The sequence below is a fragment of the Anomaloglossus baeobatrachus genome, chromosome 8 (genome assembly GCF_048569485.1).
Source record: "Anomaloglossus baeobatrachus isolate aAnoBae1 chromosome 8, aAnoBae1.hap1, whole genome shotgun sequence".
NCBI classification, from domain to species: Eukaryota; Metazoa; Chordata; class Amphibia; order Anura; family Aromobatidae; genus Anomaloglossus; species Anomaloglossus baeobatrachus.
Window position 1 is genome coordinate 175,853,120 of NC_134360.1, and position 288,358 is coordinate 176,141,477.

Sequence of the window (288,358 nt, forward strand, 5' to 3'; positions counted from 1 at the left end):
TCCGTATGACACGCGCCCGGAGAAAACACACATGTCTGAGAAAAAAATAAATCTTTACTCACCTTCTCCAACCCTGCAGTCTCTGCCGCTGCTGTCACTTGCTTCCGACCGCCGCTCATTATGCTCATTGCATATTCCCTTCACTGAGGCCGGAAGCAGCAGCAGCGGGGAGTCGGCAGGACCAGAGACCGAAGATCAGCACCCCGGACAGCAAAGCCAGGGACAGGTGAGCAGAAAGTTCCCGTTCTCCGTGTGTTATCACAGATAACACATGGAGAACACACGTGTGCCATAAACACGGCTCATGGAGGGCAATACGCATCTTTGACACGTCCGTGAAAAGCATGCGTGATTTTCACGGATGTGTGAAAGAGGTCTAAAACAATATTTCAAAGACTGCCACAGATCCATGTCCTACTAAATTTATTTCTACACAACCTGCTATACACTATATAACTGACAAATGCCAACCTCATGTATTCTACACAATTCCTAACAACCTGACATACTTTACACAACTCACATATGCCAACCAGATGTATTTTACGTAATTCCTATATGCCACCACATTATAACAGTCACAAAGCAGGAAACCCTAGATCAGATCCATTATAGGCTCACTTTGTGGGACTACTATTTTGGAACTTCAAGGGCTCTCCGAATGCAATGTGACAGACTATTCCATCAAAGTCTGCACTTCAAAACAATACTCCTTCCTTTTGGAGCTCAGCAGAGTGTCCAAAAACTAGTTTTCCACCACATATGGGGTATCAGCGTACAGCGTAACAAATACTGGCATCCATTTTCTCTTGCTACCCTTGTGAAAATGAAATATTTTGAGGCTCAAGCAACATTTTGTGGGAAAAAAACACAATTTGTTTCTTTTTCATGGCTCAATGTTCTACATTTATGTGGAGCACCTGGGGGATTCAATGTGCTCACCATATATCTACTTAAGTTTCTAGAGGGGTCTAGTTTCCAAAATTGGGTCACTTGTGGTGGGTTTCCATTGTTTAGGCACATCAGGGGCTCTCCAAGTACAACATGTCACCCCTGCAGACTATTCCATCAAAGTCTGAGCTCCAAAATGTCACTCTTTCCTTTTGCATCTTGGCAGTGTGTCCAAACAGTAGTTTCCCACCATTTATGGAGTATCAGCGTACTCAGGAGAAATTGCACAACAAGTTGAGGGGTCCATTTTCTTTTGCTACCTTTGTGAAAAATAAATATTTTGGGGCTCAAGCAACATTTTTGTTAGAAACAATTAGTTTCATTTTTACGGCTCAATATTGTAAAATTCTGTGATGCAGGTGGAGGTTATAGGTGCTACAGGTGTTATAGGTGTTCACTATGTGGCGCCCCTGACCTGGTCAGGCACCACTGAGTACTGCACCCATGCTGGGGACAGTACAATACAGGTAATCCAGAAGGCTGACCGGGGTGTGGAACACAGGCGCATAGTGATCAGGTCTCACACATGTACCCATGAGAGGACCCCTGGGGATCCCAGGAGGGGGCAAGCCTTCACCTTCACTGGAATAGTGGAGGGGGTAGAGCCTCCATCTCCTCTCAAGGGGTGTGGTGGAGAGTCTGGTTGCTAGGTGGCGTAGGCAAGAACAGGAGAGGAGGAGCAGTGAGTCAGTTAGAGCGGAGAACTCCATAGGGCTCGGTGAGGAGCAGACCTGTGGGGCTGATGCTGTCTAACAGCGCCCGCGCAGTGACTACAGACGGGGGAGAACGGTCAACTAGGAGTGCTGCCTGAAAGCCAGCTTCAGCTAGAGAGTGCACGGAGTGGGAAGTAAGGAGACTTCTAGAGAGCACCAGGCCCAACCGGGCGGCAGATCCCGAAGCGAGGATAGATTCACCTTTCCCTGCTAAACCTGCCGGTGTGGGGCTCTTACAGCCCACACCACAACAACCAAAAGCCGGAGCCACGTAACCGCAAGTAGGGCCCATAGGTCACAGGAGGCAAGAGGCTGGAGTGGCCTGGCCCGGGGAACAAGCACACGGCAAAACAAGAAGGGGAGAGAGGCTTGGAGCATCTTCCCTGGGTGACCCCCATAGGGACTCAAAGTCGGGGTCACCCCAAACCACCAAGGGCTAAGGAAGGCGAGTTTGTAGTCACCCTCATACAGTCAGCCGGAAGGATACCTGGTTCCCACCTGGTTCATCCCAGCTACGCCCGGGTTACTCACCCTGCCACCTGAAGTGAGTAAAAACCCTGAAAGACACTCTGCCTGTGTGTGGTCATTCTGCGACTTGTGGTACTACAGCTTTACAAAGGGCCCTGGGGCTTGCCTCACTCTCAGGAGGCTACTACACCCGACTGCACCCACCATCAGCCCCAGGTGCCTCCTAATCTGCAGTGGCGGTCCCCTCTGACCGCAAATCTGAGAGTGGCGTCACGATCAAAACTGAAGATTCCCTACCTGTGACCAGCACCAGCTACGTGGAGTCCCTGAAGGTATGCACTGATACAACACCTGCGGGGCTTCACATCTGGCGTCACGAACAGGATAAGGACTAGACCTGTTCAGACAGGTGACCATGTGCCTGGGCGGTCCGCTTGAAAAATTGGAAGCGCCGCCATATTGCCACCATGAAAAGCGCGCTGAAAAACAACAGCAGCCCGCGCTGGAAGAAGTTACCGCCCACGAAGAGGTGTGGCTACCCAGAGATCCCCTGCAGAGTTCTGACCTTGCCAGCTATGAGAGTGGAAGCGTCGAGAAACGGCGGAACAGAAAGGGAGCCACAAGCCTGCTGCTGGGAGAGGAGCTGCTGAAAGAGGCAGAGCAGAAACTGGACAGCTTGTTACAGGAGGCAGCGAAGAGTCCACTGCTGGGAGATCGTGCAGAAGACGGCGCAGAAGAAATGGCGTCTGACCGCAGGAACCCAGAACCAGGCTCCGCTGCCTGGTGGTATCGGGAGCTGGCCCAGTTCTGTGACCGACTGGAGACCCGGGTCATAGAGCAGATCAGAGAAGAACGCACGGAGCTCCTGGAGATGGCTGCGGCGGTACGGACCTACGAGGAGGGAGCCGCGCGACGCCTGCCAGACCGAGCGGCGACGACGCAGACCCCGATGCTGCTACCGGTGGGTGAGTCCAGAGATGCCCCGGCCAGCGCAAGTGCCCCGACCCCTGCTGCCACGCCCGCGGTCCCAGAAGAGACGCCCGGCGCGGCGACGCTGGACCAGGCCGCAGCCACGCTAGAAGCGGCCCGCCAAATCCAGGCTGCTGCAGCCATGCCCCGCCTGTCCCGCAGGGCTCCGACCACCACGGCAGTGCTCATCCGTGCTGCAGGTGTGACGCTGACCCAGGCTGCCACCCTGCTGAACCCGGTCCGCCAAGACCCCAACGCAGCAGCGACGCTCGTCCGCGCCGCAAGTGATATGCTGAACCAGGCCGCAGCCCCGCCGGGTGCGGCCCGCCAAGCTACGGTCACTGCAGCGACGCCCGGCTCAGCCTGCACGGACCCCATCGAGGCTGCGACGCTAAGTGAGACCGCGGCTGCAATGCCCAGTCCGGCCCGCCAAGAACCGGCCGCAGTGGTGATGCCCACTGAAACGCAAGCTGCAACCGCGATGCTAGACCAGGCCGCTGCCATACAGGGCGCGGCCCGCCAAGACCAGGCCGCCGCCATGCCAGGCGCGGCCCGCCAAGACCAGGCCGCCGCCATGCCAGGCGCGGCCCGCCAAGACCAGGCCGCCGCCATGCCAGGCGCGGCCCGCCAAGACCAGGCCGCCGCCATACAGGGCGCGGCCCGCCAAGAAAAGACTACCTCAGCATTTACCCCGGCCTGTAAGGCCAGAGCAGACACCGCTCCCCGGTCCACAGAGGTTCCTGATAGGCAGCCCACGGTGGGTGAAGACCCTGCATATTGGCAGATGAGGGCTGACCTGGAGGCCAAATTTCCACAATGGTTGGTGAGCCAGTACATACCCCCTCCGCATACCCCAAAGAGTCTCCTGCTAACTCCTGCAGCAGCTACACCAAGGAGTCCCTCACCTGGGCCGGCCGAAGAGCAGCCATCCCCGGCACTGCCACAGCTGGAGTGCCAGGAAGAACTAAGGGGGAGAGGAGGCCAGGAAGCAGAAGGGTTGACTCCGACTCCAGTGCCACCAGCAGCAGATGTGTATTCAGAGCCGGAAATGCTGCCATACTCCCGCTGGGACGAGGAGGACCTGACCCCCTCTGCAGAAGAAGAGCTGCCTTAGAGCTTCACCTGGGAGCCCACAGGCATGGATCCAGCCCGCAAGACACGGCGCAGAAGAACACAGTTTGCTCCAGCACCACAGTCTCCTGAACAGAGAGCAGTCACCGCCAGAGACCTAAAGGAGAAGCGTTTGTTGAGAGAGTCCAAAGCCCAGGCTAGAGGACCCCTGTGTTATGGCGTAGTGGAAGACTTTAATCTGAAAAGCGGCTATGGATTCATTGTAGCACCAGGAATAAAAGAAGGGATATTTGTAAACCGCAGAGATGTGAACGCTCATCTGCCAAGAGGACACCCTTGCAGAAATCTAAAGATGGGAGATTCCGTTCAGTTCACCCTGCATCAAGGCGAAAGAGGATTGTATGCTCTGGACGTAGCGCTATGTCCCAACAAACCTTACAGCCATCCCCTGCAACAAGAAAGACAAGAAAGACAAGAAAGACAAGAAAGACAAGAAAGACAAGAAAGACAAGAAAGACAAGAAAGACAAGAAAGAAAAGACAGAGATAAAGAAACAGATACAGAAAAGGAGTCAGATGTCGACCAAGAAAGGAAAGGCACAGAACCTACAGATGAGGCAACCACAGATGAAGAAAGAGACAAAGAGCAAGAAAGTCACAGGTGCCAGTGCCCAACGTGCCCTCGCCCTAGTGAAAAAGAGGAGTAAAGCAAAGGAAAGTAAGAAGTTACTGTTTTGACCAGTTTTGACAAGTTTTGTTTGCAACGTTAAAGAAATGCGCCCACAAAAACTATTGTGAGAAATAAACTTAAGGCTATGAACTTGCTATAGCCACAAACTCTCGCAGTGTAAATAGTTACACCAGTGGCACCACCACCAGGGCCAGCCTGTTTAGGGGCTTGGCTCGTCTGCAACCAGGGGGGCCCGTCCGTAGAAAAGGGCCTTGGCTCACCTGCGACCAGAGAGCACGCCTGTTTATGGGGCCTTGGCTCACCACCACCAAGAGGGTACCTGGTCAGCACCAACTGTGGAGGCCGCCTCTGCATCCTGCCAGAAGAGGCTGAAGGCGCGGATCCACCAGGCCAGGTATACCCTGAAACCACCAGCCCAGGAAAGCCGCCTCTACATCCTGCCAGAAGTGGCTGAAGTCGCGGCCAACGGGAGAGGAAGATTGGAGGAAAGGTCTGGAGAAACGGATGGCCCAGACCTGGTTATCAACAGGACCGGTGACCTGCCTCCTGAGAGGGTTTTGGGTGGGTTAACGGACTTGTGGGTGGAGGGTGGTGATGTCTGATACCTGGTGCTTTTAAAAATGTTTTACATGTTTTAATGTTTTATGCATTTTAAAATGTTGTCTTGCAGCCCGAGGACGTGCTGGTGATAACTAAGGGGGAATGTGGCGCCCCTGACCTGGTCAGGCACCACTGAGTACTGCACCCATGCTGGGGACAGTACAATACAGGTAATCCAGAAGGCTGACCGGGGTGTGGAACACAGGCGCATAGTGATCAGGTCTCACACATGTACCCATGAGAGGACCCCTGGGGATCCCAGGAGGGGGCAAGCCTTCACCTTCACTGGAATAGTGGAGGGGGTAGAGCCTCCATCTCCTCTCAAGGGGTGTGGTGGAGAGTCTGGTTGCTAGGTGGCGTAGGCAAGAACAGGAGAGGAGGAGCAGTGAGTCAGTTAGAGCGGAGAACTCCATAGGGCTCGGTGAGGAGCAGACCTGTGGGGCTGATGCTGTCTAACAGCGCCCGCGCAGTGACTACAGACGGGGGAGAACGGTCAACTAGGAGTGCTGCCTGAAAGCCAGCTTCAGCTAGAGAGTGCACGGAGTGGGAAGTAAGGAGACTTCTAGAGAGCACCAGGCCCAACCGGGCGGCAGATCCCGAAGCGAGGATAGATTCACCTTTCCCTGCTAAACCTGCCGGTGTGGGGCTCTTACAGCCCACACCACAACAACCAAAAGCCGGAGCCACGTAACCGCAAGTAGGGCCCATAGGTCACAGGAGGCAAGAGGCTGGAGTGGCCTGGCCCGGGGAACAAGCACACGGCAAAACAAGAAGGGGAGAGAGGCTTGGAGCATCTTCCCTGGGTGACCCCCATAGGGACTCAAAGTCGGGGTCACCCCAAACCACCAAGGGCTAAGGAAGGCGAGTTTGTAGTCACCCTCATACAGTCAGCCGGAAGGATACCTGGTTCCCACCTGGTTCATCCCAGCTACGCCCGGGTTACTCACCCTGCCACCTGAAGTGAGTAAAAACCCTGAAAGACACTCTGCCTGTGTGTGGTCATTCTGCGACTTGTGGTACTACAGCTTTACAAAGGGCCCTGGGGCTTGCCTCACTCTCAGGAGGCTACTACACCCGACTGCACCCACCATCAGCCCCAGGTGCCTCCTAATCTGCAGTGGCGGTCCCCTCTGACCGCAAATCTGAGAGTGGCGTCACGATCAAAACTGAAGATTCCCTACCTGTGACCAGCACCAGCTACGTGGAGTCCCTGAAGGTATGCACTGATACAACACCTGCGGGGCTTCACAACTACACATGTAAAAAAGTTCCTTGAGGGTTGTAGTGTCCAAAATGCTGTGACTTGTGGGGGTTTCCACTGTTTAGGAACATTAGGGGTTCTCCAAATACAACATGCCATCTGCTAACAATTCCAGCCAATTTTACGTTTCAAAAATCAAAGCCGTTCCAAGCCCTGCTATGCGCCGAAAAAGCATATTTCCACCTCATATAGGGTCCTTTTACCCTGGTTCCCTGTTACCCTTCTGAAAATGCAACATTTGGGGATAAAGTAACATTTTTAAGAAAAAAAGTAAAATTTTAATTTTTTTTTCCTTCCACATTGCTGTGAAGCTCCTAAAGTGTTAATACACTTCTTGGATGTGGTTTTGAGCAGTCTGAGGGGAGCAGTGTTTAGAACTGTGTCACTTTGGAGTATTTTCTGTCATCTAGGCCTCTCAAAATCACTTCAAATGTGATGTGGTCCCTAATAAAAATGGTTTTGTAAATTTTGTTGGAATAATGAAAAATTGCTGATAAACTTTGAACTCTTCTAGTTTCCTAACCCCCAAAAAATGATGTTTCATAAATGTTATTCATTAACTATTTTGTGTGACATAACTTTCCGGTTTATGGGCATAAAATGTAAAAGTTTGAAAATTGATGAATTTTGTAAATTTTGGACAAAATTTCTGAATCTTTCACAAATAAACACAAAAAATATTGCTTTATATTTACCACTAACATGAAGTATGATATGTCATGAAAACAAACATTCACAGAATCACTAGGAACTGAAGCATTCCAGAGTTAATACCTCATAAAATTACACTGGTCATAATTGAAAAAAAATGCCCCAGTCAATAATGTGAAAACCATGCTCGGGAGTGAATGGATTAATACGGGACCACAACTTCAACTTCGTAAATAACAGGATTGTAGTGTTATTTGTCTCCACGTAAAAAAAAAAAACCCTTAAAATAATCCAAAATTAGTGAGCTATTGACATAGCATCTACCCAGTGTTCTTCCTGTCTTGTGCACCAAGATTTCCTAACCCTCTGCCCTGCTGCATTTTGAAACATTCATCCACCTGTACTGTCATCTACCCCTCCTTCCTGCTGACCCATCTCCTGCCCATGGTGCTTTTTTAAAATAGAACTCTGATATTTGTAAATGAAAGTAAAATTTCAAATGAAAATTCCAACCCCTCCTTCCTGCCAGACAAGACACCTGCCCACGGATGCCTTAGTATAATCTGGCTCTGACGGTGGACATCGAACAAATGCCGCCTTATCTGTAACCTGGACGCATGCCTAGAGAAACCTGAGTATACTTGTCTACATTGAGAAATAGTCTACTATAGTATTTAGCAATTTGATTGTAGGTAGGTTTAAGTAACTACATGTCTTTAAAATAACCAAATGATTACACCCTCCACTATCCTCTAAAACTGACTGAGTGGGCTCAGTGTAGTAGACAGCAATAATATTCACTAATAAGTAAAACTGACCTGGCAGTATACCGTATTTTTCAGATTATAAAATACATTTTTCCTCACAAACATTTGGGAGGAAAATGAGGGGTGCGTCTTAAGATCCGAATATAGCTTACAGGGAGGTGAATTGGCAGGGAGCTGTCTGTGCGGCTCTGTGTGCGGGCGGCCAGGTGCCTGTCGGTGTGTGAGGGCGGCCAGCGGGTTCCCTGTCCGTGCATGTGGGCGGTCGGCTGCCTCTCTGTCCTGGTGGCCAGCTGCCTCTCTGTGCGGGTGGGTGGGCAGCGTGCTGGCTGCCACTCTGTGCGGCCGGGTGGCTATGCGGACTGTGATGGCTGTGCGGCAGGTGTCCTAGTCTGTCTTTGGTCCTGGCTTCAAATGATGGCGTCGGGAGTCAGCGCGTGTGCAGATGGAGCTCATGGATGAGAACTCCATCTGCGCACGCTCTGCTCCGGGCGCCATTTCTTTGAAACGCGGACCGTGGACAGACTGGGACACTCGCCGCACCAGCCTGCTACACCACTGACCTGCTGCCGCCGCTGCCACCACTAACCCGCTGCTGCCACCACTGACCCGCTGCCAGCACAGCCTCTGCCTCCTGTGACCCTGCTCCACCACCGCTGCCGCCCCCTCTGGTAAGACAACACCGGAGTATGAGACAGACCTCATTTTATTTTTATTTACCTTTTTTACGGTAATTCTCCAAGACACTACGAATACATAGATACCAAACATTTATATTATTTCTACATTTAATTGGTGAACATTTTTTTTGAAGTTTGTAAAAAAATAAAAAGAAAAAAATTAGCTTTTGGCGCCATTTTTCGACACCAGTAACACTTCCATTTTTCTAGATCTGTGACTGTCTGATGGCTTATTTTTTGCACCCTAAGCTGGCAATTTTACTGATACCATTTTTGTGTACAGGGGAAAGTTTTGATTGCCTCTTATTGCATTTTATTGTATTGCTGCGGTGGTCAGAAAAAAAAACATAATTCTGGAGTGGGATTTGGTTTTTTTTTTACCAATTGGATTAATTGATATTAAATTTTGCTATATCGGTCATTTTTGAACACAGCAGTTTTTTTAATTTTTATTTCATTTTCAATGGTGCAAAACTGGGGAGGATTTGAACTTTTATTTATTCATTTATTTATTTACTAGCTGTACTACCCGGCTTTGCCCGGGTTAATAACTGCTGTCAACAAAATAGAATGTATTAACAAAAATGTATTCTGCACACAAAAAACACAAAACAAATAGAAATATAATTATTAAAAGGCAAAAACTAAGCTAATAGAAGCATTTCACAACATATATTTCAACACCACTGATATTCCACACAGATTTAACTAAATTGGCCAAGTAATGTGCTCCGTCTGTCTCTTTCCCCGTCTGTCTCTTTCCCCGTCTGTCTCTTTCCCCATCTGTCTCTATCTCTATTTCTTTCCCCATCTGTCTCTATCTCTGTTTCTTTCCCCATCTGTCTCTTTCTAGGTCTGTCTCTTTCTAGGTCTGTCTCTTTCCCAGGTCTGTCTCTTTCCCAGGTCTGTCTCTTTCCCCGTCTTTCTCCCTGTCTCTTTGTCTGTGTCTTTTCCTGTCTGTCTCTTTCCCTGTCTGCCTGTTTCTGTCTGTCTCTTTCCCTGTCTGTCTCTATCAAGGTCTGTGCCTTTCCCCATCTATCTTTGTCTGTCTCTCTGGCTGTCTCCTACTTCCCTGTCTGCCTGTCTCTGTCTGCATGACTGTCTGTCTCTTTCTAGGTCTGTCTCTTTCCAGGTCTGTCTCTTTCCAGGTCTGTCCCTGTCTGTCTCTCTCTATCCGTCTCCCCACCGACATCTTATTACCTCACATTCATTTTGGCATGTGTAAATGAGTGATTGATATGTATTTTTAGAGCGCTGTGTTCATAGGATGCACACATAATCTCTGATTCCTGGCCTTGCATTGTCTGGTGGATGTTATCCGACTCTGCCTGCAATATGCTGTAATCAGTTTTAATTATCCTACCTTGCACTGTGATGTCTGTGGCGGTGTGACGCATGCGCGGTGTTGCCCCGTTCATGTTCGCCTCTGTCGGCTTCCGTACGGGGTGATGCGTGTGTCTGTGTGACGACACAGTAAACACCCGTGTCATTTCCGGGAATGCCCGATGACGCATCTCTCTGTCAGATCACGCCCCTTCTGCGTCTAATCAGCTGCCGCCACGTACATCCCAAGCATGTATTTAAACCTGTTTCTTACCTGACACACACATTACACCATGGCCCCCTGAGGAAGCTAATGAAACGTGCGCGTCGGGGCACGTTCTCTACCCTGGCATCCACCCTCACATGGGTAAGTGAATTTAACCGGTGAACCGCTGCATACTAGGCCTGGGAACACTTCCCTGGCTTTTGACAATGCCGATTTTTTTTGGGCTTTTTTTGACTATGCACTGTGTTAATGTCTCCGGTCTTTTTCTTATGCAATAAATTAAGTTCATCCTTTTATGAATATATAGGATTATTTGCCCTTTGACGGCTGCTATTAACATGGATAGATATTGTGTGGGGCAAATTGTTTAGATGGAATTTCTGGACTTCTTACTCCTTTCCCATGTCTGATTTTGGACCCTAGTGTTATTTGTCAGGATCCCTCCTTGTTTGAACCAGTCGTTTATGTATTTAATATTTGTATGACATAATTTAAATCTTGCTATAATGACATTTTTGGAATAAAAAGTTTTTATACTCACGCAAGATTTTAGTTCAGACTTTTTACTATATACTTGGACTATGATTCCCATTTCTCCTCTTGTTTGTTATAATGAATATGTGTCTATATATAATGTACAAATGTCTGTATATATAATGTACTAGCTGTACTACCCGGCTTCGCCCGGGTTAATAACTGTTGTTAACAAAATAGAATGTATTAACAAAAATTTATTCTGCACACAAAAACCACAAAACAAATAGATATTTTTTGCCTTTTATTAATTACATTTCTAAGCTAATAGAAGCATTTCACAACATATATTTCAATACCACAGATATTCCACACAGATTTAACTAAATTGGCCAAGTAATGTGCTCCGTCTGTCTCTTTCCAGGTCTGTCTCTTTCCCCGTCTGTCTCTTTCCCCATCTGTCTCTTTCCCTGTCTGTCTCTTTCCCAGTCTGCCTGTCTCTGTCTGTCTCTTTTTTTGTCTGTCTCTATCTCTCTGTTTCTTTCCCCATCTGTCTCTTTGTAGGTCTGTCTCTTTCCCAGGTCTGTCTCTTTCCCCGTCTGTCTCCCCGTCTCTTTGTCTGTGTCTTTTCCTGTCTGTCTCTTTCCCCATCTGTCTCTTTCCAGGTCAGTCTCTTTCCAGGTTAGTCTCTTTCCAGGTCAGTCTCTTTCCAGGTCAGTCTCTGTCTCTTTCATCGTCTGTCTCTTTCATCATCTGTCTCTTTCCCTGTCTGTCTCTATCTCTCTCTCTCTCTTTCCCTGTCTGTCTCTCTGTCTGTCTCTTCCTGTCTCTCTCTATCCATCTCCCCACTGACATCTTATTACCTCACATATAAGCTTCTTATACTATGAATGTCTTTTGTTCCTATAGCATTTACTTTAATGGAGGCATGTTTTTTGGAGAGTAACTGTAAAGCGTGGAGCTAAATTTTCCTGTCAAAATATAGTCTACGACGTTCCCTGGGTTACATGAGGTGTCTGTGCAAAATTTCGTGATTGTAAATGCGACGGTGCGGATACACTTTTCGTTTCACTTTTTCCCCATTATGTAGATAGGGGCAAAATTGATTGGTAAATTGGAACGCGCGGGGTTAAAATTTCACCTCACAACATAGCCTATGACGCTCTCGGGGTCTAGGCATGTGAGTGTGCAAAAATTTTGTGGCTGTAGCTGCGACGGTACAGATGCCAATCCCGGACATACACACACATACATTCATACATACATACACACATTCAGCTTTATATATTAGACTAGCTGTAGTACCCGGGCATTGCCCGGTATAGTAACTGTCTGTCTCTCTCCCAGTATCTGTCTGTGTGTCGCTGTCTGTCTGTCTCTCTGTCTGTCTCTTTCCTTGTCTGTCTGTTTCTATCTCTCTGTATTTGCATCAGTCTATCTGTCTCAATCTCTGCATCTGTCTGTCTCTCTCTCGCTCTGTCTTTTTGCCCGGATGTCTTTTTGCCCAGCTGTCTCTTTGCCCAGCTGTCTCTTTCCGGTCTGTCTGTTTGCCCGTCTGTCTCTTTGCCCATCTGTTTCTTTGCCCATCTGTCTCTTTCCAGGTCTGTCTCTTTGCCCGTCTGTCTCTTTGCCCGTCTGTCTCTTTTCAGGTCTATCTCTTTCCAGGGCTGTCTCTTTGCCCGGCTGTCTCTTTGCCCGGCTGTCTCTTTGCCTGGCTGTCTCTTTGCCCGGCTGTCTCTTTCCCAGTCTGTCTCTCTATGTCTGTCTGTTTTTGTCTCTCTCTATTAGTTTATCCTATCTTAAACTAACAGTTTATTCTGTTCCTATAGCAACCACTGACAGTTGCTATTTATAGTCTACTAGAAGGTGGCCCGATTCTACGCATCGGGTATTCTAGAATTTACGTATTGTGTAGTTCATGTATGATTTTTGTTATATATATATATATATATATATATATATAGATGTTGTTGTGTGTAGTTACCAAGTGTTTGTGTAGGCGCTGTACATGTTCTGGGTGTTGTCTGGGTGTGACGGGGGTGAGAGCGGTGTTGTATGTGTATTGCGTGTGTTGCGTTGTTTGTGGAGCGCTGTGTGTCTGTAGCGTTGTGTGTGTGTTGCGCGGTTTGTGTGTGTGTGGTGTGTTTTGGGGGGAGGTATGTTTTGTGCAATGTGTGTGTTGTGCGGTATGTGCGTATATTTGTGTGTGCCGCGGTGTTTGTGTGTTGGGTGTTGTGTGTGTGCAGCGTTGTCTGTGTGTGGGGGTGTCTGTGTAGGGCAGTTGTTTGTGGTTCCCAGTGTGTGTGTGTGTGTGTGTGGTGTGTTGTGCAGTGCGCGCGCGTGTGTGTGTGTGTGTGTGTGTGTGCATCAGCCTCTCTTCTCTCAGCCTACCTCTCCCAGCCTCCCTCTTCCCAGCCTCCCTCAGCATCAGCCTCCCTCTCCCAGCCTCCCCAGCATCAGCCTCCGCCAGCATCAGCCTCCCTCTCCCAGCCTTCCCCAGGATCAGCCTCTCTCCTCCCAGCCTCCGTCCTCCCAGCCTTCCCCAGCATCAGCTTTCCCCTCCCAGCCTCCCTCAGCATCAGCCTTCCCCAGCATCAGCCTCTCTCCTCCCAGCCTCAGCCTCTCTCCTTCCAGCCTCCCCCAGCATCAGCCTCTCTCCTTCCAGCTTCCCTCAGCATCAGCCTCCCCTTCCCAGCCTTCCCCAGGATCAGCCTCTCTCCTCCCAGCCTCCTTCCTCCCAGCCTCCTTCCTCCCAGCCTCCCTCAGCATCAGCCTTCTGCTCCCAGTCTCCCCCAGCATCAGCCTCCCCATGCATCAGCCTCCACCAGCATCAGCCTCTCTCCTTCCAGCCTCTCTCCTTCCAGCCTCCCCCAGCATCAGCCTCCCCTTCCCAGCCTTCCCCAGGATCAGCCTCTCTCCTCCCAGCCTCCTTCCTCCCAGCCTCCCTCTCCCAGCCTCCCTCAGCATCAGCCTTCCGCTCCCAGTCTCCCCCAGCATCAGCCTCCCCAAGCATCAGCCTCCACCAGCATCAGCCTCTCTCCTTCCAGCCTCCCCCAGCATCAGCCTCTCTCCTTCCAGCCTCCCTCAGCATCAGCCTCCCGTTCCCAGCCTTCCCCAGGATCAGCCTCTCTCCTCACAGCCTCCTTCCTCCCAGCCTCCCTCAGCATCAGCCTTCCCCTCCCAGTCTCCCCCAGCATCAGCCTCCCCAAGCATCAGCCTCCACCAGCATTAGCCTCTCTCCTTCCAGCCTCCCCCAGCATCAGCCTCCCCAAGCATCAGCCTCCACCAGCATCAGCCTCCCTCGTCCCAGCCTCCCCCTCCCAGCCTCCCCCAGCATCAGCCTCTCTCCTCCCAGCCTTCCCCATGATCAGCCTCTCTGCTCCCAGCCTCCTCCAGCACGCCGTGCTCCTCTGCCGACACTCACACACCCGATCGCATCCACTCACACACACCCGATCGCATCCACTCACACACACCCGATCGCATCCACTCACACACACCCGATCGCATCCACTCACAGACACCCGATCGCATCCACTCACACACACCCGATCGCATCCACTCACACACACCCGATCGCATACACTCACACACACCCGATCGCATACACTCACACACACCCGATCGCATACACTCACACACACAGACACTGACGATATCGCACATACGCGCTTATACTCACAACATCCGGGGATATCACATGCTTCTGGCCATGTGATCCTCCGGCAGGTCCTGGAAGATCACAACAGCACAGTATCGCCGCCGAGAAGCAAGCGATATCCCAGGATGTTGTGAGTATGTGGATGCGATGTGATGTGTGTGTGTGAGTGAGTGTGATCTGATTTGTGTGTGTGTATGTGTGTGCTGTTATGTGTGTGCTGTTATGTGTGTGCTGTTATGTGTGTGCTGTTATGTGTGTGCTGTTATGTGTCTGTATTTTCCGCCGCTGCAGGACCTTGATGTGTGGATGCGATGTGATGTGTGTGTGAGGTGTGTATGAGAGTGAGTGGGAGCCGGTGTACACTGGTAACTATGATACACATCGGGTAACTAAGGGACCTTAGTTACCCGATGTGTATAATGGTTACCAGCTTTCACGGCCTCCGTGAAGATCCCAGCATCGCAAGGTTATGTGTGGCGCTGCTGGGATCCTGACGGAGCCGGTGTAGAAGCAAGCGATATCCCAGCATGTTGTGATGTGTGAGGTGTGTGTGAGAGTGAGTGTGAGAGTGAGTGTGATCTGATGTGTGTGTGTGTACTCACCTGGGAATCGGGGCTCCGTGTCAGTTGGGCCAGAGCGAGCGTGCATTGCGTGAGGGGGGCGGGGCCTGCAGAGAGCCGGGGCGAGAGGCCAATCCGTGTGGGGGGGCGGGGCCATGGCAAGCCCAGCGGCCAATCAGCTTTGTGTCACCGTAAGGACACAATTTCGGAGCATGACAGACAGACAGATAGACAGACAGATAGACAGACAGATAGACAGACAGACAGACAGACAGAATAAGGCAATTATATATATAGATAGCTCCCAGCTCCATTCATTTTAATGGCTGCATTATTTTTGTAGAGTAACTGGAAAGCATGGGGTTAAATTTTCCCTCCCAAACATAGTCGTTCCCTGAGTCACATGAAGCGTCTGTGCAAAATTTTGTGATTGTAAATGCGACGGTGCGGATTCCTTTAGCGGACATACACACATACACTGAGCTTTATATCTTAAATTATGTATTTTTTAAAACTTCTTTTTCACATTTTTTAATGGATTTACTAAGCTGCGGTTGTCTGATTGCCTGTACTGTACATTGCAGTGCATCTGTATTAGCACTGCTCTGTATAGTTTTAAATCACGATCTCCTGTGAATGTTGGCTCGCAGCCAGCTTTCACAGGAACAATGACAGTGGGATTTAACTGGTTAACTTCCCCCAGTAGATCTCTGCTGTTAAAGGCACATGTCAGCTAATCAGATCAGCTGACATGAGAAGGAAAAGATGTGGGCTTGGCCTGCGAGCCAGTATCAAATACATGACCTTGGCATACTAGTATCTCCAAGGTCATGAAGGGGTTAAAAGGAACCCACTACTGAATATTAGAGATAAGTGAATATATTTGAGAGGAATTTAGTTGTACTTGAATATTACAAACCTACACATTCGCCAAAACACATACTTTTTGTGATTTGTTTCTGCGCTGAATTTAGTAAAATTGTGTCCAAAACTTTGTTTCTGCGCTGAATTTAGTAAAATTGTGTCCACAACTTTGTTTCTGCGCTGAATTTAGTAAAATTGTGTCCACTAGCCACCATTTTGCTGAACTGTAAAGGGCAATCCCAAGCTTATGAGAATCGGACCGTTCTGTACATGAGCGAACAACGTCACTGTAGACATCATGACGTCATGTCCTTACACCCTTGTGCAAAACCGTTGAAGGAATCATCAAAGTCGGAAGCCCCGACCTAGTACACAGATGACAGGGAGAGCAGTAAGGTAAGTACTCGTATAAATATACATATTTTTTTTTTACCTTTATTATGCTCTGTTCCTTGTAGAGACCCTGAAGCATAATAAGGGACATTCAAAACATGAGGAACAACTTCTCTGCAAATTTGAATTTTGCCCAATTCGCTTAACTCTCTTAGCTATGGATAGAAACTACGGTAACAACTTACATGAGGTTGCTTTATGCTTCCAAATACACGTTTCACCTGCTTCATCAGGGGGTATGATGGGGCAGGGAGAATGATTTTCCAAAGTATAAATGAATGGCTAATCATACCTTTAAACTTTGATATTGTGGTGCCGTAAAAAAGTAGATAACATTAGCATTAATATTGCTACATAGCTTTGATAAACTAGATAATATTTGAACTTTGATATTAACTAGATAACATAACTTTGAGCCCAACCCAAAGAGAATCAAGAAGTCTACTGTCTTTATAGCTTAAGTGGTAACTAAAAAACCCTCACCGAAAAGTGAAGCTTCTGGATTGAGGAATGTTGGCTGCAATCTTAGCACCACGCGTGCACTATGACTAGCGGAGCACATGCTCACGAGGTGCAGGAGGCTGTATGAACATAACAATCAGGTTTCTGAGTTTATTATTGGTATGCGCATTGGAAAATGTAATATTTGCATATTTTATTATTATTTCGAGATTTCTACTTATTAAAAAAAAATATTTATTTAAAAAAATCTATTTTTATTAATTTACAGTACATGAGCTAATTGTATATGTACTTAAAACATTCTCATACCGGTGCTTACCATTGGCATAACTCGTCTGGTGTGCCAAGCTATTCTTTCCTTGATGTACCTAGCATTTAAAGCATTTATCCTACTGTGCCAGCATCCACCCCCTCCTTCCTGTTGAGCTAATATCCTGCTCCTGGCAGCCTTATATTTTTTTACAACAGTTATGTGTTGATCTTCATGTGAAAATAAAATAAAAACTAATTTCAGTGTAAAATGCCAAATTGCCACCCCCTCTCCCTGACCCTCAGGCCTGACTGTGGACATAAAAGAACGCATATTTCCCAACCCTAACGCTATTATACTGTAGATCAGTAACTGGCATCTGGACTCATGACTGAAATAACTTCACAATGCATCCATTATAAACTTTTAATTTTTTGCCTCCTGGTAAGTTGCTGTGTATAACAAAGGCATAAATAGGAGCTACTGTGCCCCAATAAAAAAAATTGACGCTACTTACTGACCATTCCATCTACCATATGCCATTTCTACTATTGGACCGGATGCAGAACACCAAACACTGTGTCTGAATAATCACTTTATATTTACGTTATCAGATTGGTGGGTTTCCGACAACCAGTATCCTCACTACCCAGCCTTTATTAGATTGGTGGCATGGTGGCTCAGTGGTTAGCACTGCAGTCTTGCAGCGCTGGGGTCCTGGTTTCAAATCCCACCAAAGACAACATCTGCAAGGAGTTTGTATGTTCTCCCTGTGTTTGCGTGGGTTTCCTGTGGGTACTCTGGTTTCCTCCCACACTCCAAAGACATACAAAAGGGGAATTTAGATTGTGACCCCAATGGGGACAGCGTTCCTGATTTATGTAAAGCTCTGTGGATTATGTTAGCGCTATATAAAAATAAAGATGTTTTTATTTTATTAGATCTGGAGGCTGGAGGTTGTAACCAATAAACATGGTGGTTGTATTTCAGTTCCTATTGAATTCAATAGTAGCTGAGCTGCAGTACCTAAGGAACCATCATTACACAGTGGTGAATGGAGCTATTTGGCTTTGTTTAATGTTTACATCAAGCTGCCACTAAAACTGATAACAGCTGGTTTGTTAGGATGCAGACTACCAACAATGTAAAGTGTTATCGTTATCGGAATCCTGGAATCCCCCTTTAACAATCAACATTTCAGCATTATATATCTATATGAAAATACTTTATCTACGTTAGAGGGAAATAAAGAATATAGAAAATAAAAAGAACACTTTTTTTAACATGTGCTCATTATACAGAATTACTTAACATTACCTACATTTACATAGAATCACTTGCTAAAAAGTTAGTTAAAAATTAGGGATGATCGAATACCTCAAATATTCGGCTTAGGTCGCCGCTATTCGACTATTCGATGCGCGATGTTAGTTTATAGGAAGCCCGAATAGTTCCAAATAGTTGTTATTCGGGTTTCCCATAGACTTACATTGCGCATGGAATATTTGCGAATACTCGAATAGCGGCGACCTATTTGGCAAATATTCGCAAAGCCGAATATTTGAGGTATTCCATCATCCCTATTAAATATCACTGAGCTCTCCTGTTTCTACCACTCTTTTCCATTTTCCACTGTGCCCCTCCATTCCAGAGATATTCACCTTTGTTGGTTTTGGATCACACTATGCGAAATCTCTGCTTGCAGCCCAAATGAGTGTTTCTTCTGAGTTTTCTCTTTGAGTGTGCGGTTGCACCTCTTTCTTCCAAAGCCTGGCAATCACAACGCAGCAGCTAATTTAGCAGTCTAACAGTATCAGACTCTGCGGGACTATGATTAACAGCTTCATGATGACAAGTGACTTAAAAATTGCTTTCTGGGTCTGCAAGTAGAGGTTTCAAACAATGCACTCCAAAAGCAATAATTGTGGATATTTTGCAATGGAGTGATGTTGTGCAAAATTGAAAAAAGCATTATCAGGGGTGCTTTGGAATATTCAATTTTCTGAGCAGGTCCTCTTTAATCCCTAAATGCTCTATGACATACCATTATGTCATAAGGTATCAAGAAGCCAGCTTAGTACCATTGACAATTCCCCACTGGGCAGATGCCAGCTACGAGGGACCGCTGATAAGTCTTTGGTTTTACCTAGAAAGAAACGAGATAGGATGATGAAACTCTACATTTATTCCACATACTCTCCACTGATGTCAACACTAGAGATGAGCGAACCGGCCGTGGTTCGGCTCGAGTTCGGTTCATCGAACGGAGGTCCCGTTCGAGTTCGGTTCGGCGAACGTTCGACGAACCACTGGAACCGCATAGGAAACAATGGCAGGCAATCACAAACACATAAAAACACCTAGAAAACACCCTCAAAGGTGTCCAAAAGGTGACAAACAACTCACAACACAAACACATGGGAAAGTGACAAGGACATATACTCATGTGAAAACAAAAGGGCAGGACAAGGAAAAAGAGGAGGAGACACAGATATGAGTATATGCAAGGGAACGTCGATGCCATTACTGTGCAACTTGAGCCCTGCTCATTTTAATCTGCCAATCTGGATAAATTGCCTGAGCTCACCACGTACGCCTTGGGGATCTTGTTGTGTCCCGCAGCCAGCGTTTTCTCGGAACGTGTCCTCAGTGCTGCTGGGGGTGTGCTGACAGCTAAGCACACGCATCTGTCCACTGACAATGTGGACAGACTAACGTTCACCAAGATGAACAAGTCATGGCTCTCAGAGGACTTTTCTTACCCTGGCTCAGCCAGGGGAGGCGAAAGGCACGCGTATTTTTGAGAGTGCTTCATGCAAAGCATCTTTTTCATCTTGAAAATGGGGGTCAACTGATGCCAGTCAAGTGGGGTGTGTGTGGCCCAATTAGTGGAAATGAGGGAGACTGTGGTTGGAGTCCCCTCGCTTTTGAAAAAAGAACCAATATGAACAAGTCATGGCTCTCAGAGGACTTTTCTTCCCCTGGCTCAGCCAGGGGAGGCGAAAGGCACGCGTATTTTTGAGAGTGCTTCATGCAAAGGATCTTTTTCATCTTGAACATGGGGTCAACTGATGCCAGTCAAGTGGGGTGTGTGTGGCCCAATTAGTGGAAATGAGGGAGACTGTGGTTGGAGTCCCCTTGCTATGTTTTACATGCTTTTAGAAGGGAATGACATGGCTTAGAGCTTGACTTTCAGCATCTGCAAACTGTTGGCTACCAAAATGCTTCCTTTCCAACCTTTTTAACCGAGGATTTTTGAGACCTTATGCCCATCGCAGTGCCCCAAGAGCCGATGCCCAGGCGCCACTCCTTCTCCAACAAAGGCGTGCACGCGCTACACCAGCATGTCACACCAAACATCACCGCTTCTTTGAGAAACTGTGTGACAGGGTGCATTTCACCGCAGATACTTGGCCCAGTAAGCATGGACAGGGGCGTTACATGTCGCTGACTGGGCAATGGGTTACTATGGGGAGAGATGGAGAAGGGTCTGCTGTACAAGTCTTGCTGTCCCCACGAGTTGTATCAATCCTTCCTCTGTATGTAGAAGTTAATACACTGCTTCTGCCTCCTCAACCTCGTGTGGGTCCTTCACCTCGGCCCAAACCCTGTGTGGTCAGGGCACCCTTCCTTGTAACTGCGCACAAGGAAAACCACACACCTCCTTACTATTCTGGCAGCAGAGCTCAATGCCATCATGCGGTCAAATGTTTACTTTGAAATGTATGGTAAATGTGAGTCACACCGCTGAGAAGTTGTGGACGGTTAGCTCTGGAGACCAAGTTTCATCAATGGTTGTCTCCACTCAACCAGCAGCCAGGGAAGGCCGGGTGTGACAATGATGCAAACATGGCTGCGGGCCATTGTCAGGACAATGTGACACACGTGCCTTGTGTGGCTCACGTGTTGAATCTAATTCTCCAGCAATTTTTAAAACACCATCCCGGCCTACATGGCCTTGTGCAGCGGGCACGCTCGCTATGTGCTCACTTCCATTGTTCGTACACAGCAGCTCAACAGCTTTCGTCGCTACAGAAGTCTTTAGGTCTGGTGGTTAAACGCCTGAAATGCGATGTGCCGACACGCAGGAATTTAAATCTGCACATGTTGCAGCGTTTGTGGCAGCACCGCCGAACCCTGCTGCAATACGTTATGACATATAGCCTGGCCTAACTTGATCCAGAGGTGGTGCAGATCACGCTGCTGGAGTGGTGTCAGATCAAGGACCTATGCACCCTTCTACACAGTTTACAAATGTCGACGAAGATGTTTAGCACTGGCAATGCCATTCTCAGCGTGACAATTCTGGTCATCTACATGATGGAGCACACTGTAAGCATTATTCGGAGTCAGGTGTTAGGACAAGAGGAAGGGGAGGAAGTACAGGAGGAGTCATATGCGGAAGGGATAACAAGATCTATGAGGTCCAGATGGTCAGCGGCACCTAGGCGGCAGTCATGGTGGGGGAGAGGGATTAACAAGGGCGCATAGTATCAGCAAAAAGTGTTGAGGAAGGTGCAGGAGCCCATGAAGAAATGGAGGACAAACTGGCGATGGGCATGGAAGACTCAGCAGATGAGTGAGAGCTTGCTCACATTTAGGTTGTGCGAAGTTGGGAGGAGAGGGCAGAGGAAGGAGGCACGATTCTCACCTCTCTGCCACCAACACACCAAGGACTTGGTCCTCCTGGATGCACAAGACACATAAGCGCCTTCTTGCTGCACTACCTACAACATGACCCTCGGATTGTACGAATTCGAAGTAATGCTAACTACTGGGTTGCCACACTGTTAGATCCCCGGTACAAGACAAAATTTGGCGAAATAATTCCTGCCATAGAAATGGACGCACGTATACAGGAGTATCTGCAGAATGTGGTACGCAATCTTAGATCTGCTTTTCCACTAAACACCAGTGCTGCACAGAGTGAATCTCAACGCTTTGTCATGGATAGGAGGAAATGGTCTTTTACTTGTCCACATCTGAGGGACCGAGGGCTGGCTGCTGTGCTGAGATGCCATTGAGTACGGTGTCCCTGCAGAGTTGCACTTTTGGTCATATACAAAATGAGTTGAAAAAGGACAGATGCTGGTGGAAAGGGGAACAGGTGTGTTGGAGAGGGGAAAAAAGTTTTTGTCCGTGGGTTTGGTGGTTAAGTAAAAGTAACATTTGCTGAAGAAACACCATCTGTTACGGTGGGACTGGCAGATTTGGATAAGGTGGTATATACTATCTTACCGCTATATAACGAAAATTAATAAGAAAAGAAAGAGAAAGGTATATATCCCCATCAGCAGTCAGTGTCCACCGTGCTCCCAGATGGAAAAGGAGAGGTTGGCAACTGGAAGGTTAGGTGGAGGATACAGAGCTGTGTGGCTATGAAACTAATAGTAGCCTGAACCGAGTTAGACGCCACTCAGATCTGGAGACTGGGAGCCCTGTTAGCGTCACAGGGTCCACACGCCCACCCAGCCCAGGAACTCCCTGTTAACATCACAGGGGCCATTGAGTACGCTGTCCGTGTGCATTGGGGCCACACCTGTAGACAGCAGGCGCATCAGCAGCAGCAGGCCTGTTAATGCCACTGGGCTGCACAAGCAGGACTGGTAGGACAGGAGCTGGTCGTAACCGTTCTGCGTTACCATCTGTGGTGGCGGCCTGCATCGACGCCCTATCCCTACCTACCTCTGGCCTAAAGCCGCAATGGGTTCAACACATGGAGGTGTGCTCTTTCGGAGCATAATAGAAGACTGCGCACCTCCTTGTTGGCTCCAGCCCATTTTATAACCTGGGTCCGCCCCAAACCAGGGTGGACCACAATGCACCTCCTGGAGACAAAATCAGAGTGACACGTCATGAGTGGCATAACTAGCGTCCTATTTGGAACCGCAACTTCAATAATGACCTCATGGCTGTCATGACCCAAACACCTCACCAGTCATCGTCTGACCATCAATAATAAGGTGACAAGTCATAGGGGCGAGCCTCTGCAAGCCATTTGGGAGTGGCCTGGCCACATAGTCAGGACACCTGATGCCCTGTGGTCTATTTGGTCCCCCCACATCAGGGGCAGGCCCAAAGAGTTCATTACCGGACCTAGTCTCTGATGCAGTAAGTGCCTGAGCATGCTCAGTAGCATGAAATACAGTCTCTGAAAAAAGACTATCAGCTTTAGCATGGTGTCTAGGCACAACACAGGACTTATACCCGGCACGGAGTGCAAGTACCTGTGCAAAGAGGCTTTTCGCACTAAGTGTGGGAGCATGCGCTGTATCCTGAAATGAAGACTTAGCCTCAGGAATGGCACAGTCAGGCTGAGCATACTCACTAGGCGAAACACTGTGGTTAGGCTGCGGCTGGGGTAAATCGGCACACGCATGCGCACTAGCTGCCTCTCCACACTTAGACGTGGAGGAGAAATTGCTCTTCAGGTGTGGACTTGGAGATGCTGTCTATGAACAGAAGGAAAAGCTAAAGGTGTGTGTTACAGCAAGGAGTCACCGCGGAAACACTTCGTTCAATTGTGAGGGGAGTCATTTTGGAGTTTGGTGAGGAGTACCGTAACGCCAGTGAGCAGCATCCTGTGCCACAGACCAACATTCTTACGGTGCTGTCTATACTGCTTACCGTGAGAGGAGCGTAAAGTCTGTATTTCTGGCAACTGGACATCACAGTACCCGGGTACGGTAGGCTGTGCCCAGACAATAATGCGGGCACGCAACACTTTCTTTTATTAGCAAAACACATATCTGTTCTGGGTAGGCCGACTATATAGACAATAAGACTTGCTGCCTCTGCACTGTCAAATTGTCACATACAGTTTAAATCATAGAGGGACAGCGACACATGTTTGCATTGACTGTTGCTTTTCAAGATTTCCATGATTGTGTTGCAGAGCTGTGTGGTTTGCATTCACACTGTTATCATCTGCCTTATCTGTGAGGCTTCAGCTAACAAGGGTATTCAGGGGGGGTAATGTGTAGAGTTGAGCGCGGTTCGCGGTTCGAGGTTCTCCAGTTCGCGGCTCGAGTGATTTTGGGGGCTGTTCTAGATCGAACTAGCACTCGAGCTTTTTGCTAAAGCTCGATAGTTCTAGATACGTTCGAGAACGGTTCTAGCAGCAAAAAGCAGGGCTTTTTACAGCTACAGTGTGCAGGAGCCATCGCTGGCAGCCTGCCAGAAGCTGGTAACCAAGATAAACATCGGGTATCCAAGCAAAGCGCTTTGGTTAGTAACCCGATGTTTATCCTAGTTACGTGCAGAAAGGCCACACTTCCCCGCTCAGCTCACTCCACCCCCTCCTGCACGCGGCATGTACACACACACACACAAACACACACACTCACACTCACCTGTCCCCAGCCAAGCAGTCCACGACACTGACGTCCTCAGCGCCACCCACTTCGCACTCCGCCGCCAGCACACATGGCTCCGCCCACCGGCACTCTGCACACATGGTCCCGCTCGGCTTACCTGCGGTGATGAAGTCCCGACCTCAGCGCTGTCACTGTCCTCCATGGCCGCCGCTTGTCACATCACCTTCTCTCGCTTCCGACCCGAGACTGACTAGTGGTGACGTCACGGGCCGCTCTCGATACTTGGCTGTGAAGGCGGCGGTCATTGAACTCAGTGACAGGTGCTGTCAGCAGTGCAGGAGATCAGCGCAGGTAATGTACCTCGCTGACAGCAGCACCTGTCATCCCCTGCAGTGACCTGGGCTGACCCATTGATGTTAGCTCAGGTCACTGTACTGCTCTCCCAGCCAATGGGGAACATTCTGCTCTTCATTGACTGGGACAGTGTGGATCGTCATTGCAACCCCTTGGATTACACCAGACCTGGATTTGTTTTTCTTTCTAATAAATTGGTTAAAGAGGGAATGTATTGGGGAGTGTTTTTTCAAATAAAAATGTGTTTGTCGTCTATTTTTTTTTATTACTGACTGGGTTGGTGATGTCGGGTATCTGATAGACGCTTGACCTCACCAACCCCAGGGCTTGATGCCAGGTGACATTACACATCTGGTATTAACCCCATATATTACCCTGTTTGCCACCGCACCAGGGCACGGGATGAGCTGGGGTGAAGCACCAGGATTGGCACATCTAATGGATGCGCCACTTCTGGGGCGGCTGCGGCCTGCTATTTTTAGGCTGGGGAGAGTCCAATAACCATGGACCTCCCTAGTTTGAGAATATCAGACCCCAGCTGTCTGCTTTACCTTGGCTGGTGATCCAATTTGGGGGGGACCCTACTTTTTTTGTGTAATTATTAATATTTATAAAATAATTATAAAAAAAGAGCCTGGGGGGACCTCCACATTGGATCCCCAACCACGGTAAAGCTGCCAGCTGTGGTTTTCAGGCTACAGCCGTCTGCTTTACCCTAGCTGGCTATCAAAAATGGGGGGACCCAACGTCATTTTTTTTTAACTATTTTTTAAATAGAAAAAATTAATGGGCTTCCCTATATTTTGATTGCCAACCAAGGTAACGGCAGGCAGATGGGGGTGGCAACCCATAGCTGTCTGCTTTATCTGTGCTGAGAAGCTGAGAATCAAAAATACCGCGGAGCGCTACGTCATTTTTTAAAAAAGATTTATTTTTACAGCACTGTGATGTCCAGCAATCAAAATACAGGGAAGCTCATTTTGTTTTTAGTTATTTAAATAAATAATTAAAAAAAATATATATGGGCTCCCGCTGCATTTTTTGTATTGCTAGCTAAGGGTAATCCAAGCAGCTACTGGCTGCTAACCCCCACTGCTTGGTGTTACCTTCACTGGCAATGGAAAATCCAGGGAAGCATTTTTATTTTTTTTGCCAAAAAACTACAAAAAAAGGACGTGAGCTTTGCCATATTTTTGTATGCTAGCCAGGTATAGCAGGCAGGTGCTGGAAGAGTTGGATACAGCGCCAGAAGATGGCGCTTCTATGAAAGTGCCATTTTCTGAGGCAGCTGCAGACTGCAATTCGCAGCAGTGGGGCCCAGAAAGCTCAGGCCAACCTGTGCTGCGGATTCCAATCCCCAGCTGCCTAGTTGTACCTGGCTGAACACAAAAATGGCGCGAAGCCTACGTCATTTGTTTTCTAATTATTTCATGAAATTCATGAAATAATAAAAAAAGGGCTTCCCTTTATTTTTGGTATCTAGCCGGGTACAAATAGGCAACTGGGGGTTGGGGGCAGCCGTACCTGCCTGCTGTACCTGGCTAGCATACAAAAATATGGCGAAGCCCACATATTTTTTTCAGGGGGCAAAAAACTTCTGCATACAGTCCTGGATGGAGTATGCTGAGCCTTGTAGTTCTGCAGCTGCTGTCTGTCTGTATGGAGAAGAGCAGACAGCAGCTGCAGAACTACAAGGCTCAGCATACTCCATCCAGGACTGTATGCAGAAGTTTTTTGCCCACCAAAAAAATGACGTGGGCTTCGCCATATTTTTGTATGCTAGCCAGGTACAGCAGGCAGCCACGGGCTGCCTCCAACCCCCAGTTGCCTATTTGTACCCGGCTGGGAACCAAAAATATAGGGAAGCCAGTTTTTTTTAATTATTTCACTTATTTCATGAAATAATTAAAAAACAAATGACGTGGGCTTCGCCCCATTTTTGTGTCCAGCCAGGTACAACTAGGCAACTGGGAATTGGAATCCGCAGCACAGGTTAGCCCGAGGTTTCTGGGCGCCTCTGCTGCGAATTGCAGTCCGCAGCCGCCCCAGAAAATGGCGCTTTCATAGAAGCGCTATCATCTGGCGCTGTATCCAACTCTTCCAACAGCCCTGAAGCCGGGTGACTTGTTGGGTAATAATGAGTTCATACTAGCTTTGTTTTACTAGCTAGTATTAAGTCAGAGATTCTTAATGTCAGGCACGTTTGACCCGGCCATTAAGAATCTCCAATAAAGGGTTAAAAAAAAGACACCACACAGAGAAAAAATACTTTAATAGAAATAAATACACAGACACATTAGAGACTCCATCTTTATTACCCCCTGTCAGCCCTCCACGATCCATGGTCTTCTGTCTTTCTCGTTCAACAAATGCAGCTCTGCTCCATTACTGCTGCATGGGGGAAGACGCTGCTTCCCGTGCAGCCGGGGATCTCCTTGCTGCGATCCCCGGAAATGACGGTGGGGGAGTGGCTGGATAGCTGCATTTGTGGCGCGAAATAGGATATTTAAAAGCCGGCTGGGGCTGCTAATGTTCAAGCAGACACCCGTACTGGATACACATCGCTACCCAGGTGATACCAACTGACCAGGCATTGCGGAGGTGTTGTGCTTCTTCCAGGATCAGGATTTTCTTGAGGGATATTGCTCCTGTGGACATATGTATTATCACACATGCAAATGAGCCTGCACTGCGGGATGTGTCCCCAGATGTGATGACATCTACCCTGATTTAGACCAGACTTCAGCTGCATATATGACTGTGCTTGGACTTCGGGATTGCCCCCAGATATGGTGAGGGATATATACATACCCTCGGTCCTGTCTAAAACAGATACATTGTCCTGGTCTTATTCCTGGAAGAGGTTTTTTACTGACAGTAAAATTCTTTGGTATTGATCCACTATTACTGGTTGTAGCTGTGCTATAAATGTCAAGGATCTATGCTGCCATACCCCTGATGAGCCCTATTGACTTAGAGGGCGAAACGCGTAGGGTGCATCCTGGACAAATGCAACAATAGTTTTTATGATCCTTTTTTCCTCTTGACTAATAGTCGACTGAGTCAGAACCTCCCCCATATAGAAATTTATGACGGAAATTTATTATCTTGACTAAACTAAATGTCACATACTGTCCGTATGGGTCTGTTTTTGGGTGTTTCACCTTACCCACTTCTAAATTAGGGCACACGGTGTTCTCTTAGTGTGAGTGGAGGGCTTGTATAGGACTCAAGCCGACGAGGAACGGGGGCGTCAGTAAACTTTAGGACGCCGACCCCTGTATGACAGGAAGGGTGAGGAGTAGAGTGCATTGTTTCCCACCTTTCTTCTCATCACTTATTTTAATATGTGTACCTTGTTTGTGGCATATATGTAATAAAAAATGGTTTTTAGGTAATTTGAGTCTTTTTGGTTAATGAAGCATAAGTCGCAATGTGAATTTCACTGTGCTACAATGCGGCCTAGCATGCCTGTGCAACCACCGCCTGCCCCATCAAGTGCATCTGCGTGCTCTTCATCCTCTGTGACTGTGGGGACAGCAGTCTCACATGGTTTTTCACACTGAACTTCCACCCCTTTACACGCAACAGTGTGATTGGCAGGTCATCACTTGTTTTGGAAGTGGAAACAGATGGTATTGTTGAGCTGTCAGACATCGAGAAAACCAACATTGGATGCAGGCTACATTATATCCACACCTGCACCTTCGTCACAGATTGGCTGGACTACCTGCAGTTAATAATTGCATTCCAGAAATGGAAAGGAGTGTAGAATGCACATGTGTTGTACCTTGCTTGGCAGCAAAGGAACACTAACTTAGTATTACAGACAATTTTAGGAAGGCAGAAAAAGAGTCAGCTCTTTGGGCAAATTAAATAGCATGGCAAAAGTGGACAGGTGGGTACAGTGGCCGTGTTCTGTGGGTACCAGGACAGTAAAGGAAGCCTCACTTTCTATCCCCCCGAATGATCAAATGCAGCAAGGAATTCCCTGAGTTTGCTATAAAATTAGCGTCGTAAAATGTGCATGAGGGTGCCATGCAGAGGTGCTGCAAATAGCTTTTCACCAGTGGGACACTAATGGAAGTCCAACAGCCACTTTTAGGATGCCACTCAGTTTACTCAGTGTTTGCTAGTATAATGGCTTAGTAACAATGAGTCTGAGTGTGCAATGCAGTGGTGCTGCAAATAGATTTGCAATAGTGGGACACTAATGGAAGTCCAACAGCCACTTTTTCTATGCCACTAAATGGCAGCATTTTTTGCTATTATTATAGCTTATTAAAAACAGAGCAGGAGGGTGTCATGCAGAGGTGCTAGAAATAGCTTGGCACCAGTGGGGCACAAATGCAGTACAACAGCCACTTTTAGGATGCCACTAAGTTTCCTCAGTGTTTGCTTAGTAACAATGAGTTTGTGTGTGCAATGCAGTGGTGCTGCAAATAGCTTTGAACCAGTGGGACAATAATGAAGTCCAACAGCCACTTTTAGGATGCCACTAAGTTTCCTCAGTGTTTGCTAGTATAATGGCTTAGTAACAATGAGTTTGAGTGTGCAATGCAGACGTGCTGCACATAGCTTTGGACCAGTGGGACAATAATGAAGTCCAACAGCCACTTTTAGGATGCCACTAAGTTTCCTCAGTGTTTGCTAGTATAATGGCTTTGTAACAATGAGTTTGAGTGTGCAATGCAGGCAGACATGCTGCAAATATCTTTGCACTAGTGGGACACTAATGAAGTCCAACAGCCACTTTTAGGATGCCACTAAGTTTCCTCAGTGTTTGCTAGTATAATGGCTTAGTAACAATTAGTTTGAGTGTGCAATGCAGGCAGACGTGCTGCAAATATCTTTGCACTAGTGTGACTACACAAAAGTCCAATAGCCACGTTTAGGATGACACTAGGTTCACTCAGTGTTTGCTAGTATAATGGCTTAGTAACAATGAGTTGGAGTGTGCAATGCAGGCAGACGTGCTGCAAATATCTTGGCACTAGTGGGACAATAATGAAGTCCAACAGCCACTTTTAGGATGCCACTAAGTTTCCTTAGTGTTTGCTAGTATAATGGCTTAGTAACAATGAGCTTGAGTGTGCAAAGGGCAGGAGGGTACAGTGGCAGGGTTGTGGGTCTGGGTAGAGGAAAGGAAGCCTCACTTTCTATCCCTCCTAATGGGGAAATGCAGCGAGGAAATCCCTGACCTTAGCTACACAGACGCTGTTGTCTTGTGTAGCTGTTAAAATCTGTTTTCACGGACCTGACTGTCACCTATGGCTCTGACCCTGCCGGTATTAGCCCTTAAAAGGACTGAAAGAAACTTCTATCCCTATTCTGTATAGCGCTGTGTATAGAGCGTACACAGCAGTATCGGAGACAGGAGCTACGCCAGCGGTGACTGACACCAAGACACAGAAGGCAGATAATGGCGTGCTGGAGGAAAATGACCGTTTTTATAATGCAGGGACATGTGACATGGACATCCTATCACACATGCCGTTGCTTCTCTGGCTAAAAGTCCACTTAGCTGTGTGTGTGTCTGGGATTGGCTGACATGCTGGCCCACCACACTACACGCGCGCGCTTAGGAAGGGAAGACAAGGAAAAAAAAAAAAAATGGCGATCGCCATTATCCAAACAGCAGTGATCTGAATGCGCTGTTCCCGCACACTATACACTGAAATTTCATAATAGTGTGAGTCACAGAGTGACTTACAGTATTTCAGCGGAAAGCCAGCTAGTAATTAGCTTGTCTTTTTGCTGCTAGAACTGTTCTCGAACGTATCTAGAACAATCGAGCTTTAGCAAAAAGCTCGAGTTCTAGTTCGATCTAGAACAGCCCCCAAAATCACTCGAACCGCGAACTGGAGAACCTCGAACCGCGCTCAACTCTAGTCAACACACTGTTTACATCAGTATTCCAAGTTCCTTAAGCCTAGCAAAAAGCAAGATTTCAGTTGTGCCTCAAACTAGGCATCCATAGCAGCCATGGCATTAGAAATGGTGTGAAATTTGGTACCCTTGAAGTGTTTCTTCAGGTTTGGAAACAGATGATAGTCGGACGAAGTTAGATCTGGTGATTAAGGTGGGTGGTCAACCAGCTGGAAGCCCAGTTTGACAGTGGTGGCTTGTGCAGTGTGAGCGGAGGTGTTGTCTTACAGGAACAAGATTCCTTTGGACAGCTTGCCGCGCCTTTTGGCCCCAGAGCTGTCTTCAATTGGTCCGAAAGTTCAATGTAATACCTTGCATTGATGATGGAACCCTTTTGAAGGTAGTCTACTAGCAGCCTGACCTCCTTAACCCAGAACAAAGACGCCATCACCTTAGTGGCAGATTTTTGCACCCTGAACTTCTTTGGATGAGGAGAGTCACTGTGCCTTCACTCTTTTGACTGCTCCTTGTTTTCAGGGTCATACAAATAAATCCAGGTCTCATCCATAGTGACCAGTCGATCCAGGAAGTTTTTATCAGTCCGGAAATGCTGACAAATGGACTAGAAGGTTTTCACTCGTATGCTCCTCTGATCTGTTGTCAAACAATTGGGGACCCACTTTGCAATTAGCTTCCTCATGTCCAAATGTTCATGGATAATGACACAAACACGTTCACGGGAAATCCCCATGATGTCTACTATTGCTTTAGCTGAAATTAGTCGATTCTCCAGTATGAGGTTGTGCACAGCATCAATGATCTCCGGAACAACAACCACTCTCGGTCATCCAGGACGTTCCTCATCATTGGTGCTGAAGTTGCCTGTTTTAAATTTGGCAACCCAGTTCTTAACTGTGGAATATGAAGGGCATTGATCCCCCAATGTCTGTGACATTTCACCATGAATATCCTTCACGGACTTTCATTGCAGAAACAAGTATTTTATCACTCCTCGGCTCTCAGTTGCTCTGAATATCGCATTAGACTCCGCCATTTTGTTTTCCTGCATGCGTAGAACACTGTTGCTATAAACAACAAACACAACATTTTGAAAACATATATTAGACACATAAGGCTTTCATGTGATGTGAAAGTAGTTACCATAGCAACAATCAGATCACAAAGACTTATCAGAAGCCCTTCATATGTCATATCACTGAGATTTTCCTCTAGGCCACGTGCACGCATCGAGTATTTGGTGATTTTTTTACCTCAGTATTTGGTGATTTTTTTTTACCTCAGTATTTGCTGATTATTTTTTACCTCAGTGTTTGTATGAAAAAACAAAAGTGGGTGCTAAATACAGAAGTGGTGCTCGTGTTTCTATTATACTTTACTTCTGATTGTTCCTTTCCTGGTTTTGGCTACAAATCCTGAGGTAAAAAACTCACCAAATACTGAATGTGTGCACGTGGCCTTACAGTTATTGTCACACCCGCTGATTACTACTGACTTAATCTCTAAAGTACCTCAGTCAATCACTGACATCGGCATTTAAGTACCACGATCAAGCCTGGATATTAGTTAGGTGACACTCGCCCCCTCTGTGACACGATGGCAGGAAGCTCATGAGTTGCTAAACGTCCCTGTGCACGTCATGTAATTTTTTCTTTGACTTCCAGCCTGTGGTTAGGCATCATAGGAAGCTGTAATTTTTTATACACAGCAATATGGCACTACTCTTGTGTATATTACAAGCAATCGCAGGTTCAAGCCTCCCAAGGGGACTAACAATTAGGGAAAAAAGTAGAAAAAATGTATAAAAATGGAATCACACACCACCTTTTCCCCAGTTAACAAGATAAAAGATTAATATACAGTACAGACCAAAAGTTTGGACCCACCTCATCTCTAGAACAACTATTAAGAGGAGACTTTGTGCAGCAGGCCTTCATGGTAAAATCGCTGCTAGGAAACCACTGCTAAGGACAGGCAACAAGCAGAAGAGATTTGTTTGGGCTAAAAAACACAAGGAATGGACATTAGACCAGTGGAAATCTGTGCTTTGGTCTGATGAGTCCAAATTCGAGATCTTTGGATCCAACCACCGTGTCTTTGTAGAAAAGGTGAACGGATGGACTCTACATGGCTGGTTCCCACCGTGAAGCATGGAGGAGGAGGTGTGATGGTGTGGGGGTGCTTTGCTGGTGACACTGTTGGGGATTTATTCAAAATTGAAGACATACAGAACCAGCAAGGCTACCATCTTGCAGCGGTGTGCTATTCCATTCGGTTTGCGTTTAGTTGGACCATCATTTATTTTTCAACAGGACAAAGACCACAAACACACCTCCAGGCTGTGTAAGGGCTATTTGACTAAGAAGGAGAGTGATGGGGTGCTACGCCAGATGACCTTGTCTCCACGGTCGCCAGACTTGAACCCAATCAAGATGGTTTGGGGTGATCTTGACCGCAGAGTGAAGGCAAAAGGGCTAACAAGTGCTAAGCATCTCTGGGAACTCCTTCAAGACAGTTGGAAAACCATTTCCGGTGACTACCTCTTGAAGCTCATCAAGAGAATGCTAAGAGTGTGCAAAGCAGTAATGAAAGCAAAAGGTGGCTACTTTGAAGAACCTAGAATATAAGACATATTTTCAGTTGTTTCACACTTTTTAAAGTATTTCATTCCACATGTGTTAATTCATAGTTTTGATGCCTTCAATGTGAATCTACAATTTTCAGAGTCCTGAAAATAAAGAAAACTATTTGAATGAGAATGTGTGTCCAAACATTTGGTCTGTACTGTATGTATATATATATCTATATATACAGTCATATGAAAAAGTTTGGGCACCCCTATTAATGTTAACCTTTTTTCGTTATAACAATTTGGGTTTTTGCAACAGCTATTTCAGTTTCATATATCTAATAACTGATGGACTGAGTAATATTTCTGGATTGAAATGAGGTTTATTGTACTAACAGAAAATGTGCAATCCACATTTAAACAAAATTTGACCGATGCAAAAGTATGGGCACCCCTATCAATTTCTTGATTTGAACACTCCTAACTACTTTTTACTGACTTACTAAAGCACTAAATTGGTTTCGTAACCTCATTGAGCTTTGAACTTCATAGGCAGGTGTATCCAATCATGAGAAAAGGTATTTAAGATGGCCACTTGCAAGTTGTTCTCCTATTTGAATCTCCTATGAAGAGTGGCATCATGGGCTCCTCAAAACAACTCTCAAATGATCTGAAAACAAAGATTATTCAACATAGTTGTTCAGGGGAAGGATACAAAAAATTGTCTCAGAGATTTAAACTGTCAGTTTCCACTGTGAGGAACATAGTAAGGAAATGGAAGAACACAGGTACAATTCTTGTTAAGCCCAGAAGTGTCAGGCCAAGAAAAATATCAGAAAGGCAGAGAAGAAGAAGGGTGAGAACAGTCAAGGACAATCCACAGACCACCTCCAAAGACCTGCAGCTTCATCTTGCTGCAGATGGTGTCAATGTGCATCGGTCAACAATACAGCGCATGTTGCACAAGGAGAAGCTGTATGGGAGAGTGATGCGAAAGAAGCCGTTTCTGCAAGCACGCCACAAACAGAGTCGCCTGAGGTATGCAAAAAGCACATTTGGACAAGCCAGTTACATTTTGGAAGAAAGTCCTGTGGACTGATGAAACAAATATTGAGTTGTTTGGTCATACAAAAAGGCGTTATGCATGGAAGCAAAAAAAACGGCATTCCAAGAAAAGCACTTGCTACCCACAGTAAAATTTGGTGGAGGTTCCATCATGCTTTGGGGCTGTGTGGCCAATGCCGGCACCGGGAATCTTGTTAAAGTTGAGGGTCGCATGGATTCAACTCAGTATCAGCAGATTCTTGACAATAATGTGCAAGAATCAGTGACGAAGTTGAGGTTACGCAGGGGATGGATATTTCAGCAAGACAATGATCAAAAACAACGCTCCAAATCTACTCAGGCATTCATGCAGAGGAACAATTACAATGTTCTGGAATGGCCATCCCAGTCACCAGACCTGAATATCATTGAACATCTGTGGGATGATTTGAAGCGTGCTGTCCATGCTCGGCGACCATCAAACTTAACTGAACTGGAATTGTTTTGTAAACAGGAATGGTCAAATGTACCTTCATCTAGGATCCAGGAACTCATTAAAAGCTACAGGAAGCGACTAGAGGCTGTTATTTTTGCAAAAGGAGAATCTACAAAATATTAATGTCACTTTTATGTTGAGGTGCCCATACTTTTGCACCGGTCAAATTTTGTTTAAATGCGGATTGCACATTTTCTGTTAGTACAATAAACCTCATTTCAATCCAGAAATATTACTGAGTCCATCAGTTATTAGATATATGAAACTGAAATAGCTGTTGCAAAAACCCAAATTGTTATAAAGAAAAAAGGTTAACATTAATATTTGATATTGCTTCCTCTACAAAAATCCAATTTCTCAATAAATGGAAATAATCAAGCCAGTTGTTAAATGACGTGATGTGAAAAAAAATCAAAACAAAATTAGCACATCAGCTCTGCACATAAACAACAAGCCCCCACAGAGCTCCACTAATTGTGATATAAAAAAAAGTTTTAGGTCTAGGAAAATGATGACAAAAAGCTATTTTATTTTTTTTTAAATCTGAATTTTTTTAAGCCCACAAAAAAGTAAAAAATAACATACATGCTTGTTATATCCGTAATCATACTGACTTGGAGAATCTTGTTTCCAACTCATTTTTACTATACAATGAACGCCATTTTTCATATCAGTTGTCATCATAGTTTTTCACGGATGAATGAATAAATGAATTACAAGGCATCTTCTATACTTTGCAATGTTATGCATGCACAGCCCACTAATGCCATCCGTGTGCTGTACGTGTTTTTCATGGACCCATAGACTTGTATTGGGCCTTGTCTTGTGTGCTGGTGGCAAAAAAAAGGACAGGTCCGCATGTGCTTTCACAAACACGTGGTCCATCTAAAAACACGTACATGTGAGTAGCTCCATGGATTATAAGGGTGGGTGCACACGATCAGGATTAGCAGCGTTTTGGTCCCAGCGTGTTTTTGCTACATCCTAGATGCTGCATTGTACAGTACAAGTACAGTGCACGGAATTTATAGAGATTTGCCCACTGTTCTTTTCTGCACAGCGTAAACTGTCATGCGGTGCAGCTTCCCGAGCTGCAGCATGTCAATTTATGCTTGCGGAGACACGAGTGTTATATGTTATCTGATCCTCAGCTGCTGTCACTCAACAAGCAGCTAATTTTATAAACTTTAATTTCTTGGATTTCAAAACCTAAACATCCGAGCTGACGACTAAAGGTATGTATAGAATCAGCCTGATAGTGCCAGTATAGCACTGGCTTTAGCTTATATACGAAAATCCTGGTGATTGGTTCCCTTTAAGGGAATAACTTGGTGACAGGTTCCCTTTAATTGTTTGTGGTTATGTTGGACCACAGGTTAATATAAAAAATCCTGCATCCCAGTTACAATGGATACAGCGCTACCATGATTGTTGTGGTATTTTTGTACTTTAGGAATTTTGGCTTCCCTCTCCATGAGTGGGTACAAAGTGAGTGTAAACATTATTGCTCAAAGTAAATTAGCAGTTAAGATTCATATCACCAGCAGAATTTTCCAGGATCCCAAATATTTAATCAGAGCTGAGCAATACCATAGTAGAAAATAACAAAAAAACATACACCCACTATTAAAATACCCTGGCGGAGAGCCAATATATTCAATACAATCTGACTTCCCTAAGCGGAGGATCAATAACTGGTTCCAAGACCACAATCAGAGAATTGTGGTGAATGACTGCTACTCTGAATAGTTTCCAGTTTGTAAGTTATATAGATAGTGGGATTAATATTGTTGTTTATATTATTGCAGATAAATATTTAATCCAGTGGATCAATAATTAGGATCAGGATGGAAAGATTAGCTCTTCCGAGGTGGGCTGGATATTTTTTTTTTTGCCATTTTTCTTTACTTTATGATGCATGATGAATGAATGAACTGAATGTTGTCATTCAAAACTATGACATATCTTGTGTTTCAAAAAAGCCCATATCATTGTCAGTGTCAATCTCACCCGATCTCAGTAAAATCACAAGATTTTTTTTTCAAAGACAAATTTTGTTAGCGAAAAAAATGGTCATCTGTGTCATGACCCTGGCTGTCTGTGTTTCCTTGAGTGTGCCCGGGTTGAGAGGCCACCCTCCGTGCCTCGTTCCTGGGATCACGGCTCCTTTATCTTCAGGGCACTTCCGTTCATGCGCTGCCAGTTATAATTCTGCTCTGCAGTGTGTTGCTGGTCCCTTGTAAGTTCTGATTGTTTCTCCCATCCTGATTACATTCGCCCTCCCTGCCTCCCATCCTGACTGTGTCTGCTACCCCGCCTTTCAGTCATTTACCTTCAGTGAGCTTCATGGCTATTCTCCAAAGCACTCACCTAATAGCAGTAGCAGTTGGAATATAAAATTACAGCTAATCCCAGACGTTTAGCCTCTTTTAGGCATCAATAGCTTTACAGATTGCAATGTCTTGAGGAAGGGGGCGCCCTCTGTCTTTTCATCAACAAGCCATAACATGAACATATGTTGGTGCAGCAGGGAGCCAAGCAATGGGACCCAGGTCTATATGGTAAATTTCAGAGGATGTTAGTCAACGCATAAATGACAAGCTATAATGCTGAATAAAATAATTAAACCCCTCCCCCCAAAAAAACAAATAAACATTATTTTCATAAAAATTACATTTTTCTTGGTGAACAACAAAAATATAATTATTTGGTATTGCCACAATCTTCACAACTCATAGAATAAAGATCATGGTACTGCATTGCACATTGTTTAAACACACACAAAAAAAAACCCCATAAGAGTATCAAATGTTGCATTTTTCTGTGATGCCCTAGCCTATCAGGTCGTCACAGGATATTGTGCAATCTGCCCTTCTGCACGGTATCCACCCTCCTAGGTTACGGATCCTGGTCCTTTGGTGTTGCTTACAGCTTAGCCAATTAAAATCCTAGGAACACTTCCACCTTTAACCTACCAGACACACCATTGGGGGGGCCTGAAGGGAATAGGGCCGCCCATTTGGAGGGTTGGTGAGGGAAAAGTGAGTAATAATAATAATATTTATTCATTTATATAGCACTATTAATTCCACAGCGCTTTACATAGAATGGCAACACTGTCCCCATTGGGGCTCACAATCTAAGTGCCCTCTCAGTATGTTTTGGAGTGTGGGAGGAAACCGGAGTACCCGGAGGAAACCCACGCAGTAAAGTGACAGTGGAGTTGAGCAGTGGAGAGTGAGAGGAGAGGAGGTGAAGTGACTCTCTGAGAGGGAGAAGTAGATAACAGAGAGTAGTAGATAGGGATGTCAAACCGCGCCACTGACTCAGCCGATCCAGGAGATTATGGATTGATGTTGCTTTTATTCATTACACAGATCAAGTCAACGCGTTTCGGGAGTCACAGCTACCTTCATCAGGACAGACTGGCAAGCAAAACAAATCTGCTGTACAAGGATTCCTTCCAGCAATATATACCTTACTGATGACGTCATGATCCACCCCCTTCTGAAAAAATCGGCGGGAATCCATACATAGAAAAAAATGTCATCATCTATTACATTCAACCTTTCTTATAGTAAATCAATTCAACATTATGATATCTGTCCTGACGACTAAGTGTATGAATTAAAAATGGATTAAAAAGAAAATAAAAACATGTGTTTGTGCAAAATCTATATGCGTACCTCTCTTTTATATATAGTGTCAAAATTATTGTAGGGAAACCATGCAAGTGTGCAACTAGACAATCACAACATTGCCTAGAACGTCTTTAGGAAAGTGTCAATCGATCAAAGCGGCTGGGTTGTGATCGTAAAATCAGCCAGCGCCATCCTGGAAGTGATCGTCGGGATGTGTTCAACCCATGGATTTATTACAAAGTATACTAAATGGAAACCTATTGAAGGAAAGCGTGTCTAAAAGGATTAATTATCCAGTGAGTAAAAAAGTACATGGTATAAAAAAGGATGAAAAAAAGAAAAAAGGAAAAGGATCAAATTTTATCCCTTAAAGAACAGTGTCATGGTCTTAGAACCAAAAACTAAATAGACCATGAGCTTAGTGGAGGGGATTTGTGCCAACACAAGGCGCTATAGTTCCCTGTGTGTCAGTGTAGGGAAGAAAATAGATGAATGTCCACATAATTGTTAATTTCCCCGACCGACAAACTAATGCGGATCATTCTATGGGAAAACAATTAATGTTGTTTTAGTCGAAAATCACCAACATCATACCATCATTTATTTAGGAATGATAATTTGGGGACCAGTAAAAAAGTAGATTAAACCCGGTTAAAGGCGTGGGAAAAAATACAGACATCTGCTTCGTAAGGATATGGAGCTAGTATAAGACTGAACTATGCCGTGAGGGTGAATAGAGTTCAAACCCGTGGGAACAAATCAAGTGCGCATGTCAAGGAGATCTCTCTCGAGGAATGTGTACAGACATCTGCTTAGTAAGGATATGGAGCTAGTATAAGAATGAGCTATGTCGTGAGGGTGAATAGAGTTCAAACCCGTGGGAACAAATCAAGTGCGCATGTCAAGGAGATCTCTCTCGATGAATGTGTTTGTATGGAGCTATGTGTGGTGTATAATGTGTCCCTAGAACACTGCAATTGTATTGTCTCTAACAGTTATTAAGAATATATATATATATGAATATATATATGTGTATAAATAATTCTAAAAACATAAGGCTATGACCTGATCATATTATTATTACAGCAGTTTAATAAAATAATTTGGAGTGACCACCTCAAACCTATAGGGATATAGAAGTCCTCTCTAACGATAAAAAACACTAAAATCATCACAACACATCATAAAATCATAATATTACATAAAAGGTTACGTTAAAAACATAAAGAAGAGTAGTCCATGATGTTCTCTAGTCAGGGATAATCCGTTGCTCGTTAGACGGCGTCCATATAAACAATCTTATTATTGGGGATATTGTGGTCATTTCTTTACAACACAGGCACAAACACAACAAAGGGACTACTTTAGGGAACAATAGCGAACTAATAAAACAGATCCGTTACTTCATTGAGCCCAAAGGGTTTAAGTGTGTTAAGTTTATAGATCCAATAGGTCTCTTTCCTTTTTAGAGCATCAATGCGATTATGTGAGAAAGGGGGTATCTGTTCGATCGGGGTGATTCTGATCTTTGAATTCCCATTATGATCCATAGTGATGTGTCTCGACAGACCATGTAACGTGAATCCTATTTTAATGTTGTGTCTATGCGAGTTTAACCTATTATGTAGGGCCTGTGTTGTTCTCCCAATATATTGTCTATCGCATTCACATTCAATCAAATATATGACATAATCTGATTGACAATTTAAACGTGATTTAATGGAAAAAACTTCCCCCCCCCGTTTTTGAGCAAAAATTAACCCTTTTATGTTGAATTGACCTGCAACATAGACAGTTCTTAGAGAAACATTTAAAGGATCCCTTAATATTATCCATGGCTTCCATGGGTTTTTTCTCTCTGAGCCGACTAGGAGCTAACTGATTTTTTAATGTCGAGGCCCTCCGATAGGTGATCCCAGGAACCTCAGGGATAGCTTTCTTCAGAAAGGGGTCATTCCGAAGAATACCCCAGTGTTTACGGATAATACTCTTGATTATATCCCCATCATTGCTATAAGTCATCACAAAATTGGACGAAAAATTCACACTTGTGTCCTTAATATTGTGATTGTTTGATCTTACTAGATCTGTCTGTGTTAGTTTTTTGTTGACATGATATGCTTTCTTGATTAATGGGACGGGATAGTCTTTCTCCAAAAACCTTTCTCTCAGGATATTGGCTTGTAGCTCAAAGTCCTTATCTAATGAACAATTCTTTCGGATTCTTTGGAACTGATTCTTTGGGATATTTTGTAACCATTTATTGTAATGGTTACTAGTAAAATGAATATAGCCATTGCTATCTACTTTTTTAAAAAAGGTTTTCGTATGGATTATTCCTTCATTGTGTGAGATGGTCAGGTCTAGGAAGTCAATATTATCCTTATTCATAATAGGGGAGAAAATAAGACCCCAATTGTTATTGCATATTTGTCCCAAGAATTCATTCAAATTATCTAGTGAATTGTCCCAGATCAGGAACAGGTCGTCGATATACCTTTTATAGACAATCACATGCTTGAATAATACCGACCCAAAAATGTATAATGACTCAAACATACCCATGAACAGATTTGCGTACGTAGGTGCGACTTTGGACCCCATCGCAGTCCCACAGCATTGGTGGTATAGTGTATTTTGGAAAGTGAAGTAGTTATTAAATAGTATAAACCTCATTCCTTCAAGGAGGAAGTTTTTTTTGCCCTTCCGGCAGACGTTCATCCACTAATAAAAATTGCTTAAAACACTCTAATCCTAGTTGGTGGGAGATGTTGGTATACAGTGCTGAGATATCTAGAGTTACAAAAACAAACGTGTCTTTCCACTCAATACTCTTAATTATATTGATGAGCTCTGTGGAGTCACGGAGATAGCTTCTCAGATTGGTGACATGTCTTCTCATAATGCGGTCAATGTAAGCTGCTAGATTTGCAGTCAAGGAATCAATACTTGAAATGATAGGTCTCCCAGGGGGATTCTCAAGATCCTTATGGATCTTCGGTAGGTGATAATAAAAGGCTAGTTTAGGGTTTTTAATACTGAGAAACTTAGTCTCATCCTTATTTAATATTCCTTCTATGACCGCTTTATTCACCAATACATGGTAATCAAGAATAGCCTGGTTATAATTGGCCATATCCACAGTCTCATAATGGAGAGGGTTAGACAGGTTCCTAAGCGCCTCCTGTATGTAAGTCTTTTTATTTTGTAATACGATCTCACCTCCTTTGTCAGCGCATCTGATTACTAGGTCAGGGTTATTTCTTAATGAGAGTAAGGCTCTTCTCTCATCCATATTTAAATTGGTTTTTACTGAATTCCTATAGCTTGAGAGTTTCTTAAATTCTTCCAAAACTAAATCACTAAAAGTTTCTAGATGGTGACCCTTACTCCGTACAGGATAAAAGTTGGATTTTGATTTTAAATCCGTATGATGAAAAATATCAGGGCTCTCTATGTATGTATTGGGATGGGTCTTGTGTATCTCAAAATGTCTAGTTAAGGTGAGCTTTCTCACAAATTTCTGAAAGTCCAAGTACAACTCGAAGTCATTAGCACTGGTAGCAGGACAGAAAGACAAGCCTTTCCTAAGAATTTTAAGCTCCCCTTTGGATAGGGGGTAATCTGATAGATTAAAAATACCTAAATTAATGTCTCGTGTAATAGATCTCTTCTCTCTTTTTTGTTTGACCCTAAATCCAGCCCTGGATCCTCTGTAGTGATTTTTCTCTTTCCTGTTCTTGGTGTCAGAAAGTTGGTTATATGGCTCTGTGACTTTCTGGCCAGGGCTAAAAAAGGAACACACGTGTTGCCTTTTTGGGAGTTATCAATGATAATCGTACTGGTTTTGGGGCTGATAATGGGGGAGGCCCTAGGAGATAGGATAGTCATCGGTTCATTATCACTAGGTATCTCAGGTAGGGGAATAAACTCCTCATGTGTAGATAATTCAAGGAGATCTATGAAATCCTTGTCGGGTTCATCTAAAGGGATCAATTTATTGAACTCTTTTTCCAAGGCTATGTCTCTGTCCTTGCGGATTCTTTCGATCTGAATCCTTAGAGCTTCGAGTTGTCTCTTAGTGCTTTCAAAATCTCTCACATTCCCATCACTCTTAGGAATATCTATCTGTATCTTATTGGACGGTTCACTCGGAACCCCTTTCTTAGGTGCCATATTTAGATTTCCCCCAGGGGGTTCAATAGAAGATATTTTAGTTTGTAATCCCCCTACATCAGAATTAATGGGAGTTTGTCGGATAGGGGTCGTCTCAGAGTTCAGAGAACTAGGGCCCACCATCCCATTCCTAGATGAGGATAGAGACCTTTTTCTACTCTTATGGAACTTGCTATTAACAAAGTTTTTACTATTGAAACTGTTAATTCTGAACCTGCGGTTAACAGGTTCTCTAGATGGATCCCGAGGGACAGGATCCTGAGATTTTGAGGGAATCATATCTTGCCTGTCCCTCTGTAATTTTTTCGACTTTCTGAAAATAGTATCTTGTTCCATTTGTGTGAGTTTAGTGTTGATATCGGAATTGGCTATTTTATATTCAGGGTGCAATTCAAATTGACTGAGTTCTTTATACAGATCCTTGATTTTGGCAGTCGCCTCATTGGCAATCACAGTCCTTTTCTTATATAAACATTGTAGCATATTCCTCATACAGTCATTAAGGATCCCCTCCCATTCCAGTGAAAAAACCGGATCAGAGGGGAAAGGAGAGTCATGTTTAATCCTTAAGCCCCTAGGGCACAACTTTTCTTCCATATAGATGGTAAGAAACCGGGCATCCAACCCAAAGCGGAGTTCCTCTTTCAAAAGATCCTCCAATTGTACAAACAGTCTTTTCATGCTCAACGTATCCTAGGCAAATTCAAATCCCAGTCAGTATTAATTAGTTCACGGGTACCTACTGTTTGTAGGATTAGTTTTTCCCTGGAGGACAAACGGTTGTTGAAGTAATCCATTATGTAGTATGACGACCCTCTGCAGCTATATCCACACCAAGGGAAGCTGGTCAAGCCAGATCCAGAATCAGTCAGAGGAAAACACTGTGGAAAAGAAGCGCAATAGGGTCTTACCCCAGAAAAATGGGGGGGAGTCAAGGAGGGTGGTCTTACTCACCTATAGGGGTTGTGAAAGTCACAACGCCTATAACAGCATATTAAGAAATCCAAGCCACGGCAGCGGACCCAAAAAATGGCAGATAACAGAGAGTAGTAGATAGGGATGTCAAACCTCGCCACTGACTCAGCCGATCCAGGAGATTATGGATTGATGTTGCTTTTATTCATTACACAGATCAAGTCAACGCGTTTTGGGAGTCACAGCTCCCTTCATCAGGACAGACTGGCAAGCAAAACAAATCTGCTGTACAAGGATTCCTTCCAGCAATATATACCTTACTGATGACGTCATGATCCACCCCCTTCTGAAAAAATCGGCGGGAATCCATATATCCATATATGACATAATCTGATTGACAATTTAAACGTGATTTAATGGAAAAAACTCCCCCCCCCCCCGTTTTTGAGCAAAAATTAACCCTTTTATGTTGAATTGACCTGCAACATAGACAGTTCTTAGAGAAACATTTTAAGGAACTATAGCGCCTTGTGTTGGCACAAATCCCCTCCACTAAGCTCATGGTCTATTTAGTTTTTGGTTCTAAGACCATGACACTGTTCTTTAAGGGATAAAATTTGATCCTTTTCCTTTTTTCTTTTTTTCATCCTTTTTTATACCATGTACTTTTTTACTCACTGGATAATTAATCCTTTTAGACACGCTTTCCTTCAATAGGTTTCCATTTAGTATACTTTGTAATAAATCCATGGGTTGAACACATCCCGACGATCACTTCCAGGATGGCGCTGGCTGATTTTACGATCACAACCCAGCCGCTTTGATCGATTGACACTTTCCTAAAGACGTTCTAGGCAATGTTGTGATTGTCTAGTTGCACACTTGCATGGTTTCCCTACAATAATTTTGACACTATATATAAAAGAGAGGTACGCATATAGATTTTGCACAAACACATGTTTTTATTTTCTTTTTAATCCATTTTTAATTCATACACTTAGTCGTCAGGACAGATATTATAATGTTGAATTGATTTACTATAAGAAAGGTTGAATGTAATAGATGATGACATTTTTTTCTATGTATGGATTCCCGCCGATTTTTTCAGAAGGGGGTGGATCATGACGTCATCAGTAAGGTATATATTGCTGGAAGGAATCCTTGTACAGCAGATTTGTTTTGCTTGCCAGTCTGTCCTGATGAAGGGAGCTGTGACTCCCGAAACGCGTTGACTTGATCTGTGTAATGAATAAAAGCAACATCAATCCATAATCTCCTGGATCGGCTGAGTCAGTGGCGCGGTTTGACATCCCTATCTACTACTCTCTGTTATCTGCCATTTTTTGGGTCCGCTGCCGTGGCTTGGATTTCTTAATATGCTGTTATAGGCGTTGTGACTTTCACAACCCCTATAGGTGAGTAAGACCACCCTCCTTGACTCCCCCCCATTTTTCTGGGGTAAGACCCTATTGCGCTTCTTTTCCACAGTGTTTTCCTCCGAGAGGGAGAAGTCACAGATGAGAGTTCCTGTGTACTAGGTGGCAGACGTTGGTCTGGGCATGGTAGGAGCTGGAACCCCGGTCGCAGGGGACAGTGTCAAGGGGCACGGACTGCCGAGGAGGGCGGCCGGCGGCCTTGAGCTATCACCGGGCAGGGGCCAGGGCACGACTGGGTACGTGGACCCCAGGCTGGAAAGTAGCTTCACATGTTCCGGTAATTTACCCGATGGTGGTGAAGACTTCAAGTGTCATCCCCAACCCACTCCAAAATTGGAGTACTAGCGCACCGATGGGATAGGACTTTCCCACTACAGTTCAAAGGAATCCTACACGTGAACCCTGAGAGCAAGCTCACTCCGTTAGAAATACGGGTGAGTGGGACCCGGAGAGTTTCATACCAACGAGTCCAACAGAGAGAAAGGTGCCAAGGACAGGGCCACATGCTAACAGCAACACCAAGGGCACGGACCCAGGCGTGCTCCTTACAAGCTGCAGTGGTGCTCAGAATTCTGGTTTACAAGTTGTCGGTGTTGTTATTCCGGGACTGAGTGAGTACATTGAAAACCCCTGTTCCTATCTCCAACGGCACCCATATACCATCCTATCATCAACGGGCACCGGGACACAAACCCCCTACCCACGGAGGGGTTAAACACCAGGCTGCCACACTATCATCACCGGGCTCCCCAACGGCAGCGGTGGTCCCTCCCATTACCACGTACCGTGGATGGCGTCACAAACTTCTAATCCCCCTGTACATAGTCCCCCTTTTATTGAGTGGCCGCACGACCCCCGGATCCGGAGACCCCTCGAGCCACCGCGGATCCGGATCCGAGCAGCCCAGCTGCTGGCACAGGAGCGGCACATTTCCACTGTTTTTTTTTTGCCATGAAAAACATAGGATTTTATTGTCCTGGCAAAGCAAATTAAATTTCTGAAATCTCATGAATGTGTTGGTTATTTCTTCTTTAAGAAGTTTCAGATCAACAGCAAGTTAATTTTTCACTGTATTTGCAGCATTTTTCACCCATTCTGATGACTGAGAAAAAAAGACATAACAAAAAAATGCATGCAAAAATGCAGCAAAGCAAAACGTGTGTTTCGTAGCCAGTTCTTCTTGCCATGCAACATATTTTTGATGCTGAAATATCTTCAACAAATAGTTAACATTTGCAGATACCCTAAGGGTTCCAATGATCAGTGTTTGCTGCATTTTGGATATAGCATGCTTCAGCTGCATCCAAAACGCTGCGTTGTACAATACAAGCACAGTGGATGGATTTCTAGATATCCCGTGCCCACTGTGCTTGTTTTTTCTGTAGCAAACACTGACCTGCGGTGCGTCTTTCCAGACTGCAGCATGTCAATTGTTTGCTGTGGATTCGCATGGGTCCTCCGTATGGAGAATACAAGCGAGAGAGCGCAGTGCACAAAACCCTGATCGTGGGTACGAGCAGCTGCAGTCTCCTGCATTCTCCTGAGGAGGAGACTGGCAGACCCGCAGGTCAGGACCCTCTGCGTCCAGGACGATGTCAGCGGCGGTGCTGACATCTCATCACCGCAACCCACGGGTGGCGTCACAGACAATCCCCTGTAAATATTCCCCTTTTTCACTCGTAAGCGACGGATGGCTGCGTGAGCCCCGGATCTGGCTGCCACTTGTGCCACAGCCACTGCCCGGATCCAAATGCCTCGAGCGGCGCCCCGGCTGTGATCTGTCCCCCGCCCGCGACAGATATTTGAGCAGAGTCCTGCAAATCTTTTAACAATAAACAAAAAGTGCTGCAAATAGCACGGTAAAGGGGCTGGTATTAGTTTGACGCCACGCTTGGATGCAGGTGTGACGTTCGTAAAAGTCCATGTGTTACAGTAGCTTTGAAGGTGAATGGATGACTCACAGGTTCCTCTAGGGCAATTCTTTAGGCTGCTTAGATAATTAAAATGTGAGCCACAACCCCTTGGTAAAGACTCTAAAAATTAGCACTAAATAAAAAGGCCCATATCTTTGGAATTACATGGCTGATGAAATAAATGGAAGTCTGGGAAGCAGGGGAGTGAAATAATAGTAGAAACTGGCAACTATCAACCTAGTGATAGGCACCCTTTAAAAGATACAAGATGGAACTAGCCATCAACTCCACAACTAAACTGTTTATTGCATTTTTTGGAGAATGTAGTCCAATTTTATCTAATATACAAAAAATACAAAAAATTCTAAAGCCAGCTTACCGGTACAGAGTCCGCAAGGAAATAGGGGAGGAGCCAGCCTCGAAAATCAAATGTAGAAATGGTTGTCCAAAGACTCCAGCAGACAAATTCCAGGACTCAGTAGATATTCTTAAATTTTTTTTTCTTTTTGCAAAGCAATTTTATTTGAATAGTTCCATTACAAATACATCCACACGTGGGGCAAGACAAATATCGGATAGGGGTAGTGGTCTCTCGGAATACGCGTTTCAGCATATGTGCGCCTTCTACATGGTCCCACTACCCCAATCCACCAAAACGCGTAGTCCGAGAGACCACTACCCCCTATCCGATATTTGTCTTGCTACACGTGTGGATGTATTTGTAATGGAACTATTCAAATAAAATTGCTTTGCAAAAAGAATTTTTTTTTAAGAATATCTACTGAGTCCTGGGATTTGTCAGCTGGAGTCTTTGGACAACCATTTCTAAATTTTATCTAATGTAGTTTTTGTCAGGACAATTTTATTCATTGATTTTACATAATTTTCAATTAATTTGACTACAAGGCGCATATCACTTTAAGCTTACTGTATCTAGTAATATATTACGTATTACTTTGAGACAGCAAACAGCACAACTTTTTTCTGCAAACAAGAACTGGCAAATAATTATCTTAGAGGGATAAATTATCAAACAGAGGAAAGCATAAAAGGTGATAATAACATGTCTGTGGGTGTTTGGGTGTTGGTTTCAGTTCGGGGTTAAAGGTTTATTATGTAAGACAAGTACAGTCTATATTTTGAACAGACTGTTCTGCTTTAAAATGCTCATAGATTAGGCTAAAATTACCCATTCACATGCTACTAATGATAGTAACTTAATGTAGTATATATATATATATATATGTTTTTTTATATATATATATAAAACATATATATATATATACATATACGTGCATATATATGTCGCGGGTGGAGGAGGGGACGCTGCGCTCACCCACTGCTCGGGTCTGGCTACTGCTGCTGCTGCGGCTGCTCGGTGGTGGCTCGAGCGGTGGGCCGATCCCGGGGACTCGAGCGGCGTTCCTCGCCCGTGAGTGAAAGGGGGGTTGGTGTGTGGTTTGGGGGATATTGTACGTGACGCCACCCACGGTTGTGGTGAAGTTGTGACATCACCGCTGCTCTGGATGGGGATCCCGGGAGCGATGACAGGGAGCAGCTTGGATGTTGGTTCTCCCCTCTGTGGGTAGGGGGTTGGTTGTCTCGGGGCCCGGTGAGGGGTTAGGGATGGCAGGCGGGTTACGGGGCCTGGTGAGGTGCAGGGTCGCGGGGGCAGTGCTGTGCCGCACGGCACGGTGGTACTCACTCAGCCAGTAATTCACACAGAGTCTCTGGTCAAACAAACGGCTGGATGGACGGGTCCCACAGGCAGCTGCAGTTGTTCTCCTCCCGGCAGGTTGATGGTGACTGCCTTTCCCTGCACCTGTGTTGTGTTTACGGTTCCAATGGCTTCCCACCGGTAACCCGCTCCCCAGCTTGGATGGATGCTGAGGGAGCCCCTTTTGCCCGCAGGCTCTGGCTCTGGGAACTGTAGCCTTGGCGGTGACTGTGTTTCCCTCTATGGTGTGAGCTGTTGCCTTCAATCGGGTCTTGGCTGCTGGGAAACCCCGGAGGTTCCCTTCGCTAACGGATTTGACCGGTTTTACGGTGACTCCTAGCCTGGTCAGGGTCCGTAGGCCCTGCCGAATGGTTCTGGCTTCTCTTCACTCCCCGATCCGGTACCGGCGGGCCACCGCCCGTCCCCGGTCCTTACGGTTCACTCCAATCAGCCTCTCCTGCAGACGGTCACTACCGTCTGCCAACCTTGCTGAGTGCCCGGGCCACACACCCGGACACGGTCAGTCTCCTCTACTACCACTTCCCTCTCCAAAACTGTTCTGAAACTCTTCCCGCCTCCAGGACTGTGAACTCCTCGGTGGGCGGGACCGACCGCCTGGCCCACCCCCTGGTGTGGACATCAGCCCCTGGAGGAAGGCAACAAGGATTTGTGTTTGACTTAGGTGTGCTTAGCCCTAGCCCACACCTAGGGGAGTGGGGTGTGTTGGTGTAGTACCTGTGACGACCTGGCTTGTCCAGGGCGCCACATTCCCCCTTAGTAAAATGTAGACGCACGCGGGCTGCCCGTCCATCACCGGTTTTATTTTCACAACTGAAAAAGAATAAAACGGTAAAACATGTAAAAGCATCATAAACATTTTACAACGGTACGGCTTCCGCTCTTCTCCCACCCAAACAACCTGGCCCTGATGCTGCCCCTAAGAAACAGGCAGCATCAGCCCCTAGAGGAAGGCAACAAGGATTTGTGTTTGACTTAGGTGTGCCTAGCCGGGGTGTGGGGTGTGTTGATGTAGGACCTGTGACGACCTGGCTTGTCCAGGGCGCCACATATATACAGTATATGTCTATATATGATTATATGATATATACTCACTTTTTAGTGAGTAGTGAATATATATATATATATATATATATATATATATATATATATTCACTACTCACAAAAAGTTAGGGATATTTGGCTTTCTGGTGAAGTTTAGGTAAAAAGTTCACTCTACCTTTATATTTTATCATAAAGTAGGACATTTAAGTAGAAGCATGCAATGGTGATTTTCTCCTCTCAAACAATTTCTAGAAAGAAAAGCCAACAAGTAGGTATACCACCCAAAAATGTCAATGTCTCAATAACTTGTCATGTGATCTTGAGCATCACTTACAGCTGACAACGACGTCTCATGTTATTCACAAGTGGAGTTATTGTCTGCTGAGGCAAGGCATACCACTCGTCTTGAAGGACGGCACTCAAGTCATTGAGGTTTTGGAGTTACACACCTCTACATGGCGGCTCAGCTGATCCCATAGGTTTTTTATGGAATTCACTTCTGAAGAAAGTGCAGCCCACTCCATTTGAGGTACTCCAGTCTCCAGCAGCCGTTCCCTCATGATGCCACTTTGCTGAGCTGGAGCATTGTCATCCATGAATATTAAATTAGGCCTGTATGGTTCATGCAGAGGCACAATGACTGGATTATTGATATTATTCAAGTAATAGGAGCTTGTCTGTACCATTCACAAAATATGTAAATAATGTATAATTCAGTTTACCTTCAGTGGCCCTGTGTGTTGAATTCCAAAGCCGCACGGACTTGCAGGAGCTGTAGCTGCATGCACAGAAGTAAACCAAATGAGATGTCCGGTGCTGAGGAAATTAAAAGTTCAGCCAGGTAAATTTCCAAATTTTATTCCACGTTTAGTGTTACAAGTAAAAGAATACAAAGGTCCAAATGAAAAGAAGAAAAATTGACAGCTATGTCAATTCACAAAGTATAGGACAGTTCTGTATTGACTAGACCAGGGGTCTCAAACTCGGCTGGGTGTATGGGCCGCACAGAGAAAAAAAATAATTTGGGGGGCCGCATTCTTTGCGGGACAAAGTGACATTTATATTGGTACCATATATTTTTTTTTACACACCTTTGGATCACTGATTTTCAACATTTTTCACTTGTTTATTATAACAAATGTGCACATTCTTTGGTTAAATATAAAAAAAAAACATAACAAAAAAAAAAATTTGATGGTAAAAAAAGTGTCATGCCTTATTTTGTTTTTTTTTTACATTTTATCCCTTTCTTGTAACTAATAGTGTTACAATTATCACTATATAGAAATTTTGGCCAACATCTTTTAGTAATGTTCCCCATCCTATAGTAATGTGCCCACCTTGTCCCCATCCTATAATAATGACCCCAGCCTTGTCCCTATTCTAATGTCCCCATCGAATAGTATTATGCCCATCCTTGTAATGTACCCATCTTTTAGTAAGGTGCCCACCTTGTCCCCATCCTATAGACATATGCCCACCTTGTCCCTATTCTATAGTAAGATGCCCACCTTGTCCCAATCCTATAGACATGTGCCCACCTTGTCCCTATCCTATAGTAATGTGCCCACCTTGTCCCCATCCTATAGTCATGTGCCCACCTTGTCCCCATCTTTTAGTAATGTGCCCACCTTGTCCCAATCCTATAGACATGTGCCCACCTTGTCCCTATCCTGTAGCAATGTGCCCACCTTGTCCCCATCCTATAGACATGTGCCCACCTTGTCCCTATCCTATAGTAATGTGCCCACCTTGTCCCCATCCTATAGACATGTGCCCACCTTGTCCCTATCCTATAGTAATGTGCCCACCTTGTCCCTATCCTGTAGTAATGTGCCCACCTTGTCCCCATCCTATAAAAATGTGCCCACCTTGTCCCCATCCTATAGACATGTGCCCACCTTGTCCCTATCCTATAGTAATGTGCCCACCTTGTCCCCATCCTATAAAAATGCGCCCACCTTGTCCCTATCCTATAGTCATGTGCCCACCTTGTTCCCATCCTATAGACATGTGCCCACCTTGTCCCTATCCTATAGTAATGTGCCCACCTTCTCCCCATCCTATAGTCATGTGCCCACCTTGTCCCCATCTTTTAGTAATGTGCCCACCTTGTCCCAATCCTATAGACATGTGCCCACCTTGTCCCTATCCTGTAGCAATGTGCCCACCTTGTCCCCATCCTATAGACATGTGCCCACCTTGTCCCTATCCTATAGTAATGTGCCCACCTTGTCCCCATCCTATAGCCATGTGCCCACCTTGTCCCTATCCTATAGTAATATGCCCACCTTGTCCCTATCCTATAGTAATGTGCCCACCTTGTCCCCATCCTATAGTAATGTGCTCACCTTGTCCCCATCCTATAGACATGTGCCCACCTTGTCCCCATCCTATAGACATGTGCCCACCTTGTCCCTATCCTATAGTAATGTGCCCACCTTGTCCCCATCCTATAGTCATGTGCCCACCTTGTCCCCATCTTTTAATAATGTGCCCACCTTGTCCCAATCCTATAGACATGTGCCCACCTTGTCCCTATCCTATAGTAATGTGCCCACCTTGTCCCTATCCTATAGTAATGTGCCCACCTTGTCCCCATCCTATAGACATGTGCCCACCTTGTCCCCATCCTATAGATATGTGCCCACCTTGTCCCCATCCTATAGACATGTGCCCACCTTGTCCCTATCCTATAGTAATGTGCCCACCTTGTCCCCATCCTATAGTCATGTGCCCACCTTGTCCCCATCCTATAGACATGTGCCCACCTTGTCCCTATTCTATAGACATGTGCCCACCTTGTCCCCATCCTATAGACATGTGCCCACCTTGTCCCTATCCTGTAGCAATGTGCCCACCTTGTCCCCATCCTATAGACATGTGCCCACCTTGTCCCTATCCTATAGTAATGTGCCCACCTTGTCCCCATCCTATAGACATGTGCCCACCTTGTCCCTATCCTATAGTAATGTGCCCACCTTGTCCCTATCCTATAGTAATGTGCCCACCGTGTCCCCATCCTATAGTAATGTGCTCACCTTGTCCCCATCCTATAGACATGTGCCCACCTTGTCCCTATCCTATAGTAATGTGCCCACCTTGTCCCTATCCTATAGTAATGTGCCCACCTTGTCCCCATCCTATAGACATGTGCCCACCTTGTCCCCATTCTATAGACATGTGCCCACCTTGTCCCCATCCTATAGACATGTGCCCACCTTGTCCCTATCCTATAGTAATGTGCCCACCTTGTCCCCATCCTATAGTCATGTGCCCACCTTGTCCCCATCCTATAGACATGTGCCCACCTTGTCCCTATTCTATAGACATGTGCCCACCTTGTCCCCATCCTATAGACTTGTGACCACCTTGTCCCTATTCTATAGACATGTGCCCACATTGTCCCTATTCTATAGTCATGTGCCCACCTTGTCCCCATCCTATAGACATGTGCCCACCTTGTCCCTATTCTATAGTCATGTGCCCACCTGGTCCCCATCCTATAGACATGTGCCACCTTGTCCCTATTCTATAGACATGTCCCCATCCTGTAGTAATGGGTGGTGGGGGCAGTGGCGGCGGGTGAAAGGGGGCGCTATAATTTACGATCGCTCTCGGCTTCCTTCCACCCACAGACGCTGGAGTGCAGCTGAGGGGGCGGTCTCTGGCCCCAGATCCACAGTGATTGGACAGATCGGTCACAAGGCCGGTCTCTCCAATCAGAGCTGGGGGTGAGTGAAACTGAGGTCACCCAGCTCCAGCCAATGATCGGTGCTACAGCTGCACTGATCAGGGCTGGATTTCAATGTTACAGCCATTTTCAATGGCTGTAACATTACAGTGGCTGTGATTGGCTGACGAACGCCGCACAGCCAATCACAGCCTCCGTACGTCCGGGGAGGAGACACCACCCCTCCTGAGGTCCCCTCCTCCCCGAATCTAAGGTATTTGCTATTGGCAATGCAAACGGCGATCGCAGCCACCGGGGCCGCGATTTCACCATGACGTACTGGGTATGTCATGGGTCCTTAAGTACCAGGGAGCCATAACATACCCAGTACGTCATAGATCGCTAAGGGGTTAATGTGCCGTCCTTCACATACACAAAAAATAAAAAAACACCATTCCTCTCACCTGTCCCGCGTTCCCTCGGCTCCTCATCTCTGCTTCTTGCTGTCTGCAGGCCGTGCCCCGGTGACTATCGCGGCCGGTGCAGGGACCGCAGCCACTGGCAGCGATTTATGTCAGATGAATGTATTGCCGGCGCTGCGCGCACACAGTCCTTGCTTCTGAGAACGCAGCGCTGGCAAAACACTCATCTAACAAAGTGCACACAGTGGCTGTGGCCCCTGCACCGGCCGCGATAGTGACCAGGGGCACGGGCCTGGGGGCCGCACGAAGCAGCCTGACGGGCCGCATGCGGCCCGCGGGCCGCGTGTTTGAGACCCCTGGACTAGACACACCTGCCCTCACTGTAACACCACCACCAAAAGCTCATCTGGAGACAACAGTGGCTGATGCATAGCGCTCTCCTTGACATCTCCAGCATCTTTAGTAGCCATCATTTCTGCTCAGCATGAATCAACTTTCATCAGTGAACAGCACTGAGGACCACTGGTCTCTCGTCCAGCAAGACAATTACACTTGTGCCTGGTGGTGTGGTCAGGTAAATTTGCAGGTCGTTTAGCACTCAGACTACGCTGATGTAAACAGTTTCAAATGGTCTGACGTGACACTTGGTTGCCTCTTACCTCCCTTAAATATGCCAGGAATTGTGTGACATTCATCATCCAGATCCAAAGGCCATTGTCTACAATTTATCGGTCATCAGTGTGGGATGTGGTCAAAGGACATCCACTTTGTGGAGACACGGGGCTCAGTGGGTGCTCTCGTCCACTAAAACCCGTCGCCTTTAGAAAGACAGCGTGGCTCAGGGCTCATCCCAACTGAACGCCGGCCTCCTTAACCGTGGGCGGAACACTACTCAGACAACACAGGGTGAGGGAACCACAATAATTAGACTTTATTGGATCCCCAAACAATTAACGGCACATAACACATAACCAGCAAAACACACAAATGTAACAGGCAACAGAGCCTCACCCTTCCGCTGGCTCACCAGGGATTTGGAATGTCCATGCCTCAGAGCTTCCAGGGCCGCTTACTCCAGTCCAGCAGCACCCCGCTTTTGGCGGGCACCCACTGAGAAAGGAATAATGCCAGATTCAGGAAGCTGTGTGAGGTCTGCAAAGTCTGTAACAGGTGACTGAACTGTCCCAACCTGAGTGTCCTCCTTAGGTAGTCCTGGTATGACGTTACAATCCTGGCAGCCGGAGTCGAAATCCCTAGGCTCCAACCGGAACCGGAGTCCCTAGATTGAAGCCATAAGATATCCTGATCCTCTAGTAAGCTCCAAAGAGCTTAGACTGAATCCATCAGCATCCATCAACCTTCAACAACCCTGGTGGCTTAAAGAAGTCCCTTTTATAGCCATAACTTTCCCTTAGGATACACTGCGTCCTCATTGATTGGTTGGACAAGATTGCTTCTCCCATTGGATGAATTTCAAGCTGCATGGATAATGTTCATTTAAATGATGTGCATAGAAAGACTCAGTATATCTACATGGAGTCGGCAAGTCACCGACTAGACAATGGCTACTAAGGTAATTACATTATCAATACACAACTACAATACAATGATTACTGGAAAAGTCTGGAGAGCAATAGCTAAGCAAACATGACTTAGCACACATAAGAACAATAGTCTGGCTGAATGTTAAGAAACTTTAACCCATGAGAGTCCATGTCGTCACATTCCTCTCCCTTCTTAATATTAGCCAGACATGATAGGCTTCCGATCATCCTTCTCCTCTTAACGGCATTGTTCTTTTTAATGGTGAGGTCAGCAACAGAGGCTTGCAGCTATACACCTCCCCCTGATTACCTCCCCCAAGTTGAGCAGCCATATTGTGGACAAGCACTAAGGTGGGGTCCATGAGTTGGGCCTGCACAAATCTCCCACTATCAATCCTCCCCCAGTCAATAGCCACAGTGTGGTTAGGCTTACTCACAGTTCTTGGCTCAGAAGTGGATGATGGAGACCGGGAATGCAAGCCATCCCTGGAAAAGATGTTAGAAAGAGCCACATCAGGGTCCTGCTTGGCTTGGAGGTGGGTGATGGCTGCTTCAAACTGACTGGATAGTCCTTGTCCTAGGCCATTCTCCAAAATGACTGGTGTGAGCAGGTAATTCACAAGCCTCACTTTTCCTTCCCTTTGAGTGGTATCTAAAACAACAGGCTTGGTGGGGCCATCTATGAACCCCACTTCAACTTCCTCCTGGCTAGTCCCCGAAACAACAGGTGTGGGGAGGCTGTCCATAAACTCCATATGGACCTCTTCCTGGTCAGACCCCAAAGTAACTGGTGTGGGGACGGTGTCCATAAGCTCCACATCAGCCTTGCTCTGGTTAGTCTCCACAATGACAGGTGTGGGGAGGCTGTTTACAAGTCTCACATCAACCTCTCCCTGGTCCTTTCCCAAAATAACTGGTGTGGGGACGGTGTCCATAAGCTCCACATCAGCCTTGCTCTGGTCAGTCTCCACAATGACAGGTTTGGGGAGGCTGTTCACAATCCCCACATCGATCACTTCCTGGTTGGTCCCCAAAATACCAGGTGTGGGGAGGCTGTCCACAAGTTCCACCTCGACCTCTCCCTGGTCAGTCCTTAGGTCCAACTGCACACATGCCAGAGGAATGTCTGAGCGCTGGCCCTCAGCCAGGGAGATGGATAATTGGGAATCCGGTACAGGGTCTTCCGGGGAAACAATAACTGGGCTTACCAGAGTGATGGAAGATCCAATGTCTCGAAGTCCCTGAGCCTGTATGTCACCGACCTTGACCGTCTGGATGTGGGGATGGAGGTTGGCTGGTGTACGTTGTCCGACCTGCCGTAGGGTGTGGACTGGATAAACCACTTCCTCAGCTATTGGTGTTTCTTGGGAGTAGCATTCCTCAGGTCTCGTTGGTTCATCTCGGCATATGTTGACTGGTTGGACTGGCAGATGGGCTCCAAGCATGCGGCCTCTTTGTTTTGGTGCAGCTTCTGCTGGGTAGCGGGACCATCCTTCTCGACCGGCTGGTGCTAGCAGTACGGCAGCTGGAATCCCATAAACATATTCCATAACCCAAGCCCTCTCTTCTCTTGAGGATCTAGGCCCCAATGCATCCAACAATGCTGTGGCTTGGGCCATTTTGGACAAAGTTGATTTCCGATTGTCACTAGATCCATGATGTGGCACATAGTTTAAATCCTCTGGGTCAATATCGACGGGATCCTCATCATCCTCTGCATCATTCTGGGCATCCCAACGGACTAATTTCTGGATCAAGACTGACCGAGTCTCAGCGTTCCAGTAGATAATCTTTCGCCTCTGGCACAGATCCTGTAGCATCCATTTACTGCAGCGGTCGTAACTCCTCTCTTGTCCTTGTCCCATGGCTGAGCTGGTGGGGTTGGACATGGGAGCGTCCGAAACCTGAATGCCTCCCCTATGGCCTGCTGGGTATGCTTATGTGCCTCCCTGGTTGTTGAGCCATGGACGGTGTCCACGAACACCAGTCCGCTGCAGCTCCCCTGGGTAAACCAGGCTGAGTAGTATCCCACTGCTGCCACCAATTGTGGAGACACGGGGCTCAGTGGATGCTCTCGTCCACTAAAAACCACCGCCTTTAGAAAGACAGCGCGGCTCAGGGCTCATACCAACTGAATGCCGGCCTCCTTAACCGTGGGCGGAACACTACTCAGACAACACAGGGTGAGGGAACCACAATAATTAGACTTTATTGGATCCCCAAACAATTAACGGCACATAACACATAACCAGCAAAACACACAAATGTAACAGGCAACAGAGTCTCACCCTTCCGCTGGCTCACCAGGGATTTGGAATGTCCATGCCTCAGAGCTTCCAGGGCCGCTTACTCCAGTCCAGCAGCACCCCGCTTTTGGCGGGCACCCACCAAGAAAGGAATAATGCCAGATTCAGGACGCTGTGTGAGGTCTGCAAAGTCTGTAACAGGTGACTGAACTGTCCCAACCTGAGTGTCCTCCTTAGGTAGTCCTGGTATGACGTTACAATCCTGGCAGCAGGAGTCGAAATCCCTAGGCTGTGGATATGGTCTCCAACCGGAACCGGAGTCCCTAGATTGAAGCCATAAGATATCCTGATCCTCTAGTCAGCTCCAAAGAGCTTAGACTGGATCCATCAGCATCCAGCAACCTTCAACAACCCTGGTGGCTTAAAGAAGTCCCTTTTATAGCCATAACTTTCCCTTAGGATACACTGCATCCTCATCGATTAGTTGAACAAGATTGCTTCTCCCATTGGATGAATTTCAAGCTGCATGGATAATGTTCATTTAAATGATGTGCATAGAAAGACTCAGTATATCTACATGGAGTTGGCAAGTCACCGACTAAGGTAATTACATTATCAATACACAACTACAATACAATGATTACTGGAAAAGTCTGGAGAGCAATAGCTAAGCAAACATGACTTAGCACACATAAGAACAATAGTCTGGCTGAATGTTAAGAAACTTTAACCCATGAGAGTCCATGTCGTCACACACTTCTATGTCTTTCTGTTACTCTTCCAGTTTCTCTTTATTTCTGGTGTAACCTGCTGATGACACTCTGTGACACTCTAAGCTCAGTGACCACTTCTGTCTGAGAACATCCTGCTTGAAGCTTTGCAATGGCAAAGTACTGTTGATGACTTGATAGGTGTCATCTTGGACTTATGATTTTAAAATGTGAACAGCATGATGAGAAGGACTGTTTAAATACCAATTCTAATTGAACGCCGACATTTTTTGGGAGATTCATGGATCAAACACCTGGTGTGAATTTTGCCATTAAGCTCCTTGCTAGAGAACAGCAAGTTGCGCAAAAAGTACTGAAACATTGAACAGTTAGACATGTGCACTTAAAAGTTTAGAGAAGGTCACATTAAGTTCACCTGAAAAGGCTAAATGCATTTTATGATCATCCTTAAATTTCACCCGAATGCCAAATAATGATAACTTTTCATGTTAGCGTGTGTCTGCATGTGTGTGTGTGTGTATATGTGTATATATATATATATATATATATATATATATATACATACATACATACACATATATATATATATATATAATATATATATATATATATATATATATGTATATGTATATATATATATATATATATATATATATATATGTATATATATATATATTGTATATATATATACACTATATAGCAATAAGGTTGCTGGACACATCACAGATGGGAGATATGAATCACAGAGCTAGTTATTCTCAGTGATGTAAGCCCAGAAGCAAGCCCCAGCACGAATACTACTGACAGTGTTAATAGGATGCGGCAGGGCCAGGTTTATGAGCAATATGAGAGATGATTGGGATTGGCTGCTCACATATCCCCACCCACCGTGGCATGTTATGGTGAGTATAGGAAAGTGCAGGTGTATCATTAGCTGTCTGTGTGTGGAGGTAAGAAGACTTCTTGTGTGAAGTCTCCTTGCTACAACTTGTATACTGTACTATAACTGAAGAGCTGTTAATTGGACTTTGTCTTGTGTTTTCCTGCACTAAAAGACTGTTTATTTTCTTTGTTGGTGGCATGCTTTATTGAGTTTTAATAAAGCAGCCTGGATATTTTATTCAATATTGCTTTCCGTGTTGTTTATGGTTGGTGGAGAACTTGTGCCAAGAAAATTACCAAACTACATCATGTTAATGCCATAACTAGTGATGAGTGGACCCGCAGATTATCGAGAACAGTGGATCCCGGTGATTCGGTTTTTCAAATCCGGATCGGACTCCAGTCCCCATATAAGTCTATGATGCCAGAATCTGGTGATTAAAAATGTTGGTAGAAGAGATAGTGGGATAGAAGCAAGTGCGCTGTACTTACTGAGGCTTCAGATCATCTGTACACTGCTCCCAGGCTGTCCATTCACTTCCGGGGCCTCTAATTATTGCTTATCTATATGCACTACTTTCCTCCCCCACTGGCAGTCCTAGTGTCTGTGAATGGTTGCAGTCAGACACACCCCCAGCTTGTGTGACAGCGTCTGACTGCTTCCAATCACAGGCGCTGTCTGCAGGTCTATTATGGTATAAAAATAAATAAATAAAATATTTGGTATAGGGTTCCCCCATATTATGATACCCATCACAGATAAATCATATGGCTACAGGCTGCAGTCCCTAGCTGTGCGCTTATCTTGACTGTGTATCAAACTAAGAGAAACCGCATGGGGATTTTTTTTAAAAAAAAATTAAATATATAACTTAAAAAAATGGTGTGCGGTCCCCCGCAATGTTGATACCCAGCCAACATAAAGCCCGACAGCTGGGTGCTGCTATTCTCAGACTGCGGAGGTCCATGGTTATTGGGCCAGCACCCAGCCTAAAAATAGCAGCCTGCAGCCACCCAGGATTGTTGCATCCATTAAATGTGACAAGCCTGGCACTTTACCCGATTCTTCCTGATTTTCCCGATGCGATTGCAATCGGGGTAATATAAGAGGTTAATGGCAGCCCACAGCTGCCACTAAGCCCTAGATTACAAATGGGGAGGGTTTATGAGACTCCCCATTACTAATCAATGAGTGAAAGTAAATAAGCACAAACACGGAAAACATCCTTTATTTGGAATAAAATTCAAAAAAACAGCCTCTTTCACTACTTTGCTAATGAAAAGGTCCAAATAGTGTTCCAGCAGGACATCGATTTGAAGCAAATGTCAAGGTTGGCAAAGTAATAGTTCCCATGACAATGAAACAGAGGTGCTGGATTGGCCCTCACAGTCTTCAGACCTCAACCCAATCAAACACTGTGCTTAGAATTTAATAATAAACTGTATACATACACAAGTGAGTCGACCTGTATGCACCAACATTGGGACTATGTAGAAGTGACCTGGGATCAGATTTGTGTCGAGGCTTGCTTGAATCTGCTTGAGCTTGCACAGAAGGATTTAGGCTGTGTTATTAGGCTGTGTTAAAAGCTAAAGGAGATTTACAAAATACAAACAAATAATATAATAATTATAATAATAATAATATTTGTTCACTTATATAGCGCCATTAATTCCACAGCGCTTTACATTCATTGGCAACTCTGTCCCCATCGGGGTTCACAATCTAAAGTAGAAGAGAAATAAAGATGAAAGTTTAGATTATTAGGAGTAAAACAGTAACAATGCAGTGACATAACAAGAATCTGATAGCTAATCATATAATAAATACTTTCAAGTAAAATTTATGTATAAGATAGTCAAGATGATTGTCTACAAAATTAAGGTAGCTTCACTCAAAGCTGTGGTGGATAGTGAGATATGGAGCCTGAAAGTCAAAAGTTCAAAACATTGTTACCCTTTTACTTGTCACTGTATTTCAATAGTAATCTGTTTAATTTGAGTTTTAAAATTCAATTTGATGCCCAATTGGTGGAAATTTTAGATCTGATATGAACAGGGAAACCCGATATTATTGTTATTGCAGTCAGGTTTGGACTGGGGTGTCTGGGGCCCACCAGGGGAAATAACTCTAGGGGCCTACCCTACAGCTACATGCAAATATCTATTAGCTGCTATGCCCGTTATAGTGGAGCGCTGATGTACTGCCCCGTTCGCATCAGCCGAGCTGCTCGGATCGGACCTTCCGTGGGTGGCTCGAGGGTCTCCGGACCCGGGGGTCTCGCGGTCACTTTGATCAAAAAGGGGGGTTGTTATAGTGGTGAATGTAGGATGTATCTGTACGGGCTGAGCCATACTAAGTTCATGACGCCACCCACGCTGTGTGGTGAGGTTGGACACCACCGCTGCAGTCACGGGGCACCCGGGGAAGATGTTATGCAGCAAGTTGTTAACCCCTCCGTGGGCAGGGATGGTGGCCCTGGGACCCGTTGGGGTTTGTGGTGCAGGGAGATGGGCGACCACAGCGTGCTGGTGTACTCACTATTGAAGGAAACACACGAGTCTCTGGAAAACCAAGGTGATGGTGGTCGGTGCCCGCAGCCGGCTGCGTTCTGGTTCCCCCACCCAGCTGGTGGTCTCTGTCTTTCTCCTGCACCTTTGTAAGATGTTGGACTGCCTTTGCTTGCAACTTCAGGAGTCCGTTCCCGGCTGGATGTGGCCTAAGGAGAGGGATGGGCGCACCTCTGGGTATTTTTGCTCACCCTTCTCTTGAAATTGAGGGCAAACCACCCCCTCTCCCCGCAGTGTTGGGTGTATGTCACCAATTCTCCGGGCTCCAGGTCCTGGTCCGGATGGCCAATGGGTAGGTGAGGGGCCACATCTCTCCGGGACACGAAGATCTCTGCATCCAGGCCCGGCTTGAAGATGAACCCCCATCCCCTTTGGGGGTTAAAGTGCCGGACCTGGCCCTCGTACGTCGGGCCCCTCACCCGGAAGGTGGCGTTGCGGAGGTTATCTTTCTCTGAATAGTTCTGGGACAGCACCTTTGCCTTCCTCTTTTCGCGAGCGGCGATCTCTCGGCCCAGCTGGCGCTGCTGCCGCTCCCAATATTGAGCATCTGCGGCTTGCTCCAGTTCGCTCTGCGCGGGGGTTAGGCCCAGCCGGAGTTCCCCCGTGCCCGCCACAACCGACACTTTCTGCACTGGGGGACCCCGCTGTGACGTGGCCTGCTCGGCTCCTTGACAGCTGCAACCCCGCGCGCCTCAGCCGAGGCTTGGAATCTGGGAGCGGCCAGCTTTGCCTGCTGGGGTAGCTTCCGCTTAGGAATCACCTCCACCTTGGTGATGGTGGTCGGTGCCCGCAGCCGGCTGCGTTCTGGTTCCCCCACCTGGCTGGTGGTCTCTGTCTTTCTCCTGCACCTTTGTAAGATGGTGGACTGCTTGTGCTTGCAACTTCAGGAGTCCACTCCCGACTGGATGTGGCCTAAGGAGCCCTTGCCCGCAGACGCTGGCCCGTGGGATCTCTGAGCCCTGGCGGTGGCCTTCTATCCCCCTTGGTGAGCTATTGTCTTCTAATAGGGACTTTGGGTGGATAGGACCTCTAGTCCTGGCCTGAATCGGTAAATTAACCTGTTCCAGTTGCTTCTGGTCCCGGCTTCAGGGTCCGAGTACCCCCCGTGTGCTCCGGTTTCCGGGTCGGCTCCCTGGGTTGGTACCGGCGGGCCACTACCCTGTCCCGGTCCACCTCGGTTCAACTGAGCCGTCTTCCCGGCTCCTGCAGACAGAAGAGACCGCCGTCTGCCTCCTAGCCAGTGGCACCAGGGCTCCTACCCTGGCGCCATTCAATTTGGGGTATTCGCCTCTGCTGGAGCTGCACATAGCTCCAGCCCACACTCCTCTCCAACTTGAACTCTAACACAATCTGTTTACTTTCCCGCCCCAGGCCTGTCTAGACTCCTTGGTGGGCGTCTTCCAACCGTCTAGTGACAAGTGATCACCGATCCACAGGTTCGGTATGTGATAACTTATTGATCGGTGGAACCAGACCAGTGGAAACCGCACCGATCGGAAGAATGAGGAACCTTTATCCCTGACAGGGTACTCTTATACGTATGCCCATTATACAATGCAGCGGCAGGTGGGGTGTGTGACCGCAGCTCCATTCATCCCCTGTGGGGTGGGATGTGTGACCGCAGCTCCATTCATCCTCTGTGGGGTGGGATGTGTGACCGCAGCTCCATTCATCCTCTGTGGGGTGGGATGTGTGACCGCAGCTCCATTCATCCTCTTTAGGGCGGTCAGATAAAAAATAGTGTAGCGCTCACAGCCACTCAGGGAATGAATGGGTCAGGGGTTGAGTCGGACATGAACTCCAGTATAATGGGGATAAAAGTTGCACATTTTGCAGATCAGTGCAGGTCCCAGCAATCAGACCCCAAAAGATGAATAAGTTATCACATGCTTAGGCCACGTTCACACTTTCAGTATTTGGTCAGTATCTTACATCAGTATTTGTAGCCAAAATCAGTAGTGGGTGAAAAATGCAGACGCGGTGCCCATCTTTGTATTATACTTTTCCTCTCATTTTACTGATTTTACAATTCCTGGTTTTGGCTTCAAATACTGAGGTAAAAAACTTACCAAATACTGTGTGCATGTGGCCTTAGAAGAGGGGATTACTTATTTTCACTGGAGAACCTCTGTAAGTGCATATTTGCTGCAGTGCAACAGTCACAGGACAGCGAGGGGTTAAATGTTCAAATATTTAAACTATTGGAAATGAAGAATCTTTCCCATATTGATATCAGAGAGAAAACGTGACCTCCAGACAGAACTCAATCCACTATACCAAGACCAATAATACCACATACAAGGGAGAAATACCACCATACCATGACCAGATAACATACAGTTAGGTCCAGAAATATTTGGACAGTGACGCAAGTTTTGTTATTTTAGCTGTTTACAAAAACATGTTCAGAAATACAATTATATATATAATATGGGCTCAAAGTGCACACTCCCAGCTGCAATATGAGAGTTTTCACATCCAAATCGGAAAAAGGGTTTAGGAATCATAGCTCTGTAATGCATAACCTCCTCTTTTTCAAGGGACCAAAAGTAATTGGACAAGGGACTCTAAGGGCTGCAATTAACTCTGTAGGCGTCTCCCTCGTTAACCTGTAATCAATGAAGTAGTTAAAAGGTCTGGGGTTGATTACATGTGTGTGGTTTTGCATTTGGAAGCTGTTGCTGTGACCAGACAACATGCGGTCTAAGGAACTCTCAATTGAGGTGAAGCAGAACATCCTGAGGCTGAAAAAAAAGAAAAAATCCATCAGAGAGATAGCAGACATGCTTGGAGTAGCAAAATCAACAGTCGGGTACATTCTGAGAAAAAAGGAATTGACTGGTGAGCTTGGGAACTCAAAAAGGCCTGGGCGTCCACGGATGACAACAGTGGTGGATGATCGCCGCATACTTTCTTTGGTGAAGAAGAACCCATTCACAACATCAACTGAAGTCCAGAACACTCTCAGTGAAGTAGGTGTATCTGTCTCTAAGTCAACAGTAAAGAGAAGACTCCATGAAAGTAAATACAAAGGGTTCACATCTAGATGCAAACCATTCATCAATTCCAAAAATAGACAGGCCAGAGTTAAATTTGCTGAAAAACACCTCATGAAGCCAGCTCAGTTCTGGAAAAGTATTCTATGGACAGATGAGACCAAGATCAACCTGTACCAGAATGAGGGGAAGAAAAAAGTTTGGAGAAGAAAGGGAACGGCACATGATCCAAGGCACACCACATCCTCTGTAAAACATGGTGGAGGCAACGTGATGGCATGGGCATGCATGGCTTTAAATGGCACTGGGTCACTTGTGTTTATTGATGACATAACAGCAGACAAGAGTAGCCGGATGAATTCTGAAGTGTACCGGGATATACTTTCAGCCCAGATTCAGCCAAATGCCGCAAAGTTGATCGGACGGCGCTTCATAGTACAGATGGACAATGACCCCAAGCATACAGCCAAAGCTACCCAGGAGTTCATGAGTGCAAAAAAGTGGAACATTCTGCAATGGCCAAGTCAATCACCAGATCTTAACCCAATTGAGCATGCATTTCACTTGCTCAAATCCAGACTTAAGACGGAAAGACCCACAAACAAGCAAGACCTGAAGGCTGCGGCTGTAAAGGCCTGGCAAAGCATTAAGAAGGAGGAAACCCAGCGTTTGGTGATGTCCATGGGTTCCAGACTTAAGGCAGTGATTGCCTACAAAGGATTCGCAACAAAATATTGAAAATAAAAATATTTTGTTTGGGTTTGGTTTATTTGTCCAATTACTTTTGACCTCCTAAAATGGGGAGTGTTTGTAAAGAAATGTGTACAATTCCTACAATTTCTATCAGATATTTTTGTTCAAACCTTCAAATTAAACGTTACAATCTGCACTTGAATTCTGTTGTAGAGGTTTCATTTCAAATCCAATGTGGTGGCATGCAGAGCCCAACTCGCGAAAATTGTGTCACTGTCCGAATATTTCTGGACCGAACTGTATTACCAATACATAGTGATCAAACACAACCACAAGAGAGTAATACCGCCACACCATAATTAGACTACCAAATAATACTACATACAAGAGGCAAACCATGACAAGACCACATATTACTACTACATAATGACGAATACTACAATAAATGATCATGAATAAAAACCACAATACTAATAACATTAATATTACCATCAATGCCATTATACACAGGAGCTCTGTATATAGTGTCAGTGTTCAAGTAATACAGTGATCACCGATGACATTATACACAGGAGCTCTGTATACAGTGTATAGTGTGTGTACATGTAATACACTGACTTACCAGTGACGTCTCTAGCTGAAGTTATTCATCTTCGCTTTTCCTCTGCATCCGGTGCTGGCTGCCATCACTTCTTCCTGCCCTGACACAACTCTGCAGAAAATAACACGGTCACCTACAGCCAATCACTGTCTCACAGAGCACATTCCACACATTTTCCCCAATTTCTACACTACATCAGAATTTTGCTCCCCCATGGAGGACAATATCCTCAAAATTAACCTATATTTCATCACTAATAATCTCCCCCAATGTGCCCCTACAGTAATTACACCCCACTAGCCACCATAAACAAATAATGTATGTCCCTCATTTTGGCCCCTTTTATTTAATAATATCTGGGGGAACAAGTGGAATCAGAAGGGTTGTTAATTGCTTCCTGCACAAAATATCCCCACAAACACTGCTCCTCTCCAAAATAGGGCTACAAACTGCCCCTTTTCATAATGTACCCCCAAAACTTGCCCTTGCTATAATATCTCTCTGCATAAATTCCCCCCCGCTCCTCATTATACTATGCTGCCTGTCACAATTCCCTTCCTAATTGCCTCATAATGACCCTCATTTCCTCATAAAGTCCCCCACTACCCCATAATGTCACTTGTAAAGTAATACCGCTCCTCCCCCACCAAGGCCCCCTCATCTCAAATTACCGTTTATACTCGAGTATAAGCCGAGGCCCCTAATATAACCACAAAAAACCTGAAAACTTATTGGCTCAAGTATAAGCCTAGGGTGGGAAATGCAGCAGCTACAGGTAAAATTAAGAAATAAAAATAGACCCCAATAAAATGTAATGTGCCCCCTTTTAGTAATGTGCCCATCTTTGTGCAGTGTAGCAATGGTCCCCCCATCCATGTGCAGTGTAGCAAAGGTCCCTCTCATCCTTGTGCAGTGTATGAATGCCCCCCCCATCCTTGTGCAGTGTACAAACGGCCCCCCCATCCTTGTGCCATATAGGAATGGGTTCCCCATCCTTGTGCCGTGTAGCAATGGTCCCCCCATCCTTGTGCCGTGTAGGAACGGGTCCACCATCCTTGTGCCGTGTAGGAACGGGTCCCCCATCCTTGTGTCGTGTAGCAATGGTCCCCCCCATCCTTGTGCCGTGTATGAATGGGCCCCCCATCCTTGTGCACTGTATGAATGGGTCCCCCATCCTTGTGCACTGTATGAATGGGCCCCCCATTCTTGTGCACTGTATGAATGGGCCCCCCATCCTTGTGCAGTGTATGAATGGGCCCCCCATCCTTGTGCAGTTTATGAATGGGCCCCCCATCCTTGTGCACTGTATGAATGCGCCCTCCATCCTTGTGCAGTGTATTAATGGGCCCCCCCATCCTTCTGCAGTGTATGAATGCCCCCCATCCTTGTGCAGTGTATGAATGGGCACCCCATTCTTGTGCAGTGTATGAATGGGCCCCCCCATCCTTGTGCAGTGTATAAATGGGCACCCCCCATCCTTGTGCAGTGTATGAATGGGTCCCCCCCATCCTTGTGCAGTGTATGAATGCCTCCCCATCCTTGTGCAGTGTGTGAATGGGCCCCCCCATCCTTGTGCAGTGTATGAATGCCCCCCCCCCCCATCCTTTGGTAATGTCCTCTTTCCAGTCCCCTTCCTGTCCCCTATTATGCCGTTGTTAACACCTACACATTATTCTCCCCTGTCCTCTATTCCTGGGGGTCCTTACTTAACCAGTCCCCAGGCTCATAGACCCCTCCATGATCTCGTCCGATGCATGGAACCGCCGCCGTAGGATGCCATCATGACTTTACTGCAGTTGAATGCTTTGCGGCGCCGTAAAGCATTTAACTGCAGTAAAGCCATGAAGTCACCTGCAGCGACGGCTCCGTGCAGAGGACGGGATCACTGAGGGGTCTGTGTCTTGCGCTCTGGAGCACCGCGGAAATGAGGAGGAGAGGTGAAAATATATATAATTTTTTTTCTTCGGCTCCTCCTGAGCGCTTACCTGTAGTCCTGTGCATCCTCTTCTCTGCTGCTCTGGCAGCAGTGTGATGACGGCCGCTGTGTTTGTGCGGGGCTGAGCAGCTCCTCCGCCTCAGTCTGACTCCTGACACCAGCCGCACTGTTCAAATGTATACACATCTGAAAGATGTTGAATAGCGGCGCGGTCTCCAGGACCCATACACCGGATATGTACAAACATGGGACTTCCGCAGTGCAGGACCTACGGTGATATCACATGACTGTGATGTCACCACAGGTCCTTCTGCAGCTGCAGAAACTGCAGCGATAGTACGGAACTTCTGCTATCACTGCAGTTTGTGATTGAAAGGCTGGGAGCCCTCAGAGCGTGGGAGGGGGTACCATCAGAGCGTGGGGGCCCTGCCCAGTCTGCCTGCATATAACGCCAGCCCTGAGAAACCGGCGGCCCCGCAGCGCTATACACTGCCCCGCACTATATAAGGCATGGGGGCCCACTGAGGGCCCGGGGCCTACTGGGGTATTACCCGCTACCCCGGTGGGCCAGACCGACCCTGATTGCAGTTACACATAAAACACCTACGACAGGGAACTCGATCCTGCATGCAAGTAGCCATCACTCCAAGCATATGATATCGGTGATTCCACTGGGTGAATTAATAAGAGTTAAAAGAAATTGTAGTACTCCTGAAAGCCATCAAACCGAAATCAAAAACATTCAACAAACTTTAATATGTAGAGGATATAAATCTGGATGTTACACAGAGCCCAAAAAATAGTTGAGGATAAACCACATTTTAAATCCACCTTATCTCAGCATTCAAATTCATTTTCATCCACTTTGTTTCTTCAATTAAGCAAACAATTTGAACAAATGAAAGACATCTATTTTAAAAAACCTTTCCATCTTAAAGGAAAATCAAGAAATAGCTGAAATCATTAAAAAATAAGTGACAGGTAGTGTCTAGACGAAACACATCCCTGGGTCACATTTTATTTCCCAGCTTTCTATATACTTCTGGGGAGAATTTTAATAATTGTTTGTCACTCAAGGATTTTTGTTTTTTCTGGTGTGGTTCTCGTTCATGTTACATATAATGTGTTCACATGCCAATAAATGCAAATGTTTTACATATTCACAAGGGAAAAATTATTTTCCCATAAAATCTTTTTTAAACTACAAAACACCTTTTGTTACACAGTATATATAATTGAATGCAAAGCCTGCAATTTGAAACATGTAAGAAGTTCTAGATGTCAAGTCAAAACAAGCATATGGGAACGTCTGCACAATATAAAAAACGCAAGTGATGTCAGAAATTTCATTCATTGCCATATCCGTAGTTTGTTCAATTGAAAAACATATGCTCTAGAAATATATAAAAAAAGACTTGCAAGAGGAGGAGATTTAGAACATATAATTAGGAATAGGGAGGCATGGTGGTGGATTTAAACTTTATACAAGAGTACGGCTGCTTTAAATCTGAAAAAAGGCATAATGCTATACTATTAAAATTGTTGATCATTAGTTTCCCCATATTGTTCTCTAGTAGTGTTTCCTTTTCTAATTATATTGATAACATTTAGTTACCATATAGCTGATTGTAAATATATCAACTTAATTCATATGTAGTGCTTGCTTCACAGTTCTTTGTGCAGTTGTGGCATTTCGAACAAACCTGTATTAGGCTCCCTTCACACATTGGTGCAAAGAAAGAAATGTTTTTCACAGTCCGTGGTGTAGGTGCAAATATGTATCTGTGTGTGTGTGTGTTCCATGTGCTATTCATGTACTAGCCATGTGACATCTGGATAGCATATGGACATCATCAACTTGTATGCTTACCTATCTCCAGTACGGCTGTCTCTGGCGCTGCTGTCATACTTGCTTCTAGGTCCGCGGTCAGTGCAGTGAATATTCATGAGCATAATAAGTGGGCCCAGAAGCAAGTGTTACAGCAGTGCCGGAGACAGGTAAGTATAAAAACTATTTTTTTTAAGTGATGTCACACTGTACAAGTCACACTGATGTGTGGCGCCCCTGAAGCTTCAGTCGCCAGAGAGTATTGCATCTGTCTTAAGGTGTAATGCTTATTGCTGGTGAGGAGGAGGTAAACTACTGATTTTCACTTACACAATACCATACCTCCCAACGTTCAAAGAAAGGAAAGAGGGACAAACTGTGCAGTGCGCAACGCGCGCTGTGACGATTTTTAGGCCACACCCCTAACCACAGCCATTTCACAACTAGTCACGCCCATAACCACTCCCCATCCACACCCATTCAGCACTGCCGATCACATTGTTTTATAAACAATAATTATAAACAGAAAAAGTATAAAATATTCTTTATGCAAACTTGGTAGTATTTATTTTAAATTAGAATATTTTAAAACTACAAAATTCTATTCTAAAGCAGATCTGACACCTTAATCTACACTATGTAAAAGCTGCACATTACATATCAGGTCTACTCTATTAGGCCTAAAACACACTTCCGCAAAAAAACTTCCATGTGACACGGTCCGTTTTTCGAGTACGTGTTCCATTTTTTTGGGGCGTTTCTCCGGTACTTATGGCATCCGTGTGATGGCGTATGCGAGCCGTGTGTACGTGTAAAATGTCCGTGTTTGTGTGTAAAATGCCCATGTATGTGTACGTGGAATGTCCGTGTGGAATGTCCGTTTGTGTGTTGCACAATGTCGTTGACACATGTCGGCTGACAGCAGACAGAGTTGCGCGATGAGAATGAACTCGGGTGAACTTCACCCGACTTCATTGTCATGCCGCGGCTCTGTCTGTGTGCCGCGTACTGATTAGCGGTCACCTGTGAAGGATTCACCAGTGACCGCTAATCCCCCGAGTGACTGAAGTGAGCAGCCCTCTCTCATACTTACCGCTCCCCGATCACCAGCGCGGCGAAGAACAGCTGTGCAGAGAATACGCGGCAACAATTACTTTGAATATGCCGGCCGCTCATTAATCAATCTCGTATTCCCTGCTTTCCCCACCCACAGACGCCTGTGATTGGTTGCAGTCAGACACGCCCCTCACGCTGAGTGACAGGTGTCTCACTGCACCCAATCACAGCAGCCGGTGGGCGTGTCTATACTGTGCAGTAAAATAAATAAATAAATAATTTAAAAAACCGGCGTGCGGTCCCCCCCAATTTTAATACCAGCCAGATAAAGCCATACGGCTGAAGGCTGGTATTCTCAGGATGGGGAGCCCCACATTATGGGGAGCCCCCCAGCCTAACAATATCAGTCATCAGCCGCCCAGAATTGCCGCATACATTATATGCGACAGTTCTGGGACTGTACCCTGCTCTTCCTTATTTGCCCTGGTGCGTTGGCAAATCGGGGTAATAAGGAGTTTTTGGCAGCCCATAGCTGCAAATAAGTCCTACATTAATCATGTCAGGCGTCTCCCCGAGATACCTTCCATGATTAATCTGTAAATTACAGTAAATAAACACACACACCCGAACAATCCTTTATTAGAAAAAAATACACTAACAAATTACCTTGTTCACCAATTTAATAAGCCCGAAAAAGCCCTCCATGTCCGGCGTACTCCAGGATGGTCCAGCGTCGCTTCCAGCTGTGCTGCATAAAGGTGACCGGAGCCGCAGAAGACACCGCTGCTCCTGTCAGCTCCACGCAGCAACTGAGGTGAGTAGCGCGATCAGCTGAGCTGTCACTGAGGTTACTCACGGCCAACGCTGAATACAGCTGATCGCGCTATTCCCTTGATTAGCTGCGTGGAGCTGACAGGAGCGGTGGTGTCTTCTGCAGCTCCGGTCACCTTCATGCAGCAGAGCTGGATGTGATGCTGGACCATCCTGTAGTACGCCGGACATGGAGGGCTTTTTCGGGCTTATTAAATTGGTGAACAAGGCAATTTGTTAGTGGTTTTTTTTCTAATAAAGGATTGTTCGGGTGTGTGTGTTTATTTACTGTAATTTACTCACTCAGCGTGGGGGGGGGTGTCTGACTGCAACCAATCACAGGCGTCTGTGGGTGGGGAAAGCAGGGAATACGAGATTGATTAATGAGCGGCCGGCATATTCAAAGTAATTGTTGCCGCGTATTCTCTGCACAGCTGTTCCTCGCCGCGCTGGTGATCAGGGAGCGGTATGAGCCGGGGGAAGGAAAAAACCGAGCGCCAATGTAAGTATGACTGAGAACAGCAGAAAAAAAGGTAAGTATACTGAATTTAATTTAAAAAAAAACAAAAAGAAAAGATCGCTAGTGTAAAAACGCACACGCACGAAACGTGCTGAACACGGACATACTACGTGTGTGGAACGTGCAGACATGGACCCATAGACTAAAGCGGGTCCGTGCCTGCGTGCTGCCGGCCAAAAACGGACATGTCATCCGTGTAGAAAAGTGCACACACGTACTTACCACACGGTCACTCGTTCCGTGTGATTTTATGTGTGTGTGCCATCTACCATTCAATAACATGGGTCTCCGTGTGTACGTGTCTCCGGTACGTGCAAATACGTACCGCACACGTACAAATAAAACGGATGTGTGTTGCAGGTCTTAGATAAATTATCTTTAATAACATTGTGCTTTTGGTTAACCCCTTTACGACCCCAGTTTGTCCTTGGTAATGTCGGGGTAATTACCGCCGACTGCTGCGGTGAATCAGTGGTGACCCCCCACACATCTTCTGATTTGAACAACAGAAATGTGGGGCTAACAGGCGCAGGTGGATCTGCGATCCACCCGTGCCTGCTTTTCACTTAGATTATGCTGTCAAAATGTGACAACGTGATTTAAATGACCACGCCATTCCCCACTGCCATTGGAGTCCTGTGACGCAATCACTGGGATATGATGGTTGCCATGGTAGCGCGGAGTCATGTGATGACTCCTGTTGCTACCATGACGTATTTCCTGTGAGACCTGACAGAGCGCTGGCACTGACAGGAAAGGAGCATTTCTGCTGATCAGAGCTGTGCAGCCTAGATCAACAGAAAAGAACAAGTGATTAGACTTCTGATCCTTATTGTTTCCTAGGGGGAACTAGTAAAATAAATACAAAAAGTAAAAAATACGTTTTTAAAAATATGAAAGAATAAAAAACCTAAAAGTTCAAATCACACCCATTCGCCCCACTGAAAATAAAACTGTTTAAAAAATAAAAAATATACACATTTGGTATTGCCGTGTTCAGAAATGCCCGATCAAAATATAAAATCAAATAATCTGATCAGTACGCGGTGTGGCGAGAAAAGAATTCCAAACTACAAAATTACGGTTTTTGGTATTTAAAATGCAATAACAAGCGATCAAAACTTAGCATCTGCATAAAAATTGTATCCCTAAAAACGCTAGCTTAAGATGGAAAAAATAAGCCATCACTGAGCCCCAGATCCTGAAAAATGAGAACGCTATGGGTCTCAGAAAATAGCACAAAAAGCCCAATTTTTTGAGCAACAAATTTCTGAATTTTTTTAACCCCTTAGAGAAAAGTACAGTGGAACCTTGGATTAAGAGTAACTTGATTTGAGAGCGTTTTGCAAGACAAGCAAAGCTTTTTAAAAAATTGTAACTTGGTTTAAGAGAAATGCTTTGCAATAAGAGCAAATTCCCACCGTGTACACTTCCGGTTCTGTCCTTTCACCGCGTTTTGACCCGCTCTGGAGGTAACTTTCTGTCCATATGCACTTTATAATGTATACAGTATACCATTGTACAGTACAGTATATACTATATAGCATGTCTATCAATTTGCATTTGCGGATACAGTATTCTACTTTCTTTCTGCTAACCAGTACAGCACATTGCTTATACTGTATCTCTTGCACATCAACAATTCTATTGGAAGCTAATGTGCAGTTTAATTTGCTTTATATGCTTTTTACTGTACTGTACAGTATTTTGTATTAGTGTAATAAGTTTGTAGAAATGCAGTAAATATTTTTGGGTTGTGGCACGAATTGTCTGCATTTCAATTATTTCCTATGGGAAAATTTGCTTTGATATAACAGTAACTTGGTTTAAGAGCACACTCAAGGAACCAATTATGCTCGTAATCCAAGGTTCCACTGTAAAAGTATACATGTTTGGTATCTATGAACTCGTAGTGACCTGAGGTGTCCCACTGACCTGTCAGCCTCACCATATATTTAACACGGTGAATAAAATATTCCAAAAACAATTGTGCAATTGCACTTTTTTTGCAATTTCACCGCACTTGGATTTTTTTTCCCGTTTCCTAGTAGACTATGTGGTACAACTAATGGTTTCATGCAAAAGAAGGAAGAGGAAAAAATGAAAAATTTCCGGGTGTGAAGGGGTTAATAGATGCAATTAGAGATGACTTATTGTTCTGCTGTAATCATGGGAAGCGTTACCCTCACCACTCTCCACAGTGAGGTCAAATGAAGCTGCAGAATCACCACCAGGAGCCGTCTGTGATCGCTCTGAGTCGGCACACATCAGCGCTGCGCAGAACAGGCAGGTAGATAACAACTACTTGTCTGTGAATTCTTAGCCCCTTAAAAAAAAAACATCCAAAAGTTCTGGATGGAAAACCCCAATTAACCAACATCGCATTATTATTTGTGCTATTATTGAGAAGATAATACCTGTCACATTAAGGCTATGTTCACATTGTGTTTTCGCCAAACATCAATTGCTCTGTCGGGGCCTTCTGTGTGAAGCCCTAAAAAAATAGGATTTTAGCACGACCTGTGAAGTGGTTATTGACGTTAATAAGGCAGACCCAGGACCTAGCAGAGCTGAACTGGTTAGACAGCCAGGAAAGAGCAGAGCTGAACTGGTTTGGGAGCCAGGACAAAGCAGAGCTGAACTGGTTGGACAGCCAGGACCCAGCAGAGCTGAACTAGTTGGACAGCCAGGACCCAGCAGAGCTGAACTGGTTGGACAGCCAGGACCCAGCAGAGCTGAACTAGTTGGACAGCCAGGACCCAGCAGAGCTGAACTGGCTGGACAGCCAGTATGGAGCAGAGTGGAAGTGGTTGGGCAGCCAGTATGGAGCAGAACGGAACTGGTTGGGCAGCCAGGATGCAGCAGAGCTAAACGGTTGGGCAGCCTGGACGCAGCAGAGCTCAACCAGTTGGGCAGCCCGGACGCAGCTGAGCTTAACCGGTTGGGCAGCCTGGACGCAGCAGAGGTCAACCGGTTGGGCAGCCTGGATGCAGCAGAGCTCAACTGGTTGGGCAGCCTGAACGCAGCAGAGCTCAATCGGTTGGTTAGCCAGGACGCAGCAGAGCTGAAGTGGTTGGGCAGCCAGGATCCAGCAGAGAAGAACTGATTGGGCAGCCAGGATCCAGCAGAGTCAAACCAGTTGGGCAGCCCGTCCAACAGAGATTAAAGGGAACCTGTCACCCATCCGACCAGTCTGCACCGCACTGCCCCTTAGGTGAGTATTATAAAGTGATTTTTACTTTCAACACAGTGGCCTGGGCTCTTATATATAGCATGTTAGAATGCTGTATATAAGAGCCGACTGGTGGTGGCCGCAGTTTATAGTCACCAAATCTGGTGACTGGTTCCTTTTAAAGTGAACCTGTCAGGTGCAATATGCACTCAGAGCCAGGAGCAGTTCTGGGTGCATATTGCTAATCCCTGCCTAACTGTCCCTATAAACACTAGCATAGATAAAGAGATCTTTAGAAAAAGTATTTTTAAAGATTTTATATCTTATGCTAATGAGCGCAGGGACTAGTCCCAAGGGCGTTACTTCGCTTGGCTAGTCGGCAGTCACAGGAGTTTCATGTAGTGCACTCAGCTCTGGTCACTGCATAGAAGGGAGAAACAGCGAGGCGGGGCTACAGTGGGTGGGCGGAGCCATGGGATTGATAGCTCACGGGCGGGACTCGGGAGCAAAGGGTCAAAAGAGGGACTGTCCCGCTGTATCCGGGATGGTTGGGAGGTATGCAATACACTTACATAAACACCTAGTTAGCCAGCCAGCACTTACATTACTCAGGACGCCAGGCTGGGGAATTCCCGGGCAGAATGAGTCATCCCAATGGTGGGGTCTGCCTGGGAAATGAGCAAACACACTTAATTTCACTTTTGAAGGGTTTTACTTTAGATCAGTCCAGGACACAGAAGAGACCAAGTGGAGCTGTGAGACAGAGGAGCAACTCGGTAGCCAGAGGGTGAGCCCCAACAGCCCCTTCGGGATCGGCGCCAGTCAGGGTGCAGAGCCCTTGGTTAGAGCAACATTCATGGATTCTAACAAATCTGCAGGGAAAGGGGATTTCACGTCCCATTGCCCACCACCAAAAGTCCCAGGGCACAGCAGCAGATATAGACAGGAGCCAGGGCCATGGTCAGGTCCATAACAAGTTTTGCGCTGTCTGCGTACGGGATGGCAACTAAAGCCAAGGACACTGGGGTCCCCAAGTAGCTTCACGCCACAGGAATCCACAGTACAAGGTGTAAGGAGGAAGGTCTCACGTGCTTCACAACACCGGTGGTGACCTCTGCTTCATCTGCGATCTGCTGGTGCCCATGACGGTGATGACTTGTATTCTGCGGGCGCAGCACACGAACTGTGAGTAAAACACCTGGAACCGCAGCCCCTGTGTGAGACTCTGATTTGCCGGTGCCGGCGCCCCGCGCTTCGGCGCCAACGGCCCTTCCCCAGTCACCACTGTCATCCTGGAGCTCGCTCCACCTGTGGGGAGCTGGACTATCTGGGCTGTGGTAACATCAGCCCCGGAGGAGAGCGACATCTCGCAGTGGCGGTTAATACCTGGCCATGCACCATGGGTGGCGCAGCAAAGCATCTCCCATTCCCATGCAACACCGCTCCTTGAAGAGGAAAAGTCGCAGGAAGGGTCTGCGGCGGAGGAGGCAGAGAATCCAGTCACAGCTGCAACCGGTGACACACTTCCCAGGGACCCTTCCATCACCCCTTTTTGACTTTTTCTTTGCCTGTAGCCAACAGGGACACGGAGCCGGGTTAGGCCATTCACAGCAACCCCTAAAAACCACTGGCCCGGTGACGAGTTATGCCCTGCAGGTCCCATGAGGTGCTACAGATGTTACACGGATCACATCAGCGTGCAATCCCTGTGATAGTTGTGCTGCCGGCAGAAAATGGACATATCACTGGGTGGAGCACACGGACACGAGTGTGCTCCACATGGATATGCAGTCCATGTAAAAACATGGATGCATGCGAAAATCTATTGAATTTAATCGGTCTACATGTGTCCGTGTCTCCAATACGTGCAGAAACGAACGTCACATGTACCGGAAACATGGACACGTGAAAAGGATTTTACTGGATTTCTCAGGTAGTATTTTACTGTCCAGTTCAAAGCTGCAGATGAATTATTAGTTTATTTAACACATATAATTCTATCTACAATCATGGACACTCAATTCAGAGTGAGGCCATTTAATTCAGTATTTATGAGCATATATAGTGGGAAAATTATAAACAATACTGTATATATTCATACAATGTATTTTTGATCCAATTTGACTAATATTTGTTGTATAATGTTTTGATGATTTTCACTTTCTTTGATTTATTCATATCTTACCATATTTTTCAGACTCTATGACGCACTTTTTTTGTCAAAAATTTGGAGAAAAATGGGGGGTGCAAATTATAATCTGGATGTACCTGGCTGTGGCTGTGGAGGGGGAGGGGCGGTGAAGGAGCGCGTCACAGGAGGCAGGAGCAGGGTCACACCAAGCAGGAACCATTGCTGAGGCAAACAATGTGCCCGCTAATAAAGCAAATGAATATTCACTGCTCCCCACACCCATAATCCTCCTCTCGGCACTGAAGTGGGTCCAGATTATGGATGTAGTGAGCAGTGAGAATAAATTTTCTTTATTAGTGGGCACAGGTAACCGAAGCTCCGGCTTACTGTAGTGGTTGTGTAATCACTCTGGATTTAGAGATAATACTCAATTATAAGGAATTATTGAATAGGAGGATTCGCTCATGGTGGGATAGAGCATTTCTTAAATGATGCATCTCCAGAGGTCTTATCCCCAGAGAGTTATGAGTGCCAGTGTTTTCGTTCTTTGTAGTGAATCATGATGTGTTTATGAACCAATGGAAATCCTAGATACCACTTGTTCTAAGGATTTCATGTCACAATGAGACCACAATGAAGAAAAGTGACTGGACATAGAATTCTTACAAGAGGACATTAAGAAACAACTCTCTCCAAATTGCATCTTGAAAATGAAGGGTAACTTGGACCGAGAGTTTGAAAAGTGGGAAAACAATATTGTTGTTGATAAGCCTAAAAAGTATCAACATAACTTGTTGGATTTCCAGAAAAATCAGATATACTGTATAAATGGAGGAGACCACATGTTAGAAACATGTGTTGTCGTAGACTCATTCGGGATCATTTTCCTCCATTGATGACGACACACCCATGAGAGTTGATGGGAGAAATAACTTGGAAACCATGCAGAGCTCTTGATACTCTTTATTTAATAAGGGATGTTTTAGCAAAAATTTTGCCTACGCATAAATCCAATGAGAAAAAACTGTTCCAGACAGTCTTTTCTCATTAGTATTCAGTTATTTCTGTCTGAGAAGGAGCCAGGAGCCTATCTGCCCAGACCTGCAGATTTTTAGTCGCACATAGAGAGGCATTTATGGTTAGGTTCCCAAATAATAAGAGATTACCTTGTTATGGTATTCTGGCACAATTGCATTGATCAATACATTTGCTAAATATCTCTTTTATTTCAAATATCCTTAGCAGTTATGCAATTTTCATTTTTCATAAGTTCCTTTTTTTCCAGTTAGCCAAATGTATTTTTCATTGTTCTAATATTCCTATAGCGGTTATGCTTTACCAATATTTCCTTATAATATAGTGTTTAGTGTGCAGCTTTTTCACTTTACACATAAATCCAGGCTAAATAAACTTCTGGTAATTAAATGATCCACTCTTTGAAACACTGATGTGCAACATGAGTTGTTTAGTCTTGGTCACACCTTTGTGCCTATTAAAAACTTTGATTTCTTCACAGCATTAAAGGACCAGCACCTCTTCTCTCACAAACGTGTTTTGAAAAACCACACTAGATCTTCCATGGACCTTGGTCTGAACAGTATTTTTGAGCCTGGATTATGTACTCAGGGAGAGATTTTCACCAAAGTTGGCACAGAAGAATTTAAAACTCTTGACAATAGGAGAAAGAGGGACAATTATTATTATTATTATTATTATTATTATTTATTCCATGGCACTTTACATGTGAAAAAGGGTATACATAGTAGGGACAAGTACAATAATCATAAACAATACAAGGCACAGACAGATACAGGAGGAGAGAGGACACTGCCCGCGAGGGCTCACAGTCTATAGGGGATGGGTGGGGATACAGTAGGTGAGGGTAGAGATGGTCATGTGGTGCTATAGTGGACTGACAGTAAGGCCTAAGCCACACAGAGAGAAAAACGATGCAAGTGGAGTGCGATAAAACATTGCATTCCACTCGGACCAATATTAGCCTATGTGTCAGCACCCATGAGCGATTATTTTCTCAGCTCTAATCGGACCGAGAAAACAATCACAGCATGCTGCGATTGTAATGCGAGGCTCTTTTCTCTCGCACCCATTCAAGTGTATGGGGGGAGAGAAAAAGCGCACTGCACTCGCGGTGCACCGGTGTACCGCGAGTGCAGAGCGAGAATAGCAACAGCCGGCTACGGAGGAGAGAGGGAGAGAAATCTCTCCCTCCCCTCCTCAATGCCGGCACGCCCCTCTGCAGCGCTGGCCCGCCCCTCCTGAGTGTTGGCCCGCCTTCTGTAGCTGAGGTCGGCTCACACAGTTGGACCTCAGTCACAGGGACACACGCATGACAATCGGCTCTGCTGTACTGCCAGCGTGAGCCGAGTGTCATGCGAGGGGATCGCAGTAATCCCCGTGTGACCCCAGCCTTACTGCATCACTGCTGCAAAACAAACCTACTTCTCATCCCTCATATACTCTCTATCCCACAACCCTAAACAGCTATTCAACACTTTCAACTCTCTCCTCCGTCCCCCGGCACCACCTCCCTCTCCTCTCATCTCAGCTGAAGACTTTGCCTCTTTCTTCAAGCAGAAGATTGACAACATCAGAGCAAGCTTTGGCCAACAATCAACACAGCCATTCCTCACAAGTACTAAGCCTTCTTCCTCCAAACCCAGCTTCTCCAACATGATGGAAGATCATCTTTCCACTCTACTCTCAAGATCACATCTCACAACCTGCCTGCTTGATCCACTGCCATCCCACCTCATCCCCAATCTCACCACAGCCTTCATCCCAACCCTAACCCATCTCTTCAACCTATCACTAACAACTGGTGTATTCCCTTCATACTTTAAACATGCCTCCATCACATCCATCCTGAAAAAGCCCTCCCTTGACCCTTCCTCTGTTTCAAACTATCGCCCCATATCACTTCTTCCTTATGCCTCAAAACTACTGGAACAGCATGTCCATCTTGAACTGTCCTCGTACCTCTCTTCCTGCTCCCTCTTTGACCGGTTACAATCTGGCTTCCCACCCTATCATTCCACTGAAACTGCCTTAACCAAAGTCACTAACGACCTACTAACCGCAAAATCCAAGCGACACTACTCTGTCCTCCTCCTCCAGGACCTGTCCTCTGCCTTTGACACAGTGGACCACTCCCTTCTACTACAAATTCTTTCGTCTCTGGGCATCACAGACTTGGCGCTATCTTGGATCTCCTCAAACTTAACCAACTGAACTTTCAGCGTCTCCCACTCTCACACCACTTCCTCATCTCGCCAACTATCTGTCGGTGTCCCCCAAGGTTCAGTTATTGGGCCCCTGCTGTTCTCCATTTACACCTTCGGCCTGGGACAGCTCATAGAGTCCCACGGCTTTCAGTATCATCTCTACACTCAAAAATATTTCCCGGATCCGTACATTCCTTTCCCAAGAAGCTGCAAAAACCCTAGTACATGCCCTTATTATCTCCCGCCTGGATTATTGCAACCTCCTGCTCTGTGTCCTCCCTTCTAACAGTCTCGCACCCCTACTATCTATTCTAAACTATGCTGCCCGGCTAATCCACCTGTCCCCCCGCTACTCCCTGACCTCTCCTCTCTGCCAATCCCTTCACTGGCTTCCCATTGCCCAACGACTCCAGTTCAAAACCCTAACCATGACTTACAAAGCCATCCACAACCTGTCTCCTCCCTGCATCTCTGACCTACTCTCCCGGTACTTACCTGCACGTAACTTTCGATCCTCACAAGATCTCCTTCTCTACTCCCCTCTCATCTCCTCTTCCCACCATCGCATCCAAGATTTCTCCCGTGGCTCCCCCATACTCTGGAATACTCTGCCTCAACACATAAGACTCTCACCTACCTTGACAAGCTTCAAAAGGAACCTGAACACCCACCTCTTTGTCAAGCCTACAACCTGCCGTAACCCTCAGTCTGATACAGCACCGCACAATGTGCTCTACCCTCACCTACTGTATCCTCACCTATCCCTTGTAGACTGTGAGCCTTCGCGGGCAGGGACCTCTCTCCTCCTGTACCTGTCTGTGTCTTGTATTGTTTATGATTATTGTACTTGTCCCTATTATGTACACCCCTTTCACATGTAAAGCGCCATGGAATTGATGGTGCTATAATAATAAATAATAATAATAATTATTATTATTATTATTATCATTACAAATGTAGGCCTTATAGGAACGTAGAGCCCTTGTGGTCATTAAGCCTGTGGACAAAGGGGGTAGTTATGTGGCCGACTGATAATATGAGAATGAGGCCTTTAAATAACTGTGCAATAGAGACACCTAGTCAACACTCTCCAGTAGCAGTCTTGATTCCTTTATGGAAGAGCTGAGACTGATTTTGGAGCCGACATTGAAGAATATTGACTAAGTATCCAAACATACCTACCTTTTACCAAAGGTACATAAAGACCAGCTTAATCAACCGGGGTGTCTGATTGTCTCTGGCATAGGAGGGTTCCACAACCCAGTATGCAAATTAATTAAATTACTGCTTGCGACCTTTGGTCGAGACCTTAACCTTTTATGTCAGTGACATTATGGACATCCTGAGACAGGTAGATGGCTTACAATTTGATTCTCATATGCTATTGGTGACAGCCAATGTTGAGTTCTTATATACAGGTATTAGCTATGACGATGGCTTGGAGGCAACAGAATTATTTTTTTAATATGAATCTGGAACTGTGTGACTTGGTGTTGGAGCTTTTGCAGTTTATTTCCTGTCAATCTCTGACATTTAAATAGAGCACATCAGGCTCGTGCTTACCGGCTTCCAGCCTGCCCCCTGTAATGCAGGATTTCAGAAGACTCCTGTACCTGCCATTTTGGTATTCATCTTAAGTAGTGATGGGTGAACCATGGACTCATTTGAACTTTGACTGTAACTGTTTAAATCTCGCATCAGTATCACCTGGCACAGCGCACACTCTCCTGACAGGAGTGGGTCGGCTGCATGTATTTCCATGCAGCTGAGGCGTTCCTGTCAGGAGAGTGTGCGTTGTGCTGGGTGATACCGATGCGAGACTCGCAGGAGTCATACGCAAGTGGAATCATATCCTCAGTGTCAGCCTGCTTCTAACTCTGTAGAGACGCTTGTCTGTACAGAAAGATGAAGCAGAGCTGACATTGCTCTCCCTTTGGGCTACGTTGGACTAAGGGTTTTTTTTTATAATAAAGATGTAGCCTCTAAATGTTTTTTCTGTTTTATTTGTAATAAAAAAAAATTATATGTGTTGTGTTGTTTTTTTTACTGTTTAGTAGAAATTCATGGAGGTCATGTCTAACTTGGTGTGACACCATCAATTTCTGGCTTAGTACCAGCTGAGAACACAAAGCTGGTATTAACCCTTCTATTATCCAGTGTGCTATCGCCATCAGGGCCACTGGACGAGCCAGATAAAGCGCCTGGATATGGCACTAAGAAACACAGCACCATTTCCAAGGGCGACTGCGGGCTGCGATTTTCAGCGTGAGGGGCCCAGAACACTTGGGCCTTACCATGCTGAGAATCCCAGCCCCCAGATGCCTGGTTTTACCTGACTAGTGATCAAAATATGGCGGGAGTCCACAATTTTTTTTAAATTTTTTTTTAAATAATTAAAAAAAAAATTAATGGGCTTCCCAGTATTTTGACTGCCAGCCAAGGTAAAGCCAGGCAGATGGGGGTGGCAGCCCATAGCTGTCCGCTGTATCTGCGTTGAGAATAAAAAATACTGCGGAGCGCTACGTTATTTTTTTAAATTATTTATTTATTTTTACACTACTATATGTGGGAGGGACCCAACAGCCAATCACAGACGCTGTCACACAGAATGGGTGTCTGTGATTAGTTGTTGGAGTAACCTGGAATCTGCCCATACATTCTAGACGCTAAAATGTAATGGCTGTTTTAAGGTTACTCCAACATCCAATCACAGACACTCACTCTGTGACAGCATCTGTGATTGTCTGTTATTTTAACAGTAAAATAAAGCAACAACACAGAGAAAAAAATATTTTATTAGAAATAAAACAGAAGACATATAGGACTCCATCTTTATTACCCCCAAAAAAAAAGCTCCGACGTAGCCCAAAGGGGGGGTTCACCCATCACTAATCTTAAGCTCAGCTATATATTGATTTTCACTATATACTACAATACTGTGGTGTCTACACTTCTTCTGTTGATAAAGGCGGCAGACACTGAAACGTGCGTTGGGAGAGTGGGGTTCCCCAGCACTGTCAGGTAAAGGTCAGTATGATGTAACTTATTATTGCAGCGTTACTAACGCTGCGTTAGATACTTGTTATACATTGCTGGGTAGTTCTGTGTTGTGAATTTTGATTCACATGTTACATTATAACATGGTCAATGTGAATATACTCTTATGCAAGTGGTGTGAATGACAACCAGAGTATAAAGCTCATTATGTATCAGGGAGCATGCACTGGTGCTTACTACATTTTTGTCATTATGGAATTAATATAGTATAGAAACCTTGGTTGATAGCTTTTGTTACTTGATTAAGGGTAGTGGAATATGTGGTATTTTCAAATTGGTACAAATTATTTATACTTTTTTGGCAGCTTGTGTCAATGTTTACGTAGGTCTTGGGTTTGTGGAAGAACATTGTGTGGTGTTATAGATTGGTTTACAGATAATTAGACTTACACAATTTTCTTATATAGGGTATAAGTCAATATAATCACTCTATTACCCTTAATTTTCCACTCATAAGTATTGTGTTTAAGCAATTGATTCCAGTTTATCACTATATATAATATTTTTTTGCACTATTTCTCCCAATTGTGCTGGCTCTTCATTAATTGTTTTATATTACTATGTGATTTTTGGACCAGTTGTTTTCTGTAATCTTAAAATTATATAATTACCTCGACATTGCTGTGGTTGATTTTCCCCTCTTATTGTTGTTTACCACACTGTTGGGTCCCTTCCACCTTATTATATGAGTATAATTTTTATGTTTCTGTAATATTTAATAAAAATTGTTTTTATCATTATTGATCGTGTTACGCTATTTTTGTTGGATAATACTGTGGTATTGTATTATATAGTATAGGCAATCAAACCATTGCAAGATCAAGAACCCTAATAGGAATTAAGAATATAAAGTAAAACATTTTTAAAAAGATTAAAAAAAATTTAAAAATAAAATAATATAAAATATCAAATCCCACCTCTTTTTCTCTGTGTGCCTTTAAATCAATCAGGAGCATCTAACTCCCTACATTAAAAATCAGAAAATCATCACTCTTGATGAATATGAGCCATTGATGTTTAAAATTCAATGGTCCCGATTCATAAAGACCAGCCATTTTTGGAGTTTTGATGACGGGTAGTGGCAAGTATGACATTAATTCAGTCATATAAGTTCATAATTTAATATTTATTTATAAATAAATAATAATTTTCAATTATTTCCTACTAGTTTATTTATTTGAAGAATCTGCTCAGAGATTATAAATAGGAACGGGCAGACCCAAACTGTAAAAATCCGGATCCGCACAGTTTCAAAATTGCCTGGTTGCCGGACCCGGGCCTGGGAATGCGACTGTTTGATCCAGATCTCAAAAAATGTACAAAAATAAATAACAAATAAAGAATATAAGAATGAAGCGAGCGTTTTATACTTACGAAGGCTTCAGCCAGCTGGACGCTGCTCCCGCGCTGCTATATGCTACTCCTGTGGCCTCCCTGTGCCGCTCATTTCCTGTGCACAGCTTTCCCCTGCCCATCAGCTGGCCTGGTGTCTGTGATTGGTTGCAGTCAGACTCCCTCAGGCTGTGTGACGCATCTCCCTGCATCAAGTCCCCGCTTATTGCGGCTGATTCATTCTGCACTCACAGTGGGCAGCAATGCTGTTCTATGGCCACTTGCTGTGATATTCAGAAGTAGCATAGCTGAATTGTCGTGGAACCTCGTGTGGATTATGTCGAACCTGCAAGGTGTGTTGGTGAAAGTGGTGAAAGAGGGTGTTTATTTGTATTTTATTTCAAATAAAGGATTTTTTCGATGTCCGTTTATTTACTTTCACTAACAGACTAGTGATGGGGGGTGTCTCATAGATGCCTGTGCTATCACTAATCTAGGGTTTAGTGGCAGCTGTGCGCTGTTACAACTTCTCATTACTCCGACTGCCACTGCACCAGGGCAAGTGGAAGAGCAAGATAAAGCTCCGGGATTGTCACATCTAATGGATGCGACAATTCCGAGCAGCTGGAGGCTGATATTTTTAGGCTGGACCTCCACAGCCTGTGAATTGAGATCCAGCTGTCTGGCTTTATCTTGGCTGGGTATCAAAATTGCGGGGGACCGCATGTTGTTTTTTTAAAATTATTTATTTAAATAAAAAAATTTTTAAAAAAGCTGCATGTGGTCTCTCTTAGGCCTGAGTCACACTTGCGAGTGACTTGTACGAGTCACGCATCACATCACCCAGTATGGCTGCACGCACTCTCCTGACAGGAGCGGGTCGGCTGCATGTAGTTGCATGCAGCTGCACGCTTGTGTCTGGAGAGCATCAGGCTATGCTGGGTAATGCAATTCGAGACTCGCGCAAGTGTGACTCCAGCCTTACGGTGCGCTCACAAGAACTGTATGACTCACACGAATCTCACATCGCATCACCTGGCAGCCGCACACTCTCATAGAACTATATGAAGATACATGCTTCTGTCAGGAAAGTGTGCAACTGCCGGATAATGTGATACGAGACTCACGCAAGTGTGACTCCGGCCTTATGGTGTGCTCACACGAACCGTATAACTCTCACTAGTCTCACATCGTATCACCTGGAAGCCGCACACTCTCAGGTTAGAGTGTGCGGCTGCTGGGTGATGTGATCTGATACTCGTGCGAGTCATACGGCTCATGTGAGCGCACCATAAGGCCAGAGTCACACACTTACGTAAGTGTCGCATCGCATCACCCAGCAGTCGCACACTCTCCTGACAGGAGATTTCCATGCAGTTGCATGCTCCTGTAAAGAGAGTGTCCAGCTGTCGGGTGATGCAATGAGAGACTCGCGCAAGTGTGTGACTACGGCCTTATTTTGATGCACAGCCATGATAAAGCCCGATAGCTGGCGGGTGCAGCCTGTAACTATGGGTTTTATCTGTGCTGGTATCAAAATACGGGGACCCTGTGCTGATTGTTTTATTCATTCATTTATTTTTATACGGCGATACTCACCCGCAAACAGTTGCACTGCTTTCCCCTGCTCACCGGCCGTCTTCGCACCTGTGATTGAAGTCAGCTGACATGCTGCCACTCAAGGTGGGGGTGCGTCTAACTGCAACTAATTACATGCACCAGAAAGCAGTGAATATTCAATGAGGGTTAATTGTCGGCTTCGGAAGGGAAGGCGTGACTTGTAAGCAGCTTGCCGTCATGACAGAGGTTTGATGAGTACATCACGTGTGCTCTTACCCCCCCATCCCTTCTACCAACATTTTTAATCTCCGGATTCTGGTTCCCAAAGACTTATATGGGTACCAGATTCTGGGCCGGATACGGGTTTTTTAAAAAAATTTAACAGGGACCCACTGGTCTCAGTTTTCTGCGAGTTCGCCCAGCTCTAATTATAAAATATTGCTACTATACTCCAGAGTGCCTGAAAGAAGAAAATACAGTTGTGAATTTGTGGTCAGCATTACTTGCACACCTGAATGCGATGTATACACTGCGCAGGATAAATGAATACACCCCCTTTGAAAAGTAAGATTTTAATCAATGTCTCACAGATCACAAGTACAATTTCCACAACTTTGACACTTTAGATTCATGTAACATTTATAACATGAAAGTAAAGTTTAAATATAACTTTCATGACAAAATGTTTTGTTTTTCTCAAAGTAGTTGATGCAAAAATGAATACACCCCACATTAAAAACAACTTCAGTTAGTATTTTGTATGACTTCCATGATTTGTAATGAGAGCAATAAGTTTTCTAGGAATGAAATTAACTAGTTTATGACACTTTGCAACATATATCTTTTTCCATCCTTGAAGAACGACCTCTATTAGAGCCTGGATGCTGGATGGAGAGTGATACTCAACTGGTCTCTTCAGAATTCCCCATAGGCATCTGATCTCACTGAAATGTTTTTTTTTCTAAGCTAATCCAACTTTTCCAACCTCTCATCATATGGGAGGCCTCCATTCCTTGTAATGATCTAGTTGCTGCCTACCCTTGAATTGACTCTACCTTTCTAGATATCCTTTTTAAAATTTGGAGCCCAAAACTGGATCCCATATTCTAGATGTGGCCTTACAAGTGATGTATAGAGGGGTAACAATACGTTGGGATCACGGGATCTAATCTCTCTTTTTATACACCCTAACATATTGTTTGCTTTTGCAGGTGCTGCCTGACATGGAGTGCTGCTGTTCATCTTACTTGTAACCAGAATCCCCAAGTCCTTCTCCTGTTCTGTAGCCCCGAGTTTACTTCCATTCAATATACAGTAGAACAAGACATTTGTGAATTCATGATACCATCAATGAAATTTAGCTCCCTTACACCAGGAGCACTCATGCAGCCAAACATAAGGACACTGCCACCATGATACTTCACTGTAAGCACTAATCATTTTTCTAAATTAATTTCTCTAAATCCAAGAAGGAAGATAATTCACCAGAACAACTTCATCTTCCCATTCATTTATTGTAAGAGATGAAGATTTGTAGTTAGAGATGGAGAAGTCTATTAAAGTGGAATCTACTTGAATTTTTCAAAAATCCATACTCTCCAGAATAAAAAAATAATTTTTGTATTTAGCTCCACTTGAGTTTTAGCAAAAATTGCACCATTTTGCTGAACCATAGAGAACCAGCAAAAGATGTACAAAATAAATATATAAAGAAATATTCTCTGCTCACTTTTTTGGACGTCTCCAATGCTTGCTGTCCTCCATATATCCTTGGCGCCTATTCTTACCACTATTGCGCAATTAAACCCTTTTAAGGCCCAGTCACACACAGAGATAAATCTTTGGCAGATCTGTGGTTGCAGTGAAATCATGGACATATTGTTCCATTTGTACACAGCCACAAACCTGGCACTGATTGTCCACAATTTCACTGCAACCACAGATCTGCCGCAGATTTATCTGTGTGTGTGACAGGGCCTTTAATTTCATAAAATGGCATCATCTGCTCATAAGATGAAAGAAAACTTACATTTTCTTATAAAATTCTCAATTTGTCCAAATTGTTAATGTATTTTTGGAGTGCTTTAAGCTTTCTTGAAGTTAATTGCTAAAGACCAAATGTTTGACCAAGAGATGCCTCTCCACTCTCTGCAGAATAAACACTCCCCGCGTATACCAGCACTACAACTACAGCAAATAACTAAGGAAGCAGTGAGTATAGTAGATATGACATGTTTGATCACATTTTTAAACTGCTGCTTTGCCAATCTGATGCACATTAGCAAACAAAGTTGCATTGCTTGAACAACCAGATTCAGTTGTCCCTACATTGTATTCTTTCTCCAGCAGATACCCTGAGCCATGATCCAATGGACTTCTGGTCAGTAGATTGGACAGGGGGAAAGAGTTGGCCCAATTACGCTTCAGGGTACAAAATCATGAAGAAGATCCCAATATAGGGTTAAGTTTTTGCACGGTAAGTTGATGGAGCACCCCACAAGGTTGGGAGAAATTACTCATCACCGGGTCGGTGATGGTCAGGGTATGTTACGAGTGGCCCAAGGAGTTAGCCACCGCTGCTGTCCCTGTCCTTCGGGGCGGATGGTTGTAGCAGCTAAGATGTTTTTGCACCGCACAGGTGGAGTGGGTCCTGGGGAGGATGATGAGGGGAGTAGTGATGGCGGGCGCCGAAGCGCAGGGCGACGGCACTGGTTTTGATAGACTGAGGCAACATGTGTAGGTCAAGATTTATTTGCTCACAGTTCTGGTGCTGCACCCAGGGTACCGGTCTCTGCCGTGATGAACCCCAGCCGATTCCGGGTAAGTCCAAGGTTAACGCCATGCTGTGAACTGAGACACCTTCCTGCTTGTGCTTGGTGTTGGCTCCCTGTGGCCTGAAGCTACTTTGCGACCCCGGTTCTTGTAAAGTGTTTGCTCCCGTCCCATATGCAGGTGCCACGGTTTCATTGTGGAGCTCTCCTTGGAACATGACCCCGGATCCTATATAGCACTGTGCTCCAGAAACTGTGGGGGCCGGAGGGACGTGCTATCCCCCTGGCCTGCAGATTTTAATGGACAACTTGAAGTATAATCCACCCTAGATTTTGCACCCTTCTGTGCGCCGCTTACAAGGGAGCAATGAAGCTCTCCCCTCAGCAACCGTGTTTCTCCTCTGTCTCTGCAGCTCACCCCGTTGTCTCTTGCCTTTTCCAGTCAGGCCGATCCTAGTTGGAGAAGCTCTCAAGCACTCTCTCCAATGACCATGTTGTTCAGTGTCCCAGACTATTCTAAAGTTATATCCTGTGTGTTCTGCAACTTCTCCAGGCAGCCGCCGCCTTTCTGATGACTCTCCCTGCCCGGGAAAAACCCATTGCTATGGTGCCCACCTCTGTTGTGTAACTGCTGGCTGCTGTGTTGTGTAAGCCATGAGCACAGGGTGTTGTGTAAGCTTAAACCAGTGGTTAACCTCTTACTTACCCAGGATGAGTATTGCACCTTTAGTCAAATGCAATACCCTGTGGCGACTGAGCTTCAGGGGCGCCACATTGACATCTCATTGGTTGAAAACAACTCACTGGTTCCTTCTTCGTTTAAAAAGGCACTTTCCACACAGCACATTGTTTTTTGCTCCCTAAATAAAACGATCAGTCTTGAATGTTTTGTGAAAAAAGCTAGGGGGTTCTTCATTTAGAAAATCAATATGCTTTTCATACAATTTAAGTAGCCTAATACTGCATGTCTGATTCTGTAGTGTGTTGTGAAATAGGATATTGGATACCATCCATTTTACTTTGCCAAATAGGTTGAGGTCACCTTAATATTAATAAGGCTATGTTTGCAATAAAAAGCTCAAAAGGGGTTTAGCACTGTCCTAGGAGACCTGAGAGTATTTTACAAGCAACTAAAGGCTTTGCAGTATATAGATTTGCAAATCGACTTTTTCTGTGAACATTCAGCAAAGCTGATGAATTTGAATTTCCAAGGAGCTGCTTAGTTCTTGTCACCTGCCATCCTCTGTAAACCACAGGTAACAATCATTTATCACATCTACTGTGAAACGCCCGCGCCGGGGCTTGCAGGGCTCGCACGGTCACTGGGCCGGTGGTATTCGGGGTCAGGCTGTGAGTGGCCCGACCCGGCTTCCGTGACCCCCGGCGGGTTTCAATAAAAGGAAAGTCCGACCGTCAGTCCGGTGTTACAAGGGGGATGGAAGGAGGGTAACGGGGTTCCTGTTGAGCTTGCCATCACTCTCCTCCAGGAAACGATATAGGACGGGGACGGGGGATGCTTGCAGCGCCACCCGTGGTCTGCGGCCAGGTGTTCAGCCGCCGCTGCGCAGTCTCTTTCCGGGGCAGGTGTTACAGGCAGCCAGATGGAATCGCTCCCCACGGGTGGAGCGGGGTGGCCCCGGGAGGTTTATGAGACCCAGGGCAACAGTCCTCAGGGACACCGGGGGCACAGTGCGGCGGTATTACTCCCAGCAGTCATGGTGTGCGGTTCCAATTGTTCTTTATTTAAAGTCCGTTTCACATCGCACCCGGGTGCTGGTCCTCGCCGCCTGTAGCCTTTGGTCGGTCCCGGGCAGGTAGGAGGAAGGGGTGTCCGGTGAGGTGTTCTGGGGGTCTCTCCCTTTCGGTGCGTTAGTGCCGTCCCCGTGGCATAGAGCATCTTGGGAACTCGCTGCCTCTCTGTCTCTCTCATCCCCGGTAGCGGACCTAACACAACCGCCACCGGGTACAACTTTCTCCAGGGAACCCCAGTCCTCAGCTCCATTCCCCTCCTCTAGGTGTTATCAGCCCTGGTCTCGTGGCATCTCCTCAGCAGGGAGCTGTCCTGTGTAAGTCTGCACGCTTCTGCAGCCTCTGACGTTCTGCCTAAAACATCTGTGTGCTCTACACTAAACTCACTCCTTCAGGCCCCCCTCCCCTTGGTTGTCATGGGGACCTGCCTGTGTCCAGCCACCTGCTCATTAAGGAGACAGGATGAGTCATGGACTCAAAACTTCATACTGCAAAAGCTATTAACTCCTTCCTGCCAGTGTGATGTGAGTGTGTGTTGTTAGGACTCTTCTTCCTCCTGCCCGGGAAAAATGGGTTAACATTTAATACCCTGTAACGACCCGTTTACAGGGGCGTTACAACTGCATTATCTGTCTACAGAGAGTAACTTGCAGTCCTATATAAAACAAGAGATGGCATATTAATGATTTGCTAAATCTCTTTTTCTAGAAGTCTCTTGGATGTTATGCTGGTTATATGTGACACTTAGTCATTGTACACCTGCAACAAATATCTGGATGGTTTACAACCTGTACTTATTTTCCATGGATGAGTAATGTACACACATTGGTCTAGCACAGTTTATATTTATGTGACCATTAGGCCAATATGATCTGATAAGGAAAGTCATAGGAACACATCTGCATATGATGACACACAGTCATCCCATAGTACTGTGTCCTAGAGGTGTATGAAGAAAAGCCTATCGAATGTGAAAAGCTGTGACTCAACATGTACTGATATAATATAACCTACAATTTCCTAAAAGGAGGGTCCAGGTGTCCGCCCTGCACCTGGATACCTGACTCTGTTCTGCAGTTTATCATGTCCCAAGGTATTATATTATTTTGTTACAGCTGGCGGTTTTGGGACATCACTTTGGGGTGATTCAGCGGCTGCTGTATTTACTTACGGTACCTTTTCCCCCCCTTTTTCTCCAGCTTTAGTAGTGGTTACTTCTTGGGACTTTTATATCTAACTCTGTTACCATCTGTCAGGTATATCCAGATTTTGCATGTTTCTAAACAAGAAAGCCTGCGGAGACACCATCACATGTTTCTCAATGCTGGCAGGAAACTAGCCAGGTCTTTCACCGGGAAGGAACAACCACGGGAAGGGCAGTCTCCAGTCAAGGAGACCACCTATGCCAAACATGGTATCCATCCACAGACAGCTGTTTCGGGGTATTTTCCCATCATTGCTTTAGAATCACTGCGTTGAGAAACACGTGATGGTGTCTCCGCAGTGTTGGATGTTGATCTCCCTAAGGTCAACCATCCTTGCTTTTGCATGTTTCTAGGCTGGATAGAGTTTTTCTATTTTGCCACCACTGTGCATCTGTTCACTTTTGTAATAATAAACATCTTTGTATTTTATATTTATCCTTTTGGTCCTTTATTCTGAGTGGTTCCTCTCCTCTACCATAATATCTATTTTAAAAGGATATCACTTGTTTTTGGTTTTCTTATGTACTGAAATAATATCTGCTCAGTCTAGACCAACCTTCATGTTAATGATCTGTTAATAATTGCATTCAGCCCACGGGCCACCCTGATTTCCTGTGAATCAACTTTCATTGCAGTATTTATCTACCATTTTGCTTATGCAGCGTGCCTGTAAATCTCTTAACTTACAAATTTCCAAAAATGTTACAAATCCGTCAAAGCCAGGGGCAGATTATAATGAGAGCTATGTTGGCTACCACTTGGAACTCAATGCTCTTGGGGAGCCGATGGCCAGATTGCCCTCAACTAGTGGCCAGAATCACTAGACAGGGAGGATTTGTGCAGCTCCACTGCCTGCAAAAGAAAATAGCAGTGTTGATGCTGTAGGGCCCTGTGCCCACTTGAGAAAATACCTGCGGATTTTCTAGATTTTCCAGATAAATCCTCAGGTTTGCGTAAGTACAGACACTCCCCATGGTATCCTATGGGATTTGGGGAGTGCTGTTTCAATGCTGCGGAATTTGCACCTGCGGAAAATGCTGCCGATTTCCCGCAGCCGCAAAGAACTGCATGTCAATTATTCCTGCGGATTGTCCTGCGGATTTCCTGCCTTTCCACTATGTAGATACAGGGGGGGGGGGGTAAATCTGCAGGAATACCGCTCGAAATTCCACACATTTTCCACAGGTTTACCGCAACAATTCCGCCTGAAATCCACATTAACGGATAGCTGCGAATTTCGGGTAGCTGCTGCGTGAACCTGCGGAAATACCTGCAGAATATTCTGCAGGTACATTTTCTCATGGGCACAAGGTCTCAGAGGGTGTGGAGTGCCCTGCCACCCCTGAAGAATGTTATGATCAAGTAAAGATGGTGTTTATGTATGTACATTTTCCTGTGTAATTTGGCTGGCCGCCACCAAGTGTCACTGGGTCCCTGGTCCCACAGTGTAAGGGAATGTGAAGGAGTGACAGGCTGGCATGGGTTAAGAGGGGTAGGACAGTACCCAGTACAGTAGAAGATATATGAAAAGCAGCTTCCTGGTACAGGCATTTAGGAAGCAGTGACAAGAGTGAGAGGACCAACAGGGTCAGATGTACCAGAATGGAATAGTGTAGTATGGAGGGTCCAGGCAGAGAGGAAAGAGACATGAGAGAAAGAATCAAGTGGACTGAAGCAAAGCAACAACCCCTCACTTATGGAAGGTAAAGCCAGAAAAAAAAAGAGAAGTGCACCCCCTTCCTAGGCCGGTGGCCGTTAGTAGCGTGGACAGGAGATTGGGCCAGTGTTGACTGGTGGGGTGCCTGTCATGGCGAGAATTGTACAGAGCCGGAATGTTAGTACAGAAGAAGATAGAGTGCCCATCCCTCCCCTCCTTGGTGGCCGTAACAAAAGAGCTGGGTTATGTGAAGAAAGCAATGCCTATGAAAGATCTTGATGTAAAAACTGCCCTGATAAGTGTAAACTGTGTTGGAAATGAATTTACAGTAAAGTTGTTACAGTTGTGATCGGTGGTGGACTCGTTACTGATAATGTGGCGTGTGATGCTGGTTTGAGTGAACAGGATCCAGAGGAGCCAAAGGGAACCCCAGATGAGCAGTTTTGAGCAGGTACCACCTCTACACCCACTTCATACACCACTCTGCCCCCGTGTCTGTAGTGTGCTAGGGTGGTTTGAGCACTGCAACCCTTCCCCATGACTGCCCTTCCTTGATACGTTACACTCAGCAATCCATTCTTGGACTCATACCCAATACTTTTATTATTACTCACCATAATGAAGTAATCTCTACGCCTGCATCATTTAGCTCAACTAGATGAGGTTAATTCTGTTTTTTTATTAACCCAGTGGAGGTGAGCATTATCACAGGGGTGTGGGAGAGGGTGCATTAAATTGTAATGGATCATGGTGGAACAGAACACATGGCATGAAATCGTAATGCTTGAAGGTGCTGTACAGAGAGTAGTAAAGAGATTACACGGAATTGTAATGAACTGGTGGGGAGAGAGTACACTGGACATGGAATTATAGTGATTTGGGGGAGGAGAGAACAAAGTATCGCGACTTGTAATGAAATGGAGGCTGATTAGCATAGTAGGGAGGACAAAAAAATGGGAAATTATAATAAATTGTATGACACGCAGTTGGAGCACAATGGAGGGTGAGGACACACGACAGTGATTAGTAAGTTAATCAATTTATATTTTGATTAGATAGGGATAAAGTAGCTAATAAGGATGAGCAAATGTATTCACCACTATTTGGTATCCGACTTATAACAGACTATTGCACCATTCGGTATCCGACAAATAAAACTACATCCGCTCCGATACTTTCAGTTTCATTTCTGAGTTCCTGGTGCTCGTTTTCCAGCCTCCAGATCCGGCGTAATCTACCCAAGGTCGAGAGAGAGAGAGAGACTGTGCCCGTACTGTTTCTGCCTTTTCCTCAGTCACCACAGCTCGCCATTAGGTCCAACGAGAAATTATTCTGATTTCCCATAGACTTACATTGGCGGTCAAATATTTGCAAATAGTCGAATAGCAGTGACATATTCGCCAGATGTTCGGCGAAGCAAATATTAGGGTATTCAATCATCCCTAATAGCTAATTATAGTTAATATGAAGGGCACGGTGCTGGCTTATCAATTTATATTTTTAATGTTGGGTTGCAGAGTGAATGATTACATATTAATGGTGTGGTGCATATTATCTTCAGGAGTGCAGTGTGGGATTTTTTTTTTATTCAAGAGGCAAATGAATAAATGATAGAATTTATATACAATATTGTTATTATAAGGGTTGCAGTGATCAGTACGGCGTACTCTGAAGTGATGAGTATTGGCTAGAAGGGACATGCAGATCTGATGAAATAGTGAAAAAACAAAAGAACTCCAGTCAGATGAGATGTCACCTTAAGTTTCTAAATATAACATTTATTCTACATATAACTACATTATATGACCTGCAGAGAGATCATGGAAGTAATATTCTTATTTGAAAAGCAACCTCCCTTTTGATGTATAGTGTCTTCCCTAGTATATAGTGTATTTTTCATTTATAGGACCATCCTGTATTAAATACTTTCCTCCCTTATTATATATAGTGTAATGTCCTCTATTAATATGTTTAGTGGAGCTACTATTATATGCTGTCTTCTCTTATGAAGTATACTGCCAACTCTTATTAGAAAGTGTACTCTTTTGTCATGTTTAGGATTTTCCCTTATTACATAGTGTCCTCTCTTGTCATGTTATGTGTAGTAATGCTTAAAAGTGAAAACCTTTGTGAGACACACTACATACCTTTCCCTCTGTGACCCATCAAATGAAAGAATGTGGCTCAAAGCAGCTGTGTGTTCATAATGTTCATATTTTTACCAATTATCATTTACATGTCACAGGACACATCATGTGAGTAATGAACCCACACAGTCTAAACTATACAGACCTTGGCTACTATTAATCAGCCTCTGATCAAACTAATCGGTCTCTATCACAAACCAGCCGGGGTATGGGAGTCACATGACGTCCCTCCCATCGTTCGTCAACCTGTCAATCTATGACAAAACCACACCTCGAAGGCACACCCTGACATCTCTAATACGTTGGAGCCACGTGATACGACCTCATCTCTTCCTGCCAACACAAGACATTCTGTGCCCCCAAGGGGTACGTAAGATCCGCTTTTCGCAGTGTTACACTCACACCCTCTGTCCATGTGGTCACAGGACGACACAGAGAGGGTGATAGAGCGGGCCACACAACCTCCGGCAAGACACCTCACTCACTCACAACCCCAACACAACTGTTTGCACTAGGTACAGTGAAACAGGACTCTCTTGGCCAGTCCAGTAGTCTGCCACCAGTTCCTTGTTAGATATAAGCCTGGTCCATTATCAGGACTATACCGAGCCAGAAACCAGCCCAGGTAGCATGCAATACTAAACTGACCTCACGGACATGGGATTCGTGGATCGAGATAAAAGAGCAGCTCAACATTAAATTATATATTTAATTGCCTTAAGGGCACACTAGATAATAGAAGATATACAAGAAGAATTTACAAATATTATGGTTAGAAATGCAGATACGAGTAAGAGATAGTTGCAAGCAGATATACAGATGGATCAGTTACCTTGTTCTTTATGATTAGGCCTGGTGCTGGCTTGGCACAGGGGAGCTGCTGTGGAACCACTGGCCTCCTTGGGACTCGCCACATGTTAACTGGGCATGACGTCTCTGAGAAGAACCCCTTCCACAATGTTTGCTTCGGTTTTTAGGAACTCATCTACCTCCCATATACCACCCACCTGGTGACCTATGACAGGACTAAATATGGGATGTGCCTTCAGGTTCCAGAAAATTATTAGATGGCAGCTTTCCTCATATCTCAACCCCTGAGTGTCCCACATGGAAGATATTACCATCATGTTCCTTGTTATGATTTGTTCTATTCATAGCTAGGAAACATTGTGTGCCTATTGTCTTCCCTCGACTATTTATTAATTATGGGCAGATACACATATCCCACAATTAAGGCAAAATATGTGTGAAGTGTGTCTCAGCATCCTGGGGCCAAAAATATGTCTGCCATATTTGTGGAAACTAAGCACAACCTAATTTCATAATTTTAAACCCAGACACAGGCTGCCTCCCCTATTTTCTCATAGATTTAATGTTTTCCTGTAGGAACCTCTCTCCTCTTGGTATCTGTTGAATTATGTGTTACTCTGTATTGTCTTTATTGTCTGCATATGGACTCTCTAATTTGTAAAGTGCTCCAAAATATGTTGGCGCTATAAAAATAAAAAATATTATTATTATGTTTTCTTCCTGAGATGACAGTTTTTGCCTGTCAATGTACTGTAAGCCGAAGTGGGATCACCCTCAACTTCCACTTTCTTCTCTGATTAAGCACGTCATACACGGCAGCATATGACTTCCCAATATCAGCTGTCTGCCCACATCCTGTTGACTACAGTAAATGCAGAGAATCAATGAGTGTAGAAAGAGAGGGAACCCAGTTAAAATATTATTACAGAGGCTGATTTCGATCAATGAACATATTCATAGTTCTAGACTGGGCTACAACATGAAGAAAAGATTAGAAGATCTTTTGGCGCATGGAGAAAGACATTTTAAGAAGTGGGTGGAAAAAGCATTTTAAGCTGGGAGATGGCAGTATTAGACAAATTATTTGTTATTGTCATCACTTTGAATGGACATGTCCAAAATTTGATGAGAATTTAGGCGCAGAATTCACACATAAATCACAAGAATCCACTAACATTTACTGTACATAGGTCATCGTATTCACCAATCATTTCTTATACAAATGAGGCCTAACAATTGCTTTTGGGTCTATAAGGGCAACCCAGAAACTGGGTCAAATTGGCATTGTAAAAATGGCAGGATTATTACACTGGAATACTCTGAAATACACTGGAATTGCAATGTATTACAACCGTATTTAGATGGTCATATGTTAACCTTTTCACCCCCACGGCGATTTTCTGTGTTCATGGAGAAAGACATTTTAAGAAGTGGGTGGAAAAAGCATTTTAAGCTGGGAGATGGCAGTATTAGACAAATTATTTGTTATTGTCATCACTTTGAATGGACATGTCCAAAATTTGATGAGAATTTAGGCGCAGAATTCACACATAAATCACAAGAATCCACTAACATTTACTGTACATAGGTCATCGTATTCACCAATCATTTCTTATACAAATGAGGCCTAACAATTGCTTTTGGGTCTATAAGGGCAACCCAGAAACTGGGTCAAATTGGCATTGTAAAAATGGCAGGATTATTACACTGGAATACTCTGAAATACACTGGAATTGCAATGTATTACAACCGTATTTAGATGGTCATATGTTAACCTTTTCACCCCCACGGCGATTTTCTGTGTTTTTTTGTTTTCGTTTTTTCCTCCCTTTCTTCTCAGAGCTATATTTTTTTATTTTTCCATAAAACAGTCACATGAGAGCATCTGTTTTGCGGGATGAGTTGTACTTTTGAATGACACCATTCATTCTGCCCCATATTGTACTGGAAAATGGGGAAAAAATTCCAAGTGTGCTAAAATTACAAACAAAAGTGAAATTCCACGATTATTTTTTAATTCCTTTATTTACCACAGGCACTATATGATAAAACTGCCCTGGTAATATGATTCCCCAAGTCAGTACGAGTTTGTAGATACCAAACATGTGTACTTTTACTTTTATCTAAGTAGTGAAAAAAAATACAAAAGTTTGTAAAAGAAAAACAAAAAAAAATAAATTGCATTTTTGTAGCCATATTTTGAGACCCGTAGCGTTTTGAATTTTGGGGATCTGGGGTTCAGTGACGGCTTATTTTTTTGCATCTTGAGCTGATGTTTTTAATTTAACTATTTTTGGGTATATGCATTGTTTTGATCACCTGTTATTTGCAGTGACCAAAAAAGTTTAATTCTGTCATTTTGGGCGTTTTTTTCTCGCTACACTCTTTACCATTCAGATTAATTGAATTTATATTTTGATAGATAGGGCATATCTGAACATGGCAATACCAAATATTTGTATTTTGTATTTTTTTGTTTGTTTTATTTTCAGTGGGGCAAAAAGGTGGTGATTTAAACTTTTAATGGTTTAAAAAAAAATAATAAAAAAATAAAAAATATTTTTTTATTGATTTTACTAGTCCCCTTAGGGGACTTTATGTCTACTCACTTTTGCTGACCAGAGTGATGCTTCAGCATCATGTCGCATTGTTGTGTTTTTGCACAAGCGCAGTATTTTATTTTTTTTTCCTACAGTGTTGTACTGAGATAACCCAGGGCGCATTCACTCCCCCCATTTTTCCCACTGGACTGCACTCAAATAACCTTCCAGCACAGGCACACATTACATCTGCTCGCCTGCAAGTCCTTACAATCCCGCAGCGTGCCAGTGCCATCATGTATTATACATTTAGCTGTCCCATTCAGATTTAATATCCTTTATATCCCCCATTTAATTTAATTTCAAGAAACTTCATAACTTCCCACCAGCACAAGATAGTATAATATTGTAGAAAGGTCACCTATGCTCCATTGAATCTCACAAGCACCAAACACCATATGAATACATTGGTGCTTTGATTTAACCACACATTTAACTTTTATTATTTCACAATAATATACAATTTTCAAACAAATATATATTTTATTATTCTAATAGGTTTTTTCACATTTCTATATGCATTTCTTCTTAATTATGTAAATTAACTTAAAGCTCTCCACTATGTCTAGGGTATTTCTTCTTTCCTTCTGTCACATCCTCCTTCGTGGATCATCTCATAGGGTTCCATACTTGCTTCTACCGCATGTGAATGTCTGGGTTTGTCTCCCATTCGGACCTTTGATGTAATTATATATATATATATATATATATATATATACACATTTTATTTTTATATATATTTATTTTTTTTTAATTCAACATGTTTGGTTTATAACTTGTTGCTAGCTATGCAAAAGGTAATTTTTTAATGTTTATTCTGTATTTCTCACTCTTCATCAAGTACACTGATGTTTTTTGTCTGATTTTAGATGCATTATAAACTGTGAACTCTATCCATGTGACAGCACACACACAAAAAAAGCATCAATTACCCTAGGTGTTTATATACCTCTTCTGTTTGCATCTTTATCCCAATTGGATTTTTGGTTCTGAAGAAGAAGAATAATCTCTGAAACACGTAGACGAATACAGATCACGATTCCTATCCATTTGGTCTTGGATTTTCTTCAACCGAAGTGCAGAGTTTAACCCTTCTTTGATCTGTACCTATCATACAGCTTAAAATTAGTTAACCTAATCGGTAAACACTGTGGAAAAAAAAACCCCAAACTCCAGAATTGCATTTTTTTGTCATAACCCCTCCCTAAGAAATGCAATAAGATGATCGCAATATCATATCTACCCCAAATTAGTAACAATAAAATTGTTAATCAATGGATAAATAAAAATGTTACAGGTCTTCGGAAATATTGACAACCAAAAGTGTTTTTCTTCATTTTCAGATTTAATTTTACTCTTGAAGAAAACCCGATAACCCAAGGCAAAACTGCATTTTTTTTTCACAATTTCACCGGACTTGGATTTTTTTTCTGTTTTCTATTGGGTCGAATGTTAGAATGAATGGAGAAATCAAAAATGACAATTTCAACTGCAAAAACAATCCCTCAACTGCCTATGTTAAAATAAAAAAAGTTATGTATCTTGGAAGAAGGACAGGAGAAAACAAAAACATAAAACAAAAATGTACCCATTCTTTAAAAGGTTAAATAAACATGTTGTCCACTCCTTCCTCATTGCAATCCCATTGATTGAAAACATCAGTCCATTCATCTTAAAATCAACCAATCTTAAAGGTTCATATACTTTTCCTACTCAGACATGCGATAATAGATCATTTTCCTCATTTAAAAATGATAAAGTTTAATATTTTTGACTCATTTGTTACATTTGGGTCATTATCTACTTTTAGGATTTGTGTGAAATTCTGATGTAGTTTTAGTTTGAATCTATGCAGAAATATGGAAAATTCTCAGCAGTTCACACATTTGCAAACACCTCTGTATATCTAACTATAGTTGCAGTTAAAAGTTTTGAGACCGACAAAAAAAACTTTTGCAAAGTTAGCTTTTTCTATCTTTATAGTGTTAATTTGCTAATTTGTTAACTCTTCATTGTTGTGAATCAGCTCAATTGCAAAAAAATATAGCGTCCACAGTTTTACAGCTCTGCCTCAAGATGACCAGCTTATATACAGTATATTAGTGACATTCTCATTAGCTTAGGAGAAATTATTAGAGTCCATTCAGACATTCGTGCTAATTGGTTACTTCCAAGAAAAGAAATGCAATTATCATTGCTTCTCATCATTAAGGATTTCAAGGCAAGGTCATTGCAGCTTGTAAGATTGCCCCTAAATCAAGCATTTATCAGATGAATAAGGACTTCAAAGAGAGAGGTTTGCTCTATATAACTTGTAACTTTATTATATGATATATAATTGATGATGATGACTGTCGTATGTGAATTTCCTAAGTGGTCCTATATAATGTGTTCTAGTGTGCTTTCACTGTTGTTGCCTTACCACTTGGAGTGTATGGGCATTGAAAGAGGTGATGTGTCCCACAGTCTGCTCTGATTATATATGCTCAGTGATGTGGCACCTATGGACCACTGTAGGGAATGTAGCTATACTGCCTTAAAGGGAACGAATCACCAGGATTTTCGTATATAACCTAAAGCCGGTGCTATACTGCCACTATCAGGCTGATTCTCTACATACCTGCAGCGGTCAACGTGGATGTTTTAGGTTTTGAAATCCAATAAACTAAAGTTTATAAAATTGGCAGCTTCTTGAGTGACAGCAGCTGAGGATCAGATAATATCTGGGAGTATTCAGAGTTATCCCCTCCCCCTGTTAGAATTAGCATAAGTATTATACAATCGATTCACTTTTTCACTTGCAGGACCTGTGTGAGGTCATACCCATGTGACCAAAAGGGGTGGGGCCTCAGCCAACAGAAAAATGTTGCTTTGTGGCATCAGCTTTGTTGGCTGAGGTACTGCTGTCCACCATAACCACTTGAGGACATGATTTTACATCATAGGTTATTTTGCTTATTTATATGCCAGGAAGGTTTCCTAAAGAGGGTTCAGATATGAGATCGCTTTATGACAGTGTTCACACTACATTTTTGCTGCCTTTCTTTTTTAAAGCCAAAGCATGCTCTCTTGGCAGCAAAAATGCTGCGTTCTAAACTAGTTCAGAACTCCGCCAGTGTCCGCTATGTCTCACTGATCCACCACCTTCAAAAATATTGCATGCTTTGCTGAGAATCATCATCAACATTCTTAAATCATAACCCATCTGAGTCGTTGGTATCCATTGTAAAAAATATAATAATACGGATGTAATCAGAGAGCACAAAAATAGATGAAGCAAGTTCCAAAAGATATAGAAAATAGCATTTCAGGTCACCTGATAAAGTGCATGGTGCAGAGCTGCTTGTGATACAAATGCTCCTAACCCCTCTAATCTTTCCAAACATTTTTCACAGGCACATTCAGGAGATTTGTCATCACTCTCAATTTACCCCACTGAAAGGGTTAACAGACCGGATCATGGTGGGGATTGGAGGCGAGCACTTCTGAATAGGGAGGCATATTGGATTTTAATGCTAAATACATCCCATCCTGCCGGCCTAAACAAAAGTACTGACCTTATCTTGCACTACTAAAGTGATTTTTTTGTTGTTTTTGTGTATTGAATTCTATATAATTATATATGTTTTTGAATATATCATATGATTGTTGTTTGAGGATGTAGTGTGAGACAGACTTAGTTGTATTTATTGCCTAGACTAAGACTAAGGGCCACTTTGGGCCAGAAACGCGTTACTTGTACCTGTCTTGTATCAGTTTTTACTTTTCATCCACCTACCTTCTTCTTTTTATGCCTTTTTTGCATTGAATAAAATTGAAACATATTTTTTACGGATTTTTGCTGGTACTATTTCTACTTTAGCATCAGAGAGATGCACAAAGTCAAAGCTGATGGGACTGGCAGTAGAAAGGCTAGCTGACAGACCACTAGCTCAATATCAACTGCAAGCTTTTTAACTGCAGGAGCTGTAGTGTATGCTACTGGAGTTAAAACTTAGGTGCAGTAGAGGAAACTGTGGAAACAGGCCTGTGGCGGCACTCTTACAATTTTGACTTTGTGTGGGCCAACTGTGAAAACAGGCTCAGTATAAGCTTTTTTTAAATTGTTGCTCCTTGGGGGAATGCTTGGAATCTTGGCTGTGTGGGTCAACTGTAAAAAAAAAGGCTCTGTAGGGGTCTTTTTTAAAATTGTTGCTCCTTGGGGGAACTCTTCAAATCTTGGCTGAGTGGGCCAACTGTGAAAACAGGCTCAGTATGAGCCTTTTTTAAATTGTTGCTCCTTGGGGGAATGCTTTGAATCTTGGCTGTGTCGGTCAACTGTAAAAAAAGGCTCTGTAGGGGCCTTTTTTAAAATTGTTGCTCTGTGGGGGAACTCTGAAATCAGTCTCTGTGTGGGGCAACTTTTAAAATTTTAAGTTTATTAATTTGCTTCCTATGTAACCATGATTGCTATGGTGACAGAAACCCTTTAAGTCATTTCCCTATCCACAATTTTTTGCAGGGCAATCATCCTGCTCTTACTCCCATTTTGCTTCTTTTTGCAGCCCTGTAGCCCTTGTTAAGACCATTTTACAACACAGAAATTTGGGTCTCCATTGTCTTGTATGGGGTTCTGGGTCCTTGGTCAAGTTTAAGTCAACTTTAACTACCAAACCAAACTTTTATCTAAAGTACAGCCGAACCCGGCAAACACTTCCCTCCACTCCATATTGTAGCGTGACAATCTATGTACTCACAGCAAAAAAGGGCAACCAGTCCAGTTAGCCCAGGCCAACACATCTAATGCACAAACAGGATGCAGACAAGCCTCTCAACATGATGGACACTTCACAGGTGCAAGATAAATTGCACACCAGTGGCGCGCATAGGGCACTGTTCACACTTGTATGCGCATGGTGTCCAGCCAGCAACCTATTACCACGCCCTTACTATTAGATTAGGCGGGTTACCCGGACACTACACACTGCAGCACGCAAGGGACAGAAATTCCACTATGCACGGCCGTATTAAGAGGCCCGGCTGCACCCCGCATAGTCAAAGTGCAAAAAATATACATAAAATATATGTGAGGTATTAGTTTGTAAATTGGCCAATGTACGTAAGCCCACAATCCTCATCACGGATCCTCACGCTTGCGGGTCCCTACACTGATAAATATCAAAAATAGCAACAAAAAGAGGAGCTAAAAACTCCCCCAAAAATGTATTATAAAATGTACTCACAGCAAAAAAGGGCAACCAGTCCAGTTAGCCCAGGCCAACACATCTAATGCACAAACAGGATGCAGACAAGCCTCTCAACATGATGGACACTTCACAGGTGCAAGATAAATTGCACACCAGTGGCGCGCATAGGGCACTGTTCACACTTGTATGCGCATGGTGTCCAGCCAGCAACCTATTACCACGCCCTTACTATTAGATTAGGCGGGTTACCCGGACACTACACACTGCAGCACGCAAGGGACAGAAATTCCACTATGCACGGCCGTATTAAGAGGCCCGGCTGCACCCCGCATAGTCAAAGTGCAAAAAGTATATTTTTTGCACTTTGACTATGCGGGGTGCAGCCGGGCCTCTTAATACGGCCGTGCATAGTGGAATTTCTGTCCCTTGCGTGCTGCAGTGTGTAGTGTCCGGGTAACCCGCCTAATCTAATAGTAAGGGCGTGGTAATAGGTTGCTGGCTGGACACCATGCGCATACAAGTGTGAACAGTGCCCTATGCGCGCCACTGGTGTGCAATTTATCTTGCACCTGTGAAGTGTTCATCATGTTGAGAGGCTTGTCTGCATCCTGTTTGTGCATTAGATGTGTTGGCCTGGGCTAACTGGACTGGTTGCCCTTTTTTGCTGTGAGTACATTTTATAATACATTTTTGGGGGAGTTTTTAGCTCCTCTTTTTGTTGCTATTTTTGAGCGTGACAATCTAATTTATTTTCCTAATACTATAAAATGCAGTCTTTATTTTTCAAACAAAAAAAATGCATTGAAAAAGTGCTGGAAAAACACTACAAGTGAACATACTCTAACAGTATCTACTTTGTAGAGGCAATGGGAAATCTCTAAGTGTTCGGGACAGGGTTTTATACCTCCATCTAACCTGAATTCCTGAAAACCAGCATGATGGATGCTTCACCAAACTAGAATTTTTATTCGTAACTGCCTAGTCTTAAAAATTATCTCTCTGGAGTTATAGGATTATGACACTACAATCACACTACAGAATTTCTTTTCTTTGCCGCTCCTTCCTAGACACGCCACACTCATATATGCCCTATTCAAACATCTGAGCCTATGTCTGCATGCCAAGAGAAAGTGAGTTCTGGAAGGCTCTTATGGCATCCAAGAGATTTGTCACATTTTCTGAGAGTCCAAAAGGTCTTCACTTCTTCAATGGAACCTCCCAAAAGTTCCAGAGAGCTTGCGAGTAGATCTTTATTTCAATTATATGTGTCCACATTCATCTTTTCTTGAATTATTTTCAAGGGCTTCATTTTCTCAAAAAAAAAAAAAATCAATACAATAATGTGTCACAGAATATGTTGAGCATGGATTGTTTTGTTCATTCATTCATAGTTGCAACTGCAATACCATATATATATATATATATATATATATATATATATATATATATATATATGTATATATATATATATATACAACTTTAATTTATAACTAGTTTTGTTTTTTTGCACAGGCTATAATTTTGTTACAATTGTATTAACTTTTTTATGGATATTAGGTATGAAAAAATCACCAATTTTTTATACCATATACTGATCATAGTAATTATACTGTTCACTATATTGTATGGGTCAATATGATTAAGGGATAATACAACTTTGTTTTTGTTATTCACTGATTTGTGACATTTATTTTAAAAAGTGTATTAAAAAAGTGATTATTATAATTTATTTTCATTATTTTTTTAAAGAATTTTGTAGGAATTGCTATATTTCAGATATTTAGAGATGGACTGGTATGTAGAGTTAAATCTATATGTGCCAGTATATACCTATCCTGTGAACACTGCCACTTGGTAAAGACCAGAAAAAATAGTACTAAATAAAAAAGCCAATAGCTCTGGAATCCTAAAAAAACAAAAACCAAAAACATTATACTCAGGGGAGCAGCGGTAATAACATAGAAGCAAATCTGACCACTTTGAACCTGGTCTTTAACCACGTATGAAATCATCTGCTGAGCAGAGAAAGGCACAGAGAAACTTTTCAATTTCAAATTGTTAGTTGGATATTTTAGATAATTTAATATCATACTTCTACCCAGCATATCTTGACTTTTCAAAAGCGCTTAATATGGTGCCATACAAAAGAGTGGTTAATAGAATGAAATTAATGGAACTAATGAAAAATATGTGTAACTGGGTTAACAGCTGGGTCAGTGATAGGAAACAGAGGGTTGTTATTAATTTAACACAGTCTTATTGGGTCCCAGTTAAAAATGGAGTACCACAGGGGTCAGTATTGTGACCTCTTCTTTTTAACATATTTATTAAATAAGCACTACCATCTATATTTTTTGTATTAAATATGTGTATATATGCACGTAGTGTGAGTGTAGTAATCTATTAACATACCGCTGGTCTTTCCAGTGTCTAACATTGTCCTTTACCACTTCTCTGTGATGTCACCACTTTGCAAAGACTCTCTGATTTACACTGCGCTCTGCTTGACCCCAAAGTGTTTTTAACAATGTAAGTCTATGGCCCATCGGAATGAGGCTCCATAGACTTAAATTCTAAAAGAGACTATTGACTCACACATAGAGAATAGAAACAGCTGGCTAGTCGGAACTGCAGTGACGTTACTGAGAAGCAAAACAGAACAGCACTAGATACTGGAGAGAGCGGTGGTAGGGGGGTATATTATTACACTACATAAGCATATACACAGATTTAATGTAAAATAATATAGATGGGAAAGTTTCTTTAATGACTGTATAGGGGAAATTAAATTCATAATTATGTACTAAATGGTAAAATACTAGGTAAAATTGTCACTGAAAAGACTTGGTCATATGGGTGAATGGCAAACCAAACTTTAGTAATCAGTGCTATCTGCTGCAAAAGCAAATAAAATAAAGGGATGTATTAATGAGGCGTAGAACTAGAAACTAATGACAAGAACATAGTTTTGTCTCTTTATACAAATCACTCCAGAATCTTCACTTTATTCTGCTGTAGCCAATGACAGGTTGATTTGGCCTTGTATTTTGAATCATTGTCATGTTGGAACGTCAAAGTATGTCCCATACGCAGCTTCCGGACTGATGAGTGCAAATTTGCCTCCAGTATTTCCTGATAACGTGCTGCATTCATCTTTCCTTCAACTTTGAGCAAGTTTCCTGTGCCTTTGTAGCTCACACATCCCCACATCATCAGCAATTCACCTCCATGCTTTACAGTAGGAATGGTGTTCCTTTCATCATAGGCCTTGTTGATACTTCTCCAAATGTAAATGTATTTATGATTGTGGCCAAAACGTTCAATTTTGATCTCATCACTCCAAATTACCTTGTTCTAGAAGTTTGGAGGCTTGTCTCTGTGCTGTTTGGCGTATTGTAGGCGAGATACTTTGTGACATTGTCGCAGTAATGGCTTTCTTCTGGCGACTTGACCATACAGCCCATTTTACTTCAAGTGCCTCCTTATTGTGCATCTTGAAAGAGTCACACTGCTAGTTTTTACTGAGTCCTATATTACTCCTGATGTTGTTTGTGAGTTTTTCTTTGCATCTCAAACAATTTTCCTTCAGTTGTGGCTGAACTTTTTTCTGGTCTATCTGATTGTGGTTTGATTTTTACAGAGCCCCTGCTTTTCCATTTGTTAATCACAGTTTGAACACTACTGACTGGCATTATCAATTCCCTGGATATCTTTTTTGTATCCCTTTCCTGTTTTATACAGTTCAACTATTTTTTCCCGTAGATCCATTGACAATTATTTTGCTTTCCCCATGACTCACAATCCAGAAACATCGTGGCTGGATGAAAGATGTATGAGTCTGTCTGGATCCTAGAAACTCACTCAGCTTTTATTCACACACTAATTAGAAGCAAACAGGTCACAGGTGAGGATGCTACCTTTATTAGCCATTCAAACCCATTTGTGTCAACTTCTGTGCATGTTATCAGGCCAAAGTCACCAGGGTATGTGAACTTTTGATCAGGGTAATTTGGATGTTTTTGGTTGTCATTATGATTTAAAAAGAGAAAACACAGTTGTTTGACAATAAATGGCTTCACCCAACCACTATCCATGAGTGGAAAAAAAGATTTTGTGTTATCATTCATATTCTCTGAAAAAAAATGCCAAGAAAGCAAAAAATCTGCCAAAATATGTAAACTTTTGACCACAACTGTATAAAGGGACAGTACAGAAATCTTTCTAATGATTTTTTTACACCTAGGCCATAATCACAGAGGGGTATTCTTTACTGTAAGAGCAGTGAGACTGTAACTCTCTGCTACATGATAATGAAATGGTTCATTAACTAAAAAAGTTCAAGGATGGCCTGGATGCCTTTCTTAAAATGTACAATATTACATGTAATGGGTGTTACATCTCGTGGCTCTCCTGAGGAAAGGACTGAGGCAGTCTCCCATTCCTTGCCTGCCACGAGCACTCCTGCTCAGCAGCACCGAAGGTCTGCCAGACTGCGCAGTGTGCAGGAGATACCTTCTCAGAGAGGCAGCAGAAGGGTGACACCTAGTGGTTCTCCTGTTACAAGGAGTGAAGCGGTCTCCCATTCCTGGCCTGCCGCAGACTCTCCTGCTCAGCGGCCCCGAAGGTCTGCGAGGCTGCGCAATGTGCAGAGGTTTACTGCTCAGGGAAGCAGTGAGATTCCCGTTATCTCTGCACATTGTGAGACCGAGGATCCCGCCTCTATTTCCCAGAGGCAGGAGGGTGAGCATGTGCAATGCGTGGTGGGTCCTGATTCGCTCACTGACGTCACACGGCTTGATGACAAGGCTGGTGACGTGGTGAATCCTGACTGGCCAGGCTGGGACGTCGTGGACCCTGATTGGGTCAAGTCCGTCATCTCCGCCTCGCGCCCGCCCTCGGGTGGAGCTGCACCTCCTTAAAAGCTCCCCCTGCCATCATGGCGGCGCGCGACCGCCCTTCTATGTTTGGATGTCTGGCAGCGTGCTGCCACGCCACTGCTCAGGCATTACTGTCTCTTGTGGGCTTGGCCCTTGCTGCTTAGGCAGTACCTCGTTTGCAGGCCGTGTCCCTGCCTTGCTGCTCCGGCAGTATCCCCTTAAACAGGCCGTGTCCCTGTCCCAGGTGAGCTCCTCAAGTCTCCACCGGACTCACCTGGTTATTGAAAGCACACGTGCGTGGGCACCTCTGTGCTACCCTCGTGCCATATTCTCGTGACTTCCACTGGCACACGTGCGTGGGCACCTCTGTGCTTCCCCGTGCAACAGGTACACCGAGCCGTGAGATCCGTGCCATACAACCCTCACGGGTTAGGGCAGATCGGTGTACATAGATCGTCTGTGACATTCCAGACGATCGCTAGCAGCAACCCGCTCACTCTTCACCCACCATAGCGGCGGTCCCTTACACCGCACAGTGGACCTTGACCGGCGGAAGCTGTCCATTTCCCATCTTGGCACGCTTCCCCGGGTCCCCCTCGTAACATTACGGTCGCGCCAAAGGTCTGGCTATGGCTGAAGAGCAGCAGCAGTTGCTGCGTTATGTGAAGCAGTTGGAGTCACGATTGGCAGCAGTGGAGCAGTCTTCCTCCGATAAGACTACTCTAACGACAGTCGCCACCCAGGCGGCTACCCAGGCTGTGCTATTGGGCGGAAGGTCTCCTCGCCTTGCGCTTCCAGAGCGCTTTAGCGGCAACAGCTCTGAGTGCCGTGGTTTTATAAACCAAGTTACCACCTACTTAGAGCTGTCCGCGACTCTTTATGCTACCGAGAAGGCGAAGGTAGCCTTCGTCCAGTCCCTGCTCACAGGGAGAGCGCTGAAGTGGTCCACGCCGTTGTGGGAGCGCGGAGATCGGGTGGTGAATAACTTAACAGCTTATCTTGGGGCCATGAGAATGGTGTTCCTCGGGCCTCAAGTCACCCACGACTCCGCACTGCGCCTCCTACGACTTCGGCAAGGGTCCGCTTCAGTCGGGGACTTTGCGGTACACTTTAGGACACTTGCCGCAGAGCTAGACTGGCCAGATAAGGTCTTTGTCCCTGTGTTTTGGGAGGGCCTGGCAGGGTTTGTCAAAGACGCACTGGCCACGCGTGAGGTGCCTGCCACTTTAGAGTCCTTGATTCAGGTTGCCTCTCGCATAGGCATCCGCCAGGCGGAGCGAAGGCTCGAGGTCTCTTCAGCACCCACGTCTTCTCGGCCTAAAAAGCGTCTGTCCCCCGTCTTCCATCAGACAGGTCTCCCAGCCAGTCCTGTAGGCGACTCCGTGGAGTCAATGGAAGTGTCCAAGGTGGTCTCCTCTGCCCCAGGTTCTCGGTCTTGTGTCATCTGCTTTTCCTGTGGGCAGAGGGGACACATAGCTACCCGATGTCCCAAAACCGTCGGGAAAAGACAGCGTCTAGTTTCTATCAGAGGGGGGACTCTAGACGCTACCTCTCCCTCTAGGTTGACTATCAGCGCCCAGTTGCAGTTCGGCACTACTCTCTTCTCTGCCCTGGCTTGCTTGGACTCAGGCGCTGAAGGCAATTTCATCTCGACCTCCCTGACAACCCGATACTCAGTTCCCCTGGTTCTGTTGCCCAAGCCACTCAGGGTTCGGGTAGTCGACGGGTCCATACTACTCGATCCTATCACCCAGATCACCATCCCTCTCAGGATGGATGTACCACCGGGACACCATGAGCAGGTGTCCTTCCTGGTGCTTCCAGGGGGGACGGATGAGATCCTACTGGGCCTTCCCTGGTTGAGACAGCATGCTCCTATACTCAACTGGGCAACAGGGGAGATCTCATCCTGGGCAGGATCCTGTAGAGAGCACCTCGTGACTACCGAACCACCCGCTACCATTAGGTTGGTAGGGTCCTCAGGGAATACAGAGGGGCCGGGTTTACCGACACCTTATGAGGCCTACAGGGATGTCTTTTCAAAAAGGGCGGCAGATACTCTTCCTCCCCACCGGCCATATGATTGCCGAATAGACCTGAAGCCAGGCTCCGAGCCCCCTAGGGGCAGAGTGTATCCACTCTCTGCTCCAGAGACGGAGGCTATGTCCAAATATATTCAGGACAGCCTGGCGAAGGGGTTCATTCGCAAGTCTATTTCACCGGCTGGTGCAGGGTTCTTTTTTGTGCAGAAGAAGGAAGGGGATCTGCGCCCCTGTATCGATTACAGGGGATTAAATGCAATCACGATCAAGAACAAATACCCTTTGCCCCTCATTACTGAGCTATTTGATCGATTCCGCGGGGCAAATGTCTTCACAAAGCTGGATCTACGCGGGGCGTATAATCTAGTGCGAGTCCGAAAGGGCGATGAGTGGAAGACCGCCTTTAACACCAGGGACGGTCACTACGAGTATCTAGTAATGCCCTTCGGACTCTGCAATGCCCCCGCCGTATTTCAAGACTTTGTGAATGACATTTTCTGGGATTTGTATCTTTCCGTGGTTGCATACCTGGATGACATTCTTATCTTCTCTCCCGATCTTACCACCCATCGGAGGGATGTCATCCGAGTACTTAAGAGGCTCCGTACCCATTCGCTATATGCTAAGCTGGAAAAGTGCGTTTTTGAATGGGAATCCTTGCCGTTCCTGGGGTACATCGTGTCCAGTCAGGGGTTAGCAATGGATCCGGGGAAGTTGGAGACAGTGATGAACTGGCCTGAGCCCCGCTCGCTGAAGGCGATCCAGCGATTCTTGGGGTTTATCAATTATTATCGCCAGTTCATTCCCAACTTCTCGACGGTGGCAGCACCCATCATTGCCCTTACCCGCAAGGGCGCTAATCCCAAAGCATGGACACGAGAAACGGTAGAGGCATTTCACACTCTCAAAACTCACTTCTCCAGAGCTCCCATCCTTCATCGTCCAGACATCTCCAAACCCTTCCTACTGGAGGTAGACGCCTCTTCGGTTGGTGCAGGTGCAGTCCTGTACCAGAAAAACGAACGAGGAAGGAAGCATCCTTTTTTCTTTTTCTCCAAGACCTTTTCTCCGGCCGAGAGGAACTACTCCATAGGGGATAGGGAGTTACTGGCGATGAAACTAGCATTCCAGGAATGGCGGCATCTTCGGGAGGGTGCGAAGCATCCATTTGAGGTATTTTCTGACCACAAAAACCTCACATACCTCCAGACAGCACAACGCCTGAACCCAAGGCAGGCCCGTTGGTCTTTATTCTTCTCCCGGTTCCGCTTTATTATCCGCCACCTGGCCGGTGAGAAGAACGTACGGGCCGATGCCTTGTCACGTTGTATCGTTGTGTTGGAGGAGGACGAGGAGGAGCCTCGTCTTATACTACCCCCGGACAGCTTGAGGATGGTCACTCCCACTTCTTTGGACCAGGTGCCACCTGGCAAGACCCTCGTTCCCCCTGAACTACGGAACGAGGTGCTATCGTGGGCCCATGCCTCCAAGGTTGGGGGTCACTTCGGGGTCAAAAGGACCAGAGACCTGGTGACCATGCATTATTGGTGGCCGAGACTACCCCAGGACATACAGGAGTATGTGGGAGCCTGTATGTCGTGTGCTCGGAATAAGCCGTCCCGGCAGAGACCGGCAGGTCTTCTTCACCCACTGCCAGTGCCGGATCGTCCCTGGGAAGTGGTAGGGATGGACTTCCTGGGAGATCTGCCCAAGTCAGCAGGGCACAGGGTCGTATGGGTCATCACGGACCACTTCTCTAAAATGGTCCACTTGGTGCCTCTCCCACGACTCCCGACGTCACGTGCTCTCGCCACCTTGTTCATTCGGCATGTATTTAGGTTGCATGGCATGCCTGACAAGGTGGTGAGCGACCGGGGTCCCCAGTTCGCGTCTCGCTTCTGGAGAGAGCTCTGTAAGCTCCTGCAGATAGAGCTGAACATCTCCTCCGCATACCATCCCGAGACCAATGGACTAGTGGAGAGGACTAATCAGACCTTGGTAACTTACCTCCGCCATTTTATCTCCACGCACCACGACAACTGGGCTAACCTCCTTCCTTGGGCTGAATTTGCCATTAACAATTCGGTCCATGAATCCTCTGGCCAGACTCCATTCCTACTCAATAACGGACAACATCCCAGAATACCGGTTCCGATGCCCATTACGTCACCCGATACTAGAGTGGAGGATTGGGCGACCAAGGCCCGGGAGATCTGGGATGACACCCAAGAGGCTCTTAAAAGGGCTAAAGACCGGATGGTGACAACGGCTGATGTTCGCCGCCGCCCTGCACCATCCTTCGCCCCTGGTGACCTAGTATGGCTGTCCTCTAAGAATGTTAACCTACGGGTACAGGCAGCCAAATTCGCCCCTAGGTATCTGGGTCCGTTTAAAGTACTACAGCAGGTAAACCCAGTGGCATATCGACTCCAGCTCCCTCCACGCTGGGCTATAGCCAACACCTTTCACGTGTCCCTCCTGAAACCTGTACGACTTAATAAATTCTCGGGGTCCCTGCCGGCTCAAACCGACTCCCCGTCCGACGACCCTGAGGTGGCAAAACTTGTTGAGACAAAAGTCATACAGGGCAAGAGGTACTACCTCGTGGAGTGGGCCGGCCGTGGTCCGGAGCATAGATCCTGGGAGTTGGAGGATCATATCCGCGCCCCGGGTTTGATAGCGGCCTTCGAGCACGGACAGGGGGGGGGGCCATGTTACATCTCGTGGCTCTCCTGAGGCAAGGACTGAGGCAGTCTCCCATTCCTTGCCTGCCACGAGCACTCCTGCTCAGCAGCGCCGAAGGTCTGCCAGACTGCGCAGTGTGCAGGAGATACCTTCTCAGAGAGGCAGCAGAAGGGTGACACCTAGTGGTTCTCCTGTTACAAGGAGTGAAGCGGTCTCCCATTCCTGGCCTGCCGCAGACTCTCCTGCTCAGCGGCCCCGAAGGTCTGCGAGGCTGCGCAATGTGCAGAGGTTTACTGCTCAGGGAAGCAGTGAGATTCCCGTTATCTCTGCACATTGTGAGACCGAGGATCCCGCCTCTATTTCCCAGAGGCAGGAGGGTGAGCATGTGCAATGCATGGTGGGTCCTGATTCGCTCACTGACGTCACACGGCTTGATGACAAGGCTGGTGACGTGGTGAATCCTGACTGGCCAGGCTGGGACGTCGTGGACCCTGATTGGGTCAAGTCCGTCATCTCCGCCTCGCGCCCGCCCTCGGGTGGAGCTGCACCTCCTTAAAAGCTCCCCCTGCCATCATGGCGGCGCGCGACCGCCCTTCTATGTTTGGATGTCTGGCAGCGTGTGCCACGCCACTGCTCAGGCATTACTGTCTCTTGTGGGCTTGGCCCTTGCTGCTTAGGCAGTACCTCGTTTGCAGGCCGTGTCCCTGCCTTGCTGCTCCGGCAGTATCCCCTTAAACAGGCCGTGTTCCTGTCCCAGGTGAGCTCCTCAAGTCTCCACCGGACTCACCTGGTTATTGAAAGCACACGTGCGTGGGCACCTCTGTGCTACCCTCGTGCCATATTCTCGTGACTTCCACTGGCACACGTGCGTGGGCACCTCTGTGCTTCCCCGTGCAACAGGTACACTGAGCCGTGAGATCCGTGCCATACAACCCTCACGGGTTAGGGCAGATCGGTGTACATAGATCGTCTGTGACATTCCAGACGATCGCTAGCAGCAACCCGCTCACTCTTCACCCACCATAGCGGCGGTCCCTTACACCGCACAGTGGACCTTGACCGGCGGAAGCTGTCCATTTCCCATCTTGGCACGCTTCCCCGGGTCCCCCTCGTAACAAATGGGCACTAAATTCTGTGATTGGCCGTTGATTCAGGGAACTAGTCTGATTGCCATATGTGAAGTTGAGAAGAATTTTTTTGGCCTAATATAGCACAATTAGCATCTGCCTCAAGAGGTTTTTACTTCTTCTGGATCAACATTAGACAATTGGCTGAACTTCATGAATTTTGGTCTACCTTCAACTTTAAAAATTCTGAATCTATAAGGCATTTAGCAATTCTGAGTAGGTTGAAGCTGCTTGAGTGATACAGGAAGCAAAAAGAGCAGACAAATAAAGGTCCCTATACAAATATTTACATCAAAGTATTTGCGTCAAAATATATACAGTACTTGGAACCAGTAAAAAAGGTTCAGTACAACATAAGACTTTACCAACAAGGAAAGTTGTACACAAGCAATCATAATAATATATAACAAATAATACCTTATTTAAGTATACAAAAATATTTTGTTGAAAAAAAAGTAATACAGGGCACAATGAACTATCCAAAAAAGGAATATCCAGAATAAACATAAATAGTTAATCTGCAATTTCTTTTTTTCTTGTATTGTTCTATGTATTGTTTTAACAAATTATACTGGATTTTGCTTCTGTATTAAACAACATGTACAGGAACGACATTTTGAGATGATAAAAATCAGTAAAGGGTTATTATTATCATTATTATTATAGCGCCATTTATTCCATGGTGCGCTACATGTGAAAAGGGGTGTACATAGTAGGGACAAGTACTATAATCATAAACAGAACAAGGCACAGACTGGTACAGGAGGAGAGATGACCCTGCCCACGAGGGCTCACTGTCTAAAGGGGGATGGGTGAGGATTCAGTAGGGGAGGGTAGAGATGGTCGTGTGGTGCTATAGCGGACTGAGGACTATCGCAGGTTGTAGGCTTGTCAGAGGAGGTGGGTCTTCAGGTTCTTTTTGAAGCTTGTCAAGGTAGGTGAGAGTCTGATAAGTTGTTACAGAGTATGAGGGAGGAATGAGAGAAGTGTTGTATGTGATTGAATGAAGAGGAGATAAGAGAGGAGTAGAGAAGGAGATCTTGTGAGAATCTGAGGTTACGTGTGGGTAAGTACAGGGAAACTAGGTCACAGATGTATGGAGGAGACAGGTTGTGGATGGCTTTGTAGGTCATGGTTAAGGTTTTGAACTGGAGTCGTTGGGCAATGGGAAGCCAGCGGAGGGATTGGCAGAGAGGAGAGGTCGGGGATTAGCAGGGACAGGTGGATTAGTTGGGCAGCATAGTTTAGAATAGAATTATTCTCAAGTTGTTACTTGAGCGGTACACAGCTTTCCAGTTTCATTACTTTCATTACTGCCTGAATTCTGACAGGGTGGGCACTCCTCCTTGACTGATGTTCTGGTAATGAGCAAAGCTGTAGTATTAGCAAAACTATAAAGCACAAGCAGGGAGTGGGCCCACTGGGCCACAGCACACAGAAGACCTACAGGGGTTTGACTAAGGAAACACACCAAGCTTTCCCCAGAGCCTCTAATGGTGAGGGTGCTGTGCTGCAGGTGTTAGACCAGGTACCACTCAGAAAGACTGATGCTGCAACATCTGGCCACAAGGATATAGACATGGACAGTCCCAGATATGGTTGATGCAGCCGAGTAGGCTGGAGCGGCAGACTTGGCCGACAGGGTATGATACAGCAGCGGTTGGTATAGAAAACTTGCATGATAGGGTGCGATGCAGCAGCGGCCAGTATGGCAGACTGGGCCAACAGGGTACGTTGCAACAGCAGCCAGCATAGTGGATTTGGCAGATGGGGAACACAACAGAAAACAACAGAGGCATCACTAAGGAACCTGACAAATACACACGTAGGAACACGTTGCAAAGCCAAGGAAGGTGCCTCAAATACCTGATACCTCTCAGCTATAGGCACTGAGAGGAACTTTCAAGTTAGGGTGTACTGGTGCTTTAAGAGAAACCATGTGCATGCGCACCCTAAGGGGCACTTTGCACACTACGACATCGCAGGTGCGATGTCGGTGGGGTTAAATTGAAAGTGACGCACACCCGGCGTCGCAAGCGATATCGTAGTGTGTGAACCCTTTTTGATACGATTAACGAGTGCAAAATCGTCGTAATCGTATCATCGGTGTAGCGTCGGTCATTTCCATAATTTGGAAATGACCGATGTTACGATGTTGTTCCTCGTTCCAGCGGCAGAACACATTGCTGTGTGTGAAGCCGCAGGAGTGAGGAACATCTCCTACCTGCGTCTTGCGGCTCACGCCAGCTATACGGAAGGAAGGAGGTGTACGGGATGTTTACGTCCCGCTCATCTCCGCCCCTCCGCTTCTATTGGCCGCCTGCCGTGTGACGTCGCTATGACGCCGCACGACCCGCCCTCTTAATAAGGAGGAGGCGGGTCGCCGGCCAGAGCGACGTTGCAGGGCAGGTAAGTGCATGTGAAGCTGGCATAGCGATAATGTTCGCTACGCCAGCAATCACAGGATATCGCAGCTGCGACAGGTGCGGGGACTATCGCGCTCGGCATCGCAAGCATCGGCTTGCGATGTTGCAGCGTGCAAAGTGTCCCTAAGAGAACTCACAGGAAGCCTGTGCAGCATGTTCAGGCCCCGGGAGCTGGTAACAGGGGCCGAGGACGAAGCAGTGACCGCTGAGCGGCCAGGAAGGTGACGTATCGAGTGTCCTAACCGAGAAAAAGGGGCAGGACAGTGCAGGGATGTCGGTAAGAGCATTACAAAAGCAGAACACAGGATCTGTTGTATACATACAGTGGTTTGTTCTGTAGTGTACACTGTTATCAATGTATCTACATATATAAAGATAACAGGGCATTTACACAAGTGCATGGCTCAGGAAACAGAGCAATGATCTGTAGACCTGCTCTGAAACCTGCCAATGGCAGGGTTCTGTGATTTTGCAAGATTTATTGCAGCTGCCTGTCAGAAGGTGGGAGGGAGGGGGTAGCAGGTGAGCCAATTACTACTGTATACAAATCAATGAGCTGTAGAGTATCCTTTGGGATAAGGAAGCTAACCCCTCTCCTGGAATGTAACAACTGTGCATACTCGGCCATGGTCTGTACAGGTAATGGTTTTCAAGCTCCATGGAAACCAGCTGTACATTATGAAATATAAAAGCAATCATAGCAGCATAATGACAGCAGCTAGAAAAAGAAAATAAATTGCAAACTTGCTTATTTCATGCTGTCTTACTAACTAATAACTTCAGAATACCTTTAAATATCCTTTAATTGCTCAAAAAGACATTTTTGCCAGTTTGCCCTTACATTCCATGCTTACTTCATCCTTTTTATGCTAGGATGGATTTAAGAAAACCTCATATATTTGGAAACCTGTATAGATACATTCACTTTTCCCTTAAGATGACTCTGCAGTGTTCATACTGATTGGTTTGTTGAAAAGTAATAACAACCTTTTGTAACATCATTTGTCAGGAGATGTATATGTATAGTTATGTAACTGCTGTAACATGATCATGAGGTGCACTTAATATTAAAAGGCATGCAGCGTTCCTGCCAAGACTCCTTGTTCTGTCGCTGCTTTCAATTCAGTTTCGGATATGGTTTAGGTAATTGCCACATAATTAACATGGAATTTCTTGCCAGTATTTGCCTTCCAACCAGAAATAACTGTGCTGCCTTGTTCATAGCTGGATTTAGGGCAGAGATATGATACTATTCAAAATATTTGCTGATACTTGGAAGACGTGGAATGTTTGTACAGCATATTTAACTTGTAATAAATTAATTAATAATATAACAGTATACATAATATAACAGCATCCTGGAATCTTTTTTTGGCAGTTTTGGAGAGGGGGAAATCTATAAACTCGTGAATCACAAGATACATACCTGAGAAGAAGCCCAGCTATGGAAATAGTTTAAGGGTAATGTTGCACAACTTAAAGTAGGTGACCTACAGTCATATTGCTGCCCCTGAAGAAACCAGTTGAATTGTTAATGGAAATTGCAGTGTAAGATATAGGATGTAGCAGTGCTGACAGTGTAATATGTACTGGGTAGTAATAGAAGGTATAGTGGTAATCAGCGTTGGATTGGCTACTGGAGGAATCTCCAGTAATACCAGGCCTGGCCGTGGTTACCTGCACTGAACTCCGGAGTTCTCACCTGAGCTCCGGAGTGCAGCCTAGACTGAATTCGGGGTTTGCAGGACTGAACTGCGAGTGCCGAGTGATTGATTCCCTGGCGATTGTGGTTCACTTCATGACAGCTGCAGACAAACCGGGCTGAAATCCGGAGCTCAGGTGACAGCTCCGGAGTGCAGCCCGGGCTGTCTGCAGCTGTCATGAACTGAACCACAATCGCCAGGGAATCAATCACTTAGCATTCGCGGTTCAGTCCAGGCTGCACTCTGGATCTCAGATGAGCACTCCAGAGTTCAGTGCAGGTAACCGCGGCCAGGCCTGGTATTACTGGAGGTTCCTCCGGTAGCCAGTCCGACGCTGGTGGTAATGCATATAAATATATGTGTTTACTTTGATACACCTCTCTAAGATGCGCCACTGTTTGCAAATTCACTTGATTTGTGTCTGACCCCATCAGGAGAGCCATCTGCGCAGCGGTATTACTCTTAGGGGTACTTTACATGTTGCAACATCGCTAGCATCGGCTAGCAATATCGAGCGCGATAGTACCAGCCTCCGTCGCACATGTGATATCTGGTGATCGCTGCCATAGCGAATATTATCACTACGGCAGCGCCACATGCACATACCTTGTCGGCGACGTCGTGGTGAATGCCGAACAATCCCTCCTTCAAGGGGGAGGTGCGTTCAACGTCACAGCGATGTCACTGCGGCCTAACTAAGCGGCCGGCCAATAAAAGCGGAGGGGCGGAGATGAGCGGGACGTAACTGTAATAACCTGCAGGTAACGGGATACGCAAGGACTGCACGGAACCATGGGGGTTAATCAATGCAAATTTAATTAATGTATTGCACAACACAGGTGGAGGAAAAGTGAGGGAAGGGAGCACAGTAGTAGAGATAATGCAATATATATACAACTACTTTGAATAACTTGTCAAAGATAGGAAGCCTCAGATTGTGCTCCCAAAAGCAAAACACAGAAATCCTTATTAAACAAAAAAACGCAGAGTCCTTGTTATCTTACTTGTATAACACAGGGCAGAGTCTTTTCCTATCTGTCCCTAACTAAAAGTAGTGTGCACACTTAACTGCAGGTTTCAGCGTGGGGTACCTCGTCACCGTTGGGGCCCGTATTCCGCCGGCAGACACCTCTAAAGTTCAGTCTTTGTCCCGGGTCTGTAACTTGCACGTGCTGCCTGGCTCCTCGCTCTCCACATCCAGCCTCTTTGGATCGGTAATTTGCACGTGCTGTCTGGCCCCTCGCTCCACATCCAGCCTCTTTGGATCTGTGTCTTGGGGGGGACACCACACAACACTCTAAGGTACTTGGACCTCGGAAAACAGGGCAGACTGAGGCCTTCTATCTTACAGCCCACTCCAGCACACTCCACTCTGCAAAACACAGCTACAAGTCGACTCCTCCTCCTCCTGTTCCAGATTGAACCAGTCTCTCGAGCAGTAGGACTTTTTGCCCGCTGTTCTCTGTTTTGACAGCAGGTGGCAGCATAACACAAGGAAGTCCACCAAACAGTCTTTTAACCTATATATATATAAATGTTAACAGGTCTTACATTTACCCCCCTCTTTAACCTCGGCCGTCCCGGCCGATACACTCTTGAGGCACTCTGCAAAGGGGCACACGGTGGCAACTCCTGCCCTGCTTCACAACCTGTTGCTTGGGAGCCAATGTCGTAAAACAGGATTCAGTGACAGAACACACAAATTCATCTGCCAAGTACCGATCAGGGGGAATACCAGCATTAGCCCGCTCAGTCCGGCGTGGCACCACAGCTAACTCGCCAGACATCGGCGCCGTATCAGGGAGTACAATATTCCCGTCCCCATCTCTGGAGATTAGTGACTCCTGCTCTGCAGGGGTGGCACCTGTGTCTTGAACGGATGGGGGTGTGTATCTCTCCCAGTCTGCTGGGTTGGTCGGGGCCTGCCACCATTCTTCATCGTCAGAGCCCTCTTCGAAGGTAACAGGAACAGGCACGGCCACCGTCTCCGAGGTACTTTGTCTGGTCCTGTCTTCTGAATAGCAGGGCCTCAGCATATTACGATGCAGGATGAGGGTTTCGCCTCTTCGCTCACCTCTCACTTCGTATACTGATCCGTGGGGAGAGATTCTTCTAATCACAATGTACGGCTCTGTTTTCCAGCGCTCACTCAACTTGTGTCTTGGGTGTTTCTCTGCAACTAGTACTCGGTCTCCTGGCACGAACGGGGCTTCACACACAGGTTTCCGCTGCGGGTGTGTCTTTTCTTGCAGCCGCTTGGTGACAATTCGATGGATAGTCTCCAGCCGTCGACGGTGACAATCAACCCAGGAACCTACGCTCTGACCTTCACTGATCTCGGGGGGAGCTAGGTTCAGCTCTTCAATGCCTCTTCCGGCTCTTCCAAACAGTAGCACGTATGGGGTGTACCCAGTGGTGGAGTGGACACGATTATTGTACGCCCACACGAGTTCTGCGAGATAGCCGGGCCAGTGATTCTTACGATCATCCTCCAACGTACGTAGCATTTGTAGGAGGGTCCGGTTAAATCTCTCGCAGGCTCCGTTGCCCTGTGGATGATAAGGCGTAGTCCTTGACTTCTGCATTCCGTAAATCCTTTGCAGCTCTCTCATGACACTGCCCTGAAAGCAAGCCCCTTGGTCGGAATGTATTCTTTTGGGGCAGCCGTACACCCGGATAAAGTCATCACTGATGGCTCGAGCAGCTGATTCAGCTGTCTGATCTCTGGTGGGCGTCACCACCGCAAATTTGGAGAAGTGATCTGTCATCACAAGGCAGAACTGATAGCCCCGGTGGGAGTGGCCAATCTTCAGATAATCGATCATGAGTACTTCCAACGGCTCTTTGGTTACAATAGTCTGTACTGGTGCTTGCTGTGGGGGAGCCTTACTTAACTCGCAGGAACGGCACAGTTTACAGGCCTTCTCTACCGCCCGAAGCATCTGAGGACAGTATACTATTCTTTGCAACCACTGGTAAGTCTTGTCCGGTCTGAAATGGGCTCCCTTCTCATGCGCCTCTCGGGCCAATGGTACTGCCATCTTCTGGGGTATCACTACTTGCCACCGTACTTCCAACTCTGTAGCTAAGTGCACCTTCCGATACAGCATCCCTTCTTGCACCGACAGCTTATCCCACTGGCTGAGAATCTGGAGGGCCACGTGCGACAGCGTGGCCCGTATTTCCTTTCTAGGCTTGCGCTGCTGGATCACCCACTCTTTCACTTGAAGCAGTTCTGGGTCAGATGACTGGATTTTCACCCATTCCTCTCTGGTTTGGCCAAGCAGGCGTGATGTCGTGCCCGACATAATTTCCAGCATACAAGCCTCTACCACTTGAGCGGTGAATTTACTGAAGTCCGGAATTTCGTCTTCCTCCAACTGTTCATCTCTCTCCCCCACTGGGGCTTCGGTGGTAACACGAGAAAGGGCATCCGCATTCTGATTTTCATGCTTAGAGCGGTATTGCACATGATAATTGTATCTGGAGAGTCGTGCCAGCCACCTCTGTTCCATTGCTCCCAGTTTGGCGGTGGAGATGTGAGCCAGGGGGTTATTATCCGTATAGACTTCAATTTTAGCTCCCGTGAGATATTCCGAGAACCTTTCGGTTATCGCCCATACTAGTGCCAGTAACTCCAGCCGAAAGGAACTGTAATTCTCGGGATTGCGCTCGGCTTCTCGCAACGTCCGACTTCCATATGCAATCACCCGTTCAGTACCATTCTGTACCTGGGCCAGTACTGCACCCAGGCCGTAGAGGCTCGCGTCTGTATACAACCGAAAGGGGAGGTTATAGTCTGCATAGGCAAGCACAGGGGCGCTAACCAAGGCCTCTTTCAATCGGTGTAAGGCTTCTGCTTGTCTTGGTCCCCAGCAAATTTTCTGTGCTTTTGGTCCTTTCGCAGTGCCTCGGAGCAATTCGTGCAAAGGTTCTGCCTCCTTCGCGAAATCTTTGATAAAGCGACGGTAATATCCGGCTAGCCCCAGGAAAGCTCGAACCTCCCGCACTGTGCTGGGTGTGGGCCATTCTAGCACTGCTCTCACTTTCCCATCGGAGGGCTGTACGCCGGCTTCCGACACCTTGTGTCCGAGATCTTCAATCTCTTCCTGAAAGATCCGACATTTTTTTGGTTTTAGTTTAAGCCCATGGGCCCGTAACCGCTGAAACACTTGGCCCAGGTTTTCTAGATGTTTCTCAAAGGTTGCAGAATACACTACTATGTCGTCCAGGTAAATCAATGTGGCCTCGAAGTTCATGTCTCCAAGGCAACTTTCCATGAGGCGCTGAAAAGTTCCTGGGGCATTATTTAGTCCAAACGGCATGCGATTGAACTCGAAGAGTCCCATGGGTACAATAAATGCGGTCTTGGCCTTGTCTTTCTCTGCCACAGGGACCTGCCAATATCCGCTGGCCAGATCGAGGGAGGAGAAGTAACGTGCCTTTCCCAACGCCGACAGGGACTCCTCTATCCGGGGCAGAGGGTAGGAATCACGAACCGTGCATCCGTTAAGCTTGCGGTAGTCAACACAGAAGCGGGTAGACCCATCCTTTTTCTTGACCAGCACGATTGGGGCAGCCCATGGACTCTGACTTTCTCTTACCACCCCGCTCTTCAGCATCTGCGCCAAAAGCTCTTTTACCTCTTGGTAGTACTTTGGGGGTATTTGCCTGTACCTTTCCCTGATCGGTGGGGCATCTCCTGTGGGTATTTCGTGCTGAATCTTGTCAGTACAGCCGAAATCTTCTGCGTGACGGGAGAACGTGGCTTGATTCTCCCAAATAAAGTCCTCTATGGCTTGGGCTTGCTCCGAAGCGAAGGGGCTCAGGTCCACTCCCATCTGCCCTAAGATGACGCGACTGTTCCATTGATCAGTGGGTTTCTCTTTTCTTTCCATAGAAAGAGCCCAAGTCCAGGCTTCCCCTGCCATGGGCTGCAATTCAATCGATTCTGCAGCCGCCACCTCTTCAGGCGCCAGGTAGACATGGGCCAGAACAACTCCCGAGGTCAAGGTGTAGGCCTGTTCACCGGTGTTCACGCAACGGAAAGGGACCCTTCCATTTCTTACTGTTGCTAAAGTGCGAGCCACCAACGGTTCGTCTCCATTCTCTTCACCACGGTAAGGCTCCACCAACACCTCCATCCCCTCGAGTGTACGGTGGGCCCCGACTGGCAAGGTGAGGACTGTCTCACGATTTGGAGGTAGAGTAATTGTTGTCTGTCTTGGGACTCGAACTCTCCCCACCGGGTAGCGGCTCCCACCATTCTTCCACAGTCCTCGGGCACGGAGAAGGTGTTGGAAGACCTTTTGGGCAGGCCTGTTAGCAACTGTCGTCTTCCAGTAATCACAGCCCCCCTTGTTGAAGAGCAACTGGTCTAATTCTTTCAGGACGTTCATGCCCACGATAGCTGGCACCTCTCTGTCGTACCGGCCCTCCGTTAACACAATCCCTTTTTTTCCTAAGTTCTGGCCACAGGCACGTATGTTCATCCACACGACCCCTACAACCGGAATGGGAAGATTGTTTGCAGCCCTCAGTTTGATATGTGCCCCTTTGTCAATGGATACAGTTTGTCCAAAATGTTGGTAGAAGAACTGTTCTGGCATGGTGGTCACTTGGGACCCAGTATCCATCAGGCATTTTACTTCTTTCCCTTCAAATTCGGCCGTGATCGTCGGCGTGCAGGCTGCTATATCTTCAGGGCGTTGGTTTTCTCTAAGCTCAGTTGGTCTCCCCGCCATGTGCCCATCCATGGAGGGAGGCACTAGTTTAACGGCGGTCTTTCTTGAGACGTCTTCCTCTCCGGACAGTGTCGGAATAAATGGTTCCGATTTCCACAGTTCCAACACTGGTAGTCTCCAGCGGGTCTCGGTCGTCTCTGCTCGATCTGTCCCCTCTCTTCTTGATAGGTATGCGTGCGGGTATTTGGCCGCGGTGCTGTAGTTCCTACTTCTGATGCCGGGGCTTGCATATTCTTCAGCAACTCTTGTAGAGCAGTAACAGTCTCTTGTAACTGATCCACTTTAGCCTCAAGCTGGCTCGGTTCTCGGTTTTTCTCACCCGGGACTACCTTATGCATACAAACTTCACCCCAGGCGTTCTGCGGGTCGCAATTTTCAGTTTGTGTGCGGGAGACTGCTTCTTCCAATATCTCCTGGAAAGTTAGTTTTTTGTCTACCCTGAGCCGTTCACGGAGGGCACCTTTGATCTTGGGGTTATGTAACCCACGGAGGAATTGATCTCGTAGGGTACGGTCAGCATAACCGGGGGTTTGTGCTAGCTCTGGCTCTGCTGTAAGCATTTGTCTCATTATTCTCTGGAGTGCATTTGCATACTGTGGCAGACCTTCTTCTTCACCCTGCAGCCTGTAGAACAGTTGCGCCTGTAAATCTCCTGCTTCTGGTTTCCCGCCATACACTCTCTCAAGAATCTTCACCACCTGCTCTAACGTCTTTCGTTCACTCTCAGGGCGCAATAAAATGGTCTCTTGAGCATGGCCTTCAAGGGCAATCAACAATATCTCCCCTTGATTTTCTGCAGTCACTCCTGCTACTCTCAACATGCCCCTCACTCTCTGCGCCCAGTCATGGAGAGGTACATTGCTGCCAGTAAATTTTGGTATATGGGTCAGCATAGCCCCCAGGGACAGTTGCCTTGCTGGTATTCCCCCATCAGGTTGTCTTAGAACACCTCCATCAGCGACACCCCCCTGTCCGTCCATGGTTCCGTAACAGCCTGCGTATCCTGCCGACTACGCCAAATGTAATAACCTGCAGGTAACGGGATACGCAAGGACTGCACGGAACCACGGGGGTTAATCAATGCAAATTTAATAAATGTATTGCACAACACAGGTGGAGGAAAAGTGAGGGAAGGGAGCACAGTAGTAGAGATAATGCAATATATTTACAACTACTTTGAATAACTTGTCAAAGATAGGAAGCCTCAGATTGTGCTCCCAAAAGCAAAACACAGAAATCCTTATTAAACAAAAAAACGCAGAGTCCTTGTTATCTTACTTGTATAACACAGGGCAGAGTCTTTTCCTATCTGTCCCTAACTAAAAGTAGTGTGCACACTTAACTGCAGGTTTCAGCGTGGGGTACCTCGTCACCGTTGGGGCCCGTATTCCGCCGGCAGACACCTCTAAAGTTCAGTCTTTGTCCCGGGTCTGTAACTTGCACGTGCTGCCTGGCTCCTCGCTCTCCACATCCAGCCTCTTTGGATCGGTAATTTGCACGTGCTGTCTGGCCCCTCGCTCCACATCCAGCCTCTTTGGATCTGTGTCTTGGGGGGACACCACACAACACTCTAAGGTACTTGGACCTCGGAAAACAGGGCAGACTGAGGACTTCTATCTTACAGCCCACTCCAGCACACTCCACTCTGCAAAACACAGCTACAAGTCGACTCCTCCTCCTCCTGTTCCAGATTGAACCAGTCACTCGAGCAGTAGGACTTTTTGCCCGCTGTTCTCTGTTTTGACAGCAGGTGGCAGCATAACACAAGGAAGTCCACCAAACAGTCTTTTAACCTATATATATATAAATGTTAACAGGTCTTACATAACATCCCGCCCGCCTCCTCCCTTCCGCATTGACGGTGGAAGCAGGTAAGGAGATGTTTGTCGTTCCTGCGGCTTCACACACAGTGATGTGTGGTGCTGCAGGAACGACAAACAACATCGTATCTGCAGCTGGAGCGGCATTATGGAAAGGAACGACGTGACACAGATCAGCGATTTTTGACTGTTTTGCGCTCGTTCATCGTCACTCCTAGGGTTTACACATTGCGATGTCGCTACCGGCGCCGGATGTGCGTCACAACAACCGTGACCCCGACGATATATCAGTAGCGATGTCACAACGTGTAAAGTACCCCTTACTGTATATATGCTGGGAAATAGCAATGTGTAAGATAGGAATGTTTCATAGAAATGTAAGTGAAAGGTTAAGGGCTTCCCAGGGACAGACAGAGTTAATAATGGGACTAGCCCATAGGGGAGAAGTTGGAACACAGGGAAAGAGGACAGTTTTCCTGGTCGAGCCTAGACAGGGGACTTACTAGTAAGTAGTGCAGATGTAAGAGTTGCCACACTCATCAGGAGGGCTTTGAACTAGAAGAAGAGGGGATGGGAGAAAAAACAGCAAACAAGAACATGCAGCAGAAGGACAAACTAATCAAGGATACTAGATGCCGTAAAGAGGACCCAAGACAGGGTACTAAGAAGGAAGCAAAGAAAAGGGGAGCAAAACTTCTTTCCTGCATGCTGACCAATGCAAGAAGCCTGACCAATGAGATGGAAGAACTGGAGCTGGTAATGTATGAGGAAAAATACGACATAGTAGGAATAACTGAGACATGGTTAGATGACAGTTATGACTGGGCGGCTAACCTGCAAGGATATGAATTGTTTAGGAGGGATCGTAAAAAAAGGAAAGGGGGTGGAGTATGTCTATATATAAAGTCCAGTTTAAAGCCCAGACTAAGAGAAGATATCCAAGAGGGAAATGAAGAGGTGGAGTCTCTATGGGTGGAGATACAAGGAGGGAAAACTAATAAAATCCTCATAGGGGTTTGTTATAAGCCACCAAATATAACAGAAACCACTGAAAATGTATTATTGAAACAAATAGACAAAGCAGCAAATCCCAATGAGGTGATTATTATGGGGGACTTCAACTACCCCGATATAGACTGGGAAACTGAAACCTGCGTATCTCAGAAAGGAAACCGGCTTCTGTCAGTAAGGATAATTATCTGTGCCAACTTGTGCCGGGCCCAACTAGAGGGGCAGCCCTTCTGGACTTAATTTTAAGCAACAGGCCAGATAGAATAGCAGACGTACGAGTGGATGGGCACCTTGGGAATAGTGACCACAATATAATACAATTCCACTTGTCCTTCAGTAAGGTGCCTTGGAGGGGGGTTACAAAAACGCTGAATTTCAGGAAAGCAAAGTTTGATCAGCTTAGAGAAGACCTTCGCCAAATTGATTGGGACAATGTCCTCAAAAATGGGAGCACAGAAAATAAGTGGGAAATTTTTAAATCGGTATTAAACACCTACTGCGAGCGAGCCATACCATACGGAAATAAAAAGGCTAGGAACAGGAGAAAACCAATGTGGCTAAATAAGGATGTAAAAGGGGCAATGAATAATAAGAACAAAGCATTTAAGAAGCTAAAACAAGACGGCAGCGAAGAAGCATTAAAAATATATAGAGAAAAAAATAAAATGTGTAAAAAACAAATACATTTAGCAAAAGTAGAAACTGAGAGACTCATTGCTAAGGAAAGCAAAACAAATCCCAAACTATTCTTTAATTATATAAACAGAAAAAAGATTAAAATTGATGGTGTTGGCCCTTTAAAGAACAATGAGGGTAAAATCATAGAGGATGTGGGTAAAGCAAATGTTTTAAATACTTTTTTCTCAACTGTGTTCACACAGGAAAAGTATATGCCACGGGAAATGCAGAGTGATCATGTAAACGCTTCATTAAGTATGACCTGCCTAACCCAGGAAGAAGTGCAGAACCGACTTAGTAACATTAAAATTGACAAATCACCAGGCCCTGATGGCATTCACCTTCGGGTATTAAGGGAGTTAAGTAATGTGATAGACAGGCCTCTATTCCTTATATTTAAAGACTCTATAGAAACTGGGTCTGTTCCACTGGATTGGCGGCAAGCAAATGTGGTACCAATATTAAAAAAAGGGTGTAAAAGGGAACCTGGAAACTATAGGCCGGTAAGCTTAACATCTGTTGTGGGTAAAATGTTTGAAGGTTTTTTAAGGGATACTATTATGGAATGTCTCAATGTTAATAATTGTTTAACTCCATATCAACATGGATTTGTGAAGGATCGCTCCTGTCAAACTAACCTGATCAGCTTCTATGAGGATGTAAGCTCTCACATGGACCGAGGAGAATCATTGGATGTCATTTATCTCGACTTCGGTAAAGCATTTGACACTGTCCCACATAAAAGACTGCTAAGTAAAATGAGAAAGCTTGGGCTCGGGGAAAATGTGTGTAGATGGGTAGGTAGCTGGCTTAGTGGTAAAAAACAAAGAGTGGTTATTAATGGCGCATACTCAGATTGGGCCAGGGTTACTAGTGGGGTGCCACAGGGGTCTGTATTGGGCCCACTACTATTTAATATATTTATTAATGATATGGTGGATGGTTTACAGAGTAAAATATCAGTATTTGCAGATGATACAAAACTATGTAAGGTAGTTAACACAAAGGAGGACAGTTTGCAACTACAGATGGATTTGAGTAAATTGGAGAATTGGGCTGAAAAATGGAAAATGAGGTTTAACACAGATAAGTGTAAGGTTATGCACATGGGAAGGAGAAACAGATGCTACGATTACTTACTAAATGGGAAACTGCTGGGGAAATCAGACATGGAAAAAGACTTAGGCATCTTAGTCAATAAGAAGCTAAATTGGACTGCCCAGTGTCAGGCAGCAGCCACCAAAGCAAATAGGGTGATGGGATGCATTAGAAGAGGTCTGGGGGCACGAGATGAAAACATCATTCTCCCTCTGTACAAACCACTCGTCAGACCACACTTGGAGTATTGTGTGCAATTTTGGGCGCCGGTGCTCAAGAAAGACATTACTGAACTTGAAAGGGTTCAGAGGCGGGCTACTAAAATAATAAATGGAGTGGGTGCATTACAATACGCGGAAAGGTTATCAAAATTAGGTCTATTTACTCTAGAAAAGAGAAGACTTAGGGGAGACCTAATAAATATGTACAAATATATCAGAGGGCCATATAGAGATCTCTCCCATGATCTGTTTGTACCAAGGACTATGACAAGAACAAGGGGGCATTCTCTTCGATTGGAGGAAAGAAAATTCCTACATCAGCATAGAAGAGGGTTCTTCACGGTAAGAGCAGTGAGGCTCTGGAACTCTCTTCCTGAGGAAGTGGTGATGGCCAACTCACTGAATGAATTTAAGAGAGGAATGGATGCTTTTCTTGATAGCAAAAGTATAGAAGGTTATAAATAGGATAATCTTACAGGTAGATAGAAGAGCGACCAAGATTATTAGAGGAATGGGTGGGCTGCAATACCAAGACAGGTTATTAAACTTGGGGTTATTTAGTTTGGAAAAACAAAGGCTTAGGGGGGATCTAATCACAATGTATAAACATATGAGGGGACAGTACAGAGACCTTTCCAAAGATCTCTTTACACCTAGGCCTGCGACTGGAACACAGGGGCATCCGCTACGTCTTGAGGAAAAAAGGTTTAATCATAATCACAGACGAGGATTCTTTACTGTACGAACAGTGAGACTATGGAACTCTCTGCCGCTTGATGTTGTAATGAGTGATTCACTACTAACATTTAAGCAGAGCCTGGATGCCTTTCTTGAAAAATATAATATTACCAGTATGTATATTAGATTTTATGACAGGGTGTTGATCCAGGGAACTAGTCTGATTGCCGTATGTGGAGTCAGGAAGGAATTTTTTTCCCCATTGGAGCTGTTTGACACATTGGGGTTTTTTTGCCTTCCTCTGGATCAACATGTTAGGCTACGGGTTGAACTAGATGGACTTAGAGTCTCCCTTCAACCTTAAAAAAACAAAAAAAACTATGAAAAACTATGAAGAGTCAGGATGCATGTAGTGGTTGATTTGTGGCTACTGTAACACTGAGCATAAACAAGACTGCTTTAGCATTACTCAGTATTGCGCACAAGTAGAGCTGCTCGGACTGGCAAAAAAACGGGACCAGCGGATCACTTCTCAATTAAAAAAAAACCGATCTGCTCCGGAATCCGGTGCCCATATAAGTCAATGGGGACCAGAATCCGGAGATTAAAAACATTGGTGGAAGGGATAGGGGGGTAGGAGCGCGTGCGGTATACTCACCCAGGCAGTGTCATGGCGGCAAACTCCTTCCGAGTAACACTTTTCCCATCCGGAGCCTACAATTCAATGTTCACTGTTTTGCCTGCCCACCGACGCATGTAATTGGTTGCAGTTAGACACGCCCCCTCCCTGAGTGTCAGCGTGTCAGCTGACTGCAACCAATCACAGGCGCCAGGAGGGCCGGTGGGCGGGGAAAGCAGTGCAAGTGTCTGTGGGTCAGTATGGTGAGCGTGCATGTAGACAAACACATGCGGTCCGCTCCTGTCAGAAGAGTGTGCGGTTGTGCCGGTGATGCGCTGTCATACTCATACACGTTTGGCATGAAATCAGCCAGCACGGCCTGCCGCTCTCTGAACATGAGCATGCATATACCTAGAAACACATGCACGCTCCTGTCAGAAGTGTGCGCAGCTGTGTCGGTGATGCTATTTCAGACTCGTACAAGTTTGGCATGACATTACCCAGCACGGCCTGCCATTCTCTGAACATGAGCGTGCATGTACCTAGAAACACATACACGCTCCAGTCAGAAGTGTGCATGGCTGTGCCGGTGATGTGATGTCAGACTCGTACAAGTCTGGCATGACAACACCCGGCACGGCCTGTCGCTCTCTGAACATAAGCGTGCATGTACCTAGAAACAAATGCACGCTCCTGTCAAAAGTGTGCACGGCTGTGCTGGTGATGCAAAGTCAGACTCATACAAGTCTGGCATGATATCACCTGGCATGGCCTGCTGCTCTCTGAACATGAGCATGCATGCAGACAGAAGCACATGCACACTCCTGTCAGAAGTGTGCGCGGCTGTGCTGGTGATGCAATGTCAGACTCATGCAAATCTCTCGCAAGTGTGATTCCGGATTTTTTTTTAATTTAAATACATAATTAAGAAAAAAAACGACGTGCGGTCCCCCCAATTTTGATACCCAGCCAAGATAAAGACAGCTGGGGGCTGGTATTCTCAGCTCGCAGCCATCCATTATTGCTGCATCCATTAGATGTGACAAGCCCGGTGCTTTACTGGCTCTTCCCAAATTGCCCTGGTGCGTTGGCAATTGGGGTAATGAGGTGTTAATAACAGCGCACAGCTGCTACTAAACCCTAGGTTAGTGATGGCACAGGAATCTATGAGATACCTGCATCACTAATCTATAAGTGACAGTAAATAAATACAAACACAGAGAAAAATCCTTTATTTGCAAAAAAAATACAAAAACGCACATTCCTTCACCCCTTTATTAATCCCCAACACACCCCTCCAGGTCCGGCGTAATCCACACGAGGTCCCATGACGACGCATCCAGGTCTGCTACATCTCACAGAAAAAAAATCCTGGTCTAATAATGCCTCAGAGGATATAAAGTGGCTTATTTCCTAGAAAAAAACAACAGCAGTGCTATACTCAATTACTAACAGATATATACTACCAGAGGCGAACTATTGTTGCCAAAGACTAATAGCACCTACCCTGGTTGTACCAGAGCTCTGCGAGGATAAAATAATCCTGAGTGCTGACGCACATCTATACGCAGGGAGTAGTGATTAAGATGTTCAAGTTCCGCATGTTTCCGTGTTTCAAAGCCTCACTATGCCGCCATGTCAACTGTTCCCTGTTCTCTATCTGGTGGTTTAAATGTGCCGCGTCCGGATGTCTAAAGAATGCTAGCACCTTGGGGCGGAAGTGTAACGCCATCCAGGCTCCGCCTTTCTTCCCAGCCGGAGGTGCCTAATGAAAAAGGCTCAGCGCGGCACTAGTATGACAGGTATCAGTGGAACGCAAAATTGCGTTCCACCGCCAGATTCCTCCTGTCCTTCCATCCGAAAGGGACCTATCATGGAGTGCATCCCGTGCAAACAGATATTCCTTCCTTCCCCGGAAATAGTGTATTATGGACCGCATACAAGCGTTCCGCCCACAACACTATGTCATCTTTTCCATCCGGAAGTGACGTGTCGTAAGACACATTCTGCGATCTATTATTATTTAAAGGACAATACCCTATTCTCCACGCACCCAGTATCTATTAATAGGTTTTATATTTGCAGGGATCATGTTTGCATTTATCTAGAAACAAAAATTACTCAAATCCTACATATTTATTAATCAACAATTATTATTTCTTCTATGTTATTCTATTTTTTATTTTTTATTTTTTACCCCCAGAATGACGCCCCCCTGACACCTGCCGCCAGGGGCGGACCGCCCCCTCCGCCCCCCCTTTGCTACGCCTCTGTATGTGAGTGTAGCCTTTGACTGAGCCGCGATGACTGCAGGAAGACACTGTCACAGGCTGGGCGTGCGTCTGACTGCAACCAATCACAGCCGACAGGATGGCTGGTGGGTTTGGGAAAGCACGGAAATCTGCGCAGTACAGGAAGTGAATGCGCGATCCGCATGATCTGCGCTATCGTCAAGCCCCACAAATCTACAGCATAATCCAAATGTGCTCTATTCAGTTCTTGCATGCAGTTTACCCTAAATTTTCCATAGCTTTTATTCTTTTACATCCTACAGTTATGATGACTAAGGGTGGTCACACCCAAAATGCGTAGGATCTACTTATGACTGTAAAACATCGCTATAGGTGCTTTACTCATAATTGAATAAAGGAATGACATCCTTACAACAGTTGCTGTAGTTTTATCAACTTTTTAGATTTAATACCACTGCTGTGTGGTCCAGAAAGTTCCTGCGCACCTGATACTGAGATCATTAGTTTACAAACTGCTAGAATAATGACTTGTATCCCCGTCACCATTTTTTATCTTCTTTATATCAATGTAAAGCAAACGGTAAGAGGACCAGATCTTATCCTTGTAGAATTCAAGGACATTTATTTTATCAGAATGTGAACTCTCATTTACAACGCGTAATTTTATGTATTTATTTTGTCATTTTACTGATTTCATTTTTTTCTCATTTAGATGAGGTTTTAATTTCTATTCAAAGCAAAATAAATAAATAAACAAATATTAATGTCAGCAAGTTATGAAAAAAGGGAGCCTAGAAAGGAGGTTTAGCGCAATGAATGAATACACAAACAAATGACATTATAGATTTACAGGTCAGTCAAGCAGGTAAAACTAATTAAGCTTTGCATTACCACATATTTCTTTTATAAGCTTACGGCTGCAGATTTTCAATAGGCACCTATCCAGGGATGAATGTGATGTCTGAGAAATTCAATTAAAAAAATAGAATATTGTGGGAACACAAACAGAGAGGTTCATGTTCGTAGTTTACTCTGCTAGTCAATCAACAAGCATTGGCACCTTGTGAAAAGGGAAATTCCTGACTTTCTTCATATGCTGCCTCTTAGGTGAGAAACCTGAGGGACATAATAGTCAGATCCAATATTGGCTCAAGTAGATGGTTTGTGCAATCCACCATTATTGGCAATGCAAACCTTTACTCTGATTTAGGCCTTGGTTCCACTTGCATTTTGCACAGACGAGTGCAATCTGACAAAAATATTAGATTGTACTCACACCAGTGCAAAACTATGGGGCAGTGTCCATCTGTGATTGATTTCTCATTCAATATCGGCATGAGAAATGAATCACAGCATGCTGCATTTATCAGCGAGTCTCGGATCCTATGGACCCATACATGTTTTATGGGTGCATGTGAAACATTGCACTGCACTTGGCTGTCCCTCCTATGACCCTCACCTTACACTGGACAAGGGCAATCGGGATGAGCGGGGTAAAGTGGCAGGTTTGTCGCATCTAATGGATGCAACAATTCTGGATGGCTGCAGGCTACTATTTTTAGGCTGGGGAGGCCCATAACCATGGGCCTCCCCAGCCTGAGAATACCAACCCATCTGTCTGCTTTATCATTGCTGGGTATCAATATTGGAGGAGACATCACACCTTTTTTTAAAATTATTTATTTAAATAATTAAAAAAACGCATGTTTTTCCTCAGCCAAGATAATCACACAACTGGGGGCTGCAACCTGCAGCCTTATGTTTTATCTGTGCTGGGTATCACAATATGAGAGGACCCTACACCAATTGACTTACTTATTTTTACACCAATATAGATACGCACACAGTGCCTGTGATTGTACGCAGTCAGACACGCTGTCACACAGGGTGGGAGCGCTATCTGACTGCAACCAATCACAGATGTAAGGACTGCTGGTGGTGGTAGGGAGGTAGAAGCAGTGCATATGTTTGAAGGATAATGAGCGACCGCAGAAGTAGTATGAGCACCCCAGAAATAGTGTTACAGTAACACTGGAGAATGGTAAGTATAACGCGCCTGCTTTTCCCTTATTTTCTTTATTTCGACTTTATTTATTTTTTTAATTACTCGAGTTGCTAGATCAGGATAGATACCCAGAGTACCCTGGTCAGTGCACGGGTACTTTTGAACCCAGGCGGATCTGGACTTTTAAGCGGGCTTTACACGCTACGATATCGTTAATGAATTATCGTCGGGGTCACGGTGTTTGTGACGCACATCCGGCTTCATTAACGAGATCGTAGCATGACACTTTTGAGCGACCTTAAACAATTGCAAAAGCGGTCAAAGTCGTCCTGAAAGAAAAAATCGTTTAATGCTTATTATCGATGTTGTTCCTCGTTCCTGCGGCAGCACACATCGCTGTGTGTGACACCGCAGGAGCGACGAACATCTCCTTACCTGCCTCCACTGGGAATGCGGGAGGAAGGAGGTGGGCGAGATGTTACGTCCCGCTCATCTCCGCCCCTTCGCTTCTATTGGACGCCTGCCGTGTGATTGTAAGGGGTGGGCAGACCCCTTACAAGGAAGCACAGGTTTTCTCTGAAGTGGTTAATGCTGTCCCCATAGAAACTGTAGAGGAGGGAGGAGGAGCCGGCAGCTTAGGGGGAAAGGAAGTGTGTGCTGAAGGCAGTTGTGTCCGGGACGGGAGAGAAGAAACAGCCAGGGGCAGAGTGTGGAGCTGAGTGGGCAGAAAGAAAGAAAGAAAGAAGGGAGCTGGAAGAACAGGGAAGCCGGAGAGAAAAGGAGCGGGCGGAACCTCGTAGGGTGAAGCAGTCCGGTGTGGGTCCGGGCTGTGGGTAGCCAGAAGTGGGAGCCGGGCGAAGAGGAGTAGTCAGGCAAGTCAGCCACTTGAGGGGACGCTAGGGCAGGCTTTCCCTGAGCTAAAGGAAGTGCCACAGCACTGTGTTTTGTTACTGCCACGTGTGGAGACTTGCGAAGAATAAAACATGTTTGTTATTTGCATTGAACCATGCCTGAAGAGTATTTGTGCGCCGGACGACATCTGCACCACCACACTCTGCCCCACCAAGACATCTCCCGTCTCGATAGTGACGGCGGAGCCAGGGGTAAGCCTGACAGAAGGGGCCACGACTACAAGCCCAGAGGCGCCCCTGGCACCCCGTTACATGTGGCGTAGTCGGCAGGATCCGGATCATATGCAAGGGGTCCCGCTCCAAGAAGAAGGAGATCAAGTGATGCCGAGGACACTGGATCCAGATTATTGGAAAAGAGTCCCGATCCCATGGTGGGAAGAGGAAGAAGTGCCTAAGGCGTGGGACCGGGCACACGATGGCGGCAAGATGGCCGTTGTCTGTGAAGACACAGAAAGCGCGCGCAGAATTGGCGCCAAAAGAAGAGCCTGGGGCTGGCCGGTGCCGAAAAAGAAGTTCGGAGTACTCCGCCCAAAGAGGGGAGGTGCCGGTCCCAGGGCACAAAGGAAGATATGTGAAGTGGGCGGTGTTCCAGAGAAAAAGAAGAACCGCCGCGTAGGGGTCGACCTGATGTGTGAGACTGGGGGTGGAGTATACCCAAGAGCGGGAAAAGTAAGCCCGCCTCCACTTCCTCCAGCATCTCCACTGACCCCGACGCCATTACCAGAAACGCTGACTCCGAGCAAGATGGATACTCCAGGAAAACAGCAAGCTGCGGTAGCCGCACTAGTAGCGACTAGCCTGGGCAGAGGACGCCCGAAGCAGACTGCGGCTGCGGAAGGACCCACCCTTAACCTACCGGCTGTGCCAGGAGGACTGGAGCGGCCCACTACACAAGAGGCCGCACAGTGGCAACAGGAAATCGAGTGGGAGGAATGCCAATACTGGCGGCGGTCGCAGCAAAGACCGGTGCTAGCTGAACTCTCCCACCCGAGACGTTGGAGCAACCCGCCAACTACGAGCCCTTCCGGAGGCTGCGCCGGTTGCCCGGACAGTCCCTGTCGGAGTACGTGCAGGCCCAACGAGCTGAATGGCAACGTGCATATCATCCGGAGTGACTTTTCAAGACCGGAAGATGGCGGGCCTGTTTTTGTTCAACACCGGCGTTGTTTTGAGCCGGAAGAAGGTGTGTTGTTTGTAACCGTTCAAGTTGCTGAGCCCGGAAGAGAGCCTGATGCTGGACTGAGCCAGGGGCTCCCTCCGCGTCGTTAAGAAGATTTTTGCCGAGTTGTGTTCCTGCCAGCTAACGTCTAAGACCGGGAGTGCTGCAAAAGCCTCCGGGCAGAAACTCCACTAAGACCGGGAGTGCCTGCCGACGGCCTCCGGGCACGACTAAGACCGGGAGCTTCCAGGAGGAACTCCGGGCGCTGGACTGGTGTGCCCTTGCGGGTGCCCTCAGGTGAACATGTTCGCAGTTTCATTAAAATGACTTTGTTTAGTTTTAAAATGTGATTTTAGATTTGTGCCTTGCCGGGAGGCTTAGGCTTAAAGAGGGGAGGTATGTAAGGGGTGGGCAGACCCCTTACAAGGAAGCACAGGTTTTCTCTGAAGTGGTTAATGCTGTCCCCATAGAAACTGTAGAGGAGGGAGGAGGAGCCGGCAGCTTAGGGGGAAATGAAGTGTGTGCTGAAGGCAGTTGTGTCCGGGACAGGAGAGAAGAAACAGCCAGGGGCAGAGTGTGGAGCTGAGTGGGCAGAAAGAAAGAAAGAAAGAAGGGAGCTGGAAGAACAGGGAAGCCGGAGAGAAAAGGAGCGGGCGGAACCTCGTAGGGTGAAGCAGTCCGGTGTGGGTCCGGGCTGTGGGTATCCAGAAGTGGGAGCCGGGCGAAGAGGAGTAGTCAGGCAAGTCACCCACTTGAGGGGACGCTAGGGCAGGCTTTCCCTCAGCTAAAGGAAGCGCCACAGCACTGTGTTTTGTTACTGCCGCGTGTGGAGACTTGCGAAGAATAAAACACGTTTGTTATTTGCATTGAACCATGCCTGAAGAGTATTTGTGCGCCGGACGACATCTGCACCACCACACTCTGCCCCACCAAGACATCTCCCGTCCCGATAGTGACGGCGGAGCCAGGGGTAAGCCTGACAGAAGGGGCCACGACTACAAGCCCAGAGGCGCCCCTGGCACCCCGTTACATGATGTCGCTGTGATGCCGCATGAACCGCCCCCTTAGAAAGGAGGCGGTTAGCCGGCCAGAGCGACGTCGCAGAGCAGGTATGTGCGTGTGACGCAGCCGTAGCGATAATGTTCGCTACAGCAGCTATCACAAGATATCGCATGTACGACGGGAGCGGGTGCTATCGCGCTCGACATCGCTAACCGATGCTAGCGATATCGCAGCGTGTAAACCCCGCTTTACAGTCTGGGTCCACCCATCCCTACTTATGACTAAAATTGGTCAATGAGATTTTTTGCAATGTGAGAAATATATATTTGTATATTTTGAGTTCTTTGGGTATTCTAATTTTAACAGATGAAAATTAACAATTAAGATGGGAAAATGTACACTTTTCATTCATTTGTTTAATAATTCCACACAATAATAGTTGCTCAATTATTCTGCACACAAAGATATTCACTTAAGAAAGACAACATCTCTTGTACGTTCTTAACCCGTTAACGACCGCGGGCCGTAAAATTACGTCCTAAATGACATAATCTTACTGCCCGCGGTCCTCCGGCGGCAGCATGCCGCGATCGGCACACATCTCAGCTGATTTTCACAGCTGAGATGTGTGCCTGCTAGGCACGAGCAGAATCGTTATCTGCTCGTGCCGATTAACCCCTTATAATGGCGCTGTCAATACATGACAGCGCCATTATAAGCGCAATCGCGGTAAAGTTTTACTTACCGCCGAAACCGGAAGTCACGTGACGCGATCACGTGACTCCCGATAGTTGTCATGGTAGTACAGGGTCATGTGATGACTCCTGTACTACACATGAATTGGTTTCACTTTCGCTGTGCCCGGGGCACAGCAAAAGAGAAAGACAGCGTATCTGCTGTTTACAGCCTTCCAGCTGTGATCAGCAGATACTGCAGAGCGATCGGAATGCTGATCGCAATAGCCCCCTAGGGGGACTAGTAAAATAAAAAAAAAAAGTAAAAAAATAAGTTTTAAAAAATTAAAAAAAAACAAAAAAACCTAAAAGTTCAAATCACCCCCCATTCGCCCCATTGAAAATTAAAGGGTTAAAAAAATAAAAAATATACACACATTTGGTATTGCCGCGTTCAGAAACGCCCGATCTATCAAAATATAAAATCAATTAATCTGATCAGTAAACGGCGTAGCGGCAAAAAAATTCCAAACGCCAAAACGACGTTTTTTTGTCGCCACAACTTTTGCGCAAAATGCAATAAGAGGCGATCAAAACGTAGCATCTGCGCAAAAATGGTACCGTTAAAAACGTCAGCTCGAGACGCAAAAAATAAGCCGTCATTGAGCCTAAGATCCCAAAAAATGAGAACGCTACGGGTCACGGAATATGGCGTAAAACGTGCGCCACTTTTTTCGGACAAACTTCCGATTTTTTTTTAACCCCTTATATAAAAGTAAACCTATACATGTTTGGTGTCTACGAACTCGCACTGACCTGAGGCATCACACCCACACATCAGTTTTACCATATAGTGAACACAGTGAATAAAATATCTCAAAAACTATAGTGCTATCGCACTTTTTTTGCAATTTTTCAGCATTTGGAATTTTTTTGCCATTTTCTAGTACACAATATGGTAAAACTGATGGTTTCATTTAAAAGTACAGCTCGTTCCGCAAAAAATGAGCCCTCACATGACCATATTGACTGAAAAATAAAAAAGTTACGTCTCTCAGAAAAAGAATGGCGAAAAAAAAAAACGGAAAGCGAAAAATCGGCCGGTCGTGAAAGGGTTAAATATCCAGGTTTCAGATTAATTAATGTTTTGGAATGACAGACAGTACTGTAGATCTTCTATAATAACATTATGCATCAAAAATACAAATTACCTGCTATAGGGGGGGCCTTTCCATACTGGATGTCTTAAAATACTATTAGGCTGCACTGCTGAGAGGGATTCCTTTTAAACTTATATTATATGGACAGAATTGAAAAGCTATACTTGACTCCTGCTCACCCAAACCCTCTCTTTTTTTGGACTGAGCGCCCTCTTAAAATATGTCTCTGCTTCTGGGACTCATGCAGTTTACCAATGCATATGGCTCTCTTCCAGTAAACGATTAACTCTCTCATCTCTGAATTCTCCAATAATATCTAACATTTATCAACCCCTACTACCAGGTAGCTTTCAGGCATCAATGGTTCCCACATTGATCGCTGCTGGGTTATTTAGGTTTGTTGACTTGGTAGATTGGAGATTCAATCATCTGAATATCTAAAAGCTATTAACGCTATTATTGACCAAGAATTTCTCCAATATGTGCAGATTAAGTATTTAGCAACATCTATATATGGATCCTCTAGGGCAGGGTTCCCCAACTCCAGTCCTCAAGGCCCACCAACAGTGCATGTTTTCAGGATTTCCTTAGCATTGCACTGCTGTTGGAACCAGCACCTGGGCAGGTAATTACATTAACACCTGTGCAATACTAAGGAAATCCCAAAAACATGCACTGTTGGTGGGCCTTGAGGACTGGAGTTGGGGACCTCTGCTCTAGGGTCTCAATTCCAACTGCATTTGAAAAGTTATGTAGAAGAGGTCCTTCCACAAAAGGGTTGATATCAGATATCTATAACATAATTAATAGTGATGAGTGAATGCATTCAGCACCAGGCCCGGACTGACCATAGGGCAATTCTGGCAAAAGCCAGATGGGCCGGTCCCTGTAGGGGGCCGATGCCTGTAGTGGGCCGCTGTATCTGCAGTCACCGCCACGCTCCTCAGCATTGTGTGAATGCCGGGCACACTAGCTGCAGCAGGACTAGGAGGCAGCGTGCTGTGCTGTGCCAGCCCTGCTGTGTGATAGTGGGCCCAGCATGCACACACTGCAGAGGAGTGCGGTGGTGGCGGTGCCGGTGCCCGCAGCTTCCTAATTCCTATTCAAATGTAATTGCGTTTTTCAGACGTAAATACATTTGAACAGTGCGCCGGGACTGGGCTCTGCCCCTGACGTGCAACAACGTGATGAGAATAGCACCTTGCTGACGTCATCACAGTGCTGCGGGCGCCACACTGGATACATCAGTGGTAAGTGCACCATGGAGGAGCCGAAGAGACAGGTTTAATTAACGGGGATGAGTGGGGAGGGGCTGAGCACACATAATGGGGAACATTTGTGAAGGAACACAGCTTTGTGACAGGCAGAGGGGGAGTACTGTATTCCGAGGAAGGGGGGAGGCAGGAGTGAGTATTGATGGGGTAGTCTATTTTGTTTGTGTAGGGGGTGATGGGGGGTGCATTGTATTTTGTGTGGGGGGAGGGGTAATGGGGGATGCATTGTATTGTTTGTGTGTGTGTGTGTGTGGGGAGTTAGTAATGGGGGGTGCATTGTATTTGTGTGTGTGGGGGTTGATGGGGTGTGTATAGTATTGTGTGTAGAGGGGAGGGGTAATGGGGGTGCATTGTATTGTGTGTGTGTGTGTGTTTGTGTGTGTGTGTGGGTGGGGAGGGGTGCGGAGTCATTAATCGAGGACTAATTAGTGTCATATCAGTGATATTAGTCCTGGACCTGTCCACACAGGTACAATCCCCTGTAGTGACTGCAGTGCTTGTAGAGTGATTAGGACACAGGTATGTGTGCCGCCCCTGTGCCAGCAGCCGGTGCTGCTCGGATCCGGACCCGCTGTGTGGCTCGAGGGATCCTCCGGACCCGGGGGTCATGCAGACATGCCGAATCAAAAAGGGGGGACGTAGTTGTACGGCCTTGACCGTATTCGGTTCGTGACGCCACCCACGGTGTGTGGTGAAATGGGACACCACCGCTGCTGTTGTGGGATACCCAGTGGAGATGTAATGGCAGCCGGATGTTAACCCCTCTATGGGTAGGGATGGTTGCCCCGGGGCCCAGTGTCTCTGTGCAGGGTATGGCGATGGCAAGGGCCTGCGCGCCCGGACGTACCAGGGGATGTTTGGTTACTCACAAGTAAATGAATCACACGAATCCTTTGGTAAACCAAGGTGCTGGTGGCCAGCCACCGTGGCCGGTCGTACTCTGGTCCCCCACCTGGGCTGATGGTCGCCGTCTCTTCCTCTGCACTGGTTGTGGTTGTTTGTTTGGACTTCCCGGTATGGAACACGGGAGTCTGCTCCCGGTTTTCTGTGTGCCTAAGGAGCCGTGCCCACTGACGCTGACCCGTGGGATCTATGGGCCCTGGCAGTTGCCCTATCCCTCTCTGTGGGTGGTTGTCTGCTTTTGGGACTTTGGTTGGGACAGGACCAGTAATCCTGCCCTCAATCGGTTGATTAGCTAGGCCGTTGGTTCCGGTCCTGGCTTCAGGGTCGGAGTACCCCCTCTGTGCACGGTTTCCATTCGGGTCTCCGGTGTCGGTACCGGCGGGCTCAAACCCTGCTCCCGTGCCCCTCGGATCTGCCGAGCCGTCTTCCCGTCTCCTGCCGACGGAGACCACCATCTGCCACCTAGCCAAGGTACCAGGGCTCCGGCCCTGGCACCGTTCAACTTGAACTTCTCCTCTGCTGGAGCTACACCTAGCTCCAGCCCACACTCCTCTCAACTTGAACTATAACTCAATCTGTTTGTTTTCCCACCCCGGGCTGTCTAGACCCCTAGGTGGGCATTTCCTAACCGCCTGGTCCCGCCCACTGGTGTGCCTGTGTTGCCCTGAGGGGGGTGACTAGGGTTTCAGGTCGGCTGTATGTGACCTAGGTGAGGGATGGTGGTGTGCAGGGGCCTATTGTGTGACTACCTGGTTTTGCCACAAATCAGGGAAGCAAAGAGCAGAAAATACATCAAGGTCTGCTACACACTGCAAAAATGTGTCACATAATGCCATACAGTACTCACATAATGCCATACAGTGCTCACATAGTGCCATACAGTGTCACAAAGCACCATACAGTGTCACATAGTGCCATACAGTGCTCACATAATGCCATACAATACTCACATCTACAAGTGCACTAAGATATTACACATTCACCACGTGAAAAGTGGGCCTATGCACCCTCAAATGCCAGGGCTGAATTTTAGTCCCAGTCCAGCCCTGTTTGATAAGGCCGGTTTCACACATCCGGCTTTTTGCCGTTTTGCCGGATGCGGCACTGTCCCGTACAGTTAATACAGTACAGTGAGAGCGCTGTAATTTCCGGGTCACATGCGCCGGTCACATGACAGCATGTGACCAGCGCTTGTTGCGCTGTCATAGTACTGTATTACTGTACGGGACAGTGCCGCATCCGGCAAAACGGCAAAAAGCCGGATGTGTGAAACCGGCCTAAGTAAGATTTTAATCAATATCTCACTGAACAAGAAATATTTCCAGAAGTTTGGCAAGATTGAGTTCTATAGAACATTTTGTAACCCATACCATGAAATAATAGAATTTTCACTACAAAATCTACAGTTTTACTCAAATTAGTTGATGAAATAATTAATAGATCCCGCATCAAAAATAATACATCTAGTATTTTATATGACTGCGATGATTTTTAAAGATAGCTGCAAGTGGGCGACAAATTGCACCATCTATTATTTTAAAAAAAATTACATCTTTTTTTCTTCATTTTTTAAGAACAACCTCTTTTAGACTCTGAATGTTGGATGGAGAGTGACTCTCAACTTGTCTCTTCAGCATTCCCCATAGGTGTTTGATTGTATTCAGACCAGGAGACATACTTGGCCACTGAGTCACTTTCAGGCCAGTTTCAGATGTCCGTGTTTCAGGTATGGGTGACATCTGTTTTTAACACATACCATGCCACACATACCAATCTTATTCTATGGAGTTACACATACGTCCGTGTTTTCAGACGGTGTACACATGGAGACATGTCCGTTTTTTCTCCGGCATCACGGGTGTCACACGGATCTCACACTGCAACTCTATCCCCACTACTCTTTGATTCTGGCGATTTGTGACCTGTCAGCATGCTCCAGTGTTTCATGGAGGTCACAACTCAATGCATCTCTATGAGACCCTCAGTCAGGCCTGGTTGTAGCTCTCATAGAGATGCATTGAGCTCTTGTGACATAGGTTCTGGCCAGTCAGAAGCTGCAATCATGAGATAGTGCTGTGGGACCAGAGCAGTTTTGGTGAAAGGTGAAGCCACCGGAAGGTGAGTAAATGACAGGTAGCAGTGGGCTTACATTTAAAGCACCACTCCAGCGCTGAAAAAATAAACTTTACGAGAGGTGCTATAAGCATTGCTTAGTAGTTAAAATGTGAAAATGTATGAAAAACAGGGGAAAACTCTGGCACCAGGCATCTCTTCATTTAAATCTTCAATATTTTATTTGCCGGTCATGAATAAAAAATTCATGTGGGGACGCAGCCCCTAAACACTGACGCGTTTCGAACAAAGGTTCTTAATCATAGGCATATGAACAATACATAAAAACATCCTTATATACCTTTTTTTTTTATTTTTTCTTCCCCTACATGTAATAAATTGGTATATGGGAATGCCTTTTGATAATTGAGTTGGAGGCTTTTTCTTGGGATTAATATATCGCAGTTACATCAGCCATTTTTATTAAATGTAACTTTGGGTTTTTGTTTTTCTTTCTCTCTCCTCCATTGAATAATTGGTATATGGGAATGCCTTTTTCTAGTCTAAGCAGAGGGAGGGTCAACAGTCCATGTTGGCGTCATGAGTTTTAGGTAGGCTGTCTCACATTTAAATTACAATGAAGCACAATTAACTTTGTCAAGTGACAGGTGTATATGGGTTTATCTAATGGAATAGGTATATAAGGATGTTTTTATGTATTGTGCATAGGCCTATGATTAAGAACTTTGTTTGAAACGCGCCAGGAATTCTTTTTTTTACTCTTGACATGCAAATAAAATATTGAATATTTTAATGAAGAGACGCCTGGTGCCGGAATTTTCTCCTGTTTTTCATTGCTGCTTATGAGTGTTTTCCAGCCACTTGTACCAGGCACCTGTGTTCTGATGGAATCCGATGAGGCACCAGTTATCCCCTTCCTTGCTCCTGGTCAGTTGTGTAAAAATGCATCCCATGGTACTTATGGGAACTAAATTACCATAAAGATCATATGTGTACTCTAAATGATTCTCTACTAGATCTGATCGAATCCGCCAAAATCTGGGACCGGCGGATCACTGCCGGATTGAAAAAAAAATCTGGATCCGCTCCGAATTCTGGTGCCCATATAAGTCTATGGGGACCAGAATCCAGAGATTAAAAATGTTTGTGGAGGGTATAGGGGGTAGACAATCTTTCCACACTACTTTGATATGTTAAAAATGTGAAAAACATTACTAAAATTACAGTTTAAAAACAATGCAAATTAACTAATACCTGAGCACACATTGTATATCCATGCAGGCAGAGCTACACGGGGGAAAACACCAAAACAACTTTGCCCTGCAACTGTTTTTGTTTCAATACATCATTCTTTAAAAATGTTTGGATACCAAAAGAAAGTATAAGGAAGAAAAAGAAATTGTCTTGTGCCTTATTGAACTACAAAATCAAGAACTTAATGAATGCTGCTCAGCCAGTTTATGAACTTTTGGTGTAATGTAAAGTACAGACCAAAAGTTTGGACACACCCTCCCATTCAAAGAGTTTTCTTTATTTTCAGGACTCTGAAAATTGTAAATTCACATTGAAGGCATCAAAACTATGAATTAAAACATGTGGAATGAAATACTTAAAGTGTGAAACAACTGAAAATATGTCTTATATTCTAGATTCTTCAAAGTAGCCACCTTTTGCTTTGATTATTACTTTGCACACTCTTGGCATTCTCTTGATGAGCTTCAAGAGGTAGTCATCGGAAATGGTCTTCCAACAGTCTTGAAAGAATTCCCAGAGATGCTTAGCACTTGCTGGCCCTTTTGCCTTCACTCTGCGGTCCAGCTCACCCCAAGCTATCTCGATTGGGTTCAGGTCTGGTGACTGTGGAGGCCAGGTCATCTGGCGTAGCACCCCATCACTCTCCTTCTTAGTCAAATAGCTCTTACACAGCCAGGAGGTGTGTTTGGGGTCATTGTCCTGTTGAAAAATAAATGATGGTCCAACTAAATGCAAACCAGATGGAATAGCACACCGCAGCAAGATGCTGTGGTAGTCATGCTGGTTCTGAATGTCTTCAATTTTGAATAAATCCCCAAGAGTTTCACCAGCAAAGCACCTCCACACCATCACACCTCCTCCTCCATGCTTAACGGTGGGAACCAGCCATGTAGAGTCCATCCGTTCACCTTTTCTACAAAGACACGGTGGTTGGATCCAAAGATCTCAAATTTGGACTCATCAGACCAAAGCACAGATTTCCACTGGTCTAATGTCCATTCCTTGTGTTCTTTAGCCCAAACATGTCTCGTCTGCTTGTTGCCTGTCCTTAGCAGTGGTTTCCTAGCAGCTATTTTACCATGAAGGCCTGCTGCACAAAGTCTCCTCTTAGTAGCTGTTCTAGAGATGAGAAGGTGTGTCCAAACGTTTGGTCTGTACTGTATGCCTGCATATGAACTAATAGGATTAGCTTACATTAGATGTTGTTTAGTCTCATTATTAGTGATGAGCGAGCATGCTTGTTACTACTCGGTACTCGCACGAGTATCACTGTACTCGGTCTACTCGGCGGGGACCGAGTAATCCCGCGATACTCGTGCTGTACTCGTGGTCTTCATTTCTGCATGTTGGCGCTCTTTTGAGAGCCAGCCCTCATGCAGGGATTGGCTGGCAGACCACTGCAATGCCACAGCCCTGTTAGTTGTGGAATTGCAGTGATTGGCCGGCCTGGACAGCGTGACCGAGCCTTTATACCGGCGGGCGCGCTGTGCTCTGCTCACAGCTATCCAGACAGTCAGTGCAGGGAGAGTGTCGCTGCTTCAGGGAAAGGTTTGCAGCCCTTTATAGCTATTTCCGTAGCAGGGCTGCAAACAGTGTGACCAAAAGTCCTTCTCAGGACTATTCTAGTTGTATACAGGCAGGCAGGGTATAGCCAGGTCGGAGTACAGTAGCAGAGTCCTTCTCAGGACTATTGTTGCTGTATACAGGCAGGGTATAGCCAGGTTGGAATACAGGCTAGTGACCAAAAGAGTCCTTGTCAGGACTATTGTAGCAGTATACAGGCAGGCAGGCAGGCAGGCAGGCAGGGTATATAGCCATTCCTAGTGGTGACCGTATACCAGCCTTCATCATATCTGGGGCTGGTGTACACAGTCTAAAACAGTCCTGATAGTGTCAGACTTCTCAGCAATTGTCGCTCCTAAAAACCTGTTAGGTTCTTAGTGCGTCCGTGCTTGCATTTAAAAACCGCACGTGTGTGCCTGTCGGTGGCAGCGTACAGGTGCACTTGTGTGCGTTTTTACCAAACTATTATATAACGCACAAGTGTAGTGTATAATACACGTCAGTCAGCAGTGGCTGATAGTGTCAGAGTTCTCGTCATTAATTTTTTCTCCTAAAACCTGTGTTAGGTTCTTAGTGCGTCCGTGCTTGCATTTAAAAACCGCACGTGTGTGCCTGTCGGTGGCAGCGTACAGGTGCACTTGTGTGCGTTTTTACCAAACTATTATATAACGCACAAGTGTAGTGTATAATACACGTCAGTCAGCAGTGGCTGATAGTGTCAGAGTTCTCGTCATTAATTTTTTATCCTAAAACCTGTGTTAGGTTCTTAGTGCGTCCGTGCTTGCATTTAAAAACCGCACGTGTGTGCCTGTCGGTGGCAGCGTACAGGTGCACTTGTGTGCGTTTTTACCAAACTATTATATAACGCACAAGTGTAGTGTATAATACACGTCAGTCAGCAGTGGCTGATAGTGTCAGAGTTCTCGTCATTAATTTTTTCTCCTAAAACCTGTGTTAGGTTCTTAGTGCGTCCGTGCTTGCATTTAAAAACCGCACGTGTGTGCCTGTCGGTGGCAGCGTACAGGTGCACGATTTGCACAAACTTGGATATAACGCACAAGTCTAGTGAATACACGTCAGCACAGCATTGCAAAATGCGCAAGGGCGTTGGCAAGGAACAAGGAAGTGGACGTGATGGTGGTGCAGGCAGAGGCCGAGGTCCTGGGCAAGCTCTAATTTTGCCACAACAAAGGGCCACATCTAGTCGCTGTCCCAAATTCTTGGGGACCGCAGCAGTACACCGCTCTTGAACCAAGACCAGTGTCAACAGGTTGTTAGTTGGATAGCGGATAATGCTTCCAGTCAGATTGGCACCACCACAAACACTCTGTCTTCCACACGGTCAAGTGTCAGTAGCCGTGATACTGCACCGCACATTTCAGAACCTGATCCTCCTTCCTACCACAAGGCTGAGTACACATCCTCGGACATTAATGATCCCACACTTGGACACTCGGAAGAGCTGTTCACGTTTCCATTCGCACATTCTGGCCTCTCGCCAGCTCATGTTGAAGTGGGTCATGAGGAGATCGTATGTACAGATGGCCAAATATTTGAGCAGCCACGTTCTCACGAAGTTGGCAACGTGTCTCAACAAGGGGTGGACGATGATGAGACACAATTGTCAGGAAGTCAGGAGGAGGAGCAGGGTGCGGAAGAGGAAGACGACGTGGTGGATGATCCAGTAACTGACCCAACCTGGCAGGAGGATATGCAGCGCGAGGACAGCAGTGCACAGGGGGAGGGAGGCGTAGCATCCCAACAGGCAGTAAGAAGCAGGGTGGTGGCTCCAGGCAGAAGTCAGGCAACCGTTTCCCGGAACAACAACACGACACAAGGTGCCTGTACAAATGTTAGGTCTTCCCGAGTCTGGCAGTTTTTTAAGTTGGATCCAGATGATTATAAAAAGGCCATTTGCAACACCTGCCGTGCCAGCATCAGCAGGGGTACCAAAACTAGCAGCCTGACCACCACCAGCATGATCAGGCACATGTCAGCCAAGCACCCGACTTTGTGGGAAGTACAACAGAGTCGAGGAGCAGTGCTTGCTAATGTCACTGCTACGTCTTCGCTGGTTGTGCATGCGAGCCAATCCCCTGTCCATGCTGCCTGCGAACAAGCCTCCTCCGGTCCTGCACCTGCAGTTGCCTACGCAGAAATAACACCATCATCAAGCACGTCCTTGTCCCAGCGCAGCGTTCAGTTATCCATTCAGCAAACCTTTGAACGCAGGCGCAAATACACTGCCAACACCCCACATGCCACAGTTCTAAATGCTAACATTTCGCGACTGCTTGCGCTGGAAATGTTGCCTTTTAGGCTGGTGGAGACAGAAGCATTCCGCGACCTGATGGCGGCAGCTGTCCCACGTTACTCGGTCCCCAGCCGCCACTATTTCTCCCGGTGTGCCGTCCCCGCGTTGCATAACCACGTGTCACAAAACAACACACGTGCCCTGAACAACGCTGTTTCACCCAAAGTCCACCTAACCACAGACACGTGGACAAGTGCTTGTGGGCAAGGCCGCTACATCTCGTTGACGGCACACTGGGTTAATATTGTGGAAGCTGGGACCCAGTCTGAGCGAGGGACGGAACACGTCCTTCCCACACCAAGGTTTGCAGGCCCTACCTCAGTCAGTGTTTCACCCACACTCTACAGCTCCGGAATGTCATGCTCTTCAGCCTCCTCCTCCTCCTGCGCATCCTCATCCACTGTACCCTCCACACCAGTCCCAAGCTGGAAGCACTGCAGCACTGCCTCGGCGAAGCGGCAACAGGCTGTGCTGAAGCTAATCTGCATAGGTGACAAACCCCACAATGCAGAAGAGCTGTGGACAGCTCTGAAACAGCAGGCAGATCACTGGCTCACACCTCTGAACCTAAAGCCAGGAAAGGTCGTGTGTGACAATGGCCGGAACCTGGTGGCGGCTTTGAGGCGAGGCCAGCTGACACATGTTCCATGCGTGGCCCATGTGCTCAACCTCGTGGTTCAGTGGTTTCTAAAGTCATACCCAGAGCTGTCTGATCTGCTGGTAAAGTTCGCCGCCTGTCTGCACATTTTCGAAAGTCACCTACTGCTTCAGCCGGCCTTGCCGGCTTTCAGCGCAGTTTGCATCTTCCGGCTCACAGACTGGTGTGTGATGTCCCCACGCGTTGGAATTCAACTCTGCACATGTTGGGCAGGATATGTGAGCAGAAGAGGGCAGTTGTTGAGTACCTGCATCACCTAAACCGTCGGGAAATGGGTCAAACTCCACACATAACACCTGAGGAGTGGAGATGGATGTCCGACCTATGTACCATCCTCCAAAACTTTGAGGACTCCACCAAGATGGTGAGTGGTGATGACGCCATTATTAGCGTCACCATACCGCTACTCTGCCTTCTAAAACGGTCTCTGCTCAAAACCAAACATGATGCATTGCAGGCGGAGCGCGATGAGTTGCAGCAAGAAACAGTAGTGGGTGTGGGTGATAACACACAGCCCAGCCTCGTCTCATCACAACGTGCAGTGGAGGACTATGACGAGGAGGAGGATGAAGACATGGAGCAAATCTCCGGCCAAATTGAGGATATGACATGCACACCAGTCATATCCTCGGTTCAGCGTGGCTGGCCAGAGGACAGGGTAGATGAGGAGGAGGAGGAGGAGGAGGAGGAGGACAGCATATTCAGTCAACGTGTTGGTCAGGCTACTGAAGTCCTGGCTGTTAAGAGTCTGGCGCACATGGCTGACTTTATGGTAAGCTGCCTGTCTCGTGACCCTCGCGTTAAGAACATCTTGGCCGACAATCATTACTGGTTGGTAACACTGTTAGACCCACGCTACAAGGAGAACTTTATGTCTCTTATTCCCGAGGCGGAGAGGTCAACCAAAATGCAGCAGTTCCGGAAGGCCATAGTCACGGAAGTAGGCAAAGCATTCCCCTCACAAAACGCTAGCGGCATAGGTCAGGAATCAGTGGACAACCAAGGCGTACAGCCGAGAGAGGCACAAGTCCAATCCGCAAGAGGTAGGGGAACAGTCTTTAAGATGTGGGACAGTTTTCTCAGCCCCTCACGTACCACAGCCCCTGAGGTGCGGGGTAGTGCCACAAGAAATCCTAAGTTTGCCCAGATGCTCAAGGAGTACCTTGCAGATCGAACAACTGTACTCCGACATTCCTCTGTGCCTTACAATTATTGGGTATCCAAGGTGGACACGTGGCATGAATTGGCTCTCTACGCCTTGGAAGTCCTGGCCTGCCCTGCCGCTAGCGTTTTGTCAGAGCGTGTTTTTAGTGCCGCAGGTGGAATCATTACAGATAAACGCACCCGCCTGTCAACTGAAAATGCTGACAGGCTGACTCTGATCAAGATGAACAAGGGTTGGATTGGGCCAGACTTCACCACACCACCAGCAAATGAGAGCGGAATTTAAAGTTTGTAACGGGAATTTGCCATGTACCTCCAGTCACCCATGGGTACACACTTCTGGACTTTGGATAATCGCTGGACTGCTCCTCCTTCTCCTCATGCGCCACCATGATGACCGTTACAAGAGTTAGGCCTTTGTTTCAGGTATACCCCCAGTGGTAAATTTTTTCGCCCATTCTTTGCAGAATGGACATTACAACGACAGGAGACCCGCTCCTTTGCAATGGGAACAATGTTTTGAGGCCCTCATGCACGTCTCTATCCAGGGACAACGTGGAGCCTCCCAATTTTTGGCTGCCCTGCCTAAGGGCTATACTACAATAGACCCACTTCCTTCCAATGGGCACTTCAGGTTTACAGGCCCTCATGCACGTCTCTATCCAGGGACAACGTGGAGCCTCCCAATTTTTGGCTGCCCTGCCTAAGGGCTATACTACAATAGACCCACTTCCTTCCAATGGGCACTTCAGGTTTACAGGCCCTCATGCACGTCTCTATCCAGGGACAACGTGGAGCCTCCCAATTTTTGGCTGCCCTGCCTAAGGGCTATACTACAATAGACCCACTTCCTTCCAATGGGCACTTCAGGTTTACAGGCCATCATGCACGTCTGTATGCAGGGGCATTGGTGAACCTCACAATTTTGGACTGCCCTGGCAAAGGAAAATACTACAAAGACTCACTTCCTCAAAATGGGCACATTAGACTCAGAGGCCTTTATGTACGTCTCTTCTCAGGGACATCGGAGTGCCACACAATGTTTTACGTAAAATCTTTCATGTAGTAATCTCAAAAAGTAACATACATTAGCTCTATCTCACTATTGGTTATGTGCCCTTAACATTTCCGCCATGAAAATTCATTTTGGTGTCATTTTGGAAGGTTTTCTGGTGAGTCCGTAAAAATGGCGTAAAACGCGGACTAAATTGTTCACAGCTGTGACTTTTGAGTGATAAATGCTTCAAGGGGTCTTCCCCATGCTGTTGCCATGTCATTTGAGCACTCTTCGGAGACTTTTGTGCCATTTTTAGGGTTTCTACATGCTGCCGGTGGTCATTTCACAAAAATACTCGGGTCTCCCATAGGATAACATTGGGCTCGTTGCTCGGGCCGAGTACACGAGTATCTTGGGAGGCTCGGCCCGAGCTTCGAGCACCCGAGCTTTTTAGTACTCGCTCATCACTACTCATTATCCCTAGTGTAGTCTGATCAAGTAATACAAACATTTAAGTGTAACCTTTGTTTTAGTGGGGGTTTTTTGCCGTAGATCAATAATACACTTGAAAATAACAAACTTTGTAATATATCATATTAAAGAAATCCACTTCTTTCCCCAAAGGAAATTATTTTTTTTTAGTCTCAGTATTATCAATTCAAGTGTAAAATCTGTCTTCAGTGAACACACATTTTCCCACTACTGAGAGAGGGGATGACGGTTGGTGCTTATAAAGTTCTATGGAGAAAGGTAACTGTCATTTCATGAAAACCTGTAACAGAATGTATGTATCTGTCTAATGCACTTCCATCCTCCATAGAAGTGGTAAAGCTCCAACTGTCATCTCCTAATTCAGTAATGGGAACGATTCTATTCACTGAAAACAGATTTTACACATTACTTTAAAGGTGTATTCCCATCTCCAAGATCCTATCCCAATATGTAGTAGGTGTAATAATAATAATAATAATAATATTAGCAAATACCTCCAATTAGACATGTAGTATAGTTCTCCTGATTAGCTATGTCTCTTACCTCATGCATTACAGTAGTATAGGCAGCGCTCACATCAGTGGTATTTTGCCGCAAAACCGGATCCGTCACAAATGCATTTCACTTCAATTCATTTCCAATGGAATCACGGCTAGATGCAGTCAAATGCGGTTGCGTGCATCATACACAACCGCCTGTGACTGCATCATGCCGCAACTCCATTGGAAATTATTTGAAATGAAACGCATTTGTGACGAATCCAGTTTTGCGTCAAAATACCGCTGATATGAGAGTGGCCTTAGATATCCATGGTTACGATCACAAGCAACTAACTCACTATATGAATGGTTGTAACCATGGATACCAAAGCTGCAATCCCCTGCACATGAGGTAAGTGACGTAGCTAATCAGGAAAATTATGGTACATTTCTAATTGAAGGTATTTGCTAATATTATTATTATTACACCTCATATTGGGATAGGATTTTGGAGATGGAAATAAAGTGAAAGATAAACCCACAAGGAGGAAAAAAACAAATGTCTCTGAAAGATATATTACAAAGTTTCTTATTTTCGACTATTGATTTAGCAAATAAAAATGAAAATAAAGGCCCTGTCGCACACAGGGTTAAATCTGTGGTAGATCTGTGGTAGATCTGTGGTAGATCTATGGTTGCAGTGAAATTGTGGACAATCAGTGCCAGGTTTGTGGCTGTGTACAAATGGAACAATATGTCCATGATTTCACTGCAACCACAGATCTGCCAAAGATTTATCTCTGTGTGTGACGGGGCCTTTAGGGTTACTCTTTAATGAGATAAAAATATAAAACACAATCTTAGAAAAGATGTCAGAGAAATAGCACACATTTTGGAAGCACAAATTTATTATGGAAGACATTTATTGTTCAAATGACAAGAGGAAGGACAAAACATTTTTTGCTGACTTTCTATTATTTTCCTTCTCAGAAAGTAATGGTGCAATCATGTGTTGTCAGCAAGAAAATCGAAAGCCATAGTGTTACTACCGTATCAGTGTCTGAGAAAGAAGATTCAAAAGTGAAAATGTAAACAAAAATGGAAGGAAAAAAGAAAATCAAAACAACAACCCTGGAAGCTAAAGAATCGTTTTGCCAAATCTGCCAAAAGCAATTTAGAATTAACGACTGAAGGATAAAACATATCCATTTATTTGCAATGTTGGACAAAATAAAAAGCTGCTGCCTATGGTACCTACTAGCAGGGGTGGGATTCAAATTTTTAACAACAGGTTCTCTGTAAACCCCGCCCATTTGAAAACCACACCCATTCTCATTCTGTAACCACACCCACTTTGTTAGCCACACCCATTTTCACGCACTTTCCTCAACCAAAAATACAAGTAATTTAAAGTATAATCTCTTTCCCCTTCTTCCCCTCCTCTACCGTCACTCTCCTGTCCAGCTCCAGTTGTTCCAGTCACTGTCAGTCATATTGAATTAAACGGTTTTTCTACAGTTATGGCCCCTTTTTCCCCTGCAGATCCCATCCTATTATGGCCCCTTTCTCTCTGCAGATCCCATCCTATTATGGCCCCTTTTTCCCCTGCAGATCCCATCCTATTATGGCCCCTTTCTCCCTGCAGATCCCATCCTATTGTGGCCTCCTCTCCCCCTATAGCCACATATAGTAACAGTTCCCATCTTATGCGGCCCCTCTCCCTGCAGCTTTGGCTCACTGAGCGGCTTACCTGATCCAAGCACCAGCCTCTCCTGTGTCTCCCGTCCTCCTCCGCGGCTCTCTGCAGTCACAGTGACGCTGATGCTGACAGACGGCAAGAGGAGGAGCTCCCTCCTCTCACTGCCGTGACCTGTGTCTGCAGCGTCATCGCGTCACTGCACGCCGGGTCAGTGAGCCAAGGCTTCACTGAACCAGGAAGTGCGGCACGGAGGTATGCAGATTCATTTGTGCTAGAGTCTTAAAGAGACAGTAACACAAATGAATACAGCAGGGAACCGGATCGCTGGAGCTGTTTCTTGCCCGTTCTGGGAACCGGCTGCTATTTTAACAACCGGTTCTCCAGAACCGGACAGAACCGGCTGAATCCCACCCCTGCCTACTAGTTTCAAAAATAAAAATATTAATTGAATATTTGATATAATATAATTAAAGGGAATATCTGGGCCTATTTTATGTTTTTATTGCCAGCCTAATAACTAACAGGCTGGTAGTTGATAACTAGTTAATAGTTGATAAGTTACATTAATTGTAACACTGCAGGAGTCATTTACCTGATACAATGTATACAATGTAACATTCAATATGTAGGTTGTACTATTTGTCCACTAAAACAGCGCATCAGAAGGCATTTATCTGATGCCTGTAATCTGCAAGCTGTTAATGTATCAGCAGTATCAAGACATTTCATTAATGTACACAGGGGTGATATTTCTGCCTTTAAATTTCAAGGTATTGAAAGAGTTTTCAAATCAGCCAGAGGTGGAGATTATCATAGAACTATACTAAATCGTGAATCTTACTGGATTTTTAAACTAGCTACACGCCAACCCCTAGGTCTTAATGTTCGGCAGGATCTCATTTTGCAATATAACTGAATGTATTTTTTGTATTGTATTATATATATGTTTCGTTTTTATCTGTACTAATTTTTGGTATTTTTTATCTTATATATATCCTTTTCTTGTCTATGTGTGCACACACCTATATGCACCTGTTCACTTTACTTGGGTGTTTCATACATGCATTTTTTCAGGTGCCTGCTATAGAGACTTTTCTACTAGCAATTACTGGAAATTGTTTCCAGGTTCCTTTCCATTCCAAGTGAGACTTTTCAGTATATCTGTGTGCACATTAGACATGTAAGTGCAATCCTTGAATAAGGCTCTATTAGCTGAAACATGTTGGATTTCTCTTAATGTGTCCCCCCTCACTGTTTCCATGATCGATGGATCTTTTTTAATAGAACCTCAATAAATATTTTTAACCTTCTTTGAAGTGCTGGAGATCATACTCTAGTTTCCTTGTCTGTGTTCTGCCTGAGGCCAGGGCAGCTCCGTGCACCAACACCGATCCTGACCTGGACTTTAGGAAGGGTGAGCTGAACTACTTTTTCTATTTTCTGTCGTTGATAACTACTTGCCTGTTCTGCCCAACACTGGTTTAAAGTAGTCATGGACAGCTCCCGCTTGTGTCTGCTGCTTGACGTCAACAGAGCAGCTCTTCCTCTTCGAGGCTGCTCTGTCAATGGAGCGTGGCTGCCGATGTTTTGCTGATTGACAACTGTCTCCCTGAGGATAGGCAGTCAATCGCATGATGTTGGCAATCATATCCAATCAGAAGAGAGGAGCGGAAGAAAAACAGCTGCTGTGTTGATGTGATGTCAGCAGAAGCTGTAGAATCACCGGCATGGAATGGTTTGTGACCACACTGTGCCTGCAGAGATTGGCGCTGAGCAGAACTGGCAGGTTGTTAGCAACTATCAGCCTCTAAAATTTTAGGCCCATAGTGAAAAAATAAAATCGCCCAGAATAACAACTTTAAATCTAAATATTAGGCCTAGTATACATGGCGAGAAAAACGGTGCGAGTGGAATGCGATAAAAAAATCGCACTCCACTTGGCCCAATATTACATGGAGTGGAATGCGATTCTATTCCACTCGCATCCATACAAGTCTACGGGGCGAGAAAAACATCCCATTGCTCTCACGTTACACCGGTGTAACACGAGAGTAGTGCGATTCTCGCATAAACCGTCAACGGAGGAGAAAGGGAGATAAATCCCTCCCTTCCACATTGCTGGCCCTACCCTCTGCAGCGCCGCCCCCCCTCAACTGTGGTCTTGAACAGACGACAGTCGCATGACACTCACTTGACACTCGGCTCTCGCTGTGCTGCGAGCGTGTGCCGAGTGTCATGCGAGCACTTGCACAAATCCCCGTGTGGCCTCTGCCTTATTATCACCAGTACAACCATTACTGTGCTGCCCCGTGCTCGGCGGCAGCCGAGCTGCTCGGGTCTGGATCTCCAGTGGGTGGCTCGAGGGTCTCCGGACCCGGGGATCCCACGGTCACTCCGATCTAAAAGGGGGTGACGGTATGGGGACGTAGGTGTACGGCCGGAGCTGTGTTTGAGTTTGTGACGCCACCCACGGGTTATGGTGAAGGTGGACACCACCGTTGCGGTTACAGGGCACCCGGTGGAGATGTTGCGCAGCAAGATGTTAACCCCTCCATGGGTAGGGATGGTGGCCCCGAGATCCGTTGGGGAGAGCTGTTGGGCGGTGCAGGGAGATGGGCGGCCGGAGGGCACTGATGTACTCACGATTAGTAACACACACAAGTCTCTGGTAAACCAAGGTGATGGTGGTCGGTGCCCGCAGCCGGCTGCAGTCTGGTCCCCCACCCGGTTGGTGGTCTCTGCCTTTCTCCTGCACCTGTTTTGTGTGATGGTGGGCTACCTGTGCCTGCAACGTCAGGAGTCCGCTCCCCGGCTTGTGGTTTTCAGAGGAGCCCTTTGCCCGCAGACGCTGGCCCGTGGGATCTCTCTGCCGTGGCGGTGGCTTTCTATCCCCCTCGTTGGGCTGTTGTCTTCAGTCGGGACTTTGGGTGGGACAGGACCTATAGTCCTAGCCGCAATCAGTTAATTATCTAGCCCCCAGTAGCTTCTAGACCTAGCTTCAGGGTCTGGGTACCCCCCTTTGTGCTCCGGTTTCCAGTCGGTTCCCCGGGTCGGTATCGGCAGGCCACTACCCTGTCCCGGGCAACCACGGTTCCACCGAGCCGTCTTCCCGGCTCCTGCAGGCAGAGGCCTCCGTATGCCTCCTAGCCAAAGGTGCCCGGGCATCTACCCTGGCACCTATCAGTTAGTTGCAGACCTGACACACAGGCCTGCCTCCACTTGACTTCACCTCCACTAACAGACTCCTTACTTTTCCTGCCTCAGGCTGTCTGAACTCCTCGGTGGGCGTGGCCCACCGCCTGGCTCCGCCCCCTGGTGCATCCATCCAGCACTGAGGGAGATAACTAGGGTTTAAGTGTTTGGCTGCTGTCACCTGGCTCCGCCCCCTGGTGTGTCCATCCAGCACTGAGGGAAGTAACTAGGGTTTAAGTGTTTGGCAGCTGTCACCTTGTTAGGGGACTGGTGTAATGCGGGGCCCTATCTGTGACTACCTGGCCCAGCCAGGGTGTCACATTACAATTCCATTAATAACCATACAATTAGAGATGAAACCTAAAAGCACCCATATGTATGGAGTCACCTATTAGAGGTGATATGCTACTTGTAGTAGTAGTGGATCTCTCCAGTTCTGCAATCCAATTAGTTCAGGCTAAATCAGGCACAGGGTCTTAATTGGGCACAGGATCCCTTATGCATGGGCTTATGCAGGCTTCACTTTTGAATTACGTCACAGAGGAGGAGAGAGGCAGTGTTGAAGAAAATGGGTCAAGAATATGAAGTCAGTAGCAATGTTGTTGTAAATCAATTTGGACAACAACCACGACAGTACTCTCTGGCCATTGCACGGGTGCCCTGAGAATATTTGATTACCTGGCCTGGTGCTATGTCACACGTGTACTATACTGCAATGATGATGTCACATCAATCAAAAGAAGATCTGCAGATGGCGTCAGGTAAGAAGCGCTCCTCATGGCTCCTGTACAAAGTAAAAAATTATTCACGGGGCTGATGAACCAGATTGTTCGAAGTCTATTAACCCATAGTATAAATCAAAGAATACAGCAGCAAACTGCGTGCGCCAAGATGTATGCAAACATTGAATATAAATTCCTACATGGCCTTTAGATTTAAGGGTTCTAGCCCCTTGTTGTGGTTGGGGGCACACATTACTCAGCCAAGTTGTGCACTAAGATCATCAATTTTATAAGTATCGTATATTTGTAATCAATACAGCTTAAAATTCCTATATTCAATTTTTGCTTTAGTGCACACAGTGGCTGCTTCACTCTTTGGTTTTTAAATTTAAACGATTTATAGCAGCTTGGACCTGTTCACATTTTCTTCATTCTGTTAGGAGGTGCTGGTCAGTTTTTGTTTCTTTGTATCGTATTATACTACTCACGACATAATCACTAAAGGAGTATTGTATTCTATCTTCAGGAGAGAACCACTCCCCTGCCTCCAAACTTCCTGGTTGTCAAGGAAGGAGAACCCCTCAAGATTGACAGTTCAGACCAGCAGCACAGCTGTGCCACCGGTCCAAGCAGTGGAAATATTCAAGAAAAGTAGAGATTTCATGGGTAGCGCCACAGACTACCAAGGCAGTTCCATTTGAAACCTGAGGAAGAGGATGGTTTGTCCTAGAAATGTGCTACTTGTCCAATAAATCTGTTCAACCGGAATTGCTATTTTTCTTGAATATTTTTACATCTATGGTCCAGTCCCACATCCATGGTCCACCTCTGCAGTCTTTTTTATTTGTTTGATCCAAGCTGACCAGTCTCCTATGCTGCATACAGAAGCAGCTATATTTCTGGAACATGGAAGAACAGCAATGGCACAGAAACTGGTTGGATTCCTCAATCCGGAAAGCTTCATAGCAGCTCTAAACTAGGTGTCCCCAACCTGCAGCTCAGGAGCCACATGTGGCTCGCAGGCCCATGATGTGTGGCTTGTGACTGTCTCCCAGCTTGGTGCATAAGCACCAGGTCTAGCAAACAGCTATGAAGTGCAGATCTCCGGATTATGACTTTTGCAAGTAGCCCCTCCTAGAAGAGGAGATCTGAATAGAGGTCAGGTAGAAATCCCTGGATATTGGTATTCTGTCTCAGTGTGATTTCTGTGGAAAAGCTTTGGCTGTCATTGTACTGGTAATGAGGACTCTGGGTGTCACTACTGTGGGGGGCAGGGTTGGAGCTGGATGTGGTTCGCGACCTCCTCCCAGAGCCGAATATGACTTTCATGGTCAGAAAGGTTAGGGACCTCTGCTCTAAAGCATAGAGCATACAATTGGCACATGCTTCTTGCCTAGGTAACCTGCAACTCCATGACACCAAAAACCTAGGCACCGAGCTGTGAATTATAGAATTATAGAATTAATAACCCCATGTTCTTGAGTATGGAGACGATATTTAATAGGTAAATTGCAAAGTTGCTCGTTTCATATGCCCTTGTAAATCTGTGAAAAAACGTGGACAGAACTAGCTCTTAAAGAATTGACCTCTGAATGAGCCCTAAGGCCTTATTCTGGTATCATTGTTTTTAACGTACGCAAACCAGCACCAGAGTCTTCAGTGCTTTGTATCTGTGTGTCATTGGTCTCTCATCCGTGTTTTTCACAGATAAATAAATTATAAAGCTTCTCCTATCCTGTGCAGTGTTAAAGGGGTGGTCCAGTCTAAAGTGATAAGTCTGCAGTCATTCTGTGTCACTCTGTCACTCTTTGTGACTGCAGTGCAGACTTATGAATCCTCCCAGTGTACAGACACTGTGTGCTTCAAGGATTCACTGTTTTCTGAGCTGGGAATGGTGGTCACATGACTGCAATTGTGTGATATGCATGTTCCCAGCGAGAAGCCAACTAGTGGGCGCGGTCTCACGCAATACAAATGTATGAAATGGACGCATCCAACTAGTGGGTGCGGCCTTGTTCAATGCACTTGCATTGAGCGAAGCCGTGCCCACTAGTTGATTTCAACCATATCATACAATTGCGGTCACATGACTGCCGTTCTTGGCTCAGAAACCAGTAAATCCTCACTCGCACAGTGTGTGCTGAGAGGATCAAAAGTCTGCAGTCACATAGTGACACACAGAGTGACTGCAGACTTATCATTTTAGACCAGACAATCCCTTTAAACACGTATTGCACAGGGATGGCACACTGATGCTATCCATGTGATGTCCAAGTTTTTCTCACGGATCCATATTTTTGTTATGGCACTTTTATTCCGTACTGCCGAAAAAAAATGGGCCTATGTATAGCACCATAGGTTATAATGAGTACATGTTCTATAGGTAAAAAAAAAGTAAAAGGCACTGTGCCCACACTCCATTTTTTTGCTGCGTTTTTGGATGCAGTTTGTTGCCCAAAACTGCATGCATGGCCTTCCCCAGCAAAGTCTATGAGCATTCAGAATGGCTGTGTACACGTTGCTTCTCTTTTTGCCTGCAGTTTTTGTTGAGGAAAATAGAAGCATCATGTCAATTCTTTTTGCGTATTGTCCCTGCATTTCGGAGGACTGGCAGATGAATTCCCCGCTGATTCGGGGTTGGAGGGGGGTTAATCCTCGGTATCTGGCCAGATGCCCAGTGCAAAGGGGGACCAGAATCCAGTGCAAAGGGGTAGGAGCAAGCACTTCATGCTCACCAATCACTGGCGCAGCTGTCACACTGCTCCCACAGCCTCTCATTCTTCTTCCCGGGCCGCTCATTAGGCTCACAGATATTCACTGCTTCCCCCAGCCACCCATGGCTGTGATTAGTTGCAGTCACGCTGAATGATAATTGTCTGATTGCAACCAATCACAGACGTCAGTGGGCGGGTGTATATCATACAGTAAAATAAATAAATAATTTTAAAAAACGGCATGCAGTCCTCTCAATTTTGATACCCAGCCAAGATAAAGCCTCACAGCTGAGGGCTGGTATTCTCAGACTGGGAAGGCCTATTGTCATTAGGCTGCCCCCAGCCTAAAAATGTCAGCCTGCAGCTGCCCGGAATTGCCACATCTATTACATGCGAAAATCCCGGCACTTTACCCAGCTGTTCCCGATTAACTGATTGCAGGGGCAATTGGGTTAGTAAGGGGTTAATAGCAGCCCATAGCTAAGTCCTAGATTATTGATGGCAGGCGTCTATGAGACACCTCCCATCATTAATCTGTAAATCAAAGTAAATAAACACAAACATTCCAAAAAAATCCTTGATTTGAAATAAGTTATTCTCTCACTTTCACCATTTTATTAACCCCAAAACACCCCTCCAGGTCTGACAAAATCCACACGAGGTCCCACAATGCTTCTAGCACCTCTACATCTGACAATCACAGCGAGCAGCCATAGAGCATGACTGCCTGCTGTGAGCTCCACGCAGCAACTGAAGTGAACCTCGCAATAAGCGGTGATGTCACTCGGGTGATTTCCAGTCACAGATGGAGGACTCCAGCTGTGACCAGACATCATTTGGGTGATGTCACTGCTGTTTGCGCGGCTCACTTCAGTCACAGCAGTCTGATTTGCGGTCACAGGTGGAGTACTCCGGCTGTGACTAGAAATCACCTGAGCGATGTCACTTAAGTCGCAGCGAGCAGTCATGTTCTATGGCTCTCGCTATGAGATTCAGATGTAGCAGTGTGCTAGAAGGGGCGTGGGACCTTGTGTGGATTACGTCGGACCTGGAGGGGTGTTTTAGGGGTTAATAAAGTGATGAAAGAGGGTGCTTTTCTGTCTTTTATTTCAAATAAAGGATTTTTTGGGTAATTGTGTTTATTTACTTTCACTTACAGATTAGTGATGGGGGGAGTCTCATAGATGCCTGCCATCATCAAGCTAGGACTTAGTGGCAGCTATAGGCTGCTATTAACTCCTTATTACCCTGATTGCCACTACACCAGTGCAATGGGAAGAGTCGGGTCCATCACCAGAATTGGTGCATCTAATAAATGCACCACTACTAGAGTGGCTGCGGACTGCTATTGTTAGGCTGGAAAGGGTCAAATAACCATGGTCCTTGCCACTCTAATATCAGCCCCTTGTTGTCTGCTGCACCTTGGCTGGTTTTAGAAAAATGGGGGGACCCCACATCATTTTTTAAAAAAATATATCAAATAATTAAAAAAAAAAAAGCGTTGTCTCCTCTAAATTTTTCATAACCAGCCAAGGTACAGCAGACAGCTGAGAGTTGCAGCCTGCAGCTGCTGTTCCTGTGCTGGATATGAAAAATGGGGGACCCCCCAAGTAATTTTTTTTACCAAAATATAATTAAAGAAAACAGCTGATCAAGCTAGCTATCCCTCTATCGAGCTATTCTGTTAATTCTTTTATCTATTTCATCTGTTCTTTCTTATTATCAGTTCTATATGTTCTATCTATGCTATATGTTTTATCTATTCTTTCTATTTTTTTTCTATCTATTCTAGTTACCGGTCAATTAAAAACACTAATGAAGAACTAAAGCAAAGAGCCAAAAATAAAATGTAAATTTTATTTGAAATAATTAAAATACAAGATGCAAAACAGTGATTGAAAAAGAGGCAGCACAACACAGCAGGGGAAAGATATGGAATGCAACTGCACAGACCTGGTGTCATATGAGCTTTGATGTGTAACAGTATCTGTGTGGCTGCATTTCTTATCTCCCTCCCCCTCCATGCTGTGTTGTGCTGCCTCTTTTTCAATCACTGTTTTGCACCTTGTATTTTAATTATTTCAAATAAAATTTTCATTTTATTTTTGGCTATTTGCTTTGGCACTTCATTAGTGTTTTCAATTGACTGTGTTTTGATCACCATGCCAGGTTATACTACACTTTGATTCATATTGTTGACCTGACCACTCTGGTGCTTTTTTTGGGCATCTCCTATCCTATTTTGTTTCTCCTTTAAAAAACACATGGACAAAAACGTACCCATTATTGAACCACAAATGCACCGAAATGCGACAAAAACACGTTTTTCAGCCTGAGGATGCGTTTTTCTGCCAGAGGGTGCAATTTTGCTGAAGAAACAAATCTGCAGTGTGTGCACATAGCCAAATAATGTATTTATAATAAAAAAATTGTACTAATACTACTAACACTAATAACATATAACCACACTTTACAGTCTACCTATTTGTTTATCTTTTTCCCATCAGAGAGAGGTGGTGGCTCAGTGGTTAGCACTGTATACTTGGGGTTCGGGGCTCAAATCCCCCACAGGACCACATCTGTAAGGATTTTGTGTGGGTCTCCTGCTAGGCCACATGCACACATTTGAGTATTTTGTGAGTTTTTTACCTCAGTATTTGAAAGCTAAATCCAGAAGTGGGTAAAAAAAAAAGTGGTGCCCGTGTTTCTATTATACTTCTCCTCTGATTGTTCCACTCCTGGTTTTAGCTTAAAAATTCTGAATTAAAAAACTCACCAAATACTCAATGTGTGCATGTGGCTTAAGTTAAACTCCAAAGACATACTGATAGAGAATTTATAATTTGAGTCCCAATAGCGCTATATAAGAGAAGCATAATAATAATAATAATAATAATAATAATATAATAATAAAAACATACACTACAGTCCAGGATAGTAAGACAATTCCCATTCTTAATTGGCTCTTCAGTGCCACCTACATCTTGAAATCAGTATTACCAGCTAAGCAAAACACCAGTCTGTAGAAAGTTTCTCCATACGTGTATTTGTCGGGCCATTCCTTTATGTAGATGGCGGTATTTTTTTCTTTATATGTTTGCCCACACCTACATCATATGCCATCTGTCCAGAAACTCCTTGAAAGTCTACCTAATTTATATCTGTCAGTAAAACATTTATCTGATTGAGATATTTTAAAGCTGGAGAAACTTGTATAGATTATCATGACTAATAATTTACAATATTTTGCATTGCAAAGTAAATGCTGCTATATGTGTTTATACCAGTATTACTGGTTGCGTATGATTATGTAAAATTTATAATGGACACATATAGCAGATAGATAGATAGATAGATAGATAAATGATAGACGGATGCACACACACACATATATATACAGTACAGACCAAACGTTTGAACACACCTTCTCATCTCTAGAACAATTGTTAAGAGGAGACTTTGTGCAGCAGGCCTTCATGGTAAAATAGCTGCTAGGAAACAACTGCTAAGGACAGGCAACAAGCAGAAGAGACTTGTTTGGGATAAAGAACACAAGAACACAAGGGATGGACATTAGACCAGTGGAAATCTGTGCTTTGGTCTGATGAGTCCAAATTTGAGATCTTTGGATCCAACCACCATGTCTTTGTAGAAAAGGTGAACGGATGGACTCTACATGGCTGGTTCCCGCCGTGAAGCATGGAGGAGGAGGTGTGATGGTGTGGGGGTGCTTTGCTGTGACACTATTGGGGATTTATTCAAAATTGAAGGCATACTGAACCAGTATGGCTACCACAGCATCTTACAGCGGCATGCTATTCCATCCGGTTTGCGTTTAGTTGGACCATCATTTATTTCTCAACAGGACAATGACCCCAAACACACCTCCAGGCTGTGTAAGGGCTATTTGACTAAGAAGGAGAGTGATGGGATGCTACGCCAGATGACCTGGTATCCACAGTCACCAGACCTGAACCCAATCGAGATGGTTTGGGGTGAGCTGGACCGCAGAGTGAAGGCAAAAGGGCTAACAAGTGATGAGCATTTCTGGGAACTCCTTCAAGACTGTTGGAAAACCATTTCCGGTGACTACCTCTTGAAGCTCATCAAGAGAATGCCAAGAGTGTGCAAAGCAGTAATCAAAGAAAAAGATGGCTACTTTGAAGAACCTAGAATATAAGACATATTTTCAGTTGTTTCACACTACTTATGTATTTCATTCCACATGTTTTCATTCATAGTTTTGATGCCTTCAATGTAAATCTACAATTTTTAGAGTCATGAAAATAAAGAAAACTCTTTGAATGAGAAGGTGTATCCAAACTTTTGGTCTGTACTGTATATACAGTGTATGTATATATGTATATATATATATATATATATATATATATATATATATATATGCAAAGGGAACATTGTAAAAATCGAAGCAACTATGGCAGAATTGAGGGCTTTGGTTCATAAAGGTAACCTTGCTTTTTCATAACATGATACTATGCTATGCATCACTACATTCAGAAAGCTTAGACCACATGCTGACGTTAAGTATTTGGTGGGTTTTTACCTCAGTATTTGTAAGCCAAACTCGAGACTGAATAAAAAAATGCAGAAGTGGTGCCTGTGTTTCTATTATACTTTTCCTCTCATTGTGCTTCAGACGCACCCTAAAAATGCATCTTTTTAGGGCGGCCTATCACACTCCCTAATCAAATCCAATTCACACAGTCCCTCTACAACTTCTCACAACATAACCCCACGTCAAACTCCATGCCACCCAAATGCATCTCAAGGTTCAGGCCGATTGGTCCAGGAAGGCATTATCTATCTCCCATTTCCTTGAGATGGCTGAATTGTCATTGTAAATAAGCACTTGTACCTTGCCTTCCCCCCTATATCTCATTGTAGATTGTAAGCTCTCACGAGCAGGGTTGTCTTTTTTTTTTTTACCTCTAAATATTGTATTTTCTATAACTGTTACTTGTTTGTATATGTTCTTCCTGATTTGTAAAGCGCTGCGGAATATGTTGGCACTATAGAAATAAAGATTATTATTATATGGCTACAGGCTGCAGCCCCCAGCCATATGCTTATCTGGGCTATGCATCAAAATAAGAGAAACTGCATGCGGCTTTTTTTTGTAATTATTTAAATAAATAATTTTAAAAACCGGCGTGTTACCCCCCCACCAAAGTTTTGATAGCCAGCCATGATAAAGCCCAACAGCTGGGGGTTGGTATTCTCAGGCTGGCGAGAAACATGCTTATTGGGTCCCCAGCCTGAAAATAGCAGCCTGCAGGCGCCCAGTATTATTGTATCCATAATATGTGACAGTCCCAGAACTTTATCCGGCTCATGTTGATTGCCCTGGTGTGGTGGCAATCGGGGTAATAAGGGGTTAATAACAGCCTACAAATAAGCTCTAGATTAATAATGGGGAGGATCTATGAGACTTCCCATTACTAATCTATAGGTGAAAAGAAATAAACAAAAACACCAAAAAAAATCCCACATTTTTAATACAATACAAAAAAACCCTCTTTCACCAATTTATTAACCCCAAAAATACTCAGGTCCGACGTAATCCACACGTGATCCCACGACGATTCCAGCTCTGCTAAATCTGAAGGCACAGCACGCAGCCATAGAACTTGACCACTCTTTATGCAAAGAATGAGCTGCAGCAATGAGCGGTGACGTCACTCAGGTTATTTGTGGTCACAGTTGTGTCTCCCCAGTCTGAAGATACCAGCCCCCAGCTGTCAGGCTTTGGCAAGGCTGGATATCAATTTGGGTGGACCGCATGAAATTTTTTAAAATTATTTATTTAAATAATAAGTTTTAAAAAGCTGCATGCAGTTCCTCTTATTTTAAAACACAGCCAAGATAAGCGCATGGCTGGGGGCTGCATCTGGTAATGCAGTACCAGAGTTCCCTTATACATTGTTGGCTTTTTAGTGTGCAGCTGTATGCGTCTTATATTGACTATGTTTTTTCAGCTAGCACCTATTCACACTTGTTGGATGTGCGGGTCAATTTTTTTAAAATATTTGTAGTGAGTCTCTTTTTGACTGAGCACTCCGCCCCATAAACCAGGCTGTGTTTATAACCTTTATAGCATCAGTCCTAGCTGCCCAAACATGGAACTTTGTCCAAATAGTGGCCTTTCAAGTTAGATTTTTTTAGTCTAGCTGCTCAGACACGGATGTTTTTAACTTAGATAGTGGCATTTAAGTTAGGCACCCAGATTATTGAGATTACCTTGCCGTTAGTTCCCGAGCATACATGCATTGGCCAATACATAAACTAAAAATCTATTTTTTTCATGTAGCAGTAATGCAGTACCAGAGTTCCCTTATACATTGTTGGCTTTTTAGTGTGCAGCTGTATGTGTCTTACACAGCTGTGTCTCCCCAGTCTGAGGATACCAGCCTCCAGCTGTCGAGCTTTGGCATAGCTGGATATCAATTTGGGGGGATCGCATGACATTTTCTAAAATTTTAAATAATAAGTTTTAAAAAGCTGCATGCGGTTCCTCTTATTTCAACCCCTTCAGCCCCGGGGCACTTTCCGTTTTTGCGTTTTTGTTTTTTGCTTCCCTTCTTCCGAGAGCCGTAACTTTTTTATTTTTCCGTCAATCTTGCCATATGAGGGCTTTTTTTTTGCGGGACAAGTTGTACTTTTAAATGAAACCATAAGTTTTACCATATGGTGTACTGGAAAGCAGCAAAAAAATTCCAAGTGTGGAAAAATTGCAAAAAAAGTGTGATGGCACAATAGTTTTTGGGATCTTTTATTCACGGTGTTCACTATATGGTAAAACTGATGTGTGGGTATGATGCCTGAGGTCGGTGCAAGTTTGTAGACACCAAACATGTATAGGTTTACTTGTATCTAAGGGGTTAAAAAAAATTCACAAGTTTGTCCAATAAAAGTGGCGCACGTTTTGCGCCATTTTCCGAAACACGTAGCGTTCTTATTTTTTAGGATCTATGGCTCAGTGACGGCTTATTTTTTGCGACTCGAGCTGATGTTTCTAATGGTACAATTTTTGCGCAGATGCTACGTTTTGATCTCCTGTTATTGCATTTTGCGTAAAACTTGCGGCGACCAAAAAACATAATTTTGGCGTTTGGAATTTTTTTGCCGCTACGCCGTTTACCAATCAGATTAATTGATTTTATATTTTGATAGATCGGGCATTTCTGAACGCGGCGATACCAAATATGTGTATATTTATTTATTTTTTAACCCTTTAATTTTCAATGGGGGGAAAGGGGGGTGATTTGAACTTTTAGGTTTTTTGTTTTTTTTTTAATTTTTTAAAACTTTTTTTTACTTTTTTTATTTTATTTTACTAGTCCCCCTAGGGGGCTATAGCGATCAGCAATCCGATTGCTGATCGCTATCTGCTGATCACAGCTATACCGCTGTAAACAGCAGAAATAGTCACTTTCTTTTTTCCTCTGCTCCCGGCCGAGGAAGAATGAAAGTGAAACTTCGTACCAGCAGGCGTCATCACATGACCCTGTGCTACGATGGCAACCACCGAACGTCACGTGATCACTCACGTGACGTCCGCAGGGGGCGGCGGGAAGTAAAAAACATGGCCACGCGCATATAGATCTCGCTGCCAGACTTTGGCAGCGAGATCTAAGGGGTTAATGTTCCGGGTGGAATGCGATTCCACTCGGAACATGTAGGCACACATGTCAGCTGTTGAAAACAGCTGATATGTGTGCCGATCCACGCCGCCTGCCCGCGGCAGGGAGCGGGGCTTACCGGGACACGATCCATGACGGAAAGATCCGTCCATGGTCGTGAAGGGGTTAATACACAGCCAAGATAAGCGCGAGGCTGGGGGTTGCATCCTGTAGCCATGGGCTTCATCTGTTCTAGGTATCATAATATGGGGGGACCCTATGCCAATTTGTTTATTTCTTTTTATACCACAATAGTGTCCAGCTGGTAGGGTCTGTGATCGCTAGCAGTCAGACGCTGTAACACAGGCTGGGGATACGTCTGACTGCAACCAATCAGACACCAGGACTGGCGGTTGGTGGGGAAAGCAGTAAATATGGATGGCAATAATGAGTGGCCCCGGACGAAGAGTCAGCTAGAAGCATTTTCAGCCATGCTGGAGACTCAGTAAATATAGTGCGCTCGTATTTGTTGAAAAATTGTATTTCCTGGTAAAATCTGCACAATTTGGCAAAGTTATTCCTGCAAGTTGAATATTCACTACTATGCTTTGGTGTCTCTCCAATATATATAAATGCCAAGCATCTCATTAGAAAACCACCACAAATAACTTACTTATTGTTAAAGGAGTCATCTGGTCTTTTGCTAAAAGTCTGCAATCACTCTATGTGGTTGCAGATTACTGAACCCTCACATCGTGTGCACCGCACACTGTCAGGATTATATAGTGTTGAAAGTGAAAGCAGGCGTCACAAGACCTTAAGTATGCGATTTGAATACATCCAGCCACATTCGGACTAGACTTGGTCAGCCAAGTGATCAATTCACTTGTATACTTGCAGTCATGTGACCAACGGCTCTTGTTGCTTAGATCAAAGAATCCTGACAGTGTGCAGTGCGCACCTAGGGAGGACTCAGAAGTGGCAAACATTTAGCAAAAGACAGGACAACCCCTTTAATTGCTGCACTGTTGCAGAAAAACCTTGCCAATGGCTGTCATATCAATAATCAAGCAATTTGTGAACTATTTCTAATTACACAGCAAAAAGCTGCTGCAACTTTGACTTAAGAATCAGCTTTTTAATTAATTGACTAGTTTCCGACAATTACATAACTGACTGTTTAAACCCTTTGTTTTACGTAACTCTTGTATGAGAAATCCAGGGAGGCGTGTTGCTCAATCTACATAATCCTTTCTCTTGTGCCTAGACAGAGTTAGGCTGAAATAAGAATAACCCTTTAACTACTGTACTTGCAGTTTTATTGTATTTACAGAGAGAGTATGCAATATCTACAGTAGAAAATGTCATTTATTCATTTACTAACCTGAACTATAAGTTTATGACCTGGAAAGACAAAAAAAATAGTATTGTTTGTGAACTTTTTTTTTTATTCTTGCAGAGTGAAACAATTATGTATTGCGTAAGCTCCAGGCATTTACAGAAGGAGACAGACTTTGGCCGCATTCCAGCTCAGCTGAGTTTCTGAGGCAATGTCTTATCTACAAATCTTTTTTTTTATGACAGTTATACGTAGGGAAAGGGAATCCCACAGAAAACTCCTCCTCTTGTATTATAAATAAGCATCACTGTTCATATCCCTCTCACTTCTTACAAGCTTGTGAGAAACATTCGATTTTTCATCACAAATATGGCTTTTGATCAGGAGCATGGAGAAGAAGAACTTGGGATCAATATGACCCATTGTAAAATTTCTGCCCCAAAAAGCAACACCAGGATTTGGATGATCTGTCTCATCCTAATTTCAGTTATTGCTTCTGCAATATTTTCTTTCTGCTTTATTCACCATCTTTTGGTAAGTCACTATTTATTTTCACATTGCTGTTTTTAATCGTTTTATTTAGAATTTGCCCTTTTTTTTGCTAAAGTGGGAATCAGCACCAATATGTAAAAGTGATGTAGGAGAAAGCATTGTATTTCTGTTTTCTATTAGATGCAATATAACTTTGTGCAAAAAAAAATGTATTTGATTCTAATTTTTTAAAGGAATTTTTCAGCAGGATTTCACTTCCCAGACTACTTAGCTCTTTAAAACACAAATCCAGCAACACCTTTACATGAATAATCCGTTACTCCGTTACTGAGAAATTAGCTTTTGAATTGATATGCAAATGAGGCTGTAGATCTGAAGCCTCTGTCACTCCAGCTCTATACCCTGCTTTATTGCTTGATGGACAGTTTCTATGTTTTGCAACTTCAGGAAAAGGAGTTGTCCGGCAAGCAGGAGGAAGCAGGGATAGAGCTGAAATGACGGAGGTTTCACTTCTACAAATAGTTCTTAAGGCCACTTTACACACAGAGATAAATCTTTGGCAGATCTGTGGTTGCAGTTAAATTATGGACAATCAGTGCCAGGTTTGTGGCTGTGTACAAATGGAACAATATGTCCATGATTTCACTGCAACCACAGATCTGCCAAAGATTTATCCCTGTGTGTGACAGGGCCTTTAGACACAGATAAATAATTTGGGAAAGGGAGATTAAAGGGAACCAACCAGCAGGATTTCCCATATAAAGTAAAGGAAGCGTCATACTAGCCATACTAGCCATACTGGATGTTTGATTGCAGAAAAAAATGTTATCAAAGTTCCAGAAAGGTGTGCATTCTTTGACTGACATGTGCATCGGGGCAGCGCTCTGTGTATATTCCTCTTCCTGCATCCTCCTGGCTTGACCCTCTTCTTTATTAAAATTTCGAGCCGCGCCACCAACACCAGCAATGACTGATGTTAGCGGCGCATGCGCATTACTAGTGTGATGTCTTCCTTAAAATGGCAGAGTAGCCTCTCAAAAAGAAGAAAATAACACCATAGTTGAATAATAATATCCTCCGAGTACAACAAAGTCTATATACCCAAAAAAGTATTCAATTGAGGCAATATAAGATGGAAAATATGTATACATTTTTATTAGACAATACAATTTATAAACAGACACACAGACATTAAAATGAACAAAGAGAAAAGATCTTCTGGTGTGCTGGGGGCATGTACATCAAATCAGCGGCAGAAAATTATAATGGTGCTTTGGCCAGGAGATGCGTGTACCACCATCTCTGTCACAATTTTATTGAAGACACTGTGTAAACAACTATGAGCAGCATCGGCGCATATGCAGATTCATTTTTCTTTTTTTTCATCTGCGCACATGCCCCTGCCACTCATAGTCATCTCCACAGTGTCTTCAATAAAAAATGGTGCCGGACATCACAGTACACACAAGTGATGACTCCAGCGCTATTTTAATAGAGACAACATCACACTAGCAATGCGCACATGCTGCTGACATCAGCAATGGTGGCACAATGCAAAATTTAAACAAAGAAAAGGGTGTGAGCCAGGAGGACGCAGGAGGAGTAATATACACAGAGGACCCGACCCACAAAGGCCCACACCGCTGCACACGTCAATCAAAGAATACACACATTTTTGGGCCTTTGAGAATGCTTTTTTTTCTGCAATTAAACATATAATTTGGAAATTGAAGTTATGATTTTATTCACCATCCTAGCACAGCACCAGTATAGCACTGCCTTTACTTGTTTTACCTCACAGAAATAATCATCTGTGATCCCGTGCTGTAATATCTGTATATTATTTTGCTTCCTCCTCTGCCTAATAGCTGTGGTATATCCGACTATGTACCTGCATGGTAGGACACATTCATTACACTGGGGAACATTTATAAGATTGTCTCAGCACAGGAACATTTTTTAAAACATGTAATTGTGAAACTTATTTTTATTCCAAGATCTATTGATTAAAAAATACTTTGTTTGTGGGACAACCCCTTTAAGTAATGCTTCCTTTTTGTCTTTTCTGAATGTATTCCTATTTTTTTAAAAGACTAGATCTGGAGAAATATTTTGATTGTGATTTAATCCTAAACTGATGCTAGGTAGGACTACATTCCCATGAAATGTATTTAGTGCAGACCTCCAGTTGTGGAGGTCTTATGGTGATACTCAAAGCCAATAATGCCCAACCATCCTGGATTCAGTGGGACTGTCCCTATTTGAGGGCTCAGTCCCACTAAACTGGTAGTCAGGGCTTTTGTCCCAACTTCCTCTCACCTCTCCTAGGCGGCTCCATTGCTCCTCCTCCTCGGGGAGTGGGGCAGGAATCTCACTGAATGAGCATAAAATAAATTAACAAAACTCCTCTCGACTGATCTCCCAGGACTCAGACTCCCTACTTCATAGACAGCTGCTCTATCAATGAGCCACTGTGCACACTGAGAGAGATAGTAGAATTTAGTAATTCTAACCTGTAGAGCAGGCAGTGAACACAGAACAAGAATATTCAGGTACATAAAGATACATCTGTACATAGCAGTGTATTTCTATGTACCTGTATTCTAGAGGTAAAGTAAAAGTCAGACTTTCTTGTCCCCCACCCCCCAGGTTTGTTATTGTGTGGTTTGGTGAGGACCCCTGCAGAAAACAAAACACACAGTACTTATGCAATATGTGAACACGGCTTTATGAGAAAGTTCTGGCTGCTATAACTATGAATGAATGAATAAATGAATGAATGAAGAGTCTGGAGCATTTGATCTGATAGCAACTTACTGTACATCCGCAGCTTAAATACATATGCTGGCAATATAAAACCCACAGCTCTTGTTAATTTCTTCTGCGGATATGTTTTGTTGTATGTGCATTAGATTTTTTAAAATCTCATATACTATGCTGGCGCTGTAAATAACAGCTCACTTTCTATAACTGAATAAACAGTGAAAATCCGCTTTAGGCCACGTGCACACGTTGAGTATTTGGTGAGTTTTTTACCTCAGAATTTTTAACCTAAAACCAGTAGGGGAACATTCAGAGGAAACGTATAATAGAAACACGGGCACCACTGCTGTATTTATCACCCACTGGTTTTCGCTTTCAAATACTCAATGTGTGCACGGGGACTAAGCTTTTCTAACTGTAGTGAATTTTTACCTCAGTACATGCAAGGCCATGTGCACAGGTTGAGTATTTCGTGAACTTTTACCTCAGGATTTGTAGCCAAAACCAGGACTCGGTGAATAAAGTAGAAGTGGGACTCATGTTTCTATTATACTTTTCCTTTGATTGTTCCACTCCTGGTTTTACTTTCAAAATACTGCGGTAAAATACTCACCAAATACTCAATGAGTACATGTGGCCTAAAGTGTTTTTTCACTGTTTATTTAGTTATGGAAAATAACCTGTTATTTGCACTGCCAGCATAAGATATGAGATTTTAAGAAATCTTAGCCAAAGACCACATGCACACGTTGAGTATTTGGTGAGTTTTTTACCTCAGTATTTGTAGCTAAAATCAGGAGTGGAACAATCAGAGGAAAAGTATAATAGAAACACATCATCACTGCTGTATTTATCACCCACTCTTGGTTTTGTCTTACAAATACTGAGGTAAAAAAACTCACCAAATACTCAACATGTGCATGTGACCTAAAATACTTGTTTCAAATGTTATAGAACTGAATGGAGTGCACTTCATTGATATATGGTACTACCAGCGCTTAAAAGGCGCATGCAGAAAATCTGATGGCCTTGTTCACATGCGTCAGATATGTTTTGAACTTAAAATCTGTAGCGCATTACTGAACTAGTGTTATGGATAAGATTTCATTTTGTGCTGCTGCTTTTATTTCACCCTTTGCGAAGCAAAAGATGAAGCATGGGGTATATCAAAGCAGAAATTGCAGCGATTGCTACACAGTTTAGTTGGGATATTGCCACTTCTGATTTGAGAGAATTTCTGCTGTAGGATAAAATTCAGTAAACACATACTGTACCTTTAAAAAAGACCTGTCACCAAATCTAAAGTGGTCAGTATTTGTTCTTGTTTTAGCCACACTGCTCCCCTGAGTATTTTTTTTTCTAACTAGCCACTTTTCACCAGGTGACTGTTTTTTTTAAAAAGTTCCCTTTTTTAAGATTCAAATATACGTGTCCAGGGAGCTAGCGCTAAGCGGTGTACGGTGGTAACCAAAGTAAATATCGGGTAACTAAGCAAAGCTCTTTGCTTGGTTACCTGATATTTACCTTGGTTACCAGCATACACGCTTACAGGCTGCCAGCGCTGGCTCCCTGCACATGTAACCAGGGTAAATTTCAGTAAACTAAGCAAAGCGCTTTGCTTAGTAGCCCGATGTGTACCTTGGTTACCAAGCTCAGATTCGCTGGTGGCTGGTTGCTGGTGAGATCTGCCTGATTGACAGCTCACCAGCGACCATGTAGCGACGCACCAGCGATCCTGACCAGGTCAAATCATGGTCAGAATCGCTGGTACGTCGTTTAGTGAGACGGTACCCTTACAAATAATTATCCTCGTACTGAAGTACCTAGATTCCCTTTCATTGCACCCATAAAGTATGATGCCAACAAAATTGTCCTCCCCAAAACAGTATGATACCTTCATTGTCAATTCCTCCACAGTACCCTCCACACACAATACAATTACCCCACTTAACCCCCTCTCAATTCCCCTGGCAAAGTATGGTGACCTCAACACAGTATAATCCCCAACTGTGACCCTAACACAGTTCTCCATACAGTATAATGGGCCTACAAACAGTATAATGGCTCCATATCTCTCCAACGTAACCGCCCACACTGTATAATGGCACACAAGCATATAAAGGGCCCCACATTGCCTTCCATACAGTATAATAAGCTCTACATTACCTAGTATAATACACCCCCATAGCACTCCAAACAGTATGATGCGCCCCACAAAGTACTCCATATACTATAATGGGCCTCACATACTTCTTTATCTAGTATAATGGCCCCCACATTGCCTTCCATATAGTATAATAGGCCCCACATTGCCTGCCATATAGTACAAGGCACTCCAAGCAGTATAATGGGATCCACATAGTCCATATAGTATAATGGGCCCCATATTGCCTACCATATAGTACAAGGCATTCCAAACAGCATAATGGGACCCACATTGTCCATATACTATAATTGGCCCCATATTGCCTTCTGTGTAGTATGTCCTCACATTGCTTTCCATATAGTATAATACCCCCACACTGTCTTCCATACAATATAAAGTGCCCCACATTGACTTCTATATAGTATAATGTGCCCCTAATTGTAATCAATTATTTAAAAAGTAAAAATATGAATAAATACTCACCTCTTCTTGCCCCCTTGCTGCTCCAGTCTCCACAGCGTATAGCTGGAGACTGGAGCAGAAAGGGGACAAGAAGAGGTGAGTATTTATTCACTTAGGTCACTTCAGGTGAGGTTAAGTCACTTCATCGCACCTGCTCGGCACAGCAGGTGCGATGAAGTGACTTAACCTCGCCTGCTGTGCTAAGCTGTCAGAGCTCAGATGCAGTAGGAGAATAATGGAGGAAGGAGCGGACCGCTCCCTCTTTCATCATTATGGAAATATAGTTGAACGTGTGATGCTGGGTGGGGGGACCCGCTGTAGTGCTGGCACTGAGGCATCCAACTCACAGGCCAGCGCTGGCACCAGGGACCCAGACTCACAGGCCCAAAGCAGCCGCATGGTATGTCGCCATTGGTGGTATGCCACTGGCTGTTTTCCACAGAGGCATGGAAAGTCCCAATGAGCTGCTACTCATATATTTGAAAATCTGGATAAAAAGTTTCCATTTTTGCAGTCAATTAAATTTTTGGTGGGAAAAAAGTTATTCAGTCTGATTTTTAACTCTTTGTGAGCTCTGTTACATATCAGATAATAAAAGTAAATCTGCTGAAATTCTGATATGGAAGATTCAGTCAAATTCAGCCAAGAAATTTGATTTGCATCAAATTTTATTAATCTCTCTAGATGCAAGACTATAGAAAATGTAGCTTCATTTTTTTTTTTTTTTTACAAAAATTCATGTGAATGCAGCTTTAAAGTGTCTCATGAGTGTAAAATGCCTAGTAAATGTTGTACATGGCACATTTTTACTTAGTAAATTTTCCACTTTATCTTTATTTAGGGACTTACAAGGTGTCACTCGGACAGGTGTATTGTATGCCGGTATAGATCTCCAGTGTTGAAAGTTTAGTACAGTTAGAACTGTAGTTTGTGGGTATTATATCTGTAATTTTGTATGTATTTTATGTAACATACTGTAGGTACATACTGTAATTTGATTGGGATGCTAAAATTTTTATATTTTTTCTTTACTTTTTAATTACCAATATTGTTTGGATTATGCTCATTTAACAGTGAGTTTGAAGACCTTGATTCATCAACACTAGCGTGAGCTTTGTTTGATGAGCCAAGCTCATGACGCCAGAGCTCTCCCGCCTTTCATAAAGTGGATAGCGTAAAAACACCGAAAAAACTTTGAGTAGCGCAAATATTTTGAACATTTCAAGCAATTGCATGGCAGAAAACAGGCAAAAACTGACTAATGTAGAGTACAACCTTTAGTAAATCTGTAATTTTCAATTGGAGTAAAAATCCAAATTGTATACTTTTATCCAATACGTTAAAATTGAAAACACGGTTATTGTCTGTCATTCAAAAAAAGAATGATAGAATTTGTAAAACAATACTCTACTATTCAAAAAAGTCTAAAGCTCCATGAAGACTTATTATATATTAATTTCGATTTCCTTTCATTGTAGGTAGAAGACCTGTGCTATGCAAATGCCATATTTAGTAAGTATTGTATTTATTAATATGCCATATGCTTTCTATTCGAGTTGTTACATGCTAAAGGCGTTATCCCCTTTCAGCAAACTTTTTGCTAAAGTTTGCAGTAGTAGTAAAAAACAACTTTTTGGTTAAACCTTTAAAGTGCAACAACCACCAGGATTTTCATATAAAAACTAAAGCCAGTGCTATACTGGCGCTATCATGCTGATTCTAAACATACCTTTAGTTGTGAGATCGGATGTATACTTTCTGAAATACAGGCAAGTAAAGTTTGTGACATGCACGGTTATTTGATTGATAGGTGCTGCAGAATATCTAATAAGTGGGTAGGGTTTTGTTATTCCTCCCCAAGTCTGCCTGTCCTGTCCTGTCCTGTCCCGTTGATAATTAAATACTTTATGAGTATGCAGAGATGTAAACCTGTGCGTTCAACATGGATATATAGCAAACACTTTGGGCCTAATTCATCAAAGCGATTACACCAGAATTCCAGGTTAGAAAACTTTGAAAACTCACCAAATTTTAATGTAAATTGAAACTACGCTACAATTTTAGAACTTTTGGTGGTCTATTGCCATTTTCACCCAGATCCATCAAAGTGGACTGAACTGGGACAGGACAAAGATGTGGCAATCCCCGCTCATCAAATTCATGACCAGCGATGGCGTTCTTTATACCACGAATCTTACTGCCAGTCATCAACTGCAGTTAGATTAGTGGCAAGGTGCACACGGAGGTGCACGCCACTTGTCAGATGCTCTTTATTTATTAAGAGGTGTACAACTCTTAATGAATCAGGAGTATCTGACTTCAGCATGCCTCTTCATCAGGACCAAAGTGAAAAATGACGGTTTCAATCATTGGCTTTCTTTCAACAAATAATAAGGATAACAATTGAGTGGAAGCTCTGCAGAGTACGTAGTGCACCTCGCATCCAATGCTGCTTTGGTTATAGGATCACTATATAGAATTGAGATATTTCTCTTAAAAATGTGTGATATTTTACCATATTACATGGAAAATTGGGTATAAAAAGTGATAGGAAATGAAGTACTTTGTTCAAAACCATGGCTGTTATCATCACGATTTAACAGTAGCTGATCTCTGGTTTTAGGGGTACTTCTCACATAGCGAGATCGCTAGCAAGATCACTGCTGAGTCACAGGTTTTGTGACGTACCAGTGACCTCATCAGCGATCTCGCTGTGTGTGACACTAAGCAGCGACCTGGCCCCTGCTGTGAAATCGCTGATTGTTACACACTGTTCTGGTTCATTTTTTGGTCATCGGGCTCCCGTAGGACAGCACGCATCGGTGTGTTTGACACCTTACCCAACGACCTCGTTTGCGACTCACATAGGTGCGCATCTTCGTTGTTTTCCGCGCCCTCTCTGTTCCGATTGGTGATCGCTACTGCGTTCGGATTGGCCGCTTCCATCCTCTGTTCTGGCATGTAGATCGCAGTACATTTCAAAGGGCTGAATTCACTTGTCCCGAACCGCGTCTAGCAGCAGATCGTAATACAGTCCATTCTGCATCGGGACTGTAGGATGGACAAGGATGGAGAAGGATGGAAGTGCTATTATGTTGCCTTCTCTAAAGGCAAAGCTGCCCAGTCACAACGCAGTTACGACCACCAATCGGATCAGAGGGGGCGCGGAAAAGACAATGTAGATGCACGCCTATGTTACTAATCAAGATTTGAATCGTGCTATGTGACATGGTCCCAGCGACCGCCGTATTGTTGCTGCGTCGTTGGGAAAATATAACTGTTTGACAGGTCACTAGTGACACTGTAGAGACGTACCAGCGATCCTGACTAGGTTGTATCGTGGTCGGAATTGCTGATACAACATTTAGTGTGACGGTACCCTTACAGCTAGATCTAGTTCCCATGTGATTTAGCATTCATAAAGGGTATCCTGGAGTCTCAAATAGAAGCTATATAGCTTTATCATATATGGCAGTGGTCCCCAACCTTTCTTACTGTGACAGCCACATTAATTACTGAGAGATGGTCGTGAACCACATTCTGCGCCCCTGCCTTCTTCATAGTAGAGACACCGAAAAGCAGGTGTAAAAGCAGCCTACGCTTTCCCTCAAAAAGAATATTGTGATCTTGTGCCCCCATCCCTTATAGGCATGATACATACATCTGGTAGTGCCTACGTTACCCTCATTTAGTGTTCTTATATCATTAACACTCACCCCATTATTGCACCCACTTCTCTAACAGACAGTATCATCCTCTCTGCATCTTACCATATTTATAACTTCTCCCAGTATATTTGCATCCCGATCTGCTCTTCTGTGTGGGGCTACTCACAAAAGTCACCCTCTGTAGGCCTTCTCTTCATAGCTGTTTGTTAGACCTGGTGCTAAAGCACCAAGCTGGCAAACAGTTGCCAGCAACACATCACGAGCTAAAGGTATGGCTAGTTTGAACTTGTGTGCATGCTTTCTTCCCGTTATCCTTTTTTGCATATTGCGAGAAGAGATATTCCTAGTTTAAACCTAGGCAGCTCTTGTTGTTAAAGGCACAGTCTGAAATTTCAGATGTGATGTCTGATGTGTCTGCTACAGTAGATAAAAAATGTACCCTTGATTGTACATTGCAATTACAATATCCTTACAAATATAAACCAGCAATCGTTCCTCCTCCTCAATGATTAACTTTATGGAACATTCTAATATGCAATTGTGCCACCCTGTGCCAGCAGCCAGGCCGCTGCTCGGATCCGGATCCGCAGTGGCTCGAGGAGTCTCCGGACCCGGGGGTCGCGCGGCCACTCGATGAGAGGAGGGCTATGTACAGGGGGGTTAGAAAGTTTGTGACGCCACCCACGGTGTGTGGTAATGTGAGGGACCACCGCTGCCGTTGGAGAGCCCGATGACGATGATGTGGCAGCCTGATATTTAACCCCTCCATGGGTAGGGGGTTTGTGTCCCGGGGCCCGTTGGAGGGTTGATGATTGGGTGCCATTGGGGATCAGGACAGGGGTTTTCAGTGTACTCACTCAGTCCAGGAAAAACAACACCAACAGCTTGTAAACCAGAATTCTGAGCACAACTGCAGCCTGTGGGGAGCACACTTGGGTCCATACCCTTGGTGTTGCTGTTAGCCTGTGGCCCTGTCCTTGGCACCTTTTGACTATGTTGGACCCTTGGCCATAAAACTCTTTGGATCCCGCTCACCCGTATGGCTAATGGAGTGAGATTGCTCTCAGGGTTCACGCGTAGGATTTCTTTGGACTGTATTAGGAAAGTGGTATCCCATCAGTGCACTAGAACCCCGATTTTGGAGCAGGTTGGGGATGACACTTAAAGTCTTCACCCCCGTCGGGTAAATTACCGGAACGCGTGAAGCTACTTTCTGGCCTAGGGTCCATGTACCCCGTCGTGCCCTGGCCCCTGCCCGGTAATAGCTCCAGGCCACCAGCCGCCCTCCTCGGCAGTCCATGCCCCCTGACACTATCCCCTGTGACCGGGGGTTCCAGCTCCTACGAGGCCCGGACCAACGTCTGCCACCTAGTACTCAGGAGCCCTTCTCCGTGACCTCTCCTCCCGAGAGTCACTACTCCACCTCCTCCCCTTTCACTCTCCACAGCTCAACTCCCTCTCAACTTCAGCTCAACTGTCACTTTCTTCACTCTCCCCTTACCAACCCCCCAAGTGGGCGACCCTATTCCCTTCAGGCCCCCCAATGGTGAGTCTGGTGGGTAAAGTGTAAAGTGTTCCTAGGATTTTGATTGGCTAAGCTGTAGCAACACCAAAGGACCAGGATCCGTAACCAAAGAGGGTGGATACTGTGCAGAAGGGCAGATTGCACAATACCCTGCGACGACCTGATAGGCCAGGGCATCACACAATTTTACAGACATTGAAGAAATGCTTCAGAATATGCTGTGGAGGGTAGTTTTTTTTTTATTCTTGGACCTCAAGGGTTCATGTCTTTTGTATATAGTTTTGCAAATTAGCTGAATCCCACCATATGCACATTTCTTCTTGAACAAATTTCTCGAGCTACAGAATATTATCATTAATTCCACAGTGTCTTGTAAATCCCCCAGTGAGTCATCAAATAGCATAGCCAGTTTAGATAAAATATCAGCACAGTCTGTAGCAGGTTGAAAAAATAGGAATAACGTTTGGAACACCATTTTAAGTCCGAACTGGGTGCAAAAAACATCACTATGGGGAGATAAGGTATGCACACCAGTAACTATGTAAGGGGAATACATGAAATTGCAGAATGTATTCCCCTTACATAGTCACTGGTGTGCATACCTTATCTCCCCATAGTGATGTTTTTTTAGGTTTTTGCACCCAGTTCGGACTTAGAATGGTGTTCCAAACGTTATTCCTATTTGTTAGTATTTTTTCGTTTGTGAACCCTCCCCAACCACACCTATTGCCAATCCATATCATACGCATAAATAGCCTGGGTCTCAGCTTCCCATACCCGGTAAGTTTTTTAACTGCATGAGAGGACACACACAAGCTAGGGACCCCAACGTAGAGAAATACTTTGGCGTAGTGTTGGGGCTCTATTTCATTGATCAATTCAGTAGCTAAATTTCTCTTGATTCATATGTTCATGGCAGTAATGCAGATTCCATTTTTCACATTTTCACTCTTGCATATAGCTATTGGATTTTTCAAGTCAGTATTCACACAGCAGTTTCTGCTATTCCATGTATTCCCCTTACATAGTCACTGGTGTGCATACCTTATCTCCCCATAGTGTAGCAGGTTGAAGACTCACATTTGTTGAGGTGGAGTCATCACACAATGCATCAGAAGGAGAATCGTTCGCTATAATGTAGTGTTGATTCACAGCTTCACTAGAGTCAGAGCAAGGATTAGCAAAACAAAGAAAAATGTCCAACATTCCAGCCTTTAAAATTTGGCTTTACTCATTACTAGTGATCGGTGGACTTGCAGATAACTGGGACCGACAGACTTAACCGGATTTTTTAAAAATCCGGTTGCGTCCCAATATTGATCCCGGGTATCAGGCTGGATTCCAGTCCCCATAAAAGTCTATGGGGACCAGAATCCGGCAATTAAAAATGGTGGTAGGAGGGATGGGGGATAGAAGCAGGCGTGCTATACTTACTGAGGCTCCGGCACGGCTGTAACTGCTCCCACGGCCACTCATGCACTTCTGGGTCTGTGCATTAGCCTTCATGCATATGTACTACTTTCCCCACCCACTGTCATCTGTGATTGGTTGTAGTCAGACACATTTTCAAAGTATACAAATGAGAATCCTCTAGATCGTCTTGACTGCTGATCATACACAATGGAAACATCAGCTATTGGACCATATTTTGAAAACACTTCTCTTAGGTCACGCTCTGTGGTATAAAGACTTAGGGGTACTTTGCACACTACGACATCGCAGGTGCGATGTCGGTGGGGTCAAATCGAAAGTGACGCACATCCGGCGTCGCAGTCGATATCGTAGTGTGCAAATCCTTTTTGATACGATTAACGAGCACAAAAGCGTCGTTATCGTATCATCGGTATGGGGTCCGACATTTCCATAATGCCGGTGCAGCGACAGGTACGATGTTGTTTCTCGTTCCTCCGGCCGCACACATCGCTGTGTGTGAAGCCGCAGGAGCGAGGAACATCTCCTACCTGTGTCCCAGCTGCATTGCGGAAGCACGGAGGTGGGCGGGATGTTTACATCTTGCTCATCTCTGCCCCTCCGCTGATATTGGCCGCCTGCCATGTGACGTCGCTGTGACGCCGCACGGCCCACCCCCTTAGGAAGGAGGCGGATCGCTAGCCAGAGCGACATCGCAGGGCAGGTAAGTGCATGTGAAGCTGACGTAGCGATAATGTTCGCTATGCTAGCAATCACAAGATATCGCTGCTGCGACGGGGCGGGGACTATCGTGCTCGACATCGCAGCATCAGCTTGCGATATCTCAGCGTGCAAAGTACCCCTCAGACCAAACACCCTTAAGCAACAGTTTGGATTAGGGTTTGCTCTATTGCCTACATGACATCTACAATTTGACATAGGAAAGTGACTATGGCTCTGACGTCGTCTATAATCTCTACTATAGGAACGGCTTCTTGATCTTCGGTGGGATCGAGAACGAGTACGAGATCTTGTATAGTGACGACGAGAACTTCTCCTTGATCTTGATTCAGATCTTGATCTAGATTTGGATCTTGATCGTCTTGACCCCTGTTTTGAGCGAGATCGTGCTGGAAAACGATTAGGAGAGTGGCTCGCAGACTTGCCTGAGCATTGAGCACTTCCACACCTTGAAGCAGATCAAGATTCCCGATCACCAAAATTCTTCTCCCCGCTGTCACTCATCTTCGCTGCAGTATGACCGACCTTCCCAATGGCTTTTCCTGATTTTTTTCCCATTTTTCAGTACTCTGTATGGTAAAAGGTATGGTGTCATTCAAAAGTACAACTCAACCCACATAAAATAATCTCTCCTATGGCTATATGGTGAGGAAAATAAAAAAGCTATGACACTTGGAAGAAGAGGAGGAAAAAACGAACAAAACAGAAAATAGCCCATGGGTGAAGGAATAAATTATCCTAGAGAACTTTAACCTGCACTTGTTTAACATATTGTCCAATTACTGATCTCCAGAGTAATCTCTACACATGGGCACCCAACGTCTATCAAACATGTATGGCGAATGTCAGTAAGGGACTATTTATACTTACAAACAGATTAAAGAGGTTGTACATATCTTTAGGATAGGTCCTCAATGTCTGATCAGCCAGGGTCCGACACCCAGTACCCCTGCCGATCAGCTGCTTCTGATGTCAGCAATGCTCTGTTCTGGAGTTGCTCCGTCAACTGATAGCAAGCAGGTACGCCACATCTACCTTGCATTGATTTGAAATGGAGGTGACTATGCAGTACCTGGCTATCGGAAGATGGAGCAGCTCCAAAACTGAGTATTTCTGGCCACCTGCTGCCAATGCCAGAGCTGAGAACAACTGATTGGTGGGGGTACAGGGTCTTGAATCCGATCCATCAGATATTGATGACCTACCCTAAGGATAGGCCATCAATGTAAAAATAGTGGATTTAAGTCTGGCCCATCAAGGGATATTAACTCTAATATCTCCCTTCCATCTATATGTCATCAATAAGGTCAAAAAGGTTGTGTTGGAATCAATTCAATAAATAAAGGGAACTTCCAACAACCCTAGTGACAAGTGAGGTAGGGCCCACTTGAATTATCTAGAATTTTGGCGGGCAATTCCAATACTGGTTACAAATGGCAGATTCTTGCATATTTTGCTCTGCCAGACTGTCAAGTACCCAAATGCCTGATAGTTGAGTGATGAACTGTGGGAGCGTGTGTCCTGTTTGTTAAAGGAGCAGCAAGGAATGGTTATTAAGGAAATATATTCAAAAGAGAGTTTCCACTAACAACTTAAAATTGAGCACATCTTGGTAAACCAGTCACTGTGACTCCAAAAAGATAAATGTGTATTTCTTTTATATAATTATTTGGTAGTTTTTGTCATAGGGGCTTTTTTTTGCAAAAGTAACCAGTTGGGCAGCACTATGGAGTGTCTCTTTGAATTAAAGATATAGTCCACAGCCTAGATGATCAATGTATGATCGCTAAGGGTCTGACCTGACAGATCTTAAATATATGAGGTCCCAAAGTCCCTTGTGTGAATGGAGGGGTGTTACCCCTGCTTCATTCAGTTATTGTTAAAAGGAGTGCTAATTGCTAGAGTTGGTCGAATTTAATCAAGTGCAATGGACTTCTTCTCATATTTTACAAAAATCTGTATTCTCCAGAACATAGACTTTTTGTAATTCATTCCATGTGAATTCAGCAAAAATTGCAGCCAACTGGTAGCTATTTTGCTTAACAATATAGGCCTAGCAAAAGGTTAAAAAAATAAAAACATAAATAATATCCACCTCTTTAGCTGCTCCGCTGCTCGCTGTACCATGGAATGCTTAGGTGAGAATGCTGGATGGCACTTTGTCTGTAGAACTACAGAGTTGATAATGCTGGGTGGCACTTTGTCTGTAGAACTACAGAACTAATAATGCTGGATGGCACTTTGTAGAACAACAGAGTTGATGATGCTGGATGGCACCTTGGTAGTGGAACGACAACCCTGGCTATTCAATCTTTTAGCAATCTCAGCACAATAAAGTAAAATACAGATCTTTGGGATGCTTCAGCGAGTTTATTTATTCCAGCAATAAATTAACTCATATGCCTGTAAGTTAAACAAATGAAAAAAAAGTTAACTTCACTCTTTGTGAGCTAGTAATTTAATTTAGTACATGTTTAATATCCTATAAAATTTATTAGTCCTGTTGCCATTAAGAAATTTTTTTTTAGTGATATCACTATATAAACAGCTAAAGGTCTACTTAAATTCAAATATATTTTATCAGTGGCAGATGGGAACATACAATTTGATCAAACGTGTAGTCCATATAGCATTAATGCAACTCAGATTTCATATAGTCAATGCTTAAGCGGGCTTTACACGCTACAATATATCTAATGATGTCTCGGCGGGGTCACGTTGTAAGTGACGCACATCCGGCATCGTTAGTGACGTAGTTGCGTGTGACACCTATGTGCGATTCGGATTGTACGAAAAACCGTTGATCGCATACACGTCATTCAAAAGCTAAAAATTGAATGTCCGATTGTTCAATGTTCCCGAGGCAGCACACATCGCTGTGTGTGACACCCCGGGAATGATGAACACATCTTACCTGCGTCCCGCCTGTAATGCGGAAGGAAGGAGGTGGGCGGGATGTTTACGTCCCACTCATCTCTGCCCCTCCGCTTCTATTGGCCGGCCGCTGTGTGACGTTGCTGTAACACCGAACGTCCCTCCCACTTAAGGAAGTGGATGTTCTCCGCCCACAGCGAGGTCGTATGTAAGGTAAGTACGTGTGATGGCTTTTAATCATTTGTGCGACACAGGCAACAAATTGAACGTGCCGCACATACGATGGGGCGGGTGCGATCACATATGAGATCGCATGTCTAATTGTAACGTGTAAAGCAGCCTTTACATTTGTTTGTATATGAACCTACTGAATTGTAAAGCGCTGCGGAATATGCTAGCGCTATAGAAATAAAGATTTATTATTATTATTATTATTATTATTATATACCATAGTGTACTCATAGAGCAGATCTATTTGTATATGACTTTAGACACTGAACAAAATGCAGCACTTTTTTGTGCTCCCATTTTTCATGAGCTGAACTTAAAGGTCTAAGATTTTTTTCTATGGACAGAAAAGGCCTTTTTCTCTCAAATATTGATCACAAATCTGTCTATATCTCTGTAAGGGAAGAGTCACAATGCCTGCCTGCCTGAGCAGGGCAGATCAAAGTATTGTAGTGCGCCTGCGCAGGACCTCAATGCTGGCTAGTGTGGATAATGTAGGATGTGTCATGCACCTAGGCTTCAAAAGAAGGAGGACAATGATAGCCGAAATAGGAGGCGCCGGACCCGGAGAATGAAGACACTCATCTGACCAGTCTGCACTGCATCGACCATTTAGGTGAGTATTATAAAGTGATTTTTACAGTCTACACAGTGGCCTGGGCTGTTATATACAGCATGTTAGAATGCTGTATATAAGAGCCCACTGGTGGTGGCCGCAGCTTATAGGGGACAAATCTGGTGACAGGTTCCTTTAATCACAAAGCAATAAACCCTTTAGTATAGGTAAACAATAGCTTGGATTTTCTCTTTTAACCCTTGCAACATGCTGTCCTGGTGACCGATTCCCTTTAAATTAATCTAATGTATCATAACCCACCCGCAAAATGCAGTGCAGAAATTTGGTGTATCTCACTAAAAGATACTACCCAGATCATCTAATTCTGCCGGCTAAACCTACTTTGTATTTATAAATTCTCCTGGCTAAAGATAATCAGAAAATAATATTATAGGCTCTGTAATAGCTAATCTTATTATTGCCCCTTTTATTAATACTTGTACAAATATGACTTCAAAATTTGTTTGAGGAGTTGTTAACAGCCTGAAGCCATATAACTGTATAATGTCTCTTTTCATTTTTTACAGATAGGAGCAAAACAGATTGGCAATGGGACCTGTCGAGTTGTAAGGCTCAGCAAATAACGTGCATCGGAACGACTGTGGAAATATGCAGCTCTGGATTGTATACAGTAGAAATCCAAGCATTCGCCACACATGAATTTGCCGATATTGTGCTGCAGATTCTTCCCAGCAACAGATCATTTGCAGTAGGCTCGTACAATAGTTCTGATGGAAATTTTTATGCCATAATGAGTCAGACTTATAAGCTAAATAAAGGAGATAAACTGAATTTGACGTTAAATGGTAACCCACAAAAGTTCTCAGATGTAGAAAAAACAACTTTCTGGAGGATATTTAAGAACAGAAATTTATGAAAATATAAGGCACTTACTGGTACATATATATCATGCAGCTGAAGCACAGAAAACCAAGGCAGACATTTTTGGTGCAGCACACAAATTGAAATCAAGGCACAAACTAAAATCAGATTAGTTTTATTGTAAATTCCATAGCCATTAATATGTACAATGCAAGTACAGAGACATGCCGGAGGTAAAATGTGTGAGTAATGTGATGGAACCGGGCACTTTCTGTTTCTGAGTTCCGCTAGTCCCCCATTCCATCCGGTCACTCAAACTCTAGAGCTAGGTATTTTACCTCTGTCCCTCTTCTATACTTGCGTTAATGTCTTTGTAATTTACAATAAAACTAACCTGTTTTCAACAGTAATTTCAGTCTTGTATTCAAGTTGTATTATACACCCCAAAAAAATCTTCCATGGTTTTATTCATATCTTTTAGTGGTGCCAGTATAGGATTACAGCCTTGGGATTTTATTGGTTGTGGTTCAGATGTACAAACATCAAAATTAAAAAAGGGACAAAACTAAAAGAAATATACAGTATGTGACAAAATGCTAACACTGTAATATACTTATAAAGGATGAACATTTGTTTTAAGCTTTAGATTTACCAACTTTGAACAAGAATTTTCCAGGAAACTCTATTTGCGGTGAATCAATTCACAGCGATTCTAAAGTATTCCAAAGTTTCCCAATACCCTCACAAACATGTATAATACTAGTCTCTTTTTCTCACACACTAATTTTTTTCACTGTTGTACTGTTCCATAGTATCTATACAATTTGTGTGATGGCATTGGATTGTCCAGATTCTCCACAGGATGGCTGCTGTAATCCCTGTTTCTGCTTTTATACAGGATATCATAGTATGATAGTCCTTCTGACTTGCTGTTCTATAATGTGATGTGTTAGCAGGAAGCCTTTATAAGGTCATGTCACGATTCAACGGCTGTTGCAATCTTCAAGAATTTCACTTGAAATGAATTGCATATTGTTTCACATTCATCTTTTTCAGTAGATTCCTAAAATTTCAACAAAAATTTGATTTGCATCAAATCGATTGACTCATCCCTAACAATTAGTGTTAACATTTCAGGTCTGTTAGGTTGAAACAAAACTAAGCTGCATCCTTGGTGGCTTCAGGGCATTCCTGTGCAATTCCAGGACAAAGGTAAAAGATGACCATTTACAAAGTAAAAAATTGGGCAATTTGACACTTATTGTATTGCCGCTACTTCCCTGAGTATTCTGTTTTATTATGTAAATTTATGACTAAACATGGAGTTGAGCAGTGGTGTTGTCTATGACATCATCGGGGCGGACCTCCAGTGATGCTGATATCATCGGGCGGATACATGGTGACACTGATGGGTGGGTCGATGATGTCATCGGGGGCCATCTTGGATGTCTCTGAAGAATGGCTTATGTATAGAATATCGATTTCATTGACCACACTTCCCACTGTCTCCTATGTCCTGATGTTAATTAAGTATTTGATCCAATGACTCTCCTCAACAGTGGCAGCTAAAGTTAGCTACAGGGAAAAGTTGTTCAAACAAACATAAAGGAGTTGTCTCCTGATGTCCTGGAGTGGAACATTGACAATCCGGCCCAGCACCTTGATTGAATCATTGGCCCAAACTGTGCGCTTGACTATTTTGTAGCAGCGTAAATTTTGCATCTGCAGCATTGTAGGACCACAGAGGCACTAAAGCTAGCCGTATGTAATCAATTTGACCAGCTTCAGGGCAGCAAATGCATTTTCCAAAGGAAAGCATGTTATCCTTGCCTAGAAAATCAATCACCTCTGCCAATGCGGCAATGCAGTGGGTAACCTAAACAGTGGGAAATAAGCTATAGATTTAAACCCGCCCCATCTCCATTCTTGAGAGGACTTCTAATAAGCATTAAATTGCAAAGTGGCTTGTTTTTATAAGCATTTTGCAATGTTACCCATTCAAAAAGTTGAGACAGTCCCTTTATGAAGTTTTCTTTGTACTGGCATTGACCATGTTATTGATCAGAGGTTTCTACAACTTGTTAGAAAGTTTCTCTACTTAATTTTTTATGGGCTAGAATTGTAGTACTGACAAATTTGCTTTGGAATACGTGTCATGGCCATATTTTTGCAAATGTTAAGGCACCATTATTCTTTACTTGCTGATACTGAGGTTATAGTAGGGAAAAATTAAACAGTACATTGGACATGTGAAAGTTATCCAGTTACCAGACCCTTCTTTGGTAGGAATCCCAGGCTGTAGTCTCCTCGGTTGCCAGTTACCCATCCCTGCATTCCTGTGTAAAAAGGTATTTTCCCATTCTTCCTCTCTAACTGCCTCTAGGTTAGATTCTTTGGTCGTTTCACATGTAGAGCATATTTTCAATCCATCCGCATTCTTTCAACGTCTCGAGACTGTGAATAGCATGCCAGAACAATAATTGCATTGCTTCTTAAAATAGTTCAAGTTTCCTTTTAAAGGGGCTTTCCTGGATAAACTTTAATTTCAGCAAAACCTTGTATAGACCTGTCACTCACTTTCCACAGGTCTAGCTGATATACTTCATTGCTTCAGACATTTAGATGGTTCTAAGGCTCCATACTTGGACAAAGGCTTTGTACATCAGCAACCTGCCACCGCTTCGCTCTTTGTTTACTGGCTGCAGCGGTGACACTGTGACTACAGTGAATATCACCACTGCAACTAATCACCTATCTCTGGGGCTCTTCTCTAGACAGCACAAACCTCTGATCTCAGTGATCGGCTTTACAGGTGATGCTTACTGTTATTATGACATTACTTCTGCAGACAGTAAGCAAAGTCCAAAGCAGAGGCAGTTAGCCGGTGTACAAAGCCTTCATGCAAGTATGGAGACAGAACAGTCTAAATGTCTGTGCTGCAATATTATGCTTGAATATTGCTCAGATTTTATAAGGAGACATGTAGAGGTTTTTTTCTGTATTTTGCAGAAAAAGGAAACTTTTAAAGATGATCTATATAAAGGGGAGACATACAACTGTAATACAGTGACTAAAGGAAGCACTACACCCCATCTTACTTTCAATGAATCAACTTTCAATCTTGGTGTGCCACCCCCACATCAGCAGCCGAGCTGCTTGGATCCGGATCCGCAGTGGCTCGAGGCGTCTCCAGACCCGGGGGTCGCGCGGACACTCAAATAAAATTGGGATGTAATGTGTACACGGAATTGTTGTAACAGGTCGTGACGCCACCCACGGTGTGGGTAAGGCGGGTTACCACCGCTGCTGTTGGGGATCATCCGGGAGCGATGCAGCTGCAGCTGGGTGTTGCCCCTCCGTGAGTAGGGGTGGATGCCCCGGGGCTCAGTGTCCAGAACACAGGAGGTGATGGCTGGTGGATATGGCACGCCGGGCCGGACTGGAGGGTGTTGGTGTACTCACGAATGAATAATTGCACACAAGTCTGCTGGTAAACCAAGGTGTCAGTGGCCGGCTGCCACTTCTGGGTGAACTCGGGTCCCACACCCGGCTGGTATACTAATGTCCCTTCCTCCGACACTGTGTACTTTTCTTCTATTTTGGACAACCTCGTGTGGAACGGGGGAGTCCTCTCCCGGTTCTGTTTTAGGTTGGGAGACATGCCCGCGAAAACTGACCCTTGGGATCTCAGTGGGTTGTTGTGGATACCCTATCCCCCGCGGTGGGCTGCCGTTTCGCTCTATCTGGGCTAACACTCTGGAACAACATCTGGAACCTTGCTCCCGGCCTGGTTAATTAGAGAAGGGGCTTGCAACAGTCTTCTAACTAGGGTCCAGGTACCCCGCCTGTGCACGGTTTCCGGACCGGATCTCTGCTGTCGATACTGGCGGGCTCCAACCCTATCCCGGTCCACCTTGGATTTCCCGCGACCAGACTCCCGTCGCTTTTGGACACGGTCCACTGCTTGTCACCTAGCCAGTAGACCAGGGCCACTACCCTGGCCACCCGTCACTAGGCTCAGCCTTGACTCTCCTCCTCACTTCACTTCTCTTCCACTCCACTCTCAACTTAAACTTGACATGAACTGACTGTTTCCCTCCCTCAGATCCTCAAGACCCCTAGGTGGGCGCTCCCAATCTGCCTGGTCCCGCCCACTGGTGTGTCCTTCTTACTCTGAGGGGGGTGGCTAGGATTTTATGGCAGATGGTACCTGTCACGCTCCCGGTGTCCCAGCAGCCCTCCTTACCCACTGAGCCGGTTCCTGCATTGCACCACCGCTCCATACCCACTGATCCAGTCGTACCTGCATTGCACCACCGCTCTGTACCCACTGATCCAGTCGCACCTGCATCGCACCACCGCTCCGTACCCACTGATCCGGCCTCACCGTCATTGCACTGCTCCTTACCCACTGATCCACTCCACGTGTCCACCGGTCATGGCTGCCGCTCCCGCTCGTGCTCTCCTGTGTCCTGCTCCTGGTCTCATGAGTCTGACTCTGAGTATTAGCCTCATGCCTCTGTATAGGACCAGGCCGCGCCCACTCTCCTGGTTTTATGGACCCAGCACACCTGAAGCAGGAAGTGACCTACGGCTGTGCTGGATATATAAGACTGGCCCTTCCATAGGGGCGTTGCCTGATCAACGTGTCTGGAAGCTTTGTCTTTTGAGCTAGGTGTTCAGGCCCCCTGGTGCCGTGTCCTGTAGACTTCTTGTCTTTGCTTCCTGGTACCTGTGCCTGTTTTCCTTACCGTCCTGAAGAACTCTGTGACTCTGCTGACCTGGTTATACCTGTCCCTGCCACGCCAGTGCTCCGGCTGCCGTGTACCCTGCCCCCCGGTGGGATACTCGGTCCAGTGGATCCACCTCCTGGGCCCATCAGTCCTCCCGGTCCTGACAGTTTGATCAGGCCATGGATCCCGCTGGAGCACAAACATCTGAGCTGGCCGAACTACGCCAGGAACTGGTGCAACAGCGTGACACCTTACACCGGATGCTGAAATTCCTGGCGTCCATGGACCACCGGTTATATACACTGCAGACCGCTGCCTCGTCTGAGTCCACGCAGCAACCAGTCTCCGGCTCCGAACCAGTTTCCGCCACGGCCTCGCAACTTCGCCTCGCTGCTCCGCCTCGCTATGCAGGGGATCCCAAGTCCTGCCGCGGCTTCTTGAATCAGTGCTCCCTGCATTTCAAGTTGCTTCCTCATTTGTTTGTCTCAGACCAGGCTAAAGTGGCGTTCCTGATGTCACACTTGGAAGGCGAAGCTCTAGCCTGGATTAACCCCCTGTGGGAGAATGAGGATCCAATGACCACTAACATCCGGGAATTCTTGCACGCCTTCCGAAGTACATTCGATGAACCCGGACGTACCACCACAGTGACCTCTTCGCTCCTCCGGCTACGCCAAGGGACCCTGACCGTCGGCCAATACGCCATCCAGTTCCGCACGCTCGCCTCTGAGCTGGGCTGGAACAATGAGGCCTTGACGGCGGCCTTTTGGGAAGGACTCTCTGGCCGCGTCAAAGACGAGCTTGCTGGCCGTGACGTTCCACGCACCTTGGACGCTTTAATATCCTTAGCCACCCGAATTGACCTCCGTTTCCAGGAGCGAACCAAAGAGGTATTCCGGGAGAAGCGACCACCCCGTCACGCCTTGTCCCCGCAGAGGCCTATCGCTCCTTTGCCCCTGCCTTCCTGTGACATGTTTCCGGAACCCATGCAAATTGACCGACTGAACCAAGCCAAGCAACGCCGTGCAGAACGGCTCGCCCTGGGCCTGTGCTTCTATTGTGGAGACGGGTCACACATGCTTCGGACATGCCCTGAGAAACCTGGTAGACCCCAGGCCCAAGGGATGGTGGGAACCGCTACCCTTGGCACCGGAATCCCCTCCGTTCCACTTACACAGACTGTCCAGGTGACGACGAAGAAGACCAGGTTCACAGCAGAGGCCCACATCGATTCTGGGGCAGCGGCTAATTTCATACACCAGTCTGCAGTGGACCGATACCAGGTACCTGTGATCCCGCTTGCCAAGCCCCTCTGGTTCGCCTCCGTGGACGGCAAACTGCTATACGAACCTGTCCGATATACCACTGAACCAGTGAGACTCCAGGTTGGCACTTTGCACACTGAGACCATCACCTTCTATGTGATCCCGAGGATGGCTCCTGAGCTCCTGTTGGGCCTACCCTGGCTTCAACTCCATGACCCTGCCATTAGTTGGCACTCTGGCGCTATTACTCGCTGGGGGTCCTGGTGTCATGACCACTGCCTACAGCCCGTTCCTCGGCCCCTGTCACCTGAACCTGCTATGCCGCCGGAAGAAGAAGAGGCGACGACGCACTCCAGCGGTGTACCACAGCTCCTGGCACTTGTGCCTGTGGTGCCACCGGACCCAGAAGCAGAGTCGACGCAGCCCAGCGTTGTGCCACCATCCCTGGCACTTGAGACTTTGATGCCCCCTGCTACTGAGGATGACACACTATCCTGTACCCGGTCCGAGACGCCCGAACCGGTCGCCCACGACTCCAGTCCTGCTTCTGACTGTCTTCCCCTATCCGTTGCCTCCGTTGCCGCTGACTTGGGTTCTCCGATACGGGACATAGTGGCCATGAAAACGGTCCGGGGTAGGCAGTCCTTCCTGGTCGATTGGGTGGATTGCGGTCCCGAGGCTCGGTCCTGGTTGTCCCGGAAGTACGTTGCTGCCCCTCTTCGGCGCGCCTACATGTCCCGGCCGCGGGGAGGGGGGCTTCAAGGGGGGGGTACTGTCACGCTCCCGGTGTCCCAGCAGCCCTCCTTACCCACTGAGCCGGTTCCTGCATTGCACCACCGCTCCATACCCACTGATCCAGTCGTACCTGCATTGCACCACCGCTCTGTACCCACTGATCCAGTCGCACCTGCATCGCACCACCGCTCCGTACCCACTGATCCGGCCTCACCGTCATTGCACTGCTCCTTACCCACTGATCCACTCCACGTGTCCACCGGTCATGGCTGCCGCTCCCGCTCGTGCTCTCCTGTGTCCTGCTCCTGGTCTCATGAGTCTGACTCTGAGTATTAGCCTCATGCCTCTGTATAGGACCAGGCCGCGCCCACTCTCCTGGTTTTATGGACCCAGCACACCTGAAGCAGGAAGTGACCTACGGCTGTGCTGGATATATAAGACTGGCCCTTCCATAGGGGCGTTGCCTGATCAACGTGTCTGGAAGCTTTGTCTTTTGAGCTAGGTGTTCAGGCCCCCTGGTGCCGTGTCCTGTAGACTTCTTGTCTTTGCTTCCTGGTACCTGTGCCTGTTTTCCTTACCGTCCTGAAGAACTCTGTGACTCTGCTGACCTGGTTATACCTGTCCCTGCCACGCCAGTGCTCCGGCTGCCGTGTACCCTGCCCCCCGGTGGGATACTCGGTCCAGTGGATCCACCTCCTGGGCCCATCAGTCCTCCCGGTCCTGACAGTACCTGATGTGGGATGGTGTTGTGTGGGGTGTAGTGTTTCTCTCTGACCACCTGACGGTGCCAGGGCGTCACATTTGTTTTTATCTTTAACTACATTCACTTAAAGCGAATCTATCAACATGTTTTTGTTATGTAATCTGATAACAGCATGATGTAGGAGGAGAGAGTCTGATTCCTGTGATGTATCATTTATTAGGCTGCTTAGTGCAGTTTTAATAAAATCCCTGTTTTCTCTGCTTCTGCTGTAGATGTTAAAGTGGTCAGAAAGCTGAGCTCTGTATAACTCCACACACACCCCTGATTGGCAGCTTCCTGTATACACTGAATATTGTCAGCAAGCTGCCAATAAATGGTGGGAGCGGGGTTACACAGGTTAGCTGGACTGGCTGGCATGCGACACTTAGTCCTGCAGTGATAACCTCCTGCTGATAAAACATTTATCATATTGAAACTACAGCAAGCTGCTTAGCAAGTGACAGTTCCCTGGAATCAAGGTATTTGCTCCTACATTATGCTGCTCTTGGATTACATAGCAAAAACATGCTAATAGATTCCCTTCAAAAGTACGGTAACATTTATACCTGTTAGACCTGTTTCACACATCAGTAAAAAACACAGACGTTTTTCACTGACGTGTAAAAAACGCCTATGTCCCTCTATGTGCTGTGATCCACGGCACACGTGGGTTGTCCATGTGCAATCCATGATAGGTGATCCGTTATACTCACCTGTCTCCGCTCCTGCTGTCTGTGGTGCTGAACTCTCCGGCTCTGCTGTGTTTCCAGCCGGCGCTGACCTCCGCTGCAGCTACTTCAGGGTTGGCTGTTCCTGCATACATGAATATGCATGTAGTAATTAGTCAGCTCTGAAGCAGAGGCAGCTGAGACCGGAGAGAAGCAGCGTTGGAGAAGGTGAGTTAAAAATGTTTTTAATTTTCAATGTCCGTGTTTTTCTGGTACGTGTTTCATGGATCACACCATAGTGTGCTCCGTGGGATATCAGTGATGACAGAAAAAAACGGACTTGTCTCCATTTGGCAATCATGAACACACGTGTACGCCGCACGGAGACACAGTCAGTGAAAAATCACTGATGTGTGAGCAGACCCATTGACTATAATGTGTCGGCGTATGTCCTTGATTATGGTATGTATAAAAACTGTCAGATACGTACCAGAATCACTGACGTGTGAAACAGGCCTTAGTGAAATTTTAAAGAACCCCTTTTAGTGACTATAAAGAATTGAAAATTCTTACATTTGATACAAAGGTAACATGGGGTCAATGGTGAATTTTTGTTTCGGGGTGCTGTAAATTTTTGCTTTCTGTAGTCAAGTAATAACACATTTGTTTATATTTCCATTGCTCCATGTATATTTTAGATTCCAGGGAAGCTTGACTTGGGCATTACCAGATTCTAATTCCAATCTTTAGGGCTCTTTTCCACTTGCGAACCGCTTCCGATGCAGGAGCATCGGAAGGTATATGCTAATGACCCTCTGCTGCGGTGTCAGCCGAGGGTCATGTGACTGTGATATGATCACATCACAGCTACGGAGAAGAGGGGGGAGCACTTTCTCCCCATCTCCTCCATTGTCTGTCTCTGCGTACACCGCACTGCAGTCGCATAACATGCGAGTGCAGTGCGATTTTAGACACGCGTGAGCCGAGACTTGGTGCAAAACACAGCATGCTGCGATTGCACCAAGAGCGCGATTCATGTGGAGAAAAAACAGGACAGAGGAAACTGCCTCATTGATTAACACTGGTGCGAGTGCAATCCTATTTTTTTATAGGAACACACTCGCACCAGGAAATCGCAGATGGAAAAGAGCCCTTATATTTAGGCTTTCTTGTGGTCAAATATTCATTTACGGTATTTAGTCCGGTCTGGTTTTGAAGCTTCGTACATTATAAATTTATGAATACTGTACCATATATGTGCAACTACTGTTTATTATTGGTGCTTTATTTGGTATTTAGTAAATATAGATGAAAAGGTTTTTATATTTTTTTAATATTTACTTTTATGCAGGTATGGTTGTATCATTTGGGAAATAATTTAATAATTATTGTAAGTTTATTTGGATTTCCAAAAGGTTTTGATAGTTCAAATATTTTTTTAATAAAAAAAGGAAAAGTATAATATTATAAAAAATAATATGACCTTAATGAATGTAGTGGCAAAATGTTATATATTTGTTTATTTAATACCAGCTATATAAAGTCTAATATATGTTCAAAAAAATCTGAGCCCAGTAGTTGAGAACTTGAGATCCTAATAGCAAGGACCCGATTTTCACAATTGGTGGTGAGATGGAATTAAAAAAAAGGTCATGAACACAAAATAAAAATGTCAAACAATGTCTGAAAGGAAACATTGTATATTTCAGTTCACAAACACTGTATGTCTTTCAAACAAAAAAAAAGTGAAAATACACCATAAATACAACAAAATCCAAACACCCCTTTGTGTAAACCCTAGAAGTGGTCTGATTAGTTAGTTAATTAATTGGTTTCTTATTCCTGCTGCTTGTGTATAGAGTTTATTTTATAATTGCAGTATATGTAAAAAAAAAGTTGACACATTTTTTATGCCTCAATGTATCCAAGATGGAAAATGAAGCAACTTTGTAATAGGTTTTGACTGCGTTTTGGACTATATCTATTGCTCCTATGCAGAGCTATATCTCCATTGTTACAGAAGACAATAGGACTTTAGAAAAACAAACCAAAAATACCAACATCATTTTAATTGTTTTCCCCATAAATTATTAAAACATGTCAAAATAAGAAATTTTGTAATATATCTCATTAGGAAAAATCCACTTTTTTCTCTTCGAGGACTGAACATTTCTTCTCAAAATTCTCAGTGGCAGTTGGTGCTCATAAAGTTCTATGGAGAAATGTAAGTAATTTCAGGAGATCCTGCAACAGAATGTGTGTTTCAGCCTCTAGCTCCCATCCTCCCTTCTGCATAGAATTTTAAAAGCACCAACTGTCATCATCTTAAAGGGAACCTGCCACCGGATGTTTATAATACCTAACGGTCGGCGCGGAACAAATGGGTTGGATGGGTGTCTCTGTTCTACGGGTCCCGCACCTCCTCTTTCGGTCATCTTTGTCCTCCTTCTAAAGCTAGTGTGGATGACGCGTTCTACGTCATCTACACAAGATGACAGTGAGGTCCTGCACAGGCGCACTTTGATCTGCTCCACTCAGGGAAGATCAAAGTATTGTAGTGCGCATACGCAGGACCTGACTGTTGGATAGTGTGTATGACATAGAACGTCCCCACTAGCTTCAGACGGAGGACAAAAATGGCTGAAAGAGGAGGTGTGGGACCCGGAGAACGGAGACGCCCATTCAACCCATCTGCTCCGCGCCAACCATTAGGTAAGTATTATAAACATTCGGTGACAGGTTCCCTTTAATAATGAGAAAGTCTGACTTCACGGATTACGCATTTTACCCATTTATTGAGCATTAATGATTAGTCCAGGGGCATAAGGAAGCAGATTTTTCTAATGAGATATATCGCTAATTTTCATTTGTACTATTGATTTCTGAAAAAAATATGAAAACGAGATTTGCACATTAAAGGAAAACTGCTTGCAAAGTTGCATTAATTTTCATAATAATTATATTGGGCAAAATAAATGGTTGTAACGGTAGAGCCATTAATTGTTAGTGATTAATTATTGCTTATATAAATGCACTAATTGTACAACTTTTCCATTTATTTCATGTAAGTTTCGTACTTTTTTTTTCTAAATAAAATATTTGGAACCCATTGGATTGTTTCTCATTGTATATAAACACTTAAGAGTTTTTATAATTTGTTTGTTGTTTTGACACAGGTAAAATATATCTTTGTACCATGTTAGCCAGTAGAGATAAAAATTGTTTAAAAGTTCTTTTGTTGTTTTCAAGAATTTTAGTAGAACCCCACAGATTTATATTTACTCTCATTTAACATTAACATAAAGTTCTAAAGAAAACAAAGGGTGAAGTATATTGTTGATAAAATGTGTAGTTTACAATAAATTGAATCAATTTTATATATTTAGAATAAGCATATTATCTTTAGAATCTTGAGAATTTTATTAAAGAAAGACGTGTTTAACTGCTGCTTGAAAATGGGCCAATTTTATGTTCTCTAAACAACTCATTACCATTCCTGCTATGCATTGATGGAATTTTAACAAAAAAGTCCAGACTATAATTTACATAATTAGCCATGATCTGTAAGTATACAGATAACATTCCGTAAGAGGTAATCATACATTTCACATCTTGAAACATTGCCAGGAATGAATATGGGTTAGCCCATGGTCGCTTTTATTATACATCTACAGGGTGGGCCATTTATATGGATACACCTAAATAAAATGGGAATGGTTGGTGATATCAACTTCTTGTTTGTGGCTCATTAGTATATGGGAGGGGGGAAACTTTTCAAGACAGGTGGTAACCATGACAGCCATTTTGAAGTCAGCCATTTTGGATCAAACTTTATTTTTTCCAATTGGAAGAGGTAACACATGTAACACATCAAACTTGTTGAGAATGTCACAAGAAAAACAACGGTATGCTTGGTTTTAATGTAACTTTATTTGTTCATTAGTTATTTACAATTTTATGACCACTTATAAAATGTGTTCAAAGTGCTGCCCATTGTGTTGGTTTGTCAATGCAATCCTCTTCTCCCATTCTTGACACACTAATAGCAACACCGCAGAAGAAATGCTAGCACAGGCTTCCAGTATCCGTTGTTTCAGATGCTGCACATCTTGTATCTTCACAGCATAGACAATTGTCTTCAGATGACCCCAAAGATAAAAGTCTAAGGGGGTCAGATCGGGAGACCTTGGTGGCCATTCAACTGGCCCACAATGACCAATCCACTTTCCAGGACACTGTTCATGTAGGAATGCTCGGACCTGACACCCATAATGCGATGGTGCCCAACTCAAAACCTTTCTACAACCCAAAAGCTGAAATGAACGACAAAGTGGTCTAAGACTATAAAGTACGAACTCAAGCAAAATCTAAGCAAAAAATAGGATACAAGAGCGTAGGGTAAGCATGTTATTAAAGGGAACCTGTCACCAGGTTTTTTCCTTATGAGCTCCGGCCACCACCAGTATTTCAGAATATTGTATATAAGAGCCCAGGCCGCTCTATAGAACATAAAGAAAACTTTTATTATACTCACCTGCAGGGTGGTCTGGTCCAATGGTTGTCGCTGCTCTTGATCTGGCGCCTCCTTCAGGGGCGTACATAGAAATCATTGGGCCCCATAGCAAAATTCTGAATGTGCCCCCAATAAAAAAAGAAAAAAAATTACAATAAAATATCAACATAATAATCATCATACATGTTACTGGGGGCGGCTTATAGTCAGAAATAACACATACTACTACATAGTATTACTGAATAACACCCACCATACCAAGGCCAATAATACATTGCAAAATATTGCCGCCACACCATGACAAAATATCACCACATAGAGTCTGAATATAACCCCCGTCCTGTTACTGAGCAAAGTCCACTGCAGTAAGACCAGTGGGTTCACACTGCAAATCCCCAAAAAATCTGCAATATGTGAATTTGGCCTAAAGTAGTGATGTCCTTCTTCGTGCCCCTCAACACACACATAATATAAATGTTCACATTTGTCTCCCCTATATAATGGTATAATGGTAACGATTATGAACCTCTTCATAGCCTTGGGATCTGTAGCAAATCTCTGCACAGTACAGGGGTAATACACATATACACACACACACACACACAGTGATGGCACAGTACATGGGCAAAACACACACACATACTGATCGTACAGCACATTGGCATCACACACACGCACACACACTGATGGTACAGCAAATGGGCAACACACACACACTGATGGCACAGCACATGGGCAAAACACACACACTGATGGCACAGCACATGGGCAAAACACGCACACATACACACACACACACTGATGGCACAGCACATGGGCAACACACATGTGCTGCCCCTGCAGCGGCCAAACCACTCGGATCCGGGGTCATTACTCTGGGCTCGAGGGTCTCCGGACCCGGGGGCTAGGGGCCACTCTCAAATGTGAAAAGGGGAATTATTTACAGGGGAGATATAGTTCATGACGACATCCATGGTGTGCAGTAATGGGGATTACCGTCGCTGCTGATTGGAGCACCCGTGGGAGATGGAATGAGGGCAGCCAGATGACATTTTCCTCCACGGGTAAGGAAGGCATCGGGGCTCTGGATGGTGGGGTGCAGGGGAGCGCAGGCTTGCTAGAAGCAGGGGATGACCCAGTACTCACTCAGACCGGTAGTCATGGTGCTGGATGATGTTTTGTAAAGTCATTACACACACATGCTGCAGGTGAACCAAAAGTTCCAGTGCACCGCTGCTGCTTGGGAAGGAGAGCACATCCAGGTATCCGCTCCCAATAGTATTGCTTTTGCTGTGTCCCAATTTAGTCCGACCTCTCTGGAGCTTCGACTCCTCGGCCCCTCACACTATGGGGCCAATACTTCACTTCTCCTGGGGGCTCCAACCCCCGGTTCCATCTCCCTTTGAGAGTTTCTACTACATTTCCTCTCCCTTTGCTCCCCTGGAGCCGACTGACTTGTCACCTCCCACCAGTCACCTCCCACCAGTCTGCTTAACGCTTCGGTGGGCGGCCCTTTCCTCTCTAGACCTACCCACTAGCTTGTCTGTCCTGTACTGGTGTGAGTGTGGATTGAGGGTTTGAATGCAATTGGTAGCAATACCACTGGGTGGAACCTGGAACCAAGGAGGTACAGGGGTAATAGACACACACACACAGTGATGGCACAGTACATGGGCAAAACACACATGCACTGATGGCACAGCGCAGGGGCAACACACACAGAGTGATGGCACAGCACAGGGGCGACAGACACACACACACACACACAGTGATGGCACAGCTAAGGGGCGACACATACACACACACACAGAGTGATGGCACAGCACAGGGGCGACACACACACACACACACAGACACACACACAGTGATGGAACAGGGGCCACAGACACACACACAGTGATGGCACAGCACAGGGGCGACACACACACAGAGTGATGGCACAGTACAGGGAAACAGACACACACAGAGTGATGGCACAGCACAGGGGCAACAACATACACACAGTGATAGGACAGCACAGGGGCGACACACACACACACACACACAGTGATAGCACAGCACAAGGGCGACACACACATAGTGATGGCACAGCACAGGGCGACACACACACACACACAGTGATGGCACAGCAAAGGGGCAACAGATACACACAGACACACACACACAGTGATGGCACAGCACAGGGCAGTTTTTCTGTAGTGCTCCAGGCAGACATTTGTACATTATTTTACTCACCTGCTTCTGTTCTGTGAGAGATGATGATAGTGGCTCCGGCTTTCCTGTTGCATGCACATCCTGTCAGTCCTCCTGGCTGCTCCTCCTCACCTCTGCTTTTTCTTTCTATTCCTTCTGTTCTCCACTGCTCACTCACTGTTTTTTCTGTTCTCTATTTGCTTTTCTCTCTTTTCTGTGATCTCTACCCCTGCTCCACTCCAGCAATATTTTCCATTTCATCATTTCATTTTCCCGTGGCTGTACTGAACAAGCTCTGCCCCCTCTCCTTATTGGCTGTTGTCCTCCTGGCATCTGACAGCTCTCTGATTGGAGGAAGAAGCTGCCTGGCCACTCCCTCCTTTTCAACACAGACCCGCACAGTGTGCAGAGTGAGCTCGACTGCATCTCTGCGTTGGCCAGGTACGATGTTGTTTGTCGCTCCTGCGGCAGCACACATCGCTGTGTGTAAACCCGCAGGAGCAACAAACATCTCCTTACCTGCGTCCCGACGGCAATGCGGAAGGAAGAAGGTGGGCGGGATGTTATGTCCCGCTTATCTCCACCCCTCCGCTTCTATTGGTCAGCCGATTAGTGACGTCGTGGTGACATCGCTGTGACGCCGCACGCACATCCCCCTTGAAGGAGGGATAGTTCAGCAGTCACAGCGACGTCGCCGAGCAGGTATGTGCGTGTGAAGTTGCCGTAGCGATAATGTTCGCTACGGCAGCAATCACCACATATCGCATGTGCGACGGGGGCGGGTGCTATCGCGCTGGACATTGCTAGCCGATGCTAGCGATGTCGCAACATGCAAAGTACCCCTTAGACATTGCGGTAGTTCAAATTTAGAGTACATACAACCATTAGGTGCATCATCACAATATGGGAGGATTATAGGAAGGAACTATCACAAAAACGATAGGGCTGGAATGGGCATTGCTGGTGTAGGCCCAGACAAGACAGGCATTTGAAAATAGGATGCCAGGAAAGGTTTAGGCTATGTGCGCACGTTGTGTTTTTTTCTGCGGAAACGCTGCATTTTGAACTGCAGCGTTTTCAGTGCCAAATTGCATGTGTTCAGCTTCCCCAGCAAAGTCTATGAGAAAGTCGAAAAATCAAAATCAATGCACACTCTGCGTTTGTAAACGCAGCATTTTGGATGCCCAAAAAAAAGCGGAAAAAAAGCAGCATGTCACTTCTTTTGTGCATTGTAGCTGCGTTCTCCACCCATTGAAATCAATGATGTGGGTCAAAACGCAACCAAAATGCACTTGGACTGCATTTTTATTGTGTTCTGCATGCTTTTTTAACAAGCAAAATGCAGGTCTTCAATGTCGGTCAATCTCTGTCTGTGGATGTCGGTGAATCTCCCTCTGTCTGTCGGTCGGTCGGTCTCTTTCTCTGTCAGTTGGTCGCTCTGTCTCTCTCTCTCTCTCTATGTCGGTCAGTCGGTCTCTCTCTCTGTCTGTCTTTCTCTCTGTCCGTCGGTCAGTCTCTCCCCCTCTCTCATACTCACCGATCCCCAATCACTGGCGCGGCGCTGCACGGCTGTCACACTGCTCTGGCGGCTTCTCCTCTTTTGAAAATGCCGGCCACTCATTATTCAATCTGGTATTCCCTGCTTTCCCCACCCACCGGCGCCTATGATTGGTTGCAGTCAGACACGCCCCCACGCTGAGTGACAGCTGTCTCACTGCAACCAATCACAGCCGCCAGTGGGCGGGTCTATATCGTGCAGTAAAATAAATAAATCATTTTAAAAAAATGATATGTGGTCCCCCCAATTTTGATACCAGCCAGGGTAAAGCCACACGGATGAAGGCTGGTATTCTCAGGATGGGGAGCTCCACGTTATGGGGAGCCCCCAGCCTAACAATATCAGCCAGCAGCCGCACTGAATTGCCGCATCCTTTAGATGCCACAGTCCCGGGACTCTGCCCGACTCATCGCGAATTGCCCTGGTGCGGTGGCAAATGGGGTAATAAGGAGTTAATGGCAGCAGCCCATAGCTGCCACTAAGCCCTAGGTTAATCATGGCAGGTGTCTATGAGACACATTCCATGATTAACCTGTAAGTGAAAGTAAATAAACGCACACACCCAAAAAAATCCTTTATTTGGAATAAAAAACAAAAAAAACACCCTCTTTCACCACTTTATTAAAATCCCCAAATACCCCTTCAGGGCCGGCGCAATCCACAGAGGTCCCGCGACGCATCCAGCTCTGCTACATTAAGCTGACAGGAGCGGCATAGGACACCACCGCTCCTGTGAGCTCCACGCAGCACCTGAAGTGAATCGCGCTGTCAGCGGGGACGTCACCGAGTTAATGTCGGTGTGTGTGTGTGGTGATGATGGGTGCGATAGTGCCTGCGTGTGCGGGGATGATGGGTGCAGTAGTGCTGGTGTGTGTGCAGTGATGATGAGAGTTATAGTGTCGGGATGTGTGCGGGAATGATGAGGGTTGTAGTGTCGAGATGTGTGCGGTGAAGATGAGGGCTGTAGTGTCGGGGTGTGTGCGGGGATGATGATGGCTGTAGTGTTGGGATGTGTGCAGTGATGTAGGCGGTAATGTCGGGATGTGTGCAGTGATGTAGGCGGTAATGTCAGGATGTGTGCGGGGATGTAGGCAGTAGTGTCGGGGTGTGTGCGGTAATGTAGGCGGTAGTGTCGGGATGTGTGCGGTGATGTAAGTGGTAGTGTCGGGATGTGTGCGGTGATGTAGGCAGTAATGTCGGGATGTGTATGGTGATGTAGGCGGTAATGTCGGGATGTGTGCGGTGATGTAGGTGGTAATGTCAGGATGTGTGCGGTGATGTAGGCGGTAATGTCGGGATGTGTGCGGTGATGATTTGGGCTGTAGTGTCGGGATGTGTGCGGTGAAGATGAGGGCTGTAGTATCGGGGTGTGTGTGGCGATGATGAGGGCTGTAGTGTCGGGATGTGTGTGGTCATGTAGGCGGTAATGTCGGGATGTGTGCGGGGATGTAGGCGGTAATGTCGGGATGTGTGCTGTCATGTAGGCGGTAATGTCGGGATGTGTGCGGTGATATAGGCATTAATGTCGGGGTGTGTGCGGTGATGTAGGCGGTAATGTCAGGATGTGTGCGGGGATGTAGGCAGTAGTGTCGGGGTGTGTGCGGTAATGTAGGCGGTAGTGTCGGGATGTGTGCGGTTATGTAAGTGGTAGTGTCGGGATGTGTGCGGTGATGTAGGCGGTAATGTCGGGATGTGTATGGTGATGTAGGTGGTAATGTCGGGATGTGTGCGGTGATGTAGGTGGTAATGTCGGGATGTGTGCGGTGATGTAGGCGGTAATGTCGGGATGTGTGCGGTGATGATGTGGGCTGTAGTGTCGGGATGTGTGCGGTGAAGATGAGGGCTGTAGTATCGGGGTGTGTGTGGCGATGATGAGGGCTGTAGTGTCGGGATGTGTGCGGTCATGTAGGCAGTAATGTCGGGATGTGTGCGGGGATGTAGGCGGTAATGTCGGGATGTGTGCTGTCATGTAGGCGGTAATGTCGGGATGTGTGCGGTGATGTAGGCGGTAATGTCAGGATGTGTGCGGGGATGTAGGCGGTAGTGTCGGGGGGTGTGCGGTGACGTACGCGGTAGTGTCGGGATGTGTGCGGTGATGTAGGCGGTAGTATCGGGATGTGTGCGGTGATGTAGGCGGTAATGTCGGGATGTGTGCGGTGATGTAGGTGGTAATGTCGGGGTGTGTGCTGTGATGTAGGCGGTAATGTCGGGATGTGTGCATTGATATAGGTGGGAACGTCGGGATGTGTGCGGTGATGTAGGTGGTAATGTCGGGATGTGTGCAGTGATGTAGGTGGTAATGTCGGGGTGTGTGCGGTGATGTAGGCGGTAATGTCGGGATGTGTGCGGTGATGTAGGTGGTAATGTTGGGGTGTGGGCGGTGATGTAGGCGGTAATGTCGGGATGTGTGCGGTGATGTAGGCGGTAATGTCGGGGTGTGTGCGGTGATGTAGGTGGTAATGTCAGGATGTGTGCGGTGATGTAGGTGGTAATGTCGGGATGTGTGCAGTGATGTAGGTGGTAATGTCGGGGTGTGTGCGGTGATGTAGGCGGTAATGTCGGGATGTGTGCGGTGATGTAGGTGGTAATGTTGGGGTATGCGCGGTGATGTAGGCGGTAATGTCGGGATGTGTGCGGTGATGTAAGTGGTAGTGTCGGGATGTGTGCGGTGATGTAGGCAGTAATGTCGGGATGTGTATGGTGATGTAGGCGGTAATGTCGGGATGTGTGCGGTGATGTAGGTGGTAATGTCAGGATGTGTGCGGTGATGTAGGCGGTAATGTCGGGATGTGTGCGGTGATGATTTGGGCTGTAGTGTCTGGATGTGTGCGGTGAAGATGAGGGCTGTAGTATCGGGGTGTGTGTGGCGATGATGAGGGCTGTAGTGTCGGGATGTGTGCGGTCATGTAGGCGGTAATGTCGGGATGTGTGCGGGGATGTAGGCGGTAATGTCGGGATGTGTGCTGTCATGTAGGCGGTAATGTCGGGATGTGTGCGGTGATATAGGCATTAATGTCGGGGTGTGTGCAGTGATGTAGGCGGTAATGTCAGGATGTGTGCGGGGATGTAGGCAGTAGTGTCGGGGTGTGTGCGGTAATGTAGGCGGTAGTGTCGGGATGTGTGCGGTGATTTAAGTGGTAGTGTCGGGATGTGTGCGGTGATGTAGGCGGTAATGTCGGGATGTGTATGGTGATGTAGGTGGTAATGTCGGGATGTGTGCGGTGATGTAGGTGGTAATGTCGGGATGTGTGCGGTGATGTAGGCGGTAATGTCGGGATGTGTGCGGTGATGATGTGGGCTGCAGTGTCGGGATGTGTGCGGTGAAGATGAGGGCTGTAGTATCGGGGGGTGTGGCGATGATGAGGGCTGTAGTGTCGGGATGTGTGCGGTCATGTAGGCGGTAATGTCGGGATGTGTGCGGGGATGTAGGCGGTAATGTCGGGATGTGTGCTGTCATGTAGGCGGTAATGTCGGGATGTGTGCGGTGATGTAGGCGGTAATGTCAGGATGTGTGCGGGGATGTAGGCGGTAGTGTCGGGGGGTGTGCGGTGATGTACGCGGTAGTGTCGAGATGTGTGCGGTGATGTACGCGGTAGTGTCGGGATGTGTGCAGTGATGTAGGCGGTAGTGTCGGGATGTGTGCGGTGATGTAGGCGGTAATGTCGGGATGTGTGCGGTGATGTAGGCGGTAATGTCGGGGTGTGTGCTGTGATGTAGGCGGTAATGTCGGGATGTTTGCAGTGATATAGGTGGTAACGTCGGGATGTGTGCGGTGATGTAGGTGGTAATGTCGGGATGTGTGCAGTGATGTAGGTGGTAATGTCGGGGTGTGTGCGGTGATGTAGGCGGTAATGTCGGGATGTGTGCGGTGATGTAGGTGGTAATGTTGGGGTGTGCGCGGTGATGTAGGCGGTAATGTCGGGATGTGTGCGGTGATGTAGGTGGTAATGTCGGGATGTGTGCGGTGATGTAGGTGGTAATGTCGGGATGTGTGCAGTGATGTAGGTGGTAATGTCGGGGTGTGTGCGGTGATGTAGGCGGTAATGTCGGGATGTGTGCAGTGATGTAGGTGGTAATGTTGGGGTATGCGCGGTGATGTAGGTGGTAATGTCGGGATGTGTGCGGTGATGTAAGTGGTAGTGTCGGGATGTGTGCGGTGATGTAGGCAGTAATGTCGGTATGTGTATGGTGATGTAGGCGGTAATGTCGGGATGTGTGCGGTGATGTAGGCGGTAATGTCGGGATGTGTGCGGTGATGATTTGGGCTGTAGTGTCGGGATGTGTGCGGTGAAGATGAGGGCTGTAGTATCGGGGTGTGTGTGGCGATGATGAGGGCTGTAGTGTCGGGATGTGTGCTGTCATGTAGGCGGTAATGTCGGGATGTGTGTGGGGATGTAGGCGGTAATGTCGGGATGTGTGCTGTCATGTAGGCGGTAATGTCGGGATGTGTGCGGTGATATAGGCATTAATGTCGGGGTGTGTGCAGTGATGTAGGCGGTAATGTCAGGATGTGTGCGGGGATGTAGGCAGTAGTGTCGGGGTGTGTGCGGTAATGTAGGCGGTAGTGTCGGGATGTGTGCGGTGATGTAAGTGGTAGTGTCGGGATGTGTGCGGTGATGTAGGCGGTAATGTCGGGATGTGTATGGTGATGTAGGTGGTAATGTCGGGATGTGTGCGGTGATGTAGGTGGTAATGTCGGGATGTGTGCGGTGATGTAGGCGGTAATGTCGGGATGTGTGCGGTGATGATGTGGGCTGTAGTGTCGGGATGTGTGCGGTGAAGATGAGGGCTGTAGTATCGGGGGGTGTGTGGCGATGATGAGGGCTGTAGTGTCGGGATGTGTGTGGTCATGTAGGCGGTAATGTCGGGATGTGTGCGGGGATGTAGGCGGTAATGTCGGGATGTGTGCTGTCATGTAGGCGGTAATGTCGGGATGTGTGCGGTGATGTAGGCGGTAATGTCAGGATGTGTGCGGGGATGTAGGCGGTAGTGTCGGGGGGTGTGCGGTGATGTACGCGGTAGTGTCGGGATGTGTGCGGTGATGTAGGCGGTAGTGTCGGGATGTGTGCGGTGATGTAGGCGGTAATGTCGGGATATGTGCGGTGATGTAGGCGGTAATGTTGGGGTGTGTGCTGTGATGTAGGCGGTAATGTCGGGATGTGTGCAGTGATATAGGTGGTAACGTCGGGATGTGTGCGGTGATGTAGGTGGTAATGTCGGGATGTGTGCAGTGATGTAGGTGGTAATGTCGGGGTGTGTGCGGTGATGTAGGCGGTAATGTCGGGATGTGTGCGGTGATGTAGGTGGTAATGTTGGGGTGTGCCCGGTGATGTAGGCGGTAATGTCGGGATGTGTGCGGTGATGTAGGCGGTAATGTCGGGGTGTGTGCGGTGATGTAGGTGGTAATGTCGGGATGTGTGCGGTGATGTAGGTGGTAATGTCGGGATGTGTGCAGTGATGTAGGTGGTAATGTCGGGGTGTGTGCGGTGATGTAGGCAGTAATGTCGGGATGTGTGCGGTGATGTAGGTGGTAATGTTGGGGTATGCGCGGTGATGTAGGCGGTAATGTCGGGATGTGTGCGGTGATGTAGGCGGTAATGTCGGGGTGTGTGCGGTGATGTAGGTGGTAATGTCGGGTTGTGTGCGGTGATGTAGGCGGTAATGTCGGGATGTGTGCGGTGAAGATGAGTGATGGCAGCGCTAATCGCGCTGGTCACTTCAATCACTCAGGGGATTAGCGGTCACCGGTGAGTCCTTCACAGATAACCGCTAATCAGGACGCCACACACAGACAGAGCCGCGGTATGACAATGAAGTCGGGTGAAGTTCACCCGAGTTCATTCTCATCGTGCGACTCTGTCTGTGTCTGCTGTCAGTCGGCATGTAGCAGAGCTGAATTGCCGGGGGAACGCACTGTCAAAAATGCATCCAAAACGCATGCAAAATGCATGGAAAAAGCATCCAAAATGCATGCATTGTGGATGCATTTTTTTTTTACAAACGCAGTGTCCAGTCTGCCAGAGGGTGCGTTCTTTTCTGCACTGCAGGGGACGCAACGTGGGCACATAGCCTTAAGCAGCATTCCTGCACATATGCAGGAGATGAAGAGGGGGTGTGGGAGGAAAGTAAGGTCTCTTAGAAGGCATTGGGTCAGGATTGGGTAAGAGGATATGGGAAGGGGTGGGGTATTGTAGGGTACCTTATAAGAAATAGAGGAGATTAATTGGCGCAGCTAGTATAGGCCTGGACATGACAGGAGTTTCAAAGTAGGGGGCCAGAATAGGGTTAACTGGTATTTCTGTATGTATACAGGATGTGAAGCTAGAGGGTGTGGGTAGAAAGATAGATAACTTACAGGGCTGTAAATGTGCCATAGGTGAGTGCTGTATATTCGGCACCCCACCATACTACAGAAAAGTGGGGTTGCTGTATGTGTGGGTATGATGACTTCAGACCTTTGTGTGGCGCCCCTGACCTGGTCAGGCACCACTGAGTACTGCACCCATGCTGGGGCAGTACTTCAAGGTGATCCTAAAGGCCAGAATAGGGTGTGTACGTACAGACACATAGCAACCAGGTCTCCCACACCTTGAGAGGGGACTCTTGGGCAGACCCAAGAGGGGGCTTGCCTCCACATCTCAGCAAGGGGTGTAGTGGAGGGCCTGGAAACTAAGGTTGCAGCGGCTGTCAGGAGAGAGGAGGAGGGCCAGTCTGATAGTGAGCGTGGTTGCTAGGAGATGCAGAAGCGCGCACAGAAAAGTCAGACCCTGCACGTGAATTAGCCGTTAGCGGGGGAGATCGGTTACCAGCAAGTCAGTCGGAAAGACGCTGAAGGATTCGGCTGGTCGAGTACGGGGACTCCTGGTGACTAGGCATACATGGGGAACAGGTCCCTAGAGTGGACATCCATTTAGTGGTCTGCTAAACCTGCAAGTGGAGGGACTAGAGGTTTCTCACCAACCATACAAAGTCCGAGCCTCAGCAGCAACGAGGGGGCCCATAAGAGGGATGGAGCCTGGAGCCATCTCACTTGTTCCACGCTGCCGGCAAACGGGCCAGAAAGGGGAGAAAAGGCAGTAGCGACTTCCCTGAATGAATCTCACAGTAGTTTAAGTCAGGGGTTATCCGAAACAAGAAGTACTAGGAAGGCGACTTAACAGTTACCCTTATACCGGCCTAAAGGATACCTGGTTCCACCTGGTTTAATCTCATCATCGCCCGGGTACCTCAAAAAACATCAAAAAGTGAGTAAAACAAGCTGAAAGACTTTCCGGACTGCGACTGAGTTATTCTGGGACCTGTTGTTCGAGCCCCTGGGGCCAGCCTCACTCACGGGAGGCCATACCATCTGACTGCAGACTCCATCAGCCCCAGACGCTCGTTAAACCTGCAGTGGCAGCCACCCATAACCCTGACCACAAACCGTGAGTGGCATCACGACTCCTATGTATATATAAATCCGCCATACCTGTTGCCAGAAATAATCAAGTGGAGACCCTGTGGGGCCCCGAAGGTGGAGTGAAGTCCCTGAGGCGACCACTGCAGCCGAGCCACACATTTGCCTTCAGACCTGGGTGGTTCCATTCCTACTTAAACTCCTTTTTCTTTAGGATAATTACACCAGATGCATTGTTATAAACAAGGAACACTTTACTTGCCAGACAACTTGGAAATATAGGGTAGCAGGCACAGTTCATTTTACCTTCTATATCAAACAGAGGAGCACTCTTAACCATTTCTGGCAATGGCATTCTACTTGTGTACAGATGGAACATATGAGGGGCGGGCACCTCCTTCTTCTTTGTATGAGACTACATGGGTCAATATGTAACGCTATTGCTTCTGCACCCATATAACTGACCGTGACTTCTTACAAGGGCTACTCATAAAGCCATTTTCCTTTGCCCATGTTTCCAGCTAGGCAAATCCTTTCTCTTACAAGATCCCCTTTCACAGCCAGCCAGCACTGAAGCCACTCCTGTTGACATCTCCTCTCATACAGGTTACATTCACTCGTTTCAGTGATACATTTTTGTCACTACTAACGCTTGTTTCGATTCTTGCTCCCTTGTACTCTCTAACAACTTGTCTGCTGCTAACAAGTGTTCTCCCCACACTCCGCTGTACTCCTACAAGGAACTGCCTCACATTTTGTACGCTGTTACTCCACCTACTCCCCTAGCTGACTAAAGGTCCAGTCACACTAAGCAACTTACCAGCGATCCCAACAACGATAGGGATCGCTGGTAAGTTGCTAGGAGGTTGCTGGTGAGATGTCACACTGCGACGCTCCAGCGATCCCACCAGCAACCTGACCTGGCAGGGATCGCTGGAGCGTCGCTACACGAGTTGCTGGTGAGCTCACCAGCAACCAGTGACCAGCCCCCAGCGCCGCGTGGAAGATGCTGCGCTTGGTAACTAAGGTAAATATCGGGTAACCAACCCGATATTTACCTTGGTTACCAGCGCACGGAGCTACACGTGCAGAGAGCAGGGAGCAGCGCACACTGAGCGCTGGCTCCCTGCTCTCCTAGTTACAGCACACATCGGGTTAATTACCCGATGTGTGTTGCAGCTACATGTGCACAGAGCAGGGAGCAGCGCACACCGCTTAGCGCTGGCTCCTTGCTCTCCTATTTACAACACACATCGGGTTAATTAACCCGATGTGTCCTGCAGCTACATGTGCACAGAGCAGGAGCCGGCACTGACAGTGAGAGTGGCGGAGGCTGGTAACACAGGTAAATATCGGGTAACCAAGGACAGAGCTTCTTGGTTACCCGATGTTTACAGTGGTTACCAGCCTCCGCAGAAGCCGGCTCCTGCTGCCTGCACATTTAGTTGTTGCTGTCTCGCTGTCACACACAGCGATCTGTGCTTCACAGCGGGACAGCAACAACTAAAAAATGGCCCAGGACATTCAGCAACAACCAACGACCTCACAGCAGGGGCCAGGTTGTTGCTGGATGTCACACACAGCAACATCGCTAGCAACGTCACAAAAGTTGTTAGTTAGCAGCGATGTTGCTAGCGATGTTGCTTAGTGTGACGGGGCCTTAAGTGTTAACACTATCATTTTGGTCTACAGACAGTAACAGCTCTCAGGGGAACTTAAACTTAAAAAGAAGGAAAATAGCGACCTCTTGTAGCCGGTTGTAGTGCTGCAGGTAACAGAGCAGATATAAAGCTTAAAACAATACTTTAGGGCAATTAGTGTCGTCAGGGGGAATACGATACAACATCGTGACCACCTCCAAATACGGCATTGGGTCAGGATTGTGTAAGAGGATATAGAAAGGGGTCAGGTACTGTAGGTTACCTTATAAGAAGAGGAGGGACCATGTACCAACTGCCTCTATTCAGGATACAGGACCAGTGAATGGCCCTCCAATCTGGCCTATCTTTTATACTTGTTTAGCAATGACCAAATCTCGTTGATGGTGGTGGAAAATGTTTATGACTGATTGTATGGCAGACAAAGATGAGAAGGTCAGGGATGGCCTTGGTTAATTGGAGCCTAGTGACCCTTAATTAGTAAGAGTGATAGTTCCCTCTGGGACGGTTCTCGGAGAACAGAGAAATTGTTGTGTAGGCAGTACTATGACAGTTTTCCTTATCCCCTATGTGGAGCAGTGCGACTGGGGAGTGTTGTACTCGGTACTGTCCAGTGTTGGTTGGCCATCCAGAATCTCACCTGGAGAGAAACAATATTTTAATTCTGTTTATATTCATGCTGTAATCAATAAAAGGCTGCTGTAGCCATTTATTCCACCACTCAACATTCTGTTTATTTAATAATGCCATAGACACTTTCAATACTTTAGTCAAAAATAGAGAGGTCATACATTTAGAGATGGGTGAATAGTAACTACTCGTGTTCGGATAATGCTTACCAAATACAGAGTACTATTCCAGTATTCGTCACGACAAGAAAAATGCTCAGTCTCCATTGACTTGCATTAGGTTTGTTATTAGTGACAAATGCTGGAATAGCACTTTTGGATTCATTATGAATAATCCAAACCCGAATAGTTATATTCACCCATCACTACATACATTATAGTCAAAAACACAGCACTATCTCCTGTCTGCTAAAGGTATCCCCAATACAATATTAGCCTGCAGTTCTATACTCCAACACAATACATACAGTATCAAAATGAAGATGATATACAGCATCCAGATTAGTAGGACACAGAGCATCCAGATAAATAATGTGCACAACTTTACACAAACGGGCAGCATGAACTCCAAAACAACTGCCTGCAAATAGACTTCTCTTATCGCAAACATTTCTAGTTTTGGCTTTATAAGTCACATGGCAAGGCTCTTTAAAGGGCCAATATTGACTTTTGGTTTGCTACTAGACATGATCGAACCATTTGAAATTGGTTGACAAATTTTCTCCAAAAATTAGATTTGTGGCAAATAAATTCACTATGGATCTCAATTCTGCATAGCCTCTATTTGTCCTTTAAATAAATAAAACACACTCCAAGATCTGCTAAGTGTCTGCTAAACTAGGTGAAAATAAGGGGAATCTGTGAGCAGGATATCCTCTACCAAATTATTTATATTCTCATGGAATAATGATGAAAAGTTAAAAGTTTGTAACCTAGCAGTGAAACACATATACCTTTTTAGGATACACAAAAGGTTTTTTATTACCAAAATGAGTAGACTTTACAAAGGCATGGGAAGGGAGAGGATGCTATCTGATCATTTACCGATCCTTGGCAAAATCGGTAAATACTCAGATGTCCGATCCCGATCTGATCTGGCCAAAGATCGTATGATTTTAACATTTTTCTATCTTTGCCGATCAGGATCGCTCATCTCTAGTAATGGCTTCTGGTCAAGAAGACTTTTAAAAGTTTCCTTTGTTTTGTGAGCTGTTTGATGCTTGTGTGACGCCGGGTCACACTCTCAGCGTCTGCAGAAGAAGGTGGGCGGGCCTGAACTAGCTCCGGCTGTCACATGACCGGAGCTCGTGCAGGCCCCGCCCACCTCCTGCTTCCTGTACCTGGATTCACCGCACTCCTGTACACCGGACGGAGAAAGTGACTCCGGTGAGGCAGGTAAGTATATGGGACCCTGCGGAGAAATCCGCAACAATAATTGACATGCTGCAGATTTTTCCACATGGAAATCCGCACAATTTCCGCTGCGGAAAAATCCGCAGTGTGGGCACAGCATTTCCCAAATGCCATAGAAATGGCTGGGGAGTAGCTGTGCTGCAGATTTATGGAAAATCTGCGGCTTTTCCGCGAGAAATCCGCAGCAAAATCCGCGCATTTTCCGCAGCGTGGGCACATAGCCTAACAGAAAGGCAGCTGAAGAACAGCAGAGTAACGTCAGCAGGCAATTAACAGGCAAACCCCCAGGGGGCAATAGAGTAGTCAAATAGTCAGAGTCTATCCAGAAAAGTCAAGTCACTGCAAAGGGAGGATCAAAATAAAATCAGAAAACAGAACTGAGTTGGAAGATGGGAGATCAGGTATGCAGAGGGAAATACAAACAACAGACTGGACAGGGAAGTGAGGGAGCGGGATAGGCAGACGAACGGGGGAGGGTACAAGTCAGGGCACAGTAGCAGGAAGGCAGGACTGATCGTGAACACTCAGCAAGAACCAGTATACACGCTGCAAGGCAGAAATATCACTGGCGCTGAACCATAGGTAGAGAGGCAAGATATAGTGTCCTGGCATCCGAAACGAGGCAAGGAAAGTTAACCCCTGATATGACCAGGCCAGAGCTGGGTGTAACCAAAGCAGGGAAAAGCTGGCTGGATCATGACATACACCTTTTCTATCCCGTAAAAAAACAACAAAGTTATTAGTCGAACCTCCATGGACTAAACAAAATGTTTTGTCGCTCCTGAATAACAATTGTTGCCATTGTTAATATTTTGAATATGCTCTGAGATTCTTTTTTTCAGGGGTCAGCTTGTACATCTTATATATTTGACGTTGCATGCAGTACAGTTAATGGCGTAAACAACAAGGTCACTATTACAATTAACATTTAAATGAGTTTATACTCCATGTGTCATTTTGTTTGTGCGTTTTTCTTGCAAATCTGCACAAATTGCATTTCTCACCAGCACATTTAAAAAAAAATCCCTTCACTGAAAGCCAATTGTTGATTTCACTGGATCTCTTGTGAATACTAGGTGACAAAATGTTAACAAGGAAGGAGCCTTTCTTTGCCGCACAGCTATATCCCTTGTTTAAAATTTGATTAAATGTGTCATCCTGATAAAGTACTGGAATGTATTTTAAGACAATTTTTTTTATCTTATTAAATTGTCTGCTAAAAGTGCTAAAAGTAATACCCTTGTTGTGGCAGATACTTTTTTTTTGTACTCATTATTTAAAATTTCTTTCTGTTATGGTTAATAATTTATATCCATGAATTGATTATAATTTAAACAATTTGCATATCTATATAAGTTTGATAATTTTGTGTTTTGTATATGGTTTTGTAAGTGTTATTCAGAAAGCTCTTAGGGTCCCGTTACACGTAGCGACGTTCCAGCGATCCCGACAATAATACAATCTGATCAGGATCACTGGTACATCGCTAAATGGACGCTAGTCAGCTGGCAAACAGGCAGATCTAATTAACGATGCATCAACGATACGGCGATTCGTATAATGACCTCGGCGGTCGTTGGGATCCTGTCACACAGCAGCTATTCTGATGACTCAGACCTCGATAGAGGCGTAGTGTTTTAACCCAGGCGTGCCTTTGCGTTGCCTTTTCCATGCCCCATTGCCCCGATTGGTGGCCACTACTGCTGCGCTGTAATTCTCGGATTTGGCGACCTTGCCATTAGACGGCAACGCAGTATCGCTTCCTTCCTTTGTTCCTGAGCGTGTGCATGTCTGTTGATCGTATTATACCTCCATTTCACCAATAACGCAATTACTATAAATGTACATGTTAAATGTCATGGAAAACTGCGTTCCAGTCCGTTGACGAGCGTGCCACGAAAAATAAAAATTGCCACACGCGCAAAAAATGTGTACAGTGGCTTGGGAAAGCACAGCATGAGCACAATGTAGAATATGGTTATGATTGTATCTAATTAATAGCTAACCTGCATGTGCTCAGGAACAAAGGATGGAAGTGCTACTACATTGCCTTCTTTATCGCAAGATCGCCCAATCATAACGCAATTTTGACCACCAATCGGAGCTGAGGGGACGTTGAAAAGACAAAGCAAAAACACACCCACGTCGCTGAGTTCTGAATCGCGAACAAGGTCGTTCGTCATTGTTATGGCATCAAACACTGTGATGCATGCTGCCCAGCGGGACACCAACAATCAAAAAATGAACCAGGATGTTCAGGTACGATTGGTGATATCGCAGCGGGGGGCCGGTTGCTGCTAAGTGTCACACGTAGCGAGATCGCTAGCGAGGTCGCTGTTGCGTCACAAAACCTGTGACGTTTCAGCGATCTCGCTAACGACATCGCTATGTGTAACGGGGCCTTTACACAGCGTATTTTAGTCTTATTTGTATTGATACATTTTATGACTAGCTCTCAGACAGTCTTAATCCTATGCGATCGTACCCGCCCCTGTCGTTTGTGCGTCACGGGCAATTAGTTGCCCGTGGCACACAAAGTCGTTAACCCCCTGTCACACGCACTTACCTGCTGAGCGACCTCGCTGTGGGCGGCGAACATCCTCTTCCTGAAGGGGGAAGGACGTTCGGCGTCACAGCGACGTCACACAGCGGCCGGACAATAGAATCGGAGGGGCGGAGACGAGCGGGACGAAAACATCCAGCCCACCTTCTTCCTTCCACATTGCCGGCGGGACGCAGGTAAGCTGTGTTCATCGTTCCCGGGGTGTAACACGGAACAATGTGTGCTGCCTCGGGAACGATGAACAACCAGCGCAGAGATGGTGGGACAATATTATGGAAATGAACGACGTGTCAATGAGCAACGATAAGGTGAGTATTTTTGCTTGTTCACAGTCGTTCAGAGGTGTCACACGGTACAATATATATCTAATGATTCCGGATGTGCGTCACTAACGACGTGACCCCCGACGACATATCGCCCGATATATATCGTTCCGTGTGACGCCGGCACTAGTTTAAACCTTTTTCAGCAGAGACTATGGTTCATGGACTTTGTGTTGTAAAACCGATATGCTTTTGGATAAGGACTGAGCCATCACCGTTCTTCTGTGGTGGTAACAAATATGTGTGCTTTGTCAAGTGCAGTTAGACAAGGCTGACATAGTGACACTGGTTGTGTGTTCTTGTCTCCGATGCATCTTTATAAATTCGACCAACATTGGCAGATCTGGAGATCCTTTGCATCTAACTCTAAATTACTTCTCCTAAGAAAGGGGTTTCCACATTTCCAATTGCTAAACCTTTCTTTTAATAGCGCTGCTTCTATAGCCTCTTTCATGCAGTCTATATTCAATGTCTTTAATAAAAAAAAAAAAAAAGAGTATCATCCGAACAAATTCTCTTTGCCCTAATGATTAGTGATGGGTAAACCCCTCGATGTTCATGTTCTGGAGCCTCGCCCCAAACGTTTTGTAAAGTTCAGGTTCTGAGATAACGTGAACTTGCGTCCGAACACCGAACTTGGACTTTACATTTAAGGGATGGGGCGAGGGGGAACTGTAAAATAAAGAATATAGTTAATAATAAACATTGTCAATATACTTATAGGTCTCGCGACGCGTCCTGCAGACTCTGTCTCCCGCCGCTTCTGCTTCCTGTAAGTATAATCGTCATGTTTTTTAATAATGTGCTTTTTTTTTTTACAGCCCCTGGACCCAACCTGTAACACGAGCTTCCCAGGAAAGCTCGTGTTCGGGATCGTGTGCACAAACACTATGTGTTCGGTACGGACCCCGAACTTTAAAGTTCAAGTTCACTCATTACTACCAATAAATTCCCATAGTATAGTTACTGGAGCCCTGTAAGCAGAATTACAATAATATAAATGGCATAATGGACAGGGAGGAGATGCCAATCTGAGCATTTGTGATCGACATTGGGAACAGCAGAACTATGTAGAAAACAGGCAACTGTCACACAACACGAGTGGCGAGTGCGATCCAACCAACCAACCAACCGAGGTCTGACGCACAATGAAAAACACACCTAAAAAAACACCAAGCATGTTAGCGCACCCACAGGTGTGTGCTAATGTGGCGCCCTGGACAAGCCAGGGGCCACAGGTAACAACACCAGCACACCCCACACTCCCGGTCAGGCACACCTAAGTCAGACAAAAACCCTTGTTGCCTTCCTCCAGGGGCTGATGTTCACACCAGGGAGTGGGCCAGGTGGTTGGTCCCGCCCACCGAGGAGTTCACAGTCCTGGAGGCGGGAAAACCAGGCAGATTGAGTTTGGAGTTGAAAGTGGAAGGAAGGAAAGTAGTAAAAGAGCAGCCTAAAGTTGGTCTGGGTGTGTGGCCCGGACGGATCAGCAAGGTTGGCGGATGGTGGTGACCGTCTGCAGGAGTGGCCTATTGAAGCTCACCGTAAGGACCGTGGACGGGCGGTGGCCCGGCGGTACCGGACCGGTACGCAAAGAGAAGCCAGCACCATCCGGCAGGGGCTTACGGACCCCGGCAAGGCTAGGAGTCGCCGTGAATTTGCCAAATCCGTTAGTGAAGGGAACCTCCTGGGTTTCCCAGCAGCCAAGTCCCGACAGAAGGCAACCGTCCAACCGTTAGAGGGAAACACAGTCACCGCCAAGGCTAAAGTTCCCAGGGCCAGAGCCTGCGGGCAAAAGCGGCTCCTTCAGCCCATATCCAAGCTGGGGGAGCGGGTTACCGGTGGGAACCCATTGGAACCATACACACTTTACACAGGTGCAGGGAAAGGCAGTCACCATCAACCTGCCGGGAGGAGAAACACCGCAGCCGTCTGTGGGACCCGTCCATCCAGCCGTGTGTTTTACCAAGAACTGTGTCCTCATCATTGGCTGAGTGAGTACCACCGTGCCGTGCGGCACAGCGCTGCCCCTGCGACCCTGCACCTCGCCAGGACCCGTAACCCGCCTGCCATCCATCCCTACCCCATCACCGGGACAACCAACCCCCTACCCACTAAGGGGAGAACTAACATCCAGGTTGCTCCCTGTCATCGCTCCCGGGATCCCCGTCCAGAGCAGCGGTGGTGTCACCAATATCACCACAACCGTGGGTGGCATCACGGACAATAACCAAATCCCCACAATCCAATCCCCACCCTTTTCACTCACGGGCAAGGAATGCCGCTCGAGTCCCCGGGATCCGGCCCACCGCTCGAGCCACCACCGAGCAGCAGCAGCCGGACCCGAGCAGTGGGAGAGCGCAGCGTCCCCTCCTCCGCCCGTGACACTTACATGCTAAGGGTGCCAGCCAGACAAGGGCACTAACACTAACACCCTTGTGACTAGTCGCTGCCCTCATTATCATATAATGGAGGTTCTGCAGTAATACTTTTTCTAAAGATCTCTTTATCTATGCTACCAGATGCAGGGACGGTTAGGCAGGGATTAGCAATATGTACCCAGAACTGCTTGTGTTTCTAGGTACATATTGGACCTGACAGGTTCACTTTAACATTTCTTTCCAATTCAGATAGTATTGGCTCCAATAAGTGCATTAGCAACTCCATGAATGATTCCAAACAGTACTGGGAGTAAGTCATAAATGTTACGACATCTACCATCTGCATACAGCATTCACATATCTGAAAAAACCTTAGGCCCTGTGCGCACTGGACAACGGAATTTTCTTAAGAAAATTCCACAGGGTCTGAAAGATTACCGCACCCGCGGTAAAAAACACACCCGAAAACCGCATGCGGTTTGCCGCAGTTTGCTGCGGTTTTACCGCGGTATTGTTCGCGGTATTGCCGCAGTTTTTCCGCGTGCGGGTTGATACATGTGTTTTAATGCATTCAATGCAATAAATCACATTGAAAAAAAAAAGTTCCTTCTGAGATAGATAGTAGATAGATAGATAGATAGATAGATAGATAGATAGAGGACAGATCACTGCATTTCTCCCGAGTGGTAATGTGTTGTTCACATTACCGGACGTGGGAAAATGCCCTGTGGTTACCTCTGCTGTCTCGTTGCGAGGCTGCATTCAGCGCTGTGTGTCAGTCACAGCTGGATGCAAGTATCGCAGGATGTGGATTATGCTGGAGCTGTGTGTTTCGGGGGGTTAATAAAGGGGTGAAACAGGGGCTTTTTTGTGTTTTATTTAAAATAAAGGATTTTTCGGTGTGTGTGTTTTTTCACTTTACTTAGGGGTTGATCATGTCAGCTGTCACATAGACGCTGCCATGATCAAGCCTGGACTTAAATGGCAGTGATCCGCTGCCATTTAGCTCATTATTACCTGGATTGCCACCACATCACGGCATTTGGAAGAGTCGGGGACACTCCGGTACTGCCGCATAATGGATGCGACAGTCCCGGGGCAGCTGCGGGCTGATATTCTCGGCTGCAGGAGGGGGGGGGCATTAACCCTGGCCCTCTCCCTCCCCAGCCTGAGAATACCGGGCCGCTGCTGTGTGTTTACCTCGGCTGGAAGGTAAAAATACAGCGGAGCCCATGTGTTTTTTTTCTATATGTCCGTTTGATTTGCATGTGTATTCTATTTGTCTGTGTCTGTGTGTGAGTGCGATATGTGTGTGTGTTCTATGTCTGTGTGATGTGTGACTGTATGTGCTTACTCTCTGCTCCGCTTCCTCTTCCTGTCATAATGACATTACTTCCCTGCAAACTGCAGGGCAGCGATGAACATTATGTCCCGAAACCACGAAATACCGGAGGGAATAACGTAGGAAAATGCAATGAACCGCACAGAATTTGCTGCCTGCGTTATTCCCTGCGGGATTTCACGATTACATTGCAGTCAATGGAGTCAAATGCCGCAGCGACGTGCGGAAAAGAAGTGACATGCAATTGTTTTTGCTGCGGGAATCCCGCAGCAAAACATGCAGCTGTCAAAATCCGCATAGTGAGCACAGCATTTTTTTTCCCATAGGTTTTGCTGGTGATGCACTGCAGAGATGTTATGAACATAACATGCAGTGAAACATGCAGCAAAACCGCAGGAAATCCGCGGCAAAAACCGGCAAGTGCGCACAGAGCCTTAAAGTTCTTCCAATAAATTATGTCACACAAGTTTATTGGTCAACTATTACAAATTTTATAGGAATTCTACAGACATATTTTGTCTTTGTAGATATATTTAATTATGAGACACATTTTCCCACACTTTCAAATTGTCATCCAAAGACAAAAACTTTCAATACATATTTCCATCCCCACCAGCCTCACAGTTGACCATACACCCTCTATCTGGCACCCATTCCTCAAGACCCCACTTGTGCATATTTCTGCTATTACTCTTGTGCATTAGAGAATCTGTTATATGTCTGCTCTTGGTTAGTGTCACATAAGAAATTCTTGTGGTCCAGAACCTTTATATAGTGCCAGACTGGGTTGCACTGATTCTCATAACATATATCAGGAGTGTCTGAGGACGCAATGGTTCGTCTTTCTTTATACGGAATACCTATACCTGTGACATCATCAATTCTAGTATTTTTAGTCAGCGTTTTCATTAGGCTTTGATCTTCTCCCAAAAACCGTACATCACATCATCTGATTTTTCTTGGAAATCTTTTGACAGTGTGCATCGATAAAGGCAAAAAGTGCCGAAACGTCTGGATGCTGTCTTTACTATTCTGCATAAATTAAATCACAATTTTGGACAGACTGAAGTTTCATTTTTTCTTATAATGAGTGCCGCAGTATTTTGAGTTTAATTTGGAATAGTATTTACTTCTGAGCACCAACCACAGTTGAGCCAGGCTTCTCTCTTTTTGTAGCCTCACAGTTGTGACACTGATAGCTAACCATTAACCCCTTCATCACCCAGCGATTTTCCATTTTTTTGTTTTCATATTTTCTTCCCCTTCCTCCAAGACCCATAAGGTTTTTATTTTTCTGTCAATATTGCCATATGAGGGGTTTTTTTTGCAGGACAAGTTGTACTTTTGAATGATAACATTCATTCTACTACGTATTGTATTGACAAACGGGAAAAAAAATTCCAAGTGCGGAGAAATTAAAAAAAAAAAAAAAGTGTAATTGCACAATGGTTTTTTGGGGGTTTTATTTACCATATTCACTATATGGTAAAACTGACCTGGTAATATGATTCCACTGGTCATTACGAGTTTGTAGATACCACACATGTATAGTTTTAGGCTATGTGCCCACGTTGCGTCGTCCTAGTTGCAGTTCTAAATGCACCCTTTGGCAGAAATGGTTTTTGCCAAAGTTGCTTTTGACCACAAAAATGCTATAAATACGCTTGCGTTTTTGCCGCGTTTTTAACACGATTTACATGCTTTTTCATTGCTTAAAGTCAGATGCGTTTTGATGACAAATACACTGCTAAATAAAGTTTTAACATTCAAACACTATGAAAAAATGGAAAAAAAATAATAACAAATATCAAGATTATAATCATAAACAAAATAGCTGATTTCATTAAAATGATTACTGTTTGTTAATATTTATGTATAAAATAACGTTAAACTAATGTTTTTCTTAATTTTAATTGTCGGACTATGTGTGTGTGTGTAACGGGACATATCATGCCTTTAATATAATGTCAAAAACGCAGGCAATTAAATTATCAAAAACGCTTGTTTTCTGCATCCAAAAAGCATGTAAAACGCTAGGATTTTGATGTTGAATGCGTTTTGCATTTTCTCATTGACTCTAATGTTATCAAAATGCAGCTCAAATGGCAAAAACAATTGAAATGTTACTTCTTTAAACGCTGAGTTTTTGCCCAAAAATATGCAAATTAAAAGCAGCGTTTTGAACAGCATGGTGTGCACAAGAAATCCTTATTTCTCATAGACTTTGCTTGGAAATCAAAACGCATGCATTTTGGCATTAAAACGGTGCAGTTGAAAACGCTGCGGAAAAGCATATAAAAACGCAAACATTCTGAAATTTGTCAAAAATAAGTACGTAAAGCGCTTTTTTAATCCATTTTCCGACACCCGTAGCGTTCTTATTTTTTGGGATCTGGGACTGTGTGGTGGCTTATTTTTTGTGCCTAGAGCTGATGTTTTTTATTTATACCATTCTTGGGTATATATGATTTTTGATCGCCTATTATTGCATTTTAATGCAATGTTGTGTCAACTAGAAAAAAAACGTAATTCTAGAGTTTTGATTTTTTTTTTCTCGCTACGATGCTCACCGAAGAAATAAATTGATTTTATATTTTGATAGATCGTGAATTTTTGAACATAGCGATACCAAATATGTATATATTTTTTTTATTTAGGCTATATACCCACAATAATGACCCGCTGCATTCTGGACATGGCGGGCCCTGACCTACGGGGCCACGAGTCTCCTCCGCAGTAGAATGCAGGAGACCGCAGCTGCTCGTGCCCATGATCCGGGCTCGGCAGTTGTACAGTTGTGGACTCTCTCTTTTGTTCTCCCGGGAGAGGACGCTTGCAGCTTCGCAGCAAACAATTGACATGGTGCGGCCCAAAAGGTCACACTGCAGGTCAGTGTTCTAGAAATCCCATCCACTCTGTACTGTACATTGCAGCATCAAAAACACTGTGAAAACTGATTGTGGGCACGCACTCTAAAATTGTTTGATCCTCAATTTTGGTTTGGTTTTTTTTCTTCTTTTTTTTTACTTTTTATTGATTTTATTAGTACCCTTAGGTATAGGCAGGGGCGTAACGATCGCGGTCGCAGAGGTCGCCACTGCGACCGGGCCCGCAGGGTTATAGGGGCCCGGCAGCCGCTCTGCAGAGCCGGCTGCCGGGCCCCTATGTGTAGTGCCGCTGTGTAGTGGCCGACTGTGAGATCGTTAGGGGGCCGGTCTGTGAGTCAGGGGGGCCCAGTGTCTGCAGGGGGCAGAGGGGCCCCTGACCTGGAGAGGCCACCAGGCGTTCCTGACCTGCTGCAGAGCAGATGTGCTCCTGCACGGCAGACAGAAGCCATCCTTCCAGGACCTGCGATGATGTCACGCCCATGTGACTGTGTGGGAGGAGACACAGGAGGCCGGGGAGAAAGCAGGAGAAGATACTTCAAACACATGAGTGGTAATGAGAAAAGAGGGGACATGAGGGGAGGGGCTGCAGGGTGAGTGGGATATGGGGGCTGCAGACTGTGACAGAAGCATGTGAAGGGTGCAGAGTGTTTGAGAGGGGTAAGTTGGGGTACGGGCAGGGTGAGATATGTGGGTCAGGGTGTGTGTGTGATATGGGGGTGCAGGCTGTATAGGGAGCAGGGTGTGTGACATATGGGGGCAGGGGCATAACTACCGCAGTCGCAGGGGTCAGAAGGAGCAGAGAGGTACTTGTTTTTTTTATTTTGCTGGCTGCATGACACATATAGGCCCGGGGAAGCTGCCTGCATGACATATGGAGGCCCTGGTGGGGCTGGCTGGCAGGCTGCATTACACATAGAAGCCCTGGGGGCTGGCTGCATGACACATGGAGGCCCTGGGGGGGCTGGCTGCATGACACATGGAGGCCCTGGGGGGGCTGGCTGCATGACACATGGAGGCCCTGGGGGGGCTGGCTGCATGACACATGGAGGCCCTGGGGGCTGGCTGCATGACACTTGGAGGCCCTGGGGGGGCTGGCTGCATGACACATATAGGCCCGGGGAAGCTGCCTGCATGACATATGGAGGCCCTGGTGGGGCTGGCTGGCAGGCTGCATTACACATAGAAGCCCTGGGGGCTGGCTGCATGACACATGGAGGCCCTGGGGGGGCTGGCTGCATGACACATGGAGGCCCTGGGGGGGATGGCTGCATGACACATGGAGGCCCTGGGGGGGCTGGCTGCATGACACATGGAGGCCCTGGGGGGGCTGGCTGCATGACACATGGAGGCCCTGGGGGCTGGCTGCATGACACATGGAGGCCTTGGGGGGGCTGGCTGCATGACACCTGGGGGGGGCTGGCTGCATGACACATGGAGGCCCTGAGGGGGCTGGCTGCATGACACCTGGGGGGGGGGATGGCTGCATGACACATGGAGGCCCTGGGGGGGCTGGCTGCATGACACATGGAGGCCCTGGGGGGGCCGGCTGCATGACACATGGAGGTCCTGGGGAAGCTGGCTGCATGACACATGGAGGCCCTGGGGGGCTGGCTGCATGACACCTGGGGGGGGGGCTGGCTGCATGACACATGGAGACCCTGGGGGGGCTGGCTGCATGACACATAGAGGCCCTGGGGGGGGCTGGCTGCATGACGCATAGAGGCCCTGGGGGGGCTGGCTGCATGACGCATAGAGGCCCTGGGAGGGCTGGCTGCATGACACATATAGGCCCGGGGGAAGCTGGCTGCATTACACATGGAGGCCCTGGTGGGGCTGGCTGCATGACACCTGGTGGGGCTGGCTGCATGACACATGGAGGCCCTGGTGGGACTGGCTGCATAATACATGGAGGCCTGGGGGTGCTGGCTGCATGATACATGGAGGTCTATGGGACTGCATAATAAACATGAAGGACACCTTATACATAGACTATAGCAGCGCATTATACATGGAGGTCTATGGGGCTGCATTATAATACATATAGGACTATGGGGGCTACATTATAATATATGGAGGACTATGGAGGCTACCTTACACATGGTCTGTGGGGGTGCATTATAAAGCATGGGGGACTGTGGTGCAGTATAAAATATGGAGAACTATGGGAAATACATTATAATATATGGAGGACTATGGGGTGCATTCTAATATATGAAGGGTTATGTGGGACCCTTTATACTATATGGAAGGCTATGTGGGGGCCATTATAGTATTTGGAGAACTATATGCGAGGGAGGAAAAAGATACAAGTATGGGATGGGAATGTTTTGTGCTGAGGGAAAAGGGCTCTTTCCCGTGCTCTGCTATACATCTCTCAGCACCCAGCTTTCCAATGCTCTGCTATACATCTCTCAGCACCCAGCTTTCCCATGCTCTGATATGGGAAAGCTGGGTGCTGAGGGAAAGATGTATGACAGAGCATGGGAAAGCAGGGTGCTGATAGAGGGATTTTAGATCATGGGAAACCTGGGTGCTGTGGGTAAAAGCCAAGTGTCAGCATCATTATCCCGTACCCTAAGTGTTGTGTACATGGAGGGGGGCCCCGGTCCAAAGTTTGCACCAGGGCCCATCAAACTCTAGTTACGCCACTGGGTATAGGTATGGCCTAGGTGATAAAGGGGTTAAAAATTGTTTTGGTGTCTGCCTTTACTAGCTCTTTCGGTAGGGAATTCCACAGTCTCATTGCTCTGGCTGTAATGAACCCTTTCCTATTTAGTTGCAAGAATCAGATTTCTTACACCCGTAATGATTTTCTCCCTGGTCCTTAGTATTGTCTTTGGAAGGAATAAGTCATGTGCCAGTCCTTTATATTGACCACACATGTGTTTATACATATAAATGAGGTCTTCTCTGAGACGTCTTTTTTCTAAGCTAAACAAGCCTAACTTTTTAAACCTCTCATCATATGGGAGGACTCCATTCCTTGTAATAATCTAGATAACCGCCTTTGAACTGACTCTAAAGGGTACTTTACACGCTGCGATATCGGTACCGATATTGCTAGAGAGCGTACCCGCCCCCATCGGTTGTACGTCACAGGCAAATCGCTGCCCGTGGCGCACAACATCGCTAACACCTGTCACACAGACTTACCTTCCCTGTGACGTCGCTCTGGCCGGCGATCCGCCTCCTTTCTAAGGTGGCGGTTTTGTGCGGTGTAACAGCGACGTCACACGGCAGCCGTCCAATAGCAGAGGAAGGGCGTAGATGAGCGGCTGGAACATCCTGCCCACCTCCATCCTTCCTCATTGCTGGTGGACGCAGGTAAGGAGATGTTCGTCATTCCTGCGGTATCATACATAGCGATGTGTGCTGCCACAGGAACGATGAACAACATCGTACCTGCAGCAGCAACGATATTTGGGAAAGGAGCGACGTGTCAACGAGCAACGATTTTGCACGTTTTTGCGCTCGTTGATCGTCGCTCCTTGGTGTCACACGCTGCGATGTCACTAACGGCGCTGGATGTGCGTCACAACGTGACCCCGACGATATATCGTTAGCGATGTCGCAGCGTGTAAAGCACCCTTAACTCCTGAATATCCTTTTGAAGATGTGGAACCCAAAACTGGATCCCATATTCTAGATGTAGCCTTACAAGTGATTTATAGAGGGGTAACAATACATTGAGATCACAGGATCTAATCTCTTTTTTTATACACCCTAAAATATTATTTGCTTTAGCAGCTGCTGCTTGACATTGAGTGCTGCTGCTCAGCTTATTAGTAGTCAGGAAGACCCCGGTAGGTACCTAGAGGATGTTTTGACAAAGTTGAACCATACTCACCCCCACTACCCCTTACTATGGTACTCCTAACTTAAAAGAAAGAAGGGGGGGGGGGTTAAGATGTGTTACAAATGCTGGCAAAATACTGGCAGTACAGATCAGATTAACATGGCGTAGTTAGATCCTATATCAGAAGGAACCAAATACTGATCACACAATACTGGCAGTACAGATCAGATTAACATGGCATAGTTAGATCCCATATCCAAGGGAACCAAATGCTGATCATACACAAGGATCAGAGTATAAAACGTAATATGTCCCAAGATGGAACAATCTTACCCCGTCCTGTGGAAAAAAGGGCGACTAGAGGTATATCATGGCTCGTAGGGAAGCTGTCAGCCAGCTATTTTAGATCCCTTAGAAATGCCATGAAAACATCACCTCCATAATGTTGAGAAACACTCACTCCCAACGCGTTTCATGGGGAACAATCATCAGGGGAGTTCAGGTGAAAGATTACTGGGTACTGTCCATTCACATATCCTGCAGTATTGTCATGCCCAGTGTCACTGTAAACAGAAAATCAAAGGTGGAGAAAGCCCAAATCAGCATATTGATTAGGCCCATCAAAATGTCCCTTAAGCGAGTCACTCACCACAAATATCCATATGTTCAGGTACAGATTCAAAAGGTGCCGCGCCGGGCGTCCGGAAACCAGCTTCCATTTATATACCGGCGCATGCGCAGAAGCACCATTACGTCCGATGACGTATACTCCCAGAATACATCGCGACCGGAAGTATCGCGTCATCAGATGCCGCGTCGCCATAGAGACAGCACAGCCTCCTCCAGTGACATCACATCCTGGGGAGCCGCCCACGCTGGTTAAACAAGGACCCTGAGCGCGTTACCATCGCAACCTGGACGCGCTCGGGTTCAATCAGCGGAGCGAAGTACAAAAATCACCAAGCCAACTCAGGGCAATATCATGGTGGGTATACACAGCTAGATATGGCAGTATAATAAACTATGATCCAATACAAGACGCTAACCTATATAAGGCCCATGATAAAAATGAACATACAAAAAAGGTACATAGTCCAAACAGATAAGAAAGGTGGTTCAACCTATGTAAGGGAGAGAGGTATATTTCCTGGTGAAGCCAGGGATATAAGAGCATTAACCCACAGACTGTCATATGGTTATCATTAATACCCTTTTGAGTTGAAAGGCAAAGAGGTCATAAAACATATCACAATGTTTGTAACGGTTGTTACAAGGACTATCCCTATTTATTGAATCCCCAATAAACATGGAGATAATAAAAAGGGGGGGAAAAAAGGGATGTGCATATAGCACATGAGGACAGGCCAGCATGTCACCGGCAAAATGAATCAGAAACTCCCAAAGCGCATCAGTGGTCGGGAGGGATAAAAAACACCCAGTGATAAGAAAAAACTAATGTGCACACTAGGCAATTACCCTCCAATAGTCACTGGCCCTACCTAACATGTGGGGGTCGGCACCCTAAACAACCCACGTATTTGGTGCCCCCACTCGGCCGACGTATATCCCTCCTATACTCACCCCTACCTCTAAGGTGCTCCTACAGAAAGGGTGCGAAGGACAGGGACTCATTCAAGCCAAGTGGTGTCATGGTATTCAGGCTATAGATCCAATAACACTCCTTCTGGAGTATTGTTCGATCCCAGTTACCCCCTCTGGGTGGTGGACGAATGAGATCGATTCCCATGATTCTGAGGCATTCAAGGTTGCCGTTATGAAAGTTGTTGATATGCCGAGCGACCGGGGTATCATTCTTCTTCAGGATGTCATTTTTGTGTTCTCCCACTCGTCACAAAAATGACATCCTGAAGAAGAATGATACTCCGGTCGCTCGGCATATCAACAACTTTCATAACGGCAACCTTGAATGCCTCAGAATCATGGGAATCGATCTCATTCGTCCACCACCCAGAGGGGGTAACTGGGATCGAACAATACTCCAGAAGGAGTGTTATTGGATCTATAGCCTGAATACCATGACACCACTTGGCTTGAATGAGTCCCTGTCCTTCGCACCCTTTCTGTAGGAGCACCTTAGAGGTAGGGGTGAGTATAGGAGGGATATACGTCGGCCGAGTGGGGGCACCAAATACGTGGGTTGTTTAGGGTGCCGACCCCCACATGTTAGGTAGGGCCAGTGACTATTGGAGGGTAATTGCCTAGTGTGCACATTAGTTTTTTTTTATCACTGGGTGTTTTTTATCCCTCCCGACCACTGATGCGCTTTGGGAGTTTCTGATTCATTTTGCCGGTGACATGCTGGCCTGTCCTCATGTGCTATATGCACATCCCTTTTTCCCCCCCCTTTTTATTATCTCCATGTTTATTGGGGATTCAATAAATAGGGATAGTCCTTGTAACAACCGTTACAAACATTGTGATATGTTTTATGACCTCTTTGCCTTTCAACTCAAAAGGGTATTAATGATAACCATATGACAGTCTGTGGGTTAATGCTCTTATATCCCTGGCTTCACCAGGAAATATACCTCTCTCCCTTACATAGGTTGAACCACCTTTCTTATCTGTTTGGACTATGTACCTTTTTTGTATGTTCATTTTTATCATGGGCCTTATATAGGTTAGCGTCTTGTATTGGATCATAGTTTATTATACTGCCATATCTAGCTGTGTATACCCACCATGATATTGCCCTGAGTTGGCTTGGTGATTTTTGTACTTCGCTCCGCTGATTGAACCCGAGCGCGTCCAGGTTGCGATGGTAACGCGCTCAGGGTCCTTGTTTAACCAGCGTGGGCGGCTCCCCAGGATGTGATGTCACTGGAGGAGGCTGTGCTGTCTCTATGGCGACGCGGCATCTGATGACGCGATACTTCCGGTCGCGATGTATTCTGGGAGTATACGTCATCGGACGTAATGGTGCTTCTGCGCATGCGCCGGTATATAAATGGAAGCTGGTTTCCGGACGCCCGGCGCGGCACCTTTTGAATCTGTACCTGGACATATGGATATTTGTGGTGAGTGACTCGCTTAAGGGACATTTTGATGGGCCTAATCAATATGCTGATTTGGGCTTTCTCCACCTTTGATTTTCTGTTTACAGTGACACTGGGCATGACAATACTGCAGGATATGTGAATGGACAGTACCCAGTAATCTTTCACCTGAACTCCCCTGATGATTGTTCCCCATGAAACGCGTTGGGAGTGAGTGTTTCTCAACATTATGGAGGTGATGTTTTCATGGCATTTCTAAGGGATCTAAAATAGCTGGCTGACAGCTTCCCTACGAGCCATGATATACCTCTAGTCGCCCTTTTTTCCACAGGACGGGGTAAGATTGTTCCATCTTGGGACATATTACGTTTTATACTCTGATCCTTGTGTATGATCAGCATTTGGTTCCCTTGGATATGGGATCTAACTATGCCATGTTAATCTGATCTGTACTGCCAGTATTGTGTGATCAGTATTTGGTTCCTTCTGATATAGGATCTAACTACGCCATGCTAATCTGATCTGTACTGCCAGTATTTTGCCAGCATTTGTAACACATCTTCCCCCCCCCCCCTCCTTCTTTCTTTTAAGTTAGGAGTACCATAGTAAGGGGTAGTGGGGGTGAGTATGGTTCAACTTTGTCAAAACATCCTCTAGGTACCTACCGGGGTCTTCCTGGATACTGACCAGGTTTATATGATACCACTGTGATAAGGACCTATTTATGGTGGTTTGACTGGGGCTATATCTGATGCCCTTTTGTAGAGCATGAGTATATCATCGCTTCATGGTTTTTAATATATCCTTGAGCGTTTAGCTCTTTTAATTGGTACTTATTAAAAGTTACGTTTTAGGTCTTGTTTGTGTTCAGACCATTTGGCTCTTCTTGGATCCAGCTATTTACTCTTGTGGATACTGTGGGTCCCCCTGGTATTTTGCTAATTGATCAGCTTATTAGTAATCACAATACCCAATTCCTTCTCCTACTCTGTGGTCTTGAGTTTAATTCCATTTAATGTATAGTTGAAACCAGAAGTTTACACACACACGATCTATAAAGACACATCTGCAGGTTTTTCTCACTATCTAAACAATAGGATAAAGAGTTGCACATCAGTCACAATGTATAGGGGAATAATGAAAAGCATAACTGCTATAGGAATACTAGACTGAAAAATACAATGGACTATGTGAAATAAGTGAAAAATATGAAAATGGTATCTGCATAACTGCTATGAAAATAGGAATGAGAGATATTTAGCCATTGTATTGATCAATGCAAAGGAGCCCCAAACCAAACGCCAAGGTAATCTCTATTCTATTACCTTGGCGTTTGGTTTGGAGCTCCTTTGCATTGATCAATACAATGGCTAAATATCTCTCATTCCTATTTTCATAGCAGTTATGCAGATACCATTTTCATATTTTTCACTTATTTCACATAGTCCATTGTATTTTTCAGTCTAGTATTCCTATAGCAGTTATGCTTTTCATTATTCCCCTATACATTGTGACTGGTGTGCAACTCTTTATCCTATTCTTTAGTTGTATATTTTTGAGTCTTGCACCCTGTTCACACCATTGGTGTTCCAGACATACATTCTTTAGTTAGTATGCACTTTTTGTCTGAGAACCCTGCCCCACCCATAGCCATGTGTCTTATTTCACACATATATAGCTTGGTCCCTTGCTTCCCATACAGAGCAAGTTTTTAACTGCAGGTGAGGTTACACATAGGTTAGGGACCCCAAAAATAGAGATTACCTTGGCGTTTGGTTTTGGGGCTCCTTTGCATTGATCAATACAATGGCTAAATATCTCTCATTCCTATTTTCATAGCAGTTATGCAGATACCATTTTCATGTTTTTCACTTATTTCACATAGTCCATTGTATTTTTCAGTCTAGTATTCCTATAGCAGTTTTGCTTTTCATTATTCCCCTATACATTGTGACTGGTGTGCAACTCTTTATCCTATTGTTTAGTTGTATATTTTTGAGTCTTGCACCCTGTTCACACCATTGGTGTTCCAGATATACATTCTTTAGTTAGTATGCACTTTTTGTCTGAGAACACTGCCCCACCCATAGCCATGTGTCTTATTTCACACACATATATAGCTTGGTCCCTTGCTTCCCATACAGAGCAAGTTTTTAACTGCAGGTGAGGTTACACATAGGTTAGGGAGCCCAAAAATAGAGATTACCTTGGCGTTTGGTTTTGGGGCTCCTTTGCATTGATCAATACAATGGCTAAATATCTCTCATTCCTATTTTCATAGCAGTTATGCAGATACCGTTTTCATATTTTTCACTTATTTCACATAGTCCATTGTATTTTTCAGTCTAGTATTCCTATAGCAGTTATGCTTTTCCTTATTCCCCTATACATTGTGACTGGTGTGCAACTCTTTATCCTATTGTTTAGTTGTATATTTTTGAGTCTTGCACCCTGTTCACACCATTGGTGTTCCAGACATACATTCTTTAGATTCTCACTATCTGACATGAAATCAGAATAAACCTTTCCTGTTTTAGGTCAATTAGGAATGAAAATTATTTATATTTGCCAAATGCCAGAATAATGAGAGAGAGAGAGAATGTATTAAGGCATTTTTATTACTTTCTACAAAGTCAAAAGTTTACATACATATCATTAGTATTTGGTATTATTCCCCTTATCATGTATGACTTGGGTGAAACATTTTGGATCTTCTTCCACAATCTTCTCACAATAGTTGGTGGGATTTTGGGCCCATTCCTCCTGACAGAATTTGTGTAACTGAGCCATGTTTGTAGGTCACCTTGCTCGCACTGACCATTTCAGCTTTGCCCATAAATTTTCAATAGGATGGAGATCAAACTTCTGGTTTCAACTGTATATGTAGCAATAGGATTACTCCATCCTAGATGCATTAATCTACATTTATCAACATTAAATCTCATTTGCCAAGTGTCTGTGTGACGCCCTGGCCTATCAGGTCGTCACAGTGTATTGGGCAATCTACCCTTCAGCACAGTATCCACATCCTCCTTAGTTACGGGTCCCTGACCTTTGGTGTTGCTAAGACCAAGCTAATCAAAATCCTAGGAACACTCTGCACTACACCCACCAGACACACCAATGGGTGGCCTGAAGGGAATAGGGCCGCCCACTTGGGGGTTTGGTATGGGACGGTCAGGAGTGTCAGGAACAGGCAGTTGAGGAGTGACTCTTATGAGGAGAGGTCACAAGTGGAGTGTTGGAGGTGAAAGGGAGAGGAGGTCAGGAGCTGGGCTCCTTGTTACTACTAGTTGGCAGACGTTGGTCTGGGCCTGGTAGGAAATGGAAGCCCGGTCGCGGGGGATCGTGACAAGGGGCACAGAACTGCCGAGGAGGGCAGCCGGCAGCCTTGTGCCATCTCCGGGCAGGGGCCAGGGCACTACGGGGTACGTGGACCCTAGGCCGGGAAGTAGCTTCAAGCGTCCTGGTAATTTACCCGAGGAGGACGGAGCCTTCAAGATTCGTTCTCCACCCGCTTAAAAATCGGGGTACTAGCGCAACGAGGGAGATAGGACTTTCCCAATACATAGTCCAGAAAATCCCAAGCGTGAACCCTGAGAGCAAGCTCACTCCGTTAGCCAAACGGGTGAGCGGGACCTGACTAGTTCTACACTACAGGGGCCAAACAGTAGAAAGGTGCCAAGGAAAAGGTCACAGGCTAACAAACAACACCAACGGGCACGGGATCCAGGCGTGCTCCCTCCCTGCTGCAGCGGTGCTAAGAACTTTGGTTTACAAGTTGTCGGTGTCACCGTTATCGGAGTGAGTATGCAGTGACCTTTACCTCCCCAACGGTATCCCTCTGCCAGCATCACCGAGCCCGGGACATCCTCCCTACCCACAGAGGGGTGAAAACACCTGGCTGCCATCCCATCGCCACCGGGTGCTCCCAACGGCAACGGTGGTACTCCCCCTTACCACACACCGTGGGTGGCATCACGGACATTAAACATTCAACCTCCCATGTAAATACCCCCCCCTTTTCGTTTTGAGTGGCCGCACGACCCCCGGGTCCGGAGATCCCTCGAGCCACCGCGGATCCGGATCCGAGCAGCAGTCCCAGCTGCTGACACGGGGGCGGTACATCTGCCCATTCTGACATGTTATCCATATTATTTTTTAATATTGTACTATCAATGTCAGTTTTTAATATCCTACATAGTTTGGTGTTGTCGAAAAAGACTGATATTTTACTCTCAATCCCATCCACAAGATGGGGCATAATATAAAAAGTGAATTAATCAAATGGATTGGTGACATACACCCAATGAGTTTTGAAAAGAGAAAAGAAAAGAGAAAGGAGCAAACTATGTGGAGTTTAAACCTAAACAATAAATACATAGACCAGAAAGATAGTGATTGACTGTATCAATTAAACTATGTTACCAAGTACCAAACAGACCATGCTGTCTTAACATGTAATAGTAAACAGCAATAGTTACATAGCTACATACAGTTAGGTCCAGAAATATTTGGACAGTGACACAAGTTTTGTTATTTTAGCTGTTTACAAAAACATGTTCAGAAATACAATTATATATATATAATATGGGCTGAAAGTGCACATTCCCAGCTGCAATATGAGAGTTTTCACATCCAAATCGGAGAAAGGGTTTAGGAATCATAGCTCTGTAATGCATAGCCTCCTGTTTTTCAAGGGACCAAAAGTAATTGGACAAGGGACTCTAAGGGCTGCAATTAATTCTGAAGGCGTCTCCCTCATTAACCTGTAATCAATGAAGTAGTTAAAAGGTCTGGGGTTGATTACAGGTGTGTGGTTTTGCATTTGGAAGCTGTTGCTGTGACCAGACAACATGCGGTCTAAGGAACTCTCAATTGAGGTGAAGCAGAACATCCTGAGGCTGAAAAAAAAGAAAAAATCCATCAGAGAGATAGCAGACATGCTTGGAGTAGCAAAATCAACAGTCGGGTACATTCTGAGAAAAAAGGAATTGACTGGTGAGCTTGGGAACTCAAAAAGGCCTGGGCGTCCACGGATGACAACAGTGGTGGATGATCGCCGCATACTTTCTTTGGTGAAGAAGAACCCATTCACAACATCAACTGAAGTCCAGAACACTCTCAGTGAAGTAGGTGTATCTGTCTCTAAGTCAACAGTAAAGAGAAGACTCCATGAAAGTAAATACAAAGGGTTCACATCTAGATGCAAACCATTCATCAATTCCAAAAATAGACAGGCCAGAGTTAAATTTGCTGAAAAACACCTCATGAAGCCAGCTCAGTTCTGGAAAAGTATTCTATGGACAGATGAGACAAAGATCAACCTGTACCAGAATGATGGGAAGAAAAAAGTTTGGAGAAGAAAGGGAACGGCACATGATCCAAGGCACACCACATCCTCTGTAAAACATGGTGGAGGCAACGTGATGGCATGGGCATGCATGGCTTTCAATGGCACTGGGTCACTTGTGTTTATTGATGACATAACAGCAGACAAGAGTAGCCGGATGAATTCTGAAGTGTACCGGGATATACTTTCAGCCCAGATTCAGCCAAATGCCGCAAAGTTGATCGGATGGCGCTTCATAGTACAGATGGACAATGACCCCAAGCATACAGCCAAAGCTACCCAGGAGTTCATGAGTGCAAAAAAGTGGAACATTCTGCAATGGCCAAGTCAATCACCAGATCTTAACCCAATTCAGCATGCATTTCACTTGCTCAAATCCAGACTTAAGACGGAAAGACCCACAAACAAGCAAGACCTGAAGGCTGCGGCTGTAAAGGCCTGGCAAAGCATTAAGAAGGAGGAAACCCAGCGTTTGGTGATGTCCATGGGTTCTAGACTTAAGGCAGTGATTGCCTCCAAAGGATTCGCAACAAAATATTGAAACTAAAATTTTTTTTTTGGGTTTGGTTTATTTGTCCAATTACTTTTGACCTCCTAAAATGTGGAGTGTTTGTAAAGAAATGTGTACAATTCCTACAATTTCTATCAGATATTTTTGTTCAAACCTTCAAATTAAACGTTACAATCTGCACTTGAATTCTGTTGTAGAGGTTTCATTTTGAATCCAATGTGGTGGCATGCAGAGCCCAACTCGCGAAAATTGTGTCACTGTCCAAATATTTCTGGACCTAACTGTAGTTACATAGGTTGAAAAGAGACCTAGGTCCATCTAGTTCAACCTTTCTCCACCAAATCTTCAATGATGAAGAAGAAATGGTGTCAAATACATTAGTCAGGTCTATGTTGAAAAGTGGCAAAGTGCCTTGGGGTGTTAGAGCATTACCTTGAGATTGTCCTCTTGTTTTTTATGGTGCTCAGGTACCGAGGTACTCAATTTTATATTATGCCATTGTGACGCCCTGGACTATTCAGGTCATCACAGGGTTCTGCACAATCCTTCTCTCCCCGTGCAGGGTTCAACCCCCCATGGTTATGGGTCCCTATCTTGCAGTACTGCCTCCACCAGCATTCACAAATCCTAGTTATATCTCACACCACACCTGTCAGGCACACCAGTGGGCTGCTTAAGCTGGAATAGGGCCACCCACCTAGGGGTCAGGCAGGGAGGTGGGAGGTGACAAGTCAGTTGGCTCCAGGGCAGCGAAGTGTGTGGAAGCTGGGAATTGGAGCTCCCAGGGGAAAAGGAGACTAGGTCGCAGACGGTGGTCTGGACCCGAAGGAGTCAGAGACCCAGTCGCAGGAGATTGGGACTGGGTGCTTGGCTAGACTTGGCGGATAACCAGCAGCCACAGTTCAATAGCCGGGCTTGGACCGAAGGCACGATGGGGTACACGGACCCTAGGTCGAGGAGAAGCTTCAAGCAACCCGGCAATTAACCTGCGGAAGACAGAGCCTATATGGACTGTTCCCACAAAGCTCAGAGATTGGGGGCACTAGCGCAACGAGGGGGATAGGGCTTTCCAAGCAAAGCAGCCCACTGAAATCCCAAGCGTGAGCTCCTGAGAGCAAGCTTCCCTTGCTATTCATAGCAGGGAGCGGGACCCGGAAAGCTCCAAGCTGACAGGCCACAAAGGACACTATAAAATACGGTGTCAGGAGGCAGGCCACAAACCACCAGGCAGTACTGCAGGGGACAGGACCCGGACGAGCTCCCCAAGAGGGCAGCGGCACCCAGAGACTTGGTTTACTACGTTGTCAGCGTCTGCTTTCTTGCTGAGTGAGTACCTGGTTAACCCCTGCAACCAGCGAGCCTGCGCTCCCCCTGCATCCTCATCCAACCATCCGGGGTCCCGGGGCCTTTCCCTACCCATGAAGGGTAACGTCATCTAGCTGCCGCACTCCATCACTTCATGTACTCCCAACGGCAGCGGCGGTACGCCCTATTACTACACACACGGGTGGCATCACAAACTATCTATAACTTTCCCTGTAAATACCCCCCTTCTTCATTTGAGTGTGGCTTCTAGCCCTCTGGTCCGGAGACCCTGAAGCCACAATTAATCACCCCCGGATCCGAGCGGTTCAACCGCTGCAGGGGCGGCACACTATACCTTTTATTTAATAAAGATTCACAATTGTTTTATCATTCACTGGCTCTCTGTGCACTTTTCATATGGAACAAAGTCGAAAACTGGAGTAAAACTGCTCTAGATCCCTCAGCAAATGTTCCCAAAGGCCTTCTTCAGTGCTAGAATTTGGAAGAGCATTTGTGACACTGTGCATTCCATGATTAACACTGGAAGGAAAGAGCTAAAGACCTAATTATTCCCTCAAAACATTCTCTTAATAAAAGCCAAATATACAGAATGTCTGATACATTGGGTGTGTTCAAATTGCTAAGTACTAACTTTAAACCCAAATAATGGATTTGGCAACTACCTGTTATGTCTTGATTTGGGGATTCGATCCTGTGACCTGTTGTTGAGTTCATCTGTCTGCTGAGCTGGAGCCTTTTTCTTACCTGTCCAAATGCTGATAGTTCCTCCTTTTTGGTTCTCTCCTCTCCAGGTGTTTATTTCCTCTTTGTAGTTTACCTCTATCACATTCTGGGTTGGGTCATATATGTTCACTGACCACTGAACTTCCTTGCTGGGTGGACTTGTTTCAAGGAGTTCCAGCCTTTCAATTTAGGGTTTTACCTTTTGGTAAACACCGCTAAGTGCCTTCTGTGAATTGTTGTTTTAACATCCCAGCACATATTCCTATCACCAGATATGAACGTTTGTAGTTTTCTCACTCTGGGTTTTGTATTCTCTTGTGAACCTTCACTTTCCCCTTGAAGGCGGTATGTGGCGACCTCTGCGGCCTTCCATCTGGTCCTTCAGGAGGTACAAGAAACCCCTCGATGGCCTTTTAGGGAGTCTGGTCCAAGGTGGTGATGTTAGGTTTGTGGCTAGGGTCTTACTAGTCTGTACAGGAACCAGTTTGGTTCAGGCACATCTTCTCTCTGTAGAAGGTCTTTCCCCTTTTCCGATACGCATGTGTGAGTGTGTGTATGTTCATAACACTACCATTCTCTAGAGAATATATGAATGTTAAGTGCACAAATCTTATTGTAAACCCAACTTATAATAAGCCATTAAAGGGAAGGTGTCATAAAAAAAAATTCAATAACTGAAAAAATGTAAAGTATTAATGTTTAACGTTTTGTTTAAATATTATGATTTGTTTTTAATTGAGCAAAATATAAACAATTTTTTAAAAAGTTTGATATTTTCTACTCTTAAGCAGATGCTGAAATCCTACTGTAGAAATAGCTCACATTACAACTGTAGTAAAAGTGGGTGGAATCTGCTCTCCTGTGTGTGTGATGTCACCTCTCCCTTTCCAAAAGGATAAGAGCAATGGCGTAAATAGAGTTTGATGGGCCCCCAAGCAAAATTTGGACCAGGGCCCCCCTTGGGGTACAGGATGATTACGCTGACACTTGGCTCTTTCCCTCAGCACCCCGCTTTCCCATGCTTCAATATCTCTTTTTCCCTCAGTACCCAGCTTTCCATATTCTGATATCCATCTTGTCCTCAGCACCCAGGTTTCTAATGCTTGCTATACAACTTTCCCTCAGCACCCAGTTTGCCCTTGATATCAGAGCATGGGAAATCTGTGTGCTGAAGGAAGATGTATAGCAAAACATGGGAAAGTTGAGTGCTAAGAGAAAGATGTATAGCAGAGCATGGGTGGGTGACCCACCACACAGCATCAGCTGAGATTTGAGGACAAGATTGATATCAGAATATATGAAATCTTGTTTCTGAGGGATATTAGAGCATGGAAAAGCTGGGTGCTGAGGGAAAGAGCCTCTTTCCCTCAGCACCCAGCTTTCCCATCCCATGCTTGTACATTTGTCCCCCATCCTGTTATATAGCCCTATCCATCTTTATTTTTTTTTAGCTGTACACTATGTTTGTGTTATAAATAACATTCATATATGTATATACACATATAGGACACCTAGTCTATTGCATAAGATGGGAGTTAGGATGGATGATCTGTGTCCTAGGTGCGGGCAGGAGGGTGCTAATCTGATGCATATGATGTGGTCCTGTGGGAACATTGAAGATTACTGGAGGGCAGTACTAGAATTGGTTAGACAAGTTTTCAAAATCCGTCTACAGCCAAGTCCTATTATATGTATCCTGGGTCTACTGGAAGGGGGGGTGGACTTGAGTTTGTCGGTAATGGTCGGTATTACACGTCTCTTGTACCAGGCTAGAAAACTGTTGGCCTACCACTGGTTGGACCCAGCGCCTCCGGTTATCGGGGATTTTAGGGAAAGAGTAAACGCTATACTTTGACTGGAGAGAGGAGTATACCTTAAAAGAAATGCATTGAAAAAGTTCTATAAGATCTGGGGGACATGGTTGGATACCCCAGGCCTTCCCTCCTCGGCGTTGCTGCAGGACAGTGCGAGCGACCAGGTCCTTCTCCTTCTGACCGGTTAACAAATTTCCTCAAATAGTGTGATATGCGTACTGCTGGAATATGTGTGTGTGTGTGTGTGTGTGTGTGTATATGTGTGAGTGTGTGTGTGTGTATGTATATATATATATGTGTATATATATAATCAAAGCAAGAAGGCCTGCGGAGACACCATCACATGTTTCTCAACGCTGGCAGGAAACTAGCCAGGTCTTTCACCGGGAAGGAACAACCACGGGAAGGGCAGTCTCCAGTTAAGGAGACCACCTATGCCAAACATGGTATCCATCCACAGACAGCCGTTTCGGGGTATTTGCTCCTCATCAGTGTGGAGTAGGAATCTGGCTAGTGGGAGCATTGCCTAGTTGATCTCCCTAAGGTCAACCATCCTTGCTTACATGTATATATATAATGTCATAATGATGCTGGGTAAGCTATACTATGGAGAATATATTGGGAAATATGCACTTTGAGACCCATATTGAAATGAGACGTGGACTGCGGGTGCATTGTTTATTATGTTATTTGTATGGTTTTTCTTATTGACTAAAGGTTTTTCCCCTTTCTGTGATATTTCTATGCGGGGAATTTATTTTATGTGTTGTATAATTTTGCTGTTAAATAAAAATGAACCTGATTTAAAAAAAAAAAAAAATAACATTCATGTTGCATGTAAAAATGGTAGTTGTTTCTTTAATGGTACACAAGCTTTAGTATTTTTAAGAGGGTTTTTTGACTCTTTTAGTATTAATTCTGCTTTTTTAGTATCTGGATTTTAAAAATGCCACACATGTACACATTCACACAAATGCAGACATATACACTAGATTTTTATGTACTGTATATGTGAGCATTTTGTACACACTGTATATACAAAGAAATAAGAAAGTTGGATGTCTGACAGCAAACTATGAAGATAAGGAGACCCAGCCACCATCACAGGACAGCGGTGAGGCATATCATCAGTTACAGGGCAGTGGGGGAGGGGGCAGGAGAGAGCAGCTGTGGGGGAGGGGGCAGGAGAGTGCAGCTGTGGGGGAGGGGGGCAGGTGAGTGCAGCTGTGGGGGAGGGGGGTAGGAGAGTGCAGCTGTGGGAGAGGGGGGGTTCGAGATTGCAGCTGTGGAGAGGAAGGCAGGAGAGCGCAGCTGTAGAGGAAGGGGGCAGGAGAGGGCAGCTGTGAGGGCAAATAGAAGGATATAAGAGGGTAGAGTCATCATTCAGGGAGCTAGAGTACTCACTTCAGGTTGCATTGTGTTCCTCTGGAGCCTCCCCCTCTTACTACTGCTGACTACAGAGCAATGGCAGTGCAGGGGAGAGGGATACAATCTCCTCAGAAGGCTCTCATTTTTGCAGCACTCCCTGCACAGGACTGAGACTCCACAGCAGCTCCGTGCCAGTGGGTGGGGCTTACTCCTGCAAGGCTCCGGAACAGTGAGTGCAGTGGATGGCTGTGCTGCGGAGGAGATAATGCTCGGCATTTCTCCCCTGTTCTGATCGATGGAACATGCACATATGTGCTGTATTCTGGAGGAAAGACTGTCAGAGTTAGGCTGCTTTCACACATCCGGTTTTTCCTGTGCGGCACAATCCAGCGCTTTGCAGAAAAAACGCAACCGTTTTTTTTTTCCGACGGTTGCGTTTTTTTTGCATAGACTTACATTAGTGCCGTATTGTGCCGCATGGGCTTGCGTTCCGTCCGTTATTTGCCGCATGCGGCAGATTTAGCCGATGCGGCGGCCGGATGGAACGTTGCCTGGCACCTTTTTTTGTCCGGCAAAAAAAACGCATCGCGACGCATCCGGCCGATGCGGCGCAATTTGCAATGCATGCCTATGGACGCCGCAGCAGGCATCCTGCGGCAAACACCACATCCGGCCGCCGCATGCGTTTTTTTCCACTGCGCATGCTCAGTAGCCTGTCGCAAGCGTCAAAAACCGGACGGGCCGCATGTCAAAAACTTATGCAAAGGATGCGGTTTTGTCGCCGCATCCATTGCATAGCTTTTAGAGCCGGATTGTTCGGCTCTGCTAAAACCGGAGGTGTGAAAGCAGCCTAAGGGGCCCAGTAGGGAATCCACCAATTTCCACGAGGGCTACACCATTGCCCAGCAGATGCACAAAGCCAGCGGCCGGGTGATCACTGTGCCCATAAGCCTGCCCACCTCTCAGCACCAACTTCACTGGAAAGAGGTGGGCAGGATTATGGGTGTGGAGAGCAGTGAATATACATTTGTATAATTAGCCGGGATATGTGTTAGCTCCAGAGCCAGCTGCTGCCTCCTGTCGTGTGCAATGTGCAGGGACCAGATGGTATTTTTATTTTTATTTTTATATTTCAGCTAGATCTGCACACTTGCATGCACATCCAGCTGATGCAAGTGCTGAGTTACTCAGGCCCCCTGAACCTCTAGTGAGCTCCACAAAGATGGCGCCGATCTCCTCCCTCTATAGAGTATATAGAGTATAGAGTCGGAGTCCGTGATCCAGAGTTTTTGTAGTGCAAAAAAGTACAAACAATTTATTTAGGGCAACAGGTGAACATCCATTAAAAGCATGTAAAATATCAGGACCAAGCCAAATATGCACATCACTTAGGGGTTAACAAAACACAGAATGTTTGCACAACTGTGGAGCAACAGGTGCTAATTTTACATACATCCTATATTGGGCTGTGCCCATAGTAAACGTAACCCTGCAGGATCACATAGACATAAATACATGTAGTAGCGTTTACAGGATCATATATACCAGTGGGCTATACCCATAGTAAGCGTAACTGTGGCGCCCTGGACAAGCCAGGTCGTCACAGGTACTACACCAACACACCTTACACCCCGGCTAGGCACACCGAAGCCAAACACAAATCCTTGTTGCCTTCCTCCAGGGGCTGATGTCCACACCAGGGGTTGGGCCAGGCGGTTGGTCCCGTCCACCGAGGAGTTCACAGTCCTGGAGGCGGAAAAAGTTAGAGAGATGAGTTTTGGAGAGGAAAGTGGTAGGAGGGAGACTGACCGTGTCCGGGTGTGGGGCCCGGGCACTCAGCAAGGTTGGCAGACGGTGGTGACCGTCTGCAGGAGAGGCTGATTGGAGTGAACCGTAAGGACCGGGGACGGGCGGTGGCCCGCCGGTACCGGATTGGGGAGTGAAGAGAAGCCAGCACCATTCGGCAGGGCCTACGGACCCCGACCAGGCTAAGAGTCGCCGTAAAACCGGTCAAATCCGTTAGCGAAGGGAACCTCCGGGGTTTCCCAGCAGCCAAGACCCGATTGAAGGCAACAGCTCACACCGTAGAGGGAAACACAGTCACCTCCAAGGCTACAGTTCCCAGGGCCAGAGCCTGCGGGCAAAAGGGGCTCCTTCAGCATCCATCCAAGCTGGGGAGCGGGTTACCGGTGGGAAGCCATTGGAACCGTAAACACAACACAGGTGCAGGGAAAGGCAGTCACCATCAACCTACCGGGAGGAGAACAACCGCAGCCGCCTGTGGGACCCGTCCATCCAGCCGTTTGTTTGACCAGAGACTCTGTGTGAATTACTGGCTGAGTGAGTACCACCGTGCCGTGCGGCACAGCGCTGTCCCCGCGACCCTGCACCTCACCAGGCCCCGTAACCCGCCTGCCATCCCTAAAACCTTCACCGGGGCCCCGGGACAACAAACCCCCTACCCACGGAGGGGAGAACCAACATCCAAGCTGCTCCCTGTCATCGCTCCCGGGATCCCCGTCCAGAGCAGTGGTGGTGTCACAACCTCACCACAACCGTGGGTGGCGTCACGGACAATATTCCCCAAACCACACACCAATTCTCCCCTTTCACTCACGGGCGAGGAACGCCGCTCGAGTCCCCGGGATCCGGCCCACCGTTCGAGCCACCACCGAGCAGCAGCAGCCGGACCCGAGCAGTGGGTGAGCGCAGCGTCCCCTCCTCCGCCCGCGACAACTTGGCATCACGAACAGGATCTTACCGCTCTGCCGTCTGGTAGAGGTGCGACTTGTGACCGCCGGAGGTGTCCAGCCGAAAATCTTGAGAAGCCGCCATTTTGGGCACGAAAGGTCCTTGCTCGAGCGTCTTCCCGAGCAGTGGAGGCGCGAAAGCCGAAACCCCGCCCCTATAGAGGAGGAGCCGGGAAAAGACTAAGGGGGACGGATGGCGTCTGGCCGCATGTAGCCCGAGGCTATAAAAGCAGGGACGCCAGGACCCTGCGGCCATCTTTTTGTTCCTGGAAGAGGCCGCCGCAGCAATGTACCAGCCGTCCCGCAGCGCCGTAGCCCCCGCGCCTGGAACCGCGGCGTGGGTGGAGGTCCGGACCGCTCAGCTGCAAAAACGGCTGCAGTTCAGAGTGCAACTCCTCCTGGAGGAGTGGGAGGCCGACATGGCGGAGGTGGTGGCGGCCATACGGAGACGCGAGGTGGAGGGAGTCTTGGAAGAGAGGGTAAGTGACCCACGCCCCTGTACCTCTAGTGGGTCGGTCATCGCGGCCGAGGGGCCCGGTCTACACCCGTTCGCCCTGCTACCTACCCCGCCACCCGTGTTGGCTGCTGCTGCCCCGCCACTAGGCCCGCTACCACCACCGGTAGCGGTACCCCGCCAATCCACCCAGGCGGACCGATCTGCAGCTGGGGCCCGTGACCGCCCGGAGCCGCTCCCGTGGAAGGTGCCGAAGTCCGAGACCGTCGGAAGAGAGACGCCGGAGGCACCTGTTGAGACTTCCCCCGAACCGGTGCCGATTGACCGCTCCATGCAGGAGGTCCAGTGGGAGACGACCTCTGTTCCCATCCCCCACACCTCGGCTGAGGCCGCGCCGGGTTGCCGCTGCAGGGCAGCATCCCAGGCCGTGACACCGCGGGACCTTCCCCACTGAATGCCAGTCCTGGGCAGCGTGAAGGAGGTCTCGCGGGGCCTGACCCGTGCGCTGGGGCCTGCAGTAGCCCCTTACTGGGAGAGAGGACAACAAACCCCCTACCCACGGAGGGGAGAACCAACATCCAAGCTGCTCCCTGTCATCGCTCCTGGGATCCCCGTCCAGAGCAGCGGTGGTGTCACAACCTCACCACAACCGTGGGTGGCGTCACGGACAATATTCCCCAAACCACACACCAATTCCCCCCTTTCACTCACGGGCGAGGAACGCCGCTCGAGTCCCCGGGATCCGGCCCACCGCTCGAGCCACCACCGAGCAGCAGCAGCAGCCGGACCCGAGCAGTGGGTGAGCGCAGCGTCCCCTCCTCCGCCCGCGACATAACCCTTCAGGATCACATATACATAAACACATGTTCTAGCGTTTATACGATCATATCTACCAATGGTGATAGTGGTATCTAAATAAAGGCTTGGTCACAGACAGTAAAGAACCTCATAGAACATCCGACGTACATTTCAAAGTAGTTGGTATTAATTCTTCATCAGGGCAGAGGTGTTCTAACTATGTCCCCCAGTTCACCGGGTTTAAATAATGGCACCGAGACTCCGGCCTACCCGGAAGTTCCGGAATGGCGCATGCTATTACAGTCGGATCCTTCTTCTAAAATTCAGACTAATTTGAGCACTCTTCTTGAAAGTTGAGTCCAGGAAGGGTTAATCTCTCCCAAACAAATGGATTTCCTCAAACCATCACACCCAAGAATACCTTTTGTGCATGCACTACCTAAGGTGCATAAAGAAACTTTTCCACCTCCCTTAGGCTATGTGCGCACTTTGCTTTTTTTCATGCGTTTTAATGCAAAATTGCATGCGTTTTGATTTCCAGGCAGTCTATGGAAAATAGGGCTTTCTTGTGCGCACGATGCATTTACAAACGCTGCATTTTAGTTGTGGAAAATTTGTCAAAATCCCTGCGTTTGAAGAAGCAACATGTCAATTGTTTATGCCATTTTGGCAGTGTTTTAATAACATTGAAGTCAATGAGAAATGTTTAAACGCATATTTTTCAAGAAAGATTGCGTTTCACTTGCTTTTTACTAGTGATCTGCATGTGTTTTTGACATAATATACGCAGGTCTATCGGTCTCTCTCTGTCTCTGTCGGTCGGTCTCTCTGTCTGTCTCTGTCTCTGTCTCTCTCTCTGTCCATGTCTGTCTCTCCCACCCACCTCCTCTCTCATACTCAGCGATCCACGATCACCAGCGCTGCGCTGCACGGCGTTCACACTGTGGCGGCTTCTCGTCTTTTGAAAATGCTGCTGGCCGTTCATTAATCCATCACGTATTCCCTGCTTCCCCCACCCACCAGCGCCTATGATTGGTTTCAGTCAGACACTCCCCCACGCTGAGTGACAGCTGTCTCACTGCAACCAATCACAGCCGCCGGTGGGCGTGTCTATAGCGAGCAACTAAAAAAATAAATAATGAATTAAAAAAAAACGACGTGCAGTCCCCCCAATTTGGATACCAGCCAGGGTAAAGCCACACGACTGAAGGCTGGCATTCTCAGGATGGGGAGCTCGACATTATGGGGAGCCCCCCAGCCTAACAATATCAGCTGCTCCGGAATTGCCGCATCCATTAGATGCGACAGTCCCTGGACTCTACCCAGCTCATCCCGAATTGTCCTGGTGCGGTGGCAAACGGGGTAATAAGGAGTTAATGGCAGCAGCCCATAGCTGCCACTAAGTCCTAGGTTAATCATGGCAGGCGTCTCCCCCAGAAGCCTTCCATGATTAACCTGTAAGTGAAAGAAAATAAACACACACATCCAAAAAATCCTTTATTTGTAATGAAAGACAAAAAAAACCCTCTTTCACCACTTTATTAATGCCTCAAAAACACCTCCAGGTCCGACGTAATCCACGCAAGGTCCCACGACGCTTCCAGCTCTGCTACATCGGAAGCTGACAGGAGTGGCAGTAGAACACCGCCGCTCCTGTGAGCTCCATGCAGCAACTGAAGTGAGTCACGCGATCAGCTGGGCTGTCACTGAGGTTACTCGCGGCCACCGCTCTCAGGTGGAGGACTGCAGCTGTGGCCGCGAGTAACCTGAGTGACGACACAGCTGATCGCGTGGCTCACTGCAGTCACTCAGGGGATTTTCGATCACAGATGAGTCCTTCACGTGTGACTGCAAATCAAGCTGCCACACAGAGAGAGTCGCGCGATGTCAGTGAAATCGGGTGAAGCTCTAACGTCACTACTGCGGACTCCTGTGTCCTGGCACTGACCTCAGAGGTTCATCTGAGTTCATGACAGCACACAGAGAAAGAGCCGCGGGATGACAATGAAGTCGGGTACAGTTCATCCGAGTTCATTCTCATCGCCCGACTCTGTTTGTGTCTGCTGTCAGCGGGCATGTAGCAGAGCTGAATTGCATTGATTCCAAACATGTCATTAATGTCATGAATTCTTTGCAATGGTCTGCTGAATTTTCTTGGATTACATGTGATGTTTAGTGATGAGCGAGCATGCTTGTCACTACTCGGTACTCGCACGAGTATCGCTGTACTCGGGCTGCTCGGCGGGGACCGAGTAATCTCGCGATACTCGTGCTGTACTCGTGGTCTTCATTTCTGCATGTTGGCGCTCTTTTGAGAGCCAGCCCTCATGCAGGGATTGGCTAGCAGACCACTGCAATGCCACAGCCCTGTTAGTTGTGGAATTGCAGTGATTGGCCGGCCTGCACAGCGTGACCGAGCCTTTATATCGGCCGGCGCGCTGTGCTCTGCTCACAGCTATTCAGACAGTCAGTGTAGGGAGAGTGTCGCTGATTCAGGGAAAGCTTTGCGGCCCTTTATAGCTTTTTCAGTTGCAGGGCTGCAAACAGTGTGACCAAAAGTCCTTCTCAGGACTATTCTAGTTGTATACAGGCAGGCAGGGTATAGCCAGGTCGGAGTACAGTAGCAGAGTCCTTCTCAGGACTACTGTTGCTATATACAGGCAGGGTATAGCCAGGTCTGAATACAGGCTAGTGACCAAAAGAGTCCTTGTCAGGACTATTGTACCAGTATACAGGCAGGCAGGCAGGCAGGGTAGTGGTGACCGTATACCAGCCTTCATCATATCTGGGGCTGGTGTACACAGTGTAAAACAGTCCAGATAGTGTCTGACTTGTCTGTAATTGTCGCTCCCCAAAAAAACCTGTTAGGTTATTATTGCGTCCGTGCTTGGTTTTTAAAACCGCACGTGTGTGCCTGTTGGTGGCAGCGTACAGGTGCACTTGTGTGCAATTTCCACACACTTTGATATAACGCACAAGTAGTGAATATACACGTCAGCAGTGCACAGCATTGCAAAATGCGCAAGGGCATTGGCAAGGAACAAGGAAGTGGACGTGATGGTGGTGCAGGCAGAGGCCGAGGTCGTGGGCAAGCTCTAATTTCGCCACAACAAAGGGCCACATCTAGTCGCTCGCACGTCCTGTCCCAAATTCTTGGGGACCGCAGCAGTACACCGCTCTTGAACCAAGACCAGTGTCAACAGGTTGTTAGTTGGATAGCAGATAATGCTTCCAGTCAGATTGGCACCACCACAAACACTCTGTCTTCCACACGGTCAAGTGTCAGTAGCCGTGATACTGCACCGCACATTTCTGAACCTGATCCTCCTTCCTACCACCAGGCTGAGTACACGTCCTCCTCGGACATTAATGATCCCACACTTGGACACTCGGAAGAGCTGTTCACGTTTCCATTCACACATTCTGGCCTCTCGCCAGCTCATATTGAAGTGGGTCATGAGGAGATCGTCTGTACAGATGGCCAAATATTTGAGCAGCCACGTTCTCACGAAGTTGGCAACGTGTCTCAACAAGTGGTGGACGATGATGAGACACAATTGTCAGCAAGTCAGGAGGAGGAGCAGGGTGCGGAAGAGGAAGACGACGTGGTGGATGATCCAGTAACTGACCCAACCTGGCAGGAGGATATGCAGAGCGAGGACAGCACTGCACAGGGGGAGGGAGGCGTAGCATCACAACAGGCAGTAAGAAGCAGGGTGGTGGCCCCAGGCAGAAGTCAGGCAACCGTTCCCCGGAACAACACGACGACACAAGGTGCCTGTACAAATGTTAGGTCTTCCCGAGTCTGGCAGTTTTTTAAGTTGGATCCAGATGATTCAAAAAAGGCCATTTGCAACACCTGCCGTGCCAGCATCAGCAGGGGTACCAAAACTAGCAGCCTGACCACCACCAGCATGATCAGGCACATGTCAGCCAAGCACCCGACTTTGTGGGAAGTACAACAGAGTCGAGGAGCAGTGCTTGCTGATGTCACTGCTACGTCTTCGCTGGTTGTGCATGCGAGCCAATCCTCTGTCCATGCTGCCTGCGAACAAGCCTCCTCCACTCCTGCACCTGCAGTTGCCTACACAGAAAGAACACCATCATCAAGCACGTCCTTGTCCCAGCGCAGCGTTCAGTTATCCATTCAGCAAACCTTTGAACGCAGGCGCAAATACACTGCCAACACCCCACATGCCACAGTTCTAAATGCTAACATTTCGCAACTGCTTGCGCTGGAAATGTTGCCTTTTAGGCTGGTGGAGACTGAAGCATTCCGTGACCTGATGGCGGCAGCTGTCCCACGTTACTCGGTCCCCAGCCGCCACTATTTCTCCCGGTGTGCCGTCCCCGCGTTGCATAACCACGTGTCACAAAACATCACACGTGCCCTGAACAACGCTGTTTCACCCAAGGTCCACCTAACCACAGACACGTGGACAAGTGCTTGTGGGCAAGGCCGCTACATCTCGTTGACGGCACACTGGGTTAATATTGTGGAAGCTGGGACCCAGTCTGAGCGAGGGACGGAACACGTCCTTCCCACACCAAGGTTTGCAGGCCCTACCTCAGTCAGTGTTTCACCCACACTCTACAGCTCCGGAATGTCATGCTCTTCAGCCTCCTCCTCCTCCTGCGCATCCTCATCCACTGTGCCCTCCACACCAGTCACAAGCTGGAAGCACTGCAGCACTGCCTCGGCGAAGCGGCAACAGGCTGTGCTGAAGCTAATCTGCATAGGTGACAAACCCCACAATGCAGAAGAGCTGTGGACAGCTCTGAAACAGCAGGCAGATCACTGGCTCACACCTCTGAACCTAAAGCCAGGAAAGGTCGTGTGTGACAATGGCCGGAACCTGGTGGCGGCTTTGAGGCGAGGCCAGCTGACACATGTTCCATGCGTGGCCCATGTGCTCAACCTCGTGGTTCAGCGGTTTATAAAGTCATACCCAGAGCTGTCTGATCTACTGGTAAAAGTTCGCCGCCTGTCTGCACATTTTCGAAAGTCACCTACTGCTTCAGCCGGCCTTGCCGGCTTTCAGCGCCGTTTGCATCTTCCGGCTCACAGACTGGTGTGTGATGTCCCCACGCGTTGGAATTCAACTCTGCACATGTTGGTCAGGATATGTGAGCAGAAGAGGGCAGTTGTTGAGTACCTGCATCACCTAAGCCGTCGGGAAATGGGTCAAACTCCACACATAACACCTGAGGAGTGGAGATGGATGTCAGACCTATGTACCATCCTCCAAAACTTTGAGGACTCCACCAAGATGGTGAGTGGTGATGACGCCATTATTAGCGTCACCATACCGCTACTCTGCCTTCTAAAACGGTCTCTGCTGAAAAACAAACATGATGCATTGCAGGCGGAGCGCGATGAGTTGCAGCAAGAAACAGTAGTGGGTGTGGGTGATAACACACAGCCCAGCCTCGTCTCATCACAACGTGCAGTGGAGGACTATGACGAGGAGGAGGATGAAGACATGGAGCAACTCTCCGGCCAAATTGAGGATATGACATGCACACCAGTCATATCCTCGGGTCAGCGTGGCTGGCCAGAGGACAGGGTAGATGAGGAGGAGGAGGAGGAGGAGGAGGAGGACAGCATGTTCAGTCATCTTGTTGGTCAGGCTACTGAAGTCCTGGCTGTTAAGAGTCTGGCGCACATGGCTGACTTTATGGTAAGCTGCCTGTCTCGTGACCCTCGCGTTAAGAACATCTTGGCCGACAATCATTACTGGTTGGTAACACTGTTAGACCCACGCTACAAGGAGAACTTTTTGTCTCTTATTCCCGTGGAGGAGAGGTCAACCAAAATGCAGCAGTTTCGGAAGGCCATACTCACGGAAGTAGGCAAAGCATTCCCCTCAAAACGCTAGCGGCATAGGTCATGAATCAGTGGACAACCGAGGCGTACAGCCGAGAGAGGCACAAGTCCAATCCGCCAGAGGTAGGGGAACAGTCTTTAAGATGTGGGACAGTTTTCTCAGCCCCTCACGTACCACAGCCCCTGAGGTGCGGGGTAGTGCCACAAGAAATCCTAAGTTTGCCCAGATGCTGAAGGAGTACCTTGCAGATCGAACAACAGTACTCCGACATTCCTCTGTGCCTTACAATTATTGGGTATCCAAGCTGGACACGTGGCATGAATTGGCTCTCTACGCCTTGGAAGTCCTGGCCTGCCCTGCTGCTAGCGTTTTGTCAGAGCGTGTTTTTAGTGCTGCAGGTGGAATCATTACAGATAAACGCACCCGCCTGTCAACTGAAAATGCTGACAGGCTGACTCTGATCAAGATGAACAAGGGTTGGATTGGGCCAGACTTCACCACACCACCAGCAAATGAGAGCGGAATTTAAAGTTTGCCATGTACCTCCACTCACCCATGGGTACACACTTCTGGACTTTGGATAATCGCTGGACTCCTCCTCCTTCTCCTCATGCGCCACCATGATGATGACCGTTACAAATTGCAATACTTAGGCCTTTGTTTCAGGTATACCCCCAGTGGTAAATTTTTTCGCCCATTCTTTGCAGAATGGACATTACAACGACAGGAGACCCGCTCCTTTGCAATGGGAACAATGTTTTGAGGCCCTCATGCACGTCTCTACCCAGGGACAACGTGGAGCCTCCCAATTTTTGGCTGCCCTGCCTAAGGGCTATACTATAATACACCCACTTCCTTAAAATGGACACTTAATGTTTTGAGGCCCTCATGCACGTCTCTACCCAGGGACAACGTGGAGCCTCCCAATTTTTGGCTGCCCTGCCTAAGGGCTATACTATAATACACCCACTTCCTTAAAATGGACACTTAATGTTTTGAGGCCCTCATGCACGTCTCTACCCAGGGACAATGTGGAGCCTCCCAATTTTTGGCTGCCCTGGCAAAGGGCTATACTGAAATAGACCCACTTCCTTACAATGGGCACTTCAGGTTTACAGGCCATCATGCACGTCTCTACCCAGGGACAACGTGGAGCCTCCCAATTTTTGGCTGCCCTGCCTAAGGGCTATACTATAATACACCCACTTCCTTAAAATGGACACTTAATGTTTTGAGGCCCTCATGCACGTCTCTACCCAGGGACAATGTGGAGCCTCCCAATTTTTGGCTGCCCTGGCAAAGGGCTATACTGAAATAGACCCACTTCCTTACAATGGGCACTTCAGGTTTAAAGGCCCTCATGCACGTCTCTACCCAGGGACAATGTGGAGCCTCCCAATTTTTGGCTGCCCTGGCAAAGGGCTATACTGAAATAGACCCACTTCCTTAAAATGGACACTTAATGTTTTGAGGCCCTCATGCACGTCTCTACCCAGGGACAATGTGGAGCCTCCCAATTTTTGGCTGCCCTGGCAAAGGGCTATACTGAAATAGACCCACTTCCTTACAATGGGCACTTCAGGTTTAAAGGCCCTCATGCACGTCTCTACCCAGGGACAATGTGGAGCCTCCCAATTTTTGGCTGCCCTGGCAAAGGGCTATACTGAAATAGACCCACTTCCTTACAATGGGCACTTCAGGTTTACAGGCCATCATGCACGTCTCTACCCAGGGACAACGTGGAGCCTCCCAATTTTTGGCTGCCCTGCCTAAGGGCTATACTATAATACACCCACTTCCTTAAAATGGACACTTAATGTTTTGAGGCCCTCATGCACGTCTCTACCCAGGGACAACGTGGAGCCTCCCAATTTTTGGCTGCCCTGCCTAAGGGCTATACTATAATACACCCACTTCCTTAAAATGGACACTTAATGTTTTGAGGCCCTCATGCACGTCTCTACCCAGGGACAACGTGGAGCCTCCCAATTTTTGGCTGCCCTGCCTAAGGGCTATACTATAATACACCCACTTCCTTAAAATGGACACTTAATGTTTTGAGGCCCTCATGCACGTCTCTACCCAGGGACAATGTGGAGCCTCCCAATTTTTGGCTGCCCTGGCAAAGGGCTATACTGAAATAGACCCACTTCCTTACAATGGGCACTTCAGGTTTAAAGGCCCTCATGCACGTCTCTACCCAGGGACAATGTGGAGCCTCCCAATTTTTGGCTGCCCTGGCAAAGGGCTATACTGAAATAGACCCACTTCCTTACAATGGGCACTTCAGGTTTAAAGGCCCTCATGCACGTCTCTACCCAGGGACAACGTGGAGCCTCCCAATTTTTGGCTGCCCTGCCTAAGGGCTATACTACAATAGACCCACTTCCTTCCAATGGGCACTTCAGGTTTACAGGCCCTCATGCACGTCTGTATGCAGGGGCATTGGTGAACCTCACAATTTTGGACTGCCCTGGCAAAGGAAAATACTACAAAGACTCACTTCCTCAAAATGGGCACATTAGACTCAAGAGGCCTTCATGTACGTCTCTTCTCAGGGACATCGGAGTGCCACACAATGTTTTCACGTAAAATCTTTCATGTATTAATCTCAAAAAGTAACATACACCAGCTCTATCTCACTATTGGGTATGTGCCCTTAACATTTCCGCCATGAAAAATCATTTTGGGGTCATTTTGGAAGGTTTTCTGGTGAGTCCGTAAAAATGGCGTAAAACGCGGACAAAATTGTTCACAGCTGTGACTTTTCAGTGATAAATGCTTCAAGGGGTCTTCCCCATGCTGTTGCCATGTCATTTGAGCACTCTTCTGAGACTTTTGTGACATTTTTAGGGTTTCTCCATGCTGCCGGGGGGTCATTTCACAAAAATACTCGGGTCTCCCATAGGATAACATTGGGCTCGTTGCTCGGCCCGAGTACACGAGTATCTTGGGATGCTCGGCCCGAGCTTCGAGCACCCGAGCTTTTTAGTACTCGCTCATCACTAGTGATGTTACATCATTATATTCTTCCATCCCTCACACTTTAGCATTGGTGGCTGTCAAACATTATACGCAGAAATATTCACAATACTCTATCGGTCTGCAGAATTTCATCTTGGATGCTATATTATTTTTGCTTCAAAATAACTTTTTCAGATTTACAAATAAATTCTTTTTACAGAAGCTTGGTTGTTCGATGGGGCCAAGTTTTCCCCATCAGTAGCAATCATCTATATGAATTTTTGGGAGGATAATTATATATACACTGACATGAATCCATTTTTGAGCCATATACATTGTTATATGAGATTTATTGATGACGGTCTTATTGTTTGGAAGGGACAAACAGATTTTATTCCTCATTTCATGGATTATTTAAATAATAATCCCTTCAATGTTTTTTTCACCTTTTTGGTCAATTCTGAACAAATTAACTATTTAGACATGACATTGACTGGCTGTGTGAATGAACATTAAATCAAATGCACGTTATATCGCAAGACTGTTGCAGGGAATTCGCTCCTTCATGCTGCTAGCAGCCACCCCCCTCACATTATCACTAATCTACCTGTGGGGAAGTTTGTACGGGCCAAGCACTGCTGTTCAACAATTGAGGATTATCAGCAGGAATGTCATCTCATTCACAGGAGATTTCACAACAAGGGTTAGGGGTACTTTGCACGCTGCGACATCGCAAGCCGATGCTGCGATGTCGAGCGCGATAGTCGCCGCCCCCGTCGCAGCTGCGATATCATGGTGATAGCTGCCGTAGCGAACATTATCGCTGCGGCAGCTTCACATGCACTCACCTGCCCTGCAACGTCGCTCTGGCCGGCGACGCACCTTCTTATTAAGCGGGCGGGTCGTGCGGCATCATAGCGACATCACACGGCAGGTGGCCAATAGAAGCGGAGGGGCGGAGATGAGCGGGATGTAAACATCCCGCCCACCTCCTTCCTTCCGCAGAGCCAGCGTTAGACGCGGTGACGCAGGTAAGGAGATGTTCCTCGCTCCTGCGGCTTCATACACAGTGATGTGTGCTGCCGCAGGAACGAGGAACAACATCGTACCTGTCACTGCTGCCAAATTATGGAAATGTCGGACCCTACACTGATGATACGATAACGACACTTTTGCGCTCATTAATCGTATTGATATAGAAGGGTTAATAGTTTCTCTTTTTCTTTATTAAAGATTTATTGTTATTAGTAAGTATATCTGATGGTAGTTCATAGTCATTATGGAGCCTACGGAATAAGAGACAGACTCAAGGATTATTATGGTTTCTAAATGTTCTTCTTATCTCATATGCATGACTCTACATTTTTGTTTTGCTAAAACTTAAAGGTCATATGAACAATTAGTAAAGTTCAGCTGTAAGTTTTTTCTTTTTCTTTTGCAATATCACATTGATCTGTAAATGGTATAAATAAACTGTACTTTGATGAAATAAACAGAAGAAATTGATCATGCCCACATGGATGCTGGTCTTTTCTCTCCGAGCGCTCGATCTTGATTAGGTCTGAAGAGGCCTAACTCAAGAGAACCTCACTGGTGATCCCATAAGCTGACTTGTGACAAAACAGAACAGCTACAACAGTTTGGCGCCCAACGTGGGGCCGTGGCCAACCGGCCTATTCGGAAGAAGTTTTGGGGACTCTTGAGACAGTGAAATTTCAGCTGCAGCAAGGTGAGAAGCTTTATTCTTACACTTCATTTCACTCTCTCTGATTTCCCGAATATTCTGGGTAAGGCTGTACACACGGTTCAAGAACTCTGGCATCACCAGTGAGTATTGTTTTTTTTCATGCATGTCTGAATGAGAGTTGAAATATAGAGTAATAAGATAATCTGTTGTCCGTCCATTAACTGATTGCATAGAGTGCATAGCACGGAATTTGGGACAGTCTCTGTATAATTGCATTTGCTGTGTTGCTGTGTTTTGTGTTTTTGTGGCAATACTCTGGTCTAGGGATATGTGTTCATAAGTGGTTTCATATTAATGCCTAGATAAAGTAGGGAGGCAATAGGTTGTTGTATATTGATGAGAAGCCTCTGAATAACAAAGTGACAAGTAATTGTGATAAGAGACTTGGTGAAATAATATGTATGTATAAGTCTAATGGTTATATGTCATACTGTGGACTGTGAAAAGATGTTCCGGTTGTGAAATGTCACAGGGCATAGCCATATAGAGTATTTGAGTGGATACCTGACATATGTATTTTTTCCCATCAGTATCAAGAGCGGTTTAGATAATTTTATTTGCATGCGAGGTTAACTGATCCTTGGAAGGTGTATTGTTACCTATGCTTCTGGAATCAATGAATGAGTAAGACAAGTGGTCCTGGGATCTGTCCTTATAGTGAGATATTGTGTGTTTCTTCCCCTCAAAATGGGGATGAAGGTTTTATAGTAAAGTAGAATATTAGTGCTGTGAAGGTATATAAGTGGTCTCAATTTTCTGCAGGGATTGTGTATTATACCAGTGGGTATTAGGATTGTGTTTTGGAAGCTGAATCTGAACGAGATAAGACTCTTGCTAAACAAACTGTGCGCTGGCTGACATTCTTTTGGGAGGGGTCAAGTGAACAGCTGCGCGATTTTCTGCCCTCTGTGAGAAGTCAGCTCTGTTAATTGTTTTGGTTTAACTCTTACGTTTGTTGCTGAAATACTTTGTAAAGGACCAGCATGGAGTAGCCAAACTGCACACATCAGGTCAAGTGGGTTAGAGAGCCGTGTGGCCTTCCCACTTACATGGAGGTGGTCTAGCAGGTGAGAGGACTATCACACCTGGTCCTTCCTGCTTTAGTCATCTGGTCTATTGGGTGAGAGGTGTTTTTTAACCCTTCCCAATACGCCCTACAAGTGTAGCAGGTGAGAGTGAATGCTGATTGAGCCTTCTTGCTACCACTTGAGAGCCCATTCTGACTTGCCAGGAGACGTGTGGCCTGTTAACAAGGTTCAGGGACACTGAGAGGGCATTTGCAGAAAGGTGGGCTGTGTGGGAATAAGTTGAAGCCATGGGCAACTTGTTCAGTGTGCAGCGTGGGGCTCCAGCAGGATCCAAAACAGCCAAACAGATAGTGCAAGAAAGAGAAGGCAAAGAAGCAGTGAAAAATGTCAGACCGATACTCAAAAAGGCAGACATGCCAGAGTACGGATGTTTGGATGTTGAGAAATGGCACAGATTCAGGGAAGAAAAGAGAGGTTGGATAAAAGACAAGAGGGTAGAGCAACAAGTAAATAAATGGTGTCGTGTGGCTGAAGAGGTGCAGCATTGTGGATATAAAGAGACCACAGCGGGAGATAAGGTGTATTATGAATGTTTTAATGCACCAAAAGCAGGAATTGTGACTGCTACCGCCCCCCCTTCTCATAAGCAGAAACCCAGACCAGATGAATGGACTTGTAAACATTGTAGTCAGAAAAACCCAGACTGGAGAGGTACTTGTGCTACATGTAATGTTACTCGCCCTAAGCGGATTGCACTAAATCCTGTTCGAACCAGATCACATGTGATGACAGAGGACGCTGACACTGAGACAGAGGTAGTGAAGGAATTGAGTTTTGCGGAGGAAGCTGACGGTGAGGAAAGGAAAGAACGCGCTGGGACCAGTACAAAAAAATCAGATACATCCCGACCGAGGAAGGTCACAAGAATCAGACAGACACAGGAATATTACCCCTGGAGCCCCTCTGACCAGCTAGCTATGTTGAAACAGTTACCTGACCCTGAAAACCAACCTTTCCCATTTTACAGGCAAATACAGACAATACAGGTGACTTATAAATGCACTTGGGCAGACCTCGAGAGTTTGGTGACTGCAAAAGCAGGTGACGTGCTGGGACACATAATTAAGACGCATACTGATATGATGAAGGAGCAATCATGGGTCATGGACGTTGAGTCTGAGAGGTCTGGAATGACGTACTGTGAGGCATTGAAAGGATGGGCTACAAAGAAACAAACAGAGCAGTCTGTACTGATGACTGACGTGACACAGCAAAAAGGGGAGAGTATAGAGACGTACTTTGGGAGGTTACAGCTGAAGTGGACAGACATGGGGTACAGTGCAAGAAACGACCTTGATATCAAAATATTGGTGAATGCATTCATTGACGGTATGAATAAGTTTTTACGAGAAGCAGTACAGACAGCCAGACCTGAGTGGAGAAACATGGACCCAACAGACCTTCTGCAAGTAGCTAAGGGGGTTGAACTGACAAAATGCAAGCGACCAGTTATGTATGCTAGAGCACAAGGAAGACAGTGGAAACAGAGGGGGGGGGCACCAGGTGACCGAGCGACCGTACAGTGCTGGAATTGTGGACAGAATGGACATTATGCCAGACAGTGCAAAAACTCCAAAAAGGAGAGTGAGCAGACTGATTTCCCTCCTCCCTTGCCTCTGACCTAGGAAACTGGCAACCCAGTGACAAATGTGTACCCTGTTTTCGTTCCCTCAGGACCTGGTCCCACCTTACTTACGACCATAACCATGCCAGGGGGGAAAGAGGCAGAATTTTTAATTGACACTGGGGCAGCCGGCACTGTGGTACATAAAGACCTGATAAAGCCAGATATGATCACTGACGAGACTGTGGAGTGTGTTGGGGTGGAGGGATTGGTGTCTGAAACTCCCTTGACAAAACAGATGAAGTTGAGATTACAAGATAGCCAGGAAATTCTCACAAAGCTTATTGTTAGTGAAAACACTCCTATGAATTTGCTGGGGGCTGATGTGTTAAGTGCTATCCAGGCTACCATACAATACACCCCAGAAGGTATTACAGTCACAAGTCCCCTCTCTGACAAACACTTGTGCAAGATTGCAGCAATGGTGTACATGTCCAAATCTGCGAGAGTGTCCGATACCAGAACTAGTGAAGACATAGCAATGCAACAAGTTCCAGACATTGTATGGGCAAAGGGAAAAACTGATGTTGGTCGGCTTCCTATTCCCCCAGTCATGATAAAATTAAAAGAAGGCTCCACTCCTCCTTGTTTAAAACAGTATCCCTTAAGTCCAGCCAAATCAATGGCCCTGACCAGAGATATAAGAGAATATGTGGAAGCAGGGGCTCTAGTACAAAGGTCCTCCCCCTGTAACACTCCCTTGTATCCAATCAAGAAAAAAGGGCCCAAAGGTTCCCCTGACACGTACAGAATGGTGCATGATTTGAGAGCTGTCAATGCTGTCACTGAGAGTGTAACACCAATTGTTCCAAACCCACATACCTTACTGTCACAAATCCCAGGGACCTCCAAATGTTTTACAGTAATTGATTTGGCAAATGCATTTTTCTCTGTGCCTCTACACCCTGACTGTCAGTATCTTTTTGCCTTCACACATGAGGGGAAACAGTACATGTGGACAGTCCTCCCGCAAGGAGGAATGAATTCACCTACCATTTATTCTACAGCTATGGCAGGAATTCTGGAGCAGTGGCAACCGCCTCATCCACAGGTTACGCTATTGCAGTACGTGGATGACCTTTTGCTCTGCTGTCCAGACCAGACGTCCTGCAAGGAAGCCACAATTTCTTTGTTGTGTTTTCTGGCAGAGAATGGTTGCAAAGTTTCACGTGAAAAATTACAGTACTGTAAGCAAAAGGTAACATTTTTGGGTCACTGTATCTCTGAAGGTACGAGACACCTGACTGAGGAGAGAAAACAAGCAGTCCAAAATCTCTCCTTACCCAGGTCCCACCGGCAACTGCGCACCTTTTTGGGCTTAGTGTCATACTGCAGGCCTTGGATAAGGTCTGCCTCGCAAATGATGCAACCCCTCTATGATTGTCTGTCATCTGACCCCTTTGACCTCACTCAGGAAGCTATTGATTCCTTTCATTCCCTTAAACTACTCATTGTATCTGCCCCAGCCCTGGGTATTCCAAATTACGATCAACCATTTTTCTTGTTTTGCACAGAACAGGGAGGGCATGCGACAGCCGTCCTCACACAGCAACATGGTGACAAACAAAGACCAATAGCTTACTACTCAGCGCGATTGGACCCAGTTGTCAGAGGGTCACCCACGTGTGTCCGTGCTGTAGCGGCTGCTGCAGTACTGCTAGGGAAAGCTTGCGAGATCACATTGACATTTCCCTTAACAATTTACTCCCCGCATGACATTCATGCTATACTTGTGCAAGTCCAACCAAAACACCTGTCTATGGCCAGACAGCTCAGACTTGAATGTGCCCTTCTGATTCCTGAGTATGTCACCCTCAAGAGGTGTAATGTTCTGAATCCAGCCACCCTTTTGCCAGTAGATTCAGAAAAGGGGGAATTGGTGACAATGGTAGCAAGTGAGGATGAATACTTTGACATGACGCACGAGCATGACTGCATAGAGCTGATGAGTCAGGAGACAGCAGGTTTTCCACATGTCTATGATACACCTATTACTAATGCAGATTTTGAGTTTTTTGTAGATGGCTCCAGATACCACCTGGATGGGAGATTCTACACTGGATATGCAGTAGTATCCTCACATGAGGTAATCCGAGCTGAACCACTCCCGCCGCACATGTCCGCGCAGGAGGCGGAGCTAACAGCGCTCATTGAGGCGTGTAGAGCGGGGTCAGGTAGGAAAATTAATGTTTATTCAGACTCAAAGTATGGATTTGGGATCTGTCATGATTTTGGCCCTATCTGGAGAAGTAGAGCTTTTCTTACGTCAGCTGGTAAGCCTATTAAAAATGCAGAATTGGTAAAACAGTTAATGGAGGCACTAATGTTACCAGTCCAGGTTGGCATCATTAAGGTGAAAGCACACACAAAAGGTGACTCACTGGAGGTAGCGGGCAATAGAAGGGCGGATGCGGCTGCGAAAGCAGCGGCAAAGAGGCCTAGGGATCAGAGGATAGTGGCAGGGAGCCAGCAAGTCCCAGCCACAGTGAGTCTGGATGTCCTGAAATCCCTCCAGCATCAGGCTGCCCAAACAGAGAAGGAACACTGGGGGAAAATGGGAGCTGGGCTGAACTCGAATGGAGTATGGGAAAGTAAGGACAGGTTGTGTTTACCAAGGTCCCTGTTCCCTATGATGGCACAAGCAACACATGGCCCCACTCACGCCTCAAAAAGTCACATGTGTAACCAGGTGAATGCCTTCTGGATCGCTCCTGGCTTCAGTTACGTAGCCTCCAAACACGTACAATCCTGCATTATCTGCGCACAACACAACCCAGGTAAAACAGTAAAAGTCCCTAAGAAAGCAACACCCAAACCGCTCTATCCGTTTCAACGACTGCAGATAGACTACATACAACTACCCAAGGTAGGAGTGTATGAATACGTCCTGGTATGTGTAGATCTCTTCTCAGGATGGGTTGAGGCCTATCCAGTAAAATGTGCAAATGCTAAAACAACTGCAGAAAAACTGATGAAGGAACTAGTCTGTCGGTATGGCATCCCAGAAGCCATAGAAAGTGACAGGGGTACACACTTCACTGGAGAAATAATGAGGGACATTATGCAGGCCCTGGGAATAGAGCAGGCATTCCATACCCCTTATCATCCACAGAGCAGTGGAAAAGTAGAGAGATTAAACGGGACACTTAAACTAAAAATTCAAAAGGCCATGGCAGAGACAGGAAAGAATTGGGTAGAGTGCTTATCCCTGGCACTCTTTTCAGTCAGACACACTCCAAATAGGAAGACAGGCTTGTCTCCTTTTGAAGTCCTTTTTGGTAGTGCCCCAAAAACAGGTCTCTACTTTCCACAAGTGTTACAGATGCAACACGGCACTATGACAGCCTACGTCCAGGCCTTACAGGAAAGACTTAATGTGGTGCATAAACATGTCTTTTCATCCATTCCAGATCCCAATGCAAGTGCAGATGTGCATCAGCTGAATCCAGGTGATTGGGTGGTCGTGCGCAGACACGTGAGAAGGAGCCTAGATCCACGCTTTGATGGCCCATTCCAAGTCCAGCTGACCACATCCACCTCAGTGAAACTTGAGGGAAAACCCACCTGGATCCACGCCAGTCACTGTAAAAAGGTCACTCCACCGGCAGAATGACAGTCTTGCTAATTATCCTGCTAGGTGTAGCAGGGTTGCTGCAACAAACAAAGACACTGAGCGAACTTTTTAATACGGACTGGGATAATAAACTCATTCGCCACCATATTTCTCTTACTGAGGACATGGAAGGAGAAAAGCCAAAAGACTGTTGGATCTGCACACACAGTCCTATTTCTTCAAAGACTATGCCTTATTTAGCCTTACCTCTGGAACCACAGGAGGTATTGGTACCAGACTGTATACACAATGAAACCTGGACTCAATCTAGATTTTTGGGAGAAGATGTACCTCGTGATGTATCTGCTACATTGACTATAGTTGGATGGGTCACTAAACCCTGGTTCCAGCTAAATATCACTCGACCCGATGGATACTCGTGGTGGATGGAATACGATTCAGACATGGGCATAATTGCCAAAATAAAGACTAAGATTCCTCATTCGGGCCCCATTCCCCATGATGGATTATGGTTCAGTCTTCAATACAATGGTGTTGGAAATTGTGGAGAAGACAATAACTGTTTCTATATACATACACATGACTCAACCAAGGACAATGAGACAGTATATCAGAAGGGTATTGAGGGCTGTACATCATCATTTATTAGACGGACTTTTAGGAGGGAGCGGGGTAGCTGTATCTCGGGTATGACCGGAAAACAAATGAACAATACGTGGTGTGCTCATAAAGTCATGAAGGGGCTTCTGAATCTGCTTTATTGTGTACAAAGTCAAACTCACTTTTGTATTTTCCCAGAGGGAGTGTTTTTGGTTTGTGGGAATCGTGCTCACAAGTGGGTGAGCCCTGACATGAGAGGGGTTTGCACACTTGCCAGACTTACACCAGCCACTTTCATAGTTCCTCATAGTGAAGTAGATGTAGCAGCTGTCCCAATTCATACCTTGTATAAACGAGCAGCAGATAATAAACCCCGGCCAAATGGTAGGCCTCATGTAGTAGAATTGGGAAAAGCAAATAAGGTATTTAGTGCTATTTTCATACACCCTTTCTTAATGCAAATGTGGGACAAGCTAGTAGAGTCCACTGACTACCTGGATGATCAAATTTTTCGGGTTCTTGAGATTCTAAATGCTACCAATGCTATACAAAAACAATTAATTGTAGTCACTAACCAGCATACTATAGTGCTAGACTTTGTGACAGCAAAAGACGGCGGAATGTGTCAAATAATTGGTCCTGCCTGTTGCCATTACATTGACCCTGCAGGCAACCTCCAGGTTAGAGCAGATATACAGAAAACAAGTGAACTTAGGGATAAATGGTTAAAAGAGCACGATGCCAACAAGGACTCCTGGTGGGGAAATACATTTTCTTTTATGAATCCAGCCAATTGGTTTAAAGGCATAGCAGGTTGGGTTTCTGGCATTATACAAACCTGTATGCAAATATTGTTGTTCTGTCTACTGCTTTATATAGCTGTAAAAACATTGATATATGCATTACCTAAACTATTGAATAATGTATGTTCTAAGAGTCCCAGCATTGAACCCTCTGTAGTTTACTACGGACCCCAAATGGCCTCTGCTGACCGGGAGTAGGTGTCCACACTGAGGGTGGATGGGTGAAGTGGTAGGAAGACCCCTCATGGGTACTAGGCCCATGAGCCAGCAGCTCCTGTTTGGACGCCTACTGACCGTGTAGTGAAGGTTATGCCATTTACAAAAGGGGGAAATTGATATAGAAGGGTTAATAGTTTCTCTTTTTCTTTATTAAAGATTTATTGTTATTAGTAAGTATATCTGATGGTAGTTCATAGTCATTATGGAGCCTACGGAATAAGAGACAGACTCAAGGATTATTATGGTTTCTAAATGTTCTTCTTATCTCATATGCATGACTCTACATTTTTGTTTTGCTAAAACTTAAAGGTCATATGAACAATTAGTAAAGTTCAGCTGTAAGTTTTTTCTTTTTCTTTTGCAATATCACATTGATCTGTAAATGGTATAAATAAACTGTACTTTGATGAAATAAACAGAAGAAATTGATCATGCCCACATGGATGCTGGTCTTTTCTCTCCGAGCGCTCGATCTTGATTAGGTCTGAAGAGGCCTAACTCAAGAGAACCTCACTGGTGATCCCATAAGCTGACTTGTGACAAAACAGAACAGCTACAACAGTATCAAAAAGGATTTACACACTACGATATCGACTGCGACGCCGGATGTGCGTCACTTTCGATTTGACCCTACCGATATCGCACCTGTGATGTCGTAGTGTGCAAAGCCCGCCTTATTCCTCGGACACAATTGCTAAAGCACAATTGAAAGTGCAATCACGATGTAGACAGGATCTCCTCAAATACAAGGATTCCACTACATCTGATCCATTACAACCTGCAGTGGGTCAAGTGACTTTTTCTTCAGAATTTAGTGTGAACTACTCCCAAATTGTTGGCATCATTAAAAAATATCTTTCAGACCTGCACTCGGATGAAACAGTCAGAAAGATTCTTGATTTGGGGGTCAATTTTGTTTTTAAAAAAGGCAAAAGCATTGGCAGTACCATTTCTCCTTCTGATCATACAAAAAAATGTATAAAAAAATCACATCGTAAAGGCTACTTTACACACTGCGATATCGGTCCCGATATCGCTAGTGTGCGTACCCGCCCCCATCTGTTGCGCGACATGGGCATATCGCTGCCCGTGCCGCACAACATCGCCCAGAGCCGTCACACATACTTACCTGTCCGGCGACGTCGCTGTGACCGGCGAACCGCCTCCTTTCTAAGGGGGCGGTCCGTGCGGCGTCACAGCGACGTCACTGAACCGCCGCCCAATCGCAGCGGAGGGGCGGAGATGAGCGGGACGTAACATCCTGCCCACCTCCTTCCTTCCGCATAGCGGCCGGGAGGCAGGTAGGGAGACGTTCCTCGCTCCTGCGGCGTCACACGCAGCGATGTGTGATGCCGCAGGAACGAGGAACAACCTCGTTACTGCTGAAGTAACGATTTTTGGGAATTAGGACCCGTGTAGCCGATCAGCGATAAATCACGCTTTTGCGACGATTTTACATCGCTGAACGCTGTTACACAAAGCTATATCGCTAACGATTGCGGAAGTGCGTCACCAAAACCGTGACCCCAACGACAAAATTCGGGCGATATCGCAGTGTGTAAAGCCCGCTTTACTCTCTATCATTAACAGGTTCTTTCAAATATGGCAGGAGGGCATGTGGCTTATCTGTCACGCCCTGGCACCGCCAGGTGGTCACACATAGAATAGGCCCCCGCAAAACACCATCCCTCACCAGGTTACATCATGCCAACAAAAACCCTAGTCACCCCCCCAGGGAAGGAAAGGCATACCAGTGGTCGGGACCAGGCGGATGGAGAACGCCCACCTCGGGGTCTGGAGAACCCGGGGCAGGAAAAGAGTGGCGTGCAGTTTAAGAATAAGGAGGAGAGAGTTGAGTGGAGTGGAGCAGGAGGAGAGGAGAAAGTGAAGCTCAAGTGCAAAGTCAGAGAGCAAAGGCGTCGGGGTTGGAGCCCCGGAGTTCTGGCTAGGTGGCAGACGGTGATCAGTGTCTGACAGGAGACGGGAAGACGGCTGCCAGAGATCTGAGGTGGACCACGACAGGGTAAGAGCCCGCCGGTACCGACACCGGAGAACCGACCCAAAAACCGTGCACAGAGGGGGTACTTGGACCCTGAAGCCAGGACCGGAACCAACTGCCTCGCTAATTAATTAATTGAGAACAGGATTATAGGTCCTATCCCAACCAAAGTCCCAAAAGCAGACAACAGCCCACCGCGGGGTATAGGGCATCCGCCAGGGCCCGGTAGATCCCAAGGGCCAGCGTCAGCGGGCAAGGCTCCCAACAAAAGTACCGGGAGTGGACTCCCGTGTTCCATACCGGGAAGTCCACAAACACCAAAACAGTGCAGAGGAAAGTTACACAGACCATCACCCCGGGTAAGGGACCAGAATACACCCGGCCGCAGCGGCCGGCCACCGACACCTTGGTTTACCGATTGGACTTGTGTGATTCATTGACTGTGAGTACACCAATATTCCCCGGTCTGATCGGGCGCGCCGGCCCCTTGCAATCACCATACTCAGCACAGAGACACTGGGCCCAAGGGCATCCATCCCTACCCACGGAGGGGTTTATATCCAGCTGCCATCCCATTGTCCCCGGGTACCCCATAACAGCAGCGGTGGTGCCACATCTCACCACACACTGTGGGTGGCGTCACAGAGTGATTACGGTAAATCCCCGTACAAATACGTCCCCTTTTATTCGAAATGTCCGCATGACCCCCGGGTCCAGAAGATTCCTCTAGCCACCCTGCGGATCCGGATCCGAGCAGCCCGGCTGCTGGCACAGGGCGGCACATATGTCCTTTTATGACTAATGAAAAATCTATTTTGTCCACTGCCACTAACAAAATTCTAAAGAATGAAGTTTTTTTGAATTGTAATGATTCCTTTGTTATATGTCATCACTTGTCAGGAATGCCAGCTTCAGTATGTCAGTTGTACTGGCCGCCCCTTGCGTGTTTGTATTTCCGAACAAATTTATGACATACGTAACCCTACTTCTAGGAATCTTTCTGGTGCTTCATCCCATTTTGTACATGCCCATTGTGGTGATTTGAGCAATTTTAAAGTGCATGCCCTAAAACACATTACAACCAATAATACGGGTGAAAATCGTATTCAAATGTTACACCAACAAGAAGCCTTTATGATATTATATATGAATACTAGACAACCTGCAGGTTTAAACAAACGGACTGATCTTTGGTATATTTATTGAGTCTAAGGTCATATACTCTTTTGCATATTTAATGTTCTCTATTTTGCATAATTAATTATTTTGACCATGTCATTTCCTCTTTTTTTTTTAGCTTTCCCAAGACTATTTATATTTCACTAGTGTGGTTTCTCCTTATGATTATGACTAAAGACCCAGCGTCTGAAACGCGTCAATCATAGGAAATTTTATCCTCACCATGTATTTTATCAAATATGAATTAAAGATTTTTTTTAATCTTAACAATTTTTGTCTGCATGGACATTTTGTGCCTCCCCAGTTTGATTGTCCACAGCCTCCCTTGTTCTACTGAGCACGTTCCAGGAGCTTTTATCCAGCTGAATTTTTCTACCACAAAAAGTTTTGTATGGTGTTACGGAGCTTTTTGCTTACATAAATGACTGTCGTTACTCCAAGAAGGCAGCCCCCAGTGCTTCAATAAAAATAGAATTAAATAAAAACTAAATAAACAGTGAATTTAATTTTGTTAATTTTGTTAATTAAAAATAATTGATTTCATGATCACTATTATTAATGCAAAAATAAAAAAACGCAACACCCTTCCTTTAATCTAATATTATAGTAATTGAATTGGATCTTAAACAGTTTGTATGCCCTGTAACTTAACAGAGCATTAACCTTATTCAGAACCAACCTATTTTGGACCTCTAGGACTGATTTTATTCATTTTTTTTACACAGTTACATAGGTTGAAAAAAGACCTAAGTCCATCTAGTTCAACCTTCCTCCACCAATTCTACATTTTGTCCCTAAAGGGTACTTTACACGGTGCGATATCGGTACCAATATCGCTAGCGAGCGTACCTGCCCTCGTCGGTTGTGAGTCACGGGCAAATCACTGCCCGTGGCGCACAACATCGCTAACACCCGTCACATGGACTTACCTTCCCTGCGACGTCGCTCTGTCTGGCAATCCGCCTCCTTTCTAATGGGGCGGTTCGTGCGACGTCACAGCGACGTCACACGGCAGCCGTCCAATAGCAGAGGAGGGGCGGAGATGAGCTTCCGGAACATGCCGCCCACCTCCTTCCTTCGTCATTGCCGGTGGACGCAGTTAAGGAGATGTTCGTCGTTTATGCAGTGTCACACACAGCGATGTTTGCTGCCGCAGGAATGACGAACAACATCGTAGCTACAGCAGCAACGATATTTGGAAAAGGAGCGATGTGTCAACGAGCAACGATTTTTCACGTTTTTGCGCTCGTTGATCATCGCTCCTTGGTGTCACGCGCTGCGATGTCGCTAACGGTGCCGGATGTGCGTCACTAACGACGTGACCCCGACGATATATCGTTAGCGATATATCGGCAGCCTGTAAAGCATCCTTAAGTCACTTATAACCAACAATGTTGTGTGTACTGAGGAAATCATCCAGCCCTTTATTAAAAGCTGTTATAGTGTCTGCCATTACTACCTCTTGTGGTAGGGTATTCCACAGTCTGACTGCTCTAACTGAACCCTTTCCTATTTAGCTGCCGGAATCGCTTTTCTTCCATTCGCAGTGTATGCCCCCAGATCCTTAGTACTGTCATTGGAAGAAATAAGTCATGTGCCAGTCCTTTATATTGACCACACATGTATTTATACATCTAAATAAGATCTCCTCTGAGACGTCTTTTTTCTAAGCTAAACATATGTAACTTTTTCAACCTCTCATCATATGGGAGGCCTTCCATTCCTTGGAGAAGTCTAGTTAGCCGCCTTTGAACTAACTCTAACCTCTGTATGTCCTTCTTAAAATGCGGAGCCGAAAAACTGGATCCCATATTCCAGATGTGGTCTTACAAGTGATTTATGATCTTTTTATACACCCTAGAATCTTGTTTGCTTTAGCAGCTGCTGCCTGTCATTGAGTGCTGCTGCTCAGCTTATTTGTTATGAGAATAGCCAAGTCCTTCTCCTGTTCTGTAGTCCCTAGTTTACTTCCATTTAATGTATATGCAGCTATAGGATTACTCCGTCCTAGGTGCATTACTTTACATTTATCAATATTACATCTCATTTGCCAAGTATCTGCCCATTCTGACATCTTATCCAGATCTTTTTGTAATATTGTACTATCAAGGTCAGTTTTTAATATCCTACATAGTTTGGTGTCATCAGCAAAGACTAAAGGCCCAGTCACACTAAACAACTTACCAGCGATCCCAACAACGATCCAACCTGATAGGGATCGCTGGTAAGTTGCTAGGAGGTTGCTGGTGAGATGTCACACTGCGACGCTCCAGCGATCCCACCAGCAACCTGACCTGGCAGGGATCGCTGGAGCGTGGCTACACGAGTTGCTGGTGAGCTCACCAGCAACCAGTGACCAGCCCCCAGCCAGCAGCGCCGCGTGGAAGCGATGCTGTGCTTGGTAACTTAGGTAAATATCGGGTAACCAACCCGATATTTACCTTTGTTACCAGCGCACACCGCTTAGCGCTGGCTCCCTGCTTTCCTAGCTACAGTACACATGGGGTTAATTACCCGATGTGTACTGCAGCTACATGTGCACAGAGCAGGGAGCCGCGCACACTGCTTAGCGCTGGCTCCTTGCTCTCCTAGCTACAGTACACATGGGGTTAATTACCTGATGTGTACTGCAGCTACATGTGCACAGAGCAGGAGCCGGCACTGACAGCTGAGAGCGGCGGACGCTGGTAACGAAGGTAAATATCGGGTAACCAAGGTAAGGGCTTCTTGGTTACCCGATGTTTACTGTGGTTACCAGCATCCGCAGAAGCCGGCTCCTGTTGCCTGCACATTTAGTTGTTGCTGTCTCGCAGTCACACACAGCGATCTGTGCTTCACAGCGGGAGAGCAACAACTAAAAAATGGCCCAGGACATTCAGCAACAACCAACGACCTCACAGCAGGGGCCAGGTTGTTGCTGGATGTCACACACAGCAACATCACTAGCAACATCGCTGTTACGTCACAAAAGTTGTTCGTTAGCAGCGATGTTGCTAGCGATGTTGCTAGCGATGTTGTTTAGTGTGACTGGGCCTTTAGCTATCAATCCCATCCACAAGGTCATTAATAAATAGATTAAAAAGGATCGGTCCTAGCACAGATCCCTGCGGCATCCCACTGCTGACTATTGTACCATTTATGACTACTCTTTGTTTCCTATCTTTTAGCCAATTCCTTACCCAGTTGCATATAGTTTCCCCTAGTCCTTGCTTCTGGAGTTTTATTATGTGGTACAGTATCAAATGCCTTTGCAAAGTCCAAATAAATCACATCAGCTGCATTACCAATATCCAGATTTGTACTTACCCCCTCTTAGAACCCCAACAGATTGGTTAGACACAACTTATCTTTCATGAATCCATGCTGTCTGTCAGTTATTATATTATTTCCTGCAACATATTTTTGCATGTCATCCGTTAAAATGCCCTCAAAAACTTTGCATACTACTGACGTCAGGCTTACTGGACGGTAGTTGCCTGGATCCACTCGCTTACCTTTCGTAAATATCGTTACCACATCAGCAATCCTCCAATCCTGAGGCACCAACCCTGTTACAAGCGAATCTAAAAAGATGAGATACAGCGGTCTGTCAATTACGGTGCTCAATTCCCTCAACATTCGTGGATGAACGCCATCTGGCCCGGGGGATTTATCAATGTGTAATTTACTCAGACACAGGCGTACTTCTTCTTGTGTTAAATTAATTATATCAGGTGGTGAACTTTGATTTTTCACTTGTTGATTGGTCCCTGGAACAGTCAGTTCCTTGGTGAACACAGATGAGAGTGCCTGTTTAATATCTCAGTCTTTTGAATATTTTAATCCAAGAGCTATGACATTTTGTTTTTATGTTAATGTAAAGACTTATGATTAGTGATGGACGGACCAGGAGATAACCGGGATCGGTCGGTCCAATTGGGTTTTAAAAAAATTCCAGGATATCTGGTGGGATGCCGGTCCCCATATAAGTCTAAGGGGACTCACATCAGGTGCTTAAAAATGGTGGTAGAATGGATGAGGGGGATTGAAGCATTTAACGGTCTCCGCACAGCTGTAACTCTGCTGTAACTCTGCTTCCGGGTCTGCTCACCCTACTTCTGAGGCCGCTCATTAGCTTCATGCATATGCACTGCTTTCCCCGCCCATCAGCAGTCCCGGCCTCTCTGATTGGTTGGAGTCAGACAGCGCCCCAAGCCTGTCTGACAGCAAGTCTGACTGCAACCAATCACTGGACCTGTCTACATCTAAATTGGTGTAAAAATAAATTTTAAAAAAATTGGTGTAGGTTCCCTCCCATATTATGATAACCAGCACAGATAAAGCCTATGGCTACAGGTTGCAGTTCCCAGCCATATGCATTATTTTGGCAGTGAATCAAAATTAGAAGAACAGCATGAGACTTTTTTATTAAGTAATTTAAATAAACAATCTTAAAAAACGGCGTGCGGTTCCCCCAATTTTGATACCCAGCCATGATAAAGCCGACATTTGGGTGCTTATATTCTCAGGCTGGGGAGACCCATGGTTATTGGGCTTCCACCCTGCCTAAAAATCACAGTCTGCAGCCGCCCAGGATTGTCACATCCATTAGATGCGACAATCCCGGAACTTTATCTGGCTCATTATTGCGGTAGCTCATTATTGCAGTGGAGTAATAAGTGGTCCGCCCATGACTACTTATGATGATTGATTTTTGTGGCCTTCCAAGAGTTGAACTCTTAAAACCTATCCTTAAAAATGGGGTACTGGTATGTCATATGTCAGGACCTCTTGTATGGTGCAATTTCAAGCCTGCATCATACCCAAAGAGAGACAAAGAAGGCAGCCATGAGTACCTCCTGTAGACCCCCTAGCTACCATGGTGGTTGTGACGACATGGACTCTTAAAATTCAGCCAGTCATGATGAAAGTTTGTTTATAAATGGGGGATAAGCCCCTCATTGTTTTTACAAGATTCTTAAGCTGGGTTCACACATAGCGACAGCGACAACGACGTCGCTGTTACGTCACCATTTTCTGTGACGCAACAGCGACCTTGTAAGTCGCTGTTATGATCGCTGCTTAGCTGTCAAACACAGCAGAAGCAGCAGCGATCATAACGACACGCGTCGCTGTGCCACATGTGCAGAGACCAGGGAGCCGCGCACACTACTTAGCGCTGGCTTCCTGCACTCCTAGCTACAGTACACATCGGGTTAATTACCCGATGTGTACTGCAGCTACATGAGCAGAGAGCAGGGAGCCGCGCACACTGCTTAGCGCTGGCTCCCTGCTCTCCTAGCTACAGTACACATTGGGTTAATCACCCGATGTGTACTGCAACTACATATGCAGAGAGCAGAAAGCCTGCACTTGCAGCGAGAGCGGCGGACGCTGGTAACGAAGGTAAATATCGGGTAACCAGGGAAAGGTCTTCCCTTGGTTACCCGATGTTTACCCTGGTTACAGCTTACCGCAGCTGCCAGATGCCGGCTCCTGCTCCCTGCTCGCTTCATTTCGTCGCTCTCTCGCTGTCACACACAGCGATGTGTGCGTCACAGCGGGAAAGCGACGACCAGAAAATGAAGCTGGACATTCAGCAACGAGCGGCGACCTCACAGCAGGGGCCAGCTTGTTGCTGGATGTCACACACAGCGACGGGACGTCGCTGCAACGTCACAGAAAATGGTGACGTAGCAGCGACGTCGTTGTCGCTGTGTGTGACATCACCCTTAGGAGTCTAGTGTTAAAGTTCTTGTTGACTCATGTAATTGCCTTGACCAGTGAAGGTCAGATACCCAGACAAATCAATTATGTAAGCATCCCATTGTATTACTATGTTTATTGCTAGATGCGATGTGAGGCCCGTTTCACACGTCAGTGAAAAACACTGACGTTTTTCACTGGCGTGTAAAACACGCACATGTCCCTCCATGTGCCATGAATCACGGCACACGTGGGTTGTCTAAGTGCAATCCGGGCTCCGTTCTCCGTGGCCCGTGATTGCACTTAGAAATCAATTCACCTGTGCCCGCTCCCGCTCTCCATGGTGCTGATCGCTCCCGCGGTGCAGCATCCGGCCGGCGCTGACCCCCGCAGCAGCTGCTTCCGGGTCGGCTGTGTCGTGCATCATGAATTTGCGCGACAGTAATGAGCCGGCTCAGAAGCAGCAAGCTGCACGGGCTGCAGAGGACATCACTGGAGCCGGGTGAGTAAAAATGTTTTTTATTTTAAAAGCACGTTTTTTTCTGGCACGTGTTTCATGGACCACACCACTGCGTGGTCCGTGGGACATCAGTGATGCCAGAAAAAAATGGACATGTCTCCGTGCGGCAATCACGGACACGCGGGTACGCCGCACGGAGACACGTGCAGTGAAAAATCACTGATGTGTGAGCAGACCCATTCATTATAATGGGTCTGCGTATGTCAGTGATTCTGGTACATTTAAAAAAAAGCACAAACGTACCAGAATCACTGACGTGTGAAACAGGCCTAACTTAGCTGTCTCTCCCTCGTCTCTGGCAGAGATCATTACTACTAGGGATATTTTGTATACGGCTTGAAATCTAGCTAATAAGAGTCCAGTCTTATCCGCCAATCGTGAAGACCCCTATGGTCTGAATGGAGAGTTCAGGGGTATAAGAAGGAGGACTGTCCATTGCCCGAGTAGACTCTTGCTACATGATACCAATCTAGGATCTGCGGATCCAATTGGCAAGCCATAACCGAACCTGGATTATAATGTTACAGGGACTTCAGCATCAAATGCAAGAAATCAGCTGAGATATCAAGGACTACGTAAGGAAGGAATCCAGCTTGGGATAATCCAGTTACCTGACTACAGGCTTAGCTTCCTAAATCTGGCGTTATTCCATTCTTGGTGGATGCTCGCCAAAAGCGGGGTGCTGCAGGTTTAGAGTAAGTAGCCCTGGAAGCTCTGAGGCATGGACATTCTAATCCCTGGTGAGCCAGCGGAAGGGTGAGAAACTGTTGCTGGTTACATTTTGTGGTTTGGCTGGGTATGTGCCATATGCCGTTAATTGTTTGGGGATCCAATAAAGTCTTAATATTGTGATTCCCTCATTCTTTGTTGTCTGAGTAGTGTTCCGCCCATGGTTAAGTAGATCGGGCGTTCAGTTGGGATGAGCCCTGGGCCATGCTGTCTTTCTAAAGGCGGCCGGGCCAGCGGACGAGAGCACCGACTGACATCCGTGTCTCCACAGTGGTAACCAATCCAATCCACACAATCGCATTGTGGGTAGCCAATGGGAGACAATGCAATTGTTCTATTTAATTAATACTGTTAGAGATCGTGAGCGGCAATTAAATTGTTAAATAAGATGAAGGTCCGCCCACTAATACTTAACAATTTAAATGCCGCAGATAATGATCTCTGAATAGAATAAAACGATCATGCGCACCTTCACTGCATTCATTCCTAATAGGATCTTCAGAGATTGCCCAGTGCTGCACTACCATAGATACGCATGATTAACCAGTGACCACTGCTCCATTCACAAGAAGGCCTTCAGAGTGCCATTTTTCAGAACTTGTGGAATCCCAAGTTCTCTCAACCTCCAGTGATCAGGAAATAATCTTTTAAGATTAAGAATACCCCTTTAATAAATATAAAACTTGCATATTTTTAATCCGAATAAGAATCCAAGCCTACAAAATATTTGAGAAAACCTTAAGGTCACTCCCTTTTTGTAGACTGTGACAGTCTAGACAGTGAATCAAATCCAAATGCAATATTCAGAGCACATGTTTTACAGAATATGCTATGATGTTCGATATGGGAAGAAAAGGAAATTTAAAACAGAAGTATTTTAGACTGTTTAACATGTTAAGACAGTAATGATTTTTTTTTGTCTTAGGGATTGTCTATTTGCTTTTATGAATTTCCCCAAGAGAAATATTCTCTGCTGTCTGACAAATTTTTTATAACCCACGTTACCTCCCTTGGCAAGCGTCTGATCATGTGAAAGCATATCCTGTGTCTGAGAAGCTAGACAAAGAATTTGTGAAGAATGGGTTTTCGAGGTCCTTGGTAGTACGTCAGACAGCACAGGTTCCTTTAGTGAATAGGCAGAAGTAAGTGAAGCAGCCGTAGTCCTGTCTCACGACAGAACATGTGAAGATTATGCACGATCATGTATAGTCTAGCTAGAAATGATTGCCAGAGCAGCACTCTATGACAGTAATACAGCTCAATCCTATGTCTAAGACATAAGACATCTGCCATGTGAATAATGTTGTGTGAAGAATATTGGAATCATTTATGGCAATTCTCGTTCATTTTTCACTGTAAATCTACGATAATTTATACCCCTGAAAGTAATAAATATTCTAAAAGAGACTGTCTCTATCTCTATGTTTTTGCCCCCTAATCTGAGAGCAGCATAATGTAGAGACAGAGATCTTGATTCCAGTGATGTGTCACTTACTGGGCTGCTTGCTGTAGCTTTGATAAAATCACAATTTTAGCAGCTGAAGATTATCACTAGAGGACTAGTAAACCTGCTGCCATGTAGTCCTGCATATTCATGAGCTCTGTATTAAAACACTTCCAACACTAATTGGCAGCTTTCTGCCAATGCACAGTGTACACAAAAATCTGCAAATCAGTTGTGTGGGTGGGATTATACAGAGCTCAGCAATTCAGAGAACTGGTAGATCTGAAGCAGTGAAAACAGGGGGTTTTGTCAAATGTGGAAAGCCCAGTAAGTGATACACTGCAGGAATCAGGGTCTTTGCATTTACATCATAATGTTCTCAGGTGGAGTAGCAAAACTCCAATGACAGATTCCCTTTAAAAGCTTTGTTTACTACTTCATGACCTTTGATGTACATTTACGTCAATGCCTGTGTCCCTGCCTTTGATGTGTGCTGCCCCTGCAGCGGTCGAACCGCTCAGATCCGGGATCTACTGTGGCTCGTGGGTCTCCAGACCCGGAAGCTTGCAGCCACTCAAATGTAAAGGGGGTTATTTACAGGGGATAAGGGTTCGTGAAGCCACCCGTGGTTCACGGTAAAGGCGAATACCGCCGCTGCCGATGAGAGTACGTGGGGGAGATGGAGTGGGGCAGCAAGATGACGTTCCCTCCACGGGTAGGGGAAGCCCCGGGACTCTGGATGGTGGAGTTGGGGAGCATGGTGCGGATTGGAAGCAGGGGAGGACCATGTACTCACTCAGGCAGCATCGGTGATGGTGCGACCGCAAAGCAGACTCTGACAATAAGGTGGGCCAAGTCTCTGGGTGTCACTGCCCTCTTGGGGGAGCCTATCCGGGTATCCATCCCCAATAGTACTGCCAGGTGGTCCGGAGCCTGCCTTCGTGCACAAATTCAAAGTGTTTTGGTGGCCCGTTGGCTTAAAGCTGTCCGGGCCCCGCTCCCTCCTTGTTGGTAGTGGAGCTGTGCTCTCAAGGGCTCACACTTGGGATTTCTGTGGGCTGCTTGGGTGGGAAAGCCCTATCTTCCTCGTTGCGCTAGTGCCCCGATCTCTGAGCTTCTTGGGGACAGTCCATAAAGTCACTATCCTCCGCAGGTTAATTGCCGGGTTGCCTCTGTGAGCTCCCCGCAGCAACTGAAGCGAGTCGCGCTATCAGCGATGACGTCACTCAGGTTACCCGCGGCCACAGATCTCAGCGGGAGGACTTCTGCTGTGGCTGCGGGTAACCTCAGTGACGGCACCGCTGATCGCGCGGCTCACTGCGATCACTCAGGGGATTTGCGGTCACCGGTGAGACCTTCACCAGTGACCGAAAATCAGGCCATGCCACACAGACAGAGCCACAGGATGACAATGAAGTCGGGTGATGTTCATCCGACTTCATTCTGATCGCACGGCTCTGTCTGTGTCTACTGTCAGCGGCCATTCAGCTCTGCTACATGGCTCTGTTTGTGGCTGCTGTCAGCGGCCATGTAGCAGAGCTGAATGACAGATGACAGCTGCTGAGAAAAAAAAGGATCACACACGGATCACACACGCATTACACACGCTATGTAAGTCATTACATAATTAACAAAAGCATCGCACTTGCATTGCACACTGACCTAAGGCTGGAAACACATTGATGCATGTAAAATCGGTCCGACTTGCCTGAAAAAAACTCAGCGGATTTTAGTTCACGTTAGGTCAGTGTGCAATGCAAGTGCGATGCTTTTTTTTAATTATTTAATGACTAGCAGAGAGTGCATAATGCTTGTGTGATCCGTGTGTGATCCTTTTTTTTTCTCAGCAGCTGTGATCTGTCATTCAGCTCTGCTACATGGCCGTTGACAGCAGCCACAGACAGAGCCATGTATCAGAGCTGAATAGCCGCTGACAGCAGACACAGACAGAGCCGTGCGATCAGAATGAAGTCGGATGAGCGTCACCCGACTTCATTGTCATCCCACGGCTCTGTCTGTGTGGCATGGCCTGATTTTCGGTCACCGGTGAAGGTCTCACCGGTGACCGCAAATCCCCTGAGTGACCGCAGTGAGCCACGCTATATGCGGTGCCGTCACTGAGGTTACCCGCGGCCACAGCAGAAGTCCTCCCGCTGAGATCTGTGGCCGCGGGTAACCTGAGTAACGTCATCGCTGATAGCGCGACTCACTTCAGTCGCTGCGGGGAGCTCACCTCTGTGGATTACGTCGGACATGGAAGGATATTAGGGGTCTTGAATTAAGTGGTGAAAGAGGTTGTTTTTTTTGTTATTTATTTCAAATAAAGGATTTTTGGGTGTATGTCTTAATTTTCTTACTCTTACAGGTTAATCATGGAAGGTATCTCGGGGAGACGCCTGCCATGATTAATCTAGGACTTAGTGGCAGCTATGGGCTGCTGCCATTAACTCCATATTACCTCGATTGCCACCGCACCAGGGTAATTCGGGATGGCCGGGTACAGTCCCGGGACAGTCGCATCTAATGGATGCGGCTATTCCGGGCGGCTGCTGGCTGATATTGTTAGGGTTGGTTGGCTCCCCATAACTTGGGGCTCCCCATCCTGAGAATACCAGCCTGCAGCCGTGTGACTTTACCCTGGCTGGTATCAAAATGGGGGGGAACCGCACGTCGTTTTTTTTTAATTATTTCTTTATTTATTTTACTGCACAGTATAGACCCGCCCACTGGCGGCTGTTATTGGTTGCAGTGAGACAGCTGTCACTCAGCGTGGGGGCGTGTCTCACTGCAACCAATCATAGGCGCCAGTGGGCGGGGAAAGTAAGGAATACGAGATTGATTAATGAGCGGCCGGCTTTTTCAAAATAGTAAAAGCCGCCGGAGCAGTGTGAACGCCGTGCAGCGCCGCACTGGTGATTGGGGATCGGTAAGTATGGGAGAGGGTGGAGACTGACAGACAGACTGAGAGAGGAACAGACAAGACAGAGAGAGAGACAAACAGACAGAGAGAGACAGACCGACGGACTGAGGGAGATTGACCGACATACACAGGAAAAGAAAGAATGACCGACATCGCTAGAAAAAAGCACAAAACGTACACGGAGCATACAGAGATGCATCCGTGTCACGTACTTGAGCGCACCAAACCATTGACTTTCATGGTGTCCGTGTGTGCGTGTTCCGTGCAGGAAACGGATATGCTGCCGTGAAAAACGGAAACACATACGGATCACGGACACGGACACACGGACATGATGAAAAACGCAAGTTTGACCACAAACATAGATTAACATTGGCGCACACGTTTGTCCGTGTCTCCGGTATATACGGACAAAACATGCACGTTTTTAACGGATTTGTGTCGGAGGCCTTAGGCCTGTTTCACACGTCAGTGATTCTGGTACGTTTGTGCTTTTTTTAAAACGTACCAGAATCACTGACATACGCAGACCCATTATAATCAATGGGTCTGCTCACACATCAGTGATTTTTCACTGAACGAGTCTCCGTGCAGTCAGTTTTTTTCTGGCATCGCTGATGACCCCTGGACCACACTATGGTGTGATCCGTGTGTGATCAGTGAAACACGTACCAGAAACTCACGGACATATTAAATATTAAATATTTTCAACTTACCTTGCCTGCGATTCGCTCTGGAGCCTCTGCTCTCGGCAGCTTCTGCCTGGCTTATGAATATTCATGAGAGCAGGAAAACCCGACCAGGAAGTAGGTGCAGAGAGCGGTGGGCGGACGCTGCAGAGCTGGAAACTTCAGCACCATGGACAGCAGCAGTGAAGGCAGGTGAGTAATGTCCATATGCAATCACGGATCATGGATTGCACATGGACAATTCACATGTGCCGTGAATCACGGAACACGGAGGGACATGTGCGTGATTTACACGTCAGTGAAGAACGTCTGTGTTTTTCACTGACGTGTGAAACGGGCCTTAGACTGTGTGGGCTGCATTTCAAACACACCCCTATCACGTGACAAAAATGACTCCTACCTGGAAGGAGCCCATACAGTCTAGCATCTACCAAAGCCAGGAAGACAGGGATGGGAATAGATAGCAAAATCTGACCCACCTGTCAATCAAATAGCAGTGCATTGCTGGAACTTTACTTGCACATATTTCTGAAATAAAACATCCAATCTTAGAACAAAAGCTATGCTTACATTCAGCATCCTAGCTGCAGTATAGCACTGGATTTACTTTACATATGAAAATCCTGCTGGTAGGTTCTCTTTAAATTAAAGAAAAATATACATGTTTGGTATCTACATACTCATACTGACCTGGATAATCATACTGCCAGGTCAATTTTACGATATATTGAACACGGCAAATAAAAAAAACACACTTGTGGGATTGCACTTTTTTTTGCAATTTCACCGCACTAGGAATTTTTCTCAGTGTTCTGGTGTCATTCAAAAGCAAAACTCGACCTGCAAAAAGACAAGCCTTCAAATGGCGATAATGAACAAAAAATAAAAAAGTTATGGCTCTTGGAAGAAAGGGAGGAAAAAACAAAAATAAAAAAAAAACAGAAAATGGCAAGGTCATGAAGGAGTTAAAGAGGACTTTTCACCAGTTTGGGCATGTTAAATTGGCCATATTGTGGTTGCTGCAGACTTTTTAATTTATCCTCTCCATTGCAGAGATATTAGCTTGTAAAGTTTAGGCTATAATTTATAAGTCTAATGCGGGCTTTACACGAGACGAGCTATCGTGCGATGCATCGTCGGGGTCACGGTTTTCGTGACGCACATCAAGCATCGTTCACAACGTCGTCTCGTGTGACACCTCCGAGCGACGCAGAATCGCTCACAAATCGTGAGTCGTGTACTCGTCGCTAAGTTTTTTAAAAAAATGTATTTAACATGGCGCCGGTTGTTCATCATACCCGGGGTAGCACACATTGCTCCGCATGACACCCTGGGAACGATGAACAGCAGCTCACCTGCGTCCCGCGGCTCACGCCGACTATGCGGAAGGAAGGAGGTGGGCGGGATGTTTACGTCCCGCTCATCTCCGCCCCTCTGCTTCTATTGGCTGGCGGCTGTGTGACGTCGGTGTGACGCCGAACGTCCCTCCCCCTTCAGGAATAGGATGTTTGCCACCCACAGTGAGGTCGCTCAGCAGGTAAGTACAATCGCACGATAGATCGTAACATGTAAAGCCCGCATAAGGGGGATTTACCAGAGATTTATCTATGGGTTCTTGTACTTTTTTCTCTGTTGACTAGTTATAAATAAGAAGTGTCATACAGGGAAAAATAAACATGCCCCATAATAGCTTGCAACAGGCTTGTCCTGTGTGAAACATGTCATGACAGATGGTCTTATCTCCTCACTGATCTCCCTAATGTGCTGTGTGTGATCACAACATGCCAGGAGAAGCACAGAGATGAGTGTGATTACCAACACCATTCAGCATTCCCATCATGGCAGTCATTGTTGGGGAAGTGGGATACATCAGAGATGACAGCACTGTAAGAAGAGAGCTTTAGCTGTAGATGTGTTTGAGATCAGAGAAATATCTGCAATACTTCCCCTCCCCCAACACAGAGCAAACTGTCTTTCATTACATGTCTCACACAGGACAAAGCCTGTTCTAAGCTTCTGCAGGAGGCATGTTCTTTTTTCACCTGTATATTGCTGCCTTCTTTTGATTGGTCAACATCATTCAGGAGATTGAAAATCACAAAAAAATTAAGATTTCATACATATTGATTGTGATTGTCAGGGCATATTAACTGACCCAAAATTCAATATGGATATTAATATAATTTAATTTATGGAGACAGATATAATAAGGGCAAATCGCTATAATAATGGAACTATAAAAGAAAAATAGAAACGATCAAAAAGCCCATATACTGCAAAAGACTAAACTTTATTGACAGAATAAAGATGATAAATAACAAGATTTGGGTGGATGTGCAAAATCAAACAGAATTTACATTAAAATCAGGAATATGGACCTATTTACCACATAAGGCAATGATACAGTACCTTGCGAAAGTATTCGGCCCCCTTGAATTTGTCAACCTTTTCCCTCATTTCAGGCTTCAAACATAAAGATAAAAAAATAAATTTTATGTTTAAGAATCAACAACAAGTGGGACACAATTGTAAAGTTGAACGAAATTTATTGCTTATTTTAAACTTTTATAAAAAATAATAAACTGAAAATTGGGGCGTGAAATATTATTTGTCCCCTTTACTTTCAGTGCAGCAAACTCACTCCAGACGTTCATTGAGGATCTCTGAATGATCCAATGTTGTCCTAAATGACTGATTATAATAAATATAAGCCCCTGTGTGTAATCAAGTCTCCGTATAAATGCACCTGTTCTGTGATAGTCTGTGTTCTGTTTAAGGCATAGAGAGCATGATGAAGACCAAGGAACACAACAGGCAGGTCCGTGATACTGTTGTGGAGTTGTGGAGAAGTTTAAAGTCGGATTTGGTTACAAAAAGATTTCCACAACTTTAAACATCCCAAGAAGCACTGTACAAGTGATCATATTGAAAAGGAAGGAGTATCATACCACTGCAAAACTACCAAGACCCGGCCGTCCCTCAAAAATTTCATCTCAAGCAAGGAGAAGACTGATCAGAGATGCAGCCAAGAGGCCCATGATCACTCTGGATGACCTGCAGAGATCTACAGCTAAGGTGGGAGAGTCTGTCCATAGGACAACAATCGTACACTGCACAAATCTGGCCTTTATGGAAGAGTGGCAAGGAGAAAGCCATTTCTCAAAGATATCCATAGAAAGTGTTGTTTAAAGTTTACCACAAGCCACCTGGGAGACAGACCAAACATGTGGAAGAAGGTGCTCTGGTCAGATGAAACCAAAATCAAGCTTTTTGGGCACAATGCCAAACTATATGTTTGGCGTAAAAGCAACACAGCTCATCACCCTGAACACACCATCCCCACTGTCAAACATGGTGGTGGCAGCATCATGGTTTGGGCCTGCTTTGCTTCAGCAGGGACAGGGAAGATGGTTAAAATTGATGGGAAGATGGATGGAGCCAAATACAGGACCATTCTTGAAGAAAACCTGTTGGAGTCTGCAAAAGATCTGAGACTGGGATGGAGATTTGTCTTCCAACAAGACAATGATCCCCAACATAAAGCAAAATCTACAATGGAATGGTTCACAAATAAATGTATCCAGGTGTTAGAATGGCCAAGTCACAGTCCAGACCTGAATCCAATGGAGAATCTGTGGAAAGAGCTGAAAACTGCTGTTCACAAACGTTCTCCATCCAACCTCACTCAGCTCCAGCTCTTTGCAAAGGAAGAATGGGCAAGAATATCAGTCTCTCGAAGAGCAAAACTGATAGACACATACCCCAAGCGACTGCAGCTGTAATCGCAGCAAAAGGTGGAGCTACAAAGTATTAACATAAAGTGGCCAAATAATATTGCACGCCCAATTTCCAGTTTATTATTTTTTATAAAAGTTTAAAATAAGCAATAAATCAATAAATTTCGTTCAACTTGACAATTGTGTCCCACTTGTTGTTGATTCTTCTCCATAAAATTTTAATTTTTTATCTTTATGTTTGAAGCCTGAAATGTGGGAAAAGGTTGAAAAATTCAAGGTGGTCGAATACTTTCACAAGGCACTGTATATAGTTGTAAAGAAACAATCAGTTGCATTATATAAAGTCACCACTTGGAGTCGCCAAACACTCCTGGTGCAGGTAATGCACGTTACCGAAACATAAAGGAGTGCGGCTTTTGGACCTGATCTGCTACATTGCCACATCTACTATCTTTTTCTTAATGTAAGTGGGGCTTTTTTGGATCTGTGCTTTATATACTAATTAATGGGTGTATAGCCAATTGGTGGTCACCTTTATATAGAATGGTAGCTTTTTTTGTAGCACAAGTTCCATCTGCTGGGTGTTTGGCGACCCCTAGTGGTGATTATATATAATGCAACTGATTGTTTCTTTACAACTACCGTATATATGAAAATTTGATAATTAAGCCCAATATAAACCTTTACATAAACGGCTGCAAATATGGTGTGCTACATATTTGTCTGTCAAATTTTCAATTTTCTGTTCCCATGACCTTGCCTTATAGAATTTCTGACTACACGGCTCCTGTCATTCACTGGTTCATCACTGTGGCATCACTCCTGTTGTGTGAAACAGCGTTGTTGTCATGTGAAATACTTTTATTATAATGGACTGTTATGACATCACTTAAAAAGTGTCTGCCACTGCCGATTCTAAAGGATAGAAGCTGATCTGCAGTAACCAGCAGCAGCCACTAAACAGAGCACAAGTGCATAGAGCGCTAGGGAGTACATAGACATCGAGGGGCCCCATAGTGACTGCATGGTCTGCCGCTAAGAACGTTACACCCATGCTCCAGTATTCTGTTCGGAATACTCTTTACATTCCACTAGTACTAAAGCTGGTCGGTGTTGCTGGTTATCAGACCCCCACTGATCTGATGTGGATGACCTATCCTAAGGATAACCTCATCAATATCATAGTAATGAAAAAAAAACCTTTAATGCTATTCTCCTAAATGACAAATTTAAAAGTGTAATTCTAAAATAATAATAATAATATTGAGAGTTTTTAGTAATTTTAATGGCCTTTAATAGTTACCTATTAAAACGTATCAACCACTAAGAATTCTCAAGTTTTAATTTGCTGCCACTAGATGTCTCTATAATACCATAGATTATAAAATGATGTTTGTCCTCATTCACAAATTGCAGATTTGGTCATTATTTTGCAGTAGCATTTTGAGCAAAACTCAAGTACCAAAAAAAGAAAAAATGTATCTCTTTTCATTGCTTTTAACTATTATTACAATCCTGTCCTAGTTTTTGTTTACAAATACTGTAACGATTTTCTTTAATGACAGCTTTCTTGTGCATGTCTGTGCATGTGCGTGCCTGTCTAAGGGTGGACCGGGGTGGTAGTCACGGGCAAGTGGATCCCTCCTGTAGTCCACGCCCAGCCACCCCCACAGAGCAAGGGGGTTTGTGATTACGATGGTCCTGGTTGGGTGTGTTGTCTTCCGGGGTGCAAGTCATACTTTGTTTTATGCCATCTAACAGAACAGTACCCATACACGAACAAGTCATCTTCACAGACTCCTCTTCACAGGGTTCCTTTTTAACAGTACTTTCATCATATCAATAATGAAGGCAAAACACTTTAACGCATTCTTTATAGCACACCTCACTTTAGGGCATACTTTTTTCCTTAGGCTTCACCAGATCCTTTGGTACTATAGAAGTGACTAGTTCATCCTCCTCCATACGGCTCAGCATCACTCTACCACACGTCAGAGTCATCTACGTTTCTACATATGTGTGCATATCTGTATGTGTGTGTGCCGCCCTGCAGCAGTCGAACTGCTCAGATCCGGGGTTGCTATGGTTCGAGGGTCTCCAGACCCGGGGGCTTGCGGCCACTCAAATGTAAGGGGGTATTTACAGGGGATAAATGTTCATGACCCCACCTGCGAGTTGCGGTAAGGGGAGTACCACCACTGCCGAAGTGAGTACCGGGGCAGATGGCGTGGGGCAGCAAGGTGTCAGTCCCTCCGCAGGTAGGGAAGTCCCTGGCCTCTGGGGTTTTGGTGAATGCTGGGGAGCGCAGGGTGCAGGGGAAACAGAGTACTTACTGTAGGTTGTCGTGGTGCTGGATGAGGATTATAAAGCAGACACACTGAAGATAAACCAAAGTCTCTGTGCATCCATTCACTACAGGGGAGCCCGTCCAGGTGTCCGCTCCCACCGGTGTTACTTGATAGTCTGGACCTTTGCCTACGTGCACAATTTTAGTGTACGTTATGGCACCTTGATGTGAAGCTGTTGGTCCCCGCTACCTGTGTGCATGGCAGCTGTGCTCTTAGTGGCTGGCACTTGGGATTTCAGTTGGGTTGCTTTTCTGGGAAACCCTATCCCCTGCGTTGTGCTGATGCCTTCAATCTCTGAGCTCCTAGGGAAGTTTGTGAAGATACTTACCTCCCAGGTTAATTATCAGGACGGATGAACCTGCTCCTGACCTAGGGACCTGGACCCCGCCATGCTCAGTACCGGTCGGTTCTTTTGGGGTTCTGATGCCAACAGTCCTCCTAGACTATGTCCGTCGCACCCTTTCCAATGTCGCTGCCACCAGTCCCCGACTTCGGTGGTCCCGGACCACCGTCTGCGACCCTAGCTGTCACCTCCCTAGGAGCTACAACTCCCCAGCTCCTCACTCTCTGAGGGCTGCTACTCGACTGACTCTAAGCTCTGCTCTCTACTTCTTCCCTCCCACGAGTCTGCCTGACCTCTAGGTGGGCGGCCGTGCTCCAACTTGACCGACCCACTGGTGTGTCTGTCCAACCCTGGTGTGAGGTGTGGTTGGGATTTGTAGTGCGGATGTTAGTGACACTGTTGGTGGGAACCTGAAACCATGGGTGGTAGGCCCTGTACCCTGGGGTACAGGATGCAGTTCCCTGCAGCACCCTGATGCAGTCAGGAGCGCTACATGTGTGCATGTGTTCTTGTGTGTGCCTGTCTGGATATCTACATATGTGTGCACGCATGTGCCTATCTACCTGTCTACATATGTGTGCGTGTCTATGCATGTATGCCTGCCTGTG

The 288,358-nt window shown here is 45.8% G+C and overlaps 1 pseudogene; it reads right to left on the bottom strand.

The window, feature by feature from the left end:
• Positions 1–49,975: 49,975 nt before the first annotated feature.
• Positions 49,976–184,764, bottom strand: LOC142250064 (uncharacterized; annotated as a pseudogene).
• Positions 184,765–288,358: the final 103,594 nt, after the last annotated feature.